Raw genomic sequence first — 288,358 nt, 5'->3', positions numbered from 1 at the left:
GTTCTTGCAAGTGACATGAGCACCAGATATGTGTGATGCGATGTAGCAGTCACATAGAGAGCATCACACACTCATTGCTTTTCTCTTTTCTAGTGTTGCAGTGTGTGGCAGACTTCTCTTAGATCTGCAAGCTCCATCTCCTGTCATGTTTTTTTTCCCTCTCTCCTTCACCAAGAACTCTGCCTCTTCTCTGTGACTGGTCAAATGTAGATTGCGATGAACTTGATTTACATAGAAACTGCAAAACAGGTGGAAGATAACCTTTGACAAGCCCTCTCCCATGCCTTAGCAGTCAGTGCCACACAGGGGCTGCAGGAAGCTGCTTCCAGCAGGCTGAGACCCCTGTGGGACATGATAACACTGGGAGAGACACCTGGGAACAGTGGCACTTCATCAAGGAAGAAAACAGGATTTAAAATATAAACAACATCCTCAAAACACCAGTAAGGGCTCAGCTCACTCCTGGGTTTGTTTGATTCTATTCTTCTAAGAGTCTCATGAGAATCTTTATTGAAACAGGAAGATGGTCCAGAGATAAAACAAAGTTGCAAGATTTCCGGCAGACATCATCAAAAAGGGTTTTGTGTTGTTGCGGTTGATCTTTTATTTTTAAGCACATGAGTATGATCAAACTTGTCATATCAACAAGGCTGAACTTGTTTTCGGCTGAGCAGAAATTTACATACCTCACAACTGACACTATGTTAGGGGAAATGATGCAAATGGGAACAAAACAAAAAGAAGAAAGGGTTTTGATGATCTTGTCTTTCCAGAAGTACCTCTTCCGAAGCAGATGTTATGTGGCTAGGAACTCGCATTTACTTTTAACATATCGGTTACTCATTACTATGTCAATTAATTCCATAATGATGTAAATTTTTGCTGATGGTATGTTGGAGCTTTTAATTGACTGGGATGATACTCTGCTGGCTCTGTCTTCAGACCAGAAAGGGTATACCTAAGAAACCGTTGAACTCGACTGGACAATAAGATGCTGGACTCTATGTTTGGTATACGCTTGAAATGGGGGAATCTCAACTGAACTTGAGCTGTGGTTATGCAACAAGGTAGAGGAATCCACCATGGTGGGAGGGTTTGGGGAGGGGTGGGGAGAACCCAAGTACCTATGAAACTGTGTCACATAATACAATGTAATTAATGAATTAAAAATAATAAATAATTAAAAAAAACAAAAAACAAACAAACAAAAAAGAAATGCCATATTAATGCGAAAGATGCCATTAAGTATTCGCCACTCTAGCATGGGAGATGGATGTACAGGGAAAGCAGGCGGCTCTCGCAGAGTCTCAACAGCAGCTGATGGGCCAAATGCTGGAACCTAGACAGAATATTTCAGAACCAGCTCATCTGCCACTCACAGATTTAGCCTATCCGTACTACTTTTCATTAGTTAAAGTTTGGTTATTTTAGTTGTAAGTCATTTGGAACATCTTCACTGACACATTATACATTAAAACAATTCTTTTAAAAATCTGAGAGAGTGGGAGAGACAGAGTTCTTTTATCTGTTAATTTACTTCCCAAATGGCCACAAGGGCCAGGATCTGGCCAGGCCAAAGCCAGCAGCCAGCAGCTTTTTCCGAATCTCTCATGTGTGTTGTCCAGGTACCTGGACAATTTTTTTTTTTTTTACTGCTTTCCCAGGCCGTTAGCATGGAACTATCCTGGATGTGGAACACCTGAGATGAGAACAAGTACCCATACAGGATGCCAGCATTGCTGGTGGCGGCTCAGCCTGCTACGTCACAATGCAAGTCCCACCCTTTTTACTTTTTTAGGTAATGTATAAGTGTACTTTAAAACTTTTGTGGAGAAATGTTTCTTGAGTGCAAAAATTTTGAGATCCATGTATCCACAGGGTCTTATTTTTTAAGTCAAAGGTATTCACGTTATTTTTAAAAGTGTGCAATGCATAGATCTCAATTTGTTGCATCCAAATAAACTTATCTTTGATGCCATTTTTCTATGAACTGTTGAAGTCTCTTATATTATATCCAAACTATTGCTCAAAGCTGGTGAAGTGGAAAAGTAATGATCAGTACGTTAATGTTGTTGACGCAAAGTATCAGCGTATAGATTCAAAACTGTAATGAAATTTTATGCCAAAGGCGTTCTTTTTTTTTTTTTTAATCTTTCTGATGACAGTCAATGCCACTACATAGAAGCTTAAGAATTGGACTAAGAAATGTTTGGCTATAAATTATCAAGGGACTCTTATTGTTTACTGTCAGGAAAAAATTAGGTTACAGATAAATTGGGAAAGTAAATGACAAATTTCAGGTAAACATTTTTGCCTCTGAAAGGACATAACAACCATGAGTTCTACAAGAAGAACCAGTAAGGTGGGTGTCCCTGTGGGGTATTGTTGTCCCAAAGCACAGCCCTCTTTTTGGATTCAACTGTTTCTTTGGTTTGATTGCTATAGATGCTTCTGCAAAGTCACAAAATCTTCGAAGAGGAAGACATTCTAAAACAGATCTGTCCTGTCGTCTTGGAAAAGCTGCTATTTCTAACATTTAGCTCATATCACTGAATGATGAATTGGACAAAACAGCTCCAGATTGTCTAGCTGGTGATAAATTTAATCTTGTGATAGCTATCTTCATGTTATTCATTTATTCATTTGGGTAGAAAATATTTGTTGAACTCAAACTAGGTAAAAGGCATTACTTTAAGACCAAATACAGCAAAACCCACTGTCCTCAAGATCTAATATTCTAGCATGTTACCAAAGCACTCACTAATTACAGATAAAAAATGACAACTGATACAACCTGACAAAGATAAAAAAGCAGTTCCTTTATTAAATGTTACCAGAGGGTAACAATATGTCTCATTCGCTGTATATATTAACCCCTAATTCTTACCGCAAATTACCTGACTTATATTCTACAAGAATGAATAATTGTGATTCAGTCAAACACAATTACGGTTCAATTTCAAAGGTGAAAAAAGCCAGACACTTCCTAAATTGACTCTTTCCTCAGCACTGCACAGGTAAAGGTGTCAGAGCTGTGATTCTAACTCAGGGCCCCATAATTCCAAGTCCATATTCACAACAACTGTAGCCTACTGAATCAGAATGGCAGAACATACAATTGAATATGACCTATATGAGCTTAAAAGAAAGTTGGAAGTCATTGATGAATTACCCTGAGTTTTAATATAAAAGGCCGGTTCCCATTGACTTAACTTTATTGTCATCTTCTTCTTCAAGTGACATTTTCATTTAGTCCTTGCAATGATATCTAGGTATCATGAAAGGACCTGAAGGAAGAGCTTTCTCATAAACAATTCACTCCAGTGAATCATTTCTTCTTATGATCAACACGAATTAATTTAAATACTGAACTTCCAGAGAGGGTTTTGTGCGAAGTTTCCTTAACATTCTGATCTTTTCCAATGCACATAAGTAAATTGACCGGGTCTATCTACAAGAGGTTCCGTGTTACTTTCATGCATAATACCACCAATCCTTGCAAAGAGTTAAGGAGCTGTGGCTTCCTGCAGGAAATCTGTCACTGAGTCCAGGACCTGGAACGGAAACATTAAGTGTATCGTGGGAGAAAAGGAAAGCAAAGTGCTAAAGTTGTTACTCTGGGTAGAGGATATTGGAGCATCCTGCAAAAAACTTCCTGTTTAGCCAGGAGACTAGAAAACAAGATGAAAAACATCCAACTTCAATGACTATTGTGTAAATATATTTTTATACTTTCATTATCTTGGGCATGCTTTACTCACAAGAACTTGAGTTTCCCAAGTTAGTCATTGAATCCCATCCAGCCCCCTGTCTTCCCTGTTTTGGCTGCTGTGACAAATCTCTGTGTCACTCTAGTGTTAGGTGATCTCTGGGCCCCTGCTGCTCCAGCACGGCTTCCTCTGCCCCTGTTGCCCAGAATGTGTTTACTTCTGCTTGTACTGAATACTTTCTGAATCAGAGAAGGCATTTAAAGAAAAATGTTGGATTCAGCTGTATTGCTTTCTCTACAGTCAGGCTCTTGCTGCCTTTTCCACTGCTGAATTTGAGGTATGAGTGACTTGATAAGAGACATTGATGATTAAAGGAAACTAAGTTGCTCTCTGCTTTCCATTCCCAAACTCTTTCAGAAGGTAGAATGAGATGACATTCAAGGAGAAAAAAGTGGAATTTCAAATTCTTCGACCAATAGGTCAGGTGCTTAAGCTGATCATTTAGGAGTACCCAACTACGTTGCTGAGTTTTGATTTCTGACTCTGGCTTCTTACCAGTTTGGACTCAGGAAAGCAGTGGCGATGGCTGAAATAGATGGGATCCCACCACCGGCATGGGAGAACCGTGTTGAACTTCCGGTTCCCAGCTTCACCCTGGCTCAGTCCTAAACATTGTAGGAGGGAGCTGGCAGATGGAAATTTGTCTGTCTCTTTCTTTTCCTGTGTCTTCACTCCACTTCTCACATAAATGCCTTTAAAAAAAAGTTCAATCATTTGGGAAAGTTCCTGACTTTTGGCCAAACTTATCCCAAAAGATGTTATGCTGTGTAGTGTTAAATGTGAGGTCCTCATGAAGCTCTCACATATTAGCATTTAGTTCTGTTTTCCATGAATGTTCTGAAGTTCCCTTCTGTTATCTCACTCTGATATTTTTTAACTCTCAGAGCTATACCAGTGCTCAGAGAGGTCTGGTTACAGCTGTATACTCTCTGCCTCATTTTAAGAAAATTATTTATTTTAAAGATTTACAGACTGAGAAGCAGATACAGATGGACAGAGAGAGAGAAAGAGAGAGAGAGAGAGAGAGAGAGAGAGAGAGAGAGAATTTTCTATCAACCAGTTCTCTGTCCAAATGACCACAGAAGTCTGAATTGAGTCATTCAGGAGCCAGGGGCATCTTCCAGTCTCTCACATAGGTATAGGGGCCTAAACACTTACAGTCCTCCCTGCTTTTTCAGGCTATTAAGCAAGAAACCTAATAGGAAGCGGAGCACACAGGACTCAATCAGAACCCACATGGAATGCCAATCGGAATGCCAGCTTCACAGATACCAGCTTTGCCACCATGCTATAGGACCAGTCACAATGCTCTTAAATGCCTTGGTGCACTTAAGAGCAGGATACTGCTACTAAAGGGCTGTCTTATTGTAATAATATGGGGGAAATGATGATGGATGGGGGGATGGTGGGAGGAAAAAACAGGAATGTATCGTGGAAAACTGTTTAAAAAAAACTTGAAAAAAGAGTTTTATATTCTTCTTTTTTTTTTTTTTCCTTTTTTTTTTTTTTATTCTTTTTTTCTTTTCGTTTGTTTTTGTTTTCTTTTTTTTTCTTTTTTTTTTATTTTTTTCTTATTTTTTTTTTTCTTCTTTTTTATTCTTCTTTTACAATACTGATTATACTTTCATTATGTTTTCTGCTTCAGACTGGGTGTTTAGCCTAGAAGTAAAAAAAAAAAAAATGTGGTGTGGGATGCCGGCATTTCAGAATTGAGAGTTTGGGTTTGAGTCCTGCTTCCCATCCAGTTCCCTTCTGGTATGTACCCTGGGAGGCAGCCAGAAGAGGCTCACGTATTTGGGGCTCTGCAAGGAAACCAACTGATGGCCGCTCTTTGTGCCTGGTTATCTTGTGGCCCCTCTCTTCCTTTATAGACAGATAGCTTCTAAAGGTTATGGTTCTTGGTGTGCTTTCAACGTCACTGCTGACTGGATTTCCTCCATCATGGCAATAGTTGGGGCCCGGCAGACTGTTTCGTGCAGTTTCGTGTCCGAGTCGCTCACAGCTGAGGAATGACTGCTCATCTTCACGGAACCTCTGTGAGCCGGGTATCGCCAGCCCCAATGTTCCAGAGGAACAAGGAAGCCAAGAATGGAGGGACTATGCCAAGTTCCTACCTCATTAGTAAATGTTAAAAATGATGCATGAATTCAGATCCCATTCTCCTAACCATTGTGCATTTTCCCTCTTAATGAATTCTCATAGTGATTTCGTGCAAAATGTATTGAAGATATTTGCTATCACATTTCTGTCTACAGATCTATAGAGTTTTACCAAAAAAAACTTGAAAATCTCTTTTCAAAAAATTTAAAAGTTCATATACTTTGATAATAACTCAATTTTCAGAGCCATGTTCTACAAAAATGAACAAAAGATGAAGAAAAAAATTTATGCAGAAATTTATATGCGATATAAAATAATTCACAAAGGCTGGAATATAAACTAAGAATGATATAGCTTTTTGAAACTTGTTATTGAGACATGAGCTCAAGCACAAAATACATACAGTCCTTCAAATAATGTTTATAAAGTATATTCAATAGAATAAAAAATCAGGTTAAAGCATGCCAATGTGAAGATAAATATGTTTGAAGTTTTAACACATAAATACCAGGTTACTTTACCCACATTTTTTCATAAACATCTCTAAAATCATAAATACATGTGCAACCAGGACTGGCTACATCATTGTAGGCCTATGTGCAAAATGACAAGTTGGAACTCCGTGGACAAAATTTATTAAGAATTTAAGATGGAGACAGGAGAATTTTAAATAAAAAATGAGGCCCTTTGGAGTGAGGAGTCCTGTGTGACTGCTCAGGTTGTATGGTTACAAAGACAGCCTTGTATGCCCACTTTGAAAATAAGTTCAAGGAAATATGTTCAGCTGTTTCTTTTTTTTTTTTTAAGATTTATTTTATTCTTATTGGAAAGGCAGATATACGGAGAGGAGGAGAGACAGAGAGGCAGGTCTCTGTCCGATGATTCACTCCCCAAGTGACTGCATTGGCCGGTGCTGTGCCAATCCAAAGCCAGGAGCCAGGAACCTCCTCCAGGTCTCCCACGGAGATGCGGAGTCCAAGGCTTTGGGCCATCCTCGATTGCTTCCCCAGGCCACAAGCAGGGAGCTGGGTGGCAGTGGAACTGCCGGGATTAGAACCGGCACCCACCTGGGATCCCGGCACGTTCAGGGCAAGGACTTCAGCTGCTAGGCCATGCCTCTGGGCCTTTACCTAGCTTTTTTTCAAGGTCTGTATTGCTTGCTATGTTTAAGAGTGCAAATCTATAAATCCCACAAAGCTTTAGAATCTAGCCTTAGTCTTCATCGTTACGAAGAAAATATGACTCTTTGCTACAGACTACCCCAAAATACTTCTTCTCATAGATTTGGCTGTTTCATCAATAACTGCTTAATAATAAGTTTACTTTTTAGAAAAAATTGATGGAAGTTGATGAAGTTGTCATTATTGTCCTTGTGCTTTTCATTTTCCCTCATTTTCTTCCTTTAGCTACTTTGTATGTTGCAATGCATTACCATTTATGAGAAAAACTAATTGTTCAAATGTAATTGACTATGTGCAAAATCCCATATGGGGCAGTTTACATACGGGTTTGATTGTGGCCTCTGGGATTTCCTTACTGGACGCTCCATTTGGCAATAGTATGAAATGGTGAGACTTCAACAGGTGGGAACTAGTGTGAGGTTGTTAGGGACGTGCCCTTCAAAGGATTGGAGTTCTTCCCTTCAGGCCCCAGTCCCGCTCTGGCTTCCATGTCTGGCCACGTGACCTGCCCTTACATGCCCTCCCACCGTGACACATTCCTCTGCGAGATTCTCACCATAGCCTGATGCACGGACCTGCCTGCTATTCAAGTTTTTATTCCCCCAAACTATGTGTTGAGTAAGACTCCTGTTTGCATAAACCAAGCATGGAAATAGATGAATAGCCCACACAAAGTAAATTACAGAATATTCTTGACTCTTTTCTTGAGCAGTCCGAAAAAAGAAGAGCATGTTAATGATGGAATTTATGTGTTTGTATCTAAGGTTAAAGTATTACTAAGAAATAAATCTGGTATTAGAATCCAGGTGAGATAAGTCAATCTCCAAATCAGGCCACGATTCCTTCCATTTCCGTCCGAGCCTGTACAATTTCTCAGGTCAAGAATGAGGACCATTCCTCTCACACTTGAAGTAAGGAAAGGCCTTAGAACTTGCTTTGACCAACAGAATGAAATAGGTGTGACTGTCTGGGACTTTAAAGTCTGGGCCTTAAGAGACCTGATAGCTTGTGCTTCCTAGCCACTATGCCGTAAGGAAATCCAGGCTGGACACTGCGTGCTTGGAGACTACAAAGAGAGATTGGAAATACACAGGTAACGTGCAAACCTCACCAGCTATTGGATATGGCAGCTCTATAAACCAAAAAACACAAAGTATTGTAATGTATGCTAGCACAGACATAAGTAAGACAAAGCAAAAACAATACTATAAAATCCAGAATAAAAAGTAACCTTGGTGTGTGTGTGTGTGTGTGTGTGTGTAGAGGATAGTTTTATAAAAGACTGGCAACAGCTGACTTGCATGTTTAAGGGTCTGTGGGTTTCCCTAAACAGAAAAGAACATCTCTAGAAAATCCATAGAGATGCAACTGCTTAAAACATCTTTAGGAAATTAAGAGTAGTTTTCATGTCTTTAGTTTTTTTTTTTAATTAAAAACATTTTTTAATTTTTATTTTTAGAGTTTCAAGCCACAAGGTATGAACATTTTTACAATGTAATGTCTGTGCCAGCAGGTGTGAAGGCTGGATAGGAGGGAGAGTTTCCCGCAAACATCAGTGGGAAGGATTTATTCTTTTAAATATGATGTCCTCTACACGGATTTCTTATTTTTTTGGAGGGGGACAATATTTGAATTGTTAATTTCCTGAGGCTCATGCAATAAATCGTCACACACTGCAAGGCATAAAGCACAATCTACTCTGTTACACTTCTGGAGGCTGGGAGTCTGGAAGGAAGGTGTTGCCAGATGTTATACTTCTGGAGGCTGGGAGTCTGGAAGGAAGGTGTTGCCAGAATGGTGCTTCTATTGGTGGTGTTACGACACAATCTCTCAACTTCTGGTGGCTTCAGGCGTTTGGTGTTTTGCAGCAGCTTCACTTCCGCTTTCATGTGGCCTCATTTGTGTCTTTTCCTGTTCCTGTAAACATATTGTCACTGGAATTAGCACTACTCTAATCCAGGATGGTCAGATTATGGGGACTTTTGTTTAATTATATCTGCAAAGACCCTCTTTCCCAAATATGTAGTCACTTATTAGGTTCTGGAGAGATATAAATTCAGATGGGACTCACAAATCAGTCCACTACAGATAGTAAAGAAAAATCTCCCTTTGCCAACGATTCACATTTAAGGATGGATTTATTTATGATTTTTTTTTTAGGGAGTCAGGGCCTGCACCTAAACCTTGCAGGGTATTTCCAACATTTTCTTCCAAAAGTTTGAAAGTTTCTGGATGTAAGTTTAGGTCTTTTATCCATTTAGATTTGATCTTAGTGTATGGTGAAAGATGTGGGTCTAACTTCTTGTTTCTGCAGGCTATCAACCAGTTGTCCCAACAGCAGTTGTTAAGAGACCTTCCAATTTCCCTGGATTGTTGTCTGTTTTTTTGTCAAAGATTATTTGGCTGAACCTATGTGGGTTCCCTTCTGCTGCTTGTGTTCTACTCCACTGATCCTCCTCTCTGTCTTTGTTTTAATAACCACCACCCTATAGTATGTCCAGAGGTCTGGAATTGTAATCCCCCCATTAGATTCCTATTCTTCATGATGTTTCTAGCTATTCGTGTTTTTTTGTGTTTCCAGATGAACCTTTGTATCATTTTTTCCAGTTTTATAAAGAATGTTTTGGGTAGTTTGATTGGGATTGTGTTGAATGTATATATTACTTTTGGTAGTATGGACATTTTGATGATACTGATTTTACCCATCCAGGAACATTGTATGTTTCTCCATTTTTTGAAGTCTTCTTCAATTTCTTTTTTAAGTTTTTTGTAGTTTTCTTCAAAGAGGCCTTCTACATTTTTAGTTAGGTTTATCCCTAGATACTTCATTTTCTTCTCTGTTATTTGAACAGTACCCTGCTGGTTAGATCTTTTTCTATCTTGGGGCTTTTTGTTCATTTATTTTGTACCCTGCCATGCCACCAAACTCTCGTATAAGTTCTAGCAGTCTCTGTATTGAGTCTTTTGGTTCTTCTACGTATAGGATCATGCCATCTGTGAATAATGATGGCTTGACTTCTTTGTTTCCCATTTGAGTTCCTTTGATTTTGTTTTCTTGTCCTATGGCCTCTGCGAGTACTGCTAGGACTATGTTGAGTAGCAGTGGTGATGGTGGACATCCTTGGCTTGTTCTAGATCTCAGTTTTCACATTGGACTTTCATCTTTACACTTTTTCTCAGCAAAAAGTGGAGTTTGAAATTTTTGATAGACTCCAGTTATTTTTGTGTTATACCTTAGGTTTATAATCTTAAAGGCTTTTAAGGATCCATTGAGTACATCGCATGATAAAATTTTACCTCCTAAGAGAACACACTGCATTTTGATAGATTTAAGACACTTATTCAATGGAATGGAGAGAGTGTTTAGGCTTGTGGGAACTGTTTCTTTATTCTTCTAGTTGTCACCAGTGGGAACTATAGTAATTTTGGGTGTTTCCTTTACAAAGTCTGTATCTGCAGCAGGCAGCAGTGAGTCTATCTTATTAAAGTCTTCTCATGAATATGGAACAGCATCTAATTTCTTGGTTTTTCTAATCACCATCACCATCTGGAAAATTCCCTCACTGAACAAGTAACTGTTAATGATATTGTCCTGGCTTCCAGAACAAAACAGAAAGACAGGCCTTCCAGAAAATCCAAGTCTGTGATTTGCTTGCCGGCTCTATTTCTCTATGCGGATTCTCTTTGTGTGTTTCAAACACTCACTGACTCTAGAGTCTATCAGATCAAGATTCCCAACAGTTGGTTTCAGCAATAAAGAATGAGCCTGGCCCGCAAGTCCACGTCGCTCACTTACATGGTAACAGTCAGCCATCACAAGCATGGCTGCTTTGGATAAGCTCTTTGTTATCTTTTAAGAAGCTAAGAATTATAATTGCCATGCAAACATAACATCATAAAGACAAAGCACCTTATGAGGGAGGGCCAAGCACCTGTGAATTTTCTCCTAGCCTTCCTCACTTTCCTCATGGTTTGGCCATCAGCTGTTTTCGTGATCTAGGTATGAAGTGGAGATTCTTCACTCTCATACATTCTGTGGGTGAAACCTGTGAATTAAACTGATCCAAGACAGATTTACGGAAGAAAATTATGTTGTAGTTATTTACTCTATTTACATGCACGTGAGTTTCACAGAAGAGAAGAACTCAAAGGAGCAGTTGAACTTGAGGCTTTATACACGGTGTAACAAAGAGCTGCAAGTGTTAGAGAGTGATGACGCAGAAGAGGGTGATTTCTGTCTCCCAGGCATGGTAAACTGTGAGGAGGTAAGTATGTTGGGACAACTAACAATAGACAAAAAATTCTTTAGGAAAGCCTTTTGCATAGCGGTCCCCCTTCCCAGCAAGGGATAATGTGGCAAGCCCTCCAGTGACTGCTTCAGAATGCAAAGTAGTGCTGAAACCTTTGGATACTGCATTCTTTCCCTATTCATGCGTACACCCCCATGAAAAAGTGAAATTTAGAAATTAGGCACAGTAAGAGACAATAACCGATACCAAAATACAACAATTTCAGCAAGACATCATCAACACCGTTAGCATCATTGTTTAGTCTTGTGCTTCTGGGGACATGATTAATAAAAGGTGTTGCTTGAATACAAAGCTTGGGACACAATGACTACTGTTTTGCCCTGATAACCAACATGGCTACTAAGGGGCCAGTGGGCAGGTCTCCCATGCAGCACACATTCGCTGGATGTAGAGAGTCTTCACAGGCAGGACGGAGTAGCAGAGCATGAGATGCCATGGTGCTATTCAGATGGCACACAGCTGAAAGCTAAGGAGACATCTCCACCTGGAATTTTCCACTTCATATTTTTAGACCATGTTTGACCCTAGTCATTGAAAATACGGAAAGTGAAGCCGCAGTTAAGGGAGGAGCCGTTTTACCTCGGTGCTTTCTCTGTCTCTGATGCCAGAGGTTATTCTTTTCATTTGGACAGAGGATGAGGGAAGCGATGTTTTCCCAGTGGATGTGGGTGGGTAGCTCTTTGCCGTCTGTATTTCCTCTGCTTTCTCTAGGTGAAGATATCAAAGTAACATATTTTGAGATGGCATATTCTGATTCGCTTTTTAAAGCAGTAGTTCCTGCAGTGTTAGTGTAGCACAGACTCTCTAAAGAGTTCTACATCTGAAACACAGTGACTTAAATGTAAAGTCAGGTCTGTACGAACCGCCTGTTTGCCACGGAAAGATTTGTCATAGATGAGACCAGCAGGCAATGTGCTGAGAAACCACGTCAGTCCTACTTAAAGTTCTGCAGGTTTAGAGAGTGTGTCCTGCCGCCTGGAAGCCAATGCTCCAAATACTGTTCTGAGTTGCATTTTTGTGAGTTTGTGTGGAGCCCTTAAGGAGGACTCTTTTAAGGATTAGGAAAATCTGTGAATTGAGAAAAGGAGAAGCTAGGTGGCGCTGGCTGCCATGGGCTACACAAGATAAATCTACAATCGAAGCATGCCCCTGTGCCCAGAGCACACAAGTGCAGACCGTTCTAGGGAGGCTGGTATGAAATGCAAGGAGACTGCTTTGAAACGAAAGAGAACTAGAGGTTCTACTGCGCTTTTGGCAGACTATCCAACATCCCCCACGCTCTGAATGTGACCTATTCTGTCTGATTTGCACTCACCCATTTCCTAAAGGAACCCCTGGTCCTTTGCTTTCTTAAGACTCTCTTGGGTCTTTTTGGTCTTGCGGTCACCACTGACTTGGCGTTCCACAGGAAAACCAGACGTTCCAAAATAGGAATCGGAAGAGAACTTGGTTCCAGTCCCTTTTCCATGAATGCCATTTTCCATCAGCAACGTAACCTGTATATTTGGAATATTTTCCCGCTAGCACTGACTTCCACAAGCTGCAATGCCTATCAGAGAATAAAGCTGTTTAGTAGAAAGACCGAAATTATGGCTTAGAACACAGGAAGGTGGTACCAGCCTGCAAGGCCCCACGAAATAAGAGACCCAAAGTGAGCAGTGTCGGTGAGGCAAATTAATAGAAGTAGGAAGCTGTTGAATTTCTAGCCACAGCCTCTGGTCAGATCACTTTCTGTGGGGTCACTAAGCCACAACACAGGGATGATTCATTTTGTAAGCAGGTGACTACACTGCAGTCAGGATATAATAGTGCGAAATAATCTTCAACTTTATGAGAGCTTATACATGTTTTATAGACAAATATTACATCACATTTACAAATTTAATAAAATCCATTTATTGAAAATAATAGTACTACACTAAAATGAACAATTCAAGTTAATAGTTCTGACGGTCCTGGAAATATCTTTGGAGTATAGTGTACATACATTGGTAATATGATGCGTTTCTTACAGAAGACAAAGCAAGCATGCCACTGATTTATTTAGCACATCCCGGCTGATGAAAAATGTTGATGCTAATTCATACCCAGACGGAAAAGGCTTACCAGGCTGGCAGACAGGTCGTAAACTATTTTTCACTGGTCAAAGACATCCTAGATTCTTTGCTGTTGTTCTGTGGTCTTGGTGAACATTTCCACCCTCTGTGCCCCCAGGCTACCTTCTTCCTGACCATCAGTGGAGTCTGCTTGCCCGAGAATCACCCTTTTCCTTTATCCTTTTTTTTTTTTTTGATACTCCTCACTCCTGTTCAGCCAATACATACCATTACAGTCTCTTGGTTCAACCTGGCAGCAGAGTCCTGATGAAAATTTTCATGGAAGAAATTACGAGTTAAGAAGTTCAAATTTACTTCTACCATAGGAGTGGGTTTCAACCTCATCTAGGTAAAAAAGACCACCAAAAATAATGTTAAGGGAAAAATAAGTTTAAGAATGTTGAGAACATATTTATCTTACGTATGACAGTATTTTTGGCCCCTGGTGTAATGCTTGGGGTACAGTAAGTTTTCCTTAGGTGAGCTTTTTGTATCTGAGGACGTGAGACTTTCTGTCAAGATAGGTTATTAAGTAGTGAACCAATGATCTTGAGCGAATTGCATGTAGAACACTGTTAGAAGCTATAGAGGCACATTGCTTCCTGTTCCCTAACAGGTTGCCTACTAGTAAGCTTTACATTTGTAAGGAGATGTTAAACCATATTGGCTAGGACCATCTGCTTCAACACCTATTTGTATTCGATCTAGTAGGTTAGATAAATGCCTCAAGAAACCAGAAAGCCAACTCATGTTCTCAGATAAGTATGCCCAATGTCCATCAACTCTGTGTCAGCTGGGTCTTGTCCATGAAATTATCTGCTTTCAGTGCTTAAACAAAGGTGAAGACTTACAGGAATCTGTTTCTCTGTTCCCAGAACAGCACCCTTGAGTCTTTGAGGTCGTATTCATGTTGGCATCCTTGGCAGGTTCGGAGCACGAAGTCTTCCGAGTTAGGTGTCATGACTACTTTAAAATGCCAAATCCCTGTATTGTGTGTCAAGAGTATTTCACTTCTCATGGTGCAGACACAAGTTTTTGTTCTATGGCAGAGAACCACATTTATCTAAATTTCATTTTTCACTATAATAACATTCTGTGTGGATACACATCAAAACCCTCATTTCTTTTTTGTGACATTTAAGCATTCACTGGTAAATTGTGGAGCGACCAGGGCCACATAATTTACTGTTGTGAGGGGCTACTCTGTGCATGCTGGGATGTTTAACAACATCCTGAGCCTTTGCCACCAGGTGCCAGTAGAATACTGCCTGCCTACCAATGTCCCTAGCTATTGCTGAATGTTGGAGGAAGTGTTGCAACCTGTTAAGAATTACATTTATGCATTTTTTGCACCGAATCATTAAATACCATTACTCAATGGACATGATTAGCCAATGGCTTTTATCTGCCGAAGTTATTCAAAATCCCATTTGAGAAAACTGCCAGTTCTGAGGGGCAAAAATAATGGCTCAGTCCTTATCAATATTTCTTCACCAAAAACGCCTTCTTCTAGGGACATCATCCCCATTCACCTTGGATTGTTTTCTTCTTTAGTTGTTTTTGACCGACTAAGGCTGGTATTGCCAATGGAGACCAGCTGTACAACTTCTGGAGAGTTCTTTGGAGGAGGAGAATTGCCTGAGCAAGCTCACCACAGATTTTAGGGGCATGTTTTGATTGGTTATATAATCCACAGTTTCTGGCTTGCTCTGGAAGTTGCTTATCATTGCTCTTCAAGCAGATAGAAAAGATAAGATATGCCCTTGTAAATAGGCCATTTCTTTATTATTTAGGCTTGTGTGAAGGGAATAGTACATACGATAAGAAAACAGCCTTACAGATGGAGAAGAGCTTCAAGGGCAAGGCGGACATTCAGGGTTGGCTTTCAGGTAGTATAGCTAGCATAGTAGGACAGAGGCCATGCACATGCCTTCTCAGAAGTTTAGGAATCAAAAGATACCACCAGTTTCATAGGTGCCATCCTAAAGTGATTCAATTATTTTTTGAGCTCTCAAAATGCTGGCTTACTCCAAATGTCAGTCATTGCTGAAGATGAAGCTGTGAGCTAGCCATGTTTCACAAACAGGAGCCAGGAACTCAATGACTAGAGCCACCACTGTTACCTCCTAGTGTTTGCACGAACAGGAGGCTTGAGTCCAATGCTGGAGCCTGATCTTGCACCAAGGAATTCTGTTATGGGATGAGTTTTAACTGGTAGGTCAAGGTAGATTCCCATCGGTGATTCTATCAAATGTTTTAAACCTGTCTGTCTAGACTTACAGAAGTGAAGAACAGAGTTTACAGGAGCCAGGGGTTATTACGAGAAGTAACTGGAGAGTTTCTATTATGCAAGATGGTAAGAGGTGTCACATTGTACCTATAGATAGTAAACACAGGTATCTGTTAGAGGGTAGATATTACATTTTGTTCTCTTCTATCATGATGAAATTTTTAAAATAGGGAGAGTATGAAATGTCTTCAAGAAGTTCATGGAAAACACAGATTATGAGGAAACTATGGATGAAATTTCCAGTTTTCCTTTGAAACAAACGTATCTGTTAATTCTGGCTTCCATTAATTTTTTGAAGTATCCTTGTAAACATGACAAAACAAAACAAAATTAGAAAGTCAATATTTAGATGAAAGAGTTCAATTTGCCTATCACAATTTTCTGAGCAAAGGGAATGGGTGCTGGTTCATGCCCAGCTGCTCCATTTGTAATCCAGCTCACTGCTATGGCTTGGCAAAGTATCAGAAAGCGTCAAGACTTTGGGACCCTGCACCTATGTGGGAGACCTGGAAGAAACTCCTGGCTCCCAGCTTCGGATCAGCTGCTGGATCCATTTGGGGGAATGGACCAATGGATGGAAAACCTCTCTGTCTTTCTCTGATCTTTCCCTCTCTGTAAAATCTGCCTTCCATATAAAAATAAATTAGAAAAAAAAAGAATTTAAGGATGAGACACAGATACAGAGGAATAAGACTTATGTGCATGGCAAGTGAAAGTATAATCTCAAGAAGGGATGTAGGTTTGTTTGGGTATGAACCCTGTTCAGCCATGATAAGGGCCAGCCTTTTACAGAGTCTGAAAGCCTGGACTGCTCTGTCTGGGCAGAGTTTCATCTGTGCTTATAGGTGGTAATGTTTGGGACTGGATTTTAGTACTACCCATTCCCTTTGCTTTTCTGGAAATCTTGAAAGGGTCGTTATCTTGGGTGCATCATAGAAGTAGTAGAGTTAAGCATAGTAATTTTATTATAGTATTTTAATGGCTTAAAATCATGGAGATGCAACTGGCACACACCTGCTGGTGACTTATTCATTAGCATCTAGGCATCTTTTCTTGGGGTGGGGGGAGGGTGGTATTGTTCCATTGCCAGAGGTTACTATTGTTTAGTGTAAGGAGGCTTTTGCAGTGGGAAATACTCTGCTGTTTTGGCAGAATGGTCAGCTGTTTCCTGCTATCTATGCTCCTCCTACAATCGGATGCTTTCTGATTCCTATGCTGACTGAACGTCAGCTGTCTCAGTCCTCATCTCATCTACTAATTCTGCAGGTTTCTCTTGCCTTGCATTTCTCTGGCACTATTTTTCTTATTCTGCATCCTTCAGCAAGTAGATAGCCATAAGACATTAAGCATATAGAGATAAATAGGTGCAAATTTACCTTGCGGGTTCCTGGGGAGGAGATGCGACTGAAAAGAAATGAGGGGGGGGAGCACACTGACAAAGTTTATTTCCAGGGTTGTAGCTCTTCTACTCTTAGTAAAGCAACAGTTCAGCCACAACTCAGAATTAAATCGTGTCTGGAAGCAGAGAGTTCAAGAAAGCTAACAAGGCAACTTGGTCAAAGCATTATTAAAGTAGGGAATAGATAAGGAGTACCGTCTGCCCTTGGTTAACTGGCTAGACAGAGCACAGATGTTTGCCTATCATCGAGGAGAACACGAAAGCACATCCAAGGACTCACTGGGTCAAGAGTGCACTTCGGGTGAGAGGCCCTCCACCTCCTCTTTCCTGGAGTCTCTTCTCAACAGGATCCCACGGGGCTTTGCTGTCCCAGCTATGCTGTTGGATGTTTTCTAACAGATAGGCATCTGTACAGCAGTGTAGACACTGCTAGTATGCTCTCATCCACTGTGTGAGTGCCTGAGTTTGAGTTCTGGTTGTTTTTAATTCCAGCTTTCAGCTAATGTGTACTCTAGGAAGCTGCATGTGGTTGCTCAAGTACTTGAGTCACTTCCATCCATATGGGAGACCTGGATTGAGTCTCTGTCCTCTGCTTTGAACTAGCCCAGCTCTGGCTGTTGCAAGCATTTGGGGAATGAACCATCAGATGAAAGATCGTTATCTGTCTGTCTCTGTCTCTTTTTGTCTTCCAAGCAAAACAAATCAACAAACTTGTAGGGAAACAATTGGGAGAAATGTCAAATAAAAAAAAAAAGAGAGAAGGAGTTGGCATAGATTGGGCAAGCCTTCAGCCTGTGAAGCAAGTCTACCCCAAATGCAAAAGAGAAAGGAAGCTTTAAACCCTGCTGTAGTTCAACGAAATTCAACAATGTCCTTGGGAATCCTCAAGCAACCATCAGCTGTCAGAACAGTTTCTGTCTTTTGAGAATGGGTTTGCCTGGAGTTCCTGTTACGTTCAGCTGTTGGCCAGGAGTGGCCTACCGTTAGAGTACAAATGTGACATGGGATTTAAGAAATTAGCAGGCAAGGCCCTTGCTCAACCATCCTGTCTACATTTGGAGATCTGTAATGAGCATTCTCATCTTGATATGTATTACGAAATATAATATGGATACTAGACGTGCAACTATAAAATTATTACCTAAGTCTCCATAATGTGGTCTAAGTACTGTAGAAGAGGTATAAACTTCTCTGGAGATCAGAAAAAAAGAATGAGTATCACTCCCTGATAATGGCCTAGGAAGGAAGAGGAAAATGGCCCAAGTTCTCGGGCCTCTGCACCCATGTGAAATACTCAGAGGAAGCTTCTGACTCCCAGCTTTGGACCAGACCATCTCTGGCCATTGTGATTATTTGGGGAGTGAACCAGTGGATGGAAGATTCTCTTTCTCTCTGAAATTTTGGCTTCCAAGTGAAATAAATAAATCATTTAAAAAAGTTGTCCTAGACATCCCTTGGAGAGTGACCAAGATTCTGATAAGTTAACATTGGCTAAAAGGAGAGGGAATTTCTCAAGGAACAAAAAGAGAGTCTAATTTCAGAAGGAGAGTAATATATATTGTATCTGACAGGAAAAAGGAAATGTTCTAGGGAGGATGGAATATCAAGTGTAAGAGAGGAGTGAAAATAGACACCCTAATGGATACGAAAGGTAGCCATGACATTCAATTTGAAAAGTGTCTGGGAATTGTGAGTTCAAGGTGCTAAAATCATTTTCATACGATAGTTGAGTATATTTGGGAGCAGTGGCGAGAGAAGCATAGAAGAGTAGAAGTTGGTGAGTGGTGGTGGATGACTTAGAATTACAGACTACAGTGAAAGGGAAAAAAAGAAGCAGCTAAAAATAAGAGGTATAAATTACTGACGAAGAGATGTCAAGATAATGAAGTGCTAATGCTTGTCCGAGTACCTAGAGTATGAACATTTATTCTGAAGCAATCGATAATTACAGTGAGTATGTGATAAACGTTATCTCCACAGGCAGACTGTGAGTACATTGAAGGTTTATTCATCTTGGTATATCCCTGAGACCAGGCTCCAATACACTACATAATATATCCAGTAAGAACCTTTTGAATGGATGAATGAAGTGTTGGTACCACAAAATTAAAACCTGCATATGTTTGCTATATAACATTAAGCACTGTCACTCACTTTTGCCTAATGCATTTTTTAAATCTTAAAACTAATTTCGCAATGTAGGTATTATCCTGACTTTGCAGTAGGCTATGGTTTTCTAGATATAAAAACAAAAGCACAACCAACACAAGAAAAAAATAGATAGGTTTTACTTCGTTAAATTTTGTTTCAACATATGCCATCAGTGTCCTTTATGAAAAGAAACCCGCAGATCCCACAGATGGCAAGAAAAAAAAAAGACAAATAGCCTGATCTGCATTCAAGATAAGGATTTGAATAAACATTTTGCTAAAAATATACATACTGTAGACACATGAAAAGATCCTCAAGATCATTAGTTGTTAGAAAAAGGAGCTACTGTTTTACATCTACTGGGATAACTATCATTTTACACGATGAAAAAGGTGACAATGAGTTTTTGGAGGAATTGGATGTCTTATCTATCTGGTGGTGCTGAAAAATAGTATATTTGACAGCCTGGGAGTTTGCAAAAAATTAAACATATTTACCATATGATCTAGTAATTTTGTTCCTAAGTATATACCCTCTGACACATGCTTTAGTGAAGATGAATTTTGAAAACATGGTATCACTCTTCCTGTGAGCAGCCTTAGGTGATCCACCAAAATGGTTTGCTATTCACTTGGTAGTAAACCTCACAACGTTTTGTTTATGAAGAGGTTCAAATCTTTGCATTGACTTTAAGAACACCAGAGAAACTGCCCAGACCATTATGAGCATGAGTGTCTGAAGAGCCACCAAGTATCTAAAGATGTCACATTAAAGAAGTAATGTGTGCCACTCTATTATTGCAGTAAGGGAGTTGGTATGTGTGCCAGGCCAACCATTGGGGTTAGACATGGGGCCTGTGACCCAAAAGGAATGCTTAATTTCTGTTGTATATGCTTTAAAATGCAGAGTATAATGCTGGACATTGCAGTTTGGATATAGATTTCTCTGGTCATTGAACATAGTCAGGTGAACAAGGTTCCCAAGATGTGCCCCTGTAACTACAAAGCTGACGGTGGAATTAACCCATACGTGAGCTCCCCGTGCCACACTGAAATGATCCTCACTGAAAAACCAGAAAAAGAGATAGCACAGAAGAAAAAGATATTCTACAAGAAGAAACAGACACGTATGGCATGAAAATAAGTTCAGCATAAAATAAAAACAGTGAAAAGGAAACAAACAAATCACTACACGAAAGGGTAAGAACCAGACAAAAGATATGAGAGATTAAGAATGGGCAAATTGAGGGCCAGTGGTGTAGTGTAGCTCATTAAGCCTCTGCTGGCATCCTGTGTGAATGGTGATTTGAATTCTGGTTGCTCCACTTCCATTCTAGCTCCTTGGTCATTTGCCTGAGAACCAGTGGAAGATGATCCAACTTCTTGGGCCACTGCATCCATGTGGGAGACCTGAAAGAAGTTCTGGACTCCTGGATCTGAGCTAGCAAAGTCTCAGCCACTGCAACCATTTAGAGAGTAACTAGTACATGAAAGATTTCTCTCTTCCTGCCTCTCCTCTCTTTCTCTAACCCTGATTTTCAAAATAAATAAACACATCTTTAAAAAAATGTTGTTACAAAAGACTGGAAATATTTACTCTAGTAATGAGGGAACTGGGAAAAGCATGCCCATTACGGGCAATAATGCTTCATTTTAGATTGAAGGCATGTTCAGTAACAGGGATTTTCAATGCACATCTTTGTCAATACACTAAAACAGCGAGCTTTCTGATATTTTAACTGTATTTCAACTTAAGTTACTATTTTCAAGAAATTTTCCTCGCATTTAAGCCCTTCTGAATTATGTTGTCTACAAAACAACTCTCCCCAATTTAAACTCTGAGCCAATGGCACTGTCTTGCCTATATTTTAGATATTATATCCTGCTGTATGCCTACCACAAAAGTCTGTCACATCTACTACTTCTTACTGAAAAAAATTGTAGACTTCCGCTCAACAGAATGCAAAGGCCAAGAAAGAAATTCTTTGCCATTTCAATACTTTTGAGTTTTTTTTTATTAACCATTTGTTTTAAAGATGAGCAACCTAACAAATGTAATTAGAGGAGCTGTTGACATTTGTCACACATAATCTTCAAGGAAAATTTCAAGCTGTATTTCTATATGCCCTGAATTCTCGATTCTTATTTGAAAAAGTGGGAATCATTATTTCATGGACACAAGATCAGCTGTATGTACTATATATTTCTATATTTCAGATTTATTTATTTTTATTGGAAAGTCAGATATACATAGAGGAGGAGAGACAGAGAGGAAGATCTTCTGTCCAATGATTCACTCCCCAAGTGACTGCACGGTCAGTGCAGTGCCTATCTGAAGCCAGAAGTCAGTAACCTCCTTCAGGTCTCCCATGCGGGTGCAGGGTCCCAAAGCTTTGGCCTGTCCTCGACTGCTTCCCAGGCCACAAGCAGGGAGCTGAAAGGAAGTGGAGCTGCCAGAATTAGAACTGGCACCCATATGGGATCCCGGGTGTTCAGGGCAAGGACTTTAGCCGCTAAGCCATGCCGCCGGGCCCTGTGCTACATTTTAAGGCTTAAGGTAGATGATGACAAAAATTAATGATGTCCCCCATCAGAGGAAACTGCAGTATATGACAGCTTGTTTTTTGATTTGGCAATTTTCTGCTAAGCTCAAAGCAGCTGGAGAGAGTAACAAGTAACAAAATCAGACATTTAAGGAACCCACACATGGCAATATTTTTGTGTAAAATTAGTCAAAATCATTATACTTGTAGATGAAGAAATGTAGTCCAACAAGCTTGTGTCTTTTCATGAGCAATCATATTTGATCTACGTAACTGGAAGAACTAAGCAATGTACTAGATTAGTTGATTACTGGCATTGCAAGTCACAACAAAATGTAAGGATATCTACCACGTATTGGCTCTCAGAAGATTAGGATACTAATACATTGGTTTCCAATAGGCAGAATTCAATCCACATTGCAGTGTTTGTTCTTATCCAAAGAACTGAGGGGGAAATGAGCCATTACGATAATTTTCTACTAAATCCTCTTGATGGTGCTTTAAGATACAACTAAAATTTTTCGATAAAAGATGAGGGATATGTAAATCCGCTACATTTTAAGAAAGCTCAAGGTATTACACTTCAGTTGTAAAAGATCATTGAGAGAAATGATTGATTCTGTGGGAGGTACAAGATGAGACTAAAGTGCTTATACTGTAAATATACCATAACGGAAGGGTTTATTCTATGGCTAGTTGTAACTGGTGTCCATTTCAAACTGGATCCTGCAACCTTGTGATAAGATCATGTATATGAAGATAATTAAACACAGTAATACATGATGAACCATTTAGAACAAAGGAACTCATAAATGCACACCAAAATACATAAATGAGCAAGAGAGAAAGGACATCTCTTGCTAATATATCTCTCAGTAGACTACCAAGAGCTAACTGCAAAATTTGGCAAGTAAGCATTGGAGATACAAAATTGTAATTTTATGACCATTATTGTACAGATTGGATCAGATAAAAATAATAAATGGATTCTGAATCTCTTAAGTAATTTTTTATAATGTTTCCTGCTACTTTTCTGCTGTGTAAAGCAGTTTAACAAATGCAGGAATTATGCTGCAGAGGAATAATGCTGAACTCGTATTCTGCACCCTTGTGATTCCAGATATCATCATGAAGAACAGTTACACATTGTGTGCTTGCAGTTTCGACCTCTCCAGACGTCACTCTATCACCTGTCATTCCAGCTGCCAATGTAATACTTCCATATGCTAAGGTGGAACTATTGGGCAAATTAAGCAAATTTCGAAAGAGGTGCTTTCCAGCCCAAAGGGGCTACATTTATCCAAAATGCCAGTGTCAAGAGACACAAAGAAAGGCTATAGAAATGTTTCAGATGAAAAGCGATCAAAAAGGAAAGACAGAGGCCAGTGTTGTGGCATAGCAGATAAAGTTGCCCCTTGAAACGCCGGCACACATATGGGTGGCTGCTCTCGTTCTGATCCAGTTCTCTGCTAAGGGCCTGGGAATATCAGCAGAAGATGGGCCAAGTGGTTGGGCCCCTAATACCTTGTGGAGACCTGAGAGAAGCTCCCTGCATCGGCTTGGCCCATCCCTAGCCAGTGTGCCCACGTGGGAGGTGAACCAGCAGATGGATGATCTCTGTATTCCTCTCTGTCTCTTTAACTCTGCCTTTAAATTAAATAACTTATTTTTTTTTAAAAGAAAGATATGTGTTAGTGAGGTTATGGGGAGAAGAGAATCCTGGTGGTACAGTGCTGATGGGGATGAAAATTAGTCCACTGATACTATTTTGTTTCTGGAAAACAAAATAGACATTTCTCAAATCATTACAACACAACTCTCATATGATACAGGAATCACACTTTGCGGTATTTATCCAAAGGAACTGAAAATGACAGGTTGAAGCAATATTTACACCTCTGTACTTATTACAGCATCATTCACAGTTGTCATGTATAGAGTTCACTTAAAAGTGTCCATGAGTAGATGCGTGTGTAAGAGAATGTGTCTTCTATACACAATTGAATGCTGTTCCACTTCAGAAGGGAAGGAGTCTGTCATTTGTAATAATATGGATGAACCTGGTGAACAGTAGAAACAAACTTGCCAGGAACAGAAAGACAAGTACCACATGATCTTCCTCCTGTATAGATCCTAAACAATGTTAAACTCATGGAAGAAATAGAGAGCAAGACAGAATTGGAGGGTTGCTGGCGAAGGACACTACACTTTTGTTTAGACAGGAGGAACAAATGCAAGAGATCTGTTGTCCCATGTGTTAACTATGGTCAACTACAATAAAAAGGCTGAGGAGATAGGACACCAAAAGCACTGGTAAGTGTTGTGGGCTAAGGAGTTGGTTAGCACTCGCTAAGCTGAGCACTACAGGGAATGGGCTTGGGGCTGAAAGCACCTGGTCTAATCGAACTCAGCTGTATCCAATATTCTGCTAATGAGGGTGTGGGGGAAGAGTAAACCAGAAGTGGGTGCAAGGTTAAGAGAGAAGGCAATAAAAGCAGGCCCCGGAGAGAGGCCTGGGAGAGAGACTTCCACCATCTCTGGTCTCCGTGTTGGTGCCTCATCCCTAGATCCTTCGCCATGTCCTCATTACTGGCCTAGCCGGCTGAAACAGGTAAGGCCTTAGACTGGATCCTACACTGTAATTACAGGAAGCAATGTGAAGCCTGATGCCGTTGGGTCAACTGACAAAACTGTCATGCAGTTAGGTTAGAGAAGAACATTTACTGATACTAAGTTTGCTAAGTTGACAACTGTTTTTTGGTGCAAAACAATATTCTGTTGTTTGGAAATACCATTGAATGGCTCAGCAAAGAGTTTACATGGAGATGGATGTCTAGAAACAAGTAGCATTACTAACAGGGTGAATCTTAGTCAATGGTGTATGCACATTAGTATCTTTTATTTTCACAATTTCTTTCTAAATTTGATGTTATTCTCAAGTAAAAGTTGAAAATTTAATATTGACCTGGAGGGGGGCGGTGTATGTTTCCATTGGTGAGGAATTGCTTGTTTATGAAAAACGTGGAAAGCCCACCAATACTTATCAGATGTCAAGACTTAACAAATTGCAATTCAGATGGAGTTTGGGAGCATAAGTTGAGAAGGAAAGTAAAAGGCCAACTTTATTTGTGTTTAGGAGTCACACGGTTGTAAGAAAAAGAAAAGCTTATTTTAACCAAAAGGAAAATTTATTGTAAAGAATGAAGGGAATTTCATGAAATCCAACTGTGGGAAGTATTGCTGGCCCCAAGGGAACTGTAAACACACAAGTCACTTCTTTATCACTCTCTTTCTGCCTTTATTTCTTCCCTTCTTCCCTTGTCTCTTTTGTCAGCTCTAATTAGCACTACCAGGTCACCAGCTGGACTCATGGAGCAATTCCTTCAGCCAACATTAAGAGGTTGCTTCCAAGTAAGAGGACCTGGGTTGTTCAACTACTTCAAAAATTTGATTTTGTGCTACAGTTAAATAAAAGTAACAGGCAATTATTCTTCTAATAACTTAATTTGAATTTATCTGAAATTAAACATTTAAATGCAGTATAGCAGCTTCACTTAAGCACAATACAAGATAACTGATTTTGCTTAGATCACATTGGCAGAATACAGAGAATAGATTTTATAGAAATTGATCCGGGAAATATACTGACTTGTTTGAGAATAACAGTGCGAATAGAAGTAGAGAGAGAAAAAATAGATGGGAAAGATTTTTAAGGGTACAGGTGATAAGCCTTGGTGAAGACTAAAACCTTTAAGGTTGACTCCAGGTTTCAAGTGGGACCACATGATGGAGTTACAGAGATTGAAAATAACAAGAGAAAAGTAATTTGGGAGAGCAAACTCATGAATTAAAACATATCACCCTCCATCTTTTCGTTAGTTTGAGAAACCAGTAAGACATAAAAGGAGCCCCTGGGTCGCTAGCTGTGTAGGCTGATTGCAAAGTTTGTGGGATAGACTCCTCAGACTGAAAATCTCTGACTTTCCTTCTGCTGTCAGCAGTGGAAACCTCTTGAAGCTCTTGCTTTTGAAGGGCCCGTGTGTGATTCTTATAGGCCCATCTGGGTCATCTCCTTCTTGCCATATCCTCTCTCATCATGGTCACTTGTGCCACTTGCACTCCAAGGCAGGGGTTAGATAATGCAACGGGGAGGGTGATTCACTGAGAGTTGGTCTTAGAATTCTGCCTACCACCCAGGCAGAGAGCCCTGTGGCTTCTTCCATCCGAGCTCTCTATTTCCCTTTTAGACATTTTCATTGTCTGAAGGAGAAAGAGCCATATGGGTGAACAGTTCACTGGCTTGCCTATAATACAATCAGGATTCTTATAAAAACAAGCCTGATCTCTTTCCTTCTAATCCTTGCTTTCAAAACTGAAAAATCTTTCTTGATTATGCAGCAAAGGAGGTGCATTTCCTTATCTCAAGACACTATGGCCCGGAGACTCAGCTGCCTTTCTGAGAACAAGGACTACATGACAGGCCACCCAGAAAGGAGCTATGTGGATAGGAATCTGGAAACAACAGCAGCAGCAACAAAACCCCAGTGCAACGCCATGGTCGTGGCGTCGAATTCTAACCCAGCTGCTTTGTTGCCTCTCCCAGAGAGATCAACAAAGCCCGCTGTCCAGAGAGCGAGGGACTCGGAGTCCAGGATGCTGGTGATTAAGAAGGAAATAATGTTCTGGGGCTGAGCAACACGAAACACTTACTGCCCAACCTCCCAGTGAGATTCCAGCTTGCTGCTTTTTGGGTTGTATCAAGATGTCCTTTCTTTAAGAGAAAGTAGAGGGAGAGACATGAACAACGCAATTAAGAGGGCTGCCAACTTCTGAGAGTCTGGGGCCGGGATTCTGGGCTTTCAGTGTGGCGGAGCTTTCCGAAGGCCAGGGCAGTGAAATGAATGGAAAGCCTCTGACGAGCATGCTAGGAGCTGCGAAATTGCAAACAGATTTGGCATGCTTATCGGGAGCCCAACGGAATCTGAACATCGCTTGCTGTTAGAAGTCATGGGACAGCAGGCGCTTATTTCATCGGAATGGGTTTGGCATTAAACGAATCCCCATCTGCCTTCTTTTGGCTGCGTCAGACCCCTGGGGATGACTTTGTGTTGTGTCTGTGTCGTGAGCCTCTTTTGTAGTAGGCAGGAATCATGCAGCCGAATCAGTGGCTGTCTCGGAGAATAAGGCAGAAGTCTTAAAACGAAAGGGCTTCAGCACAGACAGGCCTGGTTCAAATACTTGCGCCATTTCCTATCTGGATGATCATCAGTTAACTTGTTTTTTTCTGTGTGATCCTTAAGTAGCTTCCCTGGTTCTCAGTCTCTGATCTGCAAACTGGCAAGAAGGAATGTGTATTGTCGGTTAAAAGGAGCTGACACAGAAGAACTGTTCAAGGAAGACTGGGACCCTCAGTGTGGGTAGTGTCTCAGTCTATAGTCAAAGAACTCTCGGCAGCCTACTCAGCAACTCCTCCTTCCACTTTTCTTCATGACAGTGGAGGAAGCAGTCTTCCTCTATATGGTAAAATCAGAAAACTGTTGTTTTTCTAGCAGAGGAGCATGACCAGGCACTGGTCTGGATCTGTTAGTCACCTTGTAGCTGTGAGGGACAACTTTGGTGGTCTTCTGTAGAGCGTTAAATGAGAAAGAGGAAACTCAACCATCTGTGATGCTGTATCCCTGCTGGGTCTGTTCAGAAGCCTGTGTTCTGTATGAATTAGGACCAATTCAGATAACTGAGGCAATCAGAAATCCCTTAGCTTTATTTGTCTATAAAAGGAAATATTTATTTATTTATTTATCTGCTCCCATTGTGTGTACTGTCTAGCTCGTATAGAAGATTTGCTACATGTCTTCCATTCTGGGAACCAGGTGAATCAGAGAATTACCTACACATTGAACATTGTAGAGAATGTTGATATACTGTAGATTATCTTGTAAATCTGGTTAATTAATTGTCTGATACATTGGGGTCCAAAATGCCACTCTTCCCTCTTCTGACATGGTTGCTACTGTTGCAGTTGCCATGTAAGAAGCACTCCCACATCTCCAGGGCTTCTAATATCAAGTGTAGTTTTCTTAGAGGTCTGTGACTCAGCAGTGGTTTTACAAGGCTGTAGCAATGGCTGTGCTTGATCTTACACATGCATTGAGTTCAACTCTGTATCAGATAACACTTTCTTTTGGGAACACATCACCCTATGTATGATGCTGTCATGACTAAAGGAAGATTTACAGGCAGACCAACTCATGCTGACACAGTAACACCATTTCGTTAATTAAGTCACATGGCTGAGCCCAGAGTGAAAATGATGTGCGTCTCTTTATTGTCCTCTGTAGCACAAGGTATAATTGGTGAAAAGGAATATGGACATAGATTTTTCAGGAAAGAAGGGGGTCGTGTTGGACAACAGGATTCCAGTCTACATTCTAACGAACTTTAATGTTTTAAATTGGACATTGGAGAAATTATGTTGTGGACTTTTCTTTTTCTGCCTCTTCTCCCACATTTCTTGATTCTGACAAAACTGGTCTATTTTATTAATCCCTGCTCATCCATGTGTGGGCTTACATTTCATTTCTTCTGTCCGTCACGTCCTCTTATTGAGAGAAGTCATATGCCTCTTCCACATCCCGGTCGAAAGCCTCAGATGCCCTTCCCCGCTTTCTGCGTCCTTGAGTTTGTGCACCATAGCATTTGTAAGAACTGCCTATTTGGGGCTTAGCAATTGCAATCATGAATAGATGGTTCTTTTTATCCCATCTCGTAACCATCACTTTGAAGCATACAGACGAACTTGAGCACTTGGAATTGAAATTCTTGGCTTTACTATAGGAGGATACCCACAGGCATGCAAGCCAGTAATCATTTTGACTTCCTTGAGATATAAACTCTTACTGGTAACAGGACCCCTTTTTTCATTAGCCATGGGTATTTGGAGGTCCTGAATAATTGAAATAAAGCAAAGTGCCACCCTTCTCTTACAACCCTTAAAGATTTATTTGACTAAAAGATTTCTTGTTGAATGTGTCCTTCTGTAAGTGTGAGATAAATGAATGAGGTTGACATAAGAAACAGAAAAGTCTATACTATTATGTACTTACATTCAGTTACCTGGCAACACAGGAAAAAAGGAAGGGGCAGGGTTTGGAAAATCTTAGTTCATCTCTGCTACCTGCTTGCTTAGCATAGAAATTTTTGCTTTGAAGAGGGTGTTTCCTTACGCTACTGTGAACATTCTAGAAACATTCCACTTGGTTTTGGGAAATCTCTCTTGTGTCTAATATCAACCGATCAGTATTCAGTTACTAAAAATGACCTAGATTGCAAATAGCTGCAACTGGCAAAGGAAACAGCATATGACAAAGGGAATTGAAGTCATCCCAGGGCAGCTGTCTTTGATAAGTAAGAGAACGCTGTTAAAAGCTGCAATGTTGCCTAACCCTGATGCAGTTTGTGCTAGCCAGGGTTCTCCAGACAAGCCGTTAGGATACATGTGACACATGCATATGTACATACGCACAGAGTAGTATGCCTATCTATCCCTGTGTCTATAACTATGTAAGATTTATCTTAAGAAATGGGCTCACTTGACTGCGAGGGTTGGGATGTATGAAATCTTCATTTCAGGGAAGGCTGACAGATTGGAAGTTCCCCCAGGACTTGGTGCTGTAGCCTTAAGTCTGATGGTCCCTGGAGATAGGGGGGGCAGACTTCTTTCCTCTTATGGAGACTGCAGTCTTTTAAGGCTGTCAAATAATTGGATGAGGCCTGTTCACAGTATAAAGAGTACAATGTTTACTAAGTGCCTTCATAGACACATCTAGACTGAGGTGTGACCAGGAACGAGATGCTATAGCCTGGCCACAGGAACACAGAAGGCTAGCTCTTAAACAGCTTAACCCTAGATACCAGACAATGAGTCAGGAAGCCAAGAATTAGACACCTAGAATTGGCTGAAGCTGCTTCCTAGGCAGGACACAATGTATCTGTTGGGTCTCTGCTAAGCTTGCTCTCCTGAGCTCCAGCTCCAAGTGCCTGGCTTGCAAACGTCTGTGAGATGCAGAGTTTGCCATTCTGACAGCTACTTGCAATTCCCTTTGTCTTCCATGGTTACTTTCACTGAGACTTTACTTAAAGTATATTTGCCAGTTCCATCTGCTGCTACTTTTATTTTTTCCTTTTTTAGCCATTCCGATTTTCAGGTCATTTCTGATAGTCACATTCATCTGTTTAAATGTTATCTACATTTTCAACAGGCAGGGAAATAGCCTCTACCTTTTATAAAGTCTGTGAAATGAAGGGGTCTATATTGAAGTGAATTGAATTATTTATGTCTGCTGAAGAGATGTTTTGGCTTATAAAACTGGTATTCCAAAAATGTCTCTGTTTTAAAAAAAAAGTTGAGAAGGGACCCTTCAGCTGGTTAAGATTTGGTAATAGACGATTTCAAAAACTAATCAAATTAAACAGTTTTAGAAAAGTGAGATCTGTTTATTAGATTAAATTGATAGACAGGATTTTTTTATTTAAAAAACATTTATTTAAATAGACGAGAGAGAGAGAGAGAGAGAGAGAGAGAGAGAGAGTGTTTTACCTCATTCTCATCTGCTGGTTCACTCTCCAAATGCCTCCATAAAGCAGGGACAATCAGACCAAAGTCAGTCAGGAGCCAGGAAGTATGACTCTTTAACATGGGTGTCAGGGGTTCAGACACTTTGGCCATTATTTGGTGCTTTCAAGTTGCATCAGCAAGAAACTGGATCAAACATGGGTAATGTGAACTCTAGCGTTCAGATATGTCTTATTGTGAGTAGGTTCAGCCTACTGTGCCACAGGCCAACTCCCTCTGCTATTTCTGTGCCATTTTGTGGTGATAAGTATCTGTCAAACCTGGGAGACCTGCTTGCTAGGGTGCAATGTTCCTAAAGCATTTGCAGTCATACTTTCTGATACTTTTCCATCTAGCCAGCAGTGCCAAGGTCAATTACCCAGAACACTGTTCAGTGGACCTAGAAGAGAGGACATCCTGTCAGTTTGGGCTAATATTTCTTATCTCTGTTGAATCATACATCCTCCCATCTTGGTGTATACCAGATGGAAATCCTCTAGAAAAATCTCATCAAAGATAGTAGGCTCTGGATAAACCAGGACCAAAGAAACATCTGCTGGCAAAAGACAGCCAAAAAAAAAAAAAAAAAAAAAGCTGCCATTCTGGAAGGGATAAAGAGAAAGTTGAAGGAGAAATGATTTGAAATGTGTGTATTTTGTGCCACATTATGTTTGCTCTGGTGCAAAATGGCTGGTTTACTTCCTGAGTGTTTTCCAGGGTTCTTGGTAAGACTGAGAGGCAATGTTGAGTCCTGGAAACTCCATCCAAGACCCCAAGGTGTAGAAAAGGAATCCACTGACTCGAAATAGCATCAGTAGCATCAGCACTGCAACCCAGGGTCTGCACTAACAGGAGGCGTAAGTCAGGACCAGAGGTAGGTGTCTACCAAGGCACCCCAATGGAGGAGGCAGAGATCTTAACTGCCAGTTCAAGTGCTTGCCTTAGAAGCCTACTTTCATAGTGAGTCATGGAAATCGTTTCTTGTGGAGTATCAGATGGGGGAAGAAGTGTGATCCAGAAAGGTTAAGTGACTTCCTAAATCTGCAACTGGTGGCATAATAAGAAAGGAAGCCAGTTTTGATTTGCAACCCATTATATATCTGTATTATTTTTGATACAAAACAGCACCTCTTTATGCTAAGAAGTTCAAAAGTAAACTCCTATCTTCATCTCTCAGACTCGTAGTTTCACTGGCAAGATAGAATCAAAAATTATATTTATTATCCTTTCATACATTTTATATAAATATATAAAAATACATATTCATATGTAAATCATGCATTACATGGTAAGATTACAGTGTATACAGTCACATGTAATTACATATAATTTCTTTCTCCACTCACAATCTTTTCAAATCAACACTTCTAGGTTTACTTCATTTCCTAGCATCAGTTAGAGGATATTCACTTATCCAATGTTTTTATGCCTTTAAATTTTTTTATTTAGGAAATGATGAAGATCTGCTCTGGTGAAACATTAAGTGTACAATATCATATTGGTAGGTGCTAAGTTTCAGTGTATAGTACCATATTGCTAGGTACTATGTTCTACAGCAGATCTGAAGAAGTCAGTCACTCATATAAAAAACAGAGTATCTTCTGTTTCAGCCTTTTAATGTCACAACCATGACTGACTGCCAGGTAATGGTGACCATGAAGGTCTAATATGGGTTGTCTGTGTTGAGCTAATCACCCTACTACTGTTAAAGAAAAAAGAATTGGATAACATGGGCCTAATCACGGATTGTTAAAAAATCATAGAATGAATAGCTCTGAAGGAAGTCGAGGTGGGAGGAGAGTTTATTGAGCATTGACATGTCATGTGCTGAACCAAGTGTTTATGATGTATAGACTTTGTGTATCAGTCTTAGGAAGGCTCATTTTATATGAGATAGGATTGAAGCTCAAGAAGATTCTTTTCTCCTAAGGGCATATGATAGAACTTGGATTTGAACCTGCGTCTGGTTGTACCTGCTGTCCACTAGAGAGAATGCCAAGGCCCATATTAGAGGAACTGGTGATTGGAGTGTGCTAATGGATGGGAAAAATAGGACATGATATTTGCCAGGGAAACTCACTCATGGAAATGACCTCATGCTCATGGCCGCATGTGTTCAATTAAAGAAAAATGGACATGATACATTTACCAATTTTATGAAAGCATAATTGGGGGGGGCAGGCAAAACAGAAAGTTGACTTGTTAATAACCTATTGACTCATGATGTTTTTGGAAATAAATTTATCTTAAAAATAGATTAGCAAGAAATAAAGACTAAAAGCTCTTTTGGATTCAATTCCACTTTAGCTTGATCAAGATACAGTGATGTAATTACAATAAAATTTTGTGACAAAATGATCATTATTATCAAATTCATGCAAATGAAGAAAGACAGATATGGATATAGGTATAGGAGTTGTAAGCTTTAAAATTTTTTAAGTGTTTAAACACCTTGAAATTCTTTGCAAAGTCATGCTTTATCTACCTAAGATATTGGTGTTCAGATTGCAAGACTTCTAGTGTCAGACATAAGTCCCAATGGCAATGTGTGTTCTAGTACCAAAATATGTAGCTGATCACTTATGAAGTTTTTGGAATAAATGGGGCCTAGACCTACCTAATCATTCTTAGCTACAGCACGTTCTGTTGTACCCAGCCTACATTTCTGCATCACAGTTGATTCCCATTGGATATCCTTTTATGTTGCCCTGGGCACTCTTGAAGTGTTGAGAATTTTCTCCCAACTTCAGCAACTTTCAACCAACTGGAGTGGATTAGTGTGTAATTAACCAGCTGTGGTGGGAAATTGTCTGATGTACAATTCTACAGAGGCTCCTAGAGTCCTCTAGCAGGATAATGCTCCATTTAATTTCAATGGTAAGTGGCTTAATAATGCACCTTCATTTATTTTTCTGCTGTGGCACATTTTCCCATTTTCTTGGTGTTTCGTAGCAACTTTTCCCAAACTTGCACTTGAATCCTTCTCTCATGATTTGCTTCTGGGGTATCTGACCTAGGATGAAGCATAGACTGTGCAGGGAGCACATAGCAAGAGGTGGTATGGGGTTGGTGGGGTGAGGAAGTTTCCGAGTTTTCCTTTCATCATTGTCTTTCCCCAAGGTCTTTTTTGGTGGTTCCTAAGATTTTGTTTTTCTTGGCTGGGGAAAATGAGAAGTACATTAACAGTGCTTCACTTTCATCTACTAGTGAGAAATTAAATAACAGTTGCAACAGTCAGTGATGTTGTGAGGCCATTTATTCTTACTTCTAAGGATAATTTTTTCTTGGTTGACCAGCTTTTGTTTCTGTACATACTGTTCACACATAATATCTCTTGATTGGATTAGTTAGTAGCTCAATATCAAAGACTTCTTAAAAGAAGACGCTCTTGGGTCAAGCATGGTGGTATAAACAGTTAAGCCTCTGTTTGTGGCACTGTCATCCCATTATGGGTACTGGTTCAAGTCTTGGCTGCTCCACTTCAGATCCAGCTTCCTGCTAATGCGCCTAGGGAAACAGTAGAGGACAGCCCAATTCCTTGGGCCCTTGCACCCATGTGGTAGAACCGAAACAAAATCCTCGTTTTGCACAAGCCAAACTCGCTGTTGTGGCTATTTGGGGAATAAACCAGAAGATGGAAAAATCTATCTTTCTGTCTTCTCTCTCTCTCTTTGTAACTCTATCTTTCTAGTAAACCATAAGTACCATTTTTTTCATTTTATTATTATTATTATCATTTTATGATACAGTTCCATAGAAGCCTGGTATTTCCCTTATCCCCACCCCAATTCCCTCCCCCCCAACCTAGTTCCTCTTTATCATTACTAAAGTATAGTTTTCCATACACAGTCATATGTCCATCATTGCAGGCTTGGACAATGGCAGAGAATCCAGCATCCTATTGTCAAGATAGAGTGAACAGTTTCATTGTAAGTCCATCTTTGTCTGGAAGTAGAAATGCATACTACATTGTATCCTCACATCTGGATGTTAGTCTCCATTTCACAGCTACTGTACATCCCCTCAAATGAAAAGTCATAATACAAAATCAACGATAGAAAGAAAGATAGAAATTTACAATGCCATGAAGTTAAATAATATGTTACTAGATATGACAGTCTCCATTACACAGCTGCTATACATCCACTTCAATGAAAAGCCACAAAGCAAAATCAACATCAGGGAGAAAAAAGAAATTAACAACACCATGAAGTTAAATAACATGCTACTAAATGAGACTAATGTGTAGCTGAAGAAATGAAAATCAAGAACCTTCTTGAAGAAAATGATGTTACTGTGTGATTTATGAGTCATTGAATGATTTAATCAGAAGAAAGTGTTTGAAGAGATGAAACTAACAGAAAACAACAAAACCCGTGCGATATAGTTTCCACTGGTTTTTGTTGGTGAAGTGTGTCTCTTCTAGACAATAAATAGATGGATTTTGTTTTTTAATCCACTCTACTAAACTATGACGTTTGACTGAGCTTAAGCCATTTACATTCAGAGTTTAATATGTGTGGATGGTACTTTGGTCCTGTCATTTTAGGACTGGGTTGTTCATTGGTGTAGTCTTCTGTGGTCATTTTACTGGGCTGATTTTCCCGTTTGCCTTTGGTTTTGGTAGGTGCTATTCCTCTTCTCTGTCAAGAGAACATCTTGATGTATCATTTGTAGGGCATGTTTGGAAGAGGCAAATTCTTTTAACTTTTCTTTACTGTGGAAGAATTTTATTTCATTTTCAAAGACAAAAGAAAGCTTTGCTGTATATGTTATCCTAGGCCGACAATTTTTTTCTTTTAAAATCTGGAATATGTCACTCCATTATCTTCTGGCCTGTAGAGTTTCCTGTGAGAGATCTCATGTGAGTTTAATTGGCATTCCTTTATATGTCAATTGATTTTTTTCATGTGCACATTTAAGTATCTTTTCCTTATGTTCAATTGAAGAGAGCTTGATGATCATGTGTCTTGGTGCAGATCACTTTTGATCAAACCTGTTGGGAGTTCTGTGCCCCTCCTGGATCTTGTTTCCCAATTCTTTCTCCAGATTAGGGAAATTTTCCTTTATTATTTCATTAAATATATTTGCAAACTCAGCTTCTCTTTCTGCACCTTCTGGGACTCCCATAACTCTTATATTAGGCCTCTTAATGGTGTCTTTGAATTCTTGAATACTTTTTTTGGCCTGATCCAGCTCTGTTTCCAGCTTTTTGTTTGCTTTCCCCTGATGACAGGAAATATCTTCCAATTCTGAGATTCTTTCTTCTGCTTGCTTCGTTCTATATTGGAGACTCTCCATTGTACTTTTAATTTGCTCTACTGTGTTCTTAATTTCTGATATATCAGCCTTGATTTGCTTTATTGCTTCCTTAAATTCTTTGAACTCTTGTACGTGCTTCTCATTGTTGATCAGAAGCTTTAAAATTAGTCTTATGGATTCTGTGTCCCCCATTTTCTCGATGTCTTCCTCAGTTAACACTGAGGTTGGCATAGGGTTTTGCTCCTTTGCAGAGGACTTTTCAGTAATATTCACTGTGTCTTTGTCTCTTCTTTTGCTCTTGGTCATTGTACTTCTGGTTAGCAGAATCTTCTCCTTGAGGCAGGTTTCTAAGCTGTGTCACCCACAGGTCTACAGTGTGATTTTACTTATTGCAGTTGGTACACAACTCTTTGCTTGCTGCCACTTGTGCCACAACCTCCAGCGAGTTCCAGGTCTGGGTTCTTATGTTAGATTTCCACCGTGGTCTCCACAGCCCCAACTCCTGGCTCACCACTCTCCACCTCTTGTGATACCATACTGAGGCTGCACAGTTGTCTCTGCAACCTTTCTCCCACTTCCAGGTTGGAGCAGGTCCCAGGATTAGAGAGACACCAGGTGTCCTATATAGGTAGGTTGTTCGTGGCACTGATCCTGTTGGACGTTATGTCTGGGTGCCACACGGACCTATTTTGACCCATAAGATGCCATGCCACAGTCGGTATTATTTTCCTGTGGGAGCAGTGCAATCCACGGAACTCAGTGAGTTCTCCTGAGTTCAGCACAGGCGCAGTTCACTGTTGTCCCCTGCAGTCCTAAAGCTTTGACCACAGTGTACAAAATGGCACCTGACGTACCACTACTAGAGTTCTTGATCTGCTGGCTATAGTTCTGAGGGCTTCCCAGACCTGTCTTGGGTGGAATCTGTAGAATGCCAGATTGATGTAGTTCACTGAGTCAGAAATGAGTTCACTCCCAGCTCAGTGTATGCTAAGTCCTTTTCTTTGCTTTTACCTCCTTACGCAAAATGATGCCCAATTCGGCTCTAGGGGACTGACTGGACTGTGAAATCCACCCTATTCTCGCACTGCTCATCTGTGATCTGCTACTCTGTCTCTAATCCTGGTCAAATTGAACGGACCAGCAGGACGGACAGTTCTTTGTCTGTCTTTACCTCCCAAGCTCCCAGTGAAAGTCCCTTCCCACCTGGTTGCTGGTGGAGTTCTGGCTGCTGGTGGAGTTCAGATTACTGTTTGCTGAATGCCACTGGAGTATCAGTCACTGCAACACCTCACTGTTGTGTCCGCTGCCTTCCTGTGTCTGTCAGTTTCCAGGTCCCCCCTCTGCTGTTGTTCTGTCCTTTCCCATTTCCTGGAATGTGTCCTCTCTGCTTCATCCTGATTAAATATTTCTCCATCTGTTTAAACATGTCCTTTCCCTATTACGCCATCTTGATTCTCCCCCCCCCCCCCTTTTAAGAATCATTTTATTTTTATTGGAAAGGCAGATATACAGAGAGGAGAGACAGAGAGGAAGATCTTCCGTCCGATGATTCACGCTGGAGCTGAGCCAATCCGAAGCCAGGAGCCTCTTCTGGGTCTTTCACGAGGGTGCAGGGTCCCAAGGCTTTGGGCCATTCTCGACTGCTTTCCCATGCCACAGGCAGGGAGCTGGGTGGGAAGTGAGGCCACTGGGATTAGAACCAGCTCCCAATTGGGATCCCAGGTGTACAAGACAAGGACCTTAAACACTACACCATCGCGCTGGTCCCCAGTATACCATCTTTTTTTTTAAATAAACGTTCTTTATTTCTAAATAAATAGATGTTTATTTATTTGAGTCATAAATAAATATGACCTCATGTATAAGATTGTCACTGGCTTCTGTCATTTTCTCCTGGGTCCCATTATGATATCCATCTGATAGATCAGAACAACAAGACTAAGAATAGTATCTTAACATTTTATCTATGAGCTATATGAAATCTGTTCTTGCTATATTAGTACAAGTAAAATAAGTCATACTTACACAAATACAGAGAATAACATCTGAAATATATGGAACACACAATAAATCTTAACATTTGTTTTCATTGCAGGAAAATTTCGATCCTATGTGTTGAATATTAATTTTAATCTATAAATGTGAGAAAGATCCAGGCTCACTTATTGGGCCTGGATTTAAAAGCAAATTGCAAGAAATACTAACATGCTAGTTAAAAAAATTCTGGTTTAAATTATGCCACCTTTTAAATTTAGGCAAAGGCATAATAGCACAAGTATAGGGTGTGGGAATACTGGCTAGACAGTAGTCAACCACAAATTTTATAGGAGCCAGTAATGTGATATGGTTACTCCAATGCAATGTCCACTTTCTAAGGAAGCTTCTATCCAGAAGAGGAGTGTATTCCTCCTTGCTCAAATCCAATGTGTTCATTAGAAGGATGAAACTGTAATGAGACAGATGATTTAAGTAGGAAGCTACCAGGGATGTTGAGAATGAGAGAACGTTCTGGCAGTCCTGCTCTGTGAGCAACACTTGAGGGCACTCGTGTTTATTTATCTGGGCCTGGGAAATATGGGTCTATCACAGTGAAGAGCTTAGGAATCAAACTGATATGAATTAAATTTCAACTCTTCTGCTTTGAAGATTTGTGGCCTTACACAAGATCTGCAGCAAAAGTATGTTTCTTTTACATGTCTTATAATGTCCCAGGAAAAATTCATATACAAAATAATTGGCAAATACCAGAGGTGTGGTAAAAGTTGCTTTTCATTCTTTAAAGTATTAGAACTAAGAAAACAGCTGCACATTATGCCCTTGAAGATGGATAGAACGATGTGTAATAGTTACAGAAGACATTTCAGTTCAGTTTTGGAGCTAACATACTAACAGTAAAGATGTATAACAAAATCCAAATGTCTAAAAAACCGACCATTTACTAGAACTCTTGACATTTTTAGTCATTCCTGTTCATGGCAGGCATTTTAAATGTGTAGTCAAATAATTCTAGAATTAACGAAGATTCTGGAAAATCTGGTCAGTTATCAGTTTTCTCCATGTCTGAATTTTGCAATCACCTGCTCAAGGATTCAAATCCAGTGTCTTGGAATTATATACCATTCTTCTTTCTCTTCTCTTTTCTTCATCCTGTTCCACATAGTCATGATAGCCAGCCTCGTCAATCCCAGGTTACAGATTTACTCCAAATCCAGTTACTTCTTTCCATTTATTGGGTATACAACCCAAACTGTCAAAATGTTCCTGATCTCACCATTCTTCCGTTGCCAGGGATTTTACTTTTTCATATATGAACAATACATTTAATTCTGCTGTTTAAAATAGGCCAATAGCATCTAATGGCACTGAGACTTATATGTACCTTTGAATAATCTCACCAGAAACACCATGTTGTTTCATTTTCTTCGGTCAAACTGACTGCTTCCACTGATCCTTGTCCGAATGTCATATGCAACAGGAGAACACCCTTGAATGCCCATCAAGCCACAGTGCCCTGAATTCTATAACTATCTTCTTGATTTGTTTAAAGATTTATCCACTTACGTGTTTAAAGAGGGGAAGGAAGAGAGAGTGTGAGAACTCCTCCACAGGCTCATCCACTCCCCCAAATGGTCACATGGGCTAGAACTGATTGGGCCAGAAGCCAGGAGCCTGGAATCTCCTTTAGGTCTCCCACATGAGAGCTCAGGCCCAAGTTTAAATCATCTTCCACTGCCTTCCCAGGTTCACTAACACTGACCTGGATTCGAAGTACAATAGCCAGGACATGAACTGGTGCCTATTGCTGATGCTACAGGTAGCAGCTTCACCCACCAGACCACATAGGCAGCTCCTTCTTGATGTACGTTTTTAAAACATTAGACATTTTATTCATGTACTTAAAAGAGGAAGGGAGAGAGAGAGAGGGAGAAAATGTATGGAATTTCTCTTTGCTGTTTTACCACTCAAATGACTCCAACAGCCCGCTCTGAGCCAGGCCAAACTCAGGAGATAGGAACTTCATCTTGGTTTCCCTTATGGATGGCAGAGGTCCCAGTACTTGGCCATCTTCCACTGCCTTCTCAGGTGCAATATCAGGGAGCCAGCTTAGAAATGGAGTAGTCAGGACTCAATCTGGCCTTCTGCTATGGGATGTGGATATTACAGGCAGCAACATATCCCCCTGTACAACATTGCTGGTCACACAGAACTGTGTTATGATCTTTTTGTTCACTAATTAGCATTCCAACAAATGGAGAGCTATTTAAGGGCAGGTGTTTGGCCTAGCGGCTAAGACTCCCATATTGTGCACTGGATTGCCTGGGTTTGATTCCTGGGTCTGGCTCCTGACTTACGTTTCCTACCAATGTAGACACTGGAAGGCAGCAGCAGCAGCTTGAGTAATCAAATCACTTATATGGGACAGCTGTACTGAGTTCCTAGCTGTTGGTTTTGGTTTGGCTGATCCCTAAGCCTTGTGGGGGCATTTGAGGAATGAAAAAGCAGGTGAAAACCCTGCTGCCCAAACCCTCTCACCCTGCTTCATTTCACCACCCCCAACTAAATCTCCAAAGTATTTCATGTCATGCAAAATAGCTGACCCCTTATCTCTTAAATATGTGAGCATGCTTCCTTTGGTACTCATTCTTTGCAGATATTATAGAGTAGATTCCTATCGTGGTCAGGTCCAGCTGGATGATCACTGGGAGTTTTTCCCACCTACAGATTGTGTGATCTTACCTGCAGTTTCCCTCTTCAGCAGGTGAAAATTCATTCTAACGGTGAGGACATTAGTGACTTGATGTGCATAGGAAGAAAACAATGAGAGAAGAAAAGTTGGTAAGAAGAGGTGTAAGTTTGAAAACAGATGCATAACCCTACACAAAATCAGTTATGAGTTTGCTTTTATGATTTTTTTTCAGTTGATAGACCTTAGATAAATCTTGTGGAGATGCATAGTCACCAGTAGTTTGGTTATTTAGCTCCACGCAAGCCTCCACTAAGTAAATTCTCTCAGTGGGTCTGTCTTAGCTGTTGGAATCAGTGCTTTTCTATAAAAATAAAAAAAGCAGAGATCCATGCTCTTCCATAAACTTCATCTGTTCCTCGTTTTGAGTGTATAAATATTATTTACATGTCATGGGTTTCTGACCCCTACTGGTGGAGACCAAATCGATTACCCATGAGTCGCTCAATTTGCAATCATTTAAAATTCCAGACTTGCTCTGGCAGAGTAAAAGAACAATGGAAACTTGTCCTAGTGTTTTCCCTTGGTTTATTTCTTTTTTCTCATTTTTCTTTTCATTTTCCCTTTGCTTCCCAACCAACATCTCCTTTTTCTTTTTTCACAGCCCAGGAGCTCTTAAAAGAATCTCAGATCCTCTCTCACCAGTTATCACATCTTTGCTTACCATATTACATTTCAAATCTTTCCAAGAATCCTTTACATCTGTGATATGAGGACACCTCTCTGTACCCAATGCAGGTGCTCCCAAGTTGAAGGGTGGAATAGAAGACCAAGGAACGTTAGTGTCACACAAGCATCGTGTGGTTTATCTACCAAGTGGCAATGTTTCTCACCCTCACTGCCCTCGCACTGTTCTGAGGGCAACCTGGTCTGTCTTTAATCGACTTTGACCACAGAGCAAATGTTTTAAATAAAATCTCTGCGTGAATGAGTCACTACCCTTTTGGCTTTCACATGACATACCGAGGAGTGATGGTTTACTTTGCCTGAGTAACACAATTAATATAAGAGAAACATTTTTGTTATGTGGTATCTTTAAAAAAAAATACACAAAGAAGAAAGAAGAGACATATGGGTCTGAGCAGTGAGATTTGGATGAAAAAGTTTCACTTGTCACAAGGAAATAATGAAAAAAATGCAGTCAATTTTGTTGGCAGAGAAAGGCAAAAAAAAAAAAAAGCAAGAAAAAGCGGGAAAAGACACTTTCACTGAACAGCTTAAGAGAGTCTAATAATGCCAGTTACAACAGGTTCTATTTTCTAAGAAGTTTCATTCACAAACATCATTTTTTAATGAGATGACTGTATTTGAAAGATTCTGAATTCACAGGGCTCTTGTTTGTTTGCTGGAGTCTGTATTGCAATGAAGGAATATGTTGGTATTTGCTTGTCTCAGGGAGACGGGTTTTAAATAAGACAGGTAGGTGGTGGTGGCCTTTCTCTGCTTAGGATATGTCAGATGCCCGCTACATATGCTAAGTTTCTTTGCTGCTTGCCATGTCCAAGTTAAATAGCATTAGCTGTAATTTCATTGCTTCTGCTGAACCCCAAACCAAATGTTCTATAGCTAATGAAAAGGATATGATCTACAGTAGTAAACAGTATTCTACTATCTTCATAGTATGCGATTCTATCTGAATAACAAAGATTTGGGGTTGCCTTAATACTCATTTATAAGTGAACCCTTCATAACATGTGGAATAGAGTATGTGGCAATTTAAAATGGTACCTCACAATCTAAAAAGAAAAGGAGAAAGACTTGGCGGGGGGAGGAATTGCATCTAAGAACTGCCTTGAATTTGTTCTCTTTGTTTTAATATCTCATCAACACGAAAACTGACAAGCATTATGTTGTAGCAATTATCAACAATTTGTTGTGGCCCTGAAAATCAAATGTGTTAATAAATTCCTGAAAAGAGTTAAATTTCTCAAGAACCAGGATGGTGGTATAACAGGCTAATTCCCAGCCTGTGTTGCCAGCATTCCCCTGTGGGCACTGGTTGGAGTCCTGGCTATTCCATTTTTGATCCAGCTTCCTGCTTATAAACTGGGAAAGCAACAGAGACTGGTTCAAGTCCTTAGTTCTCTGTATCCACATGGAAGACCCAAAAAGAAGCTCTAAACTTTTGGGTTTTGATTGGCTAAGTTCCAACTATTGTGGCTATTTGGGGAGTGAACCAAAAGATGGAAGATCTCTCTGACTCTCCTAATATTTCCCCAAAATTAATTTGATTACAAAATGAGATGAAATTTCCTGTTGTCTGAATCTTACCTTTATCCAAGGAAGACAATCTACTAAAAACAAAGGTATCAGAGCTAGTATCATGGAATAGAATGTGAAGCTGCCTGTATTGTGGGCATCCTATATGGGCACTGATTCAAGTTCCAGCTGTTCCACTTCCCATTCAGCTCCTTGCTAATGTGCCTGGGAAAGCAACAAAGGATGACCCAGATTCTTGGGCCTCTGCACTTATGTGGGAAACTTGGAAGAAGCTCCAGGCTTCAGACTGGCCCAACTCCAGCCATTGTGGCTATTTGGGAAGCAAACCAGTAGATTGAAGATTCCCCCCCGCCCTCCGCTGTCCTGCTCTGTCTTCTCTCTGTGTAAATTTGGCTTTCAAACTAAACTAAACAAAATAAGTGCATTAACAACAGCGCAACAATGATAAAATCAAAGATACCGTTGCCCAGCTTGGCAGCTCTTTTAAGGAAAGAGGGCTGTCTGTTGAATGGGGAGACCCAAGCAAGGTCAAGCAGAGCTGAGGCGCTCAGTCTTCCATAGGAAACAGGGTGAACACAAGCCCCGGCTCTGCAGCCATGGCCCATGGAATGCTTCCACCTTAACCAGTCATTTGCAAAGTAATTTAGGCCAAGTAATTTTTCTTATTTGAGTCTCATTTTTCACATGTCAAAAGAGTTAATCATACATTTCTCTCTACACACACGAAGGAAACTGATACTATGTTTGCAGAACACTAGCCATTTTTAGTATACACTCAATGCTCAATTCATAATTTAATCAACAGTTTATTTGTTATGAAACACCTGCTGAAGGCATAGCTGAGCAGTCTTTGTTCCCCTTTAAAAGTGCTACTTGTCAGTGACTTTTCCTTCTAGAACTCAGAGTATGGAATTCGATGCTTTTTAATAGATAGCCTTATACTTTATTCCTGAAACAGGTGCATTTGTTACTCGATGAATTTAGACGGAGACATCATATTACTTTTATGAGTTTAAATCTGACTGTCAACTTATAGCTCATTGTCTCTGTAGAGAATCGAAGCTGGCATTCTTTGGGAATAGGAAGGCAGTACCTGGTATGCCAGGCAATATGGAACTCAATCTCTCACAGCTTTTGTCTTGCCTTCTTAACTTGATCTGTTCTATTCGCTGAGACCTGCTACTTTTCTTGGAATTGGGAAGGAATAGGTGGGATGCTTTTCTTCATGGGACTCAAAGATCTGTGGAATACATGAGGATTTGGGAGACTGTAATTTATCCTCTTTCTATACCTTAATAGCTTATTTTTCCACTGTACTCTCACCTCTCTTAACCTAAGGGAAGATTATCTAAACTCTCTCTAAAATTTAGGAAAGTTAAGTCATCTTTAGACAAATTCAAGTTTTTCCCTGCAACACAGAATCCATCAGATAAAGAGACATGGAATTTTGACTATTTTCTTACTGGGAGAAGATACAGTGTAAACACATGCTTTTGTCACAGCAAATTAACTTGCCATATGTCAATGTTGAAGATGAAGAACTAAAGGGTATTTTGGAAATGCTTTATTTAATTTGCTTTGTACACATTTAAAAAAGAGTAGACACATTTCTAAGTTTTTTTAGTGGTAGGGCTGTGCTGTGACATAGCAGAGTGAATCACAGTGCCAGCATCCCATACTGATGCTGATTTGAGTCCCAGTTACTCCACTTCTGATTCAACTCCCTGCTGGTGAGCCTAGAAAAACACTGGAGGAAGGCCCAATCTTAGGTCCCATCTAGGCTACCCAGAAGTAGCTCCTGGATTCTGGCTTCAGTCTGACTTAGCCCTAGCTATTGTAGCCATTTGGGGGAGTGAATCTCTTTCTCTCTCTCTCTCTCTCTCTCTCTCTCTCTCTCTCTCTGGGCCTAATTCTGCCTTTCAGGCTTTCAAATAAATAAAATAAAATATTTGAAAAAATGGGCTGGGTGTTGTAATGGAAAGTTGAAGCTAAAAGCTCAGTATGTGACTTTGTTTTAAAGGGAGATTATTTGAAATTAATTTTAGATTTACACAGAATTGTGAAGACAGTCTGGGAGATTTCCATGGAACACATATGTAGCAGTTGGCTTTATAAATATTTTCTAATAGTATGGTGTGTTTTTCTTGACTAATGAACCCTTGGAATCTCCCGAGTGACAGAACAGGTATCTGTTTACAAGCTCATGAGAGACCAAAGGTAAGGCACTGGTGCACACACCTAGGTTAGGAGCTAACAAAGCGATCTGAAGGTTAGAATCTTAAGCCCCTTTCCCAGATTACCAGTCAGATGTCAAGTGCTGATGGCCAAGCAGATCCCCAGTGGCAAACAGTTTCTTCACTTTTGAATCTATAAGGAGATCTCCACCCAAACTCATGAGGTTGGCACTCCAAGAACTCTTAAATGAGAGGACACATGAAAGTTTTTATGTAGGCGTTGTTTCTGTGTGTGGTGGATCCGTGCGCGCCTTCTATTCTGATCTGTATAGCTCCTCCCGTTGGATGCTCCTGCATTGTGACTGTTGCGATAGCCTGATAGTCTAATAAGTAAAGTTTTTTCCTGAGTTCCCTAAAGTACTCCAGCAAATCATCAAACCTCTGATTGATAGCCACATCAGATAAAAGCTGGAGTAACCTGGGATCCAGTGACCTGTGTTTGGTGTTGGAAGTGGGATATAGACTTCTGGAATGAAAGTGGAGCTACATCCAGGTAGATGGTGTCAGAATTGTATTGTCAGACACTCAGAGGGTATCTGAAGAACTGGGGAGTTATTTGGCCCCTCCCCTGCTCCATGCATCTGATGTGGAAATGGTATGAGTATAGTGAAAACTGTTTTCTTTTCCCCTCTATTACATGTGTATATTCATCCAAACTGTGACTTATTTATATAATGGTCTCAGAGTGCCGATTGTATGAGAAGGCCTATTAATTTTACATGTTGGGGTATTGTTTGATATTAGTTATTAAAATTGTTTCAAAGTAACATTTGAGAAAAAATTTCCTATGCTTCTTTCTCAGGAATATGCATGTCAGTTCCTTCAAGATTAAGGAATTACCGTTTCTGAAATACACCTAATGTCAGGTGGCTCTTGCAACTGAAGAGAACAAATAAACAAGTTTTTTTCCAAGCTTGGAATGTACCCATAAACTGTGCATTTGAAGTTGGGAACTCAATATGACCTCTGAAGTTTTCAAGTAAAGTTTACTTACTTTTGGCAGATGACCACTTCCTGTTTTTACAAAAAGGGGAAAAAACAACCTCTGATATATCAAATGACTCTAAAAAATAATGTTTGGTTGATAGAAGTTTAAAGGATTAGATATAGATGGATTTGATTTCCTCAAAATGTGTACAAATGGTGAAATTAAGGTGAAATAAGCTCATCATAGTTTATTTTAGTTTTTTTCTTTCCCCATAAAACATCTGAAAATGGTTTAAAATGTTATAATATTCCAAAATAATGCTAGGGAAGACTACGTAGTAGGTTCTTATATTGTCTTACAAACATATTTTATACACCTAATGTTAAAAGTTTTTAGCAAAATTATGGCTCGGGATCATAGTTCGTTACCTCCAGAAATACGTTGCCAAAGGCATATAATTCCCTGGTCCTGGATATATAACTATGAATACTACGTTTTACAGACAGGTTATTCAGGCTTCTGTCGGTATTCCCCATGGATTGTAAATAAAGATATTTGGATAAAATCCAATCAATCCATTAAGTATCTAATGATGCTTGGAAGCAGATAACAACAGAAAATGTGATGGTATAAAACATTGAGGAAGTGACTCATCTTGGGATATGGTTTCTATGTTATGCTCTTCCTTCTTGATGTCTTGAGCTGAACAACAAAGACATAAAAGAAACAATCTGAGGAATGACCTCATGCGTCCACTTCAAGGGAGTGAGAAAGGTGCTCCTGTTGTCTGAACACTGTGCAGGCAGTTCCATTTTCTTTCTGTTTTCTTTTTCTGACTCTTGCCCAGAGAGCTGAGTTAGTCCTACAGAATCGTGATGGTGTCAGTGCAGGGAGATAAAACTCGGAGAGGGACCCACGTTGTGAAGCCACTGCTTGTGATGTTGGTAGCCCATGTGCGATTGTCCCTGCTGCTGTGTTTCTGATCCAGCTTCATGTTCACGCTTCTGAGAAGGCAGTCTAGGATGGCCTAAGTTCTTGGGCTGTAGCTTTCCATGAGGCAGAGCAGGTGGGTTTGTTAGTTCCTGGTTTCAGTGTGGCCCAGACTGGCAGTTCTATTTGGACTCAATCACTCTCTCTACCTCCACCCCTTTTCCTTCTCTCCTGTCTCTCTCCTTTCACTGTTGATCTGCCTTTCAAATAAACAAGGAGATAAACCGTTAAATAAATAGAACTTGGGATGTGTTGTGGTGAAACATCACTGAAAGCAGATGACTGTAAGAAAGAACCCCTCACTGTGACTGGATCCACACAGGTCTGAAGATCACCTTTGTACAGGACACCTGTGAGTCCGGCACAGGCAGACAGAGTGAAGGTTCTAATAATGGAACAAGGCTTGGAACCACTGCCCACGCTTCAGCCTAGCGCCTGGGATAGACCCAAGGCAATATAGCACAGATCACTCAACACAGAGAAGTTATACCAAACATGCACTATAAATCTAATCACTTTATTGTCTGCTAAAACACACAAATTGACATTTCCCACTGGTTTTGCAAGAGGACCTGCAGTCTACCCAGTATAATATTCAAAATGTTCAGGGTATAATCCAAAATTAAACACTATAAAAAGGCTCTGAAAAATATGACGAATTCTTAAGAGAAAAAGATAGCTTACAGATGAAATCTTTAAACAGATGCTGGAGTCTGCATCAGGAGCATCAGGCCAAATGTTGGTTAAGGAAAATGAAAGAAATGGAAATGAGTTCTTAAGTGAAAACCAGACGTGATTAAAATAAAAAGGGCAGTAACATTTTTGCAACCTTGAAGGCAGTATCTGGAGTAAAAATATTACTAGAAATATCTAATAGCATAATGAACATGATCTAGAGAATAGTCAGTGAGTCTGGGACCAGATTAATCAAAATTACTCAACATGGACAGAAGGAAAAAAAACTTAGGATATAAAATGAGCAGAGCTTCAAGGACTTACAGAATAACACAAAGAGATTTAACATTTTGTTGTAGCTTCTAAACACCAGAAAAAGACTGGTGGACGCTATATGGTGGTGCTTCCAAAAGTGCATGCAAGATATTTACAAAGAAAATTAGAAAAATACTGTAATTGCAACTAAAATGAAAACATAGCCTATCAAAGTTGTGGATTAATTTGTAGCATGGTTTAGTAACAAGTTTGTAATGACACATGCCTATGTTAGAAAAAAGTAAACCTCTCACAGCAATGGTTTGAGTTTCTGCCTTAGAATAATTAGGCAAACAAATACAAACAAAGTAAGAAAAAAAATCCCTATAATAAAACCCAAAACTAATTTTTAAATAAGATTAACAAACTGACAACAGATGCTAATTCAAAACATGAATATATACTTATATGTTTTGAATTGTAGTGTGTGTGTATATATGTATGCGTATATATATATATATATACATATATATATATACACATATGTATAATCAAAATCACTAACAAAAAAAGGAGATATCACTGACCTCTTCATGGAAATGAAAATGACCCTGATGCTTGAATGACAATGTCAAAAGGTGACACTTGATCTTGAAAAAAAAATAATGAATTTTGTTATGTTTATGACCTATAGCATGCTATTGTGAGGATATGTATGGATAGAACAGTTATGAAATGAAGCAAGCTAATGTATCATATGACATACATATGTGTGTCTGTGTGTTTGTCAAGAGCATGGAAAGCCACTGTTGTAGTGGATAAAGCAAGGGGTCCTGAGGCAAGGAGACTAGGTGACTTCTGGAAGACACGAACGTTGTTTCCTGAAGCCTCCAGAGAGCATCACTCCACTCACAGCTAATTTTGGCTGACCCAGGCACAATCCTCTAGGAATTCTCAATTCTAGAAGTATTGAATCATACGTTTGTCCTTTCTTGAGCCATTAAGTTTGTGATAATTCCTTATAGCAACAATGGGAAACTGACACTCCAACAGCATATTTTGTTCAGCATGGTATCACTTTTTGTGAAAAATGCTTTTCACAGGAAAAAAAATAGACTTGCTGAATATACATGGAAGGGAATGCAGAATTTATTAATGTGTATGATTTTTTTTTGCTTACTCCAGTTTCTACTTCTTTTAAAATAATTTTTAAGATACAGAAAGTCCTTTATTTCTATGGATTTAGTCAAAATATTTGGAAGTAATGAAGGAGTATATATATATATACCCTTTATAAAGGACAACTAATAAAGAATACCATAAAATATATTAGAATAATCCTTACAAACAAAACGTATCAGATTGGCTTAAGTAAATTAAAGAGTAATTCAGTATATCCTGATGCTTTAGACATAAAGAACAGATTACCAGGAAGACACAAATTGTTACTGACCAAGATGGGAAAAATCTGGATATACTTGTAAAAAGTAAAGCCATTGAATAAGTAAATTTAAGCTCTTCTCATGAAGAAAACTCCTGGCTCAGGTGTCCTGCTGCATGTTTGAGAAGTTATTTAAAGAAATAATACAATTCTACACAAATGTCTCTGAAAATAAAGGTTAGGATATTTGTCAACTCATTTTGAGACGTCAACTCTATCCTTGCTTCAAAACCAAACCGGGATATTTCAGAACATGAGCAATATAGACCAATATCACTCACAAGCACAAATATAAAAATGCTCAACAAAGTATCAGCATATTTCAATTAAGAAAATATTAACATGCTGAATTTAGCACTGTTTGTAAAGGATAATATGAATTACTCCAAGCAGTATATGGAAAACAAAATTTAAAAATGTTTATTTGGGTACAAGAAAAAAAATCTTTGAAATTCCTGTATAGCTTTTTGTAATATGCATTCTCAAGAGCTTTCTGAAGACCCTGCATAGGCATGGATATTAATAATTTTTTGCATCAAAATTAATGTGTTTGCGAATTTCATTTTCCCTAAACTTTTTGCAGTCATCTTGTATAAAATGCCCAAGTTGGATTACCCCAGATACATAAGGCTGGTTCAATGTTCTGAAATCAATCAATGAAATTTATCGTATCAAGATTGAACAAGGAAACGTATACAATTTGTTTAATAATATTTAACATTTGTTTGAGATAAATCTCTGGAGAGTTGAGATGGAAATTTCTTAGGCAAGATTCAGAACATCTGTAAAAACAAAGTTTATATCCTATTTAATAATGATACACTACTTTTCCTTTCAGGCTGAGCACAAGGCTAGGAGATCTACCTCCACCAGTCTTAATAAACACTGTATTGTGAATCCTGGCAGGTGCAATGATGGAACAAATCAAACACATATAGATTTGACAGGAACAAATGAAATTAGTATGGTTTGGCCTAGCAGTTACGATACATTTGGGGAGTGAAAAAGAGGATCGGTGATTTTCTCTCTTTGCTTTTCAAATAAATAAAATAGACAATTAAAAAGAATTTAAAAGAGCCCTGCTGGGGTAGCCTAGTGGCTAAAGTTCTTGCCTTCCATACACCAGGATTCCATATGGGCTCTGGTTCATGTCCTGGTCATTCCACATCCCATCCAGCTCCCTGCTTGTGGCCTTGGAAAGCAGTCGAGGATGATCCAATGCCTTGGGACTCTCCACCCGCTTGGGAGACCGGGCAGAAGCTCCTGGCTTCAGATCAGCTCAGCTCCCATTTGGGAAGTGAACCAGCAGACAGAAGATCTTCCCCTCCATCTCTTCTTCTTTCTGTAAAATCTGATTTTCCAATCAAAATAAATACATCTTAAAAAAATAAATGAAATAAAAATGACGAGGCCAGTAAAGTTGCACAATACAAAGATAATTTGCAAAAATCAGTGGTATTTCAACATACTGGCATTAGAAAATTGTGCTTCTAAATTGGAAGTTGGTGTCATTTGCAGTATTACCCAAACATTAAATATTCAGTATCCCATTTGATTATAATTTTAATTCTAATTTGTTAATTTCTTTCTCTAGGGAATTTACATTACTTTAATTATGTTTAACAACCCAAGTTTGATAAATGGTGACCTGGACCTGTCAAAGAAATGCTTGGATAAGAATTTTAACCAAACTCTTAGAGTGTGGTAAATTTAAAGATGGAAAGAGTGATGAGAGAAGCTTTCATTTGTCTGTTTTATTAAAAAAGAGACATTCAAGTACAAACATTTGAAGGTATAGATTTAAAGTCAGACATTTAAACCTAGGAATACTGTCTAAAAAATCCTATAATCAAAAATTAAATTCCAGACCCAGGGTAGACTTTTTAAGACTTCCTTGATCTACAAGTTCTTGCACATCTCTCAGGGCACAGTGCATGTGACCAAGTGTACAGTGTGTGTATAAATATGAGTGTGTGAGATTGTGTGTAGATAGCAGCAAATGGTTTTGTGTGTGCAATGAGTGAATGAGGGTGTGCAGGTCTTTGTGAATGTGTGGATATGTGTGTGTGCATTGAGTGAATGAGGGTGTGCAGGACAGGTCTGTGTGAATGCATGGATCTGTGTGTGTGCAATGAGTGAATGAGGGTGTGCAGGTCCTTGTGAGTGTGTTGATCTCTGTGTGTGCATGGCAAGGTGGGAAGAAGGCCTTATGGGTTTCTGCTTGTGTTTGCCTTTCCTCTACCATCCTGCTCCTGAGTAGCTTTACTTGTCTTATATTTGACTGGAGTTCCATTTAAATTTATTTTTTTCTGGAAATGGCTCTATGACTACATATATGCATGTCAATTTCTAACCAATTCAACTAATATGGAAGACAAAGACCATTGACAAGGATCACCAAGGCGGGCGGGCAGCAGGTAGACAGGAGATTTCTGCTCAAAAAGCTGGCAGTAGAGTGCACCTAAAGAATTTTTCCGTGACCTTATCAGGGGCAATTTGGGCTTTGAGGACAGGAACCTAACTGCAGAAGAACTAAAAGACTAGTAGAGAGTTCAGTTGTTGATAGGAAAATTACAGGGAACTGGTCGACCACGTCATTGAGGGAAGAACACATTTTGTGTTAAATTGGGCAGCGAAGGTCTGAACCATAACCATGAGAAATACGATCTGGTAAACTATGGCCTGGGAATAGCTTTGCTCTTGGAGTCTGAGATGGGGCCAAATCTAGACTGGTGGTACCCACAGGGAATGCCTTTCAAGGAGTGGTGCTGGGAACATTTCACTTCACATCACTTGAAAAATCTGTTCAAAGCATCTGTCTTCCTCTCCTTCCTTGACCCACCAGATCACAGTCTTGGGCTAGGATACCCAAATGTGGTGTTTTGTAAAGAGTGTGCCCTGGTGAATCTGATGCATCCTCCCCCGACATGTAGTTTAAAGTGCCAAACACAAGTTCTAGCTACCGAGAACTGCTTCTAGTTAGGAAGCATTCCATTTGGGGGCTGTTTCTTTATAGAAACTTGATTGAGATGAAACTGGGATACTTGTTTGCTAGGTTATCAATCATAGATAATGCCAAAGAAGTAAATCAATGTTTTCCAAACTTCTGGATGTCATTGAGAAAACATCATAACATTGTAGGTATCTCACAAAGAATATAAAACAACTTCAGATTTTCTTTTTCTCACTAAGAACAGTTTCAAGAAAGTGTCATCATGAACAGTTTTACAAAATTGAGCCAGAAAGCAGATATAACATGAACTGTGGCTTTTGTTAACGAGGGTCTATTTATTCTTTGCATAAATATGACATGATTTGCAAATAAAGTCAGCTAGCATCACATGCCGTTGTTTTCTGTATTGACATAAAGAAAACCCTTTACTAATCTCAAGGGAACCTGCTCATAGGTACAACTACACATACTAAAATGCTTTTCTGCACGCGTTCCTTGGAAACTTACTGGGTACAAGTAAGGACTGACTATTCCCCAAAGGCGATTTGGGCGGATGTCCCTTGTTTCATCTGTGAGTGACACATAGAGAAATAAAAATTTGCTTGATTGCCACCTTGACCTGAGTTTCTCAGACTTTAATATGCATATGAATCAGTTGGAGCTCTTCATCAAATACAGATTTTTATTCAGGAGATCTGATGTGTGGGCAGCATGTTGAAGTTCTGCCGAGTCTGCGGTGGTACCTGGGCTGCTCGCTGACCCCACGTGGAACAGTGAAGGATTAAAACAGAGCCAACTGTGCTGAAAGGAGGGAATGGTGAACTCTCTCAAAGCAAGTGTGAGAGTGCAACAGATGAGTGAAATATGAACTCTCTTCAAAGAACTGAGGACAGGAGCAAAAAGTGTGGCCACAATGGGGACACAATATGATCAATTTCCCAGGGTTCTGAAGGAGGATTTGGCGTCTGCATGCCTGCCAATGGAAATTTCAGCAGACAGTGTTTCTAGAGGTGGTTTGAGAAAGTAATGCCGGGTTTTGCCACCACTGAGTACCCTGGGAGCTCTCTGAATGGTTGAATGCTATCACCAAGCACTGTGGCTGAGATCTGAGTGCACAGAGGTCTTTGTCCTTAAACTGCCAAACATTGCTGTGATCTGCGAAGCCAAGATTTTCTCTGGGACAATGGGAGAGATTCGCTAGTTCTCATTCTCTCTGAATAACTGCAACGCTGGAACCACATTAACTCTCACTCCGCCATGAGACGTGGCTGCGTAGGAAGCCTGGAACCACTATGTGCATGGATACAGAAATGGAGAGAAGGGGGCTGTGGTCACACAGGGACCCCTGGTGACCTGGGGTTTGGATTACATCCCATCTGGAAAGGACCATGTAAGCAATGTTCTTCTCACACAACCATTAAATTTTGGTATTTGCCTTAAAATTATTGCAATAGTAAATGTGGCTTGACCTTGGTTGTCATTATTCCTGCTGCCAAACCCCAGCCATTCTGACTTTATTCTGGCTAGGTATGATTAATTTTTAAAAATTCATTCATTCATTCATTCATTCATTCGTGGAAAGGCAGATTAACAGAGAGAAGGAGAGACACAGAGAAAGATTTTCCATCTGCTGGTTCACTCCCTAAACCAAACCAACCGAAAATCAGGAACCAGGAATTTCTTCTGGGTCTCCTGCATGGGTGCAGGATCCCAAGGCTCTGGGCCATCCTCTACTGCTTTCTGAGGTCACAAGCAGGCAGTTGGACAGGAAGTGGAGCAGCCAGGATACAAACCAGCATCTATATGGGATCTAGGTGAGTGAACAGGAAGGGCTAGCTAATTGAGCAATGTGCTGGCTCTAGGTAGGATTAAGCCTAGGTACTTAGTTTCTGTGTTCTTTATAGTGGATTAAAGTTACATTTCTCATCTATACAATGTAAGTGCTTATCTTTGTAGTGCTTGACTATAAAAATTACTTGAGGTTTTCTTTCACAGAATATGAGCTCTTCCATATAGGCCAATATTTCAAAATTTTAAACCATGATAGGAGGTACAAAAGCTAAGGGAAGTTAATAAGATTCTATGGTTAAAGTTGCCATGATTTAGTAATTTTAATTGTGTATTTATTGACAAGTTTTAGATTTGGGAACTGTTTTTCCCTCCATTGAAAGGTGATTATTTGGGACAAAGAGACTAAGGATTAGTGATGGTCATAAGGCAGTTTCCTTCAAGAGAAATATTTTTGTAACCTTGCTCAAACTTTTCATTGGAGAATTATTGCAGAAAAGTTTCTCTGTCTCTCTTTTCCATTTTATGGCTTCTTAGTTGCTCGGTTGAAAAAAAAAAACACTTGCAAATAAAACTCCAGGTCTGTGGTGATACAGAGCAAATGTTTTATGACTGAGTGGTTTTGAAGGTTGTGAGGTTTTTCTGAGGTCATATTCCAATTTTTCTTTTTTTGGGTAGTTAAATGATCTTCTCATTTAGTCAGTGTGGGGAAATCTGGAAGTTTAAGATAAAGGATACTGTTGATAGCTTACCAACGTTGGAGCAGGAAGAGGTGTGCCTGATGTGTAAGGCATTGGACTTTCAATACATCTGAATTGACCCAGACAGATGGCTTGGGGCAGAGAAGAGGTGATCAGAAGGGACTGATTCTACCAACTTGGAACTTTGCAACAGTTTTGTGTGTCAAAGGAAAAATAGTCAAATAAACACACAGTAACTCAAACAAACAACAAAAAGCAGGAAGTATTCCCTTAGTGCACAAAATGAAAGGAAAGTGAATCAAAAAGATGAATCTGTGCAGGTACTATACATTTTTTTTTTCCCTACAGTGAAGTACAGCTTCACTGAGCATGTTGGACTGACATCCCACAGGTAGCCTCCAACCTTCCTGGGACACCTTATGGAGCCACCTTCCTTGTAGAAAGCTTCAGTAGACCCTTCTAATTTAGACCTGAAGCAGTGGCTAAGTAATTCCCATACAACCATTTAAAATCTCATTGGAAAATTATGCAAACAATGTAGACTTTGAGCTAATGAATGACACACACTTGAAAAGTCCATTCTGGTGAGCAAAGAATTCTTAATGAAATAACTTGACGACATCATTTTTGAACCCATTACTGTGAAAAGAAAAACAAGAATATCTTCACTAAGGGTACCTGTTGTAATCGCATGCATATTTAATGAATTAAGGAGTCTTTTAAACTTCTTTGGCCTTCTAAAATGGTAATTGTTTTCTGAAGATCAATTTGGCAACGTGAGGATTCAGAACATCCACACTTCATATTGTTTAAGCTGTTCTAGAGCAAATGTAGTTATGTTTTTCCTGTGCTATTCTTTCTTGGCATTTCCTTAGTGGAGTCATCAAGTATTTTCTAAAAAGAACCATAGCATTAGTATTTTAGGGTTTGAAGGTCGTGTGATCTCTAGCTTAACTACTCATCTGTTGTGCACCAACATAGCTATGAGGAACAGTTAAATGAATAATCATGGTTGTTCTGCCATACAACTTGAAGACTGTTGGGTTTCCTATAACTTTCTCATATCATGAACTATTCTTGCTCTTCTTCTTCCAACAATTTTTACCTAACTGTCATTCTGAAACAGACAACAGGCTAGGTTTGAACTTCTGGTATCAGTTTTCTGACTTGTGACTGACATTATAATGGCCCCACACCTAAGTCCTTCACTATGCTCGCCTCAATAAAGCAAGATGTGTCCTTTCGCAGCCCCAGTGGCACTCTGCATTTGCCTGCCTTTCTCTGGGCCTGGCATGTCATCTCCACTGCTGTCTTCCTCAGCCCATTTTGATCATCTGTACTCAGAGATGAGCTTTGTCTCAGTTACCTGGGATAGAGGGCATCGGACTCGAGTAAGTTTTTCTGTGAACACTGAATATCCCCTTGGTAAAGGGGGGATTTGTTCAGTTTATTGTTCCATAAAATAAAATAAAATGAAATAAACAGTAAAATCTGTACTAAAAAGATTGTTGATACAATTTGGTGTGAGTCAAGATATATGTGATTAACATGTGAAGATCACTGAGGTCTCTGTTATGACGGTTTAGGGCAGCGTTTGAGTTGAAGGGAAGGTTTATCACTCATGACAATAGGAAAGCAGGTATGGGAAAGGAAAGTCAGGCATAGAAAAGAACAACAATACATTGTGACTTTAGATTGATTATTTTCTGCTGAGTTTACTACAGGGCCTGTTGTGGTAGCCTAGTGGCTAAAGTCCTCATCTTGCACTCACTGGGATTCCATATAGGTGCCGATTCATGTCCTGGCAGCCTCGCTTCCCTTCCAGCTTTCTGCTTATGGCCTGAGAAAGCAGTAGAGGATGGCCCCAAACCTTGGGACCCTGCACCCTTGTGAGAGACCTGGAAGAAGCTCCTGGCTCTTGGCTTTGGATCGGCTCAGCTCTGGCTGTTGTGGCCCCTTGGGGAGTCAATCAATGCACAGAAGATCTTCCTCTCCATCTCCCTCTCCCTATATATCTGACTTCCCAATAAAAATTTAAAAAAAGAGAGAATTTACTACAAAGATCCAACACATGTAATAGTACTTTATGGTGTCTCTTAAAATTAGCAGTGTTTTAGAAAATTAATGTTCAAATGTCTTTGTACAACGGCAGGTGTATAAAGTCATTTGCTAGCCATGAACTCTGAAGAACCCATCTGTGTGGAACATGAGCAAATCACAATGACATCACCAGCTTGTAAGCACATGCTTCATAAATTCCTGTGTACAAAACTCACTCGTAAACATTCATTGAGGAGAAGATACCCGCGCGTGGACAGAGTTTGGCAGAGTGGCCTACGTTGCTGTGTGAGCTGCCTGTGTCCTCTCGGATTCCTTATCTGATTCCATCTCCCTCACCTTAGAGACAGCTTCTTATGAATGCAAACCCTTGGAGGGGTTGCTTGACTGTTTAAGCAAAAGGTGGAAGATCTCTCTCTGTGTCTATATCTCTTTCCAATAAAATGAAAATAAGTATCGTAATAAAAAGTAATAAAAAATATTGTTTTTTAAGACAATAAATATCCTGAGGAAACATTCTTTGTGACTTTTAATCTATACCATGACAAAAGAGTATTAGTAGTTATTTACCAGTAACTGGGCACTTCATATGTGTTAGACATTGTCAATGTGTGCTATATTTGACGTATTTTTCTCCCCTAAGTTTTGAACATGGGACAATCCAAAGTAAGTAAAAGCAAACAAACTACAGATATGATCTGCCCGCTACCCCTCTCCTCATTTTAACAGTTGACAATTCGTGGTCAGACAAGTTTTATCTATATCCCCAATTATTTCCTCTCCCATGTTCATTTGAAATGAGTCATGTTATTGTATCCATAATATTGTTGCTTGTGTCTGTCAATGATAAGAACTCAAAACTACAATGCTATTATCACACCTTAAAATAATCATCAGTAGTTTCTTTGTATCAACAAGCCTCCAATGTTTAACTTTCTAATTGTCCTATAAAGGTTAAATGTGCACTTGTGTGCATTTAGAATTGGTTTTATGACTTGCTTGTTTGGACTTGTATCAAATTAAATTTCACTTGGTTGATATGCTTCTCAGTCTGCAATGAAAACTTTAAAACAGTTGACACATAAATTTATATATAATTGTGGGGTATGGTGCTTTGTTGCATGTATATATTGCGTCATGCCTAATTAGGGTAAGTGTATTTATCTCTTCAATCACTTAGCATTTCTTCATAGTGAATACATTCAATATCCTTCTTGCTATTTTTGTAGAGAAATACACAACATTATCTGTAGCTACTTTGTGTTCAGTAGACTTCTTCCTCCTGCATAGCTACCACCTAGAATCCATCAATCAACCTTGCCACATACTTTTCTTTACTCTTCCCTACTCAGCTTCTGATAACCAATTGTGGTTTTAGCTCCTAACAAGATAATTTATTAAAACAAACTCTCTATATGAGTGACTGTATGATGCTTGTCTTTCTGTTTTTGGCTTGTTTCACTTAACACAATGACCTCCAGTCTCAGTCACACTGTTGTAAATGAAAATGTCTCATCATTTTTATGGTTGGATAATATCCCATTGTATGTATATGTATAGATCTATTCACGGGATAGACTTTTCCATTTTTCCTTACTCTGAATTTGACAGAATCACACTGCACAGAACCTTATGCTTTGAGTTTATTTGTTTCTGCATGCTTGATCATACAAAACTGACAAGCAATTGATCAAAGACAAAGCTGTGGTTGGTGTAAGTTTCTTGCAGGGAGAGGTTTATTTCCTCTCTCTCTGATTTTTCTATTTGCAGATACTTTTGCTAGAAACTTAGATCCATTTATTACAGTTTGGATATTTTTATACCCTAGTCTGGCAAGTTTTTTCATGTATCAGCCTTAATGAAGAGTACAAGTTGCATAGAAAAATCAGAATACGTGCTTCACTCCCTCCCTCTTTTTTACTTGCTTTCAAAATAATAAATGGATAAACATCCTCAAGCTGCAATCAATTGATGTATTCATTGACAGAGATCATTTTGAGCTCATGGATTACATGCATTCTCATGCATACACACATACATACACAAACACATCCTTAGATATATCCCGCTCAGCTCTGCCATCCTCTTTATTGATGTCCAAATATCTCCTGTTTGAACAGTGGGAACTTGTTAGGTAGACACCTGAGTGCTTTCCTGTAATCTTGGAGTCCTTTTCATGATAGGGCTCAAGTCTCCTCTAGGTTTTCTGCCCTACATCTTTCAACAACCATTTCCACAAGAAGCTTCACTTCTTTTCTTTGGGAAAAAAGAATATTTGGGGCATCACAATCCTTTAAGATGATGGTTGCCTCTGTGATGGCCTTCTCAGTGAGAAATGTATCTCCTTTAGTCTATAGGGTACTCAAAACATCGTGGAAACAGCAACACTGACTCTACCACTAGCGATGTGATTCTAAAAAAGGGAATGGAACTGACTTTATTAGTTGTCGTTGACCCCAGCGTACTAAAGTACTGGAATACAGAATGACCTTTCAGAATACGTAGGCCTACCACTGTGTTTTGGAACTTCATAGGCATTTTCATTTCTCTGTGTAAGACTGTGCCAGCAACTCTATAGCTATGTCTGCTTCATACACTCATCTACTTTTTAATTATCTTTGGCACTGAATCAAAAGAACTAGATTTTATATTCAAGTAAAACATTGATATAATCTCAAAGCAATTATTCAGAAAGAGGTAGATTCAAACAAAGCCAGACACTCTTCCTGTCTCTGCCTACTTTCTTCTGTATCTTACATGTAGATTCTTTTCCATGTAAAGCTTGTTATTGTTTAACATTTCTTCAACTTGCTCTATTTTTACTTAACAGTATGTCCTCAAAATTACCTACCATAGTAATACATATAGACACGTACCCTTGTCCCTCTGTAGAATTATGCACTTCATAATTATGCGTTTGTTTTGTAGGTTATGCAATCAGACTCCAAATGAGCAACTGAGTTGTTTCTTGAGCTTTCCTGCTACAAAAATCTTGCCATGCACAACCTGTTACATTTGTCCTTTTTGTCGGCTAATGGTAGCTTTTTTTTCCCCCTACAGGTCAACATTTTTGGGTGAAATTTTTCTCCATTTTCTTTTTTTTTTTTAAGATTTATTTTTATTACAAAGTCAGATATTCAGAGAGGAGGAGAGACAGAGAGGAAGATCTTCCGTCCGATGATTCACTCCCCAAGTGAGCTGCAACGGGCCGGTGCACACCGATCCGATGCCGGGAACCAGGAACCTCTTCCAGGTCTCCCACATGGGTACAGGGTCCCAAATCCTTGGGCCGTCCTCGACTGCTTTCCTAGGCCACAAACAGAGAGCTGGATGGGAAGTGGAGCTTCCAGGATTAGAACCGGCGCCCATATGGGATCCCAGGGCATTCAAGGCGAGGACTTTAGCTGCTAGGCCATGATGCCGGGCCCAGTTTTTCTCCATTTTCACTCTGTCCCAGCAACATAGAGACTGCTTGCTTCCTCACAGTTTGTGAATAGAGTACGTCTGCGAACTTTTGTCTTTTGACAGAAAAAGTAGCTCAGGGGAGCTTTGGTTTGTATTTCTTGGTGGCTGTTAAGGACCATCTGGACTGCTCTCAGATCTTTCTGTTAACTCTGCCCATTTTATTTTCTATTGAGTTATTAGTTTTTGCTTGTGTTTAGGAGGTCCTAATGAGTTAGGAATTTGACAACTATGCCACTGGTCCCTTTACTTCAGTTTACTTCTGTCAACTTTTGCAGTGTTCTTATTTTTTATGTTATGAAATTTATTTCCTTGTTACTTTGGGACTTCAGTAATGCTTAGAGAAGTTTCTCTTATTTTCAGCGTGAGAAGGAACCCATTTCTTCTAATAAAGGATTGCAATTATAGATTTAAATATCATAACCATTTGGTTTTATCATGAAGCGTAGTGTGAGAGAAGGATTTGATTTCATTATGTCCAAATGCCTTTCCAGTTAGCCAAAGCAGCTTCATAAACAGCATATCTTTCAAGATATACTATTTCCAACTCTGTCCAACTCACCACCTCGTGTTCTTCCTTTCCATAGTATTGTTTACTATTCTTCCTTACCTGTTTTTCCAAATGACCAAGTGAACCAAAATATAATTACCTAGGTACAATTAGATTAAAGTGCAATGGGTTTGCTGCAGGCATTGTTGCATAGAGAGCGAAGTTGCTTCTTGGCATCCTTGCGTTACATATTGGAGAGCTTGGATTGAGTCCTGTTTCCTCTGCTTCTGAACAGGTAATGTTTCAAGGACTTGTGTACCTACCATTCAGTGGAAGATCCAAACTGAGTTCCAAATCCAAGTATGAGAGACATGGTGCAGTACAAACTGAATCAGAATAAGAGCTAACTAGGGAGAGGGGGAAAGAGAAACTGAATTTATTATAGAGCCTTGGCAATGAACGAGAGAAGAGAGGCCAGTAGCAAGCGGAGAGTAGAGAGATTAAGTAGAGAGTTTTTTTTTTTTTTAATAAAACAGGGTTTATAACTTAGTTGAAGCAGAGAAAAATAAAATAAGAAGGATAATCATTGGTGGAAATAAGTGAAAGATTTAATTTTCTACAGAAAGGAGATCATATTGAATAAACAGTAAGACTACCTCATCATGATAATCCTACAATCAGCATACTACTCAATATACCAGCAGCTCTAGGAAGGACACAGTGTTTTCCAGTTTTCCATTTGAGGAACTTCATTCAGAAAGGTTATTTAACTCTCCCAACACAAGTAGTCGTTGTGCAAGCTGGGGGTTCCAGCATCTGTGCTCCTGTCTCTACTCTTGTCTCCCGAGATGCACAGGCATTCGCCAGATAGAGAAAGCTGGAAGACAAAAAGACAAACCGACGCGTAAAGCCATTTCCATCAGGGCCCAAGCAAGCTGCATGCTGTGGATCAAACAGGAGACTGTCATAAAAAGGGCTAGAAAGGTAAATGGGTACCAGGAATACTAAGTAAGCTGTCCAGTGTTACCTTTTACGTATTAAGTTGATAAATAGAGCGGTAAGACCTGTGCTTAGAAAAATGAAACCCGTTATCTGTGATTACTTTATAATTTACTGTCTAGTAAGGGAAATGGCCATTTTTCTTTTCAATTACTGTTTATAGCTATTTCTTGTATCCCCATGAATATCTTTTTACTTTCTACTTGTTAAACCTACTTGGTGAAGCAGTAAGCCTTTCCTTTTGTTTATGTCTGGAGTATGTTATCTCAAAAGTAAAAAAGAAAGGAAAGGTGGGGGGCAGGATAGGAGAGGGTGGGGAGCTGCAAGGGCGAAAGAGAGGGAGGGAGGAGAAGGTATTTAGTTGTTAGAATTGAATATTCATTACAATTAAAAATTTAAAATGTAAAAAGGAAAGATAAAAATGTTGGAAAACAGTAATCAGGAGGCAGGAGGACAGACCACAGCAGTATAGAGGAGAGAAGGTGAATGCCTTCATTAGAGCAAGAATCACTCCTGATGTATGATGAAACCATGTGGCCAAGTGCCTAGCAAAGCAGGTCAAAATGGCTTCTATTTCACAGACATGCTAGTAGCTAGGACAGTATGGAATAGTGCTTTGCAATCTCTCCAAGAATTTTTTTTTGCAGCTGGAATAATACATCCAAACAACTCATGAACTGAATATAAAGGTAAGCTTTCAAACCTCAAAAAAAAAAAAAAAAAAGTCACCTATCCAGTCATTGGACCTGTTGTGGGTAAATGGTGCTGTGATACAGAAAAAGGCTCAAAGGGAGACGACCATGTTTGTCTGATATAAAAGAAGAATTTCCATGAGGAATGTGAAGTGAGCAAAGCAAGATGTATTAATGTCAGAGACTGTTAACCACAGCAGTCAGTTCAAAGTGGTGTGTCTTTTCTTGTTTTAAATATCTATCTATCTATCTATCTATCTATCTATCTATCTATCTATCTATGTATTGATTTATATATTTATTTTTGGTAGGCAAAGTTAGAGAGAGACATATTCTGTTGGCTAGTTCCCAATGACTGCAATGATTGGAGCTGGGCCAGTGGTAAGTCAGTAACCAGGACCTTCTTGTCTCCCATATGGGTGTGGGGACCCAAGGAGTTGGGCCATCTTCTGCCGTGTTTCCAGGTGCATTAGCAGGGGGCTAGATGAGAAGTGGAGCAGCTGGGACTCAAATTTGTGCCCATAGGGGATGCCAGCACTGCAGGCTGAAGTGTAGTCTGTGAATCCACAGTTTTGGATCATGAAGTTGTGTCTTTATCATAATTCATCTGAGCAGAAAAAGAGCTAACAGTTAACCAGAGGGTGGGAGCAAAACTCAACAGAAGACCAGAACTGTATTCCTGTCTAGCTTGTTCAGCATAAAACACAAAACTATCAGAATGGTGTGATCTGGAACTTTCTATTCTCATGACTTAAATGGGTGGGCCTAAACTTTTGCTTAACAGCACCTTTTGGGTAGAAGCAAGCATCTTTTAGAGAGGCAGTTTTATGAAAACTCTTTCTTTTCTTATTGCTAAAGGGTTGTGACCTTTGCTACCATCTACCTATCCCATAACCATTCTACTCTAGATCTCTTCCAAAACTGCTTCTATTACTAATGAAAAACATTGGCTTTAAAGGAAGAAAGATAAAGAATTAAAGAAGAAGAGGGCTGTTTCCAAACTGATTTCTATGGATCCATTTGGTTTTTGTTTTAGGTGACATAAATATCTAGCATTGATCCGTTATATTCCCAGGGGAGAAGCCAGGGCTTCTCCTGCCTGGTGTGAGAAGGTTACGTATAACAGTCATATAAAGTATCAGTATTGACAGTACTAATGAACGATTTCAGGAGAGGTCTAGGATAGAATGATTGTGTGACAGTTAGATGGGCTAATAGGTCACTGGGGTCACGTCACTTTTAGAAGGAGTGAAAGGCTCGCTTCTGCCCAGAAGGTGCTGTTGGCAGTACAACAGTGCCATCTCTTCTCTGAGTTTCTAATTTTGTCAGTGAGAAAAGACAATTCCAGATCACACCCTTCTAATGGTTGTTAGCCCCGACACTCTTGTTGAGTGTTAGCTGCAGTCCTGCTCAGGTGAACAGTGCTTCAAAGACAATGTTTCAACCGGCTTCCCAGGGTTGTCCTCTCTTGGAACCCTCTTCCCTCTGGCTGCAATGGGAGGTTCTTGTCTTTACTAAATCTCTCTTTGCTCCCTGGCTTGTCAGCCTGGAGCTTCTTCGATCATGTGGGACAAGAATCAATGTGGCTGCCTTCCTTTGCATGAGTTTTTGGTAACAGTGATGATCCTAATGAAATCTAGATTAAACTTGTAAGTTACGCTGTTTCAGTTGAGCCAATATTGAGGAGTGGTTAAATCCAGAAAATACAAATCATTTCCAAGTGAAATTGCTATGCAAATGAAATGACCTTGATACTTCAAATGCTGGTTAAGTTAGAAACCAGGGAGAGAAAGAAAAGGTGTTCACTGTGAGTACATCTTAAAAGTAAAAAGATTGCGTGTTTGGTTAATATATTAGCACCTTCAGCTAACCAGAGAATGAATAATAATGATCCACTTACTGCTTGTTGAGAAATCATATGACTACTGAAGTGTGCAAAGAGTGCATCTGGCATTACAAATTCCACTGTTTCCTTTGGATGGAGAAGGGAAATGATTAGCTAACGTTGACAATTATCTTCAGATATTCCCCTACCCCCCTTGGAATAGGCAGCACCAATATTATCTTTGGGAATTTCCTTCTCTGGGGAGATGGGGTGAGGGTAATGGGAAGTGAAGAAACATGAGCCAACATAAACCTCATTCAAACCACTAACTTTGAAACATTTTATAATATCTAAATTTTAATTTTAATATCTAAATTTTTACGACTTGGATAAATTCAACTCTTCTATATTTCCTGTTTCACTTATTGCAAATTATAAAATTGAAAATAGGCTGGACATGGAAAATCTGTGTATGCATTAAAAAGTTTCCAGGTTTTTGAACATGTAGGTCAAATTTCTGTGCAGCCAGTGTTGTGGGTACTGGCTGCATTCCCCAGAAGCGCTGGGCCTCCTGGCATCAAAGATGGAGGGAGCTGAGCCCTGAGTTCCATTCTATCCATGATGACACTCGGGGTTCCCTTTCCTCCTCCATTCTTTCTTACGTCTTTCTTCCATATCCTTTGGTTTGCACTTTCCATCGCATTTCTTTTCCATTGTTATTTCAGTGGGGTATCGATTCAAACATCCTGCATATGGATGTTTATTTTCAGGTTTGAAGAATGCTAAGGAAAAAAAAACCTCATATGTGGTAAAATGTTCAGATTTATTGCTAGGTGGTGCAAAATGCTTAATTGATGCATTGATCAAACTTCGGTTACCTTAAGATTCATTGTTATAGACTGATCCTTGATATTCCTTAGAAACACATTTTAGAAATTAGATAAACCAGGGGTAATAAATGCGACCAGCTCTTTGCACTGGAGTTGTTTGCATAAACAAGTCGAATCAATGCATTTGTCGTAAATGGAATTTGCTGGATGTTGAGCACCTTGGAAATTATTCAAAATACTATTAGCCCAATTTTCACATTCTAAGAAACATGCAAATGGGGAAGACTACCTTTCTATATGATACTTTTTCTCTAATTTCAACCTCAGTGTAGCCCACTTGTCAAATGTTTGCTATGTTATAATTTGAGACACTGTAAATTCTAGAATGCTGTGTAATTCAGTTATGCTGGAAGTGTCTTATTGACATTGTGTTTATTTATACTGAAAACAGCACAAGCACATTATACTAACTTGAGAAGCTATCCTGAGGCTTATGTGAAAGGATGTTAAAGATATGGCAAAGTATATATATATATATATATATATATATATATATATATATATATATACACACACATATATATATGTGTGTGTGTGTGGGGGTGTATATCTATCTATCTATATATCTATATATCACTTCACCTTTGTTCTAACTAACTTCCTGCAAAATATACTGGCTTACAGCAATAATTAATTTGTCTGTTCTCAGGAATCTCTGGGTTGGCTGAGTGGCTCTTTTCATTGAGTTGGCTTCTGATCTACGATGGGCTCACTCATGGGGCTGGTGTCTTACTCGATTTCAGCTGGGGTAATGGGAGGATTTGGCTGCTGGTTTCTTCTCAACCAGCATTATTTCCAATGGAAAGAGGATGTTATTACCCAATGTCCAGGAACTTTTCACATCTTCTGTATCCTATCTGCCATTGTTATCATCCTATTGGCTACAATAGATGTATTATCAAGCCCAGAGCGGTGGTAAGAAGCAACTCCCTGGCTGCATGGATACAGAGACACAGTAATATGAACAGTTTTTATAGACAATTTGTCATAATACTTGACAAGGGGTATATATTTTATGAGTGAGTTGCTTTTGGGATGAATACTTTGACCAAAAAAAATAAAAGGGCTATCATAACATAGGGGAAAAAAGATATGTTTGGTAGGAACCAAAGAGATTCTGAGATAACATTGGAGATTTATAGATTTCACTCTCTCCTTTATGAATAAACATGTGCATCTCCTCTATATATAGATACACTGGTTTCTAAGTATATTTACACTGATCCCTAAGCATATATATTCAGAGAAATTGTATTTCTACTTTAAGCTGATTTTCTCCCATTTATTGGAAACACTACTCAACATAGGTTAAAGATACCAACTCCAGAGTTACACCTCATTTGTAGTCTCATGACACTGGGACAGGTACTTAATTCCTGATGCCTCAGCACCTTTATCTGGAAAGCCAGGGATATTAATAGACTTCATTTGGTTTGTCTGGAAGTGGATGCATGTCTGTGTATCTAGCATTTGCATCAGAACAGTGTCTGGCACAGAGCGAGCATCCGTGATTAGCCTTTCTCATAATTATTTACTAATGATTCTGAGTCATCTCATTGTAAATTGGGCTATTCATGGACTACCAAATGCGCACTAGTTATGCCTCTGTGTCTCTGTTTGATCTGCTTTTATAGAATTCAAGTTCACGCTTTAGTATTTGCTAATATTTTCATGTCACTAATACTCTTGGAACTGGAAAGGACATCTTTCTTTCCTGAAAGATCAGCTGTAGGGTAACTCTCATTTAAAGTGCTCCTGAGTGATTCTGTGATTTTCTGAGAACATGGTGCTGCTGAATTGCCTGTCATGAACTAGACAGTTGATTTGGAACTTGTAGCTGGGAACTCTTCCTAAAGCATTCAGTGTTGATGTTGTGGATGTGGAAAGGAAAGAATACATTTATTTAGTAATCCATTCAGTAAAGGCAGGAACTTTGTAACTATAAAAGGTCCTTCCCTTCTTAGGATATTGATTCTGGGATGTTTGAGAGACAAAGTTGTTGAGAAACTGTTTTCAAGTTTGCCAGGATTTAATCCATCCCCTTATCTTGGTTAGGATCCTAAAATTCAGGACCTTTCTGGGTTGATCTGTGTAATCCTTAAAAAAAAAAAAAAAAAAAAAAAAACAGCATCGGCGTGCAGGCGATTTGATGCTGTCCTGTCTTGAAATTAGGAAGAAACTAAAGTTGTGCGATGAATGACCCTTGTTGTCAGTTTGTCTTCAATTTAAGGCTGATTCTGTAACAAATGAGTTCACAATGATGACAGCAGTGCATGGAGTGCTAATAATGTGAGCAAAATTCAAGCTTCTGAGTAACATTTCAAAATGGTAAATATGACATTCAAATAAAATAAGATGAAGCAGTGACTGGTGAGTGCACACAGCCTCAATTCCACATGTCACGTTTAGGATTTTAAGGTGACCCTGTATGGCTGAAATGAAAGGAAAGACCTCAGCATCCGAGCAGTATCGCAAAACCACAAGCAGAGGCTCACCCAAAGAGATCAGCTCTTTTGAAAGAGAGCTTTCTATTTGGTTTGAAATGTCAGAGTCCATGAAACCAAGGTGGGGAATTTGGGCTCTTTCCCCTGCACTCTCCTCTTCACCCTGTCAGACTCCAGTGTTTCTCTAGGATTGATTTCATAGAGAGGTAAACTCCAGGGCAGAGGGGCTGCTTCAAAGCAAATGAGGCCCTTAATTTATCATAAAAAAAGAAGACTGGTTGTTAAGGTTTTATTGGATTACAATAAAGGCTCCTAGCACTAGGAGTCTGTGGTTTGATTCCCGGCATCACTGGGGGAGCCTGAAATCATAACCACAGATTATAGCAATGAGCTTCCAAATTTCCATATCCTAAGCAAAGATGCTGCTTTCCTGGAGCTAATGTGGAATTACATGCTCTGTGATTTTAGGATATGTATTGGAAAATTTTCTGTTTGGATATCACTTCAGGAGGGCTGTGATTCTCCAGTCACCTCTGTGGTTACAGCTTTAGCGTTCTCAAGAAAGACAAGGGAGGAAAACAACAAAAGAGCCTTGTCCTGACTCTGTCCTTTTTGTCCTCTTGAAAGTTAAATGCTTGGCTTAAGCTTTTTTGTTTCACTAAGGTCAACAAAAGTTCTTATGAGGTCACTCTAGGCTGTAGTAGTGGCTTAGGAAGATCTTCTGGTTCTAACTCTCTTGCCATACTCCTTATTATGAAGTAGTGTTTTACTGACTCAAAAGGCTCTGAAATCTGCCATCTTGCATAAATCTACTATCATGCATAAATTCTCATACATATTCATATACATCAGTACAATTATACATTTGCAAAATGTTCATGGACATTGGTTTAATGATGAGTTTGGTTGCCAAAAAAGTTTTAAAAGTCATGTACATAAGGGACATAAGGGATCTTCAAACAGCTCATGGAAACTATATTATGAAAAAGCTATGCATGGATTTAAAAAATATTTATTTATTTTTATTGTAAGGGAAGATGACATTTGTTGACAGAAGGAGAGAAAGATTTTCCATCTGTCAGTTCACTCCCCAGATGGCTGCAATGGCTGGAGCTGAACCAGTCCGAAGACAGGAGCCAAGATACAGGAGCTTCTTTCAGGTCTCCCATGAGCGTGCAGGGTCCCAAGGTTTTGGGCCAACCTCTGTTGCCATCCCAAGCCATAAGCCAGAAGCTAGATGAGAAGTAGAGCAAGCGGGATATAAACTGGCACCCATATAGGATCCCAGAAAATGTAAGGTGTGGATTTAGCCATTGAGCCATTGCACCGAGTCCTATGTATGAATTTCAAAAGATTGTGCACCAATTCCATTGTCCATGACTTTTTAAAAATACCTTTGAGTTTATGAAACTAATTAAAATATGTGTGTGTATGTGTGTATGTGTGTATGTGTGTGTGTGTGTATGTGTGTATATGTGTGTATGTGTGTATATGTGTGTATTTAGGATGAGAGGACAGACCATATTGGGCCAAATGAGAATAAAGAATGAGTAAGTGGAATCTATAGATAGATACATTTTATTTTTCTTCTTGCAGATTATATCCAGTTGAATGTATAAAGAAATGTAATATCAATTTGAGTTCCTTGCTCAGATTCATTTGTGCTTATGCAAGTGTTTAATAGAACGGGAAAAAAAATCTATGGACACTCCTGCATAGGTTCTTCATATAGCTTAAAACCCTGTGCTATATTTTCCCTTCGCAGCCTGATCCTATAGCTGTCTCAACCTAATAAGAAGGCAAGGGTTATTTTTCATAGGAGGAGAAAGGAACGTTCATTTACTTGGGAGTGAGGAGCTACTGGAGGGAGGAGCTTGTTTTCTTCTGGGTCTATTGACAGTTTCCGTTTACTTCCTGTGCTTGTAAGTTGAGCAGAGCATTTGGAGTTTCCTCTGTGTGGTTAGGATGCCTTCGCTTAGAAACACGTAAGTCATGGAAAATTCAGCCTTATGGACAGCTCACTGAGCTGGAAATCCAGAGATAGGAGCTGGGATTGGCACAGTCATGTCACCAGGAGTCTTGGCTGGGTAGATTTGTTGTTGTTGTTGTTACCCAGTATGCGTTCTTTCCCTGTAACGGAGTTGGATGTCCTTACCCATGTTCACATGACTTGTCCTGCATCTGTGGACAGAGACTGTTCCATTTCCCCTACCTTCACCCCTCAGCTGCAACCGTAAGAGTGGGGAGATATAGGCATTACACATTCACACAGAGCCAAGGGGCGGGTGGGTGCTGAGGCTGCCTTGGCAGGTCTCTGGCTCCTGCCAGGAGCACAGCAGTTCTCAGTAGTGGCTGCTGCTTTGCCCACATGGGAACTGAGGAGCCGAGGAGCCTTTTGCGGATGGCTGGGGGCCAGAAGTCCCACAACCCTTGTATGACAAAGGGAAATAAATATGTGTTGCTCTAAGCCACTAACACATTGGAGCTGTTTATTGCCACAGGAAAAGCTGACTAATTTTAGAACCCAGTGTCCTTCCATCTCTCCACTCCAGTCATTGCCAGTGAAGCTGCTCGCCCCAGCTTATTTTCCCTGTGGTCGGAGAATGGCAGCAGCAGATGTGAGCATCACCTCCAGATGTGACTGTAGCCGGAGGCAGAAAAGGAGGCCCTCTCTTTCTGTGTTTCTTTAAGAGCAGAGACATAGTCTGCAAAGACCCATGGCAGACATCCGCTGTGCCTTACTCATCATAAATGGGTCACAGGCCTGCTGGGAAACTTCAGCGTTGGCAAAGAAAAGGGTACCACTGCCCTGGATCTGTGTCGGTCAGGTTTCGTCCCTTAGCCAGAATTTTGGAATCCCAAATGAGGGTGAGAAGCGGTGGCAACAGTTGGATAGCTAAGTCAAATCAGGCCTCCATAAAGCAGGGAAAAGAGAGAGAGTGGAGAAGCAGCTGCAAGTGCCTTGGGTGACATTTTCTGCGCATTTCCTTACGCTTTCTAGACCCCTTGCTTTCTCAGTATGTATTGTCCCTGTCATATTGTTTACTTCTTCTGTTTATTGTCCTCCTGTTCATTGTCCTCCTAAAAGTGTGGAGTATACAATGGATAAAGACTTGGATTAGGTTCTAGGAATACAATTATTCAAAGTTTTAAAAATTAGTTTTCAGTTCCCCAGAGAATCAATTCTCTTGTGTGCCAAAGAAAACCGTGTTCTTGATTTTTAGGCAATTCTGAAGTCACACACACTCAATGGAGGATCTCTATCCAGTCTCAAAGACTTCATAGGTACCAGGCTTTTAAAAAAATAGATGTATTATTATTATTTTTTATGGAAAAGGGAGATGCAATTTAGAGAGAAGGAGAGAGAGAAAGAAAGCTCTTTCATCCCTTGGTTTACTCCCCAGGGGGACACAACAGCCACAGCTGAGCTGCTCTGAGGCTAAGAGGCAGGAGCTTCCTCTAGGTCTCCCATGTGGATGCAGGACCTCAAGAGTTTGGGCTACCCTCCACTGCTCTCCCAGGCCATATGTAGGGAGCTGGATGGAAAGTGAAACAGCTGGGATACAAACCCAGCACTTGCAAGATGAGCCATGAAGCTATTCTACCAGGCCCAGGTGCCAAATCTTGAAATTTAGAGTGAAGAAAGAACCACACACGTGAGACTTCATGTTTTTCTTGGCTCCTGGCTTCTTTTTTTTAAAGTAACATTTTTATTGGTTTCTATTTGATTTACTCTCTCTCTCTTGTAGTTCAGGTGTCACTCCCATAAACTGTGGCTCTAAAATTACCTTTATAAATCGCATCCAACATGCCTTTTAAGTCATTGACCTTTCTTAATGAAGAGAAGCAAGTAAAATGGTTATACTCATGGTAGTAATTGCCGCTCTTTCAAATTTATTCAACACACTTATTGCACATCAAGTATATAAAATACTGAGCAAGAGACTTATGTAAAAGCTTATACTTTCTATTAACGTTTAGGTATGGATTAAGGGTTAAATGTATTAAGAAAGACAGTCTCATTAGGTGTCTTCTTACCTCTGTGTTAAGAAGGAACGAGCAGCTGTCTTCAGTTGTAAATGGAAGTCATTCTAGATAATAGAACCGTACCTTGAGTCTTTATACTGTTCTGATGTATAATACATCAAAATTAGTTCTATTGCCATTTTTATTTTCATCATTTTGTTTTTATTATCATTATTAGAAAGGGAGAAAGAGAGAGAAAAAGTGTCACCATCCATTGGTTCATACTCAAATGTCTGCACACAGCCATAATCCAGGAATGCAACCCGTGTTTCCCATGCAGGTGGAAATAATCTAATTAGTTGACACATTACTGCTGCTTTCCAGAATCTGATGTGGTAAGTGGCTGCATTCACTTCAAGGTAAATGTCTACTCTATTTATGTGTGATTGAACGATAAATCAGTTAATTAATTAGGAGAAAGGATGAGCAGTTAATCACAAATGCTTAAAAGAAGAATGAAATATTTTTTGAAGTTCTAAGTATTTGTAAGGCAGGATTACAGAGAGAGTGAGAGCAAGAGCGAGAGAGAGACAGAGACAGACAGAGAGAGAGAGAGGCATAGAGAGAGAGATATTATTTGATTGCTGATTCATTCTCCAAATGATACCACCAAAGCTGGACTGGTTTTGAAACCAGGAACCAGCTTCAGCTCAGCTCAGCTCAGCTCTAGCTGTTGTGGCCACTTGGGGAATGAACCAGTGGATGGAAGCTCTTTCTCTCTGTGTCTCCTTTTCTCTGTGTATCTGCCTTTCAAAAGGTATATAATTAATCCTTAAAAAAATTGTCATTCCTGTATATTTTCAAGCAACTTTGACATCCGTGTTCTATGTTATATTTTGTAGCATTGGATGATTGATAGTGGCTCTTGGATGGGCCCCTCCATCCCAGCTGCACAGTTTCTGAGGTAGATTGAGAAGATTGGCTGCCTAATCTGAATATCGGAGAGGTTAATTCCCACGATCGTTGAGGACAGCATTGAGTGCAGTGATGACCTGAGCCACGTGGTTGATAATCATAGTGCTGAAAGTTTCCTCCATGCTTTTCCTACACAGAATCACTGCCAGGGGGATAGTCTCTTCTTCATGTTATTTGTTTTCTTTTAATAGGAAAAGTATTCTCAAAATGTGGGCTGTGGACCCGTGGAGGCCTCTAAGCTGCTTTCAGGGAGTTTATGAGGTCGAAGCTAGTTTCAGAATGGTACGAAGGCATTGTTTTTCCTTTGTATTGTATTGACATTAGCGCTGCTATGCACAAGCAGTGGTGGAGAACTGTGGATGCCTTAGCATGAACTGATGTCTTTTTAATATTGTCTGATGAAATGGAAAGTACACACAAAGCCCCCTGCTGTCTTCAAGGACGGTGGCTGCCTTGAGGAGACGCTCTTGCACAGTTGTTTGAGTTGTAAGCTCAACTGATTTTTTTTTTTTCCTCATGGGGCTGTTACGTAAGAAGACAACTAAGTGGGGTAGATGTTGTGATGCTGTGGGTGAAGCCACTGCCTGGCACACCAACACCCCACACAACATGCTGCTGTGAGCCTGCCTGGCATGCTGTAGAGGATAACCCGGATTTCTGGGGCCCTTGCTGCTCATGTGGAGTGATCCTAGCTCCAGGTTTTGGTCTGGCCCAGCCCTGGCTGCTATGGGCATTTGGAGAGAGAATTAATGGATGAAAGAATTCTTTTTCTCTCTCTTGCCCTCTGTTGCACTGCCTTTAAAGTAGAAATAAATACATCAATAAACTGTTTTAAAATGTCTCTGAAATTATAACCAAGGACAATTGCTAGACAAAGTGGGAGCACTTATACTTGGAGTTTTGACAGGTAGATACATTGTTGAAAATATAATGAATCTGACATTATGAACCTAAAGCAGAGAACAGAGTGGAGGGGAGGGAAGTTGGGGAAGGGGGAGGGGAGAGCCCACTGCCAACTAAATTGTATAAAAAACAATTAAATTTTTAAAAAGCCAAAAAAAGAAAATGAAGTGAATCTGTTAAAAATTAAAGAAAGCAACTGAATATATATATATTTAATGAGAATATATATATAATGAGAATATATTTAATGAGATAATTTGATATTTTTCATGTTGTATACTGATAAAAATCAACATTTAACCAATGTACATAATTTAATGAAATTTAATAAAATCATACTTTTGAAATGACGAATGTCTCATGGTACGAAGTTATATAAGGAGTAGACAAGTGTGACCTAGACTGATGGGCTTTATTGAGGCAGAATAACAAAGATCACTGATGGCTTCAAGTATCACAATGTAGAAACTTCCATCTTGGGCCCAGCATGGTAGCCTAGTGGCTAAAGTCCTCACTTTGCACATGGGTGCTGGTTTGTATACTGGTGGCCCCTCTTCCCATTCAGCTCCTTGCTTGTGGCCTGGGAAAGCAGTCCAGGACAGTCTAAAGCCTTGCGTGCCTGGGTCCACGTTAGAGACTTGAAGGAAGTTCCTGGCTCCTGGTTTCTGGCTTTGGCTTGACTCAGCTCTGGTCATTGTGGTCACTTGGCCAGTGATCAGTGGATGGCGGATCTTCCTCTCTGTCTCTCCTCCTCTCTGTAAATCTGACTTTCCAATAAAAATAAATAACCCTTTTTTTTTTTTAAGGAAGAAACTACCATCTTGGGCAGGGTCCTGCAAATATCTGAGAAAATGTATTTCTGTACTCTGATCTTTCCCCAGCTATGTATCTATGTGAGGCTCTGAATGTTTACATATGTCAGTGAGAATATTATATCACAGCCTAGTAAATGCAAATTGGTTATATGAAACAATGTTTCCAGTTCAGCTGACCACGAATGAGATTTATAAAACATAAAGCAATTGCACTCTGTGGGCTTATTTTTGAGGGTAAATGCAGTTATTATTAATGAATATTTACATATAAAATATTATTTATGATGTGGTATTACAGGATTATATCAAGAAATAACAATGTATAAATTTTTCAGTTATAATTCCTAAGTATGGTCAACAGGAGCTTTGGCTCAAAAAATATGTGTTGTTTTTTTGGCTCAAAAAACAACATATATTTTTTTTTGGCTCAAAAAACATATACAATGGCTATCTGATGAATGTATAGACCTCTTTTTGAAGGAATGGAATAGAGTATCAATCCCAAGCTGATGCTAACATTGGGAAATCTCATCACAGAGCACAATGAATCGACAAAGCATAGGAATTTACATAGTGTAATGCCATATAAAGTTATTGCTGTGGAACTACATACATGGACGATGTTGGTAGTAGAAGCACAAAGAAGGATGTGTGGTTGGCACAGTGGTTTGGACGTTTGGACCCCGTACCCAAGTTCTTGGGTTCTAGCCCCAGCTGGGCTTCCGAATCTAGCTTCTCGTTGAGGCATGCACTGGGGTGCAGCAGATGTTGACTCCAGTGCTTGAGGTCCCGTCATCCACCTGGGAGTTCAGGGCTTCGTTCCAGGCTCCTGGCAAGAGCCCAGCCCTGAGAGCTGCAGACATGTGCAAAGTCAACCAGCAGATCTCTGATTCCGTGTCCATCTTTCTCACTCAAATAAAATAAATAAAAACTTTATTTAAAAAAATGACTAATTCACCAGGATAGCAAACACTGAATTCAGGCAATGCTTAAATTATAGGAGTCAGAGAGGATATATAATTGGAAGTTGAATTGCAAGCCTAAGATTTTCAACTGTGTTGGTATCGCTTTATTTCTTAAGCTGGGAATGTTCAGCTTATTAGATTTCAATACACAGTTACACATTTTTGGCATTTTTTAATTGTTGTAAAACAGCTCTTAAAAAATAACTTTAAGTGTAGAAGTTGAGAAGAATAAGAGAATGAGAACCTGGCCTGTTAATTGCACCCTTTTCTATGCCTTTTTATAATCTGGTAAGACAAATGTGTATGTATGGTTTTCACGTACACACATAGATGTGTAAATTCACATAAGCCAGCAGGGAAAAATTTCTCATGTGTAGCACTTTTCTTGCTGTCTATGCTGAAATCTTGAAAAATACCATTTTAATTAGCCGGTGAACTGCAATTTCCACATGCAAGAGATGATTAATAGAATGTGTAAACACTGAGTCTGGAGGGGCCAGTGGTAAAGTGAAATAATTATTGTGAAGTATCTTCAAGAACAGCACTACACTTTAAAATGGATTTTTCTCAAAGGAGCTTGAGTTGCAATTAAATCCTGTGACTAGGTTTTTATCACTTCCAGGGGGAGCTGTGGTAATTCCTTAGCGAAGTGCATTTCCAGGAATGATAGCACAGTCTGTCTTGTTCTTGCACAGTAGGGCTAAAGCCATTATTTACACAACAGTGCAGAAGGCAGACACCACCAATGAATGGCAACGACACAAGAAGTCGCATTTTCCTCCTGTTGCTTTTTCTTGTGACCAGAGCCTGTCATTATTCTCCCCGACTGTTAGTGACGTCAAAGCAAAATGCCCCTTCTAAGGGAAAAGTGGAAAAGAGCTCAGAGAACGTACTGGGATTCTTCACTTGCAATTAAAGCATTCAGCTTACTGATAAGTACCAAAACTCCCCAAGAAAGAAAGATACTCAAATCAACCGGAAGACGCTGATGTTTTCTTCGGACAATTGTGAAATCATTCTGATGACAGGAATACAATTGCACAAGAAGAAACCCCTGTCTATGGCTGTTTTTTTTTTTTTTTAAGTAAAATTAAAGTCAAACCTTTGTTTCCTCCAATGTTTTCTACTAGCTCCCAAGCGTAGTGCAGTATCACTGGACTTTGGATGCTAAGTCTTATTGTAATTTTTATAAGTAGAGAGACTGTACTTCATAAAACTTGATGTTTTATTCAGCAGCCCAATAAAATGGAATCTGGATGTTTGTTGAAAAGGTATGTCCTGGGTTTCTGGCTAGCTAGTCACAAGGAAAAAAAGAGCCAGGGATTTTCAGTACAATCTGAAAGGTCAGACCTTTGTTTCTTCTCTCTTTTAGTTTTGACATTTCCTTGTTCTCACAGACTGGGAAAGCGATGGTGATAATCTGGTTCTGGTTTCCCCAGTGACACAGAAGAGACAGGATTTCAGGAGCCATCAACCCTTCATGAAATGTGTCTCAAGCTGCTGACTCTGTCTGGTGTTGTGTTTTTGTGTGTTTGGGCGGGCTGGCGAGGGGAATATTGGGAGGGTCCTATGGCTGGAGCCACTTATCCTCCTTTATGTACAATTGCCTCTAAAAAGATGAAGTCTATTAGTCATTGAGATTTCACTGTGAATTACACTAATTAGATCATTTCATTGCTTTTATCTTTTGGAATGGCCAGGATAAAAACACTTGATATTCCTTAATAGAGGAAATATTTCATTCATCTATTTGGCTTCAGACATTTTGCCAGAATTGAGATTTTGCCAGAATCGAGAAGGGGGTGGGGTATGAATAAAGGAGGAAAAATCTGGGGCAATGAAACTCTTTGGGTGGGTAGTTCAGGCAGTTACTCAGCAGCAGAAAGAGTAGGATGTTTAGGAATTTGGAAATTCAGGGTGTGACCATGTGTGTGTGTGTGTACATGTGTGTGGGGGAGCTATATTTGGGAGAGGGAGTGTTGTCATCTTTTAGTGCCTGAACCACAAGTGGTAAAAACATCTTGAATTTGCAGTGGGCAGTGTTATGCAGAGAGCTGACAAGCTCTGAGATCTAAGTTCTTCTATTGAAGAATGCTTCAACGAGAAATGGGATGAAGAAAAAAATTGAACCAAGGAATCCAAACTTCGGTACTTTGTAGCTTTTCTCAACACCCTGGTGACTACAACAGCAAATCACTGGGTAATTTAGCTACAGCTACTAACCTTGGTGTTCTCATTGTTGTCTGTGCGAGATCTAGAAATCAATGAGTCAGTTGAGAGCCAAGTTGAAGCAACAGCCAACAGCGAAAGTAGGCTATTAACTTGTCTGAAGTATCATAAATTATGCCCAAAGCAGAAGATGTGTTTATTGTAAAGCTTTACAGAAAAAAACAAAACGTGTTATTTGTCAGCAAGTGAGAATACCTGCTGATCTTATACTTCCTTTGCCCCGCCACTAACCAGTTACATGTCATTTTCTCTTCTTTACATCATTGAAAAGCCATGTTTCAAGTTGTTAGAAAAATGTTAGCAATGCTGTCAATATCTTGAGGTGGTACTATATCGCTGGTACTCTATGGAGTAAGCCCTTTCCCAGTCGAATCAAGACTTTGAACTAAACCACACAAGGGTGAAAAGGCACATGCGTATAGCATCCTCAGTTCCTCTAGTTTGTTGGGTGGCTTTGATCATTCATTGGGAGCTATTAACACATTGGGACCATTGCAGCCAGCAGATGTTTTCAATTCCACTTTCTTTTTTTTTTTTTTTTCCCTTGCCATGGCACAGGCACCTTTCCTGAGCTTGGCTGTTGAATGGTCCTTGCTGGACTTGTCAGCCTTCACACACACTGGTTGGTGATTTGTGTTGAACTATTAAGCATGAAAGAAAAGTGAAATGGTCTTTTTTTTTTTTTTTAACTTAGCTTTTGGTTCTTTTTTCCCAGAAACATCATAAGGGCCCTTCATTCTCTTTTGCACTATGAATTACTTTCCATGACTTTACCCATATGAACAGGAAAAGTCACACATTCAGGCTAACGCCCATTCTTGTACAACGCTGGGATTTCCAAATAAGCAGGGATTATTTGAAGGTAAGTTTTGAGATCACCTAAAGCTGGAAAACAAATGCAGTGATTCAGATTCTTCCCTCGGGCACAAGCTCAGTGGAAAAGACTACAAAGGTGTGAAAAGAATTTCTCATGAGCAAGCAGGGCCTGAAGAGTGTCTTGAAGGGTTGCCAGGAGCTCAGGTTTTTCTTTACACAGCAGGGTGAGGACCAAGCTTATCAACTCGAGCTTTCTATTGCTGGGGAATTCATCAAGCCTGCAGATTATAATGATCTCTCAAGAGAATTACAATGTGAACCTCTTTGATAGATGTCCAGTTATTCTGGATTACACAAAGTTTATGAGTTTCTCAGGAAATTATGTGTGACCCTTACTTTGCCAAAGTTAATTGCCCTTGAAGCGTTGGTATTGCACAGTCCATATCCGGTAGGGGTTTGATTGAAATGGCTGGGCCTGCCTGAGCTATTGTACCAATTGCGATTTGGGGTTAAGAGATTAAAGTGGCAGAAAGGTTAGAGAAAAAAAGAATTAGAAGTGTGATATACAGCTTTGCAGATTTAATTCTAGGCCTGAGCAGAGAGATGCCAACTACAGACTCATTCAGTTTAAAAGGGGATTTAGATTATCTCAAATTCCTTTTAACTCTAGGGATTTATGATTTTTGTGATAGTGATGACTAATACAAAAAGGAAAAGAGAAGTGATAGTAGGCCCCATTGGTGAGGTTGGCCTGGCAAAGGGTGGAATGGCCAGAGTGTGTTTTATTAGAGCAAAGCTTCATGTCTCAATCTCTGTCTCTCTCCCTCCAACCTCTCCCTGCAATTGGACCCTCCCTCTGTCCATCCAGCAGTGCTCATTCAGGTGTATCCCGTGCAGTACAGCTCTTTGATTTTCCTGCCTTGTTGAGTCCACTCTGCTTGGGGGGGCAAAATAGAGGTCCAGAAAGCATCACTGTTCTGATAGAAAGTTTGAGCTCCGAGAAGAGAATGCCTGACTACAAAGATAAGCTTTATGTGTTGCTAGAATATTAAGGAAATGAGTTATCCTTCCTGAGGCTCAATTTTCTTCCTTGCAATGGGGAATTATAAGGTATCCACTTCCTAGAGTTCTTTTAGCAAATACCTTTATGTTATATTGTTTATGATTTGTTGTTCCATGTGAGTAAGGATTTCTACGTATTTTGTTCACTGGCCTGCCCAGGCCGGAACATTGTGTAACACGAAGTAGATGCTTGATATTTGTTAAGTGAGGTGATACATGCAGTAGTTCAAGCAGTGGCTGGAATCCAGTAAGCCCTTGTGAAGTGTTGGCTCTTGGCATGACTTCCCTTTACAGTGAATGTTGTAATTGTATGCTTTCACCATTTAGTACGGAGCTAGCGTGCAGAAGGAAGATGTCCTGGTAGGGGAAATAATACTCCCATAGTCAACCATGAAGTTAGGGTAAAAGACTAGAAAACACCATTTCTCTATAAACAATTTTGGAATAGTGTTCCATTTGTAATTCCAACAACTCTGTCACAAGAACATGGGATTTATGAGTTTGCCTCTCTTAGGGAAGCTCAGCATGTAGAAGGTCTACTGTGTAAATGATGTTAGCTCCTCGTTCCCTTTGGTTTGTAGTATTTTATATTTGGAGTGAGTCACTTCTGTATTTTGAAGGAAAACATTAAACATGTTTGAAACCTACCAGTATCAAAATATGAATTGATTATTTCTGAATTTGTTTTGCTAGTACCTCAGAGGCAGCTGCAATGCTGAACTGGCTTGTCAAGGGAGCTCTTACTGATGGTATTTTTAATAAAATCATTCAGTGATGTGTTTTCAGGATCTGAACCAAAAGAACATTTTTCTGCAATCTGTACAAACCTGCTTGGCGTGTGCTCTTGTTTATGGAAAATCAAAATGTATATTTGTATTCTTTTGAAAGGGGTGGGTGTTGGAAGGGAGGTCACATAGGAGATTAAGACTCTAGCTTTCCACTCAGCAAGTTGAATTCTTCAAGTCTGATCTGATTGCATAATGTAAGCAGAAGTTTGAGCTCAGTCTAGACTCCAGCCCACAAGCCGACCAAAGAAAGACATTTGCTCGACTGCGAGGTGGCAGCACATTGCTCCTGCAGGATGATCTGGAATGGAAGAAGTGATGAAGGTGTCCTAATGTTTTCAGGTCATGATCTCATTCATTTCTCACAACAACAGCTTTCAGAGGCAGCTAGCACCATGAAAATGGACAGAGAAAACAGACTCACAGAGCCATCTGCCCTATACTATACAGTGCAGAAGTGGAGGAGGGAGACCCACCATACAGATAAAATATATAAGAAATTCTCATATGTTCAGAAGAGTGAGAACATTAAATTAGCCATCCTGAATCCATCCATGTATTTCCAAAATCAGCAATTTCTTTACAGTCCTACCCATCTCTGTCACCCTGACTCAAGCCCTTGATTAGGTTATTGTGAAGCAAATCCAACATAGACCATTTCAGCATGTATTTCCAAAAGAGAAACATTTATTATTAAGTGGCTAGTGAAAAACACCCTTTTTAACATTTCAATGATAATAACTATTAATACCATTCAGTGACCAACCAATGTGTGAATTCCCTTGATTTGGGAGCTAGGTTTTTTAATTTAAAGTCCTCACAAAAAGCTTGGGCTACAGATGTGTGACCATGGGTGAGCATGGGTGAGCATCTTTAGCCCACTCTGAAAAACCAGCCCTGCAGCAACAGCCTTTTGTCACAAATTATTATTTTTGTTGTTGTTGTTTTAATGCAGAGACAGAGATTAGCTAGATAGATAAGGTTAACTGTTAGATACATAGATTAACTTCCATTTGTTGGTTCACTGCCCAAATGTTGTCAGGGACTAGTGCTGAGTTAGGCTGGGGTCTCTAGGAGCTAGACACTCAACCTGAATCTCCCACATGAGTTCCAAGTACTTGAAGGACTACCCCATAGATTGTGCATTAGCAGCAGGTGGGAATAAAGAACAGCGCTGACCTTCAAATTAGGATCTCTACTATGAGATGTGGCCATATCAAACAGTTTCTTTCCCATGTACTAATATCTACCTTCCATTAATCCTTTCAGTTGAAGTTTGCTTAGAAATCAGCCTCAGTTCTTTGGAATCCCCACAAGTAAGGAACTATTATAATTCCATTCTAATGCACTTCATAGATAGAATAAATAAAGGAAAATATGAAAACAAACATAACTCAATCCATGCCCAAATCTCTCCAACAAATAATGAGTGGGGAGAGGGAAGAAAAGTAAAGCAGACAGGAAAATGAAGGAGAAGGACCGTTATTTTCCCAGAAGACATAGAAAAGCATTTTTTACTTCCAGTCCTAAAGCAGTGTTTTAACTCACGGTCATTTTGTTCTTGTCAATATGAAGAAATGATTACCTAACAGAAGAAAACATGCTCTGTGCTCAAGTTGATTAACTGAGTCTCATTGCCATTTCCAATAAAGGGTTTCAGCTGCATTAGATCAGTAGCCTTTGATTTTTTAAAAAATCAGGTATAAATCCAATTTTGCTTTTTCTTTTTCCATGGATTCCGGGAATTCATTAGTTTTGCCCTGAATTTTGTAGGAGCAAGGAACACAATTTGGACCCAACTTCTCACTCAATGCAAGCGTGGTCACAGGCTCACTTTCCAGAGGTTAGCATGTGATATGACTAGAGCCTCTACTCTGCTTTGGGAAGCCACCAAGCAAATGAACACAGGCTCTTGAATTTCTGCGAAGTGTGAGCAGTGTATGTTGCCAGCTGCAGCTGGCTTTTTAATCTAGGTGTTCTCTCAATGGACACTGTGTTTGAGCACATCACACAGGCTTATCGGGTCATATCAGGAATGCAAATGTACTTTTGGTCTGCAGGGGTAGATAAACAGGCAGGGTCAGCTATATCATCAGTTTTTGCAAAATAGAAACGCAGTGCCCCCTGCTCAAAAATCCATTAAGAATTTCAAGCTGACAAGAACAGATCTCCTCTAAGCTTGCACAGGAAGCACTTACTGAAAGCTGAACCCAGTCACGAAGGGCAAAGCAGGCAGTCAGGAAGTGACAGGTTAACTCTTCTCTGCTCTTACAGAGAAGAAAAAGAAGACAGAGAGCTAGCTGACAGTCTGACTCAGTTGGGTTCAGAATTGCAGCAGACGTGTGAAATCCCTGCTGGTCACAGGTGGTCAAGGGAAGAGCGGGCAGGAAAGCTTCACCTCTGCTGTTATTTCAGCAATTGAGTGTGACTGTTTCCTGATCGGGTGGATTGGAAAGAGACGGAGCTCCCAAAAGAGAACCAGCCTAAAGGCAAGAGAAGACTGTTATTCTCATCCTCTTTTCTCTCCTGCTTCCAGATTTCTACCAATTACTGACCCCACCCCCCAAAAAAAAACCTGTTCACAGTCCAACAACGAAAGACCCAGAGCAGATTTTTCATAGTCTTTGAGCTGATCTTGAACTTTCCAGAGGCTTGTACTTCACAGAAAAAAAAAAAAAAAAAAAAATCTAGGCGCTTCCTCCATGTTCCTGCATCTGGAAAGGGAGGCCTCTCTTTTCAAGTGTTGAGTGACATCTTAGAGCTTATTTCTTTCCAGTAAAAGTGGAAAATATCAACCAAGGTTTCAAAGGAAAGGAAATGTAATGTATTTTCTCATCAATTTTGGCATTATCTATCTAGCAGGCAGCCCTTTAATCTTCAGCGCAGTATTTTTCCATTGTATAATTCCGAGTTTGCCTTAAATCTGTCTTTCTCTTTCAACTTCTCTTTTCTAAAACACGAATGGGGTTTGCACAACTTATCTTCCTTTCTCATTTGCTTCCTTAATATTTTTGATTATCACTTGCCAGGGCTTCTCCAGAGAAATTCACAATTTTGCTTCTGCGAATAGTGAGTTTGTGAAAACTCTCGTTAGCTTTTTACAGTCACTCTGTTCCAGGACTCAGACTATCATGAAGGAATTCCCACTCTTGCCACCATTCTTCCCTCCAACAACCTGAAACCAGAGACATAGAATTAATCTGCAGGAATTAAACTTGAAGCCAATGCATTATTACATAGATCAAAAGAGAGATATGTGAAGGCAAGCCAGGAAGGAAACATTGAACTTTAGCCTGATGAAACGGGTTAGAAAAGCATATGTCAGTCAGATGGGTGAATAAAGCAAACAGAATATTGCTGAGACGAATGTTGGCAGGGGCCTTTCAAAGGCTTTCCAAGGGAACCTTAAGTAGATGCCCTTTAAGTACTTCTGGCCTATCAGCAAGACCGCCTCGTTGTTCAGATGGCTATGCTATGTCTCCTTAGAGTTGTCTAAGGAGACAGATTGTATCTTCTCTGTCTTTGTAGTCTTCTGTATTTACCAGCCATCCAGATGAATATTGAGCCACTAGTTAACAGCTCAGATTCTGGGCCTGTTCGTAAGTTAGTAAGTCGAAATGCTGCTCTTACCCACAGCATGGGTAACTTCACGAAGAGAGTCAATCTTGAGAGGAAAACTGACCCCAGGGTCACAGGTTTGGCTTGGGGATGATGGATGGATGGATGCATAGATACATCTTTTTTGTTAGTGTGAATTCACATACTTATTGTGTGCCTTTAAAAAGATTGTATTGGAAAGGCAGATTTTACAGAAAGGAGAATGAGAGCGAGGGGTGGGAGTAGATCTTTCATCTATTGGTTCACTTGCCAAGTAGCCACAATAGCCAGAGCTGAGCTAATCCGCTGCTGGGAGCCAGGAGTCTCTTCCCAGACTCCCATGTGGGTACAGGGTCCCAAGGCTTTGGGCCATCCTCTATTGCATTCACAGTCCACAATCAGGAAGCTGGATGGGAAATGGAGCAGCTGGGATGTGAACCGGTGCCCAAAGTGGGATCCTGACATGTACAAGGCAAGGAATTTAACCACTAGGCTATTGCTCCTGGCCTGTTGTGTGTCTTTTTGAAAGCTACTAGTTAGGAGTTTTGTGCGCTCATTTAGCTCCTTAGGAAATTATCTCCTTGGGTATTCCACCAAGCTTGATTTCTATTTTCTTCCTGACTGATCTTAAGACCCTGGACTTTCAGGAACAGGCAACAGGATTGCCCTCTTCCTTCTTTTAGGACTTGAATCCCTCTGTTTCCTTTTCATTTATGATTCCTAATTTAGGTTCTGGCCCCAAACAGGCCCCTAAAGACACAAATGGGAGTTTGAAACAAACAAATGTCAGGCTTTTATGTTGGATGTAATCAAACAATCAACTCACTGTGCATATAAAATTTTTTTGAAAAAATGAGCACTCATCATGACTTTTCAGTTGATTTTTTAGTGCTTTTTTTTTTAACCTCTTAGCTATTTTTAAAAAGATTTATTTTATTTTTATTGGAAAGTCAGATATACAGAGAGAAGGAAAGGCAGAGAGGAAGATCTTCTGTCTCTGGTTCACTCCAGCAGTGACTGGAAGGGCCAGAGCTGAGCCGATCTGAAGCCAGGGCCCAGGATACTCTTCTAGGTCTCCCATGCAGGTACAGGGTACCAAGGCATTGGGCCATCCTCATCTGCTTTCACAGGCTACAAGCAAGGAGCTGGATGGGAAGTGCAGCTTCCAGGATTAGAACTGGCACCCTTATGGGATCCTGGGGCGTGCAAAGGGAAGGGTTTAGCCAATAGGCTACCATGTCGGGCCCAGCACTTCTCTTTTTATAAACACTTTCTTAAAGCTACTTAAGCTTGCCCTAGGCGAGTATTTTTTTTTATTAATTGTATGCTGCAAACTGCTTTTGCCTTATATACTAGGGTTTGGCATATGTTATTTCCCTTTGTTTTTGGATAGCTTGTCTCAGTTTTGTGTGTATTCAAAGATTTCACTTTTGTTAAATTTGTCTCGATAGTAGCTGCTTCCAGTAACCTCAAGAATTTTGCCTAAGATCGCCCTTCTTGCCTCCTTAGTATGGCTTTTTTCCCCCTAGCATCTATCTCTTCAATCTCTCTTATGCTTAAGTAATGTCCTAGGAAGTTACATGAATCTTTTCAATTGCACTGCTTTTTATTTTGAGATCAATTCAGTAACAGCGAGTGGGACTTGGAGAAATCAATGAAATGAAGGCATCTGATCACTACTACTGATAAAACGCCACAACAAACTCGGACAAGGAATTTTCTTCCTCTCTAGGCTGCAGCTGGGCAGCTCAGGTAGGTCTTGCAGTTGGTACTCTGATGAAATGGAAAGGAACTTGGAAGTATCATGGCCTCGGGGAGAAAAGCTGTTATGTAATAATCCCCCCATTGCAACAGTCATCATGAAAACCCTGGGGTCCTCGGTGGAAAATCACCATGAGCCAGGTTTGGATCCACTGTGTCTGGAGCAGAGCATAGATAAGCCACATGGGGATTGAGTATTGAGTTACTGTATTCAGGAAGCCTCACCCATACACCTGTTTTCCATCCACAGCATGTGGTGACTTTGTGGAAACATTATCCCTGCTTTGGAAAATATACATTGATGTCAGGTTGGGATCCCAGGAGGCAATTGCAATTCATATTAATTCTCTGGGGTTACAAGGTTAACAGTAAGCCTTTCCATTCTTAGGTAACTTCGTGGTTTCTGCAATTAGAAAATGGACTCATGAAAATGTAGGACTTTGGTTTTGTAAAAAAAAAAAAAAAAGGAAAAAGACCTCTAAAATATTCGTTTTCATTCTTGTTCTCTACCTCATCACACCCAACTCTTGTCCCCTCATTTTTACTACTCAGCTTTTATTTTAGTTGAATTGAGTCTTTCCGTTATTACATATCTGTCCATCAGAATCTCCTGGTAGGAATGTCTAAAATATTTTTTTTAATAAATGACACAAATTTAAAGAAAAAAAAATCACCATCAAGAAGGTAAATCAAATTGACACGTTTCTTTAAGTGAAGCTAATTGCAAGGAATATTTTATGACATTTCCATGGAAAATATTACAGGACATCCCTAGAGGATTTCAGGGAAACGTTTATGGCTATTTCCTGCTCCATCAGCATTTTACAGAATCCTGTGGAAAGCAGTGGTGGTTGTTGCTGTGTTGGGTTAGTCATGGGCATCGGTCTGTTGGTTAATGGCCGAGGCCAACATACCAATATAGTTGTGCACTTTGCTGAGATGATGTTATGAACTGCTGTGACCTACAGTATCCAGAAGCTTCTAAGACTGGTTTGTAACAGGGGCTGTTGGATCAAATGCAGAGAGATATCCTAAACTTCACGTTTTTTTCAATTGAATGTGGCTCATTGAGCTGTCATCTGCTTCCTTACTAAAACCCTAAGATTTTAAAAAAATGTTTTTAAAAATCCTGCAGGGGAAAGTATTTGGCACAACGGAATCACTTGGAATTAGAATGTACTTGGGACATCTCATAGCAAAGTGGTTGGGTTTGAGTTCTGGCTGCATTCCTAATCCTAGCTTCCTACCAATGTGCACCGTGATCGGTAGCAGGTGCTGGGTTATGGTGTCCCTGATATCCAGGTGGGAGACCTGAATAGTGTTTCTGACTCCTGGCTTCAGCCTGGATTAGGTCTGGACACTGTAGGATTTGGGTAGTGAACCAGTGGAAGCTCTCTCTTTCCAATCTGTGAAATAATTAAATGCAAATTTAAACAAATATAATTCTCGTGTATTGTAGAGATGGGCTACTTTGACTCTTGTAGTTTATTGAGATGTTTTAAATGTTTTTTTAAGTGATGACAATTAGTGCTCATCTCAGCATAGATATGTCTATGAGCACGTGAAAAAACAAGGTCTCCACTTCAGAAAGCAGAGCTCTGCAGGCAGTTATGTAGTCTCAATCTATAAGACATCTTACAAAACTCAAGCTCTCTGCCACTTTCCCTTGAAACAGACATTAACACAAAGTTACAAAAACTCTCCTACTATCATTTCATGAAAATTTGAAACAAAATTTTAAAGTATCCAATCGATTGTCCGTAATTAAGATTATATAGTCCTTTTATATTACCCCTGCATAAATGGTAATTTTTCTTCATATCTACTTATTTATTTAATGAGTAAAAAGAATCCTGTGGAAAGCACATAACAAAGATTTTACATATATTGGTTCGCTCTCAAAGTGCCTACTTATCAGAGGCTTAGCTAGACAGGGCCTCAATTTGGGTTCCAAATTAGCAGAGACCCAAAAAATATTTGAATTGTCATTTACTGCCTCCCAGAATGTGCGTTAGCAGAAAGCTGGACTCAGCAGTGGACCTAAGACTTGAACCCAGGTGCTTAGTACAAAATCAAGCATTCCAAACGATGTTTTAACTGTAGTCCAAAGTTTGCACTATACTGCAAAGTCGTTACATGGTATCTGCACTGGAGAGTAATTGGTAGAATTAAGGGTAGCCATCTGTTAGGAAATTTACATTTGCCCATCCGTGTTGTTGTCGTAGACTTCACAGAGTCAAGTGAGGTGATCCAGTTTAGAAGTCAGGCAACTTGGGTGCTGTGTAAGTGCTGACACTAACTGGTTGTGGGACCACAACAACTCAGGGTTTTCTGGTTGGAAATCCTTAAAATATCACTTGTTACTAATTCCCACCTACAAAAACATGGAAGATATACGAGGCAGAAGCCATTATCCCATGTCTGCACAAGAGGTTCACAACTTTAATTCTTGAAAGGATGACAGTAGAACCCAGGAATTTAGATTTCTGAGTCTCAAAGATTCCCCACTGCTGAGACCTTATGGACTCTCAGAAGACTCTTTTGAAAGGTACTGATTTCTCAGGATGTAAAGAGACCACTGTGCCCTGAGACTGTGCGCCTGGTCATTGGACATGGCCCATGGCCCTCCCTCGCTGCTCCATGTTGTTTTCTTTGTTCACATGGTGTGAGTCTCCATGATGCCAAAATAACTAATCAGTTCAAGATACTCTTTGGAAAAAAGTAAAACCAGCCGTGTTTAGTGTCATGGAGACAAAACAACCGGTTGATTTGACTTTTCTCCATTTTCAATCAGTGGTTTTAGAGTCATGGAGAAATAGCCTGCCTGTTTTCATTTCATGAGGTGTTTTTCCATTCTCTCTCTCTTTCTCTCTCTCTCTTCCCCTCTCCAATTCCCCTCATACTTTCTCTTAGTGTATTTTATGCTTTCTCCATCCAAGGTGACAGATCATTATTGTAGGAAATTTAAAATACAAATTACAGAGACAAAAAAATTAACATGACCACTAAAGTGGTAATATATATAAAAAGGCTGTTTGACGTGGAAATATTTATTGCTTCTTTTATATCTCTGTTACCAGATTACTGAATTTCAATACATATTGCAAATGTCCTCTTCATTTCTGATCTGTTTATTGTACACTGACTGATCTCTGACTTTAGTCGAATACTCTTGAAATGTCAGTGAGCAATGCTTGTAACCTATTTCAGCTCATTGAGAATGGTGTGAGTTGGGCAAATTTGCCTTGAGTTTTGAGATAAGGATCAAATATGGGAGTAGTAGAATGCATTTTGGTATGCAACATCTAGCTGTGATATTTACTCATTCATTCAAAAAAAGTATCCATTAATTATTTACTGTGTTCCAGGCCATATTCTCGATAGTGGAGATTGGTTTTTGGAACATCAAACAGTTTGGTCTTCATGGAATTTATTAGCTACTAAGTACTGTGTGCATCAAATGAGTTATTATAGGACAGGAAGAAGAAATGCAAGTACTAAGGTGAAATCTTGTTTTTACGACTGCTGTTTTGGTGGAGTATTTTGTCCCTAAATCCCATGGATCTTGACATCTTATGTGCTGGGCCACAAAACACCAACAAAAGACAAAAACCTTTAGCTGTCTGGTTGTCATGGTATCATCACTTAACAAACATCCTCCTGCAGATAGGAAATGGTGTGAGAAGACAGTAGCATCAGGGCTACCTGAACTAGAAAGATCAAGCTTACACACACGCATACACTCTCTCACATGTACTTTTATTTACGTATCTATCAATCAATCATGTATTTATCTATAGCCAATCTATTTGCTAAGGCAGACTTTTTACAGGGATCCTATCGAAGTAGAGAATAATAAATGGCAAAGAATCGTTTGGTTGCTATCTGTCTGTCTCAGTTTCCCACGGTCACTCATTTTTGGGTTGGTGTTTGTCAGGTGCAGGAGCTATAGCTGTGTAGGTTTCTCATGGATACTGTTGTGTAGGGTTCTGTGGTATTGATCTGGGCAGCGATATGCCACAGGACTTCTCTGCAGGTATTGATTCCTCTGGGTAACTTCTTGTTAATATTAGAGTCCAAACTTTGTTTGCAAGCATCTGTTTGGCAATCTCATTGACGCTTGCTTTAGAATTTGAGGCCATTTGGGTTGTTCCAGATGGAATGAAAATCCAGTGACAGAGTCATACAGTTTAACATCATGACACTTGGTTTGTTTCAGGAGGTCCTAAGCTAGCTTCCTGCTAGGATAGATACGTGTAGCAAAGAAACTTAGAATGAAGGGTTTGTATGGCCATATTTAAGTTGTTGATATATTTTTAACATTCAAAGAATTGTTTAGGAAAACACTACAGCAGCAAGAGAAATGCTGAAACATGCATAAGAGATCTGGGGTCTGTTTCTGTCTGTATTAGTAACCATGTGGAAAGACACTGACAATTTGAGTATTTTTTTATTTGAAATATGAAGATAAGAAGTAGAGGGCTTCTGTTAATGCTCGGTGCTCTGAAATATTGTGATGTGAGGCATAACAAAGTTACTTTACAGGGAGTAGATTTGACCAAGGCATTTCTCTGGACTTCCTGTTAAATGTTTAGCCGTAATCATGGGATCAGAACCTTAGAAACACCTGCAGGATAATCTCAAATAACAAAAACAAACTCTGAATCTGGAGTTAGTAGTCTCAGAAAATTGTGTGGCCCTAGGAAAATTTTACAAGGGTAACTCAAAAAATCAGAATTCAAAGTTGAGTATATATATATATTCAAAGTTGGCCACAAACAACTTGAGTTGAGCCAATGTTAGTCCATTCTGGTTCTCCCATATGGGTGTAGGGAATTAAGGACTTGAGCCATCCTCTGCCATTTCCCCAGGCTGTAAGCAGGGACGTGAACTGGTACCTACCTACATGGGATGCTGGTGCCACAGGGGATGCCCAGCCTGTTATATTCCAGTACCAGACCGTTGTGCAACAGACTTTAAACTACATGTATACACCAGGGGGTTTCAAAAAGTTCATAAATATGCATATTCTGAAAAAATGTGCACAGATTTCAAAAACTTTGGCCCTCAGATAAATTTGATTTGCTTTTATTCCATTTTCCACAATCATCTTGAAGTATCAGAGTACCCCATTTCTTTGAGTCTCACCTTCCTCTTCTGCTTAATAGGGCCTCAGGGATCTTTCATGAAAATCCCTCAGATGTTCCATGAGCAAATCTATCACATGTGAACAAACAGCAAAGCTCAACTGACCAGTCTTCCTGCATTGTCTTTTATCCTTCTGTACATGGCTTTCCTCACTTTCTAGCATGTTCTCCAGGCAAGCCTGACCCTTCCAGTCTAATTGTTCATAACCTCCAATACACATTAGGCTTTTCTCCAAGGATTATCTGTTCTGAAATTCTTTTGATGAAAGCTTGTATTTCAGACTGAATTTGTGTGCTGGACAACTTTATTGTGGTGAAGTTGTGCTGGGACCACTAGCCTTGGCGTTCCATGGGTTCGCACTTTGAATAACACCCTGACTTTTATCTGAATGCGGTCATGAGAGAGATAGATGGGAAAATGCAGCTACCGCAGTTCTCAGTCTCACAAAATCTCCCAAGGACGATGGATCTCGGTACTCCTCAGTAGGCTTTTCCTTATGGCAGGAATGTGGAGCAGAAGTCAGCTGTATGGGCAACCCCATCAGGAAACTCCACAGCGCTCCCTGACTGAAGTGTGGAGCATATTTAGAAATTTTACAAAAGTTGGAAAGGCAGAAGAGTAGGAGAAGGGGGAACGTGGTCAAAAGGAGAGGGAATGTAAAGTAAGTGGGAAATAGGAAGGAAGGATAAGATGCCAACAAGTTTTATAAGATCCATAGTTTGGTTTTCGCAAACTTAGTAGAATCAGGATATAATGCACAGGGGGCCTCTCCAAAACCACAAACTTTCAGAAATCCAGAATATTGTATTTCTCTAAGAATCCAACATTCTGGGAATGGGGCCAAATGCTGAATCCATCACATGGGCCCATGGACTGGTTGCTTCAAAGTCATTTGAGTCTATGCAGTTGTATGCTAGGTTATGGGCTGAAGTTACGGGCTGCAGACTCAGAGAGAACGAATCAGACTCCTCTGAGATGGGATCAGAAATTTGCATTTTTTGCAAACACCCAAATGATACTAATCTGGTGTTGATTCCACTGTTCCAGAATTATAAGGTGATATTTCATTTTTTTTCTACCAAAATCAATGACTAAAATGCTCTGTATAATGGCAGTTCTTCAAGAATAAAAACACACACAAAAAAACAAAAGCATGAATAAAACCTGGGATTCAATTAAACATTAGAGACATAAATGTTCAAGATCATGTGTATGCGTGTATCATGTCATCAGGTACTTAATTATATGTTATGTAAAAATATCTTTAGTTCTGGGGTTCTCAGACTATTAGCGACCACTCACAGCAGGAAAGAAAGAGCAAACACAGCTGTAGTCCATCTTGATCCTGCCAGCAGTTATAAAGCAGTAGTTGTAAGAGGTTTTCTTTTGTGATGTCATGTGCAGACCCAGTGAGACTCCAGGTGTAGCTGGGAAGTTAGGGAAGCCAAGCCACTGGAGCAGAGGAGTTGGGCAGCAGTGAGTATTGCCTACCTTTGGTAAATGGATATATGCCTGAACCTATCTCCTCTGCACACATACCTCGTACAAGAACTCTCCTAACTGTCATGCATTCTTTTTGTGGATTTCCTTGATGTGCCATATTTCTAATTGGTTGAAATCTGGCATATCATAGCTGCAGAAAAGCTTCAAACTGTAATCTGTTGCCCTACCTGTCTTTCTGTTTATAAGCCAAATGTCCTCAACTGACAGCGACTTGGGTGACTGACACTCAATGCAAATGGCCTCTGGGATTAATGGCATGTTCAAGTGTGACTGTTTCTTTCCATTGGCTGCGTTGCACTAGATGTGCACAAAAATGGAACCGAGGCCAACCCACAGCTGCTTATAGGGTGTGGACTGTCATTTTGGTCAAATTCCTGGACTGTCATCTACCATCTATCACAAGTGTCTTTCTTCAAAGGGAGAATAGGAAAATAAACTTTGACTTTTGCAAACAAAAAGAGCAGGGAATTGGTTCAAAATGATATGAATTTTACTAATTATGCAGCTCTTTTTTGGGACAAGAGATAGAAGTCTGCCCTGTGTTTGGAAATACCAAGGAATTTAACAGTTTATATCCTGATTTAAGCAATGTACTCATATATTAGTGTATTCAGCCTATTTCTATAGAGCAGTATAGAAGACATTTAGGAAGCCCAAAGTTTCCCATTGTTGCAATTCTGTCTTTTCATGTTATATTTCCAGAATCTTTATGAGTAAAGAGAACTTTTCCCCTTTATTTTAAAGATATACTTCTTTTAAAAAATATTTTGTGCAATGACCCCTAAACACTTGCAAAGAATTGACAGTGTGGAGAATTATTGCATTTATTTTTGTATTTGTGTTCAAAGAAAAAAAATTGAGTAAAGCTTAAAAATATCCAAACAGCAGATAAACTTACTGTATGAACAATATTTTACTGTTTGGTAATTGGCGAAAACAAGCTTAACTTGGGTGCTAATTCAACTTCAGCCACCTGTGAAGTCCCTGAAAGTATCAGAAACTTTGGGTTATAGTCACACAATCTTTGTTTATATTTGTTCCACAGAGCTATTCATTTTCAAAGGTTACATAATGTGGATATCAGTACTATTTCTTCTGTGTAAGAACTCTGAGCATTAAGTCAAAACTTAATAAGAATCTGAAGTTTGACATTATTTCAAAAGAAAGAAAAGAAAAGGACAGGAAGTGGACAGATATACTGCATTCAAGGCATGGGTCATGACCCCCTGCTCATATTCCCTTTAAAATTGCTTATCTTCAATCACACTTCTGATGACTAGTGGGAGGCAAATTTGTTAGCAGCAGCAACCCATCTGCCAGCCTAAACCAAGTTGATTATTCCCTAACTTCCTGGGTTAGTTGCATGTTCCCAGATAGAGAAACCTGAGATCCAGAGATAAGTTACTTTGCTTGGGAGGAGTGATACTGTAGCTGGAGCCAGTGTTGGGACCATCTGCAAGGCCTAGATAAATAAAATTGTATGTACGCATAAAAACAGAAATCGATGTGGAGAAGGCAGACATATAAGAATAGAATACATATTGATATGAGGATGTAATGTTGCTTTAAGTTAAGGTGAATTTACTGGCTTACATTTATCTCTCTCTCTTTTCTTTTTTCTCTCAGAGTCCGGGATCTGGACAGGGCTTACTTGAATTCTCTGCTTCAGGGTTCTCGGTTATACATGACTGTAATTAAGGTATCAACTTGTACTAAGATCGCATTTGAATACTTGTCTGGCAAAACAAAAACAAAAAAGCAAAAACAAAAAATACCACATGCAAGCTCACAAAGTTGTTGGCAGGATTCCTCTTCTCTTCTGCTGTTGTCTGAGGGCGTTGGTTCTTTGGCATAGGGGTCACTCTGATGTGGTTAGGAGGTATGCAGAACAAAGGAGTCAAGGATTGTCAGTACCTGATCTGTAGTCCCCTGTGCTCTGGCAAAAACCCACCCTCCCTTCTGTGCCAACAGCAACTGTTGGTGTCTCCCCACTCCATGGCCAGCATCAGCTAGACATTCAATTCCAACAAGTTATCATGACTGACCACTTGTATCTTGCACCTGAAGCCATTGCACTTCCTAGATTTCCATAAAAGGGCATGGAAATTGGTGACACTTAGGTTTGTCCCACAGCTCATCTCCTTTGCAAAGTCTGCCTTAGCGCATCCACAGACCCAGGAACATGCTGCCAAGTTTGGCCAGAAGAGTGGCCTAGGTTGCTTGGCTTTCCATCTTCTGATGAGAATGAAGCAGTTGATGTCCCCTGCTGGCTCAGTTGAGTGGATTGTCATGTCCCCTGTGTGCAACTGGACATGTTGTCCAATCCCAATACATTCGTTCCAAGGTCAGACTACATATCCTGTGATTCTCCCTGTGGCCAGGATTTGAGTTCAGTCATCCACTCAGTGGATTCTCTTATGTGCACCACCCAGTGCTGGGTCTGGTTTGGTCTGTCTCCTGCATCAGCCAACACAAAAAACTGGTGGATGTACCTTTGTCAGTTCCACTCCAGCCCAAATCTCATGTGTACCAATGAGTGCTGTGGCCACAGTCTGGGTTCTCAAGCATCATAATGGGTGCCATGGTTTAATCAGGATAATCTCCAATGACTCCCACGAGGCTTACTCCCAGACCTGGCTTTTGTGCCTGTTAGCCTCTGCTGCAGCCTTGTCCGGCATAGCCCACATCTCATCCAGCACTTATGCACGCAAGTGGGTGTTGTGGCTTAGCTCAGCACCACCTGCCTTTTGAACTGGCCCTCACGTATGCCAACAGGTAATGCTGCCTTGTACAGCCTGGCCCAAACCCAGCCCTGGTTCCTGTGCTAACCACTGACAGGTACATTCAGCAGGGGAGTGCCCACAATTCCCTGCCGGGCATTTTTCCAGCCCTGGATCTTGTGCCTGTCAGGGAGTACTGTGATCCAGCCTGCCTTGGGTTGTACCCAGTCCCGGCACTTGCCAGCCGTGCTGTGGCCTAACTCAGCTGGCCCACATTAACTGTTTTTCTTTTAATATTTATTCATTTTTATTGTAAAGTCATACAGAGAGTAGAGACAGAGAGAAAGATCTTCTGTCTGCTAATGCTGATTTGCTCCCCAAGTGGCTGCAACTGGAGCTGAGTAGATCTGAAGGCAGGAGCCAGAGTCTCTTCCTGGTTTCCCACATGAGTGCAGGGTCCCAAGGCTTTGGGCCGTCCTTGACTACTTTTCCAGGCCATAAACAGGGAGCTGAATGGGAAGCAGGCCACTGGGATTAGAACCGGCGCCCATATGGGGTCCCAGCATGTGCAAGGTGAGGACTTTAGCCACTAAGCTATCATGCAGGCCCAACTGGGTTGTTTTTAAAATTAAAATTTTGTGTAAGAGTAGGTATCCTCATCATGATGTATTTTTGCTTAAAATAATAAAAATGAACCAAATACTCTCTTTTATGCAAATAAACTCTCTGCAAGAGTTATTTGAACATAAAACTGAGGATTACAGTAAATGTTATAGAACAGCATTCCCTATTGGAGTGCCTGATTTGAGTCTTTGCCATTCTGCTTCTGATCCAGTGAATGGACTTGGGAGGCGGTGGGTGATGGACAAGCACTTGGGTTCTAGCCACCCACCTTGGAGACCCAGCTGGAGCTCCTGCTCCTGGATTCAGCCTCCATAGCCCTGGGTGTTGGGGGTTTTTGAGCAGTGGGATGATTGCACAATCTTTCTCCCTCTCCCTTCTCTCTCTCTCCCTGTCTGTGTTCCCTATTATGTGCATGTGTCACTTACCTTTCAGGAAATAAATAAAGCTTAAAAACGTAGTAAAGAGGATCAACTATGTTTGAGGACAGACTTTTGCCTACAGAGGAATGAGGTGGATGTGGAGTTCCAGAGGCTCTGGATGGACTTGTATGTGTTATGCTTCTGCAATTTCACCTTTTCTAAATCTCTTTGATCTATCATTTGAAGTTGATCTTGGAAAAGTCCATGTTGTTGCAGGAAAGGCTATCTGTATATATTATATATCCAACAGGTGATTTTCAAAGCCATATCTACATACGTTTCTTTGCTAAACCAGGGGTGTATGATCCTAGGATACAAGTTATTTGAACTCTGCCCTCACCTCGCCTCTGTCCCCATTTCTGGGCTGTACAATGACTCTGACTGAGTGACTGGGTTTGAATGTTGCTGTGAACAAGAATCAGAAAATTTCTCTTTCCTTCTTCTCCTCCCCCTTCTACTTTTTTCCACCCTGCTAATGAAATTTGCAGACATGGAAAGGACACTGAGTTATTTATAGCAGTGGGGGGAATGAGAGTACTAATTGTGCTTAGTCTATTCCTAAGTGCATAACCTGTTTGCTATTAAATTTTACAATCTTTCAGCAATATACACATTTTTTAAAGGAGGGAACTTCATAAATCTGACATAGAGAAAATTGAAGTTAAGTATGCTAAGGGTTCAAATCTCGTAATCAAAGTCAGGTTTACGTTTTAAAAAAATATTTGTGGGATTAACCTCTATTGCAGCGCCAATCTTTTCCATTCCTGCTTCACTGTATGGATTCATTTCCCTTCTATGAGTCTGAGATGGGATGCAGCTTCGCATGGGTGAAGGGAATTTAAGCAGTGAGTGTGTGCACACTCATGTACAGGGCCAATCGGGTCAAATGGGAACTACTTAGATTGAATTCTTTGAAGCAAGTCCTGGAACGGTGAACCTGCACTCTGATATTGTGACAGTCTAATCCTGAGGGTAGTGCAAATTATCCTGTTTAGCATAAAAACCATTCTGGGAAGAATTGTCTGAGGGATTATGTATTTCCTGGAGTTTTCCCCATCTCTGATTGCCTGGGAGCCTGCTTATTAAAAATGAAATACTTGTTAAAAGGAACTAATATTAAAAACCCATAATTATTCCTGGGTGAATTTTCTATGGTAGGACTTATTTTGTGTTTGAAATTGGTTTTAGTTTGGCTGTCAAAGCTGTAGGGAATAGAGGATTACTCGAATTACTTGAAGAAAATATCACTTTATTAAAAAGTGGTAATATATTCAATTCACAACTGAAAAGCCACCAGGATGTCGGGCAGCTTCCGGGGAGTGTGCAGGGTCTCTGGCACCCAGCTCTTTTTCCTTTTTAGTTGCTGCCTAATTCCTTCTGTTTCTGAATGTTAGTAAATTATATTCACTTGTATTCTTTTTAAAAAGATTTATTTGTTCTTACTTGAAAGTTGGGATTGCAAAAAGAGGCAGAGAGAGAGAGAGAAAGAAAGAGAGAGAGAAGGAGGAGAGTGAATCTTCTACCCATTGGTTCACTCTCTGTTTGCAATGGCTGGAGCTGGGCTGGTCTGAAGCTGGAAGCCAGGAGCTTCTTTCCAGAGTTTCTGCGTGAGTGCCGGGGCCATCCTCTGCTGAATTTCCAGGTCATTAACAGGTGGGTGGCTCAGAAGTGGAGCAGCCAGGACTTAAAACTGTCACCTATATGGGATGCTGGTACCACAGTTGGAGTTAGCCTGCTGTGTCCCAATGCCGGCCCCAGTATGTCATATTTTGACCTAGCACATGCCATCATATTGGATTCATTTAGCTGCCGTGATCATTCAGTATTTTCATTAGAAATTCTTTTTAAAAAATTTATTTTAATTGGAAAGTACAGAGAGGAGGAGAGACAGAGAAGATCTTCCATCTGATGATTCACTCCCCAAGTGACCACAACAGCCGGTGCTGCACTGATTTGAAGCCAGGAGCCAGGAACTTCTTTCTGGGTCTCCCATGCGGGTGCAGGGTCCCAATGCTCTGGGCTGTCCTCAACTGTTTTCCCAGGCCACAAGCAGGGAGCTGGATGGGAAGTGGAGCTGCCGGGATTAGAACCAACGCCCGTGTGGGATCCCAGCGTGTGCAAGGAGAGGACCTTAATCGCTATGCTACTGTGCCCGGCCCTCATTAGAAATTCTTGAGCAAGAGAATTAATTTGATGAGTTTCATTTAATTTTTTTATGCCACTCCAAACCATGCTTTGGGTTACTGGTCATAATTTGGGCACTTTGTCTTACTTGTTCGGTGCTTTCAGTCACGCATGGCTTGGGTTGGAGGAAATACGATAATATGATCCACACTGGGACTCTTATTCAGTTGGTGCTATAAATAGTTGGCTGTTTTGACTTATGGCTCTCTAACGAAGGTGGAAAATATCAATCAGAACCAATACAATGGTGTGAACTTGAGCATTTGAGTGTCTGAAACTTCGTTTTTCATTTGTATAAATAAGAACTCTATTGAGGCGGTTTAGGTAGATAACTGACTGCTTCAAACTTTAGCAATTTAGAACATGTTTTATTTTTCTTATGATTTTATGGAAGTCGGCCTCATGGATTGTCATTCTTGAGTGTCTGATAGGATCACCATGTTTTCACTTACGGGGGTGGAAAATGTTTTTGGTCGTTTTATGGCCTTGTTTGGGTTTCATGGGAGTATAGGAGTTAGGATCCATGGGGGAATAGTTCATGAATACAAACCTCAGAGTACAAGCATGTATCAAACTTCCACTCCATTATTCTTGCTAATATGGTGTTGGTCAAACAAACCCCATGGCTAACGGCATCCCCAGTGTGACTGGAGATTTACCAGGTATGGATGTGAGAGACACAGTTCACTGGACTCTCCTAAATAACCATCTACAATGCAAGTTTTGTTGTCACATAAAATGACATAGTAGATTGCGAATGTTTTTTAGTGCACATAATTGGCAATAAACATTTAAAGAGTATTTGTGTTGAATAATGTATTGAACCTTTTTTGGTCAAAATAACATGGCTATAGTGCATGGTACAATTTTGTGTTTAAAAAACTATTGCATTTAATGTAAGTATTACTATTATATCACACTTTTTATAACCATATTTAAGTATTTGCTCAATAGGGACGTGGTGCAGTGTCTCAGTGGCTAAATCCTCACTTTTCACATCCAGAATGCATATGAGCACTGCTTTGAATCCTAGATGCTTTCTTCCCCATTTGGCTCCTTATCGTGTGGGAAAGCAATAAAGGATGACCCAAAACTTTGGAACCCTGCAAACGCAAGGAGACCTGGAAGAAATTTCTGGCTCTTGGCTGCAGATTGCCCCAGCTTCCAGCCATTGCAGCCAAGTCAGGAGTGAAACAACTGATGGAAGATCTTTTTATCTATGTCTCCTTATTTCTCCAAATATGCCTTTCCAAGAAAGTGAATGAATCAAAAAAGAAAAGAATTTGTTCAATACTTGAAAGGTATTGCAGGCTTCTGAAAACTACAATGATCCAAGGTATGTAGGCAAGGTGTTGGCTGACTGTTAGGGCTTGAGGTCTTCATCTACCAGCAGTCTACTTGTATTGCCCAAACTTAGCTCCCTCTCTTGAAGCCAAAAACCTAGTAACCTTCTCTCAGAATCAGCACAGGCAGCAAATAACCAATGTGACAGTTAGCTGCTTCTCAACGAAGACCTTTAGTTCACCATCATGTCATTATAATAAAATCATGACTTATATTCCTATTTTTCTCATCTATGCAGTGTCATAACACTTGAGATTTCCAAAAAGAACAATGAAATGAGTGTCATTTGAATTCTACCTTACACCTCACCCTTGATTAATAGTCAACTAATCTCATCCCCCTATTCCTCCACATGGTATAGCAAGATGGTTTGGGACCGTGGTGAGTGCATCTCACTCTGGTATAGACCTGCACTTCCTCTTGAGTGTGTGATTTCACTTTGCATAGAAATTAACCTTATTTCTTTGCTGTACTTATGTATATTTCATCTCCAGAGAAAAGAAACTTGACACAACCATCCCATAACACAACATTTTTTCCCCAAGAGCCACTATTTCCTATGTGCAAGAATTTTGTAGTGACTAAGGAACAAGTGCACATTGCTATTTCAGTGGACTCAATGAAATCAGATGAGCTGGTTAAAGGACAACATCTCAGCAAGGGGATCTTGGGAAGTGAATGTCTCAGGAAAGGAATCTTGAGAAGTTCCCAGGAAAAAGTCATTATGTTAGCCCTGGATCTCCTGATTTTGCAAAAGAAGGAATTAAAGCTTACAAAAAGAAAATAATCTCAAATCTTTGCTTGTATCTGAGTCAGAAGTTGAATCACACTCCTAAGTATTCTTGTACCAACAAGCATTTCCTAAGCGTTAAACCCTAAACTAGGCTTCGTGCATATGAGACAAAACAGAAAAACCAAGTCCCTGACTTTTTGAGGCTTACCGCCTAACATGGGATCAAGACAATAGGTAAGGAAGCAGATGGACTGTCCAAAATGGTGATACACATGACAAACAAACCCAGCTAAAAGGAATGTTAAAGAATATTGTTGGAAAGAGAAGGTAGAAAAATTCTTTTGGATGAGATGAAAATGATACTCAAGGAGGAATCAGAACCTGTAATGCAGTGACTAAGAGAAACACATTCCAGAAAGAAAAAATGGCATTTGTCAAGGTGTTGGGCCTAGAAAGATTTAGAAACACTGGAGGAAGTTAAAAACAAGCAAAAAAGGCAGCCTGTGGCTGGAGCACCAAGAATGAAGAAGTTTAGGACACGAGATGAACCAGGAGATACAAAGGTTCTGTATTATGTAGGATAGTTTAGGTCATGGAAAGAAATTTGGATTCAGATATCATAAGAAGCCAGTGAAATACTTAAGAGAATGACAAAATTCAATTTACAATTTAAAAGGCTTATTCAACAAACATTGATCAGAAGTCTGTTTATTTGCCTAGAACACAACCGAATGGTAAAGCAGCAGCAGATTAAGATGTGGCCATGGAGTAGTGTAACAGGTTGAAGTTGTGTGTAGGGAGGCAGATGTATCCATTAGTGAAAACAAAGTGTGATAATTATGTAACAGATAATTTGTGTGTTGCCCACAAAAAAAAAGTTCTGCCATAAATTTCTCCACGGCGTTACTTAATTGATAAACTTGGACGGCGGACACCATGAATGTAGTTCCCCAGCCAGCACTTAGTCACCCAAGGTAGAACAAAAGATCCAAGAAAAACTGCCATGGTCCATAAGAATATTAAACTCTCCCTAAGCAACACAGAGAATGTCATCACTGATGGTGAGCACTGGGTCTTGGAGGTGGTAGCGCTGTGAGGTTACTGTTTGTGTTGGATGCTATACAATCAGAGGAAACTATCCATCTTAAAAAAAAAAAAAACAAGGCAGAAAAGAGACGAGGAGAAACAGAAGACAGGAAATAGATTACAGTATTTGAAAACATGGAAAATTTTATGTTCCCATGGGGGCCTGGGGGTTCCCAGTTCCAATCCTTTCAAGTCTGGGCTCATTTTGTATATTAGAATGTAACAGTACCTATTGCGTCTCGCTTGGTCCCCTATACTTGAACTGGATCTTAAAAGATTTGTAGAATTTCTAGTCAAAGAACCAAAAGAAGGGTGTTCCAGAAAAACACAGTAGGTCTCTAACACCATGAAAATATATAGATGCTGAAGATGAGCCACTTCAGAGGATGCTTTCAATGAACGCTGCGTGAAATCTTGATTAGGAATGAGAAGACAACCCCGATGGCTGGAGCATAGTGAACAAACACATCCAAATCCCTACCTAGAGGACAAAGAGTTGTTGGTGGGTGTTTAACCTAGTGGTTAAGATGCTTGCAATCTCATATGAGAGAAACTTGGTTCCATTCCTGGGTTTGGCTCCTGACTCGAGCTTCTTCCAGTGATGACCCTGGGAATAAATGATGACAGCTCAAGTAGTTCAGTTGCTGCCACCCATGTGGGAGACTGGGATTGAGTTTCTAGTTTCTGTCCTTGGTCTGACCAAGTTTCACCTGTTGTGGCTTTTGGTAAGTGTACCAGTTTATGGAAGTGTTCCTTCTCCACCCTATGATTCTTAGATTCATTAATTAGTAAAAATAGTTGGTGGTGATGTGAATAGCATAATTTACATTATTTCTAAGAACTACCATAGCAATATAATATTCTCATGGACAGCTGTTAGTACCAAATATACTCTTTGACATTAACAAGATACTATGTAAGTATTTGAGGTATCACTATGATCTTTCCTTTGCTACTCCAGTGATAGGGCGCAGTGTGCAGCATAGACAGTTCATTACAAATCGAGTTTCAAGTTGTATACTTGAAACATAATCACCGAGGCATGGAGGGGGCATTTCCAATAAAAGGTCAATTTCTCTTCCATCATGAAGAATTAACTGGCTTCCATTGGATGATCCCAATCCTTTCCAAACTGGCAACAGATTCCTCCTGGAATTTGCAGATGCACATGTGACAATGTGGGAAAGCGTTGTTTTACAGCAGCATTCCTGGGGTAAATAGTAGAACTTTAAGGAGAATTGCATCAAGAAATTTGTTTCCTGCTGCGGTGTGAATAACCATGCATACAGTCAGTCAATTGGCTGGTTGCCCTACAAATCCCAAAGGAAATCATGGGCAAATTTCTGCTTTTGTTTTTACTTGGGATTTTTGGAGGAATATTAGGGAGGGTCGGAAAGAGGAAGGGTAGCGTTCTTACATATGCTTCCAAGGTTCATGGGGATTTTATAAAAGGGGTTAAACCAATTGAGGGAATGTGTGCTCTGTGCAGGGGAGCTGGTTTCTCTTTAAGATACAAGCTGCAGCTTGTGTGCCAGTTGGCATCTACAGACTGTGTTATAGGGCCAACATACACGCAGACAGCAGTCACTTAATACCTCTGATTTTGCTGTTTGCTGCCTGTGACTGCTAAGTTTGCTGGAGCTTGAAGCAACATGCGACGAGGAGGCTGCAAGCGGCCAGGAGCCAGTCTTCCATGGCCTGGGGTGAACTGACTGTACCAATCACTACACTTTGCTTCTTCAGCCAAAGTTGGCTGTTTCCCCAAATTTCTCTTTCACATATGTCATTACAGAGGCTATCGTTACTGCTCTTGTTTCTGCATTTTATGAGAACATAGATACAATAATTTCCAGCCTACTTTTGTACACAATTTTCCTAAATATGCTTCTGTCCCCAGTGTAAGCTTCAGTTGGAAATGACAACACAGGCAGGCACTGGCAGTATAACATACTTGATGGTTTTTCCTTTATGATTATTGTAAATTGTGCTTTAATACTTAGGCATGGCTCTGTAAAGGAAGAACTCTTTCTGCTATACAAACATGAAAAATCACTGGGAAAGTAAATGAAGTCCAGTTGTAGCTTATGTTAGAAATATTGATTCTGGCTACAAGGGGTCATTTGATCATTTCCCATGAAGCTGAGAAGTAAAAGTTCTTTTCTTGTTGGTAAACTGAACTCTCAATTGAACTCTGATTTCAAATAATTTATAGTTCCTTATGCATCTCTTGTCTCCTAATTGGCTCTCTGGAATTTGTCATTGCATACCCACTCCCAATCAATTCTACATATGTAGTAATTTTGGTAGTGACAAAGCCTAAAATATTCTTATTAGGATGAAGACAGCATGATTTGCATGGCCTGGTGAGTGTCCATTGGGCTCCTGTATCCTCTCTTAGAAACCCTAAATGCCTTCTTCCTAATCCAGTCACTTGATATTTCCTCTGATTCTCAAACGAGTCACGATTCTTCTTGCCACATAACTATTGTATTTGATTCTTGTCTCTCAGAATGTTCTTCCTATGGGTCTCCATAATAGTTAAGTTCTCTCTGTCTCTCTCTCTCTTTCTCTCTTTCTCTCTCTCTGTCTTAATACCCTTTTTTCAAATCTCAGATCACACTGCCCTATCTAATACTATCTAAATCTGCATGTACGTAAGTACGACCCTGCCATTTCCTCACATAATCTCTTCATAACCCATTATAATACATAGATTTCTGATTTTTATTTTTTATTTATAGTTATTTTCCCTTTTCAGTAAGAATAAGAACTTCAGATGTTTCAGGTACCCTAACATGAGTCATGGATGATTGAAAGGATGTAATGCTTGAAGGCTCTTCATACCCCTTTTTACCACTCTCGTGATTTTTGTTGCATGTTTGTTAACTTCAAGTTGATGAAAGTTCACTATTTTTCTTCTTGCTGTGGACTGTGTACACTGGCTCTGTATTTAAGGAGATGCAGAATGGAAGTGAGGTGGAAACTGCTATGTTCAGAGGTGGAGCCAGAGGAGTATATCTCTATGCATACAGAACAAGGAGGGACTCCCAGGGAAATGACTGAAAATGTCCAAACAGTTGAATGTTGGACTCTCCAACATTGCCCATGACCACATTGTTGGGCAGCACTTCAGTGGCAGCACGATGGACGTATGAATGTTCATGAAAGACACCCATTGTTAAACTGGAGGGGTAATCCTTGGGGGTGGATCTGGGGAGGGAGAGGGAAATCCCAGTGCCTGTTAAACATTCTCATTACAGAAAATAATGACAAAAAGCCACAAAAAAAAGAAGAGCTATGGGAAAAGGGCATGAGTGAAGTTATATGCGAAGGAACAAAATTTAAAATTGAGAAGAGGTAGAATTAAAGCGGGACTTTAAGGAAATAAATCAAGGTCAGTCTTCATTTTAGTTTGAAGAAGCTAAAATGGAACAGGTTCTGTAACCTGGAAGAAGGATCAGTGCATTCAAATAAAATTTATTTTCTCTGTTAGAAATTTGTTTGGTGCTTACTATGGAAAGAGTAGGTTCAGTGGCCTTGGTATCCAAAGCAGAGAGGGTTCCAACTGTGGCAAGGACTCCATTTGGTTGAGGACAAGAGCTTCTTAAGGGAGCTCTAATTGGTCTATTGGGAGAAGTGACAGCTAACAGTATGCATGGACAGAAAAGAAAAAAAAAGCAAGAAAAATGTGAAAGCATAAGGCCAAATGGAAGAAAGGAAGGGAAAGAGGAAAGTCTGGCAGGAAGGTGCTGAGACAGCACAGTTCACATATTGCAGGGTAGGGATTGCTAGGAAGGAGGGTGAAGGAGGAGAACAGATAAATCGCCTGCGATTTATTTACAATGAGGTTGTTGAGGACCCTGGAAAGAACACTGTACAAGGGGTGTTGGGGGATGGAGAGCAGAGAGCAGGATGCTGCAAAAGGGTTTCTGAGAATGTGTGGAAGTTTGAACGGTACACTTAGGTTGAAAGATCTTTAAATCTTTCAGCCATCTAAGAACGTTGCCAAAAGCAAAAACCTTTTCCTGCCATGGAATTTGGACAGATTGTTCTCCACCCCATTTTTTTTTTCTTCCTGATAACTGTTCTGAGAAAGTGCAGGGCAGTGCGATTCTGCCAGATGTGTTGATGGTCAGAAGTGAGACAGACATCTTAGGACATGAGGTTGAAGGATCCGGGGTGCTGTCCACTCACACATTTGGCAATGTGAGTGGGGGGAATCCATCCTTAGGAATGTTCCTCCTCAGCCTGACCAGCTATTATTATAGTATTATTGTTTCTCACAATCATGAAGACAAAATCTATCACAAAATATTAAACTTGTGTTTGGAGTATGAGTATGATCTAATTAATGCATTCTACCCTATCTGTACTCCATGACAGAAGTCCTGGCTTTGAAATTTCATCTCTTGAATGGCGTGGTAGCACTAGGACAGTAATTTGAGATTTAGAAGGGATGATCATACTGACAACACAAAGTTCTGGCAAGCAAGGCAGGCATTAGGTGAGTTAGATTTACTGGTAGGATTTGAACCACAGATACTGTCAATGCAGGTAAAAAGTACAGGTGCACATGAAATATTCTCAACAGCAAGGCTGAGGGTGAGATGGCCACTGGGGAAAGTTTCTCATTATGAAGTAGCATAGACAATAGTGAAGAACCCCTTAGCATGTTGAGCCTTGATGCAGTCTGTTTCCAAGATGAATTCCATTTTCTGGTCAGAGGTTGCTCTGTTTGATGGCTGTGATCATCTTACAGCCGTGGGTTACTGACAGTGCCAGCTCCCCCCAGGAGTTTCATAGACCCTGGTGTTCAGAATTTCTTCTTTTGGGAACCACACACTTGAGGAAGTCATCATGTTTAAACAGAGATCCCCAATTTTGAAATTATCTTGCTCTGGTGCTTGTTAGAGTGGTGGTGAGGGAATCCCCATGAATACCGTCCTGGGACTTTCTGGCCTTGTCTTTGGACACTGTATCCTGTAGTACATAATGACTACTGTCATCCTCTTGCACCTGGAGTGAGACAAGCATCATATACTTCTACTTTGCTGATGTAGTTCAACTCTCATCCTTAAGTGTGACTCTAAACTTGAAACAGAATTATAGTTAATGGATGAGGTTTCTCTTGACTTGAAATTTTAAATGATAGGAATCAAGAGATTGACTCATAGCATCATGGAAGGCTCATGTAAGCACAAATTTCTTTTTCTAAGATTTATTAATTTTTATTGCAAAATCAGATACACAGAGAGAAGCAGAGACAGAGAGGAAGATCTTCTGTCCAATGATTCACTCCCCAAGAGGTTGCAATGGCCAGAGCTGACCCTATCCAAAACCAGGACCCAGGAGCCTCTTCCAGGTCTTCCATGCAGGTGCAGGACCCCCAGGCTTTGGGCCATCCTCAACTGCTTTCCCAGGCCACAAGCAGGGAGCTGGATGGGAAGTGTGGGTACTGGGATTATAACTGGTATCCATATGGGATCCTGGTGTGTGCAAGGTGAGGACTTTAGCTGCTAGGCTATTGCGCCAGGCCCATAAGCAGAAATTTCTAAGCTGTGTCTGTCTGTCCTATGAATGGCCTTTTTTACTTGCTGGAAACTCAAACTGATCAGCAATGGACAGATCGTACTGAGAGTTATAAATGTTTGAAGTGGCGTGAGTAGAATTTAAGGCTATATGGAAATGGTAGTTCTGATTGAAGACGTGTGCTGCTGTTGAGTAGAGCAGATAAAGTTAAGCTCCTAGGTTCTGTCTGTGTCATTTCTATATCTGCATGCGATTATAGGCAGAGGTCAAAAACATTTCTCCTTTAAGTAGACAGAGGTAGGATCTCACTGAATTGGAAGTAAAACAGTGTCCCAAAATTTGGTATATAAGATTTTGTAGACATTAAAAATAATTCTGTAATAATATGGTGTTTTGCATACTGAGAAGAAAAGCCCAACACGTTGATCAATTGCTTACAGCATAAGTTATACACAGCTATGTTATCTCATGTTGCATGAAGGATATCATGGGCCATATATTGCTTGTTTCCTATAACGATGTTATTACACAAACTAAGAAATCCAGCTAGAAACTTGGCCAATATAATGGAGGAAGGAGGCAGAAAGTAGGAGTGAAATTTGGAACTTTCTGTTTGCAGGAACTTCACTCCTTTGTGTGCAGCACAGCTAGAAAGGAGACTTACCTTGTGGAGGACAGAACTCTCTCTTTGGTAGGTGGGAGGAGCTTGCCTATTGGTAAATGTCTTATAGAGGTCGGTAATAGGATTTTATATTCTCTTATAAGTGAAGAAGATGAGGTCTTGCAGATTGATGTACAGGTGGTCTGCTGTCTCCAGCAACTGGGAAGAAATGACTCTTAAAAATTCTTTTCTTATTGGTGATGGGAAAGAGAGAAAGAGAGAGAGAGAGAGAGAGAGAAAGAGAGAGGCTGCCAAATAACTCTCTCCAAATACCTGCATGAACTAGTGCTGAGGCTGGACCAAGCGAAAGATCGGAGTTGGGAATTCAATCCAGGTTCCATGTGGGTAGTAGGATCACAATTATTTGACCCATCACCCACATAGCGTACCTATCAGCAGGAAGCTAACACTGAAGTCATGTATCAGATCCAGACTCTTCATTATGGGGCATGATGTTTTAAAATGGCACCTTAATCAAATGCCCACCCAAGAATCTCATTTGAAGGAGCAACTTCAAACCCAGCTTGGAACAGTTGCTATGGCTTCCATCTTGAAATACAACTCAAAAACCAGCTAAATAAATGACAAGGTTGAAGGAAGTAGCGATGGAAGGCATTCTAGAATGAAGGCTCTGTGGAACTGTAGGGATCTTGCAGCTCTGAAGAGTAAGATACGTCAGGGGAGTATACTTGAAGGTATGGCAAAATAGGTAAGCTGGTAAAACACAAAAATGGTCTTTCAGCCTAGGAAGGAAGAATTACCTGTAGGAGTTGTTTGGTGATGATTGAAAAAAATGCATTTTTGTCAAAATTGCTCCTGAAAATTATGTGAAAATGGACATATTTTGGAGAAAGAATAGAGAAGATGATGAACTGAAAATTGAGACACACCTAGCTTCTGAATAACACTTTGTAGGAAGGAGGAGGCTGTGTTTTGGAAGTACTGGCTGTTAGTTGTGGTATGTGAGGAGAAAGGAGAAATCTAAGATGATCTCCAAGAGTCTGCTTTTGTGACAAACGGTGGTGGGAGGTAGTGGCACTGTGGCATAGCAAGCTAAGCCTCCTCTAGCATCCCAAATGGATGCTGGTTCAAGTCCTGTATGTTGCACTTGTGACCCAGCTCCCTGCTAATGGACCTGGGAAAGCAAAGGAAGATGATCCAAGTACGTGGGTCCCTACACCCGTGAAGAAGACCAGGAAGAAGCACCTGACGCCTGGTTTCAGCCTGGCCAGGCCGTGGCTGTTGGAACCATTTGGAGACTGAAGATTCTGTCTCTTCTTCCTGTAACCTTGCTGTTTAAACAAATAAAAAACTAAACAAATTTTAAAGAAACAGCGTGAAAGAGGAAATCAATATTCAAAATCTAAAATAGCGAGAAATATGGAGAGAGTGATGACTTGGATAAGCTGGGACAAGTCAAATTAGGGTATGTTGGGCTTTGCAATTGGAAATGTTAAGGAAACATACACGCAGGTTTAATGTATGCATAAGAGCATTGCATCAGTGATACAATTGAGGGGGTAATCAGCCTTGGTGCTGGTTCAAAGATGTTCCCCCTGAGAGAACATGTAGAACGAGAGGAGACCAGAATCCCTGAAGGTACACTGAAGGACACTAGTGTTAGTGAAGAGTTAGAGGAACAGGAGCCAGATCCTGAGATAAACTCTCAAGGGAAGTGGTAGTTAAATATGCATTTATTGTGCCATTTATTGAAGAAGAGAGCTTGCAGGGGAAGTGACCAGCATCGGTGCAAGATGCCTCAGATAAATTCAGTAAGTAGGATTTATTTTTACATCCCTGACATCAGGGTCTCTTATCTCAGAGACACAGAGTGAAAGACAGTGGAGGGACTGTCAACTCCTGACTTCAGGTAAACCCTTAAACTAGCCATGTTAAAGGGTCCTTAAACCAGTTCAAACAGAATGTCAGTTTTCTTGTTCCTTTCTCCTTAAGCGTTACAGTTGTGTTATACTATAATTCTCAGGTTTTTGGTCTCAATAATTGTTTGATACCAAGTGTTTTGTATTTATATGGATTTTCTTTCATGCAATAGACTTGGTGTTTTTCAAGGCCTAAATTTGTGAGTCTTGTTGTCCACTGAAATTCCCATCCCAAAGTTAAATAAAATATTCGCAATGATAGATAAGATTGCTTATGTCTGCTTTTGAAAAAATATGTTAGAAGGGCCTGGCATGGTAGCCTAGTGGCTAAAGTCCTCACCTTGCACATGTCGTGATCTCATATGGGTGCCAGTTCGTGTCCTGACGCCCAGCCTCCGATCCAGCTCTCTGTTTGTGGCCTGGGAAAGCTGTTGAGGACAGCCCAAAGCCTTGGGACTCTGCATTCAATGGGAGACCTGAACGAGGCTCCTGGGTCCTGGTTTTGGATTGGCTCGGCTCTGGCTGTTGAAGCTACTTGGGGAGTGAATCATCAGATGCAAGATCTTCCTCTCTGTCTCTTCTCCTCTCTGTATATCTGACTTTGCAATAAAAATGAATAAACCTTTAAAAAATGTGTTAGATATTCCTGAGAACTCATAGCTAATGTTAAGGCTCATTACCATGAATAATCAATTTATTTATTTTATCCCAAAGATGTCCATTCTTAAAGACACAGAAAAAACAATGGTTGAGAAATAGAATGATTAACGTTTTTCAAACTGCCATGCATTAGACCAATATGAAGTTTTGGCTACTTTGGCATTCCAAATGGAAGGATTAAGAGATGAGCAAGCTACTGTATGCTATCAATATAAACAAGAATTGTAAAAACATGGTTGCATAACATCGTTGTTAGAATTAACGATACGATTCACTAACCATTATATTAACTATTATTTGTTTCAGTGTTCACGCTTTTAGGGAGACCAGGTACTGCAGTAATCTTTACTGCAAATTATAGCATTGCAGTTAATAGAATCTTCACTACATAAGGTGTTGAGATGTAGAGACAGAAAAGATAAGAGCATCCTGACATTGTCCACATACTCAGCTCAGGAAAAATCTAGGCACCGAATCCTCGTTGCGTGATATTGAAGAACTTGTGTGTGACCCCTTCACTCTGTGTGACTTCATGTATTCCTTGGTATAACACTTAAGGTCAGAATCATTAGAACCATTGTTTTTTCAGATGGTGATCCAACATTCAGATAAAGACTGTGCCAGGATCACACAGCTCATAAATAGTGGAAGGAGCTTTCCAATTCAGACAGTTGATTCTCTTGTCACTATGTTTTCCTGGATTCTAGTATTATAACCTCATGAACTGTCACAGACTTAAATCGATACGAGGAAAATCAGAGAATTCAAAAGCTGGCTGAGACCCAGAAGCTCATCTTCTTATTCTCCCTGATGTCTGGCAAGACTGTAATGCTACCTGCTTGGAAACAAGCTGAATAACGTAGCATCAATATGATGATGAAATCTTCCATGTTCTTGGAAGAAAACCTAGGATTCTAGAAAAAGGAAGATATTTACAGTTATTAGTATTATCCATAAAAAAGGAAATACAGCGATCCACACATCTAGCATGTCTGATTTAAAATATCTTCCATATCTTTAAATATTTTCTATAAAATGATTAATAGAGCAGCTTTAGAGTGCGACTGCATGGCAAAACCCAGTTCATCTAAATGATTTTTGTGGTTGTCTTTGAAGTGAGCATCTTTGATTAACATCTAGGGTGATTTTCCAATAGGAAACAGCCCAGAACAGGCAATGGAAATTATCCCACTGGCATACACATGGCATGGGTTGGGGGCAGACCAGGCTAAACCTGTTCACATCACCCACTGGCAAATCTGAGCACCAAAACAGAGTGTGGGTCAAGCCAGGTTTGGTTGCAACACATACCAGTACACATTAAGGAATGCCAAGGTGAGATGATCCGTACCAGATGTGGTTGCAGCGCCCAAACAGCACATGTGAAAACCGGGGGGGAGGAGGCCAAGCTGACAGGGGAATGTGGGCTCCCCTGCTGGACAACTACTTACATTGGAAAGCGTGAGTCGGGATGGGAGCTGATCAGACTAGGCAGGGCTATAACACCTGTGGGCCTCATGTGAGCTAGATAAGGGAAGGGCCATGGTGGGCTGTCTGTTCTGACTGGTACAAGCTAAAATTAGAGAGGGTGAAGGTTAGTTGGGCTTAGCCGCAGCATTAGCTGGCAGAGGCTGGCACTGGGAGCTAATTCTGTCAAGTCAAATGCCAGAACCACCTGGAGAGTGCATAATCTGGGAGTGGGTGTGGCCTAGTAGGGAAATAGTGGGCACCTCCCTCGGAGTTACCACTCCCACTGGACAGCACAAAAACCAGGACAGGGGCTGGGGTGGCTAGACAGAAAGGCACCTGCCAGTAGGTGTATGGGCTGGATAGTAGGTTGGTTGGGTTGAACTAGGCTTCAATGCCCATTGACATGTGCGAGAGCTAAATGGGATGTGGGACAGACTGGACAAGCCTGCGGTACACACTGGCAAGCATGGGAACCAGGGTAGCGGGCAGAACTGGTGGGGGTTATGGGGAATCGCCCAACGAGGCTGCAGCTCCAACTGGTTTGCGTGAGGACCGAGTATGAAGCGGGTAGGATCGAGCTGGACTACAACACCCCTTGGTTCATGAGGAAGACAGGACTGGAAACAGAACGGACCCAGCAATCCCAATGACCAGCATGTGCATAAGCTGAGTGGTGTGACGGACGGTGTTGGACTGTGTACTAGCAAACTCATGCAAGAATCAAGTCTGGGATCATCCCAGATGAAGTTTCTTTGGAGATCCCTCCAACTGAACTGCTGATCTTAGAACCCCAACCTTGAAGAGACTGTCAGCCAGTGGATTCTGAATAGGTTTCATTGCGATTGGAACTGCGAGATCGGCAGCAATCCAGAACTGATGAACTATCAAAACTGTTTGAGCAGGACCTTCAGAGCGCGCCTCCCGTTGGGGATCTAGGGTGAGTGGGAGGTTGGTTGGGGCTTTTCCCTTTGTTTCTCCCCTGACCCCAGATGCAGGGAAAAATGATAATATTAGTGTGGAAACAATGGTATTACCCACTTACACCCTGTAGCCCTTGACCCTTTGTACTCTAATCAACTAAGTAAGATTATTAAAAAATAATTAAAAAAAAAAAGAAACAGCACTCAGTGACAAAAGAATACAAAAACAAAAACAAAAAAAGAAAAGAAAAAAGAAATAGCACCCAGTGGAAAGCCAGTGTCTCAGACCATTTCTGTTGCTGTAACAGAATACCATAGGCTGGCTAATTCATAAAGAATTACCAGAAGCCTGAGAGCAAATAAAACACCTGCTGTTTGAAAACAAACAAACAAATAAGCAAACATCTAGGGTGATTTTCTTATGTACAGCTTCATTGAATTAACTTTCTAAGGGAAAATGAAACTTAGAAATTGTTGATACATGGTACAATGTTGCTGTTAAGGAAATGTATGCTATTTGGTGTTCTTGCCAACTGACTTTGAGTCAGTCTATTTTCTATACTGTTGCCAATCCAACCAGCGAAAAACAAAAGAGGACAACAACAACAATAACAAACGTCTTTGCTGTTTTCAATGAAAATTTTGGTTATTGCTGTCATAAATTGAGCCATACTTCCTTCACATATCTAACATGTCCTAATTGCCAGAACTTGTGAACGTGTAACTTAGTTCAATAAAATACATTGCTGATGGGATTTAATGCAGAGTTTTGAGTTGAGGAGGCTATCCTGGCTCTCTCGGTGGATTCCTGTAAGAGAAAAGAAAGAGGAATCTGTTGTAGAGAAGTTGTTAAGAAAGAAGCAGAGGTCCAACAAGAAGAAGTGATGGTACTGTAGGAGCAGAGGAAAGAGCCATGAGGCAAACACTATGAGCATTTTCTAGAAGCTGGAAAAAGCATGAAACAGATCCCCAAAGGACTTCTAGAAACAACACACACCTGAGCACTCCCTTTAAATTTCCAACCTGCAGAACTATGAGTTAGTAGCTTTGTGCACTTTTTATCCCGTTTTCTTATTATTGCATTTGTTTTTTCTTGGCCCTTTGCTTGTGTTTTATAATACCAATATTATGTTTTCCTTGTGGATTTATGAAGAGTTTTTTATGTTAAAAATATTAACCATTCCTCAACCATGGGTTGTCAATATTTTCTGTTACCTCAAAATTTTATGTTTGATTTTTGTGTGTAGATATTTTTTGAATCAGATTTCATCACATAAGTTGTGGATTGTAGAATCAGAAAGCCCTGGATTTGATTTTTAGTTCTAATGTTTGACAAATTGCTTTACTTTCCAAAGCTTTCACTCCTTATTTACAAATTTGCAAAAACAATTAAATGAGATAATGATTGCAGAGAGCTATCATGTTTCATATCTGATAAGAAATACATGCTATGTATTCATTTCATTGCTACCACATTCCCTCTTATGGCTTCCATTTTGCCTTGGGTCTGTTCAGCGTCGAAACATTTCATAGAGTTAAGAATTTGTCGCCTTTTAAAATCTTTATTATCTCCATCATTAAGTACTGCCTTGTGAGTACTACTTGTCATGACAGTCAACTGCGAATCCTAGTGGCCAATGTAGACTTTATTCTTTTGCTCTCTAAGTGGTGGTTCCAAAAAATGGAAGCCAAAATAAGGCTTCTCCCTTCCTCTCTGTGACGTCTGCAGAAGTTCTGTTTGATATGAGTAAAGGCAGATGATGAGACCTCGAAAAGCTCCGGGCTTACCTAACAGCTGACTCAAGGATGATACATATAGAAAAGTCAGCTCTAGTCCAAGCTCCTGGAAAAATAAGACAACTGGGAAGTTGGACACCTGTGAGAAGAACGCACCATTTTAGAGTGCATCTATCCAGGAGCAATTGGTGTAAGCCTCCAGTGCGGTATGTTCTCATAATTTTTTTTTTTTGTAGTGCATTTGCTTTTTAGAACTGGTGGGAGTGGGTGTCAATGAATCGAATGTCTTTGAAGCACTTCAAGTACACTGAGTTTTCTTCCGTTTGATCTTGGGTCAACATCAATTTAGCAGGATTTGGGGCTGATTTTGTTTCCTTCTGAGAAGGAAAGAGCTTCAGTCCAGCATGTTGTGTTGTCTTTATCAGAGTTCTGAGGTTATCATCACAGAAAATGATGAGGTGTTTCTGAAGCTGGCAGACCATTTTGTGCAAAGATTAACTCTCCGATTACCTGCTGTGTGATCCAAGGGTGGCTGCCCATCCCCTCTCCCAGTGTCAACCTTCTCACAAGCCAGTCAGCCCAGAGAATAACGAATGGGTTCCTGCACATTTTGCTGTCTCTGATATACCAAATTTTCTATTTAGGAGTATCTGTTAAATTTTTAATTCATCAGAAATTCTGGGTAAGAGAGAGAAAAGAAAGCAAGATAACTTTTGAACAGCATAGTGCATAGTGCATACAAGGTCTCTTCAACAAATTCATTGAAAGTGCATATTATAAAAATAGAAATGGATTTTAATTTTTTTCAAAAATATAAACATTTTTAAAATTTTGTTTTCCCCCAAACTTTTTGAGATACCCTCATCCTGGGCATTTACATTGGGAATATCTTCTCTACTCATTTTCCTGGAATGTGTGATATTTTGTCCCTTAAAAACCATCATTCTGGCTGGAGGTTTGATGGATCATCTATAAAATAGAGAGCTACTGGTTCCAACCTCCTACCTGCTTCAGAGACATGCTACAAAGTTTAATGAAAAGTACTTTGACCTTTTGGGTGGGGGTGAGGGATAGAAGCAGCTGTCCACTTGTTAAACTTTTTTTTTCCATTAAGTCTCGGGATCCCCTTATGCAAACTCAGGCTACCTAATGGATGAGGATGTATAAATAGCCAGTTATAAAAGCACACCCAGGCACACTCAAACACAAAACAAACACAGATGTACAAATGAGATTATGAAATTGCTTGACAACAGTACAGCTTGTACCTGGGAATTGATAAGAGAGACTGATTTTATTTTTATAACCGTGATTATTCTATCTAGCATATATCGAAGACTTAGAGTGAGCTGGCAACATTGAAATGACAAACTTTTTCATAAAATTCTTAATACTGATCAAAGGGAAAAGCAAAATTAGGAGCAGATTGCCCCAAAGTGGGTCCACACTGTCCTTCAAACTTTTGGGAGATTTAAAAATTTATCTAGGTTGCCAGAGATCATGGGTGGCAATTCTGAAGGAAACACAGCTTTTTCTTCATGAGTAAAATATATGAACTCTTGATAGTGTATTGTCGATTTCAGGACTTGGTATAGAAACAGCCAAATTGAGGAAACTTCTGGGTCTGCATAAGTCTCTGTTTACATTTGTATCCATATTTTCTAAAGGGTAACTCAGTTCAGGGGACGTTGATCCAAGGTCCTGATCTTTAGGCTTTTAATACGACTTCCTCCTTCAGTAAGTCCGTGAATGACACCAATGAGAGGCCATGCTAATGATGACAATGAAACATTGTGATTTGAATTATCTACACTGGTGGCCTCCTCTCCCAAATTCACTAAATCGTTGCTCAACCTTTTGCTTGACTCTCACTGGCCATCTTCTGTTACCATCTGGCAGAAGCTTTCTACCCTAAATGTTCCTGTCTTGCACAATAGAAATGGCGCTCATAAGGTCTCAATCAAATTGTCATGTGAATTATTTTACATTTCATAAGGAAGATAAAAATAAACTGAATGAGGATTGGAAAAACCATTTCATATCATCAACCTCCAGCAATCTCCATCTGTAGTCATTCTAGCATGGTTTCATCCACTTTCTAACCTATCACTGAATTCTTTTCTTGATGGTGTGACTCACACCACTTCTATTGCCCAATTCTTGTTACAACTTGGGAGGTTGTTGTGGCTGGTTTGTTTTTAATATCTTGCCCAATTTTTCCATTTTTAGTTCCAGGCTGTTGCTTTTAACCACTTTCAAGTATCTCATTCTTCAAAGAATGATACAAGACTGTATACAGTCTAGTTCAAGTATTTTGTTTTTCTATCTAATTCCAGGATAGCTGCATTGTATTCACGTAAGCGCAAGTGAGAGGTTGTTGGACAATTTATTTTTAGCCTCTTAGGAATCCAGATCTAAGAAATTCACAATTACTATCATATGGATTATTATAACCATCCTGTGATGCAGACACAATTTGATGAACGAAGAAGTTGAGGACAAGACAATTTAGTCAACCATACAAAATCATTCCTTTTGTAACTGATGGAGTTAGTAACTTGAATCCAGGCCTTATTGACTACAGATTTCATTCCTGTCTGTTTCCCATTCATCTGCTTTAATGCAGTGTTTTACATATTTTTCTTTATTGGACCCAGTGTCATCGCATAGTAAGCTACTCCTCTGCCTACATTGCAAGCAACCCAGATCAGCACCTGCTCATGTCAAAGCTGCTCCACTTTCCATCCAGTTCCCTGCTTATAGCCTGGTAAAGCAGCCTAAGTCCTTGGGCCCCTGTACCCTTTTGGGAAAACCAGAAGAAACGTATGGCTCCTGATTTTGGACTGGCAAAGCTCCAGCTGTTGCAGCCATTTGGGGAGCAATCAGGTAGCTAGAAGATCCCTCTTTCTGTCTCTCCTTCTCTATGTGTAATTGCCTTTAAAATAAAAATTTAGAAAAACCCATATTATTCTCTGTCAAAAAGTCATTCTAATGATATTGACACCAATTTTAGACTCAGAAACGGTTTCATAACAATTTTACCAGAGTTTTACCTATGATGTGGTTCCATGTTGCTTGAGAGACATAAGCACCTGGGCTGTATACCAGACACATTGTCTCTATCCTGCTTCAGGGGAAGGGCACACCCTGGGAAGGCTGCAGAGGCATTCACCAAACCGTCTTGTGATGAAATGCAGCTAAAACTTTGTTCAACGGTGCAATGTCCACAGCAGCTTTAGGAAGTTCATCAAATCAAGTGTGTTTAATTCTGAGGTCCAAGAAACAAGCTTTGAATCTTTCTGTTCAAATAAGCAGTGTTTATCTCATTGAACTGTCAAAACTCAAAGATTTGGAACGTGGTTGGAAAATTATCCTTGATGAGTCTTTATCAAACATATACTTTAAGCATCTGGTTTGGTTAAGAACCACTGTTTGGACAGAACTACTGTTTATTGCCAATGTGAACTGAGAGTGGACCTATAAAACGTTGTCTCTCATTCAAACTGTACTAAAAGCCTTCGATAGCTGACTGTTTATGTGGGTGGTAATGGGAGTAAGCATAAATAGCTGTCACATTTTATGAGTGAAATTTCACGATCAGTTTAGATCATGCAGAATGACTGTAGGCCAATAACTATTACTTTCTTAGAATTATTTGTTTTCTGCAACATGTTTAATTTATTAAAAGTCAGGTTATCATTTTGGATTTTTCCTCCATCCACATGAGCCCAGTCTTCATCTAGGTAGCTTCAGATGTCATGAAACAACTTCACTGTGAGTAAGCAGGTACCGTCACTGAATTAAACATCAAAATCAATAGATCAGTAAAGTTTAAAAAGTAACCAAGATCTCAAAGCCAGGAAGTCTGCCACTACCCTTTCCTTAATTCATGACTTTCATTCTGTCAAATATATTTGCCTTATTCTGTGAGCAGCAGCAAAGTCATTAGAAAATGGATTGAAATAAAGAAATTACCCAAATGCATTTTTGAATATTTTCTGAATTTTGTTTTAGTGAACTAGAACTGACACAACCAATGTTTTCACAGTGAGAGTTCTGTCCCATTAATTTTTTGTCAAATTGACCTCAGATTCCAGTCCAGGTGGAATTGAGCTGTAAGTTTTCAGTTCCTTTAAACTGTTGAACTGATTTCTTTGTAATTGGAATTTCTAATATTCTTGAGTTTATATTATTGTTCTGTATTAGCAGGCCTAGACTTCTGTTAATACTTGTAGTAGATCGGCCAATGGGTTATGGTAGAGGGAGTTGGATCGTGTGGTGAAAGAGCTTTGGTGAATCAGTATTAAAAGTTTAATTATATGCATGCCCAAGGTAATCAATTCTCAAAGTTGTCATTTTCCAAATATTTTTCTGCGCCTGACTATTAACTATGCTTTTTGAGGTTATTTATGTTCTATTGTGTCAATGTTTTAGAAATACTATCTGATGATGGACTGCTATATGTTCGGTGACTTCAAACTGGTAGTTAGACATCTGCAATGGTTAGAGTACCGACATTTTGGGAATTGTGAGACACTCACTCTGACCATTGTGAAGCTCCTACCGGTCCACTACAAGCCAACAATAAAGAGTAGACCTAGGGCAGATACAGAATCTAAGCATTTGCACAGTTTGGGGCAAATGACCGGATGGGATAGTAGAAACATGGCAGAGGAACTCCTCACAGATTTTGAGGACTAACTAGATGAGAGAATTCTTGCAGAATACCTGACCCAACGATCTCATTTTCACAAATAAGAAAGCTGAAGCTCCATGGGATGGTAATCTTCCTAAAACTATACACCAACAAACAGCAGATAAGGCTTGACTTCCTAACCCAGGACTCGTTCAAACATATCATCATTCATTCATTTCTTATGAAACGCCTAACAGCAATAGTCAGCCCATTCTGTGCTTTGTCTATGATAGATCCAGAATACTCACTTCTTATGTGACCCACAAAGAATGTCATCAGGATGATCGAGAAAGGACCCATGTATTGATGATCTAATGTGGCACTGGCTGGATAGCATTTTTGTTGCTTAAAGCACATCTCCCTGTTCCAGTAAATGACTGATGCTTGCACATCAGGATGGGTAAACTTGGATGGGTCCAGGAATTCCAAGGGGCTACAGGAGTGTCTCTAATGATGCAGTGCTTGGGGGTGCCAGGGTATGTTAGGGAGAGGAGAAGTAGGTAAACTCTCTGTTCCATTTAATCCCTCTTTAAAAGACTGGAGGTAATTTTTCTTTTTTTTCTTTTTTTCTCCCCAAGCTGGGATATCTATGTAGCCTTAATTTAAAAGTGTTTGTTTAAAGAATGTCATTTTGGAAGGAATTACTTTTGTGGGAATACTATCTTTGAAATCAAGCTGCCCTGAAACAAAATGACTGTTATGGCCTTGGGTAAGCTTTTAAAATTGTTTTTATTTATTTATTCGAAAGGCTGAAACAGAAACAGGCATAACTACAGGATCTCTCCTAAGCTGATTAATCCACCAAATGCCCTTTACTATTGGGGCTGGGCCAGGCCAAAGCCAGAAGCTAGAAACTCAATCTGGTTCTCCCATGTGGGAGCAAGGAAACTACAATACTTGAGCAGTTGCCTGCTAACTTCCAGGGCATTAAGAAGAAGTTAAAATGAAGGTTGAGCCAGGATTTGAACTCAAACATGCCAATGTGGCACATGGCTACCCTAGCTGGCATCTTAACTGCTCTCTACTGCCCAACCCTGGCCTTGGGTAAGATGATTAGCTCTTCTGTTTTTTGAACAGTGTATAAATGCAAATGTATTTGTGAGAATCAAGAGAAACCAAGAGACAAGGTTCCTGGCACTGTGCATAAATATAACAGAAATGAAACGCCCTATCAATTGATCTTATTATGAGTTTCACTTTGCTTCCTTTTGAGTCTCCTACTTCCAATGTTGGAGTTACTAAGGTTTTGTTATACACAGGCCAGTCTGACTCCAACTGATACTGAACCAAGAAGTATTTAACAAACTATTGGAATCCCATCCTCCCCAGTATCACCTATGAGGTTTCCTTCAAGTTTCTCTTTGGGTTGACCTGGAATTTTCCCTAAGTTTTACTTCTGTCTGTTACAGTCTCTCTAGTCCATTAATAGGGTTTTTATGTTTTCTATCTCATTAGGACTTTCTACATGTCAACATCTGGTACAAACAGCTTGGCTAAAACAAAGCTGGGAATTCAAATGGTTTTTGATTTTTCCCACTACACCACTTCTGTCCTGTCCTTCTGCCGCTCTGAGTCTCTCCCTCCCATATCTGATAGCATTCAGACCTCCCTTCCTGTCTTCTTCTGGGCTTCTGAGAAGTCACAACTTACCATAAGCTGCTGAATGCGCTCACCATACACTGATGGTGGCAGCGTGTCCATGCCGGGAAATACAAGCTGAGTTCTCATTATTCTCCACCCAAACAAAAGATAACTGTTCATAAAAATTGGCAGCAGCAAGAACAAATCTGATTTATTCACATACTGAGTCAAGAATTACGGAAAATCAGTCCGTCACGTGGAGTATGGTAGGTACTAAGAAAATAATGGCAAATCGTGTGCAAATTTTAATATTTGAGGGCAATAGCATTCCTTTAAGATTGATTCTATGTGAAATTTAGAGAGGTTTATACAGCCTGGAGACCAACCACTGATGGGGAAAAGAATGAGACAGTTTAGAAAAATATTATTTTAGGCTAGAAGAGAGAAAGGGCACAGATAGATTAGCTGAGGCAGTAATGTGCAAGCGAAATAATAGAGGATATGATATGAGCAGAGAAGAAGGAAGGATTCGAAAGAATTTTGAAAGAATGGAAACTTGGACTTCTCGTGATGGGGAGGGATTGGTGCAGAGATGTGGTTAGAATTGAAGTCTGGAATCAGCACTGGCAAAGAACCTGCTCATGGAATGTGGGGAAAGATGGATGAAAGAATATGTGAGATGAAAGGAAGGGAAATTGAGTCATATTCCCCATTCCAAACAGTCACTGCTGAGGGGAATTGAGCAAACTGCAAAGCTTAAAACGGACTCATGGCTGGATACACTCAATGAGAGTGAAACTTCTTTCTTCCAGTTCCTGTTCGAAAGTATAAACAACATGCAAATTCAAATAAAAAAATTCTTCCTGTGTCATGTTGGAAAACTCTGTTTTCTTTGTTGTTGTGACTCACTTTGGGACTATTCTTACAAGAATGCTATTCGTAGGGATGGGCAGACCTGTTGGGAAGAAAACAAGAAGCTCTCTGAGATATTAACCCATTCTCGGGACCATGGCCGTTTTTTCTTATGCAAAAATATCCTTTTCCTGGGTCTCTCTCTCCCCTTTCAAGAGGAACACTACCTTCGGGTTTTCTCTCTGGAGGTGCTTTCCGCTCCCTCTCCCTTCCTTGCTCACCTGGTCCCTTCACAAATAAATTTTTCTGTCTGCAACAGATTCCTGGCTTTTTATTTCTATACTACGCTGAGGAAAGAACCCACCAGGCATGTCTGCTAACATATTTTCCCTGGCGCCCAATGTGGGGCGTGAAAAAAGAGACTTAGATGGGAGCCACGTGGCCCGATTCAACCGAGAAGACTTCACAAGGGGTCTTCAGACTCCACGTGGCCTTCAACATGCAAACTTGTATCACAACCAGACCAACTTATGCCATGGCAACTTGGATGACCTGGACCAACAATCTGTGGATCCCACCCCTTACCCAAACGATGCCCCGTTTCAGCAGGGAACAGCCAGAAGACATTGTGGCCCTTTACCCCTATGGAAGTAGTATGTGAGATTTCAAGGGGCGGGGGGTGGTCTGAGACCATCCAGGCCTGCTGAAGTCTTGGGCACACCTTCAGGTGGGCGGCACCAGCATTGCCCACCCCCAATTCCTAACTGATTAAGAGACCACCAATGGGGAACATCTTACTTGTAGGTTCCCCACCCAACAACGAGGGGTCAGGGAATGCTTAAAATCCCAAGACCCTTCCCCAGTACTTTGGTGTCTTTCTCCCTCCCCTTTCAAGATTCTCCCCACCTCCTGGCTTTCTCTCCAGAGGTTCTTTCCCCTCCCTCTCCCTTCCTGCTCACCTGGCCCATTTGCAAATAAACTTTTTTTGTCTGAAAAAAAAATCCTGTTCCTTTAAAAGAGTGAATTTGTTTGGGTTTGCAGAGAACAAAAGTTTCAGATATCACAGCATAACAGGAAAAGCAGACAAGACATTGCAGAATAGCCCTGAAAGTAATTAATGATGACTTAAAAAAGAAAAAGAACCAACTCAACTCAAGTTTTACCCAAGTGGGTGTAGAGATGGAGTTAGACCTGTAGGAGTAGGATGATGAATGGTCAGACTTGGGAAGTTCTGGCCCAGGAATAAAGGGTGGACAGTTTATAGCTTTCTTGGAGCTGGATGGTAGACAAAGAGATGAGGAAAGCAAAGATTGCTCATAGCTCAATAGAATCACAACATCAAAACCTAGTGAATAAAATAGTTTTATAGTAAAAAGTTTCTGTGTCAGGGATATCAGTGTGGCAGTTTGGGGGTACTGCCTCAAAGATGAGCTTTCCTCCATGGACTGACGGAATAGACAAAAGGGAAAACCATGAGGCAAGTTCCCTGTAAGTTTACAGATGCCGTTGAAAGATTTGTGATCATTCGTTTTTGTCTTTCTGTTCCTCCCCCCAACCTTTTTTCTTTTGGGGAGACGGTGGTCTTGCTTTTGAAGTATCTTCATGTACTTAATAAGAAAAAAAAGGAACAAATGCAGCAAATTCCATAGAGAGAAGAATCTGAGGTTATAATAATTCTTTGAGAACAAAATAATAATGATATTTCAATGATAGGAGATGGAGAGAGAGAGAAAGCAAGGGAGGGAAAGAGAGGCATTATTCACACAGAGTAGAGTGGCCATTGTGACAGTCTATCAAGTTAATCCTCTGCCAGCAGTATTGGCATTCTATGCAGGTGCTGGTGTGTGTACCAACTCCACTTCACATCCAGTTGCCTGCTTAGGACTTCAGGAGGTAGTGTGGGATGGCTCGAGTCCATGGACCACTGCACTCACGTGGGAGACCCAGATGAGGCTCAGTTCAACTCAGCTCCAGCTGGTGAGGCCATTTGGGAAACAAACCAGTGGACTATGCCGTTCCATGAGAAACTACATATGAAGAACATGAGCCAAGAGACTGAAGACCAAGATGCTATTTTAAAGGACCTCCAATCAATACTAATTTTCTTTTTTATTTTATCTCCCTGCTTCATTTTTTTTCCTGAAGCACTTTCTTAAGAAAGGAAAGCTTTATTTGAGGAAATAATACACAGTCTTTTCAATTCTTTTGGGAAGCAAAATGCAATCCAGATACACTTGGAGCATCCTAATTTCTTTATATATCTTTTAATCATATATCTTAGTAAGTCAAAATAATAAGCAAAACTGCATTTGCCAAAGCTTTATATGAGTGCAGTTATGTAGGGTTTTATCACGCATATTTAGAATGAGGTAACTTAAAAATACAGTTACATAGTATGCACAGAATAAACTTTGGAAACCCTCTGGCAAGCACGTCCATTAGTTATTGCATTACTGATTCACTGTGCGTGGCCTCAATGCCTGTTTACCGAAGACATGAAACTCATGTCGAGGACCATGGACAGAGAATGCAACAGGCCCAGACAAGAGCCTCAAATCAAAAGTCTCCAAGAAAAATAAGTTTACATTTTTGCGTTGACTATTTTTCAAATGGATAACTTCGTGATCCAACGGAACAGCACAGAGGCATTTATTTGGTAGGAGGTGAAGATGTTTCTAAGCCTAGAAGGGAGGCACCCCAGTAGTTGGAACACTGAAAATTCCTAGTGGCATTCACTGAGTTCAAAGATTGCCAAATACATAACTGGTTTTCTTCTTCCATGTATAGATGAATTACTTCCTCGAGGAAGGTAACTCTTCCTGTTTATAGTTTTATTTTTCCAACTAGACAAGAAGCTCCGCGTGTATAAGCTTTTTTTTATAATTATTTTATATTCATTCATGGCACTTAATATAATGATGGGTATGTAGTGGTTGTTAAAAGCTCTGGTTAATTGTGGCAACTAACATGTAGTGTACAAAATAAAATTAATTGAAAATTTATGTATGAATCAAAACCTGATTTAATTTCTGATTCTAGAAAGTTAGGCTTGTAAATCTGTAAGTCTTTCAAATTACTTTGACCACACAATGAAAGTAAAGTGTTTTTTTTTTTCATCAGAATTTGTTTTGCAATCTAAATTTGCTTTGAAAAAGGTTGAAATGAAAGGCATGGCAATGAATCAGCAAGTTAAGAAGGTTAACAATTAGTCATCGCTTTAATAGATGAGACAATTACACCATCTCTACCTTTTAAAAATAACCACATTTTAATTAGATTTTAATCATAAAGGTCAGAGGTAGTGTAAGTTTAGAAAATTAGAAACGAAGTCTGTGTTGGTAAAACTGCTTCATATCAGATGTGTGAAGTTGGCCAAATTTACTAAAACAGATGGCAAGAGGTTTTTGTTCCAGGAATGATCAATTACTGATTGCGTGATTTAAACGCTCTTTAATATTTTACAACTTCGGGACTAAAGTTTGTGGGTGCTGCTTCCACTTGTCCGTTCCCTAAAATATCCTGTAAGAGGCCAGTTACTTGTTGCTGCGTTAGAAAAGGACAGCAGAGTAATTTAAAAAGCTTAGTGCCTCTGTTTTGACTTTGCTGCTGTGGAACAGATGAACATCTTGCTTCCTCATGAAAATCTTAGATCATAGTGAATTACCCATTTTGACAGTACAAAACACAGTGACTTCAGATGGTAGGTGCTTCTCTAGCTACCCTTGCATAAGTAACAACTATACCAGCAGACAGACAACGAATAAAAAAAAATCACTTTAATCATGCTTGTGTTTTTGTAGGTTATGAATTGAAACAGATCTTGATTTGTTGATGTGTGCTCTGTTGTGATGGAGGTCTCAGGTGCTCTAATCACTGACAGTGGATGAATAGCCTGGGATGTTTGCATGGGCTGTTGGTTGCCTTCCTTAGTGCTTGTTTATAACAGATGTGTTGGGATGGAACGTCCAACATCCGAGATACTTGGGCTGAAGTGGTCAGAATAGGTACAGCTGAACAAGCCTGCATCGATCTCTTCCTCTCCTCTCTCCTTTCCTCCCATACTCCTCACCGTTTCCTGTTTCCCCTTCCCTTCCACCTACTCCCTTCCCCTTCCTTTCTCTTCCTCTGCCTCCTCCTCCTCCTGTCCTGGCCCCTCATCTGCCTTCTCCTCCTCCTCCTTCCCCTGACCCCCTACACATCACGTGATGCAGTGTTTATTCTTATTTGTTGTCTGGCTTCACCTGGCAGGCACTTCCTCAAAGACTCAGATGGGTTCTACAAGATTTTGATATGGCCTTAGATGCCCTCTGTTGTAACTTCGGCCTTGTTGTATTGATCAGAAAACTTACCAAGGCCGGATTCGATTGAAGAGGCTAAAAGAAATAGATTTAATGGGGAAAGGGAAGGAAGGGCTGATTGTCATTATTTAGGAAACAAATACCTCAATCATCTTTTGCTTTATTTACTCTATGCACCAGAATTTTGTAGCAGGGCACATGTTCTTAGACTAATCACCTTCTCCCCCGCCTAAGTTTCTTCTTTTTTTTCTTTTTTCCCCTGTATTCTAGTTGCCAATAGCTCCATGTGTATTTTAATTTAAAGTACCAGGCATCAAGACACTAACATTTTGTTATTAATTTTCTATTTAGATCCCAAGGTTTTATTTCATGTTGCTTACTTCAGTTCCCAAGTCACAAATAAATAAATGCTTGTTTTTTTTAGATATTCTGATCACAAAATTCAATTACGTTTTCATCTTCATTGATCATCTAGTGCTTGGTACTATTTCAGTTAGCGTTCAAAAGTTGCTAAATCAGTGGTGCAATATGTGCGAAGCTTGAATTGTTCATGTTCAGTAGTTTTCCGACTTTAAACAGACACAAGTGGAGCAACTATGACAACAAAAGCCCAGGTTATTATTAATGGCATTGGAAGAAGCTTCAAAAACTGTGAAAAAGGAACTGAAAGATAATGTGCATTTTCCATGAAGTTTTCTCTTCTTTTAAAAACCCATTTTTATGGGCCCGGCGTGATAGCCTAGTGACTAAAGTCCTCGCCTTGCACACACCGGGATCCCATATGGGTGTTGGTTCTAATCTCAGTGGCCCTGCTTCCCATCCAGCTCCCTGCTTTTTCCTGAGAAAGCAGTCGAGGACGGCCCAAAGCCTTGGGACCCTGCACCTGCATGGGAGACCTGGAAGAGATTTCTAGCTCCTAGCTTCAGATGGCGCAACTCTGACTGTTGTGGCCGCTTGGGGAGTGAATCATCGGATGGATGATCTTCCTCTCTGTCTCCCTACCTCTCTGTATATCTGACTTTGTAATAAAAATGTAAATCTTTCTTTAAAAAGCAAACCCTTTCTTAATCATGTGAAGAGAACAAATTTTACACATACAGTTTTTTAAAATGTTTTTTAAAGTCAATTTCCACTTCATTCCATTATGCCCAGTAAGACACATTGATTTGATTTGAATGTCTTTGAATGTATTATGACTTGCTCATGGCCTAGCATTTGTTCTATCCTAGGAAAGTCCCATGCACTTATGAAAGCAATTCATGTTCAACAGCTGTGGGATGAAATGTTCTGGAGGTATCAATTAGGTTCATTGGGTGAATTATCTAACTTAGTTCTGTTGTTGCTTTGTTAATTTTTTTGTCCACTTGATTTGACCACTGATAAAAGTGGAGTGTTCAATTTCCCCATTATTACTGTATTGTAGCCTATGTCTCCCATTAGATTCATTTACATTTGTTTTAAATAACCAGGTGACCTTGGGCAAAAATACATTTACTATCATCATATCTTCCTGTTGAGTTGATTTCCTTAATCATTATATAATCACCTTTTTGGGTCTCTTTTAATTATTTTGTGTTAAAACTCACTGTTTGATATTAAGCTGATCACTCCTAATCATTTTCCCTCCTTTCACTTTCAGTCTCTGTGAGGACTTCGCAAGGTTTCAAGCTTTTTGAGTTTCTAAAACACTTAACAGCAGTTGTCTCACATCGTAGCCCAGGTCTCTCTCCATAGGAAGTGCTTGTGCTCATTGTAACTACAGAGATCAATATCTATTCATGAGGTCAAGGACAATAAACAACTTGAACTAGTATTATCTTGAAAACCCTGGGAATATGCTTTCTTTTATTATAACTGAGAAAATTCCACTCAAATTGGTTTAATTGGTTCCATAGAAATTCAAAAGCTAAAATTGTGGGAAATGTGTTTCTCTGAGTAAATGTAGGGTATTCTTGCAATACAAGGTGGGAAAAAGCACTGGCTACTGTCACAATCATGTTGTGTCTTTATCTTTTTCTCTCTTCTCTCTGCCGTGTCAACATTACTCTCTCGGCAGTCCCTTGGTCACTGTTAGTTGCTGAGTTTTCAAGAAAAAGCAGTTATTTGGTAGTGAATGGCCTTTCCCAAATGTTTCCCTCATATTGTTCACATGGACCCATTGGAACACTTTGTATGCCTCAACTTATAAAAAGGCATTCTTTCCAAATATAATCCCCTTTCCTCTGGACCATCTGCATTTATTCTTTGTACAGCCAAAAGACAAAATGCTCTCACACATGTTCATTTATACAAATAGACTCCTAGTATTACTCACATCATTAAACACCAATTTCCATTTATATTCCTTTGGCATGAAAGGCAAAAATTAGAAGGAAAAAAATGAGGGAAAAGAGAAAACTGAAAATAAAGCATGTGTGGGAAGCTATCACTTCTGTGGGCTATAGATTATCTACCCATATTTTGTGTAAGTATACAGGATCATATCTGCTCTGTTGGTGCAAAGTTCAAATAGATGATTGGATCCATGCCCTACATTACTTTTCATTTTTATAAATGAAAATACTAATAATTGAGTAGATATCAGAGCAAATCCACTTTTAGACAAATGGGATGACATGATGTGCTGCTGCAATTATCCTAAGATAATTTGATGTTATATAGGTAGGCTTTTATCTTTAAAATTTGTACCTTGAATTTTTAGCTTGAGAATAATATTGAAAATTTACATAGAACAATCCATATTTAAGTGCTAAATCATTGGTCTTCTACCTAGCATAGAATCATTTCTATAGTAAAGAGTATAGAATGTAGTACCATAATTACTGATTGTTTATCACATGCTTTTTGTTTTATAACTGGGCCTAGCACCTATGAAACAAATAAAAAAATCAAAACATATTCCTGGAAAAACTAATAAACATTTTCTTGGTTTGTTTTTTTTTCCTCTGTAATGGTGAAAAAAGCAAAAGCTTACAAGCAATATAGTATATACAGTATATACTATATATGTATATATTTATAGGAATATATAGAGAGGTATACCTATATATAATATATAGGTATATACTATATATAGATAATTATATAGACATATACATATGTATATGTGTGTGTGCATATATATATTTATTAGAACTCTCAAGGGTGAAAATGCTTTGCAGTTCCCAACTATATGATCTGAAGTCTGTATCAATGGGTAACTGAAGGGATAAATATTCTCTGTTATAATTGATAAGATATATCTCATTTATTTTCAAACTGTCACAAAGACTGCGCCGAAGTTATTTTTTTCCCTTGTACCAAATATTTCTTTCTGAATATTTACTGTTGGCCCTGATTCAATGACTCAATGGCCAAATCTTCATCTTGCAAGCCCCAGGATCCCATACAGGTGGTGGTGGTTCTACTCCCAGCTGTTCCGTTTCTCACTCAGCTCCCTGGCTGTGGCCTGAGAAAGCAGTGTGGGATGGCCTCAAGCCTTGGGAAACCATATGGAAAACTTGAAAGAAGCTCCTGGCTCCTGGTTTTGGATCAGCTTAGCTCCACCCATTGAGGCCATGTGTGGAGTGAACTAGCAGTTGAAAAGTCTTTTTATTCCATCTTTTCTTCTCTCCATGAATCTGATCTGCCTTTCCAAGAAAAATAAATTCATCTTTTGAAAAATATGCCTACATAGTTGTTGTAAATTTTGGGGATTGGAGAAAGTATATATGTATATATATGTGTGGCTGGTAAGGAAATGGTGAACAGGACACTCTTAGTTATCGAACTAATATTTTAGGTCTTGCAAGGCTGAGCTCCCTAAATCTTCACTTATATTAACAACAATGACTTAATAGATTTAATTTTTGATCATTTTTGAGTGAATAAATTAAAAACTTTGCAGTACCAGAGCTATGATTTGAAGTATTACTTTTTTATGTTTCTCTTTTTAAGATTTATTTATTTTCATTGGAAAAACAGATTTATAGCAAGAAGGAGAGATAGAAGATCTTCTATCACCTAGTTCACTCCTCAAATGAATGCAACAGATGGAGCTGAGCCTGGGTCTTCCTCTGGGTCTTCCACATGGGTGCAGGGACTCTGGCCGTCCTCCACTGCTTTCCCAGACTGCAGGCAGAGAGCTGGATGGGAAGTAGAACAATCAGTACACTAACCAGCATCCATATAGGGTGCTGTGCTTGGAGGTAGAGGATTAGCCAGTGGAGCTATCATGCTGGCCCCTGAAGTACGATTTCTAACTCTAAAAGCCTTACTCATACTTCCTGCCTCTTAGCATCTTCCCTTTTGAAAAAAAAAAAAAATCACCACCACATCCTCAATCAGCCTAGTATCTCCTTTTGCCAGGAACTAGCTTCCTTCCTCTGCACCCATGGCTCTAATTCTACCTTAGAGTATTCTTCAGATCACATTGCTCTTTCTGTTGCTTTTTTCTTTTATTTTGTACACTGGGGAAGAAATGACCATGTATGTTTTGTCCTCTGCTTCAAAGCCAAGAGCCATCAAATGACTTCACTAGTGACAGTGCCACATGGTCTGGACTGCTTGACTTCTCATAGTACAGGTTGCATGCATATCTACATCTACGTCCATATCTCGTTTCCTGCACTACCAAGGTCCCATAACCAATGGAAACTTGTCTATATCTGACCTTTGCTTCTTATTCCTCATGAACTTCATAGTGGTGTTCCTGAAGCAAACATCTGTCTCATAGAATTTTTACAGTAACTAAAAGTGATATCCCGTTGTAAATGTGCAGGATAGTGTCTGATTTATGGTAAGAATAATAATAGTTGTTAGTGGCCCAGCAAGGGAGTCTCCAAAGTTCCTCTCTCAGGCCCATTCCCCCTCAGGTCTTGCGCATGCCAACAGGTGCTGCAGCTAGTCTGAGATGGCTTACCACCTGTCTTGGCATTTACCAGCAGGTGCTACAGCCTGACTCAGCCCGGCCTGCCTCCAGTAGCACTTCTCACTATTGGCTTCTCCATTCTGTCTTCATTTGGTTTGAAATATGTGCGTCAGATTCTATTATTCTCTTTCTTGGAAACATGAAATGACTTTCAGTGGCCAGATTATTTGCCTAGTTCTGCATTGATTCACTGTCTTTCTCATTTTGCAGCAATGGCCTTTTTTTCTAGTGCTTAAACCCACAAAGCTTATTCCTACCTCATGGCTTCACAATTCCTCCACACTTGACTTGAAATATTTCCCACGATTTTCGTAGGAGCCTGTTCAGTTGCCATCTTAAAGTGATCTCTGGTGATCATATTTAAAATCCCCCATCTGCCACCAACTTTTTTATAAGATTTATTTATTTTTATTGGAAATTCAGATGTACAGAGAAGAGGAGAAACAGAGAGGAAGATCTTCCATCCAATGATTCACTCCCCAAGTGGCCACAATGGCCAGTGTTGCACCAATCCAAAGCCAGGAGCCAGGAACTTCCTCCAGGTCTTCCAAGCAGGTACAGGATCCCAATGCTTTGGGCCATCCTTGACTGCTTTCCCAGGCCATAAGCAGGGAGCTGGATGGGAAGCAGGGCCACTGAGATTAGAGCCGGCGCCCATATGGGATCCTGGCGAGTTCAAGGCAAGGACCTTAACCACTATGCTGTCGTGCTGGGCCCTACCTCCAACTTTTATCTCTTTTCTTATTCTGCTTTATTTTTGTTTTAACTTTAAATTGAAACTAATCTTAGACTTGGAGAAAAGTTGTGAAAAATAATACAAGCAGTTCTTTCATTTCGCTGATCTCAAATGGCATGACCCTAGAGTAATAATCATGAACAATTAACATTTTTAAGTTAACACCTAAACAGAAGAGTTCATTTTGTTTTCACTGATTTTCTCTTTCTATTTAAGGCTCTTGTTTTATTTTTGTCATGTCACATATCATTATCTAAAGTTCTCTAGCATACTTGTTTTGTATGTTTTCTACTTTCCAACCATTATGTAAACTCTTTGTAACAGTAATGGGTTGGTCTCTTGTTTATTACTAACCTGTCTTCAGAGAATTGTCCATGGAACAAAACGGTGGACAAATGCTTCTGGACGAGAGGAATCTGTCATCTATTTGTTATCTTGCTTAAGTTTGCTTGAAAGCAAGTGAATGAGTGAGCAGGAGTTTGTCCTTCATTTGGGAATTTTGTTCTATTCAATGTTTATGATTGTCTGGTACCTGTCTACCTTGTTGAAAGATTTTCACTCCATCCATTGCTCCAATACAACTCTCTTCCTGAAATACCCTTACAGAGGGCCAGAAATGACAGGTATTTCCTTGTATTCCAAGCTGTCTTGTAACAAATAAAATTAAAACAAGAACTATGATTTTTTTTTAAAAGAGTAATTTATTTTCATTGGAAAGGAAGAGCTACATACAGGAGAGATAGAAAGGTCTTCAATCTGCTGATTGTCTTTTCTAATGACTACAACAGCCAGAGCTGAGCAGATCCAAAGCCAGTAGCCAGGAGCCTCTTCTGGGTCTCTTACATGAGTGCAGGGTTGTCGCTGTCCAGCAGCAATGAACTTGATGCACGGAGACAATAATAATACGCGTGAACTACTGACTGGTAGTCAATAGCCGGAGTTTATTAGTGGCATCAGACTTTATTTTTTTATTTTTGTTTCATTTTATGGCACAGTTTCATAGGTTCTGGGATTCCCCCAACTCCTCCCCAAGCCCTCCCCCCCATATTGAATTCCTCCATATTGTTACAGTAGTACAGTTCATACCAGTCATGATTCCTTCATTGCGGGCAAGGACCATGCAGAGAGTCCAGCATCTTATTGTCCAGATAAACTCAACAGTTTCATTGGAAAACCATCCTTGGTCTGAAAGTAGAGCTGGCAGAATATCATCCCCTCCAATGAAAAGAGTGGCATCAGACATTATAGACCAAGGGTCATATAGGATAAGGGAGAAGGTATTGAGCTTATCTACGGAACCCATCAATTGCTTCTATACCCTTGCTTGGAACTCTTGTTTTGTATATCACACCAAGTGTTCACATTTACTTGCTGTCTACTCAGTGGTTCTCATACAAATGATACCCAATCAGCTATACAAAAGGTATCCATTCAATTCTCATATAAATGATATCCAATCAGTCCCACAAATGGCATTCATCCAGTTGTTCTCATACAAATGTTATCCAATCCACTGTAATCCTGTGCTCGTTTGTCTTCTAGGGTCACAATGTCCTTCTACATAGGGTCGCAAAGCTTTGACCATCCTGCGCTGCTTTCCCAGGTCACTAGCAGGAAGTGGGATGGGAAGTGGAGCAGCTGGGACATAACTTGGTGCCCTTATGGGATGCTGATGCTGCAAAGCCAGAAAATAGCTATGGCACCAGACCTGTGACCTTGTTTAAATGTGCTGGTTAGCAAGCAGAAAAAGTGATTCAATATTTAAAGAAACATAAGGAGATTTATTTTTCCCTATTAGATGTCATTGAACTTGGTAGGTTTGCTTTGTCTGTAGAGTGAGTACTGCTTAATGCAAGTTATTCGATTTGCGATTTCCACCCCCCTCCAACAAACTCTGTGTCCTTTTTCATTTTCCTATGTTTCTAGAAGATCTTATAAGTAGTGTGGGTGTGAAGGACAGGTGACAGATGACTGGATTGAAAGGATTTCAAACAATACTGTGTTAAGACTGTTAAGTATAATACACTGGCTGGGACTGTCGTTCCCAATATTTTTCCACCAGGAGAAATTCCATTCTTGGTGCATTGCTGTCTGCGTGGGATGGCCCCTATGGAGTACGTCCTGGCCTTGTTACTCTTCCCACCTGCACTTGGTACTTCTGTCCATTTGCCTTCAAACAAAGCTCTTCCCTTCCCTTCCCCCTATTTGCTCTGTGCTTCCCAATTTGCTCGGTGAGAAAGATCATCTCATTTCCACCCAAACTTATCTAATCAGAATTACTTCTTAAATCTCAGAAAGAAAGTTATTTAAGAACTAATATTTAAATTCACAAGTTACAACTGTATTCACTTATGGGACATAAAGAGACATAAAAATGGTACTGGAGAAGTGTAGGGATCCAGAGAAGAAGAATATATACAATACTTGGGGAGTAGAGAAAGCTTTCCAAGAGCAGTGATTTCAAGAACGTTGTTACCAGCAAAGCTTGGTGAGTTCTTCCCTCTGCATAGAACTAGAACGTGGGTGAAAGACAACTTTCTTCCAAAATATGAGACGAAAAGATACAAAGGTAAATAAGCATATACTTGTATGTTTTTGTTTTGTTTTAAGATTTATTTATTTTTATTGGAAAGGGAGATCAAATTTAACAGAAAGAAGATATAGAAAGATCTCCCATCCAGTGGCTCACTCCCAAAATGTCCACAATGGCAGGAACTGAGCCCATCTGAAGCCAGGAGCTTCTTCCAGATCTCCCATGTGGGTGCAGGGTCCCAAGGCTTTGAGATATCCTCTGCTGCTTTCCCAGGCCACATGCAGGGAGCTGGATGGGAAGTGGAGCAGCTGGGATATGAGCACGTGCACTATAGGATTCCAATGCTTGAAAGCTGAAGATTTAGCCATTGAGGCATCATGTTGGGCCCAGTAATTATACACTGATGATCTCAAAAACAAAGAATGTACTGGAGATCAGAGTACCAGGAATCAATGCTCGACAGCAGGCATCTCTACTCCTGAGTATAGCATAACTGCCCCACATGTTCTTTTTCTAAAAGTGAAAGAATGCAAGCAGTTTAATGCCTGGTCTGTAGCAGATCTGAAACCCACGTGGACACATTTAGGACTTCCTGGAGTACAGCTTAGTCTACCTCAGAAGTGATTCCCTGTAGCTTGTAATCCTGCCTTCCTTGCGATCCGTCTTCACCATGGAGAATTGCCCTGAGCAGTGTTCTGAGCCTCTTGCAAGGGATAAAACATCTGTTGATGTCTCTGATCTTTTCAATCCAAAATTTGCTGAAACTAAGAGAAAAAACTCAGGCTGATGTAAGGAAAATAAGGCGTTTCGTGGTGAACTGATACCAAATGCTGTAAGACCTGCTGGCATCACAGTGTGGCAGGTTCATAAGTGAGCAAAGATGTCCAAATCCCTATTTAGGCATGTAATACAGAAAGCTCAGTTTTTCACTGCTATGTATTCCCTTTTGCTGTATCTTTCCTCAAAGTATTTTTCACCGTTGTGTGTAATGAAAAGATGTTTATCTACAAGTGTTTGAAAATGCATCCTAGTTGGTCCTAGCAAGATACTTCTATGTGTCTGCTGTCACTGCTCCTGAATTGTTCTATAACCATGGATGCTGGTTCAGTTAGCTTCTTCAGGTCAGTTGCATGCGAGTTTCACTTTGCAGTTTGGTGTTTACTTTTGCAGGGAGAGCTCTTTTGAATGACACATATATAGCAACATGGATTTTCTGCAGGAGCACAGGTTCTCTTGATAGACTATGTAATAGCAGAGACAAATCCAATAAAATTTTAGATGCCTGAAAAATGTGTAAGAGTTTCTCTTTCATTCTGCGTTTTCTTGGAGGTATAGTTTTCAGTTTGAAAATATTTGTGTTTATGTATGTTATTTTGATTTGTTTTACCAACAACTTGGGCTGTTTCCTTAAAGTTTACATTTTAAAACATTTTTTCCTAAGGTATTTTAGATCACAGTGTAATCGTGTACATAAAATATCATCACCTTTAAGAGTCCTATGTTAATATCTATTCAACATTCTTAGTCAAAATGTTGAGTAAAAGAAAAAAGCTGAAACCTTCAAATATTTTATTTTCCAGATTAATCATTCCTTGGAAAAGCTCTAGGATATGAGCAATGCATTGCAAAGCTGTAACAAATAATTTCACATGTGGTACACAAGGATGTGATAAAGAAGAGAAAAAAATAATAAAGACAAAACATGACATTAAGTGCAATTTAAAACTACTTATTTATTTATTTGGAAGGCAAAAGAGGAAAAAGAGACAGAAGGACGGGGAAAGTGTGCACAAGAGAGATGCTTCACCTATTGGCTGCGATGAGAGCCAGGTCTGGGTCACACTGAAGTGAGACAGGGAGCAAGCAGATCTAGCCTGGTCTCTTACGTGAATGACTGGGACCCAAGTACTTGGTCTATCCTTTAGTGCTTCCAAGGCACATTAACAGGGAGCTAGATTGAAGGTAGAGTAGCTTGGACTCCATCCAGCACTTCAACACAGGTTTCCAGCATTGCAAGTGCCACCACATTGTCCCTGCAATGGACAAGCCAACACTGAAACATCTTTGATTCAGTGTGATTTATATGTATCTTTTTGTGTGTGTGCTGTATTTTATGACCTCCATGAGGGAAGTGATGGCAGTGAAATCTTAAGCACAAACTGCAGGCAAAGAGAAAACAAATGGCACTAAGGATCAATCCAAGAGAAGGAATAAAACCCTTCAAATGGCTGGAATTCTGAGACTGTCTAGCTTGCTCATGACAAAACAAACGAAATCATAAAAAAAAAAAAGATGTGATTGGTAATTTATTCCCTTTTTGTAACAGATTTTTTAATTTTTATTGCAAAACCAGATATACAGAGAGGAGCAGAGACAGAGAGAAAGATCGTCTGTCTGATGATTCACTTCCTAAGTGACCGCAACGGCTGGAACTGTGCCAATCCGAAGCCAGAAGCCAGGAGCTTCTTCTGGGTCTCCCATGTGGGTTCTGGGTCCCCAAGGCTTTGGGACATCCTCGACTGCTTTCCCAGGCCACAAGCAGGGAGCTGGATGGGAAGCGGGACTGCCTGGATTAGAACCAGTGCCCATATGGGATCTCAGCTCATGCAAGGTGAGGACTTTAACTCTTAGGCCATTGCACTGGGCCCAATTTCTTTCCATTTTTATGATAAGCTAAAAACTCAGAAGGGTGGAATCAATAGTTCCTTGCTATTCTTGTGATAAAATTTGGAGTGGATAAAACTGCAGAGGAGTGGGGCTGGCACTTTTATCTTGCTAAAGGCAGCTTCTTGGAAGAAGTGTGCATTTTGGACTATCTTAAAAGAGGCTTCCCCTGGGCCCGGCGGCGTGGCCTAGCGGCTTGCCTGTTTTTCTCATGGTTTTGTCCAAAAAGTCCACTGTTATTCTATAAGCATGTATGTACAACTCAAAGTTCCAGGTGAAATATTAGCCCCCAGCGTGGCACTATTGCAGGTGGAACCTATGGGAGTTGTTCATTCCTGAGTGTGGAGCTTTCCTGAATGGGATAAATGCTAAAAGAAGTCTCTGAGGATTCCTTTCTAGGACCTTGAACCTTCCTGAAGCTTGATCTTTTCCAGAACCATGAAGGAAAAAAATAAATCTGTTTATAAATAACTTAGTTTGTGGAGTTTTGTTAAGCAGCTCGAATGGACTAGGACATCGGCTGCTAAAAAAACATAGAGCTATTTCTGCTAGAAAAATCATAATTATAGCAATCTTCAGTTAAAGTGATGTTTCTGTTTCCTTATAAATGTTGTATAGAATGTAGGCATCTTATCAATCTCCACTCAGGCCATTGAATAGAAATGGATATCCTACTAGAGCCTGTACCATGGTTTAGTTTAGTAGGCTAAGCTAATGTCTGCAATGTGGACATCCCATATGGGCACTGGTTCAGATCCCAGCTTTTGCCCTTCTGATGCAGCTCTGTACTTATAATGCCTGGCAAAGCAGTGGAGGGTGATTCCAGTCTGTGGACCCCTGCACTCCCATGGGAATACCTAGGGGAAGCTCCTTCCCGACTTCAGATTTCCTCAGCTCCAGTTATTGCAGCATTTGGAGAGTGAATCAGCAGGTGGAAGCTGTCTCTGTCCCTGCTTTTCTCCATAACTCTTTCAAATAAAAATAAAATAAATCCTTAAAAAAATATAGGTATCCTGCTTGACCAGTATAGTGACTAAGGAAAAGAAAAGGAAAAAAAAAAAAAAAAAAAGGAAGATCTGCGTAGAATTTTGGACTCATTTCTCTTTGGAACTACCTTCTCAATAATAATAATAAGCCACTCATGCTACCATTATGATTCAAAAATGCTGTCTTACAAGTAAATATTATGTTGCTGAGTTCAAATATTTCCATAAAAGTTATCCTGATATTTTGGTCTCTTTATGACAAAAGAAAAATAGGAAATGGGAAAGAGATCTAGGGTAAAATTTTAATAATATGGATTTTTCCCCCTTTCGCATAGTGAGAAAGCTACAGGAGTTGCCAGCAGCACTAACAGTCAGACCACTTTCAGAAAGCCAGTCACCTCTTAAACACTTAGAAGCAGAATTGAGTGAAAACCCATTTTCAGAAGAGTTTCCAAGGAAGTAGAAAGTTTCCACACCCTGCATCTTGTACTAAAAGAAATGGAAACTGGGCTCTGTCTGCCAAGAAGTCTTAACTGTTGTGTCACAGGCTGTTGAACATTATAATCAGTAATAAAACTGTGAACATGCTTGATGCTATATTAAAATAGATTGAAATGCTTAGCCTGATAATTTAAAAAAATTTTTTTTGCAATGCTATTAGTGTTGCCACATATCACCTAACAATAGGAAAATCAGGAGGGGAAAAAGAAATGAAATCCAAAAAATGCTGTAGAATAAGTACAGTGAAAAATATTTTAATACTCCATTTTTTTCCTCAAAATTTATTTGGAAAAATCTAAGGATTATATCCAATGAGCCAACAGCTAGCAGTAGAAAAATCAGTCTTTTTTTCTGATTATGAGCATAATACATGCTCTTATATAAATGGAAATAGTTCAGAAAGTATAGAAAATAAAAATCATTCCCAGATTTTGCAGAGATGATTACTGTTAATATTTCCAGACATAATTCCAGACAGCTATCTACATGTACTTGTGTATAAATACATGGTTTATGTATAATGTTGTACATAGGCAACTTTACATACATTGGTGCACAATTTGAATTTCATTTTGTCACAAACTTTTTTTCTTTTTTGATATGTCTATGTGAAAGTCACAGTAACAGAAAAAGAAAGAGATCTGCCTTCTGCTGGGCCAGGAGGAAGCCATGTGGGTGGCAAGGGATCCAAATATTTACACCATCTTTCCCTGCTTTGCCCAGACCATAAGCAATGGGTTGGATTGGAAGTGGAACAGCCATGACTTGAACTGGTATGGATATGGGATGCCAGCATCACAGGCAGTGACTGTTGCAGTGGCTAGAGATGTATTGCTAATATCATCATTAGACTATAAAAAATTTTTGCTAATATTAAAACTGAGCTGGACAAACCACATTTGGAATTTTCATGGTTTATATCCTCTTGTAAAACCTTCCACTAAAAACCAGTTACTGGGTCAGCAAAAGCCCACTACATTTGCGCCTTTCCTTTTATCCCCCAGCAATTTCTTTTTTTTTTTTTTAAAGATTTATTTATTTTTATTACAAAGTCAGATATACAGAGAGGAGGAGAGACAGAGAGGAAGATCTTCCGTCCGATGATTCACTCCCCAAGTGAACCGCAATGGCCGGTGCTGCGCCCATTGGAAGCCAGGAACCAGGGACCTCTTCTGTGTATCCCACGCGGGTGCAGTGTCCCAAGGCTTTGGTCCGTCCTGGACTGCTTTCCCAGACCACGAGCAGGGAGCTGGATGGGAAGTGGAGCTGCCAGGACCAGAACCGGTGCCCATATGGGATCCTGGGGTGTTCAAGGCGAGGACTTTAGCCACTAGGCCACGCTGCCAGGCCTTCAGCAATTTCTTTTTCAAAAAAATCATCATAGTCTTACTACCTTTTCCTATTGGTAAATGTGCAGGAGTGAAATGCCAGTCCATCCAATGGCTTAGAAACCCTTTGTCTATAATCAGAAGGCACCACAGCACTGTGGAGTCACGAAGCTGCACACATTGTTGAAGTGTGCTCCATTCTGTTTGTCCCACTCTCTGGCCCATGGTGACACGAAGCTGCATGCAGATCACTGGCATTACTCCATCATACTTCTGCTGCCACCACAAAGCCTCACATCCATACACTCAGGCTTGCTGCTTTCTGACACCCTCCCGCGGGGCCATGTGCCTTGTTTATGTACTGTCCATCTTTGTCCAAGCACCTTCTGCTCCCTGCTTCCACCTTGCTCCTACTGCAGGCATTGGAATCTGCACAACACTTTCCTACGTCTGCACATGCAATTGCATTTGGCCTTTAGTTCCGGTTTGCTTGCCAAGGATCTGTGTAACTGATCCACATCTAGTCTCAGTTCTCCTAGGTTCCGACATACCCTTTTTGGGTGACCCTGCTATCTCAGCGAGTTTGGGGTGCAGGACTCTTGGAACTGGGGTGGACTCGACTTTCCTCTCCTAGATTCCTCCCTCAAATGGTTCTCTCCCAGATGGCTCTCTTCCCAAATGCAAGGCTGCACAGTCTGAGGGCATTCAGCAACCCATGGTTTTCTGCTCAGTTTTCCTCCCATCACAGGTGCACCACCAACCGCTTCAGTGGCTTTTAGCCGCACGCTCCCTCTTTCCCTCTTTGGGGGACTCCTGTGGAAGTCTGGCTGCTCGGTCTTGCTTTGCGCCAATTACAACTCCATAGGATTCCTGTATGCAGGTTGGGCTGCTTTACACGCACTCTGCTCTTGGGCTGCAGGTTGAAACCGCAGGCATTTTTAGCAGAGAGCTCTCATCCATGACTGTCCACCTTCCCTCCACAGGCCTCCTGCTAACTCTGTCCACCCCACGCATTGATTCTCCTTCTCCAGCTCTGCACAAAACCCTCTTTTTCTGAAGCTGCCCTCTCCATTCGGAGCTGCATCTTCCTGACCAGCCTTCCTGAGCTGGGGGACATTGAGCTGGGAACGTGTAGCCATTAATTGTCATTAGAGCAAATTTACAAAAGAAATGTAGGCAACCATGTAGACTTCTACTGGTCAGAAAATGAAGCCCTTGTGTTTCCAAGGTAGATGAACTCAGTGATGAGTGAGACTCTAAGCTGTCTGGGAAGGCCTTTTCAAGGTTCCGACAATGTTTCCAATGTTAGAACATGTCTAAATGGCGGTAGTTTTGTAATAAAAAAAACAACTGTAAACAAGTGTGATCACAGTAAGCCTGAGAAGCATGGCAGATGATCTGCATTGTGTGAAGAAATGAATCTAATTTTAGTAATTTGAGATGATGGCGCTCTGAATGAGGTCAGGTTCTGAATGTTTTTGACAGTTAAATTTGTTTATAATTGTTTTGATGCATAAAAATGAGAATTGAATGTAAGCCTTAATGTGGTAAGTGTAGAAATATAAATTAAACTCCCTGCTTTATGCCCATCCCACTGCACTTAAGGGTTGATATAAGCTTGGGATAGAAATATTCCTATAGCATCATGTCTAATGTGGTATTCTAACCTATTGAGAGTTAATGTTTCAGAGTTTTCCCACTATTGATGCAAATAAGTTATTAAGGTAGGAAAACTCATTTTAATCATGTAAAAATGTATATCTATTAATTTTTACTTTCCCCATTGTCATTATTCCAATAGATCCATCTAATTTCATATTAATATTCCAGATTTTAAGATGTGTTTATTTCTGGATCTATGTCTCAAAATTGTCTCAACTACAAGAAATATTCCCCTGCTGACCCTTGACTAAGGCTAAGAAAGCTACATACGAATATAATCAGAACCTTTAAAAAGCTATCAATGTGGTTTCTAAGTTCCAGAAATATTGAACTGTAGGTCAAGAATGTGGTTAAAGAATCCATTTATATTTTTTAAAATATGCTTTCAATTTCATCTTGATGTTCAGCCAAGGATAGAAATCATTAAAATGGAGGAATATAGGAACTGGATCACTTTTTTGGGGATGTGCTAGCCATGAAGGTTATGCTGGGAGGTTCTTGCTGTATGAAGCCAGTTAGAATCCACATGATGATTAATGTGTCAACTTGAGTGGGTCACAGGGCAGTCTTTAATGATTGGTTTTGCCTGCATTCGTGTGGAAGCTTTTGTGGACTCATTGAAGTAGATGGCCTTTCCGAATGTGAGTGGGCGTCGACAGGGATTTGAGGGCCTGAAAGCTCAAAAGAGTGGAGGAAGAAATTTGCCCATGTCACCTAACAGATAGAGGGTACTGCATTTCATACCTTGCTCCCCTTGAACTTCATTAGGCTTTAAAGATTTATTTATTTATTTATTTATATTTTTTTAAAGATTTATTTTTATTACAAAGTCAGATATACAGAGAGAGGAGGAGAGACAGAGAGGAAGGTCTTCTGTCCGATGATTCACTCTCCAAGTGAGCCGCACTGGGCCAGTGCACGCCAATCCGATGCCGGGAACCAGGAACCTCTTCCAGGTCTCCCTCGCGGGTGCAGTGTCCCAATGCACTGGGCCGTCCTCGACTGCTTTCCCAGGCCACAAGCAGGGAGCTGGATGGGAAGTGGAGCTGCCGGGATTAGAACCAGTGCCCGTATGGGATCCTGGGGTGTTCAAGGCGAGGACTTTAGCCACTAGGCCACGCTGCCGGGCCCAAGATTTATTTATTTTTATTGCAAGATCAGATACATACAGAGAGGAGGAGAGACAGAGAGGAAGATCTTCCGTCTGATGATTCACTCCCAAAGTGACTGCAACGGCCAAAGCTGTGCCAGGAGCCCAGATTCTCTTCTGGGTTTTCCATTTGGGTGCAGGGTCCCAAGGTTTTGAGCTGTGTTCGACTACTTTCCCATACCTACACATGCATATACATACATGCATACATACATGGTATGTTCTTGGTTTCTATATGTTGCAGTACATACAATACATGTAAAACATATTCCCATGTATATCCCATTGGTTCACAAACATATTATACTCTATATAACTTTTATAAAATATGTATATTCGTTTTGTATATTATACTATAATGAGTGTACATGCATGAAGAATGTTCTAAATGTCCATGGAAAACATATATGTTGAAAAAACTATTCATGTGTTTTAAAAAGTTTTGCTACCAAAATAAGCTTATTTTTTACAGAAGGCATAACAAATTGAGAATGAATGTGCGGGTGAGAGTGAGTTGTTTTATATCTAGTCTTTTATGAGAAATCCTTAAGTGCTTGCTTCTGTATTGTGGAGTAGACTGGTGTTGCTGGAGATAATTCAACTGTATTCTCCGCAGGCTTCTCTTGACCAGACAAGCTTGTGGGAGAGACTCATCAGGTCCCACAAGTCAGTGATACCTGATTTGTATTTCTGTTTCTCTCTTGGGCTCTGCCTAGTGCTAGTATATGCTAACAACGTAATGAGTGTTCCTTGGATGACTTTAATGAGGAGGATGAAAGAATAAAGGTAGGACAGTCTTAAGCATAAATTCATCACCAGAGTCCAGAGTGTCACACAAAATTGAAATATAGGATATGGTCACTTTAGTAAGAACTTTACAACATGCTTTCCGAAAGACACATTGGTACCTGCAGAGAGAAAGAATTTGAATGAGAAAAATAGTATGAGTTACTATTGATAATTTTTTCCCTGTTGATTTGAAGCTAGAAGTCACAAACATTTATGAATGAAATATTCTAGTTGGAGTATAATATCTCTTTCTTAGGAGGATGTTATATTGTTGTGTGTTAAGCAATTACTTACAGTGCCTACACCCCATAATGGAGTACTTGTTAGAGTTTTTGCTACTTTGTTTCTGATCCTGCTTAATGCAAGTGCGTTCTGGAAGTTGGAAGATGATAGAGCACTTGCTTGCTCCCTGAAACTTTTGTGGGAGATCTGGATGGAATTCCACACCCCTGGTTTGGGTTTGGTTCAACTCCAGCTTTTGAGGGCCTTTGGGAAATGAGCCACAAAATAGAAGAGCTCGTCCTTGGACTTCCACCACATCACTATCCCTTTCAAGAAAAGAATGTCACGTGACCTCAAGTCTGTACTACATCTATGCAGAAACAGAGTTTCTGGAGTGAAGAAGTGTAAGGTCATGTAATGTATTCTCAAAGTGCAAAGAAGCGAATTTGATCATGCATTCCTTTTAATTCTGTGGCTTCTCTTCATTCTTCGCAGCCACGAGAGACAAGAGCAACTTAACTGATGAGTGTGATGGTGCTTGAGTCATGTCTCCCACCCTTGTCATCTTTAAATCAACTGATTTCCATCTATACATTTGGCTGACTTTGGTCTGCTGAACTTCCCTTAGTTTTTACAATAAGTTTAAAAGATTTTATTGTGGTAAGAGGGCTTAGCATGGGAACTAACCTATTAGCAATTCTTATTCATTTTGCTTCAGTGAAACTTTATACCTATTGCTTAATATCTGGCATTTCTTTTTCCTCCTCTCAGTTGCTGCAAATGACCAATTCACTCTGAGTTTTGATTTCAAATGTTTTAGGTTACACAGAGAAGGAGAATCTTGCAGTATGTATTCTTGTTGTGACTGCCTTGTTTCACTTAGCATAATGTCCTCTGAGTTCAACCAAACGGTTCTATCTTACAGGATTTTCTTCTTTTTAAAGCTGAATAGTACCCATTGCATGCATAGACTCTATTTTCTTGATTTTTTATCAGTGAACATTCGGATTGTAATGTGACTAGCATCATAATGAATATACGAGTGTAAATACATGTTCTAGATTGTGTTATCAGCTCTTTTTGAAATATAAAATGGAACGGAATTCCTGTTTTGCTTGGTAATGATATTTTAAATTTTTGAGAAATATCTATGCTATTTTCTACAACAGCGCTACCATTTCCCATTCCCACTGGCAATCTACAAGGGCTCCAGCTTCTCCCTATCTTTGTCAACAATTGTTGCCATTGCTTATTCATAATGGACTCACAAATGTGGGATAATATTTTATTGTTGTTATATTTTCACTTTTATACACCTGTTCACCATTCATTGCCTTTCATGCCCAGGATCCCATATGGGTATCAGTCATGTCCTGGCTGCTCCACTTCCAATCCAGCCCCTGCTTGTGGTCTGGGAAAGCAGGAAGGATGGCCCAAAGCCTTGGGACCCTGCACCCATCTGGGAGACCTGGAAGAGGCTCCTGGCTCCTGGCTCCTGGCTTCAGATCAGCTGTTGTAGTCAGTTGGGGCATGGAGGAGCAGATGGAAGGTTGTTCTCTGTCTCTCTTGCTTTCTGTAAGTCTACGTTCCAAATAAGAATTTTTAAAGAGAAGAAATAGATTCTATGGAATAAAATGATTTATTAATTTGTGTACTGATTTTATACTTCACAGGAGAAAGCTGGCAGAAATTAGCTGAGACATAGAAATTTGATCCTGAGATATATCTACATGTATTTTTTTTTGTAGATTTTGCTAGTTGGATGCCATCGGTGTGTAACCTGAGACACAACTAAGATCTTGGCAATATTCAGGCTTTAACCTTCGGTGAAGCTGAACATTCACATGTTTACAAGAGAACTCATGTTCACAGAGAAGATGAACCCCTGAAATAAGGGCTCCACATCCCCGTTCTTCATTCCCCACCTTCCTGCCGTCTTGATTTGTTTATACTCTTTTGATTATCGTCATTGGATTTTCCAAGTAATTCCCTCTGATAACTATTCCTGTTGCAACAATTATGAAGAGAACAGCAAAGTGTACACAATGTACTGCATTCTGTCTACATTCAAAACTATAATCTTGCGGCTGCTTTTGGAGACCATTTTAGAAGATTAAGATGCACTTTCTTCTGAGTTTGGCACAGGCCTAATGTTTGGATGGGAAAAGATGTTCAATTTTAGCTGAGAGTCACATTTCGCATGCTTACACTCATGCGAACTGAGTTGGAGAATCGGTAGTTGATGGGAACAGTAAAGAATTAATTCCATGATCAACTACAATTTTATGTTGTTAGGCAGACCCAATTGATATAACATCTAAAAATCTGTATGTTAGGTATATGAAAAATAATTATTTTTTCTGCTTGGTATAATTTGAAATTAGGGAATACACTTGATACGTCAGGAGAGGTGAATTAGGTCAATAGAGGTGAATTAGGTTGGTTTTAAGCGTGTAAGCAAAATTTTCCAGATAGTGACGACAAAGAAAAGGGCAAAATATTAATTTAATATTTTAAAGACTATTTGAAATGCAGGGAGAGAGAGAGGGAGAATGAACTTCTATTCAGTGTTTTCCTCCCCAAATGTATCTAACAGCCAGATTGAGAGTGAGACCAAAGACAAGAGCGCAGAACCCCATCTTGGTGTCCTTTGTGGGTCACATGAGCCCAAGTGCTTTGGCCATTATGCACTGCCTCCAAGGAACTTCGGAAGAACCTGGATGGGAAGCGTGGAACAGGCACTCTGGATAGGAAGCACCCAGCACTCCAACATGGTATGCCAGTGTCAGAAGTGACTTATTTCCCCGTGCGCACAATATCCACCGTATTCATTTTGTTTTTGAAGAAAGGTTGATTTCACAGCTGCAGAGTTCCCTCCATCTATGGTGTTTTGTGTTAATTATCTAGGAGGTAGTCCATAACCTCATGCATTGGTATAATTTGTTACTTTTGCTTCTGAGTTTCAGTTTGCCAAAGTTCCTAAGGAATCACATTAACATGAAACACCTAAAAACGGATGACCTAAGTGTGGAGACTGACTTAGTTATACTCTAAATCGGTTTTACGCTTTCTCCTGGCCTAAGAGTTATTAAAGGACCTCTAAAATGTGAAAAACATGCTTGTTGCTCATGGCAAGGCGTGTTCATTTGTAGAAACATTGAAAACTCTTGGTTTAGTTAAGATAGATGCATGTCAGGCTTCTTCAGATGGACATTTGCTGTCCTCCCTGTGACAGTCCTTTCACATACACTTTATGAAGTCATTGTTTCCAAGCAGTACCTCCTCTTACGGTCTTCAGTTTGCTCTCTCATCTGGTTCCTAATAAACTAAGCGTTACATAACATGTGGTAATGGACAGCCCATTGACTCAATGCCCAATCTGTCTCTCAGGCACTTGTTCCAAGAAGAGACACTTCAACTCAGAGATACCCAGGTCAGAAACAAGCTCACAGCATGTTTTCAATCGTTTCCTAGTGTACCCACCCATTTAGAGTAGTATAAAGGAGAGGACACACATGTGAAATGCCTTACCTGTTTGGAAGAGTAGTAAAGATATTGCCACAAAGACCTGGGCTTTCCTGCAAGGATTTGTGCAAGTTACTTGAAAGGCAATCGAGACTCTGGATTGTTCTAACTGCAAATATCTGCCCGGAAAGTGAACCCCAAAGACTTTAAATGACCCTGCGTCCTTAGAGGTCGGACATGTATGGAGCTCCTCAGATCTCTTGAAATTGTAACTGAGTAACATCTTGGAAAGGGGCCTTGTGACACTTAATTTTTTTAGCACATTTAAAAATATATATTCATATAACAGTTTTAAAATCAATCCTTTTTATAGTATCTGTCCCTGGATATACCCCCGTGCAGGCTTTCCCAGGCTTAGGAGTGTGTCACCTTGGTGGATATCCTTGTGTGGGGAGTATGAGCATTTGTGTTGCTTCCTAATAGCAGTGAATCAATTCCCTTCAAATCTCTGTAAATTCAGCTTAGTATATAGGAATTTCGACGTGGGCTAAAAAGCCAAATTCTTAAAATCCTGATTTTCTTAAAAATGTAGCCCAGTGTAAGTCTCTGAATCTTACAGGGAATTGAACATTCTGGGCAGTTTAACAAAAAATAACGAATTCTATTAAGAGCGTCACATTACGCTTTCACAAGAGTTTTTGATCTGGGATTCTTTAAGGAATTATGAAGCAATGTCAACGGATCTAGGTTAGCTGGGGAAGACATTTTTTTGTTTTTTGTTTTTTTTTTACTATTTATTTTAAAGTGGTTGAAGAACGGACTGGCTTCTTGGCCCTGAAGGGTCCCTTAGCCACCTTAAATTCAAGCTCTGATTCATTTGTAGGAAGCTGAACTTTCCCTGGGAGTCCACGAGCTTCTTAATTCTGTATAAGGAAAAATTAAAGAGGATGATTAGATTCAATCCTTATTTCATTTCATTTCCTCATTTTCTGCATTTCCTTATCTTTAGCAATCAAAATCCCATACTTCTGAATCTATTTATGCTTTGTTTCCATCTTCTTCAATGGCCGGGTATCTATTTTCCCTTCAAGAGATTTTCACAGTGTGTTTTCCAGGCCCGAGAATTGCTGAGTCTCTCTGGTGGCAGGCTGCCCACTCTATGCCCCCTGCCTCTGTGTGACGCAGCTAGGCTAAGTGGTCTGGCTCACTCTCAGAGGAATGTCACTGCATTCTTTATTCTCCTACTATACATATGGAAGGCAAATTCAGTACACGACTGACTTTTTTTCTCTGTCTCATCTACTAATAAACTTCCTGCTTTTTATGCATTGTAGGCAATGAAAGTCAAGCAGAGATTTCACTGCTATCAAGTTAATGGTTGTTTTACATGAAACACTGATTTTCAACAACCTGTTCTAGCCTCAAATCTGTTCTCTTCCTGTATATTTTATGAAGCCACTTAAAATAGTAACTACACCACATATTTAAATCTAATCAACCTTTTTAAGTAACAGTGCTCTTTTAGGGTGACTTTTTTGTTGAATAATTTATATCATGCATTGACTTCTATTTCTTATTTATTTTTCCATTTCGTGTATCAGCAAAGAAGAGCCAAATCAATGTCACCTCTTTGAAATCCCCATCACTCAATTTATTCTCTCACATCTTTAGAGTTCATATCACCAAGACTTGTGGTGACTTACTTGTATGGGCTGTTTAATTATTTAGTTTGCTTGCTTTGTTTTTCCTAACGAATGACAAGGATCTGTCTTATTAGCCTTAAATTCTGTTTTTTGTTTGTTTTTTTGTTTTTTAACGCAGAGGTAGCTTTCAATAATAACTAACATGTACTGAACTGTCTTGGAGCAAACCTTCCACTTGTAGCTCTAATCCTCATACAAACCCTAAGGAGATAGCATTGTTGGTCCCACATTCCTGATGGGTAAAAGCAGATGCTTGGGGAACCCAGGAAACTCTTCTGATATAGCCTGACAGTACCAGAGTGAGGACTGGCCTCCAGAAAACTCAACTTCCATAGTTTTCCTCTTACTCTCTGCACTGTACTCCCTCCCTGCCACACCTTGCATCACTCTAACCCCATGTCCTCCTCATTCGCTCCTTTTCATAGTGCTCATTCATTTGCAAGATTTCTGACGGGAAGGTTGATCGCAGCCCCTACTAGGGTCTGCTCTGATGTGCCTGGTTGGAACTGGGAAAGGGGAATGTCCACATGTTTCTCTGCTTCTTGAGTTCCTCAATTCTCAGGGGCATGATTTGAACAGTAATTAGTTTCTTTGAAATTGTTCTTTGGACCCTGGCAGCCATGCTGCTCGGGGCTCGGTCGCCCCATCTCCAGCAAGGCACACCCAGGTACATGGGCTGAGCGACCCCCGGGCGTCTTCCAGATTGGCCGGGATCCTTAGTTGACTGCCCTCCTTCGGGCCGGGAGGGGGGGTCCTAGGGTCCTGAGAAGCGGGTCTGGATGTTCCCAGCCAGCCACGCAGCGGCAGCGGGAGGAGGAGCTGGGGGGGGGGGTGGGGCTGAGATCCGAGCACCTCACCCCGGGCAGCCATGCTGCTCGGGGCTCGGTCGCCCCATCTCCAGCAAGGCACACCCAGGTACATGGGCTGAGCGACCCCCGGGGGGCCAGTGCGCCATTTTGTGCCAGGCTTTGCCTGCTGGCCGCCCGGCCAGGGAGTTCTGGAATTTGGGTTCTTTGATATACTGCAGCAATGGTTCCAGGCTGAACCCACAGTGCTATGGGGACGTGTATCAATCCTATAGATTCTCAATGGCAGTAAATCTTCCTCTGACGATCCTGTACTCACTTTATAGTGCAGATTGCCAATCACAAGTTCAATTAAAGGCAAAATTACGAGCTTGTCCAGCAGGATGTTCCCATTGCTTAATAGGACGATGAATTAGCAGAGGGGTTACAGTAGGCAAGACCATGATGCTGACTGGCATTCGAGTCCATACCCTGGGTTAGAATGTGTCGGGCTGTGTGGGCTAGTCCCCGTTGAAATTCTGACCCCACTGGATGGTTTAGGAGGGCCGGTGGAGACAATGCAGGAGGTATAACAGTCTATGGGGCGCGCTGAGCTGATGCAGAGCAACTACTGGTATACTTAATACTGGCTGGGAACACGCCTGGCTGTGGAGCTTGGGGGAGGCCTTGGCTGGGTGGAGTCTATCACTAAGGAATGCAGGAACTGGATGGGGGCTGAATTCTGATCGGGTCACAGTTGTAGTCCTTTGGCATAAATATGGATTGGGACTTGACGCACCGTGCCAGCTTAGACTGCAGCACAGTTTGGTGCTCTGAAGGACCAAGGCAGACGTGGGACGGACTCGGCTAGGTTTCAACCTCAACTGAGCCATGTAAGAGCTATATGTGGGTATGAATGAGCTGTGGCTGGGCTCCAACTTCCAACAGCAGGAACCAGAATGGGTTGAAGAGCGGAGCTGGCCCAAGGAACTGCTGATATGCGTGAAGCCTGACACCAGGAACGGGTCTGGTGGAGGAACCTGAAAAGTTTCTCTGACAGGACACTGACCCTACAAATAAACGCAGGAAGCAAGGAGGTTAACAACCCAGAAGAGGTGTTGGAAAGTAACCCACTTGCATACATTGGCTCAGGTTGGGGGCGGACCAGGCTGAGTTAGCTCGCGTTATCCACCGGCAAGTCTGTGCGCTGGAGCTGTGCGGGGGTCTGGCCAGGTTTGGTTGCGATTAAAAAAAAAAAAAAAAGGTATACAATACAAAATGCCAAGGCAAGGCTGCCTGTGCCGGTCAGGAATGCAGCACCCAACCAGCACACCTCCCACTGGTTTAAGTGAAGCATGAGTGTGTGATGGCCAGAACCAGGATGGGCTGCAGTACTCATTGGTTCTAGTGGAGGTCGGGGCTCAGAATAGAACCAACCCAGCAGTTGCAACCACCAGCCGATCGGGGTGATGGACTGTGGTGGGCACTGTGCTTACTAGTAGTGCATGTAGGAGCCTGGACTGGGAACACCTCCGAGTTTCTTTGGGGATTCCCCTGAACAAAATGGAGGAATCAAAACATTAACCAAGAAAAGATGGAAGATGGAGTAGATCAATCAACCACCTCAACTATATGTTTGCAGCGGAAAACTGGACAAGGGGAAACTCTAAGATGGACTATGTCAATCAGTGGACTCTGCACCAGTCTCATCGTACCTGGATTGTTGCTGATGATATGTTGGAGCTTCTAATTGATCGAGGTGATGCTCTGCTGGCTCTGCCCTCGGACCTGAGAGGGCCTCCCTAAGAGGTCGTTGAATTTGGTCAATGGGACGCTGGACTCTATGTATGGTGTATGCTTGCAATGAGGGAAACCCAGAACAACTTGAGCTGTGGCTATGCAACAGGATGGAAGAATCCACCGGGGGGGGGAGGGTTTGGGGTGAAGGGGGGAGAATCCCAGTACCTATAAATTGTGTCACGTAATACAGTGTAATTAATGGAGAAAAAATAATAAAAAAAAATTTCAAAAAAAAAATTGTTCTTTGTAGTTACCAAAATATCTCATATAAATTTTTTGAGCTTGTGCTCATGTTTTATTTCAGCTTCTAGTCGCAAGCTTGCCATACAGGAAGACGATGGGAAGTCATTCTTAACATGACTCACTCCCTCATTTTCCAATGTACCCAAGTAACAGGTTCTGGCAGGTCGTTTTCCAAACTCTCCAGTCTGCCCACTTGTTCTGAAGCCTATTTCCTTTACACTATTTCAGTGTATTTAATGTGGACAACTGTGAACTTATGAAACCCACTCATTTGTATTTTAGGCTTTTTCAAAATACCCTCTGCACTTAATTTCTAGCTAAATTAAGCTTTATTTAGTGGAATAATAACATGAATTATAACAATACACATCCATGGATTCTTATTACCATCAATAAATGCAGTATTCCTTGTGTGTCCTATGAATTTAGACACGGCCTTGGCTTTCCCGTCATTTATTCTCATGTTATTCTTACTGATCCAGGGTTCTCTGGTTGCTGGGAATGTTGCTCCAAGATAGTACCAACTTCATCCCTCTCCAGCAATTGTCCTCATATTAAAAACTATCTCCTTCTGTGGTGCCTCTTCCACATAGCTAGACCCCATTTAATGATTGCTTGAAGTAGGAAAATCAAAGCTGATACTTCTTGCTCAATTAGGACCATTCTGAAGAGCCCAGTGTTCCATTCAGAGGGTAATGAGAGTGTGAGAGAGAGGATTTTAGTTCAGGCAGATTGTATTATTAGTCAGGGGAGAGAGCTTGACAGACTGTTCCCTTGTGGGAGAGTGACTGGGACCACATGGCAGAGTGACTGTATAAGAGAGGTTGTCAACCAAGGAATACAGCAGTAGGTTTTTATACAACCTAGGCCTAGGGAATGGGCACGGGATACTCATCACAGCTGGTGCTGATCTTCTGTGTAGAGGCAAGTTCAGGGTAATTTGGTATCCAAGCACTCCTGGATGAGATGTTGGATTGACTTTCGCAGGGTGCTAGAGTCACTTCTGCTCTGTCCAACCTAACACTGCTCAAATTCAACAGTTCCCTTCCCGCTCCCTCCCAGATTTGTTGAGATGTCTCTTTCAGCATATCATAAACTCTCCCTCTCACCACAATCCTGCTTGCTTCAATCCCAGAAAACATTGCTCAATGAATTTGTTACGCAAAACTTGGAAGAGTCGCAGTATCTATTCATAGCAAACCTGACATACAACAATTGCTATTAGAAATTGCTGTAAATGAAGACTGCAATGGGGAATCAGTGAGACAGAACTGTGGATGAAACATTTTCAGCCCAGTCATTCTACATGCGAGCGGAGAGTAATAATTTTAAACAGTGTGGAGCGAGATGTCTGTTTCTGAGAGCTGTTGGTGTTTTGGATAAAGTCAATAAGGTTATCAATGGTTAATCACCAATGTAAGGCAGCGTTTGAAAGTTGTACATTCTCAACAACATCACGTAGCTATTTACTGCCCCAGTACAGAACAATTTGAGTAACACTAACATTTAATTTCAAGGATACTCAAGCCCTTGAATAGGTTGAATTCTTGATCCCAACAAGTCTACTCTACTTCACTTAGAGCTCTAATTGGGAAGCTTGTTTAAACCTGGTCTGATGCTTGTGAAATGTGTGATTTTCCAGATCTCGTTGAATGTCATGGGACTGCAGGAGTAGCGCACTTTTCACTGATACAATTCATCTGCTTTTGAAGACAAGATAAGGCAAAAATGCATCTGAATGCTTCATCATCTTTCCTGATGAGTGATAGACCAACAGGCCTGAAATACTTGTATTCTTAGCCCAGATAATGGAGTAATGGGTTGATTAAGGAAGACTGTATGTAAATGATGTTACAGGACCTAGACAGGAGAATGTTACTTGGTATCGTGTTTTGATCGTGCTGCTTCTAAGGAAATCATGTATAAAGGAAAGTATAGGATATGATACTTTCGGTAGTCACTATGACAGATGGTTCTAATGTACTACAAAGATAACTTTTTTTTTTAAAAGATTTATTATTACTATTGGAAAGCCAATATACAGAGAGGAGGAGAGACAGAGAGGAAGATCTTCCATCCGATGATTCACTCTTCAAGTGAGCCACAACGGGCCGGTGTGCGCCGATCCGAAGCCGGAAACCAGGAACCTCTTCCAGGTCTCCCACGCAGGTGCAGGGTTCCAAAGCTTTGGTCCGTCCTGGACTGCTTTCCCAGGCCACAAGGAGGGAGCTGGATGGGAAGTGGAGCTGCCGGGATTAGAACCAGTGCCCGTATGGGATCCTGGGGCTTTCAAGGCGAGGACCTTAGCCGCTAGGCCACGCCGCTGGGCCCTACAAAGATAACTTTTAAAAAATTTTTTATTATTTTGTGATACAGTTCCATAGGCTCTAGGATTTCCCTGCCACCCTCTCCAAATACCCTACCCTGCAGTGATTTAACCTATAACATTACAATGGTATAGTTCTTCATAAACAGTAAATATTTGCCTGGATTAAGGGAAACAATTTTTTTTAAGATTTATTTATTTTATTACAAAGTCAGATATACAGAGAGGAGAGACAGAGAGGAAGATCTTGCGTCCGATGATTCACTCCCCAAGTTAGCCGCAACGGCCAGTGTAAGCCGATCCGAAGCCGGGAACCTGGAACCTTTTCCGGGTCTCTAAGGGAAACAAATTTTAAAATTGCTATGGCAGATGGTGGATGAGGAGTTTGAGAAGTTCAGAGAAGTTGGCATGACTGATGAACATGCACCTCAATGGCAGACAGTGTTGCACTGGCTCAGACAGCAGTAAGTCATGTGCTAGAGAGAGGGAAGACAGCATCACTGAGGGGTGTGCACTCGTCCTCTCATGCAGCCCATGACGTGAGATGCTCCTATGAAACTGGGGTCACGGCAGCCAAAGGGAGAGTAGGCTAATAATTGAGGTCATGATTAAGCACGCTGATATTTCAGCATTAGAAGCATTAAACACCAAGTAAATAAGATCATCACAGCAAAGGGCAAGTTTGGAGTGATAGCCAGGAAGGGGATCGATGTTTTAGAAGAAGTTAGGGAGTCTGTGTGACATGGGTTCTGAAAGGACAAGGCCAATACACAGTCAACAAGAGACTACTGTCTGCACATGATCATGAGGCTGAAGAAAGCTTTTTTTGTCCAAAATCTGACCTAAGCCTGTTCACTCTGAATCCGTTGGCCAAAGGTCGGATCCTTACAGAGGCACGCTGATGCGAACCATGGCAACCTTATGTGGTGATGAACCTTAGTCCTTTTCTAAAGGAACGAATGGACTTTTTCTTGGGTAATTATTAACTCAAGTACTGGGGCTAAAGAATGGACAGGCCTAGTACTTGACACAATTCTACACTGTTTTCTTGGCTTATGAATTCAGAGCTCTGAGAGTGGAAGTGTCAAGTGGAGGTTGTTGTAACTGTATTCCTTCTACTTTCCCTCTCTGACCAAGAGGAAATGTATGCCAGATCACAGCTGTAATGTTAATATAGAAGTATTACATTCTTGGATGACACAAAAGATAATATATGAACTTATGTTAAGAGAAAAGAATGATCAATAAAACACAGTGAATGGATGGATTTCATTGGAATCTAAAACATATGCTTTATAAAGAGCATTGTGAAGAGAATAAAGCACACTGCTGATTGGGAATAATAGTTTAAGATCACATGTCAAAGTAATTGTTTATAGAATATATATAAAGAACTTTAAAAACTCAACAAAGAGAAAATTAACAACCCAATTAAAAATGAACAAAACGCTGACCACTTTTCTAAAGAAGAGATTGGGTGGCAAAAGAGAACTTGAAAAGATGCTTATCACTGTTAGTAATTAGGAAAATGCAAATTGAAACCATAAACAGTTACCATTATGATGGTCATTCAAGGTGCTCATGAAAATACAGCTATGAGAAAACAATGCATACATTTGGTGGATTTTGTGTTAAACATATTTTAATTATGTTTTGCACAAATTTTCTGAAATACTCCACTATATACCTGGTAGAAGGGTAAAGTAAAATATATATTAACAATAACAAGTATTATTCAGGATGTGGAGTAATTGGTACTTCCAGTGATTGCCTGAGGAATAAAATATGGCATGGCCATTCTGGAAAACGATTTTGTTATTTGCTACTATATTAAACATTTGTTTAACTTATGATCTAGAGAATTCTTTGTAGTAGGCAATAACCAGCTGTTTTTTTTTTTGTGATTATACTTTTTGTTATCTTTGTTGGGCACATGACCTTGATTATGACCTGAATTTTATTCATGGCCTCAAAGATTGGTTCATTGAAACCCATTTGTCTTAGTGCTACCCAATTCTTAGTTAATTAACATCACCCTTGAAGACCCCATAGATTTTCAGACTTCCAAGGTGAACAAACAATGCTGTAGACACTGTTTTCTTCTGGGTCTTTCTAATTAATAGCTAAGGCAAAGACACTAGTTCAATGACCTGAAAACGAGCTTTGAAAGATTCTGCAGTTCTTAACGCTACAAAAGTGCAGGTAATCAATAAACACATCCTCATTCTGCTGAAGATTCTGTAGTGCTAAACGCTGTGTAACCGCCTGGTGTCACTGGCTTTACTCAGACACTTGCTAGTTCTGCTTATTCATAAATAAGTCCCTCCTGATATGATGCTATCATGAAATTATGAATGCTGACATTTAAACTAGCAATGGTAGAGGCCAGTGCAGGCGACTCCTCTGCCCTGTAGGGGCTGGCATCCCATATATAGGTATTGGTTTGTATTCTGGTTTGTATTGGTTTGTATTTTGATTCAGCTCCCTGCTTATGGACTGGGAAAGCAGCAGAGGGTGGCCTAAGTCCTTGGGACCCTGCACCTGCATGGGAGACCTGGAAGGAGCTCCTGACTCCTGGCTTTGGATCAGTTCAGCTTCCTGTCATTACAGCCATTTGAGGAGTAAACCAGCTGATTGCAAACTTTCTTTTTCCTCATGTCTTTGTGAAACCTACCTTTCAAATAAAAACAAATAGATCTTTTAGCAAAGTAAATAAGATAGCAATAGCTAATATATAATTAGCAACTGTGTGTAAGCACTTTGCCTAATGCTTTGTAAGTATTAACTGTATTCAGTTTTATAGTGATTCTACAGGGAAGTAAAATTATCTACATTTTATTTCTAAGAAAACAGAGAATTTGGTTGGAATAACTGAGCCAAAGTCCTGTATTTAGTATTAAACAATGCTGGGATTTCACATGCTCTTTGCATTTTATTGGCAGGGTGCAATGCCTCTTTCGTACGAAAAAAAAAGTGGACTTACAAAATTCTAGCACAGCTTGTTTTATGTAGCAGTTAAGACACCCCTGAGGATGCCTGCTTTGCTTATTAGAGTGTCTGGATTCAATTCCCAGCGGCACTCTTAATTCCGGATTCCAGATCATGCAGGTGCACTGTGGGAGAGAGCCGGTGTTGCTCAAGCAGTTGGTCACCATCACCTGTGTGGGAGACCTTGATTCAATTCTAGGCTGCTGGATTCAGCTCTGCTCAGCTCTTATTACTGCAAACATTTGTGGATTATGCCAGTGGATATTGACTTCTTGCCTCCTGCCCCTCAATTAAATAACTAAATAAAATTTTAATAGACCGAGAAAATTTAAAAAGGCAAGGATCAGAACATGTATGTTGTCTCAAATAGTTTCTTGTGGCTCTTTGAAATAAATCTCTGTTCTCTAACCGACAAACTTACCTATATCCCTGTAACTTTGTTTTAGTTACCATAGCTTAATTTTACCGATTCTATAGAATCATATAGTATATTCCATTTTATATATGGCTCCTTTTACTTAGAATGATGCTTTTGAGGTTCATTCAGAAACATGATATATTCTTGTAAAAGTAACTTTTTCCCATTGTGTTAATATTCATAATTTGTCACCTATTCACCTGTAGAGGGACATTTGAAAGACTGCGTTTTGATGGTTATGTTTGAATCTAAACAGTGATTTATAAATCTTTGTGTAGACATAGGTTTTCAGTTTCCTAAGAGTAACATTACCTAGTGATATTGTTTAATAGAAGCTTAGCCTTACAAAGGTAGCTAAAATGTCCCCTAATGTAGTTTTACCATTTTTAACACTTGTAATACATCACAGTTTGGGTAGTTCTTTTGCCAAAAGTCAGTATTCTCTCTCTCTCTCGTTTTTTGCACTTACCGCTAAATCTTTATTGAACTTTTTACTATAATAGAAATACAGTGTTAGTAAGTAGAAAGGAGACTACAACAATACTTGGAAGGAGGGGAGGAAGCAGGGAGTAGGACGGTGGGCAGAGGGGGTAGGAATAAGGAGGGAGGGTTACTGACAGGGGCAAGGCAAGGATTTTTTTTTAATTAAATTTCCTGTCATTTCTATGACTATTGAGCATCCATTTGTCATCATTCCAGCAGAAAGTTCTCAAAAGTTGTCTCGACATCCTGTAGTTGTCAGTGTGAGTCCCTAGAGCTAACAACACCTACGGCCTCTTCGCTTTCAATCTTTCACTAGAGTTTTATCCATGTGCAGTTCGCTTTGAAATAGGCAATCTACCTGCAGTTCCCTCCAAATTTATTGGAAATCTTTAACGACAGCAAGGATAAGGGTCAATAAGTGGGCATGCGTACTGTCATTGAAATACTCTTAGTTTAGAAATTATGTATCTGTGAGGTATCCTTGTTGTTTTGATTTCCATTTCCTTCAAGGCTAATGATACAAATGACGTTTGTTGGTTAGTCCTTTAGTTTCTTTGGTAGAATGCTTGTTGCCTTTGTTTTCAGTTTCTCTCTCTCTGTTCCACCCTTCCCTCCTTCTTTCTCTCTCTCCATCTCGCTCGAGCTCGCTGAGAAAGTCACATTCTTTCTGTATATCTCTGCCTCACTCTGGCTTTCATAGAGGTCCACTAGACAGAAAAAGTGTTTAGATAAATCATTTCATTCATTTCTCTTTTCATGGAGATGAATCCATCTCTGCCAGTCGCTCAGTGTTTGGAGAACATTTACCAATTTTCTCATATTTTCTAATTTTCTATGATGGAAGGCTTAGTTCAATGCCAGTTATTCCATCATGGATATAAATAGAAGTCTAATTTAATAGAATTTTAAAATGAACATTCTAGGTTATCTTGTCTTGCTTCAATGATCTTTTAAAGAAAATTGGAAGTGAAGGGAAACAATTTATCTGAGTTAAGATATTTAAAATAGAAAGAATTGAGAAGATATTAACTATTGAGTAACTGTTTCTGCCTTTTAGTTAACAGCATTTTTTTAGATCTCATGAAAATCAAAATTGCTTTATAGTCATTTGCTTTTCTTAAATTGAAGGTGTATTTGTAGATTCCCAGTGAGTATGGAGGATTTGGCTTGGGTCAGGAAATTAAATTTCATTCCACAAAATGGTTAACATTAACTGACTGTACACAGTGTCTTGCTTACTATGATTTTTCTATTTTGTTCCTCACTTAATTTCCCCAGCAACTGGGCTCTATAACTTGCCTCATTATAAAGATAAATGAACCAAAGTTTACAGAAGTATTTAACATGCTGCAGTTTGCACAATTAAAAAGAGAGAAACGTGGAATTTTGCTTGTTTAGTCTGGTTTCAGCAACTGATTCCTTAATCATTGCAATAACCTATTTTCTTACTGAAAACAAGTATGTTCCTGAATGTAAATAGAGATGAAGTTTTACTTGGTTTTTGTCATCAATAAACTTGCAAACTTGAGGCAAGAAGACAGACATATAAACAGATATGCAAAGACCTAGAATAGACTAGGTATTGTGAATAAAGGAGGAAATTGTGGGTAAGGTGGGTCATCAAGAGAACAGGAACAAGCTGTGCAAGGATATCAAAGCGCACTGAAAATAACCTGAGGCATGGGAGAAAAGGTGGAAGAGATGACACGCAGAGGTGGGGACAGTCTAGATAATGTGGGTATCTGTGCCTAGTGGAGCAACCCTTACTAAGGCTTATTAGAGATGAGTGGAGAACGGTATCCGCTGTTACAAATGCTTGATCTGCTAACAGAAAGACAAAATAACCAAATAATCATGCACATTTTAAAACCACCGAGCAAGTTAATTGGTGTGAGAAAGTAGAAGAATAACAGTCATCCAGTGTCGAGAACTGCAGTAAGATCCCCAGGGAAATTGACCTCATATTGGGCAGAGAAGAAACAGCTGTCACATTAAATATGAATATGCTGAGACCTTTCGTTTCCCTTTGGGTTCCACGAACTGTATTGTTTTATGATCTATGAAAAATAAAGTGCTTACATTGATGGTATTGGATTTGAGGGGATTTTACTTTTTTTGTCCCCGTTGCAAACTATTCCAAGCTGCATATGTTATGTTTCTTCAATTCTTTTCAAAGTGGTAGTGTTATGTAAGTTGAGATTTTTGAATCATTCAAGGCAACTTGAAAATATTTCTGCATATTTGTAAACATAGCCCCATTTCTAGAAACCATGTTTATTTCTCAAGCTGTGGGTGGCACTATTTTTTTTTTTATTAAGGACTTCAAAGTCTTCAGTCACATTTTTTAGCCATTACACAATATGTTCTTCAAGCATGCGCAAAACATTGCACAAAGAAATTGAGCTTGATGCAGGGAAAACAGCAGCCCTAATTTAAAAGTTTGTTAACAAATATTATGATTTGTTATTTAACAGTTGACTTGATTTGGCATCTGGAGATTTTCTCAAGTGTGAGAGTATACAGCATATTGACTTGTTTGTGTCAAAAGCAGATATCTGGTTGAAATGTGGCTAGCATATTTAATCCATTCAAAAATGAGGGGAGAACACATCTTGGAGATTGATAATATTTTGCAAAATATTTACAAACACACAGTGTTTTATTGATTCTCCAGGATTTATTGAGCCTAATTCTGCCTGTAATTTTTTTTTTCAAATGATGAAAAAGTCAATATCAAAACTTACAAGTCTCAGTACTTATGCCTCTACCTGGGCAGTTGTTTTAATACCATAGTACTCTATGCAATTCTTATGAATCTTTGAGTTCACTGGACATTTAGCATCTTGTTCCCGTCATTATATTTTAACTAGTAATTTATCTCTGAACACATTTTAATGCGTATCTTTTGTGCTCTTCTCTTACCAAGATTTCCAGATTCACGGAGTGGATGAGGGTGGACTTAAGAGCTAAATTCCACAACTTTAGGACAAAGTTTCAGTAATTGGAGAGCTGTTTCAAATAAGGAAGTCTGACACACTGAGGAACGTCCTTGAATTTTATTCATTTTGAGCATTTATGCATACATATGTTTATTACCTTCCTTAGACATGGCCTCAAATGTATGTGTTGTCATAGTGTGTACAGACACTTATTGATAAGTAATTAATGATATAGACTGATTGCTTTGGATATATTATTAATTTTCATAATGTGTTTTGAAGCTTTATTTGTCTACTTATTTATTTTAAAATAAAAGAGATAAGGAGAGAAAGAGAAAGAGAGATCTTCCATTCACTGATTCTTTCCCTAAATACTTGCAGCAGACAACACGTCTGGATCAGTCTGAAGCCAAGAACCTGCAACTTCATATGGTCTCCCATGAAGGGTGGCAAGGACAAAAGCATCTGATCTTGGGCCCTCATTTGATGCCTTCCTGGGCACACTAGCAAAAATCTGTATGGAAAACAGAAGATCCTAGACTCAAACCAGCACTTCAATATGGGACGTGACTCTAATATGGGATACAACTTAACCCACTGTGCCATATACCTGCCTCTGGAATGTTGTCTTCTACAAATGGTTTCATTAGTGTCGCAGAAGTCAGTCGCAGCCCTCTCGATGGTAGGTAGAGTGAAACTAAAGATGAATGCTTGTTGAAACCTCCTTCTCTGAGTTGAACAGAAAACTTTGATGCTAGTATTATCTGAGAACTGAAGGGAGAAATTAGAAAAGACTGGAGGAATATATCCTCACATCCCATTAGGAAAGAGACTATTGAGATAAACTGGTAAAGCCTCCAACATGTGAGTAGAACTTTTTCTGTGTATTTCCCAGGTTTTACTCTTCAGGTAGCTTGATATTCTTCTGATTCCCGGAGTAGATTTCTCTACTAAGAAGACAATGTATTGAACAGCCAACAAATAGAGCCTACTTGGCAGTAAGAGGCTCATAAGTTCCTCTGTTGGGTCTTTGACACAAAGTAGTTTCATGTGAGTTTGAGCTGCATAAGCTGGGTTTTTGTTATATGCCCGATTTCCACCAGGAAAAGATAAGTAAATATTCTATCTATCTATCTATCTATCTATCTATCTATCTATCTAAAAAACCATCATGCTGGAGTAAAGAAAGGCAAGTGAAATACTGTTTCCTATGTCCCTGCTTGTCCATCATACATGAAGGCAACATGGGCCGGTTCTATAGTTAATGATCTATACCAGTAAGTAACTAATTCTGACTCCTTGTCCAAACCACTGTAGACCTCTGTGGATAGATTCACATGGTCTTCTTTCTAGACTTTCTACTGAGAATAAGTTCCATGGCTAAAAGTATATGTATTCAGTTTATACCTATTGAATACTTAGGGCATAAGAGACATGGTTCAAGCACTTAGTAGGTGTTCATTCATTTTAGTATAGCATCATGGTGCACATTACAGCCCTTTGATGGAAGGCAGGGTAAGTAAAGATTGGGAAGTATATATGTAAGAGGTTCTGCCAGTTGCTCTAAATAGTCTATTTCCTAGTGGGATGTGAGGATATATTCCTCCAGTCTGTTTTAAGTTCTCCCTTTAATTCGCAGATAACTCTCGCATCAATATAGTATTTGACATATGACATATGTTGCATGTTTAGCCTGTTGCATGGGTGAGAATACCAAGGCAGAGGGGTTTCTAAATGACTGAGTAATATCATAGAATATGTTGTAAAGATGTAGTTTACACAGAGAGCGTCTGAATTTATATTTTAAAAAAATCTCTTTTTTTTGGGTTGGGGGAGTGGGGAAGAATCACTTCACTCTGATCATAGCAGTAACATTGTAACAACATGTTCAAAGAGAGCCAACTCCTGCACAGACCCCAATTCGATACCATGTTGATGTCTACACAGGATGGGTGCCATTTTCCATGGCAATGCTGAACCAAAGAACTGCTTCAAAGCAGACAACAGGTTGACCTGCTGGTTTAACCACTTTAGTCACTACCATTTATGCTTTTATGCCAAAGTAATTTGCCCATGATTTTCAACTTGATCCTGAACTTCTTGATTACACTAGCCTATTTGAAATTTGGTACTGTCTCAGAATTTTGAGAAACTCTCACAGACTCTAACATCAGTCTGATTCTGGGCACATTGCAAACACTGCCTTCTTTCACAGCAGCAAGGCCTCCTGCTCCTGGGCTCTGCGAGGCTCCTGGTTGGTGATGTCAGGCCTTGAGGGCTCAGCTTCTCAGCAGTGATAGCATGACCCATTGCATGAGCAACAAGAGAACCCACAAACATGCCAGTTTGGGAGTTGCCTTTAGGCCATTCAGTTGGCTGTCGATAAAGCTGCAGTTGAACCTACAGCAGACAGTGGGGTAGTTCCTGCTGGTGGCTGAGCTGCTGCTGCTGGTTTCAGTGCAGCACCCATAGGAGGAGCCCACCTGGAGGGAAGGACCCTGCAGGAGGTGTGGCTTTGGCTCCCATGTGGCATCATAACTGTGATGTTCCTAGGAATCTCAAAGCATGAAAATCTGCCTAGAGTATACATTCTTAACCATCCTGTGTTATTGTACTGCACATATTGTCTGGATCATACTATTGGCAATTTATGTACGTTAATAGATACAATCCTTAAACTCTGAGAGTTTATCAACTGATTTCTAAAAGCTACAAAAACCCTGGTTTGATTTAATCTTGAGAAGATTCAAAGATAAATTTGTTCATCTAAGTTAAAGACTATGTTTCTCCTGTTGGTAGTAAAGGTAGGCTATTTAAGAATCAGCTGTGGAACTGGATGTAGAATGCATTGGCTTTAAAGTGAAGTGCATACAGGCAACTAATGCAAGTAGTGGTGACGAGTCACTGCTTTATATGAAAAGCATGAAGAAATCGGCAAAGGATTTTTGAAATACTCAAAGACTGAGGGATTTCAAGACAACGAATTCAAATATTCCAGACTGCAACCTATCAAAGCAGAATAGCATAGCATTATAGAACAGGAAGCTCAGAACTAATAGTTGGAAGCCAGGCAGGTCATTTTTGGCTCACTGAAATGAAAAGATAAAAAAAGAATCTTCCCCCAAATATATTCCCTCACAAATATATCTGTTATGCTTGTATTCAAGAGGAGATGGGTTTCTGTGAGTCAGAAATGTCTTTGAAGCAAACCCTCAAGGAAAGAAATCAAGCTAGAGAGCCTACAACATTCTCTTCTGCAGAAAAATTTCTTAATTTCATGAATCTGTAGTCTTCTTTATGAGGTAGATGGGATCGATTAAAATTTATAATGAGTTCACCTTTGATTATGAATGATTATGATGCATAGATACCTTTAACAGCTAGTTAAATTAGAAATGTGGGCCTGGTGAGGTTGCCTACTGGCTAAAGTCCTTTCCTTGCATGCCCGAGATCCCAAATGGTGCTAGTTCTAATTCTGGCAGCCCTGCTTCCCATCCAGCTCTCTGCTTGTGTCTGGGGAAAGCAGTTGGGGATGGCTCAGAGCCTTGGGACCCTGTACCTATGTGGGAGATGTGGAGGAAGTGCCTTTCTCCTGGCTTCTGATTGACTCAGCTCCAGCTGTTGTGCTCACTTAGGGAGCGAATCATTGGACAGAAGATCTTCATCTCTCTCTGTTCTCCACTCTGTTTATCTATCTTCCCAATAAACAGAAATAAATCTTTTAAAAATAAATGAACATTAAAGGTTGGCACAGTGGCTTATCATGCTAACCCCTTGTCTGTGGTGCCAGTATTCCATATGGACACCAGTTCAAGTCTTGTCTGTTCCACTTCCCATCCAGTTCCGTGTTCATGGCTTTGAAAGGCAGTGGAGGATGGGTCAAGGTTTGGGACCCTGCACGCATGCGGGAGACCCTGAAGAATTTCCTGGCTCCTGGCTTTGGATAGGTTCAGCTCTAGGCAATGCAGTCATTTGGGGAGTGAACCAATGGATAGAAACAAACTTTCTCCCCTTCTTTTCCTCTTGTAACTCTTTCAATTAAAATAAACAAATCTGAGAGAGAGAGAGAGAGAGAGAGAGAGAGAGAGAGAATGTTGGTGCTTGGAACCAAGGTGGTAGCTGAGGGAGAGGCTCCAGGAATATCACCTTGCAACAGAGACACCGAAGTGAACATTCATGCATTCACCAAGACACCTGCACAAGGATGGCAGAAGTCAGATACAGGACTTCAGTGCCTTGCTTTGTTATAAGGAAAATTCATTGAAGATCACCAGTAGGAAGAGCTGTTCACTCTCCACTTGGGAGAGAGAGATGAAACTGAATCCCAGGGCCAGATATGCTGTGGATTGAAAAAGTGGCTATAGCGGTCCAGAGGCTAACCTATTGGCTGTACTGCAACACCTGTCTCTACTATTGAGTTTAAAATGAAGTTCTCTACTGTGATGCATTGATGTTATATCTTCTGATTTCTTGCCTTCTTAAATAGGTGCTATAATTCTTAAAAAGAATGTGGGGAGCATTAAAATCTGCATTGTTTCATATTCATCAAAAATAAACTTGTATTTCCAGTAATAACACACTTTCCTTCAAGGTTTTCCATGAGACATGGAAAGGAGAAAAAAGATGGGAAAATTCTTTAGTTAATTCATCTGTAAAACTGTTTGAAAAATAAGTCATTTGGCCTATATTATTGAATGATTCCTACCAAGATAGTCTACACATTTTATTACCACAGACATTGTAACTGAAATAGATTGTAGCAATCATTTTCCCAACACTTGCATTTCAGTCAAGTTGTGGGATGCTCAGAGATGCAGTATGAATTGGGACATGCAGCACATTGCATGAAGTAAATCGTATGCCGCAGAAAGACAGTGTGGTCATATACTTTACACAAAGCTTATCCTCAAAACTAAAGATGAGTGCTTTTATTTCCATCATAAATAATTATTTTACAAATCAATGAAAAGAGGACCCAGCACGGTAGCCTAGTGGCTAAAGTCCTTGCCTTGCACGCCCAGGACCCTGCACCCACATGGGAGACCTGGACGAGGCTCCTGGCTTCTGGCTTCAGATTGGCACGGCTCTGGCCATTGCAGGTGCTTGGGGAGTAAGTGAGCAGACAGAAGATCTTCCTCTCTGTCTCTCCTCCTCTCTGTATTTCTGACTTTCTAATAAAAATAAAATAACACATTTAAAAAATCCCAGATTGATGGAAATAAAATCAAAAATCAGGCAAGTTAACATGTCTAGAATCTGGGCCAAAGGTTTTTGAAAATCATGTAAGTTTTCTGACTGCTTTGGGCTTTATGTAGAAGCATGTTTCACTTGGAGGTAGCAATGAAAGCACACTCAGATAACATATCTGTTACCTTGAAATACTGCTTTTTTATATTCCTGATGCTGGAGCAACACTAATGAGGTCATATTTGCAATGCTGTATCACTGGGAAAGAGCACCTGGCATGAAAGTGGAGAGACTGGAGGCTAGCACCATGACACAGCTGGTAAAGCCACTACCTGTGGTGCTGGCACCCCATATGGGACCTAGTTCAAGTTCTAACTGCTCCACTTCCAACTCAGCTCTCTGTTAATGTGCCTGGGAAAGCTGCAGAGATTGTCCTAGTAAGTGCACCCATATGGGAGATCTGGGAAAAGCTCTTGGCTTCTGACTGGCTATTTATTGCCAACTGGGGAGTGAACCAGTGGGTTGATTCTCTCTCTCTCTCTCTCACTCTCTCTCTAATTCATTCAAATAGGTAGACTTAAAAAAAAATTGGATAATATGAAAAGTAGTGGGAACTTGAATATTTTGAAATCTTCGTCTAAGCATCTGGAAATTTCAGTATCCTGAATGTTGGTTTCTGGCACGTTTGCTCTCTAGTTGAGGTATTTTGATTGCTTGGATGTTCCTGGTGTTGCTTTTTTTGTGTGTGTACAGTATCATTTATTTTCTCTGCATCTATGTCTATTTCTGATATTTCAGCACTAGATACTACCTAAGTTGTAATTCATTCAAGGTCTGCTCTTTCTATATCTTTGCTGATTCATTCTCTAAATATTCCCTAACCTCAACCTGATGCCATAGCCACAACTGATTTTTTTTTTCAGTGTGCAATGGGAAAATGCCTAAAAAAAGATAATCTGAGCTGTAAGTTCTTTCTGGACCTGTGGTAAACTCATTCTTCTTGTCCTGTGTTCACAAATGCCATGCTGATAGATTATTTCCAGAACCTTCAGCCCACACAGATCTGTATAGCCAGGGGTAGGAACAAAATTGACCTTGCTATCATCTGTCTGTAGCTGATGTGGGCTTACTGCCTGATTCCACATCTGTAAGAAACCAATGATACTGGCTGGGGTGGAAGACTGCTCAACAAAGCTCCACTTGGCACTGGAGCAGCTACAGATGCTCTGCCTAAGACACTGGCCTGAAACAAGGGCCATTAGAATATTCCAGAGTCCTGTGGTTCTTTGCTGTTTGCTCAAGGTTGTTAGAGAGGTATCAGCTACTCAGACCATTGTTGAATCATGCTGCAGTCTCACAGTCACCTGGCCCTGTGTGATCATGGGCTGCATCACAGCCATGCAATATGCTGGTGGTAATATAGACCCAGATAAGTTAGTCTCACCAAACTACGTGTCTATGTGGAAATCCCAGGGGCTCTGTCCTCAGGCACCTGCCCTCCAAGAGAAACTCTTTCCAAAATTGGACTTTACAAGCCTATCACTGATTCCCAGTACACAGTCCCCTGGCTGCTTTTGCTTATCCAAGCCTGGAGGAAATAGATAAAGGCAATCTTTTGGTAACCCAGTTGACTCCGAACTGGCCACTCCTGGATTCCTTTGTCCCAGATCCCTCAGAATGTCCCGCGGTGTCCTCCAGGCCTGTCAAAGGCTGGCAGTGGCAAATGCCAATGTGAGTCCAACTCCATGAAACCCAGGTCTGCCAGGCAAATCCGCAGGCTCAGGTGTGAGCACCAGTTGGACGCCAGGGGCCTTGGGGTTTCTCAGGTGCCAGTTCTCAATGTGGAGTCTTGGTTTTTAGCTATTTATTGTTCTGCTTTGTTTTCATGAGAAAAAAAGGAACGAAATGAGTTTAGGTGACAAAAATGAAATCTAGGCATCTTTTTTTTCATGGTAAATGTTTCTGTGAATTTTGTAAGGTGACACTAGACGCCTCCTATTTTGAGTTAGAGGTGAAAGGTACTGGAGTTCACAGGCACTGTTGACAAAGAATCAAAAGCAGCCTTTGAATTTGGTGTGTTTGCTTTCTAAGATGAATTTCTATCTTTATGCCTTTATCTGTACTGTTTTTTCATCTTAATTTGTTTTTACACTTGAAGTCGTATTGCTAACTGACATTATAATCAAAGGTTCAGTAGCACACTAAATAAAGAGTTTAACAAATTAAAAGGAAAAATATCATTGGCTAGTGCCATCGTGTAGCAGGCTATGCAACTTCCCGGGGGTGCCAGCATTCCATACGGACACCAGTTCAAGTCTTACGGGGGGTTTTTAATGTGACTTGGATTTCAGGAAAGCTCTCAGAAGGAAACTGAGACCTAAAGGAAGATAGGTGTTAATTGTAAAGCGAAGTAAAAGCAGTGGAATGAACCATTGGTGGTAACGAGTATTTTCAGGCAAAGAAATAGCATCTTGAATAACTTGGTGAGGATGATTCGCAGAATCGAAAGGCCAGGATGGTTTGAACTTGGCAAGTCAAAGTGCCTGGATATTTTGGTTATGGCAGTAGCAACACTAGTAGTGCAGAGATAAGGGGATTGTAGTTAGAGCAGAAGTTTACAGAGGAGTGAATGCAGAAATTACAAGAGGTTGATGTTAGTGCTACTTTCTAGGTTTGGGGTGTAATGGTGCTAACAGTGTCATGAATCCCTGAAGTAACTCTAAACTAGATAGGAATCAGGTTTGTGCATGTTTCTAAGTTACTTCTGCAAAGTCGAAATTGAAATGTCAAGTTGACGATTGTTTATGCACAGCTGGAGCTCAGGGAAATCAGGCTTTTGCATTGGAAAACCAAGCAAAAAGTAAGTGAAACTCTCTGTCTCTCCTCCTTTCTGTATATCTGACTTTCTAAAAATTTTTTTAAAGAAGTGAAGATGAAGATATCACAGAAAGATAATTGACAGTGAAGAGATATCTGACTAGATGCGGAGGAAGTAAACAAAAGAGTGCTTCCCATGGTAACCGAGGGAAAGGAGCCATACAAGATGAAGAGGAAAAAAATGTAATGAATGAAAAGCTCCATTGATAGAGTGACATGGGCATCACCGACATTTATCAAGAATGGTTTCACAGAGGCAGTTGTTCTAGCTGCTAAGGCTCTGGTTGATAATCTGTATCCCATACTGAGTGCTCAGGTTCAACATCCAGCTCCAGGTTCTGATCCCAGCTCCCTGAGACACAGTGGAGACAGCTCCTGTCATAGTCCCTACCACCATGCGATACGCTTCTATCAAATCCGTGGCTCCTGGTTTCGGCAGGTGTTTGGAGGATAAATCAGTGGATGGTATCCGTGTTTGTCTCCCTTTCTTTTTTCTCTCTACCTCATTTGCTTGTTCCTTTTAAATAAATAAGTAAAATATAACAAGAAGTGTTTCCACAAAGTGACATAAATTGGAGCCAGACAGGGATTTACTTCAGAGAAATGTTAGGGGGAATAAATGGACAGTGAGTGTACATATCTCTTTTGAGGAAGTTGGTCATAAATGTCAGAAGAGAAAGCACTGTGGCTCAAGGAAAATGTGTAGTTAAAGACATGTTTTTTCCACCTTGTTTACACAGAATGAGCAAGACTTAAGTTCTGTGGAAAGAATCCAGCTGAGATAAAGAATTTGGTCATAGGAGAGGGAAGGAAATATGTCGTATCATGGAGGGTTAGATTTTCTTGTACATGTGAATCCCTAAGGATTCCCTGTTTCCGTTTGGATTCAGCAGACCTAAGATGTGACCAAGATGTTTCTTTTCTAATGAACTTCTAAATGATGCTGATGCTGTGTCCCGGTACATTATGTCCCAAATAGAGTCTAGTAGAGAATTTAGGGGAATTGTTGGACTAGGGGGTGGATCTGGTTGAATTAGGTGATTGCATAGTTGTAGTAGATGATGTTTGTCCCATTGTATGCTTCTTTTCCATAGCATTGCTTGACAGTAGGTAAAATGAAAGAAAAAAGCAGGAGTTTCAGCTGCATGGCCAAGGAACTGAACACAGGCATGAATGGATTTGGGAAACACAGAAAGCCTAGAGTACCAAGGTATGAAGGGAATGTTGAAGTGATTGAACCGCAAACTGAAAGACAGAGAGTCCTTAATAAAGATTTTGGATGGGAAATAATTAGAGATTAAGACAAAAGCCAAGAACATGGGTGATGAGGCAAGGAGCTATAATGCTTCATTTTTACTTAATATCTTAAGAAGAAGGCTGGTGGGATTGTGTCACCATGAGGTCACTCAATGCAAAAGCTGAAAAGTAACTTTGCAGTGAGGGAACTACTCTATTTACTTAATGAATTTTGAAAGAGAAGGTAGAAAGAGACCTCTCCTATCTGTTGGTTGGTTACCCGCATTGGGTATCCTATTACAGCTGGTACTGCACCAGCTCAAAACCATGGGCCAGAAACTCAATGGTGTGCAACAATTTGAGTCATTACTTCTTGCCTTCGCATGTGCATTTTAACAGAAAGTTAGAATCACCAGGTGAATTGCAACTCAATCACAGGTGCTCCAATATGGGCTTTGGGTCTCCCACACAATGTATTAACCACCTTTCTAAATGTTCACCTCCAAAACATTTATTGAACACCCTCCAGGAGATAGTCACCAACGTGGATCCTGCAGATATCCCATGAACCTAACAGCACTTGTATCTGTTGAATTCCTATCTTTGGAGTCTTGGTTTCTAAGCATATGGTGTCTTATAAAAGATCATAGACCTGTCTTCTCCAATTCTCTTTTCCACATCGATAGACACACTAGAGAGGAGAGGATTAGACCAACTTTACCCATTAAGAGAAAATATTTGTCCCCAGGCATTTTTTAATATGAGATTTTGGTTTTAGTTCTAGTCATTGTTGAGGAAGCAAAATTAATTTGTGGGAAAAAGAGAAGAGAAAGTCACTTTACCAGCTCTGACCAAGGTCATTTTTGGTCTTTGTATTTAAAGCCGAAAGAACTTGCTTATTTACTGTTACTAATAGTTCCCTGAAGATATGGGCCTGAAAATAACAAACGATAACAATTTAACATCAGAGAAGATATGATTTCTGAGAACATAGGACTAAAAGAATTTTGTGTAATAAGATGGATGTCATTAAAGGGGAAAAGTTAAGAATTTGAATTTCTGTTGAGTACGTGCATCCACTATGTTTTTCTGACTTTAAGTGAATATTATAGAAAGAATCAATGATATAAATGACTTCATCTGAAATATATTGATTTAATTTTCAGTATAAATGCAAGAAAATACAGAGCCAGGTATCTAGCACTCACAACCTGAATTTACTCCCCAGCTGTGCCATTGTTCTATTTTCCTTTAGTGTATTTTCTGTGTGGAGTGATTCCTTTTCTGATTTTGTTTGTATTCCCCTGAGGTACTGTCAACGAAAGTGTTCACCTCTTTAGGCAGGGCCACAGGTCAGCTAACACAGAACAAAGGAACATTTCGCTTCTTTTTTTGATAAGTGTGGGTTAGGTTTTGGCATTAAGTGTGAGCCAGAAGTATAACAAGAAGGCCAGCCATTTCTGCTGTGTTTTGATGAATTGAAGGCTGTAGTCTCTACTTTTGAAATCTGACTACAGAATCATACTACACTCCCAAACACTCATATTCCTCCAAAATTTCTTGGAACTTTTTGCATGATGCCTCATCTTCACTTTCCTGGATCATTTCTAAGACTTTGATCATTTTGTATTTGGTTTTTCCTTATCAGTGAGAATTCTAGTTACAAATATGATTGGTGAAAATAAGATCAGCATGATACAGGTAGAATTGGGATATGATGATAGGTTGTAAGAGAAGCAAAGCCAGTTTAGAAAAACAGATTTTCCAATCTTGTAACTCACTCCAGAATTATGAGATAATAAATTTAGAAGTGTTCTCCAGCCACCTTCTTTTGAATTTGTGTGAGTGGATGATAAACCACAATTTTTCATGTTCAAAGGAAAAGACCACAAACAACTTTGGCCACCAAAGAGCTCAGCTCTTACAAAATATTTTGATGAGCTAAGTGTAAATGATCAGCAAACATACGGGTTGAATTTCTACCAGCATACTCAAGGGAAGCCTCCTTTTTTGTTTGTTTAATAAGAAAAATGATGCAGTTGACAAATAGGGCTTAACATGTTCTGAATCACATAGAGCCCGGTTAAATAAATTTCCCTGAATCTGAACAAAAGATTGTTTGCCCATTTCTTATTTAATTATATATTTTGACTTTGTTGGTCTTTATTTGTCTAGGTGCCCAAAGAGAAATGAGTAAACTTGATTGTGCCAATTATGAATGTAGTTATCTGTGGCAGGAACTTATTAGTAAAATTCGGCAGTTGCAGAGTTAACTCTGTATCTCACAGGGAATATGTTCTTGGAGAATGTCTCTGATGCTTTCATTTTAATGGCAAGAAAAGGGCCTGTAGTTTTGATAGATGCTTGCCTTTAAGGTTGTGCAAACCAAATTTTGATACAAGTGTGGGTTTTTTTTACCCCATTCATGTCTTCCTGTCTTCATATCCCTCTCCCTATTTCTCTCCTTGCCTCTCTCTAAGTATTTGCTCATCCTGCTTTGTTGCTCTGGCCTGCTGGATTATCAGTGCCACAGGACTTGACATTCTCGCCTAATTCCCTGCTCATCACCCACTGTCACATACCCATAAAGAGACTCCTGGAGAGGTCCACAGGGACGCCTTCCCCATTCTCTGGTGATTAGGAAGTGGCAGCAACTGAGTTGCCACGTGTCAGTCCTTGTAAGCAAGGTTTTTCTATGCTGTTGTAACTGATCTGGGTCTTGACAATTTTATGCATCTTGGGGGAAAACATGTTCTGTTTCATCTTGAAGGAAAAACTGTCCGAGAATGCCCACATTTAGTCTATGAAACCCCACACACTCCTCCTTCATTGGACTTAACTCCTTTAGAAGCCCTTATCCATGCTGCTGGAAGATTTTTTTACTTTTTTTCTTTTTGTAATCTTTAGAGTCTGCTAAGGTGTGGAACTTTCACTGCGCTCTGAACAATGCTCTCGAATAGCATGCTCAGAGTACCCATGTTTGATACGTGCCCCTGTCGCTGGGAGTAGACCCTGAACACACTTTCTGCCTTCACTGCAAAGGATGGATACTTTCATGAAAGAAAAAAATATTCTATAACTTAAATATAGATTTGGTGCTTATTTTAAGCCTGGCTAAAATAATAATAAAACTCTGTGTGACACCAAGTAATTCGTCGTTTAGAGGCATTGTATTTTAGAAAGATGCTATAAAAGCATAGCTATAGCAGTTGGTACCACGTTGTACACTTGTCGTTTCAGTGTCTCTGCTTTGAAGCTATTTTAGGTGCTAACTGTTTTTGTGAATTTATGCTGGGATCTTTTATTTCATTCGAAAGATCCTCTTTTTCTGTGTTCCCTCATGTAGCACTTATATGTACCTTTTCTTTTAAATTCAGTAGTCATTTATCACTAAAAATCACTTTCTCAGGTCAATTTTCCCTTGATTGGTTCAAAAAATCTGTATTGTAAAAATAACAATCACATATTTAGCAAAGCTATGTGAAAGCGTTTTTTAAAAAATTCAACCTACGGCTAATCTTTAACATTAACCAGTTTCTTCAAATCTTCGGACAATTTCTCTAATATGTGCCAGAGTATCTCTTAATGAAATTATTTGCATATTCATTTAGCTGGTTTTACCATGCTAAGAATAGCATGTATATTCTCAGGAAATTTGATTGCTTTTTCATTTGCCTTTAAACAAAAAGGCTCACGTGGAGCAGTTATACCTGTATTATTAAGTCTAGAAAGCCCTGGTGTATTTTTGATTATGTATTGCATGAGTTTGCAAATGCTGACAAAGCTGCAGGCTTGTTCTTGTTCCAGATACTGAATATTTTCTGTTTTATACACACACACACACACACACACACACACACACACACACACACACTTGGTTATCTGTGTCCATGAATTCTTGATTAGCCAACCAAATAAGATGCTTGCCTTTAAGGTTGTGCAAAGCAAATTTTGATACAAGTGTGGGGTTTTTTCCCCCATTCATGTCTTTGAAATATTTGAAAAAAATTATTTGAAAAAAATTACATTCTAGTGACCATAAAAAGTTTCTATTTTTGTCATTATCCTAAAGACAGTATAGTATAGTAACATTGTATTTAGTATTTATTTTCTATTTTGTAATATTTGCAGTGCAGAGATCATTTAGCAAATACAACAGCATTTATGTAGAGGATTTGCAAACCAAATACTGTTTTGTGACACCTGTATGTGTTTATTTGTAACCGACTTACCATGGATACCAAGGAATGATTGCATTTATATAAATGTGTTATTATCAATTATGTATTGGGGCACTGAGAGATTTAACTTTGTTCAATTCATTTTAAAAAAAATGATTTATATATTTATTTGAAAATCAGAGTTACAGAGAAAGAGAAATATCTTCCATTCTCTAGTTCACTCCCCAAATTTCCATAAAAGCAAGGGCTGAACCAGGCAAAAGCCAGGAACCAGGAACTTCATCCAGGCTTCCCACGTGGGTGATAGGGACTTAAGTACCAGGATTTTCCTGTTCCGTTCCCAGGCTCGTTAGTAGGGAGCTGGATTGAAAGTAGAGTTGCTGACACTTGACTCAGTGCTAGTGTGGGATGCTGGCATTCCAGGCAGTACTTAACCCACTACACCACCATGCTGGCCCCAAATGGTTTCATTCCAAATACCTTACAAATAACTTGATAGTCTTAGATGATCAAGTCTCATTAAATTATCAGAATTTTTTGTCCTTATTAGAAGGATCAGAGAAAAGTCATTTAAGAAAGGAGGAAAAGCACCAACTGCCTGCCACGGGCTTTGGTTGTTTAGTGAACTTCTGTGGTAGGAGTGGAGATTCCATAGTCCATCCTTAAGTGACAGAGGGAGGAGAGACTGCTATGCAGGGAGACTGAGCAGCTCGCTCGCACTCACCTCTTGGATCCAGGACCAGGAATTTGAGCTCAGGGAGTGCAGTTTCAGAATGGCGTTCTTACCTTCTGCTATCCTATTTCATCACCGAGTTTTATTTACTTGCATTTTCAAACCCTGTCTTTGTTGCTTGCCCTGTCAAAGAATACCCACAATGCCAGTGGAAAAATACAATGCAAAGATTAGTCTATTTTGGTGAAATTTTATTTGCAAGGTAAAGTGGAAGACTGGACAATCTGGGGGAGGAGGAGAATCTTCCATTTTCAGATTCACTTTCTGAGTGACCACACAGTCTTTGTTGAGCCAGGTCAAAGTAGCCTCCTTTGTGGGTGGCATGTGCGCAAGTACATGGCCATGTTCCACTGCCTTCACAGGTACATAGCAGGAAACTGGGCTGGAAGTTGAACAGTCAGTTTACAAACCATCGCTTCAATACTGGATGTTAGTGATAAACCACAGCTTAACTCCCTGACTGGGTGCTCATAAGCCACTTGTCCATCTGTTAGTGAGATAACCAGATTCATAATTCTAGCGCACCAGCAACAAATAAACTATGATAAATCACAGCAACATGAAAGAGAGCACCAGGATGAGCGTGCTGCTGGAAAGGTCCTCCAGGGCTGTGCAACACTTGGGTTTTCTGCAAGAAACCTCCCGTTTTGTAGCTGAGCACAGTACTCCCTGACATAAGGAATCACTGTGTCTGCATTAAATGCTGAGTATTGGCAAAACTTAGGATTTTTTCCTTACTTTTAATGAAAAATACAAATAAGAACTCTTATACGGTGTTTCCATACCCATAATGAATTTTCTTGGACACCCGCAGTGCAGATAGCTCACGGGGGAGACAACCGCAATGTTACAAAACGGAAAGTTAACTCAGAGCAAGGGACCGACTGATGGACTAATTGTTGAGGCCTAGATTGAAATTCTAGTGAAAAGGTAAAACAGGAAGGAATGAAGAAGGTCAACTGGGCTTTGCACTTTACAATCTCCAGTTGCCATAGAAACGAAAAATTCAGGAAAGTCGTTCAGGCTATCCAGGAGATTTGAAGGATACGATGTTTCTAAATGTCAAAACCGATTATCAAGCTTAACTGGAATTGGCTTTTGAGTCTGCCTGTGGTTCTCCAACACTCACCCTTTCTTCAAGTGGTGGCTGACACTTGAACCTATGAGAAATCTGCCATTCTGTGTCTCAATTGCCATCACACTCTTTTGCAAACTAAAGACCCTGTGCCTTTTGGAAGGGGTCAGAGCTTGCTGGCAAGGAAGTCTCTTTTGTAGAACGGCATGAGGCCAAATTTCTTATTAAAAATGTTCACTATTAACCTTTGTCTTTTTCCACTAGTGAACCATTTCTGGTTTTTGGGATATGGAAATAGCTGATAATTTTATTGACCTACACATTTAACTCATATTAAACAGCTGAGAGATTTAAGGGGTGTTCAGAGAGTTACAACGTCTCAGTATAATGAATGTCTTATGTTACTGGGTGTGAGCCAATATACTCTCTACCTTATAATTTTTCCCTGCCTTCTTTGCTTCGGGCCCTTTGTAAACTCCTAACAACAACTGGATTTCACTGCTGCTCCAGTGTGAGGTTTCAGAAATTCCTGGAGGCCATTCTGACTTACCCTTTCAAGTAAATCTCTCTCCTTTCATCATTCATAACTGTCTGTAGGACTTCTGTTCTTCCTGATGACCCGGAGATGTGTGCTTACCAGAAAATTGGGTGGTAATGATCATGTAGAGAATACTTGGAGAGAAGTTCAATGAGGTTTGGACACCTTTCTTAAGGTCATCCTCGGTACATCTTGTTGACTTTTCCATCCTATTGCATTGCAACTTTCAGTACTAATTAACTCCATTTGGAATTGTGAAACCTTTCTCCTCCTTCTTCTTCTTCTTGTTCATTCCTGGATATTCTTAGAAAAAGAAGCCAATAGAAAAGAGCTCTATAAAATGTTTGCTTTTCTTTTGTTTGTTTGTTGTTGTTGTTGTTGTTGTGTGTCAAGTGTCAATAGCATATGTCACTGTGACAGAAAATTCAGGGAAAATAATAATGGTGATCAAGAGATAATGATTTTTAAAAACCTAAGCATCAGAAAGCAATGAGAATAATTTCTTTTGATTTTGACCTGAGGCATCAAAATTAATCCCCTTAATGGAGAGCTCATAAATTTTGAGACATTGGAGTAAAAAACTGCATTTAAAGGGTAATTTGGTTTATGCCACATCTCATGGATCATATCTAGAATGTAAGTAGATGAGAATATCACACTTATGTGTTATTGGTGTTGACAAACAGCTTCAAATATTCTCCCTTTAGTATTTCATTCAATAAGAGTATGACCAGTGCATGCTAAGAGGAGCAAGTTTGGGCCCAGAGTGATAGTTTACTGGCTAAGGTCCTCGCCTTGAATGTGCTGAGATCCCACATGGTCACCTGTTCTAATCCTGGCAGCCCCGCTTCCCATCCAGCTCCCTGCCTGTGGCCTGGGAAAGCAGTCAAGGACAGCCCAAAGCTTTGGGACCCTGTACCCGTGTGGGAGACCTGGAGGAAGCTCCTGGCTCCTGGCTTCATATTGGCTCAGCTTCAGCTGTTGTGGTCGCTTGGGGAGTGAACCATTGGATGGAAGCTCTTCCTCTCTGTCTCTCCTCCTTTTTGCATATCTGCCTTTCCAATACAAATAAGTAAATCTTTAAAAAAGAGAGAGAAGCAAATCATTTTGAATTGTAACAATTACATTCCTAACAGTGAATTCTAATAATTTATTTTTGAGACCTAAATAAAAAATAGTAAAATAATAATACCATTAATATTATATAGTAAGTATGTCAAATACTCAGAAAACAATTTGAATATATATTCAAATTATTATATATTATATAATTTTATAATTGTATATTGTGAACATAATTTATGATATATAATATATATTCAAATTATTTTGATATATAAGTATATATATCAATTAATGACTGTGTCCACTTTATAAAGCTGATAGCATTATAGAATCATTTTAAAAATGAAAAGAGGAATTAAATCAGCCTCTTCTCCCAGCTGACTTCTCATAGGAAACCAGAAGGGTACATTTGTCATCCATCAAAAGGGAAAACTGAGCTGAGAAGGGGGAAAAGTGCCAATTTGTTTCCAATCACTACCAGTTATGGAAAGTCCAGGTTAATACACCGTTCCCAGTCCCCAATATTAAGCTGGCAAGGATTCTCTCTACTATCCTTAATTACTATTTTTGGAATGAAATATATGCCAAATATCATGTATTCAGGATATTACTCTTTAACCCTTATTTTTCACAACATGTGATTGAAGTAGAGGCTGCTACTCAACCCATTTTACATGCAAGAAAATTAAAGTACAGGTAGAGTAACTCCAAGGGCTGAATTGCTGACAAGAAAAGTCAGTTTGTATCCAGGCAGTCTTGATCCAGAGTCTATGCTGTATTGACTCTCTCACCTTTCTGCCCTAAGTGTGGTAGCTGAATCCCAAACCTCCTGGTGGAACCTCAGGGCTTTGATCAGAGTCTCTTATCATCTGAGTAAAGCAGACAAATAAATAATGCATGAGCTCAGTTACTAAGGGATCATGGAAATACTGAGTAGTACACAGAATTGAAGACAAAATTAGTAATTTTATCATGAGAATATGAGCTAATCTGGAGCTACATATGGTTCCGATTGAATTCAAACTCATGGATATTCGACAAATTTCCCTTTATTATTATTTTTTTTTGCTCTCATTGTGATGTCTATGTTGGCGAGACATTTATTACTCACTTTCTATCTTTTTTATGCCATTCCCTCCCATTTGTTCTTTCAGGCCAAACTCACGATAAAGCATTGCAGGTTCTTAGACAATGATGGGAAGAATTCTGAGCAGACTTTTGTGAATGCTTTGCTTATGGGAGGTCAGATTTTTGCTTCTGCTTCAGAGGAGGGCTTAAAACATCATTTGTTCATTGGGATACAAAGAATGACTTCAGCAACACTGAGTCATCTGAATTGGAGACTTAGCTAACACAACAGTAACAAGGCAAGCCCCTACAGCCCAAGCCTTCCGAGGTTCTGGGCTGACTCATTTTGTCCATTTGGCCATCCAATGGATGCAACACAATTTGGTGAAGTGTCCACCTGCTTTGGTGCACTGAAGTGATGCGTTGTCATAATTCACAGAATGTACAAGCCTGAGTCTGTATCAATGATACTCTGTATTGTTAATAAGTCTGTCACCTTTGTGACCGGAGTACGTTGTCTGAATGACTATGATTTTGTAAGAAGTCTGATGAAGCTTTATTTTCTTTGGAACTTTCTTGAAATGGTCAGGATCTTCATTTTGGCGTTGAGTATGAACAATCCACAGTCATTGTCACTTACTCTCTTATAGTTATATTTAAATGCACAGTTATTGATCAGTTTACACAAGCTTTCTAAATTTCTAAAAGCTCTAAAAAATTGTAAACCTGTGTTAAATTTTGTCACTTTTTGCATCAATTAATGTAAGAGCATTATTTTTTTTCTCTCAGTGTGGAATATCACATTAATTTTGGAATTAAGACACCATTAGCAATATAGGTTAAAGTCCTTTTGAAGTTGATGTATTATGCATACTGATCGGATCAGTTTACTAATACTTTCTTAAAGCTTTTTAAAAAGTTGTGTTTTTTTTTCCATGAAGACATGTGACCAAATTCTGGGGTTAAGGAGCATTTACTTTTTATGTTTTGGTGCATGGATGAGTTTGTGGAAGACTGACCTATTGGGTTCATAGAAGTTTCTAAAATGCCACAGGTGAAATCCTCTGTGTCTGGATGCTTCTTGTGGAAGGTCTCATAATTAATTAATTAATTTTATAATGCAGTTCCATAGGCTCTGCGATTCTCCCTGCTACTTGTATTTGCATACACTTTCAAGCAAAATGAGCACTCATACAAGAAGTCTGGTATTATGTAAGAGTGGTATAAACATATATTCTGAGAATAGAAAGCCTAGGTTTACATCACAGTGCCAAAACTCACCAGCTGTAGAACCTTGGGGTGATGGTAGTGCTGTTCAGCTTTGAGTGACCTTCCTTATACAATGGAGATATCCGTGTGCATGCATGTGTGTTTTGAAAGTGTATTAACACACAGTATGTGTATATCCACCATTGTATACAATATGTTGACATATATAATTGACAAGTACATGTTGACCATACTTATAAATTGATAATTAGATGATGGTATTTATGAATATGTTTAGATGTCTGTAAATATATATCTATGGATATAAATACTACCTAAGATTTTTAATTAGTGTTACTTGGATTGCTTATTAAGTGAAATTAAGAAAAAAAAAACTCACTCTCCTTCTGTAACATTAACATGGCATTTTAGGTTTAATAGGAAAGTCATAAAGCCCCAAACATGTGTTTAGATAAAAAAAAATGTCACTTTACTCTGTGTAGGGTGGCAGGCATGGAATGGTATATGACACGATGAACTTTGCCTTTAAACACTCCAAACTGCATTGTTCAGAAAGCAGCCTGCTGGGCAATTCTCTGCTTGATTGCCTCCCCCAGGCTCTGGACTGCTGTGCTTCAAGTGACAAAATATGTCTGACGTGAAAAAGTGCTGAATAAAATGATGACTCCAGTTAAAGAAAATGTTATTCCAAAGACATAACAACAAGGCAAAATCTGAAAGCTCACATGATTGTCTGCTCAGAAGTAGCTTACATAAAAGTACCAAAAAAAATCTCAGTTTGTACATGAAAGCTAGTGCTGAAATTTGTAAATGTTTTCTCTTTCAGATTTAATTCACTTGGATTATTCAGAAAATGTTTTACTTTTGTGAGGAATATTTCTTCTAAAAACATACAACATTGTCTTTAATACATATTGCTAGGAGTTCATGAATTATAATAGGATATGTAGGTTATATTACGTCAGAATTCTTACAAACTTGTAATTCTAGGAATGAGATTAATTAATTTGCTAATCTCCTAACTTCTTAATGTGTTTCATTGTCTGGCTTTGATTAAAAATTAGGAATGCAAAATAGATAAAATTATAAAAATGTGATTTTTTTAATAGATTTTGAAAAGTATGTTGCTTAATTTAAGAAACTATATTGTGACGTTTTAGGCATATGTAAAATATCTAACATTCAATACTGCAAAAGGATCTGAAAAAGAATGCTTTTTGGAGATAATTTTTTTATTTAAGTGTATTCACAGGAAATTATATAGAAGTTTATTTATAAATTGAGTCATTAAACATATGGAAGCAAGACTGGTTACTCAGCATGATTATCCTGTAACTATGCAATGAGTATATGCATATTGATTAAATGTGTACATTTGCATTTTCCTCCAGCCTATACATTTTGGAAGGCAGTGATCAAGTTTTCTTCATCTGTATCTTGACTGTTTACCATGGTGCCTGTTCCTTAGAAAATGTCTGTGTATAAAGCAAGAGTTGCGTTTTGGAGTGTTCAGGGTGGCTCTGAGATTGAATACTGGAGAAAGCAGGGAAAGATTGGGAGACTGCAAAACTAAAAGTTCTGAGAACAAAGCATCCTCTAGGAGGTGAGGGTGGGATCTTCCAAGACAGAAGAGTCTAGCAAGAGAGCTGGTGCCAGTGAAATGGAGGGGAGGAAAGAGGTGGGATGCGGAAGACTTGGCCACGCTTAAGTATTGTTGGAAAACATCAATATTGAAGAAGAGGTTGATGATGTGGAAGACACAGGAGATAATCAGGAAAACCAAGCCTATGAGAACACACACAGGATGGGATGTAGGATGGAACTGGCAGACTTTCTTTCTTCTAGAATAGAATGAACACTTCAGTTCCGGTTAGTCTGTTGACCCAGAAGGAAGTCAAGGGCTCTTGTTTGCTGACTGTCACCTCGATGAATCAGGACAATAAATTATCTGTATGGTTATCTGCAAAAAGTTTTGGCGAGTAGCAGGGGTAAAGCACTGAAAAGTTTAAGAATGTCTTATATTTTTGGAAAACTAGCATAAAGAAATTGAAGAAAATGGTTAGTCAGCAGAGGAGAGGCCTCGTGGTTAGAACTTTGCATGCCTCCTGAAGCACTGACCTAGAAAATAGTAAACTTTTTACCAAGAAGAAGAATATGATATATTTGGTTTTTTTCTTGGGAGCTGGGACAGAGACATTAAAACAAAGATGATAATGGTACTGGTAGAAGGTTTGGGCTGACTAATATTAAGCTACATAAGAAAGTGAAGACAGAAGGGCTAGAAATAAATAAAAGTTCAAAAGGTTAGAGCTTTCTTTAAAATGCATTGTTTGAGAGGCAGAAAGAGCTTCCACATCTACTGATACATTCTTCAAATACACAAAGTGGTCAGGGCCCAAGCTGGGAGATGAGAAACTCAATCCAGTTCATCAGTGTTGAGCACATCCGAACACCCAAGTCATTATCCTTGTATCCTAGGGGGAACACGAGCAGGAAGTAGAGTCAGGATTCAGAGCTAGTTTTTGAATCAAGGAAATTTGACATGGAAATGGGTGTTTTTTTAAGAAGGATCTTAAACATTAGCCTAAACACTTTTCCCAGCCTGGAGATTTTGTCACAGGCAAGCACAGGCAAAAAGATCACGTGAGTGAGGTGGCTTTAAGTGCAGGAGGCTGTGGACAGAGAAGTAAGATAACATTGTATGGAATGACACCTTGGCAACGAGGAGTTGAGTAAGCAAGGCATAGGAAGTGGAGAGTTAATGGGAGCTGGCAGTGTCCAGGAACCCAGAGGACATGGTTTGAGAGCTGTCGTCTCAGTTTTTATGGAAGTCTTCCAGTGTGACAGCTGGAGCTAGGTGAATGGGAAGACTGAAAAACCTTACCTTAAATTTCTGATGACTGAAGAGGGAGGTCTGGGGAGTTGATTGATTAGAGCAATATGGTAGAGGAGAGCCAAATGGCAGGAACTTCAAAGGAAAAGAGATTTTAACCTAAGGCTGACAAATTAATGGATTTGAGCGAGCTGGAGAGGAAAGCTATGTGCTCCTTGGGGGATTCAGGTCTCTATTACCACGGCAAGGTGGAGTAGTATAGGGTAGAAAGGTTAAAGTTGTAAGGGAGTTTATTGTGCAATTAGACCTCCCCATGGAGAATGGATTTCATTTATTTATATAAGATGTATGTTTTATGGAGAGCTTACTATTCTAGAAGCTTGACATACAGAAGTGAACAAGATAGACTAATCACAGTTTAGAGGAAAACAGACAAAATACACACACACACACACACTCCTTTTTGTGTTTCCCTAGCTCAAAGTATTACAGAGTGTGTTCTGTGTGTTTTGAAATTGCATATAATCTACATAGGTTAGGTTTGATACACTGAGCTGTTTTTTTGATATTAGAAAGAGTCATACTTCAGTTCACACTAGGTTTCTTGACAAAATTACAAGAAAGAGATGCATTTTTCTCACGAGGATGTTGGGATTTGTGAGTCTAAGATAATAAGAGGCAACTGACCTATAAACTTGATATGACAGGTGGTGACAATTTAATAAATACGTTTCTGGTAGGGCTAATGGGAGAGACTGGGGCTGAGGAGAGGTGAAGGATCCGGCCTCATTAGGAAAGGACTATAGGTGCAGGGGGAAGGGAGTGGGGCAGTGCTGCCAGTAGCACTGGGAGGTACATGATCGGTGCAGAGAATAACACAAGCAGGGACACAGAAGCAGATTTTAGAGTGGGAGTCTGTAAAGGTGTCACCTAAGGTAAGGAAGCAGAAACCATGATGGAGTGAGTTAAAAAGAAAGCTTAGATGATTACACAGGTTTTAGTCTTGAGTGTTGAAGCTGAAAGAACTTTCCAAACCTTTAAAAATCATTTGTATTTTATTTGTAATGCAGAGGAGACAGAGAGAAATCTCATGGATAGGTGTATTCTCCAAATGCCTACAACATCTGGGGACAAGGCATGCAGAAACCAGGATCCAGGAACTTAATCCAGGTCTCTTAAGTTGTAGCAAAGACCCACATAGCCACCTGACGCCTCCTATGGTATGTATTAGTGAGTTAGAAATGGAAACAGAACCAGAACTCAAACCCAAGTACTGCAACATGGAATATAGGGTGCCCTGATTGATGTCTTAAACTCTATGCCAAATACCTGCCCCATATATTCCATTACTTAAAATGCAGGAAGCCATTGCCTGAGATCCTGAGTTGAAAGAAAAAAGCCTACAAGGTGGAAGCTTGGGCTCCAAGGCTTAATGCTACAGACACTGAACAAGTCCATGTAACATTTGGCAGCCTTATCTCTGGGCTCCAAGAATCTCTGCAGAGACCTGTGGGAGAGGGGCTGTGGATGACCCACCTTGGCATATGAAATCAGCATCACTTCCATTGCTTTTCACTGTAGGTTGTTTTCACTTAGCTCTTGCACTGCAAGAGTCTACGGTCTCTCCTCTTCTCATGAGTTGGTCAATTCCCTGAGGATCTGATGGGTAGACTGTTGGGTGGCTGAATGCTTGTGGAAAGGAATCGACGAAATATAGTATGATTGGATTTGGGCAAAAGCCACTTAACAGGAAAACTGTGCTTTTGATAGGTGAGAATAGGTACCCCTGCGGTACAGCTGAGGTCAGAAAATTGGAAAGGAGATGATAACCTTAAAATGAATCGTTTTGGAGGCAGAAGGAAGTGGAGCATTGTCTGAGGCACTTCCACTAAAACAGCATCATGAAAGAATGCTAGTTTTGGCTGAAAGTGAGAGAAAGTAATGGAAGAATAGTGTTGCCCAGTGCTATCTTAATCCCCAAATGCCAGTTCTCTCCTGGGCATTCTTCTGCAGGATGTGGTAGCTCTTCTATAGCTTGCAGAGTCCTATGGATAAGTGATCAAGGTTGCTGACTCACAGACTCCGGATCTGTTCTGACTAATGCTTGTTAGACTCACCCTCTGCTTGGAGCCTGAGTTCTCACTTGGTCCCCAGCATGTCAATTCAATGTAGGCATTGTAATTTCCTACAACACAATGCTAGGTGAATGGTCTCATTGAGTCAACAAAGAATGACATAGTTCTTCAAGCCTGGGAATAAAATTTATACAATCCTTTCACTTCCTACATGATTTAAAATTGTAAAGATACACTGGTGAACAGTTTTAGAAATATGAATTTTCCCCTCTATTCTTTGGGGAGCTCTAAGTAGCTATGGTCAGTTGCCCTCCAGCCTACATGGGCAGTCCACTCTGCTCTTCTAGGAGTCCACGATTATCCCCTCAGCAACTCTCACCCTTCTCCCTGCCCAGGAATTCATTCAAGTCAGTGATCCTGAAATTGGTCAAATTCTGTAGCATTCCCTCCCATCGTAGCATTCTGGGTGATTTTGTTTGATCATCCAACTTCCGCACTCCACCAACATCTGTTCTGTTCACTCTCTTTTTTCTTCTTTCGGACTTTCCTCTTATGCGCTGATATGTCTGGGCATGGGTGCTGCACAGGCTGTGAGTTTCATTGCAATATCCTATCTCTTTTGAAGTGGTCTTTAGAAAAAACTTGTGTTTCTGATTTTTGTTGAATTTGTCAATGAAGACTAATGTGTCCATCCTGGGCTGAACTTGCCGGAGATCTCATTCCAGCTACAGCACTGCCAAGAAGCTAAGTTTAGGATTGGATTTCACCTGTATTGCTGTCTTTTAAAGCAGTGCCTTTGAAATGCATGCTTTGTATCATGAAAAGCATATTTGATTTTCCTAAAAGTTGTAATATTATGTTTGAAAACTGTACATAGTTGAAATGATGTAGCGTTGACAGGTTTTATTGGGTTGATACTATTTTATATTAAAGAGGATGCTGCTTTCAAAAACAAAAGGAGAAGGAGACTTTGTGTACGTTATGACTTGAAATGACCACATAATACCTTGGCTGTCAGAAATCAGGGCCAAGGTAAAAGTACGTTCTCTTTTATTTTCTGAAGGCTTATTTTGTTCAGTTATTTGTCAGACAGTGTGATACACAGAGGGGGTCAAACAGAAATATAGATTTTCTATCTGCTGATTTACTCGTCAAATGTTAACAAATAGCCAGTGTGGGGCAGGCTGATGACAGGAGCTGGGGGCTGCATCAGGGTTCCTCATGCGGGTGGAAAAGGCCATCATGAACTGCTTTCCCAAGTACATCAGGAAGAAGCTGGGTTAGCAATGGAGCAGTTGGAGCTCCAATCTGCCACCTGATATTGGATGCAAGCAGCCCAAGCAGCAGCTTGACCTTGTGTACCACAATGCCAGGATGACAGTGAGTTTTCTGACCGTGGGATTCAACGTTCTCTGTACTAGTCAGACAAATTCAAACTTACCTGTTCTTTAGACTCCTTTCCCCTTCTCTCTTTCCCCTCCTCTCTCCTTCTCTTCTATCTTTGCTTCTGTCATTTCTTCTTTCTTTCACTGTCTCTTCATCAGGTAGACTATTTGTATAACAACTGAAGTTTAAACCCACTTTAAACGCTCCAGTGCTTAATAGAAACTCAGCGTATTACTCTGATAGTAACAGTAGACTCGCTTTGGGGTTACTTAATCATCGTGAAGTATTTTCCAAAAGCTTTAGATTTGAAAAACCTGAACCACACTGGGCCAGTCATTTTCTTCTTTACTATTAAAACTACATGTCTTTTAAAAGAAATGTAATCCATATGTTTCTGATTCCTTTACAGTTAACTCATCAAGCAGGATTTGTTAAAACTATGATTCCCTGAATGCCTTTGGAGCCATTTCTTGGTGACTTTCAAAACCTTTTATTATCTAGAAATAGAAAGTTGCATTCTTATGAAATGTAAATGAACTTCAACCCCCAAAGGTCTGATCTGGGTCAGCACTCCGAATGCTTGGGATTACTTACAAGCAGGCTGTGCTCCATCCTTTCAGAAACAATCCAGCTCAGGGAATAGCTTCACATTTTCCAATGCAGAAAATTGGCTAATCCTTAATTAGAAAGTACTGGAAAGGAAACAAAAAATGCAAGAAAATTTTCAGAGTAAGAGTGCATATTATTAATGGAAACGGGTAAATATTTCTTATTAAATGAGAGCTACCTCAGCTAAATTAACCTTAAAATAAAATAAAATGTAACCAAATGAAGCTCTAAGGTCATTAAATGTATTCCTGTTGCTAAATCACTATTTTCATTGTATGATCCCACAGTGAATCTCAAGGTAAATTTTTTTTCTAGTACCTCCTACCAAGACACATCAGAGGATTCTCTAGGAACCAACCCTTCATGTGTTGGAGAAATAGTCTGTTTCTCAGATAATTTTCAAGAGGCTATAATTTCAAAGTGTGCCTAGGTGAAAAATATCTATAAGACTAGAATGTGTTGCAAGGGGCATTTCTGAAGGTATATATAATCTGGATGAACATTTTAAATGTCCCCCATGCTATTTTTAATGCTAACTTTTATTGAAAAAAAAAAAGAAGTTGACCTTAAAATGAACCTGAACATATAACAGGATAAACAGCAGATTTTCTTTGTCCAATTTTTTTTCTCTCACTTACATTAAGGTTGTTAAGTAAGAAATCATATCTTAATTCCAGAAATCTGGGTGATGGAGCATTAGTATGTTACTTTACTGAATGGATGGCCCATACAGATGACTGAGAGTGGACTACACTTAATTTATACCTACTGTTGACGTTTTAATGATGAGAATACATCATAGCAAAAGGGAAATTAATAATGATGACTTGCATTTTTACTCAATTGTGGAACTTGTCTACATTTGCCTGCTGTTTCATAATTCTATTCTGCCTATATATAGCATCATTTATCACCCAAATTTGACAAAATGAGGTCAGATTGCTGGAGCCTTTTAACCGTCAATGCCTGTTAACAAATAAATATTATTCTTTACCAGGATGGCAATATTTGACGGAATCATATGCTCTGGGTACTGAGAACACAATGATGAGTAACTGAACATCATGCATCCGGAAATTAAACTCTGTTGGGTAAACAGAACAATTAACCAAGAAATTGCAATCAATTGAGATAAGTGTGATCTTAGGAGGAATCCAGAATCCTAGAAAGGGAGGCAGTTGGAAGAATTATTCAAGAGGAACCTGGCAAGTAAAGCAAAACTCAGATTAGGAAGGGGTTTTAAAAGTAGGGCAAACAGTTTATGCTTTGTTCCAGCAACTGGCAGAAACCATTAAAGGGTTTTAGACAGGAAATGGCATAATTCGATTTGTAGTTCTAAAAGAAAACTCTGCTTATATGTGTAGAGATCATATAATCTAAAAAAAAAATCCAAATCAGGAAACTTTAGAGACTAAAAAGAATGTGCTTTCTAATGATGCTGGCCAACAGGAAAAATCTCTGGTTTTCCTAAATGATAATCCTATGTATAGGGGCTGCAGTGCACCGAGACTGGCACGTGCAGATTAATGTGAGTTTTACTTTCAACGAGATAGTCAATAGAGTTAGACAAATCCGATAGTTATTTTGGGAATAGAACTTGGAGTTTTGGGCACAGACTGAATACCAAAATGGGAAAAGGGGAGAGGGGGAAGTTGTGAGATTTTCCAGACATCCTGCCTGATAACCTGAAGGCATATTGGAAACTTTTACAGAGCTGGCGACTGATGGAATTGAAGAGCCATATTGATAGTTTCATTTGAGTAGCCAGTGTGATGAATTAAAGGCAGTCACTGCTGTATAACAGAGCAGGCATCAAGGTGTGCACCAGCAGGTCACCTGAGGAGGTGGTCACGTGAGGAGGTGGTCACGTGAGGAGGTGGTCATGTGAGGAGGTGGTCACCTGAGGAGGTGGTCACCTGAGGAGGTGGCCTGGAGTATGCGAGCCAGTAATCATGGCTTTCTGGTACACTCAAGGTTCAAGAAACACATTCACTGAATTTGTAACTTTATTGTTTGGCTCAAACGTTTGAAACATAGCTTTGGGTTCTCAGTTTACCCTGGAGATGTGTCTTAAGAGCTTCCCTTCCTAGACAAGATGTTGCAAAGCATGTATAAGCAGAGCACGCAGCAAGCTTTTTAAGATGCTCTCTTTAGAATGTGACCATCTGCATAAATGAAAAGATGATGTGCTTCACACACAGCGATGGTAAGGTCTGTTGCTGATGGAGATGTAGTTTGCCTAGACTGAAACCAAGCGAGAAGTTCTGTTTGAGGAGAAAAGTGAATGAAAGCTCGACACACAAAGTAAAGGTTAACTTGAACAATACTGGTCAAAAAATAAGGGTGCGTGTGTGCATGTGTGTGCGTGTGTGCATGTGTGTGTGTGTGCGTGTGTGCGTGTGTGTTAGATGGGACTCCACTTTCCATTGTGAATATAGGCTGATCTCCGTGGAGGCTACACTACTGTCCTACTTTTCTTATTGTTGCTAAGTAAGTTTGGCTCCTGAATCTTTAAGTCCATTTTGGCATTTCAGAATGGGACCTGGACACTCATCCATTTTCCCTCTGTATGTTGGATGCTTAAAATTTACATGAAATATATCCAGAGTATGATATGTGTCTTTCTAGGAGAGATACTCAGCTTGACTTAATTTTACTTTCTCTTGTTTCTTCGAAAAGCCCAGCTCTCTTTCGCTCTGCTAGCTGCACTGATGAATTTTCAGAAACCTGAAAGTTTACGAATATAAAATGCCTGCCCATGCATGGATCTTTGAATTGCAGCCACTTTAGTATGAGGGCAAAGGATATTGTTCATTATGTGTTTAAAAAACCAGGGAAATAAGTGAGGTATGGAAGGATATGACCTATTGAAGTCCTGAAATTAGCTAGGCAAAATGGAATGATGCATATGTTGTGTAACACGGAGGCAGATTGTCAGAGGTGTCGGCTGAGTGTTCAAAACCCAAGTGTGGATCCTGGTAAGACACATACAGTCAAGCAGAATGAGTAACTTCGGGCATTGCAAAGCGCTTCTCATCTTTCACATACCTAAGGAATAGATAATATTCACTTTGAGACTTAAATAGGCATGGAGTTGATCAACTGAAGAAAAATTCACCTGCATTCCAGAATTAGATTTGTTTTTTCTTGCTTTAATTAAAGGGTGCACCCTCCCCCCCCCCCCCCCGGGGAAGACTTCATCCCTGAGGGTTACTATTGCCACCTTCATCGTAGCAGAAAAAGACGAACTTCATTATAATTAATTACAGTATAATCTTACTCTTGTGTACTTGGAAATTTTGTCATGTTTGCATCCCTTTCATCAAAAGATCCTGTGGGAATTTATGCTTATAAGATTCTCAACATCTTTCTCTAGAAAATATTTTTATTGGAAAGTCAGATATACAGAAAAGAGGAGAGACAGAGAGGAAGATTAGCCATCCACTGGTTCACTCCCCAAGTGGCTGCAATGGCTAGAGGTGAGCCGATACAAAGTCAGGAGTCAGGAGCTTATTCCAGCTCTCCCATGTGGGTGCAGGGTCCCAAGGTTTTGTGCCATCCTCGACTGCTTTCCCAGGCCACAAGCAGAGAGCAGGATGGGAAGTGGAGAAGCCAAAACATTAACTGGTATCCATATGAGATCCCAACGCTTGCAAGAGGAGCATTTAGCCATTGAGCCATCATGTCAGGCCCCATTTTTCTAAAGTATGTAGTTGTGATTCATAACCCATAGATGTAAAACAAAACAGAACAAAACAAAACCCTTAAGATTGACTCAGGGCTATTTGTAAATATCCTTATCTTCAGCATTGGCATTTAGGCAACATTGGCATCTCTTATATAATCTATAACTCTCAAAATTCCAACCATATGAAAATTCTATCGATATTCTAACGGAATTATAAACCTTCACTCTATTAGTCAAAGCTTATTAAATAAATTTCATTCTTTCCATCAAAATCATTAGTATTAGATTGTTACTAGTGCTGTACGCTAGGAACAAAATATTTTTGTTTTCTTATTTATACATTTTCATATTATAAAATTAATAAAAAGAATCAATGCTTTTAAAAAGAGGACTTCAAATGATCCAGTCTTGAAAATTATCATCAGTTATTTTAAAATTGGAAGATGCTGTGCTTGGTCACTTGTCCTTGCAGAGTCACAGCCAATGAACTAGATGAAGGAAAACACCAAAAAACCAAACCAAAACAAAACAAAACAAAAACCTCTGGCTTCATACTAATGGTATTTCATTCATAAAAAGAAATTATGCCCTGTGATTTAATTGAGTGGCTCTAAGGCCATGCCAACAGAGATGAAGTGGTTGGGCTCCTATGTAAACATGACGACATCCTGAGAGGATTGTTTACTTTCTTCTAATTAAAGCGAATTTGAAATCCCATCATATTTTCAAGTGAGTTGTGACAGCAACGTGCCCTGGGGATTGCTCAGAGTCCTTCCAAAGGACAGCTCTCCTATACACGACATTCGTATCTTCCCTGAAGCTGTGAATTCATTCCAGGCCCGAAAGTGTTTAAGCCAGCTCTGAGACCTCGGTTTTTCAGGATCATTTACAAGCAAGACTTGAGGACCCAGCGGGATCCAGACCAACTGCTTGTTATGACGACAGTGGATGTTCCCAGCCTTCATGCTGCTTCTCTTTGGGCAGACAGTCTGCTTTCCCAGGCTTCTTCACGTCTGTCAGTTTTCATAATCTTGAGGCAAACCTCTAATTGATGGCCCAGTCTGGCAGCAGGATCCACACGACTAACAGAAACAATGCAATTGCCAGTGAAAATAGATCGATTGCACAGCCAAAGAGGGTACTTGTCATACACAATGAAAGGATGTTATTGACCTTTAATTTGACACAGAGGTGTAAAATCCGCAAGATCTTTGTTTTTAATTAGTGATATTTTCACCTCAAATGAGAGGGCGAAGAGCAGTTCATGGAATAAGCACATTATCTTTTAGTTTCATTTTTACAGGAAATTTTTAAAGACTCCTTGTGTTTTAAAACCAGTATCTCAGAAGCTGACACCCCTGACTTGGAGTCAAAAAAAAAAAAAAAAAAAGAGATATTGACCATTCTACGTGTCTATAGAATCTTCAGAGGATTCCCAAAATTCAATGTGACTTCATGAAGATCATACCTAATGAGCAGCACATCTCAGGAAAAAAAAACACTGGGCATTTCTAATTTCCAAAATCATAGTCACATTTTTTCTAAGCTTACCTTTTCAAGGCTCAGTTCTGTGGCTAGAAACCTTTTGGTGAGGCAAGTTGTACTCAGGGAATCTCTTTGGTAGTGCTAGGAAGGTTGAGATAAACCAGGAGTTCAAAGTCACGTGACACTTAGTTCACAGAAGTGGATGAAGGAGACCTCTAACAAATGAGTTAGGAGTGGAGTTTGAGGAACCCCTTGGTAAGTCATGAATTCTTTCCAACTAAAAGAGCAACTCAGTGATGACAGCATGAACAACACTGTTTTGACAGCCCTGGTGTTCGATTGAATTAGAGCCTCAGTGTTTCTCTGGTATGTTGGATTATAATATCTGAGAAGATTTCAAACACAAATCGTTTATGGGAGGCAGAAACTAAAATCCAACTCCAGGTTAACATGGCTGGTGATTTGTCACAGTCCTTTTTCTCTGGATTTTTGTTGTATGGATTTTAGCTTGTGCTTTGAAGCGAGTGGACTTGAATAATGACAGCAGAGGGAACTTGGGTCCGTTAGACTCGTAGTTGTTGTCATCTTTGATGTTTCTTCTGCAGAGAACAGCAGGGGAAAGGCACAACAGTGATTTTCAGAAGTGACTTTCCTCACTCAAGATAAGCAAGAACTGCCAGAGAATAAAATTGAGTCTCAAGAAAAAGATATCCCACCCCTCTCCCAAGTCCCAGCCCACCTGTTCATGCAGTCATGGAATTTCTCTTTGCCTGAAATGAGCTTTATATAGTCAAACAACCTCGTAAAATGGGGGAGGGGGGGGTTTGAAATAACAAGAAAGAGGATTTAAAGGGTCTGATTTAAAGAAATGCACCCAGATGAGTTTGGCCAATTGGGGTCAGTTAAGCCTCCCCTGACACCAGCCATTAGTAATATTTTCCATGCACTAAGTAAAACAATGGAAACTTCATCACATCTGGTGGAGTCTCCAATACCTATGCAGCGTGTAATGGTTTTCACAATCTTGATATGAAACAGCACCATGGCACTCAACGATAGATTGTTCGTGAGCAAAGAATGAGCACTTGTTCCAAAACAATGAAGAGTTGTTCGTTACTATTTTTCTGAGATGCCTCTCTCTGGTTCATGTTGCTAGATTATTTCATCTTGATCCAAAGGGAGTTTAGAGTTGTTTCCTGCCCCCTCCTTCTTCCCTCATCTCTGGAGCAATCAGCAGTGGCAGCTAGGAAAGTCATCTTATATCTCTGGTGAGGCAGCACATTTTCTCATTGATAAGTTTTGCTTGGCTGTGTGACTTTCCTTTGAAAGTAATCAAAACAACGCTGATGGAGTGATCATTCCAGGAAACATTTACTGCTTTAAGGGTCTTCTTCTTCTTCCCTTGAATTTTCTTTAAATACTTCAAAAATGTAGAAAGAGGACATGGAGCATACTTAAATTGCCTTTGTGTTGCACACTTGATGTTAATATTGAAAATGTTGCTATGAAGCTTCAAAGGACTACTAGTTAATATATAGGCCTCTTACAGGCAATAGGAGTCATGGCTTGAAGAGATCAGGGTATTTGTTTCTCTTCATCACTTTTCTATCCTGAACATTCACGAAGCCAAGTGGGGACACTGTCTGCATTTTTTCTGCAAAGTATGCATTTATTTTATAGGTAGAGTTATAGAGAAAGGGAGAGACAAAGATCATCTATCTGATATTTAACTTCCCAAACAGCTGCAATGGCCTGGGCTGGGCCAAACAGTAGCCAGGAATCTGAAGCTTCTTTTGGAGCTCCCCTACAGATGGCAGGGCCCCCAAACAGTTGGGTTAAATTCCAATAGTTTTCTCAGGCTATTAGGCAAGAGTTGGATTGGAAGTGAAGCAGTGGGGACAAGAAACAGTACCTGTAACAGGATGCTAGCATTCCGTGTGTTCGATCACAATGCAGGTGACACTTAGTTTGACTGTTGAGAATGAACCATCAAATGTATGAGTTTTCTTTATCTATCTATATCTGTCTTTCAACTAAAATGTAAATAAACAATAAATAAAAATTCTGAAAACCTGCTCAACTTCGGTACAAGTGTCATGGCTTGCTTTTCTGATGGTAGCAAACAGCCAGAGATTCTTTTTCCATTTGGTCAAGAGCCTTTAAGATTTTCATAGCCTTTCTTGTGTTACAGTAACTGCTCATCCTCCTCATTCCTTCCTGGGATAGGAGATTTTTTTTCTGTCCAGAACTTGTTCTGGTATACAGTATGCATTTGTGTAGATGTCTAAATCAGTGGGATGGAATTGTCACTGTTGATCGACAGACTCTCTCATTCCTAGATACTGCCTAATTTATTATTTTTTTTAAAGACTTACTAATTTTTACTGCAAAGCCAGATATACAGAGAGGAAGACAGACAGAGAGAAAGATCTTCCATCTGTTAATTCACTCTCCAAGTGACCTCAATGGCCAGTGCTGCGCCTATCTGAAACCGGGGGCCAGGAGCTCTTCCGGGTCTGTCACGCGAGTGCAGGGTCCCAAGGCTTTGGGCCGTCCTCGACTGCTTTCCCAGGCCACAAGCAGGGAGCTGGATGGGAAGCAGGGCTGCTGGGATTAGAACCAGTGCCCATGTGGGATCCCAGTGCGTTCAGGGTGCGGACTTTAGCCACTAGGCCACTGCACCCGGCCCAATACTGCCTAATTTAAAAATTAAGACCACACATTGTCCTTTATTAACTGGAGATGATCTCTGAGCAAGTGGCACATTGTCAAAATCAGCACTCATGAGTGATATGTGTGTGTCCATAGTTAACCATTATGTGTTCTGAATAGAGATCTGGAGATACAAGAGCAAGGTGCAAGCTAAGAAGGATTTTCTTTGGCAGATGCTCTTTTGTTCTGGTTGCTTTTGGTCACTTTTGTTACAGACATGTTCCAGAATTTGGTTCCATCTTCTGTTTTTTTATGCCAGTGTGTTTTTCGTTTGTTTGTTTGTTTGTTTGAGTTTGAGGGATTAGGGAGGGAGTGAACTCTGAAGCCAGGAGGTCGTGCCCTGCTTTGTATATCCATGAGCGTACTTGCAAGTCTTACAATCGTCAACATTCTCAGTAAAATTAAGATGTGGGAAGGCATGTCTGGAAGATCATTACGGAATTTGCTGATCAGTGAGTCTGAGCTCTGAACCACAGCATTCATGATCTGAGATTTTTTTTTTTCTCTGTGAACTCTGCTGTGTCAACTGTGGTTAAGGTAGGTTGAAGTCTATGAAAAAAAAAAAAAGGAAAGATTATTCACACTCCAGCAAACACAAACATTCTGACAAGGCATGTTTATCAAGCTTGCAGGTAGAAAGAGGTATTGTCGATACGCTGAGAGCTTATAAAATCCTGTCACTCTAGCCACTTCTTGCCCTTGTTTTCTTCTTCATTTAATTGTGCTTCTTGTGCTCGCAAGAAACTTGTATAGGATGAAAACTTTCAGAAAACCCAGACCCACACATTTATTAAGCATATAGAAATAAGCGACTTTATTTACGTACTAAGTGACTAATATAAATACAAGGTCCTTTTAATCTGGGGGCAGTTTTTTTGTGGGAGAAATATGGAGCATGTTACAATGCATACTAAGAGTAACCAAACATTCGAGGTCTGTGAAAAAGCCACAGGGAAGTGAGAGATGCCCACAATGGTTGGAGGAAGGGACAAGAACTGGTTCAAAGCTAGTGTCAAACGCACACATCTTCAGAGTAGCCTTCAGCTGTAGTCTTAGACATGCAGAAACTGACAGTTTGAGAATGATGGTTTCACGTGGGAAGAAGGTTGGAATGCATGGAGAGTGAATAGTTTGGACAAGGGCAAAAAAGGAGGTACATTTGAAGAATTCAAGTTAGTGAGGAGTGGATAATCACTTTCGGCGTATATGCTCTGATGAACTTTGGAAGTCTTCAAAGAAAGCAATGTTTTCCTAATTTTTCAATGTTTAGGTATTTGAAATGCAGAGGAAACTGAATGGTTCGTTGGAGGTGGGGACAGCGATGAGAGCTGGAGACACAGATAAATCTTCCACCTGCTGGTTTACTCTCCAAGTTGCAACAGCCAAGACTGGCTCAAGCTGAGACCAGAAACCTGGAACTCCATCTGGGTTCCCTTTGTGGGTGGCAGTGATGCAGACACTTGAGGCATTATCTTTGGAGCTCAGAATGCACGTTAGCAGACCATTGGACAGAAAGTGAAGGTGCTGATACTTGTGATAAAAGGGAGTTCCAACATGTGGTTTAACCTGCTGTGCCACAATACCCAATTTAGGAAAATCATTTTAAGCCACTCATTACATACACATCCGAGTTGCTAGCCTGGAATAGAGAGTGAAAAGCTGAAAAGATATTGCTTTCCAGATAATTCAGAAATTTAGGCATGAACGAGCCATGGTCTTAAAACACACACAGTCACCTTTCACGGATTAAAGATAAAGCCAGAACGCTAGTTTGCTATCAAACACAATGATCACCCGGGCATCTCTTGTTCTCGTGTAGCATTTCTAGGGAAAACCAGATCATCTGAACTCATGAAAAAGCCATTGTCCAAGCATCCCTCATTCTTGGGGATTATCAGAGTTTTCAATACAGGTTAAATACTTGGGAACTTGTTCATGTGGAAACTATCCTGTTACATCTTGTTAGTTCTCCTCCTGCTGAGTGCAAATGGAGTATAAATTTTACTTCCTACAGCTGCTTTGGATTTTGTTACATTTTCCAGGTTTTAAAAAAAAAATGTGCTGACATAACGTGGCTTCATCTACAGCTCTCAACTGATTTTAGGAGTCTAAACAGAAATATGATTCCTGATTGTATGTACCAGCGAAATAAAAATATTATCTCTACATCTAAGATCCACTAGGCATTTTATTTTTAGATACAGGGCACCAAAAACAGGAAAATATGTTGGGGAAAGGTCATTACGAGATAAAGAGAGCAAAGACGACTAGAGAGAGAGGAGGAGGAAATAAGCGCACTTTTGGTTTGTGCTATTTTCAATGAGATATTTGCTTTTTTAAATGGAAAAAAACTTTCCATTCACATCTGGGCTGAGATTCAGAATCAAATAGATATAATTGGAAAAGCTTACTAAATGATGGACTTATGTTACATTTCCCCCCGAACAGATCCTTTTTGTTTCATTTTACATAATGGACCAAAATCCTCTTAAATAAATATATGGAAAGCAAAAGGCTCAAGAGTCACATTTTATTGTAACAAGATGGAGCAAATAAAAACTTAAGTCTGGGCCACCAAGAGGAAAATAGCTTTTGTTGTACTGCACAATTACACGTGGTAGGCAAAGCATGTCTTCCATTTTGATTCCTCGGGTATGAGGTCGTGAGAAATAAATGACAAGCAGTTATTGGATCTCCCAACTGACAACATTCCTCAAGGTATGTTTTGTCAACCCAAGTGGAATAAATGCTTGGTGGTCTAGACGAAAGTGATCGAGGGACAACGGGACGCTCTATAATCAGTATTTTAGAGGCAAGATGCTGATGCGGAGTTTATGAAGTTAGGAGCAGGCTGAAATCTGTGCATCATGAACCAGCAACTGACACAGAACTGAAGAACTGACCCCAGGAACAGCAGCTGAGGGCTCACATTCCAAACTCCAAAGGATGAAGAAGCCAAAGGATGATCTGGCAAGCCATCCTGGGAAGTTCACTAGAGGTGGCAGAGCACAAGCTATGGGTAGTCTAGGTGTGGGGCTAGGGGTATGACAGGAGACCTGATCTCACATTAAAACTTCTACCTCATTTAAGCAATCAGAAGAAATTCAGGCCATATAATAGGGCTCAGAGGTAAGAGCCAGGAATTAGAATGGAGTGTTCAGTCCCAAGGGAAAATGAGATGTGATTTATCTAACACTGATCCAATGCATGACTCTCAGCACCATGACCCAAAAGCAGAGAGGAGTGGGGAGGGTTTTTTTTTTTTTTGAAGATTCATTTTATTTTTATTAGAAAGTCAGATTTACAGAGAGGAGGAGAGGCAGAAAGGGGGATCGTCCATCGGATGATTCACTCCCCAAGCTGCCTCAACGGTTGTAGCTGAACCAATCGGAAGTCAGGAATTTGGAGCTTTTTCTGGGTCTCCCACATGGGTGTAGTGTCTGAAGGCTTTGGGCCATCCTCGACTGCTTTCCCAGGCCACGAGCAGAGAGATGGATGGGAAGCAGGGCCACCAGGATTAGAACTGGCGCCATATGGGATCCTGGCACGTGCAAGGCGAGGACTTTAGCCGCAAGGCTACCATGCCGGGCCCAGGAGTGGGGAATTTCGTGAACTGGAGAGATGGAAGAACTTTCAGAGATTTAATTCATTTTTTTTTTTTTGCCTCGTGGCTTATATGTTGGATATTCTTACATGTTAGAAAGGAAACTAAAGGTAAAAAACCCAAAGCAGAGTCTAAATTTAGCCATTGGACTACCAGACTCTACATGTGAAAATGTTGGCTTTCTATTTTTAAAACTTTGTATGTATTTAAGACAGGGAGAGAGAGAGAGAGAGAGGAAGCCCAATTACTGACTCATTCCTTAGATAGTTGCAGAAGTGGCTGAGCCAAGATCAGATCCAGGAGTCACAATTTAACAATCCAGCTGTCCCAGATGAACAGCAGGACCCTAATCACTGGAGATTTCCCATTGTATTTCAGGATCTGAATTAGCCAGAAGCTGGAATTGGGAGTAGAATCAGGAATCAAACCTAGACACTCCAGTCTTGGATATGGGTGTCTGAGCAGCTAGGCTCAAGGCACACTCCTGTTAAATGCTTTATCGCCACATCCACCTCCTTAGAGCAAAGTAGATGTTGCTTCTGATAAAGCTGTTGCAAGGACTAGGTCCACCTGTGAGCCCATTTGGATCCACCTGAATCTGAGAGAGGCAACATTTCCCTGAGAGAGGGAAAATAAAGATGGTACTGACACCATGTCCTTTCACTCTCCTCACGCTTCTTCTTCTAGAAACTTGATTCTCGTCATGTATACATAGGCCAGGCCACAGCGATTGGCTGAACAAACTTACAGGTTTATATGGTTTCATTGTATGTGGTTTCTATGAGCAAGAGTGTAAGTGCTGATTCTTGTAGCTCTGTAATCAAGAAGACGCCCTTATTAGACCCCATTCTGGTAAGTAGGAGCAGTATCTAATTTCCTTTGGAAGCAAGGCAGTACAGGAGAAAGGGTATACCGCCATGAAAGGCAATCTTGCCTGGAACCAATGTGTTGGAGTATTGAACTTCGGGTCACACTGAGTTTTTCCCAGCAATGATATTCGAATACATAATTACTCTGCTCTTCATGTGGTATTGGTAGTGCAAAGATCAAGTGTGTGCTTTGTATTTATTTTCCAGATTTCCCATTTATTGTTCCCCAAGTGCAATGACAGGGCAAATTTTTTTTCACCGTGGTGAAAGATAGCTTCTTTTGGCTTCCAAGAAGCTTTGTGTTTTTTTTTTCCATTGATTCCTTGCTCATCCTTTCTCTAGTTGATGACTATATATGCCCCTGTGCCATCTTGTTTCTGTAGATCAATTGCCATCAGGGATTGGTAGCTCAAATATTTAATATGCAATATGGCTCAGGTACCTTACAATTTGAGTGATTTCTGGCCACAGGGCTTCAGTACCATCAGCTCTGCCAAAGGTAATAGTTCAATTGAGGGACTGTGGTGAGGAGAAGGGATTTCACAGGGTGAGGTCAGCTGGAGGTATTGGGTCAGTCACTAGCCTACCAAATGGTATAGGAGGAACATTTATATATTTCCACTAGTGCTATGCTTATATCATGTGTATTGACTGCCTGTCAGGGCTGGTATTTGTAATTTGCTGTTATAGAAGCATTGCATTTTGTAAGGACAAAGAAACTCTGATGTCTGATATAAGCCTCTTATCTCCCACATTAATTTATTCTCCCAATATTTGTTATGCATCTACTCTGTGTCAGATCTTCTATAAGATCCTACTGAGATACAGGGGAATGTAGCATTGTTGAATGCCACCAAAACATACAAAGAATAAACAGAGAGGCCTTGGAGGTTATTGGGGCAGGTGGATTGCAAGAGAGGAAAGTCACATCTCAGAAGCTGATTCATGAGTTAAGTGAATTGACAAAACAGGTAATCTTGGGAAGGAAATCCAGGCAGGTGACCCTTACATACAAAATAGGGAAGTAGTGCAGCAAGTTCAACAAATACAGATCACAGTCTGAGTCTAGAGTTAGGGGTGGGAGAATTAGGTGAGAAAGACAGACAAGAAGTTGGGATTTCAACCTGAGCATGACAGGAAACCACTGCACACTTACGGCTTGAATTACACTTTACAAGGGTCACTCTGCCTCAAGTGTTGAGAAGGTGTTTGTGGGGGTGGATGCACCAGAAAAATCATGAAAGTCAGTTGGATTTTTCTGTTTTGTTTTCACTTTTGAGATCAAGCAAGAAATAATGAGGTGGATTCATCAGAGTCCACAAAACTTGCATGGGGACAAAGTTTGTTGCTGCTGAATTACACTCTACAAGTCTGGTTCTGATTTTCCAGAGGTCATAGGGACTTGTTAGTGTTGAGCATAGGCAAGAATGGACCCAGGCTGTGGAACCCTCTTAATGGGCCTATTACTTGTTGTTTTAGCCTGTTCTCTGCTGCTATAATAGAATACTTGGGAATTGAAAATGTATGAAGAAGAGAAACAAGTTTCTTACAGTTCTGAAGATTGAATGTCCAATGTCAAGTGGCTGGTCTAATGACAACTGTCTTGTTGAACCATCTTTGTATATAGAAGGCAGCAAGTGAAAAAGAAATGGACGCTGTAGAACAGAGGATAGGGACTTAGGCTGTAAGGCCATTCTATAGTAGTCTAGTGCCCCATTTCTTAATACTGCTGTACTGGAATCTGGGGAGACCACAAACCTCACCATACTTGGCCAAACCATACCTCTTCTGCCACCATCACCATCATAACCTTTGATCTAGCAGAACTCTAATGATGGAAGATAGAAAGAAAATTAATGGGGATGTAAATACCATGAGACTTAAAGACAAGCCTAGTTCTCTTATTATTTGGGCTTGTCTATTTTTAGGAAAATTGGAATCACTGATGAGTGATGTTAAATCAAGGTGCAGATGGGAGCCACTCAGAAGAAGCAGGGATTGCCTATAAGGCAGCCCTTCCAGAAGACGTGCAGCTCAGATGATAAAACGGTAACTCCTGCTTTGATGAGGATACCAGGAGGGATTAATACTTGGCTTGCCCAGAGGCACAGCCTTCCATAGTCTCATAGGTTACCGTAACATGTTGAATTGTGAGATGTATCTCTTTCTGACCACTGTCCCTTTTGTCTCCTCAACTAACACCTTAAATAATATATAGCATTTCATAAGCACGCCACGATCATGTATCTCACAATGTTTGTTCCTAGTCTACATACTTTGAAATGAAATCAGTGGGAGGAATAAAAAAAAAAAGAGAAGTTCTCCAAGGAACATGAAGACGTCAGCTCCCTCCATATGGGTCCCAGCAGTGTCCCTCTCTCAGGTCGTGCATACCAGGAAATGACCTCAGCCAGTGCAGACCTTACGCAAGGGCCCTGCTTCAGCACTGCCCGGTAGTACCAGCTGTTGACTTTGCCGTCCATTCTCATGCCAGCTTCTTAAAATAGTCCAGTGGGAACAATCCAGAAGCTTCCCCCTCACAGCCTGCAAATCAAAGCCCTGGTCGAACAAAGGAGGGGAAATGTGGCTGCAGCCTTGCTCAAGGGCAGAGAAATCTTCCTGTTTCCTTCATGGTGGGGATGGCATTGCCAGGTGCTTTCACTCAGAAGGCCTCAGTCCAATGAGGTGAGTCCTTGACCCTGCTGGAGAGAAGCCGTTTCCCTCCGTGAGCCTTTGGTTCTGTGAGAGCCAAGAAGTACAAGCATCAACACCGTTCAAGCTGCACTCGCTAGACCTCTGTCGAAGGAAAGTTTGACCTTAATGGGAGCGCTTTGTACCCTGGGAAACATCACACCCAGTGCTTCTGTTTTGTAGTAAGTGAAGCCACTTAGAATTATTCCTTCTATTTTGTTTCTGGCAGGGGCACCTAAAAGCCAGAGCTAGCATCATTGTGATGTCCCCTTAAAGCTTGTATCATTAGAATGTGAAATAATTTTTGCACCATCATGGATGGCTTTCGAGAAGGAAGAGCTGGCACGGGATGGACATAAAAAGAAATGTGGTGATTTGGGAGCAGCATCCTAAAAGCTGGTTTATAGCTGGCTAAAAAAATCCCATAGTGTGGGCATCTTCCCATCAACAGAAACTTACTTCTCACAGGTCTGGAGACTGAAAAATTCAGATCCAGTGTTTTCAAAGTCCAGGTCTTGCGAGGGCCTGCTTCCGCACAGACACGCACAGTAACCTCCCATGGCAGAAGGGGTTTGGGCCCTTTGTTGTTCTTTCAGTGAAGAACATTATTCCCGTTGTTCTTGAAGACTTTGTTCCCACGACTCCAAGCCTCTACAGCCCAACACAACCTCTTTGTGGCATGCCTTTTGGGAAAACACATTCAGACCACATCATTCTATAACAATAATCAGCAAATAATGGCCAATGATCGAATCTTCATTCCCCACATTTCTATTTGTAGGAACAATTTTATTGGAATTTTGTTTACTATGGTTGCTCATTTATGAATTCCATTTGTCCACTTTAAATCTATATCAGCAATACAATATGTGGTCCAGAAAGCCTAAAAATGTTGGTTCTTCCCCTCCCCCCAAAAAAGTGTCTGATCCCTGGTAAATAAAGACTCCACCAGGAATGCTCCCTCTGCATGTATTTTCCATACTTTCTCTCATTCAAGGACTTACAATACTAGTTCACCAGGAGTGCTCATCTTTCCATTTAATAGCCAGGAAAAGGGAGGTCAAGCTTGCTCAAGGTCACACGAAAGGTAAATGAGACGGTTGGATGTGTAACCACTTGTCCCAGTCAACAGACTTTATTCCACTGCATGGCTAAGTCCTCACTGACATACTGACTTGAATGGAAGACTGAAATGTTCAAACTGTGACGTCAGGGGTCAGGCAGGTGAGATCTGAAGGTTGCTGTCCTAAGCTCCAGGCAGTCAAGCTGTGTATGTTGTGGCTGAACTGGAAAGTACAAGCTTAGCGTAACAGTGTTCAAACACTGACTGTTTTTTTTTTTAAGTTTCCAGGGCCAAGCAAAACATGTCAGGAAGCCTTTCTAGGCTAAGGAGTCTCTGGTTTGTGACCCCTGGCTGCAGTCTCCACCAGTTTGGGCAAGAAGAATAGTGATAGGCTCAGAATGGAAACCAGAGAGCCAACGCCTCCACCCCCACCCAGGTTACTTCTTTGGGAACATGACGGAGGACTGTGTAGAGCTATCACAGCTCCCTGAAGCACAGCTGAGCCTGGATGCTCATCCTCCTTCTGCCACTTCTTCACATAGTGGCTGGAAGAGGATTTACCTGTATGAGCTACATGGTTTCACCTTCAGACCAAGACTTACAGGGACCAGTGTTGTGGTGCATCGAGTAAAGGCACTGCCTGCCAATGCTGACACGCCTGTCTGTGCAGCTTTGTGTCCTGACTGCTCTTCTTTCGACCCAGCTTCTGTTAATGGCTTAGAAAATGTAGTGAAAGATGCCTGATGTTTTAGGGTTCCTAACATCCACATGGGAGACCCAGATGAAGCTCCTGGTCTGGCCTAGGCATGGCTGCTGTGGCCATCTTTGAAGAGAATCAGCAGATGGAAGAGTCTCTCTCCTCTCTCCTTTCTCTCTCTCTAACTCACACTTTCAGATAAACAGATAAAAATTTCTAAAGAGCAGCAAGATTTATTCCTCATTGACTGGGTTCATGGTATAGCCCAGGCACTGCACCATCTTGGAAACAGTAACTCCTACTTCCTCTTGTTAGGTACACAAATGTGTGTTTACATTTCTTACGCTTTTGTTTTCACTCATCTGTCAACACAACATGCTGGCTCTTTGTTCGATATATTTTCATGATCTGTTACTAATGTTGCAATGCGAACTTCCATTTTAGCTCACTTACGCCACTGCAATCGCCTTCTTACCTGTCTTGCATGAGAGTCTGTTCTATCTGTCAGATGAGGAGACCTTGTTTAATACAGACTTCAGGTGAGGACATTCTCTAAGAGGTCTCCTCTATGAGGAAAAGCCAACACTGTCACAATGACCCTCCAAATGCTCACGATCTGTTACCCTCTCTCCTTTATAGCCCCTTTCCTTTTCATGTTTGTGATGCTGCGGCCTGTTCTCTACCTCTTATCTAGCCACAGCAGTCTTCTTACTCTCCCTCTGGCATACTAGGGAACTTCTGGCTTCATACAACCTCTCGACTTTTTTTTCCTTTGGTTGGAACATTCTACATTCAAATAGTCCCAGGAGGACTTTTCTTCCATTCTGGTCTCACTGAATCTCTCTGGAAACACAGGATTCCAACTGTCCTCCCCACAGCCCTACTATTGCTTCTTCATTTGTCGTCTCTATTTTTTTAGACTTAATTTGTTTGAAAGTCAGACTCAAAGAAGAAGAGAGAACTTCCATCTGTTAATTCACTCCACCAGTGACTGCAATGCCTCTCATTGGGCCAGGCTAAAGCCAAGAGCTGCTTCTGAATTTCCAGTATGGGTACAGGGGCTCAGAGACTCGGACCATCCTTCACTGCTTTCCCAGGCATATGAGCAGGAGCTGGATCAGATGAGGAGCAGCCAGGATTTGAACCAGCACCACATGGGAGGCTGGCAACTATACATGGTGACTTACTCCACTACACCATGGTGGTAGTCCTTCAGTCCTTTATCTTCTTGCTTGGGTATTCTCATTGTCACTTATTTTATTATTTAATTTTTGCATTTTATTTTGTTCTTTTCAATAACAATGGCCAAATAATCATTTTGTTCATTGCTGAATTCATAGTATGTCATAAAATACCTAACTAGTTAGCTCCTTTATTCATCTCTTTCTCATTTTAATATTTTTTCCCATCTCTATCATTTAATAAATTGGATGTAATTGAAACAGAATTATTTTGGTTTCCAAGATATATAGCCAACAGTAAGATGGTAACTCCTACTCCCATTCCCACAACTGCTGTTGTGAGGTCCTCAGAAGGACCTCATATCACTATCTGGGCACTTGGTAGCAATGCTGATGTAGAATCTGCTAAATCAAATTTGAATAGGTTAGAACCTGGAAATGTTTTCTCTCATCTCATCCAGTGGTTCTAATGCAAGTTTAATATGGTATGAAGCGTCTAGATCCAAGTTTCTTAGGTAGAATGAGGAGTAGGAAAACAGCTGTAGAATGAGATTCAGAACACCTGCTCAGTGCTAGCCTTTTCTCTCGTATGAATTGAATGCATCACTTCTCAGACTGGGAACCTGTGTTCCTCTCCCTACACCCCCCACCAGGTAACAACACAAGGGGGTCACCAAGACCCTTCCTCAAATGCATGCAGCCTCCTCCTACGGGCAGCCAGCGAGTATCTTTTGGAATTGTCCTTTTCTTTGCATTCCAGGACTTTGTCTTACCATGTGTATCTCACTACTGATTTCTTTGTGTATGTTCCTAGATACCAAGGATCTGTGCTTGCTAGTTTATGTCTACTGATATTTTGCTCCTGTTAGAAAAAAAATGTCCAATATGTACTTTGTTTATCATACTGTATACACAGCTGATGCCTTATTCAACATATCATAGACCATACACAGAATGGAAATCTAAGCCTAGATAAAATAAAACAGAGGTTCTAGTCTGGATCCACACCCCATTGTCTTCACCTATCTGTAGAAATCAGAACCTGGTTTTCTCTGACTTCCTCCTAAATGGACTCATTCTTTCAGAAACAAACAACAAACAAAATGCCCTTGTTTTGTTTGAGATCTGAGCTTACCTGGTTCTAAAACCAACTTGGACACATAAATTCTTTTATGCAATATCTTCATTTTATAAAGCTATTATTGCACATCAGGGATTATGCAAAATTTGTCCAGATAGTCCCAGGAGGACTTTTCTCTTTCATTTTGGTCTCACTGAATCTCCTCAGTAAACACAGGCTTCCAATTGTGTATTTTTCTCTCCACCCAACTCCACTTGGGTGTTGAAATCTTCAATTTATAGAAGTCTTACGATTTGGATTGATGTGTAATGTCAGGGTCACTATCACATGTTTTTGATGAGGAACAAGGCATAGCTAAGTTAAACAACCTGCCCAAGTCTATTCGGTAGGAAGCAGCAACATGCAGACATTGCCAGGAGAAATTCCTGCTGCAACACACTGCTTTCTCACTCTCCCTGAGTGCATACACCTTGATTATTTCCATTCTGCTGAGTGATTGACTGACTCTGAGTTTATGCTCCTGCTTTCTGCCCACTGACACTACCCTAGGAAGCTGAGACATGGTATGGACACAGCAGAGGATTTTCAATTTATAGTCAGGCGGAGCGCTTCAGAAACTGATGTGACTAATTAAAACCACTATGGTAGCTGGAAAAAGGCACTCGGAGACACATGTGGAACCAGCCCCGAAGTGTTTATGTCACATTGCACACTGTCATGAGTGTCCCTCCCAGAGTAGCTAGACAGCTGAAAGCATGCTTGGTTTTTGTCCTAACACATTTTCTCCTTGACTCTCTCCACAGTCAACATGCACCCAGAGTTCGCACGCACTTTATCAAACACATATCCAGTTGACACAGGCTATGGAAAATCTCTCTTTCGCATTTGTTTATTTGATGCATCAACTGACAGAATGTGGTTACTTTTATAGTCTCTGAGGAGCTGAAAAGTATCTCAGAAATCTGATTTTATGAAGTTAGGTTTTCCGCCACTGAGAAATAGTTTCATGCTGAAGGTTTATTTACAAGGAATTGCTGTTTTCACTTGCTGGATTTGCTCTTAAACATTTAAAAAAGTTGTTTTTCCAACCACTAAGTGGATCTAAACATTAAGTGTTTCTGAAGTTGGTTTTCCAGCTCCTGGGTTGCTATTAACTTCTCCTGGGATGAAGCAGAAGGTTGTTGCCTTTTACTTAGCCACTCGGAAGGCAAGAGTAATATTTTGAAGAATTTTTGAGAGTGGTTCATTGTGCAATATTTATGTTTCATTCACATCGGCACAGGACAGTGTTGACACACAGTTCCGTTGTTGTTCTTGGCTGCTCGGTCCTCCTTCTCCTGCCCACAAAGTCCAGCTTTGCGCTCTCACTGATGGAAGCGTGACTAGCTCCAAGGAGGAGGCCAACCCAACAAACCATCTTCCCCAGGCAGAACTGAAAACAGAGTCTCCGGTCTGTAGACGAGATGTGTGGGCAAAGCAGAAGGGACTGGGCCTGTTACTGCCTGTGGGAAAGAGGACACTTTAGAACACGTTTTTGTCATCTTCAGGTAGAGAGAGGTAGAGGAGCCTTCCCGTGTCCCCAAGAGAAAATGGGGGAAATGACATTGCTGTGGGTTTGTGTAAAATAATTCTGTATTTCACACTTTCTCGGGATTTTCATGATCATGTACTTGCGAAGAATGTCTCACAGTGTGTTTGAAAGGCAGCTTGAGTTCACATGTTCCACTGGTAATAACAGGAGCCATAATGGGTGAGGGGATGTTCTAAGAACAGAGCTCCAGTTTCCCCAAAGCTAAACACCATGTGCTTGTCTCTGCTCTAGAAGGGAGTACTAAGGACAGATCTCTAATGAGCAAAAAACTCCCTGTCCCTTATCTACACTACTCCTCTCCCAGTCCTCCAATCACCACACTTACCGCATGCATACACAGGTTTCTCTCTTGTCATGGTGCTTCTTTCAGCCACACTCAACCCCAAATTCACAGCCAGCCCTTATTGTTAAAGCCTGCAGAATGGCTCACTCCTTGAGAAATTTTTTAATTACCATTTCTATGAATTCAGCTTGAGTTTTTAAAAATCTCTTATTTATATATATTTCTTGATTTGCAAAACAGACAGAAAGACAAGAGGAGGAGGAGAGCAGAGGAAGAGAGGAAAGGAGAGAAGAGAGGAAAAGTGATCTTGCATCTGTTGGATTTCTCTCCAAATAGCTGCAACAGTCACATTTAGCACAGGCTAAAGCCAGAAATCTGAAACTCCACTTGGGTGTTCAATGTGGGTGGCAGGAGTACTTGTACCATCATCTTCTGCTTCCCAACTGCAATAGTAGGTAGCTAGAATGGAAGAAGACATGCTGACTCAAAGTGGCACTCCAATGCGCAATGCAGGCATCCCAAGGAGGGGCCGCAATACACAATAGCACGATGATTTTATTTGTTTAAAACATTCATTTATTTTTATTAGAAAGTCAGATGTACAGAGAGGAGGAGAGACAGAGAGGATCTTCCATTCACTGAATCACTTCCCAAGTGGCCACAATGGCTGGAGCTGAGCCAATCCGAAGCCAGGAGCTGGAAGCTTCTTCCAGGTCTCCCATGTGGGAGCAGGTTCCCTAGGCTTTGGGCCATGCTCTACTGCTTTCCCAGGCCACAAGCAGAGAGCTGGATGGGAAGCAGTGCCGCTGGGACATGAATCGGCACCCATAAGGGATCCCAGAGTTTGCAAGGTGAGGACTTCAGTAGCTAGGCTATGGCCCTTTGCTCACCGCAATGATTTTTAAAAACCTGTTTATTTGACCAGGAGAGGGAGAGGAAAAGGGGGAAAAAAGAGAGAAGGAGAGAGGAAGAAAGGAGGGAGGAATGGGGTGGGGCAGACAGAGAGGAAGGAAAGGAGAGAAAGAAGAAGCAAGAGAGGGAGAGGAAAGAGAGAGCGAGCTAGAGATCTCAGCTGCTAATTGATTCCTCAAATACCTGCAACAGCCAAATGAAAGTCAGAACTCCATGTTTTCCACGCGGATGGCAGGAATCCAGTTAACCAGGCCATCAGCTGCTGCCTCCCAGCATGTGATTTAGCAGGAAGCTAGAACTGGGAGCAGAAATCAACCTACATACGCTGTTGTGAGATGGGAAGTTGGGGAGGAATTTTAATCTGAGAAATAATTGCAAAGTTAAGTCCCAAGAATTTCTTGATTTTTCCATTCTGCGTGTCTCTGAGCATGAAGAAGCAAGTGTGTGTGTGTGTGTGTGTGTGTGAGAGAGAGAGAGAGAGAGAGAGAGAGAGAGAGATGATTTTACAAATGCACCCTGCAGGATGCTCTGGAACCAAGAAGAGTTTGAAGGAAGTAGCAACTAGACCTATGTGGGTGTCAAAAGCCTAGCCTGGATTTTTCATGACTTCTTTTCTCCTGACTGTTTTATCACAGCTGAAATCAAAGTAATCAAAGTAGCCCCGTGTCAGACAGGATAGCTGGTTGTTTTGATTATAGCAATACAAACTTGCCAACTCGGTACCCCCCTCATCTATGTCGTCCCCAGTTTCAGACAATGAAGAGATTGGAGGATTTCTGACTCTCTGGCTGCCCCCCACCCTGCCCTTCACCCCTCGTCTCAAAAGCCAGCATATTCCCCTTCACCCTTCATCCCCAAAGGGATATAAATACAGAAGAGAAACCTGTGGGTAAGGACCAGTCAGGCATGTCTTTCATTCATTTGATAAAATACGTGAGGTGTGGTTTCTCGACACGCGGTTGATAAAATGCAGTGGCGGTGTTCCATGTTATTTGACTTTCCATTAGCTTTTTTTTCCCCTCAGATGAGACTGTCTTAATGGCTCACTTCTGTTTTTAATCACGGGGGCCATTTCTATGGATTTATTTTCACATTTTCCAATAGGAAACATATTCTAATCCTTTAAGGATTAAAAGTAAAGTATGGGAGGATGGGCAATATTGAGAAGAAAAGCTTCCCTGCTGGCTTAAATTATCAGGCATACATGTGCACATCTGTGTGTGTGCACACACACATATGCAAATGTTGCTTGAAGGCTCTTGTTCTCTCCCTGATATGGGAACAGAGATTCTGGCATATCTCTGCTTTCCTTAGTTCTTACTCAGCTTAAATGACCTAGTATAGGAGAATGAAGTACGTCACTTTGCTCATCTGTGGGTCTCTCATTTCTTACTGGTTAAGGATTTGAAAAAAAAAAAAAAGAAAGAAACCTCTAGGGCTTTACGCAGCAAATTGCAATTTGCAAAAAAAAAAAAAAGTAGGTTACAGTGATTAGGTTTTATATAAGGCTGAGCAGCTGAAGATGCAAAGAAGAATGCTGGGATGATTTTCAGCTTTCAGCTTTGAAAAAGCAAGTCACCTGCATAAAGCACCCAGCGTTGTAAGCCTCACGTGAGGAATCCTTAGAGAGAAGTCCCTCGTTCCATCTGCAGAGCACCGACTTGCTCTGTCCGACTTTCACCAGATAAAGGCAATCTGGGATGGTGGACACTCCTGGTCTATCTCACCGTTTCACCGGTACCTGCATTTGAATGTGCAAAGCTGTTTCTGCTTTAAATTCTCTTCTCATTCTCTCCGTTTGTCCAACAAGGACCCGAGATCTTGATGCGTGTGCTGCACATTCAGATTCTCCTTCTGACTTGTTGAGATAACTGAATTTAAAAACAATTTCTTCCTCTTATTTCAGCCTGAGTCAAGTTTCTGGAGGTTATCTCGGAGTTGTTAACATAGATTCTGAATCTTGATTGTGTCTGTAACCTCCCTTACCACTTAGGTAACTCTGCCTTTATATTAAATCCAGCACATCATTTGTAGGCTTGTCTGTATATTATTATAGTCCTTTAATGTGCTTGAGTGACCTACCTCCTGGTCTGTCCTTTCTTGGGCTCTCCACATTCTGTGAGAATCTCATTCCTTCCCTTACGATGTTGTAAACATAAACACAAATCGTTCTAGAAGCCTGGTCTAGTTTTCATTCATTTTGGAATTGGAACCGGAACTGTAGCCTTCTGAAGAGGGACCAGAACTTCAGTATATTCTTGCATTCCCTTACATAGAAATTCCTTTTTCAGTTGGGTTCCTTGGGGATACATTGAGCTAATTACTGAACAGTCATCACTATCATCCCCCAGTACTTATTCCAAATTGAACCCCAAATTTTGCACAGAAGGGCAGTAACCCGTGTTCCCATGGATGAGTCATCATGTTGCAACCCAATTGTGACAATCCTAATCCTTTTTGCCTGCTATTTATTTTCCAAGATTTTCTTATTATCTTCTAAGGACAGGTCTACTGGGGAGTGTTTGAAAAGTGTTTTGTTGGTACTAAAAGAAACAAATCTGTGGGAGTCTGTTAAATATCTCATATAACTCTCCCATGCAAAAGGTTAGAGAAGGGTTGGAGTACTCAGATGTGGAAGTTAACACTATCACAACCTGTTTTGCATTCCAGACCCCTGGATTACTAATGGTATCCTTCCAGATTAATTATTTTCATGCTTCATTCCTCAGTCTATGAAATGGAAGAGATAATAATACCACCTGTCTGACAGGGGCATGAAGGGAGTAAAATCGATTGATAACTCTTGGGAACTTATACAGTGGCCGTCAGAAATAAGACTCCGAAACATTTGTTCAATACACGATGAACATGGGCAGCTTTCAGGGTGAATTTTGATTTCACAAGAACTTGACTTTTCTTTCAATGAAGCAAAATGATGAAATCATGCGTTTGGTTATGAAGTGGTTATTCCACAATGCTTTGGACATGTAAAACTCATAATTTCTGATCCATAACTAAGGGGTATCAAGAATGATGGCTTATATGCATATTTCTGACATGAAGATTATCTACTGTTAATTAGCATGTTAGGTAATAATGACACTTTTATATTCATGAACATTTATATTAAACATGTAAGACTGCCTGAATAGTATTTGAGGGGACAGAGATCAGAAGCAGGAGAACTGGATGCTTTAAAACTTCTCAATTCTGCTGATTTGATAGTTCTTTGCTTTCTACAATGGTTTTGGGAGGCGTGGGTGACAAACCAGGAGTTTGTTAAGATTCCATTTTTGTAAAACCAATTCGAAGATTAGTAAACAAGATCTAGATGTTCATGTATAAAAAGCTATCTGGAAAGCTTTCATAGCAGCACAATCAGTAATTGCAAAAACATGGAAGCAGCCAAAATGCCCATCAGCAGAGGATTGGATAAGAAAGCTGTGGTTCATCTACTCCATGGAATACTACTCAGCTATTAAAAAAAACAAAATGCAGTTCTTTGTGGCCAAATGGACCAAACTGGAAACCATAATGCTAAGGGAAATGAGCCAATCCCAAAAGGTTAAATACCACATGTTTGCCTTAATTTAAGATGATATGATGTTATGTATAACATGTTATATGTTGTGTATAAACTAAAATTGAAATGTCAATGAGGTGGTCAGAGAAGGTGGTTAAGAACTAGCATTTATTTTTAACATTTGGCTACTCATTACTATGTTGATTAATTCCATAATGATGTAAATTTTTACTGATGGTATGTTGGAGCTTTTAATTGATTGGGATGATACTCTGCTGGCTCTGTCTTCAAACCAGAGAAGGTATACCTAAGAAGCCATTGAACTTGACTGGACAATAAGATGCTGGACTCTATGTTTGGTATATGCTTGCAATGAGGGAATCTCAACTGAACTTGAACTATGGTTATGCAACAAGGTGGAGGAATCCACCATGGTGGGAGGGTTTGGGGAGGGGTGGGAGAATCCAAGTACCTATGAAATTGTGTCACATAATACAATGTAATTAATGAATAAAAAAGTAGTAATTTTTACTTGGTATGGATTTAAGCTATTTTATTTGGTTATTCTTTGAATATCTTTGCTTTTTATTTTAAGTCAAAAATAATTGTTTTGCTTTCATACACACAGAAACATTCTGTAGGTGTTAAGATAGTAGTGATAGTAATCGCCCACTAATTTCTTTCATCTGTAGGTTGTCAAATTTGCATCTTTTATAAGCATCAGATATTTGAGCTTTTAAGGAATCTGACAGAATCTTCCTTCACCCCATCTATAACCCCATACGTTATTAGGAAGGTATTTGTATTTGCTGCCAAATATCTGCCCCAAATCATCCCATCTTGCTGACATTTTGTCAGATTAATAGACCCCGAGTGATGTGAATATGTTGATTTTACAGCAGACCTCCAGACAAAAATGGGTTGGATAAATTATATTTCTTGGGATCCTGATGTTTCCATTTAAAGGTGTCTGTAGGTACTCAGCCCTTTCTGAAACATGCCTGTTTAAAAGCCTTATGTTACAGCTTTTCTTTCATGCCTTGTGAGCAAAGCCAGGGTTATCCTGAGGGTAGGTACTTTTGCCCTCATCTTGTGGCTTGTGAATTCCTTGGCTGATCTCTGATTGTAAAGCATTCTCTTTCAATGCGAGTTCGTTTGTCCATCTAGGAAAATACTTTTCCTTTTCAGAGCATCCAGATGGATTGGTTGGTTCCTGTGTTTGTGCTGGAATGGAGATCAGAAAGCAATTTCAGTCTGCACTGGCTCTTGGACTTTCATGGTGATTTTAATGGTGAAGTTCAGAAGTGTAGTAAGAGACAGGAATACCAGAGCTGTTTACATAGTCTCTTTTTTTCCTTGAGTTTTTTAAATATGAAGAATAGTCCTCTAAACCCCAACACTTGGCAGCCATAGTCCTATGTACTGTCAGTTCTTATCTTTTTGCATGATTCTGAGAGTTAGCAAAAGTAAAGATGATATTTCAATGAGTATCAACTGTGCCAGGTACAATTCTAGACCATGCACATCTATTATCTCACTTAGACCACTTATTTTTCAGGAAAGATTGATGTGAGAGCGCATCCAGTGTACTTACAGACATAATAGGTTTCAATAGCCAACTCTGCCCTCTTAGCACCTCCAACACCATGACTAGGAATTTGAGTGTGGCATAATTATGAGATCTGGGTAGTTCACGGAATTCCTCCTCCTCATCATCACCATGTTGTAGTCTGCAATCCAAGAAGAGGACAGTAAGGATGATGAGGAAGAGGAGGGGAAACAGAAGAAGGTGATGATTATGGTTCCACACTCCTAGGGTTATGATGTGGACTGGAAGACCCAAAGTGACTAAAGCCCTTGATATTAATGAGTTCACATGTGTTCCTCTCCCCCCTTCATGTCTACATTTGCCTAAAAAAGAATTAGTATTTTAGTGTCTATGCCAAATTGACATGAGAACATGTTATTCTTGTCTCATTTATTATTATTATTATCATTTTATGATACAGTTCCATATTCCCTTATCCTCTCCCCAATTCCCTCCCCCCCAGTTCCTCTATATCATTACTAACATTTAGTTCTTCATACACAGTCATATGTCCATCATTGCGGGCTTGGACAATGGCAGAGAGTCCAGAATCCTATTGTCAAGATATAGTAAACAGTTTCATTGTAAATCCATCTTCGTCTGGAAGCAGAAATGCATACCACACTGCATCCTCACATCTGGATGTTAGTCTCCATTCCACAGCTATTGTACATTCCCTTAAATGAAAAGTCATAATACAGAATCAACAATAGAAAGAAAAATAGAAATTTACAATGCCATGAAGTTAAATGACATGTTACTAGATATGATGGTCTCCATTACACAGCTACTATACATCCCCTTAAATGAAAAGCCAGAAAACAAAATCAACATCAGGGAGAAAAAAGAAATTAACAACACCAAAAAGTTAAATAACATGCTATTAAATGACTAGTGTAGCTGAAGAATGAAAATCAAGAACCTTCTTGAAGAAAATGATGCCACTGCATGATCTACAAGTCGTTGAATAATTTAATCAGAAGAGAGTGTTTTGAAGCGATGAAACCAACACAAAACAAAGCCCATGTGATATAGTTTCTGCTGATCTTTGTTAAAGTATGTCTCCTCCAGACAATAAGCAGATGGGTTTTGTTTTTTAATCCAGTCTACTAATCTATGACGTTTTATTGAGCTTGTTTAAGCCATTTACATTCAGAGTTTAATATCTATCTATGGGTGATACTTTGGTCCCGTCATTTTAGGAATGGGTTGTTCATTGGTTTAGTCTTCTTTGGTCATTTTACTGGGCTGATTTTCCCGTTTGCCTTTGGTTTTGGTAGGTGCTCTTCCTCTTCTCTGTCAAGAGAACATCTTGAAGTATCATTTTGTAGGGCAGGTTTGGAAGAGGCAAATTCTTTTAACTTTTCTTTACTGTAGAAGAATTTTATTTCATTTTCAAAGACAAAAGAAAGCTTTGCTGGATATGTTATCCTAGGCCGACAACTTTTTTCTTTTAGAATCTGGAATATGTCACTCCATTCTCTTCTGGCCTGTAGAGTATCCTGTGAGAGATCTCCTGTGAGCTTAATTGGCATTCCTTTATATGTCAATTAATTTTTTTCATGTGTACATTTAAGGATCTTTTCTTTATGTTCAACTGAAGAGAGCTTGGTGAAGATCGCTTTCGATCAAGCCTGTTCTGTGCCCCTCCTGGATCTTGTTTCCCAATTCTTTCTCCAAATTAGGGAAATTTTCCTTTATTATTTCATTAAATACATTTGCAAACTCAACTTCTCTTTCTGCACCTTCTGGGACTCCCATAACTCTTATATTTGGCCTCTTAATGGTGTCTTTCAATTCTTGAATACTTTTTTTTGTCTGAACCAGCTCTGCTTCCAGCTTTTTGTTTGTTTCCCGCTGATGACAGGAAATATCTTCCAATTCTGAGATTCTTTCTTCTGCTTGCTTCATTCTATTTTGGAGATTCTCCATTGTACATTTAGTTTGCTTTACTGTGTTCTTAATTTCTGATGTATCAGCCTTGATTTGCTTTATTGCTTCCTTAAATTCTTTGAGCTCTTGTACGTGCTTCTCATTGTTGATCAGAAGCTTTAAAATGAGTCTTATGGATTCTGTGTCCCCCATTTTCTCAATGTCTTCCTCAGTTAACAGTGAGGTTGACATAGGGTTTTGCTCCTTTCCAGGGGTTTTTTCGGTAATATTCATTGTGCCTTTATCTCTTCTTTTGCTCTTGATCACTGTACTTCTGGTTAGCAGAGTTTGCTCCTTGGGGAAGGTTTCTAAGCTGTGTCACCCACAGGTCTACAATGTGATTTTACTTATTGCAGTTAGTACACAACTTTTTGCTTGCAGCCACTTGTGCCATAACCTCCAGTGAGTTCTAGGTCTGGGTTCTTATGTCAGATTTCCACCGTGGTCTCCACAGTCCCAGCTCCTGGCTCACCACTCTCCACCTCCTGTGATACCGTGCTGAGGCTGCACCGTTGTCTCTGCAATTTTCTCCCACTTCCAGGATTAAAGAGACACCAGGTGTCCTATGTAATTAGGTTGTTGGTGGCACTGATCTTGTTGGAACCTGTTGGACGTTATGTCTGGGTGCCACATGGACCTATTTTGACCCGTATGATGCCAAAGTCAGTATTATTTTCCTGCGGGACCAGTGCAAACCACTGACCTCAGCGAGTTCTCACGAGCTCAGCACATGTGCAGTTCACTGTTGTCTCCTGCAGTCCTAAAGCTATTGCCACAGTGTGCAAAATGGCACCTGACATACCACCACTACCTGCTGGCCGTCAGGTCTTAGGGCTACCCAGACCTGTCCCACCTGTAGAATGCCATGTTGCTGCAGTTCACTGATTCAGAAATGAGTTCACTCCCAGTTCAGCATATGCTCAGTCCTTTCCCTTGCCTTTGCCTCCTTATGCAAAATGGTGCCCAATTCAGCTCTAGCGGACTGACTGGGCTATGAAATCTATCCTGTTCTCACACTGCCCGTCTGTGATCTGCTGCTCTGTCTCTGCTCCTGGTCAAATCAAATGGACCAGCAGGATGGACAGTTCTTTGTCTGGGTTCACCTCCCAAGCTCCCAGTGAAAATCCCTTCCCACCTGGTTGCTGGTGGAGTTTCCGGCTGCTGGTGGAGTTCAGATCACTGTTTGCTGAATGCCACTGGAGTATTAGTCACTGCAACACCACACTGCTGTGCCTGCTTCTTTCCTGTGTCTGCCAGTCTCTAGGTACCCCTCTGCTGTTGTTCTGTCCTTTCCTATTTCCTGGAATGTGTCCTCTCTTCTTCATCCTGATTAAATGTTTTTCCATCCATTTAAATGTGTCCTTACCCTATTCCGCCATCTTTATTCTCCCCTTGTCTCATTTTTATATATGTCCTTGTTCATATCCCTCAGAATTGCAAGTACACAGCAAACTACAAACCTTTACCCTTGAACTTCCTCATGGCTTTCGAGTCCATCAAACACGTGCTGTTTACAGCGACATGAGCACTGCTACATTCTGGAAATGGCTATTTCAAACTGTTGCTGGGTAATTCTCATAAACAGACTTTGTTGACTAACATGATGCCAGTGACCATATTTTAACCAGTCCCGTTGAACCTGCATCAGGACTGAAGACAGAATTTTCTGGAATGATTCTGGTTCCAAGCAGCAAATGAAAAATACTTGCTATTAAGTGGCTTAGTTTTATTTTTCTCCTACATTTTAAAATTATACTTGGAGCCTGAACTTTATAATTGTAATAATGGAACAGATGTGTCAGACACTCTGCAATGAGTTTGCTGTTATTTTTCTTTTCAGTTCTCATATTTTAGTCCTAGAGTCTATTATTTGTCTTTGAAACTCTTTTGAGTTTTCAGGAGTCCTTTCCAGAAGCCAATACTGCACTGAAGAGGGAAAAGCCACTGCCTGTGACAGGCATAATCTATTGGGTCACTAATTTGTGTCCCAGCTGCTCTACTTACAATTTTCCTCTCTGCTAATGGCATGGGGAAATCAATAGAGGGCGACCCCAAATGCTTGGAGCCCCTGACGTCCATGTGGGAAAGTGGATGAAGCTCCTGGTTACTGACTACAGCTTGGCCCAGACCTGGTCACTGTGGTCATCTGAAGAGGAAGATCAGTAGAAGGAAGATTTTTCTCTTGCTTTCTCTGTTTCACACACTCCTCTTATTCCAGGGCTTTTCCTCTCTGTGTAATAACTCTGGCTTTAAAATAGATAAGTGAAACTAATGAAAAGAAGTCCCTCCCAGTGGGCAAGTTCATGGAAGAGAAAGAAGAGAGAACAGAGCATGGGCTGAGAGAGGCATTTAAATACCCTGACTCAAGAAAACAGGTGGTTACGGTTCTCTGCTCTCATAGGTCACATTTTTTCTTTAAGATTTATCTATTTTTATTGGAAAGTCAGATATACAGAAAGAAGGAGAGACAGAAAAAGAAGATATTCCATCCACTGGTTTACTCCCAAAGTGGCCACAATGGTTGGAGCTGAGCTGCTCCAAGCCAGAAGCCAGGAGCCAGGAGCCAGGAGCCAGGAACCAGGAACCAGGAACCAGGAGTCAGGAGCCAGGAGCTTCTTTCGAGTCTCCTAAGTCTCCTAAGTCTTTTACTCTTCTTTTCAGTCCAGGGTCCCAAGGCTTTGGTCCATCCTCAACTGTTTTGCAGGTCAGAAGGAGGGGGCTGGATTGGAAGCAGGGTCGCTGGGATTAGAATCGGCACCCATATGGAATCCCGGAGCTTGTAAGGAAAGGACTTTAGCTACTAGGCTACTGTGCCAGGCTCACAGATCACTTCTATTTAATTAACTAACTTATTTATTTATTTTTAATGGTATAAATTTTATTTTTGGTAATTTTTACATATTTCATTATGGGTCAAGGGTTAGAGGAAGGTGGTTGAGACCATTGTTTTGACATTGTTTGTTTTTCCTTGCTATATCTGGGGAGAAGGGAGAGATAAAGGGAGGAGCCACCCCAGGTCCCTGATGTGCGGCATGCTCCAAGGATCCTGCTCAAGAGTTTTGATAATTCAACAGGTCTGTATTGCTACCGCTCTCGCCACTCCAATTGCAATGAAATCTCTCCAGACTCCACTGGCTGAAGTAGTCCCCCTTAGAGTCTCCATTTTCCCAGTTATTCACTGCTGACTCTTTGCTGGATTGTTGATCAGTTTGTTCCAGTACCAGGTATCCTCTGCAGGCTCCAGTGTACTGACATATCCTCCATGTTCCATGGATACTGATACTGAATAATGACATCACAAACAAATGGGAAAAGATAAATTCTTGCTGGTTATGTTCAGACTGTATCAAGATTCAATGTTAGTTGTTTGCATTAGCTTTGTGCTATGGTTGAAATATGTCCCTCAAAAGTTAATGTATTGTGTATGAAGAACTATATTTTAGTAATGATATAGAAGAACTATGTGGGGGGTGGTTGGCATTGGGATAAGGAAATAACAGGAGCCTATGGAACTCTATCATAAAATGATAAAAATAATAAAAATGTAAAAAAAAAACCCAGTTAATGTATTCGAAACTTCATCCCCAAATTCCCATGTTAATGGAGGTGAAGCCTTTGGGAAATAATTGGATTAAAAGAGAGCATGAGAGTGGGGCCTCCAGATGCCAATAGCAGTTTGTAAGAAGAGGAAGGGAAAATGAAGGTAGCATTTTGGTCTCTCCCTTACCATGCTATGTCTTCTACCATGCAGTAGGAAAGTCCTTACCAGAAACCAGAACTTTGATTTTCTGTTGTCTCTGTGTCTAGAAATGTGAGAAACCAATTGCCTGGCTTTATAAATGGCAGTTTTTAGTATTTTATTATAGCAATAGAAAATTGATGCTATGTTATTTGTTTTCAACCACTACATATAAACTGTGCATTTTATCTACTTTCAATGAGAACAGATTCAGAGAAAAAAATAATTTATCTAAATTCAGGTAGCACAACAATGCCAAGGTTAAAATTATTGTCTATTAATTAAACTCTCAGTTTAAAATACATGAAAACAAGCAAAACCAGTCATAATAAAAATAGCTCTTGTCCTCTGAGGGCTACACACACACACCAAGTTCAAAGATATTCACAAGATGTGACTTCCAAAATTTCATATGCAACGACTTTGTAAAACTCTGATTTGTTAGAAATAATTGGAAAAAGAGATATCTCATATTACTACGGACAGGCTCTGATTTTCAATTTGTCATTTTTTCAGGATAATTCGAAGAAACATTGACTGGTGCCAATTTTAGGGTCATTTTTGATAATTTTATATGAGATATTTGAAAACTAATCATTTATATGCAAATCGTAGGTGCCAGGTCTTGAGAATGACTGCATTTTCAAAGGTAGATTAAATGCCTGGGACTTGTTTTAATTCTAAGAGCTTGCTTCAAAACCTTTCTTTGTAAATAACATAAAAACTAATTTAAGCCCATTCAGTCTCAATCGAATTGCTACAAATTCTGTATGAGTTGGGTCTGAATTAATAAGATTTCATGGCAACGCAGAAAGGACATACTTACTCAAAGTAGAGAAAATAAAAAAGTAATCATATCTGATGCAATTAAGGCAGGAAATACCATAACTTAACAGTCCTTTGATTTCACATGGATAAAATGGAAACTCTATCTTGTGACATTTGATGCCTCATCCTAATCAAAGCAAGGTGCTAATCTTTCCCAAGAGTAAAGACTCATCAGGTAGTTGAAATCTCTGTCCTGAATTGCAGGTTCAGAATGGGCTATCAAATCAGGGAAACTGATGGGCCCCTCCAAATGTACTGTTTACAAACCTGGTTGAACAATTCTTGAAGCTAAGATTCCATTCAGTTTTCTGTAAAATGAAGGCATATTGGAGAAATACAAAAAAATGCATATAACATTGTCCCAGCTTCTAGAACACAGTAGATACCAAAAAGCTGGTTATTATATTACTATGCTAATGTTTTTCAAGCAGTTTTTAATGCATTGGTAAAATGCAATTTTAAAAGTAACCAAAAATATGAAAACAATAGTATCTAAAAATAGCATGTAGTTCAACTGAACAATTTTGAATAATTACCATGTCCTTATTAATTAGATATTTTCTGCTTTCAGAACATAGTCTGGGAAGCTGCAGCAGGTGAGAAGAAATGGCTTGGGTTGGTCCATGGACAGCCCAGCCCATGCTGAAGTCATGCTGAGAAAGACCAGCACACCGCTTCAACTTTCAAAGAACCAACTGTGAAACTTGACAAAGAAATCCTTGAAAGAACTTCACGGCTCAGTTAAATCTGCTTGACTACTAGAAAGAAAGACCTTGCTCACATAAAAAAGACATCTGTAGTACATTTTGGTTGCAGCAACAGAAACTGGACAAGTCCCTTACTTTCCCCTTGTAGAAGTTGAACATTTTCCATGGGTTCTTGTTTGGTCTTTGAATGGGACAATAAGTAAGTTAAGCTTTCTGGCACACACAAACCCCTTAGCAGGGTAGGGTACAATTTCCACTTGCCCACGCACTTTAGCCATTTCTTCCGATGACCATTTAATGCTGTAATACTACATTAATAGAATATCATTTTCTTTCATCTTCTCTTGCCTGTTTGGAAAGAGTAATTCTGTACCAAAACAAAACAAAACAAAACAAAACAAAAACCACCCAGCCCAATATAATTTTCCAGGTTCAACCCCAAATCAAAGTACAGTAGTGAATATACGAAACACAATTCTCTTTGCTACTTCCCGACACACTGTCAAATGTTTCCCTTCGCTTTCCCTGCTATTGCTTTCAAAGGAAATTGGATAGTGTCGTGGGGCAAGGAAAAGCACAAAACATAGGAAAGGATATAATTTAGAAGGGCCCTGATTACCTGTAGTCCACAATATTTATCCTCGGTTGGATTTCTTGCCTCTGGTTGCTCTATCAAGAAGTGTTCCATTTGTGAAAGTAGAAAGCAAAGGAGGAAATATCTAAGCTATAAAATGTCAAATTGCTTTCCAAGTATGTTCCAGTTTCCAACCACATCAAGAAGGGTGTCTGAAAAGACAATCAACTTTTGTGCTAACCAAATGCATATACAATTATTTATTATTTTTTTAAAGTTTCCTAGGGAATGCACCCTCAAAAGGAACATTCAGGGTTATTCTGGGGCTATTTGCCTCCAATCCTTTAAAAACCAGCTTTGTAGCTACAGTGTACTTTTTCTTTTTTTCCTGTAAAAATTTCCTAAATCAAATAAGCCACAATTCAATTTAAGTAGCAGAGAATGCCAAGACTGGATACATTTTATCCATTTTCTGGGAATAAGATGGTCATGTCCATCCAAAGAGCCACTAGAACAGAGGTAATCAAAACCTCACTTCTTTCCCTACTAATACCACATGGGAGGAGTACAAAATCTGCGATGGAGATGGAAATCAACAGGTTTTTGCAGTTCTTTTCCTAAAACACCCACTTTCATTTCGGGACAGAAACTTCATAAACAGAAATGGCATTGTTTCTGCTGCTTCAGAAGAGTTTAAGGAGCGGGCCATCATTTTTTCACTTTAAAGACACCTCTGGTTATCTTTCTTTTTTATCAAAATTGGTCCATGCCACATGCATAAGGGGATATCAATATTACAACACTTAACATGCACAATGACTGCATCCTGGTCTCTCAGGCAAAAAGGACACTTGCCTCAGCGGTGTCCGCTGTGGTATTATTGTCATCAACTTACTGTTAGTAACATCACTCAAAGTTGCTCATTTCCTAAGGAGTCGGAAGCTGGTTTGTTCTCTTGAGCTGGGCTAATGGGCTGATCATTCAGATTCCCCTGCAAGGGGTGCTCAGAGCCACAGCTTTTGCTGGAATGAAGTCACCCATGAGAAGTCCAACCCTGAACTTGCACCAATGTTAACACTGGTGTGCGGATTGATTCTTGGATTCAGTTACAGAGGAACGTGAATGAGTCACATGACCATGTAGCTTCTCTTTGACCTTCAGCCCACCCTCCCTGAGTGCTGTGTTCACAAATTTTGTAGTTGCATTGGCAGGTATTTTAAGACTGGATGCTTTGATTTTGTGTTTGAGGCTTTCCTCTCTGCTAGTTCTTTCCCCACCACTTCCCACTCAGCTGATTCCTTTCATTGCTGCTAACTCCCCTGTCTGTAGTCCACTTGCTCTTTCTTGTGTACCAGGGGCCTTCCTATGAGAGATGACGCTCCTGGGACTCGTGTTTCCTTAGACACAACTTGTGTTTCTTAGGGAGTCAGATCTCAAAGCCACATCAGCTCCACCACCCTTTGTTCAGCTAATTCACAAGTATGTTGGCTTAGTTTTACTTGTGCTTCTCACTTTTGCATCATAAACATGATGATATTTAATATCTTTCTTTATTTTCCTGCACTGTAAGTAAACTCATTTGTGAGGATATATTTAAACAACATGGATAGTTTCTGAATCATTATAAATGTACCTTCTCTAAGTTCCATATCATAGTGCACCCTTCTATCTTTCCTTTTAAAACCATTTGATATCATTTGTTTTTTTTTAAGATGTTTGTTTTATTTCTTTGAATGGAAGAGTTCTAGAGAGAAAGGGAGAGAGAGAAAAAGAGATTTTTCCATCATCTGGTTTACTCCCCAAAGGGCCAATATGACTGGGCATGTGCCATGCCAATGACAGGAAACTGGAAGTTCTTCCAGGTCTCCCACATGAGTTCAGGGGCCCCAAAATTGTGTCACCTTCCATTTCTTATTCAGGTGAGTTCGCAGTGAATTAGACTAGAAGTGGAGCAGCCAGGTCGTGAACTAGTGCTTGTATGACATATACGTGTGGCAGGTGGCATCCTAATTAACTAAGCCACAACACTGGCCTCTCGTTTTTACTGTGAAGAATATTTGTTTTCAGTTTTGTCTCCAAATTTACTTGTTACTCTCAGGCAGTTTTAATATGTTCCTTACATATCTTACTCTTGAAGGTTGACATGTATAGAACATATGTGTTATTCTGGAATGTACAATTTCTCCAAGTTTTATACTAAGTCATGTTCTCCTATTATTACTAAGATATTTTTAAAATTTATTTTGATTTTTATTGCAAAGTCTGATTTACAGAAAAGAGGAGAGGCAGAGAGAAAGATCTTCCATCTGCTGGTTCACTCCCCAGGTGGCCGCAATGGCTAAACCTGAGTAGATCCAAAGCCAGGGGCCAAGAAATTCTTCCGGGTCTCCCATATGGGTGCAGGGCCCCAAAGCTTTGGGCTGACCTCGACTGCTTTCCCTGGCTACAAGCAGGAAGCTGGATCACCAGGATTTGAACCTGTGCCCATATGGGATCCCAGCGCGTGCAAGGCAAGGGCTTTAACCACTAGGCTACTGACCCAGGTCCATTCATACGTTTTTTAGATACAAGCCCAAATATATTTTGGATGAAGGCTTTATAAAATAAGTCTTTTCATAGATTTCTGCCCACTCTGTGCCCAATCTTTCCATTCTTTAGCAATATCAAACAAAAACAAAAACATTATTATTATTATTAGTTTTTAATTAGGGCCGATGTGACGCAATGGGTCAAGGTATGCCTTATGATGCTAGCTTCCATTTCAGAGTATCAGCCTGAGACCTGGCTGCCCTACTTCTGATCTGATCTCCTGCTAAAGTGATTGTGAAAACTGTACATGATGATCTAAGCACATGTGGGTTGTGCTATCCACATGAAAATCCAAAACGGAATTATTTCACCTGACTTAGCCCTGGCTGCTGTAGCTATTTCGAGAGTGAACCCATCACTTGGAAATCTCTCTCAACACACTTGCTCTTTCTTTCTCCTCCCCAACCCACCTACCTTTAAAATAAATGAATAAATTAATAGTTAAAGAATACTTAAATAATATTAATACTTAAATAATTCTAAATAAATACTTACATATCTATTACTTTTTATCATGGAGTGAAATGTACCAGTTATTTTCCTTATATATCATGCTTGTAGAAGCTAATCCATCTCAAATATTTTTGCTCATTTTTTTTCTAGATAATTGATGATTTCACATTTTACATTTAGGCCTACCAATTCACTTAGTATTAATTTTATTAAAAGTTCAAGTACAAAGATGCATGTGTGATTGCCTAACCCATCTTAATGCGTTGTTCAACTAACCGAGTTGCCTTGTTGCCTCCACAATGACATCACAGTCTACCTAGAAACTTGGAAAATTGATATATAAAATCCTTTACAGTCATAGCCACATGTGCGTCAGGCTAATGGATGTATTTTTTCTTGACTTTCTTAGTTTGATAATACACTCAGAGTGAGATGGATAATGAAATGGCTTACATTCCACAATGGCCTCAGTCTGGCCTTTGCAACTCTTTGGGGAATGAACCCACATATGGAAGATCTCACTCTCTCTCCCTTTCTCTCTCTTTCTCTGTCTCTCCCTCTCCCTACAAGTCTGCCATTCATATGATAAGAAATAAATGTTTAACAAAAGGATAAGTAAATGAGGTATAAAATTAATTAAGAATGGATAAAGAAACTGTGGTGCATCTACTCCAAGGAATACTATACAGCAATTAAAAATGAAATTCCACCATTTACAACAAAATGGTCCCAATTGGAAACCATTATGATCAGTGAGATAAACTGATCCCAGAAAGACAAATATCACATGTTCTCTTTGATACAATGCAACCTGCATGTAAAATACAAATAAATTGCTATATAGGTGAACAAATACATACAAATATTCTCATAGATGAATGTATAATGGAAACTAACATACTGGGAAGTGAAGATATTTTGTAGACAGTATCTCTACTGAATAAAAAGAGTCCTCCCAGTTAAAGAGAAGAACTATACTGCTGTACTAATATGGGGGAAAATGGTGGAGGAGAGAATCGGGAGGGAGAAAGGGGAGGACCAAAGGGGGCTCTCTATAGCTAAAGAAATGTATCATGGAAAATAATAAAAATAAAAAAGGTTAGGAAAATAAATAAAATCTGCCAAAAGAGGATTATGGACCAAATATATAGGTAAAAGGGAAGGTAGATATATTGAGCTTGATTGGAACAGAACCCTATATATATATACAGTGTTCTACAAATACGAACAATTTTATTTCACTTTAAAAATGAGTATATGGAATCATCAAATCATTCAAATTTAGTTTTATTGACGATTAAGGAGTGGGCTAGGCATGGCAGCCAAGCAGCTGCAGTACTTGCCTTGTATGTGTCAGGATTCCATATGAGCACAGGTTTGTCCCCCAACAGCTCTACTTCCATTCCGGCTTCCTGCTTGTGACCTAGGAAAGCAGTCGAGGATGACTCAAAACCTGTGACCCTGCACCCACGTGGGAGACTGGAAGAATCTCTTGGCCCTTGGCTTTGGATCTGTTCAACTTCAGCTGTTTTGGCCATTTGGAGAGTGAGCCAGTGGGTGGAAGATAATTCTGTCTTCTTTCTCTCCATAAATTGATCTTTTTTTCAATAAAAATAAATAAATCTTTAAACAAATCAATATAAATTGGGGCCTGATGCTATTCACCTTGCACGTGCCAATGGATCCTACATGGATGCCAATTTGTGACCCCGCTTCCTTGCTTCCCATCCAGCGCCCTGCTGTGGCCTGGGAAAGCAGTCAAGGACTGCCCAAAGCCTTAGCACCCTGCACCCAAGTGGGAGACCCAGAAGATTTCCGATTGTTGTGACTACTTGGGCAGTTAATCAGTGGAAGAAAGATGTTCCTCTCTTTTTCCTCCCTTTTGTACATCTGACTTTCCAATAAAAGTAAATAATTCTTTAAAATAAATAAATTTTAAAAATCTAAAATATTTGTACATTTTATTCTTACATTCTGTGTTGTCTAATAGAATATACATAGGCTATCTCTAATTCTCGTATTTTTCTGAATAGCCAGATTTTAAAAAAACATGATTTGAGTGACTTCATAAGCCCAGGTTGGCTTCAACATGGGCATTGCTTTAACCTAGATAACATTAAACAGTGATCTAGTCTATTTACCAGCACCTTGATTAACATGAATTCTGTGATGATTAATTTTATGTCAACTGAACTTGACATAAGCTGTTTACTCAAACATTTCGTTAGCAGTCCTATCAGGGTGTCTCATTTGAAAACATCATGTAAATTGGCAGAGTGTCTAAAGCTAATTGCTCTTCCTGAAAGGAGCGGGCTTCTTCATCAAGCCAGTGAATGAAGTCAGTAGACCAATGGGTTAGTCCCCTCCCGAGCAAGAAGAAACTTTTTGTGATAACCTTCAAATTGGGGCATCCTCTCTTGGTGATTCTCACGTTTGCATTGGTGTGGGGACGTTAGCATATGGATTTTGGACTTGTCAGTCTCCATAATGATGTGAGGCAATGTCTTCTAATTCTCTGTAATAATAAATGTTTTTTACTCACTTTGGACACCCCCTACCCTCGCCACTGCCAAACACACATACAGACATGGTCACAGACACAAACACCTCTATTGGATTGGTCCTGTTTTAGAGAACTCCTATACTAACCTAGCAGGATTCATAGTTAACATATGGAGGCAAAAATGTGATCACCAAGATCCTGTTGGTATGTAAAGCAATTTTAAAAAAAATCACTTCCATTCCTATAATCCAGTAAGAGTTCAACATCCTCCTCCAGTCTACTTGCACTGAGACTATTGCCTGGCTAAAGGAAAACGATGGCTTTTCCAGGGCTGAAGAGAGAGCGAGCCTGTGCCAGTTGTTCACCCTGCTCATTTTTGAGCTGAGGTCAGATGGTTGGCTGTTGAAAATGTTCTTTGCACTTGCATTGGCAAATATTTTATTTCCCCAAATCAGATCTACAGTCATAAATACCTGTATGTAGCTCAGCTCTTAAAATAGCTCTGCAGCATCCCACAAGCAGTGCATACTTCCTGTTGAACCAGATGGAGAAATGTGCAGAGCCCCGTGCCAGTGGAGGGAGAGAGAAATGGCCATGGCTGGAACCCATCCCTGATGCCAGAGGAGCTGGCAGAAGTCTGCATATAAAATGTAGTCTAGACCTTGTCAAGCCTTCAGCTCTTCCAGGAAACTGAGGTTCAAGGGAGGAATTTGGGTTTTTATTTTTCCTAGTGGGAAAATACTTAGATATCATTCACATGATACTGGATGATTATGTGTAAAAATAATGTTTATGTTTTTCTTCTTTGAACTCCTTGCATTGGTTTTCTGTTTGGAACACTCCATTGAATTTTACTTTCCTAAGTACATTCATTGAACAACTACTGTGCATTGCTGGCGTGCCTAGACATCTTAGGGGCTCATTCAGCATTTGCATACTTACGGAGCTTGTCTTTGTGGTTTTTCTCTGACTCTCCCAAGCTGCATCATTTTGGTCATTTGTCTAGCTCTTAGTCATTTCCTTTTCTTTTCTATGGCTTGATGATCTGTCCCTTTATCCATCTCTGGTCCAAAGTATCTTGACATAATGTGGCATATTTCCTTTACATAATAACGGGTTGGGAAGAAAGAGGTGGGTTAACTTTCCCAATAGTCAGCAACTGGAAAGCGTCACCTCTACCGATGTCAGTTGGCTCTGCTTCTCAAACTTGATTTTTTAAAAAAATGTATGGCAACAGGAAAAGGACAATGCTTTTACTTTTTTTTTTTGTAATAAATAAATTAAGAGGGATTTTTAAAAAACGAATTCCTCAGATTTTTCTCCACTTTTCATGGAGAACATCTGCTTTTCTTAGTCATAGGTTTGTAAATTTTTATTTCTCTTTCACTTGAATTTGTAACTAGTAAAGACGTAGACAGTAAGAATAATATAATTTACCTAGAAACTCATTGGACAAATAGTTCCAAAGTTCTAATGAATAATATGTCTTTGACGAATCAAGTATATTTCATATGCTCACTGGGTGCCTGAAACTGAAAAATTGAGATGATTTTAGAAACCAAACAGTGCTTAAAATTAATTGGCGATCCACATAAATGTGCCAACATTTAGCAATGGAGTCATTTTAGGACAAGAGTTGGCAGATCTTTTCTATGAAAGGCCAGATAGGAAATATTTTCTGCTCTTTTTTTGCTATATAGCTGCAATGACAAATGCATCTGTAATCCTAAAAGCAAGCACGGATAAAGCATAGATAAGTAACAGCAGATGAGATCTGATAAAACTTTATTTTAAAGACCAGATAGCTGGTCTCTTTTGGCTCTTGGCCTACTGTGTGGGGACATTAAATTTATACCAACAAAATAAAAACCATATAATACCTCTTAGAACTATCTTTTTTATAGAAACAAATGCTTACTGCAGACACTTTGGATAAATGCTGAAAAACCAAGTTACTATCTCAGATCTAGGGTTATGAATCTTAAGTATTGAAAATCTGGCAATTGAGTATTAATAAATATTCCAGGGGACTGTCTTGCACAAACATGCAGCAGGGCTCCCAAACCGAAGCTGTAAATATGTGGCTTAGGTTGTTCACAAAGCAGCAGATCTAGAAAGCAAGACAGTTTCTGAGTGGATTGGGAATTTTCATCTCTTCTGAGTTATCATTTTAAAAAATCCAAGCTACATTGGGTTGGTTAAGACTTTTTTTTTAAACCAGTCACCTTCAGATTCAGTACCTGCCGTTTATGCATTGAGGGAACCTTTGTTGGTGAAGTCAAGATCTTATCTGTGACAGGATCACTAAGGGAAAAAAATGAAAGATGGATTGGGACATGCTTAGCATCTTTTTTACTTCATAGTTGGCAGTCACTTTGTAACAGGTGTTTTGATGCTGTCATCATCTATTTTTGCTTCCCTGGTTAATGGCACCTGCTCTCCTTGAGATCCCGGTGAAAAATCCTCACATCACATGCACACGTGTGACGGTGTGGAAAGGCCAGTGGGGTATAGGTCTGGCCTGAGCCACACAGACACAGTCTACATTAACACCCTTCTTCTTTGCTCTTCAACAACAAAACTTGTTTTCAGATCAGGTGAAATTGGAGTTGGTTCTCTACTCATCCAGTCAAAGAAACAAAAGCAAAGACAGATGAGTAGGTCCATAGAACAGGACTCCGAGGAACAACCTCTTCACACGCATTTCAGAACTGAAACATTTAGGAGTGCGTGAACAGAATGCATCTTAGAGTAACAAAAATATTGACCCCTTATTTTGTGACAACGTTGTCAAGTGCCATGTGTTATTTTAGCACAGCATTATTGGTGATGAAAATGAACATTAGGGGGCTTATGGGGTCATTGAAATAGACAGCTAGTAATCACAGAATTGAGACACGTGCTCACAGAAAGCAAACAAGTAAAAAAAAATGAAGCCTACCTTTGTCAAAGTTTCTGAATTTAATATTTGCAACCCTGGAAACTAAAAAACAGGTACACTGCCTTTCCCTTCCCCCCCGATAGCGTGTTCTCCCATTGCTGGAACTGTCTTGGGTGGGACTCAGGCATGTATTGTTTAAGTAAAATTTCTCCACTGCCCTCTAACACCAGAAGAGAAAGGGATTTCTATTATGCATCAGAGTTAAGAAATATGGCTCTTCATCCTAGTTTATTAGTTAAAATTGCATGTTTTCTTCTTGTAAGCAATCCACACTCCTTGTACATGTCAATATTATTAACTACAATATCTATAAACATCTCAAATGCTACATTGAGAGCCAGCCAAATAGTAGGATATTTAAAAGCCTTGTCTTGACGTCAAGTGTGGAAGATCAAATACACTAACTGTGGCTGCTAGTAAGCGTTCCCAGTGTTTGTCTAGGTCAAAAAAAAAATTCTTGTATTTGTTTTTCTGGCATCTAAAACCGGTCAGTTCCACAAAACCACGCCTGCTTCTGATCAAAGGCTGAATGGAACTGGACCAGCTAATGCACCCAGCCTGATGGTGTCATCCATGCTGAATAAAGTGGGGGCACAAATTGGTAGTGTCGGTAAGTTAATATGGCTAAGCTCAGTTAGATAGATGGTCCAGGTAGATTTTTAGTGTTTTACTCATCTTTCTTCAGCCAACTCTAGAGGGCAAGACATATGTAATAGCAACCTGAAGAACCACCCCCTCCCCGCAAAAAAAAAAAAAAAAAAAAAAAAAAAAAAAAAGTCGAGTGGACCAAGATGTTTAGCCTCTGAAGTTCTCAGGAAGGTGAGAAGACCTGCCAATAAGCAAAGTCCTGGCGAGATGTGGCTGTGCACAGGATGTGAGATTGGAGTTAGCGTTGGCTGCAGTTGGTTTCCTTTGGTGCATTTGACACACTTTATCCATTTAACCCTGTATTGTTACCATTAAACTCCCGAGAACCAAGCCTGCCTTTCAAAGTGGTGAACTGTGTTCTTTTTTCCTTTTTAAAATTGTCATTACTATTTTCCATGATACAGTTTTGCATGTTTAGGGATTCTTACCTCTTTACCACTGTTTTCCCCTCTCACCATATAAAATAGCGTAATCCTTTGCTATTTAAGTGTGTCATGGCACGTTAGGTTTTGGCAAGGGTAGAAAATCTTGTGTGCTACTGTTAAGTTCTATTTTACTGCTTCTTTCATTGTGAGTTCTCCTTTTATTTGGGGGTAGAGATGTGTCCTGCATTGTATCCTCATTTCCCTGTATGCTAGACTCCAGGATACAGTGCATCTGTGAGAATAAATGCATACACTTGCTCACCTATAAACAATTTGTTTTAACTTTGCATGAAGGTTGCCTTATATTAGAAAGAACATATGATAGTTGTCCTTCTGGGACCAGCTTATCTCATTGAGCATAATAGTCTCTATTTGGTACTACTTTGTTGCAAATGGTACAGTAGATTTTCATTCTTTTTATTGGTTATGTAGTATTCCTTGGAATGGAGATACCAGAGTTTCTTTATCCATTCCTCTTTTGACAGAAACCTGGGTTGTTTCCATGTCTTCACTATTGTGGAAATATAGGGTTTCAGATCACGTTCTCTTATGTAGATTTCACTTCATTTGAATATATTTTCATGTGTGGAACAGCTGGGTCCTATTTTAGCACAATTTTTAGTTGTCTGAATACAGACTTTCATAGTGGATGTAGTAATCTATACTCTCACCAGCAGTGGAGTAGGGTACTTTTCCATCCCCCCTCCATTCTTGCCATTGGCTATTGTTGGTGAATTTCTCCAAAGTTCTCCTTGTTTCGCCTCATGTTTTGCGTATGTGTGTGTGTGAGTGCATGCAGTAAGACTCTTCGCCATGAGCTCTTCCTTCTTACATGTTGAAGAACCCAGTACTCCATTGCTAACCACATACACTGCGTTGCAGAGCAGATCTTGAGTTACTACACATTGCATCACTGAAAATTTGTGCTCATTGAAAAATAAACCCCCATTTCTCCCTCCCCCCAAATCCTGCCAACCATCATCTGACTCTCTGCTTCTGTGAGCTTGACTACTTTAGATGAGGAAAATCCTACCATTTTCAACAGTACAGGTGAACCTGGATAGCACTCTGCTAAATGAAAGAGACCAGTCACAAAATGACACGTAGTACATGACTCCAGGTCTTTTTAAGAGGCTGGTAACCTAGAGTGTCTTAGCCTGGCTATGACTAACATTTGGGATTGCATGGTCTTTTGCTTGAAGGAGGGAAGTGATCCTGTGCTGCGTAAAACAGTAAGCAGCTCCCTGATATTTCCACACTAGGTGCCAGTAGCACCTCTTCTAGTTTTGACCTCTCAGGTTGTATCAAGGTATTGGTAGGTGTCAATGGAAGTAATTTACTCCCTTTAAGTCCCCACTGAGAGTCACTAACAAGGTAAAAATTTATTTACAAAGAGAAAGCTTCTATCTCCTTCTTACAACTGTTTGGATCTGGAGATGAATAATTTACAGTCCAACGTGAGGGTTCAAGGAGTGCTATATTATGTCACATGCTGGTCAGAAAGTTTCAGAAAGAAAGGATAGAATTTAAGTTTAGTTTCAGAAGTGAGAGAAGTGTTATGTTTTGCAGGGCTGATGTTTCTGTGAAGTGGGGACAACATATTCACAAAAGGCATAATTTCTTTGCCTATGGCATAAACAGGATTGAGAATTAAATTAGTGGCAGGCTGTGGTGCAGAGGACAAGACAACACTCAGGATGCCTGCATATCATATCAGATTCCTTCTCTGTGAGGGCCATCCCTATTTCTGGTGTCAGCTTTCTTTGGGTGACACTCCTGGAAAGCAACAGGTGATAGCTCAAGTTCTTACCTCTCCGACTTGGATTATCTTCTTGGTTGCTTCTTTGCTCTAGCACCTTACCTCCCCAAAATAACTGGTCATCATCTTGTTCTGGAAGAAACACATTCTGGCTGTCCTTCGTGAAGTTATTGTCAGTAGGTATTTGTTTAAGAAGATGAATAAGACAACAAACATTTTGTGTAGAGGCTAGTTGCATCAGGAGGTCTGAGAGTAAGTTCTCCTAATGCTACTGTCTTTTGGAGAAAATTCTTCACTTTCCTGGGAAATGGATAGCTGTGTTATGTGATCTCAAGAGCTTCTTTTAGGGGCTGTCATTGTGGTCCAGTATGTTAAGCCATCCCTTATGATGTGGCTTTCCATAGCACCATAAACAGAGCAAAGATATATCTTTCTGCTAGTGCCCCTGGGAAAGAAGTGGAAGATGGTCCAAGTGCTTGGGTCCCTGGCAACTGTAGAGCAGACCCAGATGGAGTTCCTGGCTCCTGGCTGGGCTGGGTCATTGAGGCCATTTAGGGAGTTAAATAGCGAATGGAATGTCTCTGTCTTTGTCTCTCTCTCCTTTGCTGTCGCTTTGCCTTTCCAAAGGAGTAAAATAAATTTTCAATAAAGAGAATAGTTTCTTCTAGCTGTGAAATCTCATGGCTTCTGGCAGGGCACAGACAGTGTTGTGTAATTTTTGCTATAAAAATTCCTCAGTAACTGGAGCTGAGTGTTTTGTGCAGGGTGTAAGCTGGTCTCCCTAGGGAAGGTATGTTTCACCCAATGGAATCAGACAAATCTGGCTACAGTTATTTAACAGAACACCTGCCATAGGTAGATCTGGGATGAATAAGAGACAAAGGAAAGCTGCTAGACTATGTGACCCTTTCACTATTTATCTTAGGGGTTTGTATCTCAAAAAAAAAAAAAAAGCCTAAGATATTACACGTCTAGTACAAAGAAACTAGACTGCTAAAATGTCTGGAATCAGGCAGGAATAACCATATATTCAACCAAAAAAAGACTCTTGCACATGTAAATTAAACATTCAGGTTTATTGTTTTTTTTAGATGTTTTGGAAATAGATAATAAATAAATATGCAATATATCTTTCAAGATATTTCTTTCATGGTAAAAATAGATTGGTCCTAAAAGATATTTGGCTCACACATGAGCTACTTATTAATAACAATTCTGCAGTCTCATAGTATCAACAAAAAATGCTCAGGTGCATAATTTAATATTAGAACTTCATCTCTCCCCCCCCCCGACTGGAAGCCAAAGAAACTACTTCCACAGGAAGCCTAATTGCCACCCACATAAACCAGTCAGTAAAATTGACCACAATTTTACACCATGGGAACTTGGAAAGTTAGAATGTGAGCAGATTGCAAAAAGCGGCCCATAATCCCAGAGCAAATCCAGATGTGAAAGCAACATGTTTCAAGTTGCCTACTCATGTTGATTTAGCCAAGTTTATATAGATAATGCTGAATGTAATTTATAGTTGAGGCAGATTTTTTGGCAATGTGAAGCAAGTGTGTATGTATGTGCGAAAATTTGAAAAAAAAATAACTCGAGGTCCTTGAAATTTTTCACTGACTGAATTTTAAAAAGTATGTTTGATGTGGTTACAGTAATGTGTTCCAACACGCACGCACAGGTGTTAGGGTTCTGTGTTAGAAGTTGGTGTTGTCATGAGTAATCTAGGGAGAGCAGAGATCCAAGTCAGGGGAATGGGTTGAGAGCTCACAGGGAAATGAGTCCAGAGTTCTGATATCTTTGAAGATGGGGATAAGTGAGAGCAGACACAGTAAATACCACTGGATCTTGTATTAGAGTGAGTGTTGAAACCAAGGGCATTTAACCATGATGCCTGGCTTTGGAATGGCAATTGTAAACTGAGGTCACGATGGAAATCTTGTGAAAAGCAAAGCACGGATATTCAGAAAATGTTAGAGGGATGAAGTAAAAGAAGATCCCAAACTGCGATGTATTGGATGGATCCAGTGATCTCATTCTGGTCAGGGAGTAGAAAGGACCTCAACAAAGGGAGACCAGGGATTTGGCTGAAATCTGGTCTTGTAAGCCGGGTGGCTTCCCTCGCATAGTCATAGAGTTACCCATCATTGCTGTCTGTCAACAACAGCAACAAAAGTTCTCTGAGTTCTTGCTCTAAGTACCATAGTGGGTTCTGAGACAATAAGGATTCAATTAGAAAGATCATTATTCTTGTGAAGTATGTTTAATTTGGAAAGAGAGTCAGAGGCGTGAATGTCAAACGTCAAGGTGTTGTGAAACCCAAAGGAGTGGCCACTTGGAACAATGGGTGACAGCTTCCTAGAAGAAACTGCAGCTGACTTGAGTCTGGAAAGAGGATGACTAAGCAAGAAGAAAGAGAAAGGTACTTGGTTAAAAGTGACACAGGCAGGACCCTCCATGATGCCTCAGTGGCTAAATCCTTGCCTTGTACATCCTGGGATCCCATGAGTGTGCTGGTTCATGTCCTCGCTGCTTCAATTCCCATCCAGCACCCTGCTTGTGTCCTGGGAAAGCAGTAGAGGATGGTCCAAATCCTTAGGTCCCTGTACTCATGTGGGAGACCCAGAAAAAGCTCCTTGCTTCTGGGTTCTGATCGGTTAAACACCTCCACTCGAGAGGTGGAGCAGTGGAAGGAAGATCTTTCTGTATTTCCTTCTCTTAGTAAATCTTTCTAATAAAAATAAATCTTAAGAAAAAGAAGTGGCACAGGCAAAGGTGAAAATTGGTGTAACAGCATATGAGGTAGTTGTGTGTGTGTGTGTGTGTTAAGGAGTTGGAAGAAGTAAAATTTCTTTGGTATGTGGGATTTAAATTCTAAACAGGTAGTAACAGACATGAGTGAAACAGAAGTAGGCATAGGTATGCCTTACTAAAAAATTAGATTTTAAACTATCATAGCCTTAATAAAGGCTTTAACCAGAAACACTATTTAGATGTAATACTGAAGAATATGAGAAACAGTTTTAAATTAACAAGGCAAGAGGCAAAGTGTTAAATTTGGATGGTGGTTGTTCAACTTATCATTGGAAAATAAAAGAAGATAAAAATTAGATTAGTGTTCAGGGGTGAAATAACCAGGATCGTAATTCATTATTTATCAATGTTGAAGGACAAGACTAACTCTCCAATGACTCTGGTTTTTGGCACAGGGAATATTGGTTTTATAGACCAAAAAGGTGTATAACAGCAGGAATGGGCTATAACGTAGGACAGATAACAACTGAGCTTTTTATAAGTTTACTAAAGTGTACATCAGCCAGTTGGATACAAAAAGGTAAAATCCAATGGCAAATCTGAATATGGCCGGCAGATAGGTGAGTCGGAGGTAAATAGTTAACATTCCTTTGAGCATAGAGTATTTTCAAATCTCTGTCTGGCAGATTCTAGGGCATGGAATTCCTCACACTGGGATCCTCCAGTGAGTGTGGGGCTCCTACAATTAAGCACCTGAAAGAAGCCAAGTTGGGAAGTTACCTTAGATGCCCTTTTCTCACCTTCAGCTAAATGGGAATAGAAGTATCAACTTGATTTCTACCAATCTCACAAAAATGATTCATGCTGGCTGAAGAATATGAACTAAAGGATTTTTTGGGAGAATTATAACCTGTAATTTTATGCATGTATTTACGAATGTGCATACAATCATATATAGCTCTATCTCCTATCTGTTTTTCTCTGTCTGATATATATACATATATATATACATATATATTATGTATATATAAAATCTGTAAGATTTTTTCCAACATTCATTATACTGTCATTATAAGCATCTGTAAAGGAGAACTATTATAACATTTGTAAGAAATGTCTGAATGAAAATGAATATGATTTCAAACACTAAATTTAAAAAACCTCTCTGAAGATTATATATTTGAAAAGACTTTCTTATTCAGGCTAACAGAATAGATTGGCAAACAGTATGTTAGCAAACGATTATTAAAAACATATTTCTTGGACTTAACAAGTAAATCAGAAACTCACTGATTGAGAACCAACCTCATTCCTGGCAACGAGAAGGCAAAGAAAGATTGTGTGGGCTCATAGTATTCGACTTCTTTGGGACAATTTAAGGTCATTCTGTACTTAAGAAAGTGGGAGTGCCAATGAATGTGTGTGTTCCCTTCAAGCATAGGGAACTTAGACGCTGAGTTGGTGTAATGTGCTCTAGTTAAAAGGGCACAGGGACATTGCCTATCAACTCCCTTTAGCTTCCTTGTCAAAGCAGAGAGGTGGAACGGTCTTTGGCGCTGTAATGCTTTGATTTGTAGCTCAAATTCATCGTTTTCTATTTTAAAGCAAGTCCTTAAACATTCTAATCTTTAGTTCATCTGTGTTATAATGAGATTGTCGTAAGATTGACTTAAACGGCATATCTAGGAGATGTGGCATGATTCCTGGGTTATAATTCTTAATGTACATTCATCTCATTAATTATGATTTAATCTTAAAGGAGCATTTTTAGTTTATTATCCAGAAGTGAATATGCAGGGATGAAAGGAACAGGGCTTATAAATTTTACTTATTAAACCTGGGGCGTTGATGAGCGCTTGTGAGGGAAGAATTATGGTAGATTTAAGAAAGCTGTGATGATTGATTTATGACAATCTGATAGAGAAATAGAAATTTGCTGCTTGGCTTTTAGGTTAAGATCAAGTGAGAATAGGAAACACTTGAACATATACCACTTAAAATGGGTATATTGTTGTAAGACTAGGTAGTACGGTGGATTTAAATCATGCATTTTACATTTATGGATCATTTATAGTTTACAAATATGTTTTAGATTCTCTTATCACTGAATCCTCATCATATTCTGTAAAAAAAGAATTATTCTCACGCCATGGGTTGAGATTCAGCGGCACTAACTTACATTGCAAATCATATTGTTCAGTTTTGTTAAGAGCAACTAAACAGGATATAAAAGTGGGTATCTGATTGTTAAGTGGAAAAATGCTGAGCCTTTCATTGACTGAGTCATTTATAACTCCCTGAATTGTAGACAACGGAGAGGAACACAGAGCTACTTGTGCAAGTGAACATTACCAGGTAGACTTGCAATTGATTTCCATTTGGTAGACTGATGATTCAGATATTGCGTTTTATTTCTTGACTATATTGATCTATTTTGCAGCTAGAGGCAAACTAATTGGTGCTTGGATTTCCTTTTCAACTGATTTTTAAAAAAATATTTATTTATTTTTATTACAAAGTCGGATATACAGAGAGGAAGATCTTCCGTCCAATGATTCACTCCCCAAGTGGCCGCAACAGCCAGTGCTGTGCCGATCCGAGCCAGGAGCCAGGAGCCAGGAACTTCCTCCAGGTCTCCCACACAGGTGCAGGGTCCCAAGGCTTTGGGCCGTCCTCAACTGCTTTCCCAGGTCACAAGCAGTTAGCTGGATGGAAAGTGGAGCTGCCGGGATTAGAACTGGTGCCCATATGGGATCCCGGGGCACGTTCAAGGCGAGGACTTTAGCCACTAGGCCACCATGCCGGGCCCCTTTTCAACTGATTTTAACATTTTAGAAGTGTCCCTATTAATGAAGTAGTTAAAAATTGACATCTTTGCTCAATGTATTTCTGAAAATCACAATTTTGCTGTTTTGAAAACTGTAACAGACTGAAGTTCAGGCCCTATGTTTCTAACCCCAGGATCTTGAAACTGTGAAAAGTCAAGGAACTACATGAAACTTGTTTCTACCATCTATGAATTCCAAAAACAATCACTGAAAACATATGAATGAGACCTACTGAAGTAAAATACAATACCATTTTGAAACACAATAAAAATATTCACAGACTGGAAATAAATGAAGTGATTGTTACTTACAAATGACCTACTTGTATACTTAGGGAATTAGAACCTAAAATAAAATAATTTGCATTCAATTTTGCAGTAACAAACTATTCTGGCAAGCTCTCTCAACACAACAAACATGCTACAGATGATGCTAGCTATAATCCAGTCAAAGCAGAATATTAAGGGCTAACACCTAGACAAAATATCTACAGCAAAAGCTGTACAACACTAGTGAGAAAATATTTTTTTAAAAAATACAGGGTATGTGGAAGTCCCAATTGTTCTTAGATTCCAGTTCATCTCATACTGAACAACAGATTGAATGCAGTCATTGCTGGTGCTTCTGGAAACTAGAAAGCTGATCCCCAAATTTATTTGGAAATAGAAAGAGTCCTAAATGGTCAAACAATCTATAGGAAGACGAGTAAGTTGGGAAGACATGTATTTTCAAATACAAAGGCTTACAGTGCTCTGGTATTTGTGAAAGGTGACCCTGGCAAAGAGAACAATTTAGGAAACACACAGGGAAAAAAAACGGTGCATGTATGGTTACATGGGTATTGGATTTTGTTACATTTGGAGGTTTCAACTTCGTTGAATGAAGTGATTCCTAGAGGAATAGTGGAGTTTAACGTCTGGGTGTGTCTGTGGGAGCATTTCCAGAACAGATGGGTTTGTTTGTCAGCACATTGAGCAGCCTGATCCAACCTAATGGGAGCCCTATAAGAAAGCAGAAGACAGAAACATGTGCGCACACACACACACCACAGCACACAATGTCTCTATTACTGGCTTATCCCTTCAGTGAGTGTGTGATTTCTCCTGCTTCTGTCCTTGGCTCTTTAAGCTCTGGAGTACGGGAGTAGGAGCAGCACTGTTCCAGGGGTTTTTTAGGCTCTGGGTCTCCGACTGCAAATGACACTTTCATTCTCCAGGAGCCGAGGCTTTGAGGTCCTGAGATCCAGCCAGGTTCCTGACTTCTCTGATTGGCATGCCTGCAGATCGTCCACTGTGAAGGGCTAAGCCTCTGCAGTCATGTGATCCAGCTCACTAAGAAATCTTCCTAGAATTAGCAAGTTGGAGCCATGCATGTGAAAACACACACACACACACCCCTAATTCTGTACTTGTGGAGAACCCCAACCATCTACTGAGGCAACAGCAGATAGGTAGCCTTTGGGGCTCACACAGTTTGAGACTTCTAAGGACATAAATACATTCTTTCCTCTATTTAATGTCAGCTGTCCAAAAGAGCACACGAAAGCTATTATTGAGCAAACTCGAAGATCAATGAACAGGCTTTAGACCTTTGGATTTGAATCTGAATATATAAGAGCTAGACCTGTCAAAGCTGGATTCTGATATAAGGAACAAATTGTACATGCAACTTTAAGATTGATGAACACAGAAAACCTAGGTGAATAAATTGATGTTTTGATTACTTCCGGAGGTGAGGAATATATCATCCTGATAGGAAAGGTGCTGCCTTAAAAGAGCGAAATATTTGCTGGGAGCAACTGGAATTTCATGAAGCAAATAGTGAAAGAAATCACAGCCTCAGTCTACCCAGCTGAATGTATGAAGACAATTGTCACGCCTCTCACCTCCTACCTCAAACCATACTTGAAATTCCATTCTTGATAGGATGTAGGTAGAGATGTGGAACAAATCCCCAGAAGAAGACATAGGGAAATATTTGCGTCACCTTCAAGAAGGCAAAGATTTCTTAAATCAGACGCAAAACAAATCTACTTACAAAGGGAGAAGCACATTAATTTAAATGCCTTCAATGAAGAATCTGTTCATTCAAAGTAAACTCAAAAACATCAAATGACAAAAACTCAATGAAAAAAATGGGCAAAAATTTGAGTAACAACTAGATAAAGAGGACATACAAACGGCTATTGAAGTTGAGAAAACATTAGAGCTCATCAATTCCATTTCTGAGGTATCTGTCTGAAAGATGTACATACATATGTTCACAAAAAGGCATGTATAGTAATATTTCATAGAAGACTAGATCAATCATGTTGTGGCTTGGCCATGCAATGGGGATTGAATAGAAACTGATTTTTGTTATGCAACATGAATGATGCCTATAAACATAATGCTGGCTAAAGCAAAGCCAAACATCAATGGTTAATCTGTTATCTTACTTTCGAGAAAGGTTAACCTTTGGTAATAAGTAAAGGGAAACATCCAAGACTCATTTAATGTAAGGATCTGAGTTCCAGTTACACCTATGGAATATGCTCATTTTGTGAAAATGCAACATACTGTATTTTTCCTGTCCTTTTGTGTGAGTTTACAAGAAAAATTATAAGAAAGGGCAGGAAAAAAAGAGAGAAGGCAACAAAAAAGGTAGAAGGAGCAAAGAAAGACGACAAGGAGGATCACTTTCTGGTGATCGACAGCCGAACAGTCCCCAAAGGACACAAAAAGCTGAATGGAAAGAGTAAGGTAAATTGATTCCCTTTGCCTTCACCAAAACAAGTTAGAGAGAAAGCTAATCTGGTGTGAAGATAGCCTGTTCATCTCTCTCTCTCAGTTCTTAGACTTCTCCACTGGAGTATTGATTCTGTTTGTGTCAAATTGAGTCATTCATACCTCATTACGGAAGTATTCACAGCTGGATGCGTGATATTTCTCTTTATTTAGAGCCAAAATTAGATCGTAATTGACAGCTCGGACCCTGTTCTCTCTCTCTTTCCCATGTGCAATCAGAAAGAACAAGCATATGTTTTGAAGTTGAAACTCAGGGATGGGATGTTTGGAGTTCCTGAAGTCGTTCTTCACTCTCTGAAACCTAAATTCATCCCATTCCGTCTTGATTGCACATGTGCAGTGGAACATTTGCTGCAAGGTGACTCTAACATGAGCTTCAGCTGACATCCTTTCTGCTAGTTCCAGAAATACAAATTAGCCTGTGTTGGCAGAAGATTAGGGGCTGCTCTTCAGGCAGTGTTTCATTCTGCAGTTTTATTTTCCACTCATCTTGCCAGCAGAGTATCTTTTTCCAGAAGTTCCTCCTCTGCTCTCCAATGCCCTCCTCTCATTTAAGCTTTTTTTTAAATTCCACATCCAAGTTTATCCTCATAAAGCCTTTTGCTGTTTCTTATCTTTGTATATGTTTCACCATCTACGTCTTTCATCTCTGCATTTTATTTCTCGTTTTTAAATTCTTGGCCAGCAGTAAAAATGTTTCTAAATGAAGGGCAACTCACAGCATGAGTAAATTACTTCTTTTGTTCAATAAAATTTTGTTTCTCATGTAAAATTTCCCAAGCCCTATGAATTGGGGAGGCCAATTATAATTCACTACCAAACATTGATTATTAAATTATATTGATTATGACAGTTTTATTTTCTCTCAAGACATACGATTATCAGCAAGAAGACACAAGAGATTCAGCATTGTGGCATAGTGAAGATGCCAACGTCTGCAACTGTGTCTTGTATGAGTGTCATTTTTGAGTCCTAGACGATCCTATTCCAATCCAGCTTGCTGCTGATGCCCCTGAAAAAACAGCAGAAGATGATCCTAGGCCTTGGGTCGCTTTCTCTGCACTTATATGTTAGACCAGGTGGCATAAGCCTGGCTGCTGCAGCTATGGGACAGTAAACCACTATAGGAAAGAGTCTCTTCTCTCTCTCTCTCTCTCTCTCTCTCTCTCTCTCTCTCTGTCTCTCTCTCTCTCTCCCTTTTTCTCTTCCTCTCTGTAACTCTGCCTTTCAAATAAACATACAAGTCTTAAAAAAGAAAGTACTGAACTGTTAAAGAAGACACTACCACCTCTTTAATTGTTTTTCCTTGAAATTCAGTCTCTCCCTGCTCCTTGTCCCTTACAAAATACTGGTGTAACATCAACGTAAGTGTAATTAACCTACTGCTTAATGCATTAATACACCTAGAAGGAGCTCTCTGTGACTTTGGCAGCAGTAGACTTAGAAAAGGCCAGGGCCAGACGATTGACTCATTATGTCTATTTTGTTTTCCTAATGCTGCCATGGTGGCTCTTCATATTTCTTGTTTACAGCATTTAATCTTTGAAATTCTCTTTATTATCAGAAGTCTTGCCACTTGCACACAGGCAGGATGACTGGGTCTGTGGTTAACCTGTACTCTTTGGATGTCTCCAGGGAAGAAGGGAAAATCAGTGGTTTGAGCTCCATGGAAACTCTGGCTGGTGACCTGCAACCTAAGCAGCGGTTGAGACTTTTGTGGTGTTCACTCATGTCCCTCGAGGTGAAACATTTTGAATCCGTCTCTCCTTGTCTGGTCTTCCATGTGTTTAACTATGTCCTCTACGAAAACATATTGACGCTTGGTTCTTGGTGCAAAGTATCTTTATAAAGTTAAGTGCAACTTTGGTCAAGCCTCTCCCAAAATCTTGATTTTTATTTCCACTCTTATAGAACAAAGCATTTGTATATAAGGGAAAGCTCTCCAAACTAATATGTACAAAATTTTATTTTCATTTTATAGTTAATTGGTAGTATCACTTGAATGTATTTTAGTTGCAAAGTGAATAAAAAGATTAATTTTGACAACTGAAACGAGAGATTCTAAATTTATAGCCTATTATATGCAACGTGTGGGTTAATGTTGGTATTACACTTTTTAAACATTTATTTTATTTTTCTTGGAAAGGCAGATATATAGAGAGGAGGACAGAGAGGAAGATCTTCTGTCCATTGATTCACTCCCCAAGTGGCCGCTACAGCTAGAGTTGTGCCGATCTGAAGCCAGGAGCCCATAGCCACTTCCGTGTCTCCCAAATGGATGCAGGGTTCCAAGGCTTTGGACCGTCCTCAACTGCCTTCTCAGGCCAAAGCAGGGAGTTGGATGGGAAGTGAGGCTGCTGGGATACGACCAGCGCCTTTATGGGATCCTGGCACATGCAAGACGAGGATTTTTCCTGCCAGGCTACTGCACTGGGCCCAGTATTACTTTTCAATTTAGAATATTATATGCAACACATGGGTTAATATTGGTGTTAGTTTTAAAATTTAGACAAGTGAGTAGCTTTGAAATCCAAAGAACTATTGGAGTAAAATGTCAACTCTACTGAGATTGCTATTTTAAATGGAAAAACCATATCAGACACCATAACTCTAAGTATAAAAATGTCATTTGGATTCCATGCCATGAGAAACACACTGGTAAAGAAGTGTGTATGTGTATGTGTATGTTCTGTCTTTGAAGTATGTAAGAGAAGAAGGAGGTAGCAGAGTCAGAAGTGAAGAGAAAGCAGAACTTTTAACACCCTTACTCTGCTAGAGTGCAATATTATAAAAGTAGCCTAGGATCCTGCCTCTTCCAGAGTTGCTGTGAGCACCTTGCGTATCATTGGAGCTTCAAAACTCTGGAGAGCTGGATCAAGCAAACAAGATGACCTATACTTGACAAAGAAAACTTAGAGGCTTCAATGTCCTGTTTCTTTTCTAACTCCAAGGCGATATATTTATAAAATGGCACAATGCAGGCTGCCATTTTATCATCTTTCCACTATTTCTTATTCCAGTGCTATTCACTGCAGAAGTGTTAATCAAAAAAATTTAAATTTCCGTTTACTTTTGTCAATTACACCATCCCCTCGCATGAAAAAAATATTTTTAATCACTTGATCATTGAGTATGTTACCTGAAACCAACCATTTCAACAAAACAAAACGGAACCAAATCAACTATGAGAAAAAGAGCAAGCTGCTACCTTCTTTAGCTGAACTGATTTCAGACATAACAAGGGAAGTGGAAAAATTGGACTATCCTGACAGATAGCTTTGTCTGCCAGAACACAGGCAGATCAGGATCTAAGAAGCTTAGTTTTAAACCCCTGGAAAATGAAAGAATGAGTCCAACTGGAAATTGGGGGGGAAAAGACTTTGTAAAGTAGGACATTACAGATCTGTACAAGTGTGCAAATATGGCAGATAATCAAGAAGCTGCAATTAATCACACTCCAGGTATGTTTCCCAGCAAATCTGAAAGAAGCCCATGTGTGTTCATGACCATCGCTTTTGTCGTGATACAAGAGTACTGCCTTCTGTCAATAGCTTCTAATGGACTTGCAGTTTATGGTGATTAAAATCTACTGAAAAGCATGGGGCTGCAGGATAAACATAGACATATAAACATGCATGCTTTAAATGTCTTCACCAGTGACCAAAATGTTAAATCGATTTTATGAGAAGTTGGTTTTCCAGTCACCGAGTGCCTGTAAATGTTAAGTGTTTTTACAGGTTGTTGCTCGCCCAGCTGCTGAGCAGCTTTAAATGTTACCCCTCTCTCTGTCTCTCTCTTTCTGTTACACACGCACACATACACACGCACACACACACACACTCTCTCTCTTTCTTACTCTTCCAGCTACTAAGCCTTTCTGCATTTTTATGAAGTTTTTCCTCTTTAGCTTGCTAAATCTATTTATATTTTACTCACAAAAGCAAGTGAAAAATTGTTTTGGCATCATCTAACTCTTTATTTTTATTGAAAATCTTTAAATGACAAATAAAAATTCCATCCCCGTTTCAGTGCTTTCCAGAAAGTAGGGGCCCTAGTATAATGAATCCAAGACGAACATTATGAGTTCATCTCAGAATTTCGATACCACAAAAGTACTCTCCTTGTGGTATGCTCAATGGAAACACTGGTCTTGGGGTATTTCCATTGGAAAGATCGTGCTTGTGGTGTTTTTCAATGGAAAAACTATTACTGTGGCATTACTGAGTGCTGTAGGAAACAGTCGCTGAAGTCTTGTAATACATAGCCAAGAGAAGCGGGTGATAAATTCTCAGCAAATGAGTGAAATTAAGGAAGTGATACATGGAAAGAAAGGGTTAATAAAATGGTGCTAATGATAACACTGTACCTGAGATTTAATTTGGGATTCTCAGATAAAGCATCCGTTATCATCCAAAAAAGTTTCTTTCAGATATGCTAGAAAGTATACCTAGAGTGTTATTCATTACAGCATCTTAATTACCTTTTGTGTTTGTACACTTGCACAGATTTCTGGTGTCCTACTTTAGAAAGCTCTTTTTTTAAAAAAAAAATCCAGTTGGAATCATTCTTGTATTTTTCAAGACTACAAAAGTCATTTGAGGGGGGCATTCAGGACAGTCCTATCACAGGATCTGTTCATAAACTACAGAGAAAAATATTCGTGGGAAAAGTCATTAACTGGAAGAAATTCAAAGGAAAAGACAAGGCAGAAATTTCTTTTCTATTCAGTTATTTATGTGTCTTTACTTCTCATGCCTCACTTCAGTGGGCTCAGGGATTTCCCCTCCCCCTGCTCCTCCCACAGTTTTCCCCAATATTATTACAATAGTATAGTCTTCCAGCAACATTCACGGCATTGTAGGTATACACAATGGCACAGAGTTCAGCCTCCTGTTGTGAAGGTATGTTTCACAGTTTCCTGGGGAATCCATGTTTCATTCAGGAGTAGAGATGTATACTACACTGTGTCTTCCTTCTTGGCATGATAGTCTCTTTTATGCAGTTCTTCCAGACAAATAATTCAATTATATGCATATACATATATATATATATATATATATATATATATATATATATATTATACATACATAGCTATGTATAAATTTTAGGCAGGATCATATGGTCATAGAACAGTTTAAATTCTGAGAGTCCTTCAAAATGATGATGGAATGATGGAATTGAAAGGTATCATCTGGTACAAAGAATTTGAAATCCTTGCAGAGTATTGGCATCACATGCGTTTCCCATGAGCTTTTTACAGAACCTTCTTATGAACATCCACCTGCCTTGCCTTATCACCCATCACGCCCAGCAAGCTTTTCTGCTTTGATTGTGCACCAATGTCACAATTTCTTTTCATAATTGGTTTTCTGCTTAATATCCGCCAAGATCCTTTGTTTATCTAAATTCCTTCCAGGCTTCCAGCCAAGATCAAGGTTCAACTCATTAAATCAAACCTCTCTAAGCCCTCCAACCTTCACGGAGTTAAGTGGTTTCTACAGTAAAATGGAGGTGCAGTCTACCCTTTGGTTGTTGACAGTGTCTATTTTCTTTATGTGACCAGGAATATTGGCAGTAGGCAGGATGCCATCTATTGCTTTGGGACCCACATAGCACCGTTGAGAACCCTAAGAGGTGACTAATTAATAACCTCTTGTTTGAATTCTTGAGTGATTGTTTTATCTAGGAGAGCACCAGTCGCTTTAACAGAAGCACCCATGCATTGCACACCTTAAAACAGAAATGGTTTATTTCTTTCTCCTATCATGTTTCTCTGTGGGTATTTCTGCTGGAAGTGGTTCCTCTGCAACTGGTGACTCAAGGAACCTAGATGCTTCCCATTTGTGGCTTTAGTACATGGTTTGCAATTTTGCTCAAAGTGAGGTCTATGTGTGTGTATATATATATACACACACACACAGATACATAGATATAGATAAATATCTGTGGGATTGATCTGTTTCTGTCTGTGTCTCCCTTTCTGTCATTCTGCCTCTAGAATAGTATCAGATATGATATGAATAAGGTTGATCAAATAAAAACAAATATGTCCAAAGTTTTTCTCTCATTATAGTTCAAGGTTTGAATCATCACACAATTTTTTGAACTCACAGATGCGTGATCTTAACCTCTTTCCTGTACGCACTTTTTAAAAACTTGTGTTTGGTCACCTTTGTTCACCATCAGAGCATACAATCCCTAAGGGCTGCTTTAGCAAACTGACTTCTCTAGTTACCCTGAGCCTAATACAAGATGTGACTTCCAAAAGAAAACCACATAATTAACAAAGTTTTAAGATACACATCAAGAGTAAAAAGATTGAGTTAACTTTGCACTTCCAAAGAACACTGTCAGAAAAGTCTGATGGACTTAACATGTGTTGGCAAAAATATAGGTTATAAAGTGTATTTCCCTGTCTGTAAAGAAATTATCATAGCAACATTACCATTTTCACATGAGAGAGTAGAATGGAGATGTTGAAGATGTGGCTTAGTAAGAAAGATAAAACAATTGAATATAAATTTTTCATTCCAAATTTGTATCAATATTTAAATCTCAATAGGATAACTGTGGATTCACTGGGCAAAGGGCCTCTACTTGCTTTGAAACCAAAGGTTATCTTAGTTTCAAGTTCCAATTTTTTTTCCATCAAAGTATGTGTCTGAGTGTATTTTTCACAATTTATATTACTCTGCAACATATTTTGTTATAACTGAAGTTTGAAACTATCTAGTGAATTATTGTGTTTATAGTATAATCAGCCATATTAGTTTGACCTTTAATTCCATAACTTGATGTAAATGTTTATTTAAATTGAGATGATTTTGGATCTTTCATTGTACCTTTTTTCTCTTTACTTATTCATCAAAGAATGATTGCCATGTGTTCACAAGGTACTCAGAACTGTGACTGACGAAGAAACATAGTACCATCAACCTAGGAAGAAATAACTAAAGCTTGGGGTATATGATTCTAAGAGCCATCTAGAGTGTAGACTCCACGGGGAACTGGATTTTGTGGGATGGGGAGTGATAAATAGCTGGGCTGATCTAGCAGATATGGAGAACATTCAGGCTAGAGGCCACATGACAAGTATGAAATCATATGTTTGACTCTGCCCAGGAAACCTCAGGTAGGACTCAAAGTTCAACAAATCTATAACAAGTTAGTACTTAACTTATTTAGTTAGTCATCAAAAGGTTAATTTGTTTATTTGACAGTCTATGAGAGACAGAGAGAAGACGGAGAGAGGAGAAAGAGAAGAGAGAGAGAGAAAAGGAGAGAGAGAAAGAGAGAGGGCGGGGGGAATATTGACATTCTTTCAGTTGATTCACTGCACCAGGCCAAACCCAAGAGCCAGGTAATTTGCTTGGCTCTTTCACATGGGTAACAGGGGCCTAAGATCATCTGTTACTGCTTTATACAGGCTATTATCAGTGAGGTAGATTGAAAGAGGAGCCATTGAGACAGGAATGAAAGCTCATTTAGAATACGGACATTATGGCTGGTAATGTAGCATGCCATGCAGCAACATGAGCACAAGTATCTAATTTTTAAGTTAACAGTTCTGTATGGCCTGCAAATGATATGATAAATATCTAAAAGGTTTTGGTAGGAAGCAATTCTCCACTGTGAGGCAGTGAATTAGATTTGGTCTTCAATGATATTTTAAAATTGGCCTTCTATTCTAGAGTACTTACAAAGGAAAAACGGATAGAGGTAAAGGAATGCAACATTATGTGGAGAATGGAATTTAAGTTGAAGGATTCAGGTTGGATTCTACTATGTAGGTATTTCTCTTTGAGGAAAAGGAAGAGAAGTGGGTGTTAAAATCTTGATAGGAATCATGGCAGACCCACAAGAAGCAGCATTACAAGAGCAGGTGTAGAGGAGGACACAAACGACACATCAGTCTCTTTTCATTCGTCCTGCAGAACAGTGCCCTGAAAAATAAGTCGCAGCCTATTGTTCATCAGAATGGGAAAATCCATAAAGACAGAAAATCGGTTAGTGCTTGCCAGGAGCTAGGGTGAGGAGGGAATGAGGCATCTTGCTAAAGGGTCTGAGGTTTGCCTGTGTGGTAATGATATAGATTTTTAAATTAGATTGCAATGATAGTGGAATATGCTAAAAATCCTCTGAACTCTGAACTGTGTATTTCACAGGGGTAAAATTCCATTTCTTTGAAAAATGATGCTTCTTTGCAAAATGATGTGCTTCAATTCGTATACCCTCCTCATATTTAAAATAATTTTAACTTACTCTTGCGTTTAGACTAATTTTCTTTTCTGCTCTGTATTTTGATAAAGCATTAGACCATGTTCTACGCTTTCTGTTCTCTTGTTTGGTATTTTGGCTCTGATAACGGCCCTCTTCCAGCATCCCACTTCAGGACCTGTGGTAATTGTCACTACTGGCTAATAGGGACAAAAGCTCTATTCTAGCAGGTAAAACATAAAAACTCCTGTCTGGGGCTTTTCTTTGCCTGCCTCCAAGTCTGATAGGGCAGGGAAGTTATGCAGACAATTTTAAAGGAGTCAAGGAGACTAACTCCAATTCAGTAGCATTTCTAGATAAGTGAGAAGCTATACTTAAAGTAGTTTGACAAAAGAGTACTAATTGAAAAGAAATGAGGGACTGGAAATAGATCATGCAGAAGAATGAAAAGAAAGAGATTTCGGATAAAATGTAAAATTCAGTAGCCCCTAACAAACCAGATATTCAGTCTCAAGTGCAACACTTCCTGTCCCCTACCACTTTGGAATTTCATTGAATGGTTTTTATATCATGGCTCATGCTTTTCATGGTATTTAGAATATGGTGAACATTTGATGAATTTTACAAGAATGTTTTACCAGGATTTTAAATTTATTTTATTTTACTTTCATCGCAGCCACTGTTGCTTTCTAATTAGTGCATTAATTATTGTCTGAAATTAGCAACCTTACATTGTAAATAAAACTACTGAAGCTGAATAAAATTGGGTTAGATTGGAACATGTCTGAAAAGTTAGGATAATTGAGAGCAAGCTCTAGCTTTGGGATTTTGCACTGGCAGCGCCTAGCTCACAAAACAACCCATCAAACAAGTATATGATGCCTTCTGTTGTGTCAGTCCCTTGAGCTTGGATGGAGAGAGGTGAGGGGCCCTAGAAACTTCAGTAACCCAAAGAAGTAGAAGACTATGTGGAGCAGAACTGAAAAATAAAGGTATTTATAGAAATATGTGTTTAAAATCTACTTTCACACTATGGATTATCTGGAAGTTTCATAATCTGGAATAGAGCAGTGGATAGGCTATTGAATGTAAAGTTTAATGTTTAGAGTCAAGACTCAATGACACATGGAGAAATTGACTTTCTTTTAATAATTTATTATTTTTAAAAATAATGACTATATGGTTGATCAGGGTGGGAAGGATTGAGGTTTAGGGGAAATTGAATTCGTTGCATCCAAATTTGCTATTTCTTCTTATTGTTACTGGAGGAAGGGGAGAAACAAAGGGGGAGATCACTTATGACTTTCCCCACACCCCAGTACCCAGGGATGAGGAACCGTCACCTTGTATCAACCCAGTCTCAGTGTACATATTCCGAGGGTTCTGCCCAAGTGGTTTGGATAGTTTTGAAATGCTGCCGATAACACCGATCCAAGCATGATACAGCCCTGTCAATGTCCATTGGCTCCATCCACTGAAATTCTTTGTTTGGGGTTATTGTCCAGTTAGTTCTGTTCTTCTGCTACAGCACCTAATGTGCTGCCTTATTCTCCTTATACAACAGGACCTGTGTCCACTGTTTCACCTTTTTCATTAAGTAGGACATGTTCTTGCAGGTGAGTCCAAATAGCTGTGCCAAGTGTCCCAAGCATTGCCAAATCCCCACCCCAGGGCACAAGAATCCAACACCTACAGGTATTCAGGTCCTGGGACCCAGACCAGGAGACCCAAGCCCCGCCAGATTCCCTACACTTGGTTTCACTGAACTAACATCCACCTAAAAGGTGGCCCCAGGATTTGGGCCAGGTGACACACACCCCACCCATTCCCCTGTTCCCAGGGCTCAGGAACCCATCCCCCACCACACATGTGGACCCCACGACCTGAACCAATCTACCCTACCCCATCAGATCACCTGTCCCTGGGATTCATGTACCTGGCCCCCGTGTGGTCAAGGCTGGCATGATTCATTTCACCTGAGCTTCTGCAGTCTTATTGCTCAGCCTGACCCAGTCTAGTCTGCCCACTGGTCCCCCTCCTGTTGGTGGGTGCTGCAGCCCATCCCATCCCAGCCTGAATTCTGTCCCAGAGCTAATGTGTACTTTCATGGGAGGATAGTCCACAGATTGCTAAAACATAGTTGCTCCTGCAAAGAGGCCAATTTTCCCTTTCGACACATGCCAAAGTCATTTAATTGTTTGCTATTTGTCAGTTTTGTACAGCATTACAAGTTATATTTTCATACATTTTTGCTGAATGTCCAACTAGAATATAAACTCTGTCAATACAGGTGTAAATTTTGTTTCCTCATGTTCCTCATACTTTGCATACATATAATCAAGCAGCTCATTAAAGATGTGCAACAAATGCAAACACGATTTCCCAAAATAGGCCTTGTTAAAGCCACATGGCCAAAGTTGAGTTCTTTGCAAGCACAATCTGAGGTGGAATTTGTAGCTCAAGGATAGTGCTTAAGACCCGCTCTTGGGACCATCCTTATTGAGTAGGGGAGAAGGAAACCCATTGGGCTGCAAGTGAGCTTCCCAAGGGAGCTGCAATGCTAGACCAGCCATTTGCAATTCTCTCAAGTAAGATTGTGATGGACAGGCACTTATAGCTGCTCACTGCTTGACCTTAAGCAAGGTTATGACCTTAAGCAATCCTTAAGGAGACTCACAGCCCATAGCCCTCTGCTGGACAGCATTCTTGCAGCTTAAGAGTAACAAGTTCTTCAGTCAAGCAGGTCTGGGTGTCACAGCACAGTGTCACAGCATCAAGTAATCCCAAGTGAGTGTTATCCACATCCCGTGCTTTAAAATACTTCATTGAGCCTGAAGACAGGGCATAGAATTCAAAGTGTGCAGAATTTGTTAAGCTAGCTTGAAAATTTGATGCCAATAACTACGAAAGAAGGGAAAGGACTATTGAGCTGGGACACTTTCAGAGTAAGTGCCCAAGGTCCATGACCTAAAGAAAGGCTCATGGGAAAGAGGTCACAGTCAATCGTGACTTTTTGCTTTCTCTTTCTAACAGAGGTTCAACTGCAGTTGGGACTGACATCACATAAACAGAGGAGACAGAAGAAATAGAAGAAATGGATTTCTCGCGTTTATTTCCTAGAAGCAACAAGCTTGAGTTGAGACAAAAGTCAAGGAGTCCTGTACTGGATTTGACTGCAGCACCCAACCAGCACACGTGAGATCCAGGAAGGGAGGGACAGAGCTGGCAGGGGGATTAAGGGGCTGGTCCCCTCGCTGGACAGCTACTCCCACTGGAGAGCGTGGGCTGGGGTGAGGACAGACCAGACTAAGCAAGGCTGCAACACCTGTGAGCTGCATGTGGACTAGATCAGGGAAAAGCCAGGCTGGGCTGATTATTCCTGTGGGTGCAAGCATAAATTAGAGTGGGTGAGGGATGTTTGGGCTTGGCCGCAGCATCAGCTGGCAGAAGCTGGCACTGGGGACTAATTCTGTCAAGTCAAATCACAGAACCACCTAAAGAGTGCATAAACCGGGACTGAGAGAGACCTGGGAGGGAAAAAGTGGGTTCCCTCTTCCTGGGTCACTAGTCCCACGGGAGAGCATGAAAACTAGGACAGGGGCTGGGGTGGCTAGACAGAGAGGCACTCAACAACATTTGTGAGGGCTGGATGGTTGAGTTGGTTAGATGGAACTAAGCTTTAATACCCATTGACAAGTACAACAGCCAAATGGGATGGGGGACAGACTGGTCTACTGCTACACATACTGGCAAACCAGGGTAGGGGGTGGGCCTGATGGGGATTATTGTGGGTCGCCCCGACTAGGCTGCAGCTCCCACTGGTTGATGTAAGGGCCGAACCAGACTGGACTGCAACACCCATTGGTTCCAGTGCAACTCGGGACTGAAAACAGAACCAACCCAGCAATTGCAACCACCAGCTGATTGGGGTGATGGACTGTGCCGGGCCCTGTGCTTGCTAGAACATACAAGAAACTGATCTGGGAATACCTCAAAGTATCTTTGGAGATCTCCCCAATCGAACTGCTGGACTCAGAACTCTAACCAGGAAAGGACAGAAGACAGAACAGGTCAATCATTCATCTCAGCGATATGTTGGCAGTGAAATATGGGGCAAACGGAGACTTTATGATGGACCATATCAATCAGTGGACGACCTCATCGAGCGAAACTGGCAGCGATTCATAACTGGAGAACTATTAAAACCACTTGAGCAAATATCTCAGAGCATGCCCCACATCCGGGACTTGGGGTGGGCGGGAAATCGGGTGGGGCTTCTCCCTCAATATCCCCCTTTACCTCAGATACATGAAGGAAACAATATGGACATAAAAAGCTTACCCACTTCTCTATACCCCCTGAACCTTTTTTTTTAACCGCAATTAATTACGTAAAGATTGTCAACAACAATACAATAAAATTAAAAAAAGAAGAAGAAGAAGAAAAAAAGTCAAGGAGTTAAAAGATGAAGGCACAATGCCAGTTTCCAGCACAGCATGGGAGCTGCCCCTGCGGAGGTGAAAGAGAGTTACAGATAGTCAAGCTTAGGGAACACAAAGCAAGGCAGCCACATTCTCCCCTCCTTGTGTGTTGAAGCCAGCAGACAGAGCACCTGCTGGTGTGCAAGCCTCTGCCAAGCAGAGCCACACAGCTGCAAGACACTCAGCTGCTGGAGGCTGCAAGGAGCTCTGCCTGTCTCCAGGGCTGGAGCCCCTCCCAAGGCAAGTTCAGTTGGGTTCTTTGGCAACTGGAATTTTCGTGGACTCTACAGGGAACAGCTGACAAAAGTGAGTTTGACATGCTTGGAAATATTTAGATCTAGGATGTAAACTGCAAGGAAAATATTTACTCTGTTTGTTTTAATACCACCGAGGTTTGGATCCTAGGAATCTTCGAGAAGTACAAAGGCCTCTTGCCAAGGAACCGATTTAACAATTTAGTCGGTGACAAAAGGGCATCCTGTTTAACAAGTCTGACTGTAAACAGCATGCTTCCAGTGTGTTCTAATGTCTGTCCCAACGATTTACAGAACTGTGTTCTTTAACTGTGTTCTTTCACTTCATTGAAGGCTCCCGTTGTCATGGTGTTTGGTGAAAAACCCTTTAGTACTTTTGCCTGCAGCATAGGTATACTGCAGATTGCTCTAGAGCTATGTAGCTGTTGCCTTTTCAGTGAGTTTTAACCAAGCATTGGGGGGAAGGAAAAGGCGTTTGTAAATGGGTGATTTGTAAAGCTGCATATGTGTTGTCCATTTGTTGTATTTCAAAGGGAATCTGTTCAATGGAGCATTTTTAGGACCATATTGATTTCCTTCTAGTTGTCTATGCTTAGCCTTAGCAAAGTGAAGAAATGGTTTTTGTAATGGGGAGTTTGGGGGGAAGGTACCAATTTTGTTTGCAATATATCTGGAAGAGAACTCTTTGTATCTATGTAAGAGTGACAACACAATGTTCCCTGTAAGAGTCTTAAGAGATTATCTTGGACTCATCCCTGCCTCCAGTTAGCACACTAGGCAGAGAAAATCTTCACAATTTTCTAGCTCTCAGAAAAGATTTCATGATCTTATACTGTTTCCTGTTTCTCTGTTGGATGGGTGTTTCTCCTTGAGCTTTTTTTTAAATCCCTTTTGCTGTACTGTCCAGTCAGTTCCTCCTGTATCGTTGTCTCTAGACATAGCAAACACCAGCTGCTCCACAATCATTGGTCACAGTTGTATTTAAATTCTTTTAGCAGACGTGGAACAGGATTCCTCTTTAGAATTTTGCAACCAAAAACTGCACAGAGAGCTAATTCTCATGTCTCTGGTAATGGAGATTGTGGCTCCAAAATGGACACTGGCATTGTGTACCACCGTTTCCTGGTCACCCTCTAACACCCTATCTCCATCCATCTTTGCATAATTATTATCATCACGTAGGTGAGTCTACCAAGTCTGCCCTCTTTTGATCAAAATATTCACATCTCAGATGCTCTGGCCAATTTCCTTCTGAGTTGTAGGATGAAGTTAACCTGTCTCGTCTAACCACTTAACAGATAAACGGGTCCTTCTGAAATAATCCATTATATTTGTATTTTTTGTTAGTTTCATGTTAATCATGAGAGTGACTACCATAAGAAGCATAAAATATGAAAAAAATCATATTTTTGCTAACAAATGAACATCATGAGGCCCATTAGAAAAAATATAGATTCAGAGCCAATATTATCACACAGCTGATTAAGCTGCCACTGGTATCCCATAGGGACAACGATTTGTATCATGATTGCTGTACCTCCAATCCTGCTTCTACTAATACACCTGGAAAAGTTGAAGATGACCCAAATACTTAGGCCCTGAACCCACATGGATGTAACTAATGAGTGTCAAGGCTCCTGGCATAGCTATAGCTGTTGCAATCATTTGTGAAGTGAACCAGTAAATGAAAGGTCTCCCTGTTTCTCTTTCTCCTCTCTCTCTGTTATTCTATTTTCAAATAAATAAATAAACATTAGAAAAGAAAAACAGACCTAAATTACGGCAATCTAGAGTAGCAAGGAACCTGAATAACAGGTGCTATTGCCCAATCTGTCGTATTAGAGAAAGAAAGTGAAGCCATGGTGCAAAGGAGCTTTTCCTTAGACAATTCATTTCTGTGATGCTTCTTATGTCTTGGAGCTCAATTCCCATGTTTTGGTTGCTATTTTTCTCTCTAACCAGTGGTCTTCGGAAGTCAAAAAAGGGAAGGATATGGAATATTGGAAGGTAAACTAAGAAAACTTCATGTCCAATTTGGCCAGAGTAGTAATTCTCCCACTCTCCAGGCCACACTAAACTTCCATCGGGTGGAGATTCATGCATCAGCCATAACCTTGTTCCCTCTAAAGTTTAAATCTACCTGGATGGTATCCATCTTATGCTGTTTAGGCTTTTATGCATAATATGAACAAACAACCGAAAGTATGTTTTAATAGCATAAAGGGAAGAGATGCCTGGAGGGTTTAAAAGTGTCATTTAATTTAAGCATAAAAATGTATCAATAACTTTATATTAGTCTTCTAATGCTGTATAGTGCCTGTTCATGAGCTTAGATGCATCCATACTATGAATTTATTATATTATTGTTCTCTCCCAAATGACTGACTCAAATACAGGTGAGTCCAGGGCTGCAGTCCCTTCTGGAGGCTCTGGGAGATGATCTAGTAACTGTGCTTTCCACATTCCAGAAGCCACCTGTGTTCTTGGGCTTGCATCTTTCTTTCTCCATCTTCAAAGCCAGCAACAATATCAAGTCAAATCCCTGAAATTGCATCACCCTATTTTGTCTTCTACTCTGGGTTTCAAATTTTAAGAACCATTGTCTTTAGAGTCAGTTCATTTATAATAAGATCATTCCTCAGCACTAGGGTCTGCCTACAGGCAAACCAAATTTTATTGACAACTTAATTTCCTTCTCCTGTCTAACCTAAAAAATTCATAAACTCCAGGGATTAAGAAGTATTAATCTTGGGCCCGGCGGTGTGGCCTAGCGGCTAAAGTCCTCGCCTTGAAAGCCCCAGGATCCCATATGGGCGCCGGTTCTAATCCTGGCAGCTCCACTTCCCATCCAGCTCCCTGCTTGTGGCCTGGGAAAGCAGTGGAGGACAACCCAATGCATTGGGACCCTGCACCCGCGAGGGAGACCTGGAAGAGGGTCCAGGTTCCCGGCTTCGGATCGGCGCGCATCGGCCCATTGCGGCTCACTTGGGGAGTGAATCATCGGACGGAAGATCTTCCTCTCTGTCTCTCCTCCTCTGTGTATATCTGGCTGTAATAAAATGAATACATCTTTAAAAAAAAAAAAGAAGTATTAAGCTTGTGGGGGAAGGATTTGTGCAGACACTCTTCCTAACAGGCTTCTTTCTTACACAGATGTAATATGAATGCTGCGAATCTCAGTGGCTCAAGTGGAGAGAAGCTTGGTTCTTACTCATACCAGGTATTACTGGAAGGGTTGTCTTTTAGGTACCAATCAGCGACATAAGCTTCTTCCATCTCCTGAATGCTCCTTCCTACTTAGCTTGATAGCCTTCTCCACTCAGTTAAGGTCAAGGGAAAGGAAGCAAAGCCCTTGCCTGTGTGATCTTATGAACAGGCCTTATATTCTCTCACAGTATAGGTTAGTACTCCATCATGTAACTATTTCTAAATACAGTGGGAGTTGGAAATGTAGTATGTATATGAGCTGGAAACAGAAAGAAAATGCATTTCCTGAAGAGCTAGCCAACTTCTGTTTTTTCTTCCCTTAAATTATCAAAATGCCCGATTTACTCTACTCTCTCCAAGAGAGAGAATGCTTTTTGGAAAAGGTATTTGGGCATCCTGTGTTGCAAGATAGGCTGGACTTAGACTGACACTCCAGTGTGGGGTTCAGGCATCACAAGTGGGGTAGCTTACCATTGCTGTGCCATCTTGCTGGCCTTCATTATACCTGGCTTAAAGTCAAAGAAGTCAATTTTTAATCCATTTTTGTGATATCTTTATAGATCATTTTTCTTCTAAAATCAATAAGCCTCCTAATATTTTTTCTTTCTTTACAGTTCTATATGTGCACCACTGCATCTGCCGCTTTTCCAAGGTCATAATTCTCAAATTTTACTTTTGTTTTTGCTTCTTAATCTTACTTCTTACCACAGTGGTGCTTTGTATCTTATTTCGTTATTGTCATTCATGGCCTTATTTATTTTGTCTCAGCTACTTGAAGTTTATAAGCAGTCAGATTTACCACCCCTCTTCAAATGTTGATCTCTGCATCCATATCCACTTTGAGTTCTGCTTCAAAATCAGGGCTCTTGTGTGTTCATTTCCTTAATGTACTACAATGCTACATGAGATCAATGATACGCGCAAACTGTTTATATTGATTTCGTGTACAAGATCTGTAGGTTCAATAAGAACATGAGGTCTGATTTTACTTTATGTACATTGTACTTAATATTATAGCATTTGAGGCAAAGGAGAATGTGGACTGAAGCTTCACGTTTATTTATTTATTTATTTGAAGGTAGATATTCAGAGAGGAGGAGATACAGAGAGAAAGATCTTCCACTGCTCGCTCACTCCAAAGTGGCCACATCAGCCTGAGCTGAGCTGATCTGAAGCCAGGAGCCTGGAGCCTCTTCCAGGTCTCCCACGTGGTGTAGGATCCCAAGGGCTTGGGCCGTTCCCCACTGTTTTCCCAGGCCACAAGCAGGGAGCTGGATGGGAAGTGGAGCATCTGGAACATGAACTGGCGCCATTATTCGATCCTAATGCCTGCAAGTCAAGGACTTTAGCCACTGGGATACTGTGCTGGGCCCCGAATCTCCTTCTTTCCTGCCTCATCTATAAACTCATCCACTCCCTGTTGGCTTTAAGCCAGTGGCACAGATTTTTACATTTATTCATTTAAAACTTCTTTTTCAAAGTAGCATTTTCAAAATTAACTGGTACTAGTTATGATTACAAACAGAGCCTGGACCTTCAGAGCTTCACCACTGTCATGATTTATTCTTCACTCTTAGCATAGTGCAGAGCAACTACCCCTGGTCAGGAGTTTCTACATGTGGTCATTCCATGATTCAAGTTCTCTCACCATTGGCTTTCAAGCTTATAGCCTCTCAGATTCTTCTCCCTGCAGTGACAGCTGGGAAACGTGAGTCGGGATTAAGTTAAAGAAACTAGGCCCACAAGTGGAGAGTGTCATGTTGCGTGTGCTGTAACAGCGTATTGAAGTCACATGGCCACATCCCTCTGTAACACGCCACAGAAAATGGATTTTGAGTGTGAGATCGGTAATGAGCACATATGTGTACCCAAGGCTCTGCCTTGCACTGTACAGTGTTGTTTTGCAGTCTGTGAACCTTGTGGATATCATAATACTAACGTGTAAAGAAGAGAAAAATCTTAAAAAAGGACCAGAAGTCATTCATTTATTCAAGTATATTGCTGAGTACCCCATGCTTTGGATGCCTTGTTAGGTGCTAGGCAAATGAAAATAAATGTGAAACTTGATCATGTCAAAAAGCTCTCGTCACTCAGCATTATAAGATAGACAAAGTAGGCACACCACTAGCTAAAATAGATTTATTCTGATTCTGTCGTGAAATTTTAAATATTACACAGGAGGTGAGAAAAGACAACCGCTATATTCTAGTCTTACAGAAAAGCCAACAGCAAGAGCAAGAAAATGGTTAAAACAGTTATGCAGGATTGCCTCATTTTCTTTCATTTCTATATACATGTACAATCCCACTACATAAGGAAAATTTTAAGGGCAGGGAGTTATCAAAATACTGAACATGCTGCACTGAAAAAACAAAAACCAAAGGTGTTCAAAAAGGTCATTGGCTTGTCTAGTTCAATGTTTTTGGGAACAGATCTAAAAATCTAGAATAAAGTTTAAAATAAGAAAATCAACAAAGTCATCCCCCACCTCCATCGGTGGTTGCCATTGTTGACATAGAAGGGTAACAGGAATGGATAAGTTAAATGGTCAAAAGTTTGTTTTTGAGATGCCTGCAATATGGCACTTGGGCAACCTCCCATGTTGCTGGGTCCCTTTTGGTCTGATGAGGGCAGACATTCATTAAGACTCTCACCACCAATGGTTGGAACCCATCCATTTCATGCGAGTAGACGACCACAAGGATTCCATTCTGTATATCAGTACCAGAAGCTTGAAGCATGGAATGCTCGCAGTATGCTTTGAACCTCATAATTGTTCCTTATAATAATAATTTTTTCTTGCATTTGAACCTGTGAATTATCAAGGAAAAAGAAACACAAAGCCACTTTGGTTAAAGGATAGACTTAAAATAACAGGAATTATGGAGATGGAAAAATACCACTTTTCTTTGTTGGCCCAAGGATTTATGTTTGGGGAAAAAGTGATTCAGAGGTGATGGCCTTTCTTGGACATTAGCGAACTGTAGAGAAGTGTGTGGCTCTGACAATGAATGGTGTGTAAATTTACCAGGGAAGGGTAGGGGTAGAGAAAAGAGTCGGGATTAGGCACTTTGATGCTTAGGAAAGAGTGACCCTTTAAATTAAAAAAAAAAAAATTGGAAGGAAGATGTATTATCAAATTCACACCAGGCTTTACCAGAGAGGGGGGAAAATGTACTTTAAATTCAAATATGAATATTGATAAATGTGGTATATTCATACAGGCAAGTTTTTCCCAGCCAATTGGTTACACTCCATTCACGCTTATCAGATTCTGATTCTTGCACAAATAAATGCCAGATGGAAGAAACAAACATTTAAGTATTAGAAATCCCCTGACGAAAGAGTAAAGGAAAAAAATAGATTTCTTCCCAGTAGGAATTAAAAGTTAACATTCATAATTTCAATATTGCTTAAAATATTTCTCATGTAAAAATTGTGGATTCAAAGACAAACCACAGATTATAGCAGTAGTTGCAATAAATGGAATACAAGTTCATGGTTTTTCTTATTAACGAATGCAAATGTGCTGGAAAAAATTAATCAATGGACGTGTTGGCCTATGTTACATTTGGTTGATGAGTGAGCATCCTGAAATAGATATTCTAATGGAAATGTTCAATTACTGTAATACTGAGGAGCATTCATGAGCTTGAGGTTCTATTTCACTTATTACATTGTAATAAACACAAAAACAGAATTTTTAAACTTAGCAATAGTGTAATGAGACTAATTCCTTTTCATTGCTGATGCTATTATAATTTGGTAAAACTGTTTTGCTATGCAATTTTAGCATTTTAATTAAACAAACTGGATTCAATGAGGATGAAATTAAAAAATATTTTTTTTCTTTCATGAAGACCTGTTGAAGTTCTGTGTTGAATATTCCTTTCTTATCTCTGGACAGAAATTTACACTAAACTCATTCTAAGATAACCTGTGGAGCTGCTATACTCAAGTAGCCTAAACTCCTGACCTGGACTTACAAAATTATAATAAGCAAGGCAAACACTTTGTTATTTTCCTACTGTATTTTTCTGTTATTTTTCTGTTACTCAAGATGTTGTTTTTTTGTCCCCTCCTTGTTGATGTAGTGTCAAATAGAAGAGATTCAACTATACATATATATATACACACACATACATATATATACACACAATATACCATATATATATATATATATATATATATGTATGTATGTGTTATAAAGGATGTAGGCAGAGATGAGGGGAGGGGTGTTACACCTGCTGATTCATTCTCCAAATGCATACAACAGGTTCAGACTGGGCTGACATTATAAACCAGGAGCTCCATCCAGATTTCTCACTTAAATGGAAAGTACCCCAGTCCTTGAACATTAGCTGTGACCACCCTGCATGCACTTTAACAGGAAGCTGGATAGGAAAGAGAGGTGAGGAATGTCCTAGACACTCCTACATGGAATGAGAAATTCCAACTTAGCAGCTCAGCCCATCGCATCACAGTGCCTACCAAAGGAATAATGGATGAAAGGCTTACTTTGCAGGTGTAGTCCAGTCTCTTTGTGTTCCAAAATCTTCATCCATCATGACCCAATTTCCCTCTCCTGGCTTGAGGCTCATTTAGACAATGTGGAGAAAGAGAAGAGGGAGCTTGCATAACTGAAAATAGGTAATGGGATATAGAGGATGAGTGTGTTTTTGAAAAGTTGTTCTGCAAATCATATATAAATGACCATCTACCTCTCTATAGAAGATAGAAATAGTTGTCATATGTAAGTCTCAAAACTTGGAAATCCCAGTTAAAACTGAGGCATTAGACCCAGTGCCTAATTTGTCAGCTGGGATACAAACTGGTGCCCATATGGGATCCTAGTGCGTGCAACGTGAGGATTTTAGCTGCTAGGCTGCCACATCGGACCCCTTTGCTCTTTTTATAGTTCATTTATGTCAAATCATGAAATTCCAATAGTGAACTTCAATGTGGTGCAGTTGCTTAAGCTTCCACTTGAGGTGCTAAACTGGTAGCTCTTCTGAATTCCCTGTAGGTTAATTTCCTTTTTATTAAGGAGTTTTCTGAATTAATCAGTGCCTGATCTCCTGCTGTTTTTGATCATTCCAGTTACTTGTGTAAATAAAAGAAAATTTAAAAAATTCAATAGTGAATCCCACTACTCACTGAAGTGGATATTTTCTGTTTGTTGTTTGCCAGTATTTAAGTGTGAGGTGAAGAATTGGAGATTTTTTTTTTCTCTGTCTTTGAAACAATGCTTTCTAATTCTCTGAAGAACATAAGTAAAGAAGGCAATGATTTGGTTATGCAACCTTGACCCAATAACATAGAAGAGATATGATTAAAAGGAAGCCACATGAAAATGATGAGCTTTGTTCCTGTAATCTGTTGTGACTTTGACCAAGATGGTCACAAAACACTAGAGCTGTTGTGATCACCCATTTTCCTAGACAATTTATTGCATTACCCCAGTTGTAAGTTAATGAAACATGCCCCCGTTTATGGAGAAATGTGTGTTTTTGAAATGTAAATGTGATTGGGCCTGGTGTGATAGCCTAGCAGCTAGAGTCCTTGCCTTGAACAAGTCAGAATTCCATATGGGTGCCCTGCTTACCATCCAGCTCCCTGCTTGTGGCCTGGGAAAGCAGTCGAGGATGTCCCAAAGTCTTGGGACCCTGCACCCACGTGGGAGACCTGGAAGAAGCCCCGGGCTCCTGGCTTCAGATTGGCTCAGCTCTGGACACTGCAAATGCTTGGGGAGTGAACCTTTGGGTGGAAGATCTTCCTCTCTATCTCCTCCTTTCTGTATATCTGCCTTTGCAATAAAAATAAGTAAACCTTAAAAAAAAAGGAATGTAAGAGTGCTTTATTTTGTCTCTGATAGTTTGTTCTATGTAAAAAATTACCTAACTTGATCCTGCATTACTTGGAAATTCAGAATAGTTTTTCTTGGAAGGGAACAAACAGGAAAAAAAAGAGTTGTTTCAGAAAAGCTACTAATTCCGGGTGGATTATTTTCTAGAGAGTTTTTTTTTTTTTTTTTTACTTTAGACTTAGATAAAGAACATTTATAAGATGAATGACAAACATTATTTTCGTTAGAATTTCAGACAGTAGCTATCTGCATTGGTGGGTTTGGCTCTGATTCTTTTTAAAACATCTTAATATTCTGTCAGCATGTGCTATAATTTTATCATCAATCAAGTAAAACGTAAGTGTTAAAATTCTTAACATTTCCAGAAATGGGAAAGCACTTTCCGCATGATTCAGGATATAGACCTACCTGTTGTAGATTGGACCCAGCAAGGTGACATGTTGAGAGTCCCAAGGAACGTCAAGTGACTGAGAGCTTTGTGAACGCTGGTGAGTTAATCACCCAGAACAGTCCAGGAAGGAGTCAGAGCTGCCTTCCTGGTGGAGAGGGAAGGAAAACACTGCACTAAGACAGATGTGGACAAAGTTATCGGCAGCTTCAATTTTGGAAATTTCTGAATCTCTCCAAATATCTGTTTTTCTCATTTCTGAAATAGGGACAGTAACTAAAGAGGGAAATAAAGTGTGTATTAGAGTACGCTAAGGCCACTTTTATTCTACCTGGCATGGACGTTTGGATGAGTGACGTTTCTATTTAATATACTAATGTAATTTTAAATCTGTTTGGAAGCTACTATGGAATAATAGAAAGAACAGCAATCATTGCAAGTATAACCCAAGGCCCAGCAGTCACCTTAGCTTGTCAGATATCTGGATTCCTCATTTATGGGAGAGAGAATGTGACGATTTGGGGAGATATATTTTTTAAAACAAATTTATTTGAAAAGCCATATTAGAGAGAGAGAGGGAGGGAGGGAGGAGCGATCTTCTCTCCACTGGCTCACTCCCCAAACGCTTGCATGTTGCTGTCCTGCAGCGATGGACTTGGTGCACAGAGCCTGATTAATGACATGCGTGGCCTATGACTGATGGTCAATAGCTTAAGTTTATTAACAGCATTGACTTTTAAAAGAACGTTGTCTTCTAGGCACCCAGGGAGGAGGGGCTTGAGCCACTGACATCACAACAGCAAGGTACAGTTCCCCAAAACACAGCAGCTTGTTCCTCTAGCAGGTTTTTTTTTTATCTAAACCTGTGAACCAGGAGGTTTCCTGCTCATTCATCTCAATATCAGTTGCTCCTGGCACCTTTCAGGGGAGATTCAACTGGCTATGTCTCCCACAATAGCAAAGATTCTGAATGTCCTTTACAGTTGCAACAGTAGGAGTTGAGTCAAGTTGACGCCAGGAGCCAGGAGTTTCATCTGGGCCTCCAGTTGGGTGTGTGAGCCCAAGGACTTGGACAATCCTCTACTGCTTTCCCATGCACATTATGAAGGAGCAGGATCAGAAGCGGAGTAGCCAGGACATGAACTGGTATCCATAAATGATTTTGGCATTACAGGTGGAAACTTAACCAGCCAGGCCACAACACTGGCCCCATGAGATAAATTATTCAAAGTAAACAGATCATATTAGACATACATATAATTAGTAAAGATCTATTATGAAAAACATCATAAGTATAAAAGTTAAGTAAAACCATATGATTGCCTGCCCTGCAGAAGTGCTTTTAACACAGGATGAACAGAGACACGTTAGACAAATAGTGGAGGGCTGATGCCTTTCTGCTGTTTCCACAGTCCCCTGTACAACAGGTGTACTGATCTTGCCATTAGCACCCTTTTAGGATGCCACATCAGAACCCTCCTTACCCACAGTCCTACTGGTGTCTACTCAAGCAGTGACCACAACTGTCCGAAGCTTCTGAAGCAACCTACTCTTCCTCTGCAAGTCACTATGTCCACATCCTGATCTACTCCCATCCTCTTGACATATTTCTGCAGAAAACTGCATCTTCAGCATTGTGAGTTTCAATATCAGATTGAACATGCCGTTCTGTTTGTACAGCAATGATGGCAGATTCCCAGATCACTTAATCTGTGTGATGTTGATTGTGTTTCTAGGACCTAAAGTGTTTAGGCTGACCCACTCCTATTTCATTCTCCTGGTGCTTCTTGTGCCTACCTGAGTCCAAAGACACACTTTTGAGGGAGCTTTGCAAGATTACCTGTTGGCTGACAACTCAAGTAAAAACATGGCTTTGAATACAGTTCTTGCTAAACTGTCACTGCTCAATTAGTTACCTGTGTTGCCAAAAGTCCTTTGTGGGATGTTTGGGAAGTTTGTCCTAGTTATTTTTCAGTTTAAAATAAGTAAAGAAAGGCATTATACTGCAAATACTCCCCCCCCCACATTGAAAAAAAGAGTAATAACTGAGAGGAATTTTGCAATTAGAGGTTTCTAGCATGTCTTGACATTCGATGATGAAAACATCTCTCAGTGCTAAATTGGACGTTGCCATGAATCGTGAGCACATTTTGTTAGGTGCCATGGTTTGAAGTCTGAATGAAAAGAAATCAATCATGTCAATCATGTGCCCCATTTGGTAAGATGCATTACAATCTGTATTTCACATCATTCATACTGCAGTTGATTGTGAAATTGTTTGCTAGGAAAACAAGGAGATGGCTCATTTTATTCAATTGTTTTTTTTAAAGACAACAACCAAAGCTAAGAAATTACTGAATTTATTTAGACTGCTTGCTTTTAGTAGCTATTTTCTTTGGCTTTTCTTGCACTTAATTTTGTTGTTGCTATTGTTTTCCTTTATTTAGTTATTAATGCATTCTGATAGAATGGATTAAGTTGTCCATACATTGCTGGCATCCCATATCTATTTCAGGTCTGAGCCTTGAGTGCTCCTGTCAAGATTCCTGCTACTGCTCTTGTAAAAGTAACACATGGTGACCCAACTACTTGGGTCCCTGCCTCTTTCATTGGAGATCAGACTGGATTTCCTGGCTTCTGTCCCGGTCTAGATTTGGTCTAGTTGTGGTAACATTTGGGGAGTGAACCAACAGACTGAAGATCTCCTATCTTCCTTCCTCTCTCTTTGTGTCTCTCTCCCTCTGGGTGTGTGTTACTCTTCAATTCAAATAAATAAACAAATCTTGCCTGCATTGAGGTGCAGTGGGTTAAGTTTCTGTTTGAGGTGCTACTATTATCTAATAGTAGAGCATCAGTTTTATGGCTGATGGCTCTGCTTCTTATCAACTCCCTGCTAGTGCAACTGGAAAAGCAGCAGATAAAGAGGCAAGATTTTGGGACAAAGTGGAAGACCCAACTTGAGTTCCTGGCTCTTGGCTTAAGCTTGATCCAGGCATATTGTTGTTTTAGCCTTTTGGGAAGTGAGTCAGCTGAGGGAATACTCATTCTTCTCTTCTCTCCCCTCCCCTTCAATCCTTTCTTGCCTTCTTTCTGCTTCTTTCCTTCTTTATAGTCCAGTTTTTTAGGTAGCATATTGTTAACATTATGTTAATTTGTTTCTTTGTTTGAAAGCAAAAAGACCACAAGAGACACAGAGCCAGAGGCAGAGGTTTTCAGTCTGCTTCTTCATTCCCTAAAAGACCAGGCCTGAGCCAGGACAACGCTAGGAGCTAAGGGCTCTATTGAGGTCACACGGGTGGCAGGGCCAGAGATCCTGGGGTCATCCTTTGTTGCTTCGCCAGTTGCATCATAGGGTGCTGGCTCAGAAATGCAGTAGCTGGGGCCTAAACAGTACTCCAATTTGGGAAGCTGGTGCAGTGAGTGGCAGCTTATCCTGTTGTTTTGCAGTGCCAGATCTCCTTCCCAATTTTAATTATGGGCAAATGAATCAAATTGAGTGAAATACCAAGGGTATTGTTGATGAAGCTTAATGTTTGGGTGTTCTGAATGTGGTAAGGATGACATTGGTCCTGAGGGATTTGCATAGAGAACACTATCTGGAAACTTTGAATCTACAAAGGATACAGATGATCTGAAGTTGAAGAACATCAAGTAGGGCCTGGCACGGTAGGTCAAGTCCTTTCCTTGTTGCACTGGGATCCCACACAGGCACAGGTTCATGTCCCGGCTGATCTGCTTCCCATCCAGCTCCCTTTTAGTGGCCTCAGAAGGCTGTGGAGGTTGGCCTTGAATGATGCATTCCAAAAGGAATCTGAAAAAACTAAATTCTCCTGAATTCAGAAAACTAAAATATTGAATCTTCGATTCAAATTTTATTTTCAAATTTTCTCTCCCAAATGAAAACTTAGTTTGAGATCACAAAGAATGGAATTTACCCACATGGAGCTGTTACATTAAGTTGACATTCTTTCTGAAACCTCTCTCCATCCTCTCTCCATTATGAGGGGATTTTGATTCATCTTTTTTACAAATACATAAATAGGCCAGAGTGGCCCGGGGTGGCAGCCTAGCAGCTAAAGTCCTCGCCTTGCCACCCTATGTTGTATAGTAATGATGAAATTTTTTTTGGAAATTTCAATTAAAATGCAAGGGCATTCAGAGTTATTCAAAGGCATAGAACTTGAATATTATAAATTTCAAAACCCTGATGAATAAGATCAAAGAACGTTTAATTAGGTGGAGAAGTGAATATCATGAAAGAGAGGCTTCACTGTGGCTTAAAGACGGCAGTTCTCTTCTAACTGATCAATAGTTTCATGTAATTCATATCAAAATTGCAGAAATACCTTTCTTTTATATATAAGGAAGGTTATTCTTGTGATCTGATATTCAGGGATATCAGAAAAACCCTTGCTCAGTTTTGTGGATGGTTTCTGTGGAGGCAGAAAATTGAAAGACAGAACCACCTCCAGGTTGAGTAATTTTCTCGAAGAGCAAGGAGCCAGATTTGAGGCTGCGTGTCTTGAACCCTATCATCGATGAATAAAGGTAAAACCAAATTCCAAAGTTACTTTGTGACTAGTGCTTTTGAGACTTTTCATGTCTCTTTGATACTTTGTAGAAAGAGCTCCTGCAAATTTTGTAAGTGTAATGATATGAGAATCAGGGAGTGAATAGAATCCATGTTGTATCTTTGAAAAGGAAATTAGCATGCAATATGCAAATTTCCATATGGAAATAATAATATGTAAGCTAAGATCTTGTTGATTAGCCACTAGAACCTTACAATAGCCCTAAAAAGTCATAATTACGACTGTTTTATCAATCAGAAACAAAGAGGTTGCAGAACACATTGCAATTTATGAAATCGGTGAATGGTGAACTCAGGACCAGAATCCAAGCCTATGTATCCAGCACCACTTTGTCCTCCCAAACTGACCCTGTGATAAGAAGCTTCCCTGGCAAGAACAGCAAACAAGTGCTAAGTATTTCACATGTCTTGGCATCTATGAGTCTGTTTGTTTAGGTCAGGATAAAAATGAAATCATTCTCCCTTGCTTTGGATAATACATCCTAAAGTCATGCACGCACGCTGTAAATATAAATACTTTAGAATTCAGGAGAAATGGGTATTCTTACAAAAAGAGGGATTAGTTCTGGAGTGACTTCTGGAAGGAGTCCCTGTGTGAGGCTGTTGGGATGCTCTACAAGCGCTACAGAACTGGGACAGGTCCTAACTGGCACACACCAAGGAAAGATCCACAGGGAGCATAATAATGAGGCGCGCTGGAACAAAACGGGCTCCAGACTCCCCTTTTTGTCATCAAGAGACCTGATAAAAGACACACAGACATTCAGCAAGAGCACTCCAAGGTTGAAGCAGGGGATCAAACTATTTCCCAACCTGCTGTCATCTGAAATGCAGGTTCAAGAAAACAAGCAACCAACAATCAACCAAATTCTCTCATCTCGGGCCAAATTTTGAGCTGAACTAAAACAGAGTATTTTCTAGAAGACTATTAAATGTTTGGCAAACCTGAAACAATCTTTTATGTGTTATAAAAATTATTTTTAAGCTCTCCCGGCCTCAATGGTACTACTAGGTTTAGGTCAAGAGACAAATGTGGGGGGGAATGTGAACGGCAACCGTTCAAATCGACTCACATGAAACGCAAGGGTGGGACCGCATGAATCATTCTTTTTCTATTATTACAGGTGCCCACTTTGAAGATGTGCCTGCGAGTGCCTTTGATCTTCACTGTAGAAAAAGATCTGCTCCATTTCAAAAGAGTCTACCATGTGCACCATTCCCCATTCACTGGCTTTTGGATCAAAGCCATGATGGACCTCACAGATAGAATTCCACCGTTGGCCATTCACAAAGGGGCAAATTGTAAATACTTGCAAATATTTCTTCCAGCAGAGAACAGTTTTTTTTAATCTGTTAGCTAATATTGCCATCTGTTCTGTTTACTAATAACGCTTTGAGTCTGGGCCTTAATCACCAAGTGTTTTGCCAAAACCCTTTTCTTTTCAGCTATTTTTAGGAATAAAATAGTGACCCTGCGTAGACATGGTAAAAAATGCTTGTTCAAAGCTGGGTGTTTAGCATTTGCTGCTGATGATAGTAACACTCCTATTTGTAACTCAAAGTCTCATTTCAGAGAAGGGTGTCTTTCCAGGGCTCTGGGTTCACATTTGCGATTCATAAGACTATTTTCAGTGTAGAGGGAAGATGCTTTGCCTAAATGAAGAATAAAATGAATAAAGCCCAAGCAAGCAAAAAAAAAATGTGATTCACTGACACTATTTTTTGTTTAACTATTTAAGACTCAGTGGAGAAGGTAGTCTGATGGATCCCAGTCCATCATTAGAAATGTCGAGTCTGGAACCAAAGCTCCAACATGCCCCTTACTGATGATTATTAGCCTTGGCTCAGTTTCCTCATCTCTTATCTGAGACCAGTGACTGACTCATTTCAAGGAACAGTTGGCTTACTATTTACCGTCATTGCTTGTAAGTGTTAAAGTCTTGTAAGAGTGTTAAGTCAAATAACGACTGAACTGTAAGGACAAGTGCTAGGGACTAGAATGATGGGAATCTTATAACACATGATTGCACAGTATGATGTGGGAAAAATGAAACGCCTGTTTGTTTTGCATAACTTTTCTGTTGCTGCATGGCGTGTTACCACACATTTTAAGGCTTAAAGTAACACACACTTACTACGTCACTTGCTTTGTGATCAGGAATCCAAGAAGAACTTAACTAAGTTCTTTGGAAAGTATTTGTCTATAATCAAAATCTCAGCCAGATAAAAGGGAAGAGGATCATGTCTTTTTCCAGACTATGAATGAACCCTGAGGCTATTTCGCTAACTGAAATACATCCATACAGAAAGATGGATAGATTATCTATGCTGCAGAAACAGAGATTAGAATGATAATAGTTAGGAAAGGGAGGTGGGGAAAATGGAGGAAGCGACTGTCCAAGAGCACGACTGTGGATACAAAACAAGAAAGGTATGAGGATCTAAGGTATAGGCAGTATCATGGCAACTACTAATACAGTCAACCTTCCATATCCATGGATTGTTCATATCCATGGATGCAATCAACAGGATCAAACACATTTTTGAAGTATTTTGCATCTCTACAAGACATGCACAGACATTTCCCTGTCACTGTTCCCTAAACAATGCAATAAAGCAAATATTTGCATAGAGTGGACACAGTATTAGGGATTGTGAGTAATCTTGAGATGAGCAAAAGGGGAGTATGTGGGTAGGATAGACGCACATGCCATGCAATTTTCTGTAAGAACTCAAGCTCATGAAGATTTTGTGTTTGTAGGGATCCTGAAACTTAACACTCAAGAACTATATGATACACTTGAAAGACATTAGGTAAGTACATCCCCAATCTTCTCCTTACACACACACACACACACACACACACACACACACGGTAATGGTGTGTGTAGATAGGTTAATGAAGCCAAACCTCTATGTAGAGCCTTGGATACATATGGTAAATATCATGATGCTCTTATCTCCCAGTTTCTCAGTCTCCCTCCCTGAGGTTAAAATTTCTTTGTCCTCCTTTCATGATTGCAAATCTGCCTCTTAGTAACATTGGCACTCTGATTGAGACCGTGGTAGAGCTAGCTCTGCTCACTTAATTCCCTACAGATAATATCTTAAGGTTCAATCTTGACTTGACGGAACTCTAGGCCCCAAACGAAAATAATCATTACCAACATGTAGCCCCCCCAGACTGACTGGAGTCCATTTTGCCATCTTCATAATTCCCTAAAGGAATTGCTGCACAGGGTGGACCGCAGCACTGTAGACCAAATGGCAACTTGGACATGAGTTAAATGTACATGTCTTGGCCCAGCTTCAATCTACACGAATCTTTACTTGCAGTGTCTTGGAGTACCCAGGAATTAAACAACAGATGCCTAAAGGCTTGCTCTCTGTTTTTCAATAAGTACCTTTTTTTTTTTTAATCACTTTGATGTTAACAATTGGGTTGCTATGTCTCATGAGCAGAAAGAGTTTTGGGGAGCTGTGTAACACATACTCTCAGCAATGCTGTGACATTCTGTAACATCATCTATGTTGATTATGGTTCTGATGTCATACTTATGAATATATAAAATCATTTTGTTGTATGTCTTAACTTCATGTCATCTTTTTTGTCCATCATATTTCAATAAAATTAGGAAAAATTAATTACAACCGTAGACAGGTATTGGCCATAGCTGGGATCTCACTTAGTGACTTAAGCAAGAATGGATTCATATAAATTCACTCAGATTGTTGCAATGTCTCCTCTCTTTCTAGAAGGCTGGAGTCCCAGCTCTTTTCTGACTTTTGTCTAGAGGTTCAGCTCAAAGAGGTTATACACAGTTCCTGGCATGTGCTCTCTCTCAGCATGGCAGTCTTTGGTAAGCTTCTATTGGCAGAGCTTTATAGAATAAAATGTAACCATGGGAGTGACATCACGGTCTTTGTCAAATATTGGGCACTCATACGTGAGTGCCATCACATCACTTTTAGGTTTTTCCGTTAGTTAAGAGCAAGTCACACAGGTCCCACCCAGATGCAAGGAACCAGATGACACAAAGGTGTGAACAGCTAGAAGTCGGATTATGGGAGCTTTCTTTGAATTTTTCCTAAACATTGTTCATTTTTTTAAGACTCTGCAAGTTAAATCTACATGTGAGAACTTCCCCCTCCCCCACTCCCATTCCGTAGTTGATAGAATACAGATTCAGGCATCCATTCCTGTCATTTTCCATTTGTTTTTGGTTAAAAAAAATTTCCACTTTGGAATGTAACCCATAATGTTCAAGTAGGGTATTTCAAAATGTACGTGTTCTACTTACGAACTCAAACTACTATTGAACCTCATCACTGTCCTCTAAGACATCTTTTAGCTTCAACCAGGCTGGGAGTCACTGTGACTGCTTATACCCAATCTGTCCACCCTGTGATGAAGCTTCCGTACCATATGCCTATCACGTTCTGTCTCTTCCTATGAGCCACAAGGGTCGTCTCTGCAGCTGCTACTAAGTCCGGTGAATCCCCCGTGTACTCAATTAAGGGGAGGTCACCATTGAAAAGAGGAGGGAAGAGTGATGCTACTACTTCTAAGGCCTCATCCCTTCTCTGCAGAGTGAGCTCGGACTTGCTCTGATGGTTGTAGCTGCGCTGGATGGTTCTCCTACCACCGTTCAGTGATTGTACTTCCCTGGATGGTTCTTCTACCACCGTTCAGTGATTGTACTTCCCTGGATGGTTCTCCTACCACCGTTCAGTGACTGTACTTCTCTGGATGGTTCTCCTACCACCGTTCAGTGATTGTACTTCTCTCTCTTATGTGTTTAGTCACGGGAGTCGTGATAACATTGGCGCTGTTACTGCCGCATACTTCCCTGCTTTTGCTTTTACTTTTGTGTTCTGTTTTGTCTGCATCTTTTCCCACTACTTCACTAATACTTCTCTTATTACATCTTCCTGAAATAAATTGAGTGTGGCACATTTTTCTTGCTAGGACACTGGCAGATATATCATACAAGAAACTAAAGTTCTGTAAGTGCAAGTGTTTGTGCAAGGGTAATCCAAATATTGTTGTTGACTGAATGAGAAAAAACAATGACTCTTTGCTAGCAAACATGACCTATTCCCCATTTGATAATTCAGTGTGTCTTGGGACTCCCTGCACAGTTTGGTTGAAAAGTTGAAACGATGATTCTTATTTTCTGTTTCTGAGAGGTTTGCTCCAGAATGGGTGACAGCATTGGCGTTCTGCTTTCTCTCTTAACTGTAGCCAGACAACAGGTGGGAAAGGAAAATTAAAAATAGATGTATTTATTTACAATAGTAAATAATGTTTATTTATAAATAAAAACTAGACATGTTTATTTACAAGAGTACCTCAGTACTGACGTCTATATTTAATAAAGTTATGCTATATATCTGTGATGTATAACAGTAAGGGGCTTAATACTAATGGAGAATTGCTGTAACATTTCAAAGAAATATATTAATAATATACATTTTAATATTAGGTAAAGCTTATATCAATAAAATAGGCATTCCATCAAAGCTTACATTAATAAAATAGGCATTCCATAATTTAAAATGCATAATATTATGGAATGCTCTGCCAAGTGTGAAGGGTTTGAGTCTAAAGGACGTGTGATGGGATATCCAATATGACATGTAGCCGAAAACCATGACACAAAATGGTATTTAATAACTGCTTTGAGAGACTTGGCATGGATGGGATATAATACTATTTTTCTCCTGTTACTGTTTGCCCACTGGTGGCTGATCTATCTCACCAAGGCACCTTAAACATTTGTTTTGATCACATTGGTATGAGTTATCATAGTTTTAAATAAGAAATAAGCAGCTGCCAGACTTCTGGACTTTGGCTACATGCTGCTCGCTTATTTGTTTTGACATTGCAGTAAAAGATATTCTGGATGGAGCAAGAACTTTGGAGTATGAATCCCAGTTCTAGACATGGATTCACTTTGTTTATTCATCAGCTCAGGGTCCCCAAAACGTTTTTTCCTCCTTATACTACTTCCTGTACTACTGTAATATACTATTTTTTTTTCTACTTTTGAAACATCCGTTGAAAAACACAGGCTCTGGTGGTAACTGTCAAAGAGATACAATAGATGCAGCACTGTGTTCATGGTCCCTGGGACTGTGTTCCAACCTCATCTCTGTTACCATCTGACTATTGACAACCAATGCCTTCCCTCTCTGAGTTTCATTTTCATCCTCTGGAAGGTTATGCAAAAGCAAGACATGTGTATGCAAAGTCATTGTAACCCTTGCTTTCCAATATTCTCCATTATATTCTTTCATGTGAACATGCTCAAAGAATACCAAAACCAATTTGTTTTTCACAAAATTTATGAATTAGCCCATTCAAAAGATTTGTTGGACATTTTCTGTACTCAGGGTATGATATGATTACAGAAATGCAAAGTTGTTGAACTTTTAAGGTCATCTGTAAAGGTGATCACTAGATTTAAAACATTTTTAATCTATTAAAGAGAAAAATTGCATTCACAGAGAAAGCCTAGTTCTTCACTGTGAGTGACAAGAGACTGGGATTAGGATCCAAAGCCATGGAAAATGTGTTCATGCTTAAAAACCATGAAACGAAAGGAAATGACAGACAAAATACAGGATTTTCTCTATCTGGATCAAAACGATGATACTGGGTAGATAAATGACAAGGCTCAAGCTACATGTTGGGCAAGTGTGCCACAGACACTGACAGTTCCAGACAGTAAAAACTCAGGTTTCTATCTAATCAAAAGCCTAATCTTTTTGAGATAAAATCAAAATGCTTGATGTATTTTCAAGAAAATTAATATAATTTTCCATATGTGACATCTAAGAAAGCTTTCAATATTCTATCTCTAGGTTCTTTACATTGATTTTTCAATTTTTTTTTCATATCAAAATTACCTCATGGGCATTATTTGGATGAACTTTTTAAAAATACACATTTCTGAGGCCAATGTGTAGCACCAAAAGTTAAGTTGATGCTTACAATATTGGCATCCCATATTACAGTACCAGTTCCAGTCCTAGCTACTCTGCTTCTGATACAGCTTGCTAATGCATGCCACAAGCATGGTTCAAGACCTGAACCCTTGCCACTCAAGAGGAATTCAGGAAGGATTTCCTGTTGCCCGGCTTTTTAATTGACCTTTGAGGCCATTTGGGGAGTCAACCATCACATGGGAAGTTCCCTCTATGTGTGTGTGTGTGTATGTGTATGTATCTGCTTACCTTCCTTTCACTTTTTCTTTCTCTCTTAGCTGCTTTGCTTTTCAAGCAAATAAACAAGTGACAGACCTCTAGTAAATATGCATTCCTGGGTCTTATCTCAGACAAATCAAAATTCTGAGACTGTATAAGAACATCTGAGTCCTTAATAACAATTTCGGTTTATACTGAGGGATACAAAAAGTGGGATACAAATTTCAAAGTATAATTTTGGGTTTTGATAGATGAGCAAGTTTTACAATAATTATTGATGGAAGGAATATGTATGAAGGTTTAGTAGTCAAAGATACACAGGTTAAGGTTTTGAAAGCAAAATTTTGTTGATATGTAGGCATGGATAAGGACATAGCAAGATTCACACCATTAAAAGTACAAGTAAACTTATGCAGAACCTCAAGTAAAGTTATTAGAAGTTCAGATATCATTGGAATTTAATAAAATTGAAAAGTATTGGGGTTTTTTGGAAATGAAATTCTTCTAAAAAGCAGACGTTTAGGTAAGCTACCTTTGTAAGCATTTGAATGGCTTAGTAGATGGAGTGGCAAGAACTTAGCTAATTGGGACCCTTGTTAAAGTTTGAATTAATTAATGTGTGTAATACCACTTGGTAACACGAAATTCCTGCAAGAGAGGAGATGAACCTACTTTGTGAGAAAAAAGATAGACATTTCATTTTTGTAGATATTTTTGGAAGAAAGAAATTTGGGTGTCTGATATGATGGGGCATCTATAATAGGAACAGTAGGATCAGAAGGAGGATTGATGGTCACGTTCATTGTTATGGGTACATGCAGTATCAGCAAAACCTGAAAACCTTTAGGCCTAAAGGCTGTTGGAAATTGAAGACAGAACTAAAGGTAAAATGATAGCTGGAGGTCTAGATTAGATGTGTTTTAATTACTGATAGGAGCACATTGAAGGTGAGGAAGATAATGAGACCACACATAGTATTAGAGAACTAGAACAGGAAAAAGTGCCTGGGGACACTTTCATTGATTTGGTGGAATTTGATGACTGATGGAAGAAATGAACTTTGTTCTCAGGAAGAGTAGGACAAAATGTAACTGAAATGTATCTTCACTATTTTCTCACCTTAAACAGTGGGGAGGGATCCACTGATGGCTCAGCATGATACCAGTGGCCATATCACTTACATTTCCAGAAAACTAATGGTGAACGTTAAAATAATTTCCTGCTCTGATAGCTATCAGGATGGCAATAGACTTCATAATTTTCATAATTTCAAGGCTTTTTTTAAAAAAGATTTACTTTTATTTGAAAGACAGATTGGACAGAAAGAAGATTTTTTTTTTTTCTCCACTGGTTCATTCCCCAAATGGCTACATTGGCGAGGGCTGAACTGATCCAAAGCCAAGAGCCAGGATGCTCCTTTGGGTCTCCACAGAGGTCAGAGTCCCAAGGACTTGGGCCATCCTCTGCTGCTTTCCCAAGTCACAAGCAGGGAGCTGGATGGGAAGTGGAGTAAATGCTGACCCCAGCAGGGAGAGGGTTAGCATGCTATGCCATCGTGACGGCCTCTAGTCATTGTTAATATTGTGAACTAAGAAGTCTATAGGTCTCCTAGAATAATAAATTAAGTAGCATTTGATAACATCTAGAGAGAGAAAAGCCCACATCTGATCAAGATGATTTAATTCTGAGAGAGCTAGACGTAGGACTCTTGACTTAAAATTGTCCTTTATGCTCTCTGTCTGGTGCTGTGACCTTAAAACTACCGAATCTGCAAGAACTTTCCTACAGTGTATTTTCAGGTCCAGCCTGGAATCCCAACAGGCAAGACAAAAGCATATGAAAAGCAAACAGAAAATCAAGTTGATAGCAGTGTCTGAAAGCCCAAATTCAGATGGCTTCAGTTTTTGGTGAGGTTTTAGGGAAATCTTTTTCATTAGAATAAATTTCCTTTGACTGATTATGCCTCTGGGCATGCAAGCGTGTCCACTGCATCCATGCAGTGGAGAGTCAGTATATTTGCACATGGGGGTAAGACAGCCTTTGATAAATATAAAACCCCATCATTATCTCATTTTGGTGTATTCTGAGACTTTCCTAAACAGATGTCATGGAAAATTCATTGAAAAAGAGCATAACTTGCTACAGAAGTAACCCACAGATTTTATCTTTCCTTTTTCCTTAGAAGTTTAAAGTAAGGAGAAAACAATTTAATTAAGGCAAATCTTATAAGAAAAATAATCAAGAAAGTGATTCGTGTGGCACTAAATTGGTAGTATTAAGTGAATTGTGTTAAATACCCTAAAGATCCTGTGATCATATTTGCTATGTCAAAACTGTTTCATTTTCTTTACATTTTTGTCATTTGATCCCTTTTATATTCTTCTTTTATTAAGAAAATGTCCCTGTGAACAGAAAGGTAACTTTCAGTTTTTTTGTGTAAGTAAGGAACTGAGTTGCTTCTGAAGTATGGATGCCATATTGCCAGTGGATGTAATACGGCCAGTGTCACCAAAAAGGAGGCATTTCCAAATAATGGACTGAGTTCAGAATTATGATAAAGAGTAAAGAGACAGCCCCTGACAACTGGATAATCAATTCCTTGTCTTTGATCATCAGTTAAGTGCTATTTGAATTTGTGAATAGAATAAGGAGTAATCCTACAGGCGTATATCCTGGAAAAGGATGTAGAAAGCAATTGTAGGAATGGTAATTCGTAAGGAACGGTAAATCACCATTCAGGGCATAGCTTTAAGATATGCTCTATACATTTTCAAAATCCAAACACAGACGGCCTCATAAGTGACGTATGACTCAAATAACTCATTTTACTTTGCAATATTCTCAACACTAGCTGCTATCCACCAATTGAAATGAGTCTCCATCAGAACAGCTACTGTAATTTAACCACCACAACCTTCCACCCCCGCTTCTTCTGTAGAGATCAATCCCTCAAGCTGTCTTCGCAATATCTTCAACAAAAACCACTTTTCCCGTAAGTTCCCTGTGTGCTTGTGATGGAGTTCAAACCGTCATTCTGGAAATGAAGGTATTGACACCACTTGCTGGCAGTGAGAGCCTTATTCCTTCATCTTTCTTTTCTCCTATGATTGGAAGTTGGAGTGCTCATCTTGTATCAAGCCATAGGGAATGACAGAGTAGCAAGACTGAAGGATTTTACATCCATAGCGATTGCTTTAAGCTACCATTATGCTTTCTACTCTGAAATTAATGCTATCTTAAAATGATGTGGTGAGAATTTAAAAGGATCCCATATGTGTGTCAGGTGGCACCATTTATCAATGGAGATGAAATTAACATTATTTGATAACTCCTTGGATGTGGCATCCAAGGGCAATGTAAGTCTGAAGATAGCTTGGGTTTCTAGAACTGTTTAAGTAATGTCTCTAAGCAAAAGAGAAAAAAAAATTAATAAGTCCATTTTACATAGGGGTGGAGATACTCAATTCTCAATTGAAAAATGATTCTGGAATTCAGAGCCTATACTTCTTTGGCTATAGGGGGAAGTTGTCAGCAAATAGGGCTTAGAAAGAAGTCTAGAAAGAACTCCAATCCTCAATCCCCAAAAAAGACATTTGAATAAGATACCAAACTGAATGCTTGAGGAATGCCTCATTCGGGAGAGAATCAGTAAAACACACCAAACACTGTTGCATAGATTAAGGAAAGTAACAAGATATTTTTTGAAGTGAAAGTAGGAAACGGAATGCTTTAGTATTCAGAAAACATAGAAAACGAAGTCAGATATCTCTACAGTTGCCACAGAGATGTTCTTCTAGAGATTGTATACTTTTTTGTTCTTAACATTTAGGTGTGCTTAACATTACTGTGCTTTTTTGCATATGATGTGAAGAGAGACCCTGTTATATTTTATGTTCATCATTGCCAAACCTGATTTACTTAACCACTCTGAACCTAACACTACCTTAGGTGTGTTGAGAGTAAAATGGAATTGTGTAACACATCTAGGATATGTATGAGTCTATAGAACTTACAAAACCAAGTGAGTAATATAAACTTTGCTTCACCCCAATATGAAATACTATCTGAAATGTTTGATTTCTTGCAGATGTTACTCATTCTTCTATATTGGAAAAGCACAAAGATACATATTCTTATTGTCATGTTCACAAACCATTGAATGGGCTCTAGGGGCGGTTTTTATGTCTTTAACTTACTGGGTGAGAAAAGAGAGAGAGAGAGAGAGAGAAATCATCTTCTGGTTTACTCCCTAAACGCTCTCAAGGCCCACAACAGGATGCAACAATTCAATATGGGCCTTCCGTATGGATGGAGGGGACACGTGCACTTGTATTTTTATGTGCCGTGTCACAGGTAGAAACTTCTCTAATATTAAACGAGCGCTTGAATTGGAAGCTGAGACAAGAATCCAACCCAGGCATCCTGATGTAGAAGATCAGCATCCCAGGTAGGGTCTAGCCCACTCTAAAATCAGTCAGAGCTCTCCCAATCCCACACTGATGTCCTCAACTCAGTTCCCATTTTCAGTCTAATATTAAAACCGTGCAACCTCTCCAGTCTTAATGTATGTAATGTAACCCTTAACAACCCTTAGGACCTGTGATTGAATTCCGGCCTTCATTTCTGAGATCCTAGGGCATGCATACATAAACTTAGTGCTTCTTTATTTCCAAAACCTGGGAATTCCTTTGCTGTTCATTTGAGTTTAACCATATGATTAATCACATTATCTTGCCATGGTGAGAAGAGAGAACCCAATCATCATTTAAACCCACAGTTCCCATTACATTTTCCTGTTATTAGATTTTATTTTTCTCCAGAACATGCAGACCGTGTTTTATCTGTGCTTATTCTGTGTGGCACTATGAAATTCCATTAATGCTTAATCAAATTAGGTAGAATTAATTTAAATTTGAATAAAAGAAAATACCTTTAAATAGTAGGAGCCAGAAAAAGAGACATTCATTTAAAAAAAAGATGAATTAATCTCTTTTCAGTTTTTGCAGTTAGCAGACCTGGCCAGGGGCAGGGATAGTTGGTGGGAGAAGTTTAAGTCCTCACACGTGTATCACCTATCATGGTGAACAGCTCCATTTATGTATATTTAAAGTGCACCATGCTCATTGCTGTCCATGGAAACTCTGCCAAAATCCTGGTGGTTGCTGGTTTGTAATTTTATGGGCTTCCAGAAGATCAAACACTGTACTATTATGCTTGGCTACTGTTTCAGGTCAGCAGTTCAAAAGCAGAGAGCAGGGGGTGGGTGAAGTGGATTGGGAAAGAGTGAGCAGGCGTAATTTGGTGTAGTGCAAACAACAGGGTTCACTTACTGAGGAGGGAGCAGCCTCCGTGCATCTCAATTTCACTTTTAACAGGAAAGAAAGTAGGTTTCAAAGCTGCACCTTACAAGAATCAAATACATGATGATTGGCTGCAAGTGAGAACAAATTAATGGGTCATTCATTCCTCACCTATCCTTTGAAATTTTGCCGTGGAAGATTCTGTAGCAATAACAAAAGCAAAGAGATTAGCAAATCCAACCCTCATCCTGAATTCTTTTCGCGTAAAGATACATTTGGTTAATTTGTAGGAATAGCGATATCAAGTGCTATAATAATTTGCACTGAAAACATTTCACAGATTTTAAAGTAATCAAAACACACTGACATTTCAAGATTGTAAGCAATACAGCCTGTTTTCTCATAAAATGGAATTCTATAAGAAAAATATCTCTCCCGTGTCGTTAGCAAAATTTGCACTCTTGATATTTTTAGCAAGCAAGTTGTAACAAGAGAAATCTTATAAGGCCAAGACGAAATTGTGTTTAATGACTCCTCCAGGTTTTGTTTGTTTGTTTGTTTGTTCCCTTGCATAACACGGTGTAAGCCGGCCCCTGTGCTGATGTGCAAATTCAGTCTGTACATTTAGGCTGTTTCTCAGCTAACCCCTGCCACCTCTAAGGCCTGGCAGGTACATACACTTGGGGTTTGACCCCTCATCATTTGGAGAACAGGCTGTGGAAGCTGGCCAGGGAACACTGGAGATAAGAGCCTTAAGGAACTGGGACTGGTCGAGCAGTCTGAAGGACAGAGTTGTGGATACCAGCACGGCATCACTCTTTGACCCTGTGGAGTGGAGTAATGCTGAAGAAATGGCAGAAGGACGGTTTTACACTCTCAGGGTCTAAGTAGTTGTGCTGTTTGCCTGGGTCTGCAATGGCAGTGAGCCAGGCCAAGCACTTATTTGGAAGATGTTTTATGTCTCATTTCTGTGGGATTGATGTTCTGAAGGGGCAGGAGCATCACAGTCCAAGTCAATAATTTCAATCAAGCTGATCTTACTGAAAGTTTCTGGTGGCAGGTGGACAAAGAGGGAAGGGTTCAAGAACTTCTATTGTAAGATTCTTGAACTGTAACTGAGATTGAGGTATTTAAGGGGAAATCATTACAATATACCCAGTAGCAGCAGACAAGAAGTATGACAGTGGTTGAAGTAGAGGGAGAAGCAGAAGTCATGACACATGGGACATTTTAGGTCACCTTGAGGAGTTAATTTTTGATGAGAATTTATTCATGTGAATCCAATCTGCTACACTGTGTGTGTGTTTGCCTGTTTGAGACTCTAGTCAGTATCTCTGCCTGGGTTTGAGTCTTACCCCTATTTCATATTTCAGCTTCCAGCAAATGTGGACCTGGTAGGCAGCCTGTCACAGCTGGGGTTAGACCAAGTGCTGAAGCTGAGTCTCCCACATGGGTAACAGGGACACAACACTTGAGCAGGAGGCTGGAACTGGAAGCAAAACCAGGACTCAAGATTCCCAAACAGATTTTCTTTTTCCAAAGTGAATTCTTAAGCACTTCCCCAGATGCTCACCTCTGAACTTCATGTAAATGTGACAACTTTGAAAATGTTAAACAATGAGTGACAACAGCTAATTACAATCCCACTTTAGCTTCAGGGTTTGAGATTGAACTCTCTCTCTCTCTCTCTCTCTCTCTCTCTCTCTCTCTCTCTCACCCTCTCTGTCTTCGCTCTCTCTCTCCCACTGTCTCACCAGAAGATAACTGATGCTAATTTGTCCTATATTGGCATCTTCTCTCTGAGATTCACTTTGAGGCTCTATAATAATTGTAGGTTATCCACACACTATTGGTAGTGACTGCATGCAGCTGTGCTTGAAAGTTCTCCAAGACAGTAGGAATTTTGTCTCAATATAGAGATTTTGCATTATATCTAGGACAAATTCAATAAATTAGGATTTGATCATAGAATTTTTTAGGATAATTTTTTCCTCTAATATTGTATCCAGACATTGTGTTGCTTCTAGAGGAATATCTAGCCATTTCGCGTGCTGAGAATTTTCAACTGAGGCCGAATGGGCAAGTTTCAGTGCCCCAGAAACACAGTGCCCTTTCCTGTAAGGAAGACTACCATACAGTGCAACTTTTATTATTGTACATGTGCATCATTGTTATTACTGTTGTTTGACAGTGAGACAGAAAGACTCTGAGGTACTCCTCATCATCCACAGCTACTCTTCAGAGGGGAAATCTTGGATGGAAATTTGAAAGAGCCAGTTCTCAGCCTTGGCTCTCCCACAAGGGCTGAGTCAAGGCTTGTATGTACATAGGTTGCTTTCAGAAGTATCTCAGATACAAGAAAATGAGATGATGGCAAAGCCAATGACGATGAATAGGAACATTGTTAAGCTGGCCTGTACTGAGTTCAGTAACTCTACTACCTGTCCCCTTGGTGTTCCCTGCGGAGCCTAGTGATTGGCCCCTTCCTCAAAAAGAAATGGAGGAAATGTGTTCATGGACTTTCATCCCCCAGTGTACAAGTGTTGTCCCTCAATATTGCTTAGACCTTCCAGGGTACACGCGTGTCCGTCTCAGAAAAGTTCTTGTAATATTTCTGCTCTGTGGGTGTGAGACAGGCCCCAGGGCAGACAGTGAAGGATACACATTGCAGCTGCAGTAAGAGACTGGCAAGCAACATTAGTGTTTGCTGACTGTCCTGGGTCATCATGAAATAGAGGTTAGGTGGATCTATGACTTGGTTGAAGACGCGTGTCTTTGAGCATTGTTCCTAACAATACGTTAATAGAAACGTAGGGTTAGATAGTTCACCTCTCATAGGATTTAACATGCTTGTAAATCCAGAGATTGCTTTCCTTATTGGGGGAATAATGAATGGAGCTAAAAGCATTATTTTCTCTTTTCTAACTAATGCCAGGCTTTCCATTTTGACAGTATTTACATGTTGGGCTGAGTCTAAGATTTTGTTTGGGTGGTAAGCTATCTTGATCACCGTCCGTGTTGAGCAGCGTCTCTGGTCTCAATTTACTAGGTACTAGTAACAGCTTCCCCTCCCTCCAGTGTCTCTGGGTATCGCCCAGCTCCCTGCAGGATGAGCATTTGCCTCTGGTTGAGAAGCACTTGAATAGAACTAAAATGTTGCTGCTACCTTCTCCCCAAATCCCTACAACTGTTTTCTACACAATATGCATGAACAGTTCATGTCTTTGACTCATGCTTCCTTCCCAGTGATCTGTACCAACCATGAGTTTTCTCTGTAGCACTGTTTACTAGAGGTGCTATTAAAAGCCCCTTGACAGGGCCAGCACAACTGGATGCAATTAAGAGTAGTTAAATAAAAGGATCTCCGGGGGTGGGGGGGAGTAAAAGGAAGTACCAAAATAGTTTGTTTCAACAAGGTATGTTTAAAAATATTTTAATGTGTTTTTCTTCATGTGAACCTGTTATTTATTCAAAATGGAACACTGTGAAGAATACTTCTAAGTATTTCCTTTGGTAAGCATATTTCATAAGCCAGAAAATTAGTGAAGATAGCATGACCCTGTCCATGAACATTTTTTCATCTTGCTTATGTTATATCAAAATACATTTTAATTGAAGCCCTTTGTCACAACTCATAAACCCAAACTGATAGTTATTATCTAAAGTCTAAGTTATATTCAGACTAACATTATTTAACTCTCCCAGGATCTCATTCAGGATACATCACATTTAGTCATCATGCAATCTCAGAAACCTGGAAAATGTGAGAATCTGTAGAATCATTTTAAATTCTTGGTTCCCAGGTCAACAGGGCACCCAAGAAAGCTTAAGTTATCCTAAGTCAGAGAACTAATGATTATGAGTGAGTAACAAGAATCAAGGCTGTTGGTGTGTAGACGGTGAGAATGCTAAATAATTGGACTCTGGTTAGCTATTGCTAATGTTGAAAGGATGAACTTAATTTCCTAAGGATGCACAAAGACTTCGTAAAGCTTCAGGATCAGCCTCGCTTCTTTCTAGCCCTTCTCTCATTTGCATAGCAGTCCTGACCCCATGCTGTACTTGTGTTCCTGTATGAGCCTGGGCTGCCTTTCTTCCACATCCTAACTCTCAGGCAAGCTCACCTTACGCTGTGCAGCCTTCCCCAAATCAACTTCCCTATCTACTCTGTTCCACAGTCTCCATTTCCACGTGTTTTTCCCAGTTAGGTTTTGCATACTAGATGTATGCAAATGCTAATGACAATTTCACGTGCAGGTGAAATTGTGCAGGTGTTTTACATGGGTTGCAATGTTTAATCTTCATGACGACTCTGGAAGGTGGTTCCTCATTATGATATTTTGCAGAATTAGAAACTGAGGCACAGAATATCAGAATAACTTATTTGCTCTCCTAGCAAGTAGGTGGGAGAGTGACATTGGCTCTCAGTGTGATTTAATGGGGTCTGATGCCAGTGCCTTATTTTGTAGCTTCCCAGAAGTGTCTCCCATACCGTTTTCCTAAGGAAACCTCCCACTGTCTGCTCCACAACCGTCTCTAAGCCACTTGGAGAGATTCCTTTCCATTCAAAGCTGAATCCACAAAACACACAATTCACTGCTTCATGAGGTGAAAGAATTGACCAAGGGATTATTGAAATCATATCGTTAAATTTAAAAAGTAATGGTGATAAGCAGAGCTACTCTGACCTGTAACCTTGAACCTGGCTGTGTGGAAAGTGAAAGAATACTCATGGGAGGAGAAGAGCTAAAATTACCTTCTCATTCAAATAATAATCAAAAATACCAGTGAATTTTGAGGAGAAAAAAATCTTCAAGTTCTCCAGCTGCCTATGGCTCTGGGACTGAGGTCTAATTGCAGTAAACAGTACCCAGTCCAGGGCTCTTCCTTTGCCCACAGTGGAAAATGACAAGGTGTGGTGGAATTCACTCAGCTTTGGGAGTCGGGGATGCAATGTGCAACTGCCAGCTCTTAGGTCTGTGACCTCCAGAGTGACCCCTGATGTAGCTGGGCTCGTGTCCTCACCTGTCAAGTGCTGGGGAGAAATCCTAAGGCCAACTTTAAGGATTGCTCCAGCTCTAATATTCTGTGATTTTTAAGTGCGATTATATGAGTCCTGGAAGCCACGTTCATCCACGCAGGCTTTCTGGAAAAAAAGAAAAGGAAAAAGGAAAAGAAAAACACTTCCATAAAAGTATTTATAGCACAGCCAGTGACTATGAATCATGGCATAATTAATTCTCTTTTATGAAGTTGCCTTGTTCCCTTCGTGCAGTAATCCCCATGCCGAGCTCCACTGCGGGCCCATTGATGGAGGTGATATTGCTCTGTCTCTTCGCATTAAGTTCAACTCATCCAGGCTGATCTCTGAGCCTCTGCCGTCTCCGAAGTTCTGCAGCTGCGCGATCCTAATCCTTTGTGACTGACTGGGAGATGTGGTTGCTGAAGGGCATAGGGTGTACCTGATCTATCTTGACTCTAACAAAGCTTTGGATTAATTTCCTCCCATCAGTTTTGTCCATCAAGCTTTATTATTAAATTCTTTACAATTTAATTATGATTTGACTAGAAAATCATAGCCAGGGGTTATGCAAAATCATTGTGTGCCGATCCTGCAGATAGGGCAAATAAATTCTGCAAACGACTTCGCATCTCCATTTTGCAACTCAAATTCTTTCTGGTGCAACTTCCGGATAAGTTTTTTTTTCTTTCTTAGAATACTTTTCAGAAGAATATTTTCTCACTAAATATTTGTCTCAAATCTCAGATACAATCTGAGGATTTTTAAAAAATGAATGAATTATTTTTTGGAGAGGTTAGAGAGAGAGGAAAATAAAGTATCCATCTGTTCATTCATTCCCCAAATGTCTCTGATGGCTGGGGCTGGGTAGGACCAAAACCAGGAACTGAAAACTTAATCCTGGGCTGCCAAATGTGTGGTGGAAATCCAATTTCTTGAACCTTCACCTGCCCAGGGTGTGTATGAGCAAGAAGCTGGAGTTGGGCTCACAGTTAGGATACAAATCCAGCACTTGTTACAGGATGAAGAAGTCTGAATTGGAAACTTCACAATGGCAACCTGCCCCAAAGCAAGTTTTAAATATCATTTAGAAAGCTCCTTTCAAGAATTCATGCCAGAAAAGTTGCTATCATCTTGATTATATTCAGTGCATTAATATTTTTAATCTATTATCTGTTGAATTCCAAAAGTGAGTTAAAAGACCACATAGCTTTAGTTTCTTCTCTCTGAGTTAGGGCACTGAGGAATTTGTACGAAGCTTACGGCAGCTGATGTCATGTGGAGAATTTCTACAGACAGGTGAAAGTGAGAAAATGGATATGCCTGAGCAAGGTTAATTGCATCAGGAGTCTCCATTCATCCTCACCTCGGGCCACAGCTGGTTTTGGATAGGAGCCGTGTGAGTAAAGTGTAATGTGACTGCAGTTGAGCTCAACTTTGAGCGAGGTTGCAGACCTACCTGACTGGTTTTGTCACAGATAAAGGCCTTAGGCTGAGATTACTTGCAAGGTTTCTTAAAAATTAATTTTCAAAATAAAGATTCACAGAGTAGTCCGAATCAGTCCCTTCTGTAACTGCAAGCTGAGTCATGCCCTCAAGCCGCAGGTATCTGTGGATAATTCTGAAGCTCCTTTTTTGGGGGCATCTAACATAGCCGTGGAGATGCTGCTTATGCTGCTCAAATGCCGTGTGGAAGGGCCGGAGTTTTAGCACCAGGTCTATTCCTGATTCAAGCATCCTGCTAGTATCTGTTCCTCTTTCCTGTTCCCTGCTAATATCAGTTCACCTCTGGAAGAATTTGGTGATCATGATGGTGCCGTGACTAGCGAGGATATCTAGGACTGGGCACCCATATGGGATTCTCAGAGTTCCTAGCTCAGCCCTGGCTATTGCAGTATTTGAAGAGTGAATCTCTCTCTCTCTCTCTCTCTCTCTCTCTCTCTCTCTCTCTCTTTCTCTCTCTCTCTCAATCTCTCTCTCAATCTCTCTTTCTCTCTCCTCTCTGTCTCTCTTCATGTATCTTCTTCTCTCCATGAAACTTTCAAATAAATCAATACATTTAAAAAATATACACTTAAGTTCCTTTTTGAATACATCTTTGTTTTGTATGACACACCCGTGTTGTATCCCTTGGAGAAACCTACATAAAGTGTGTGGTCACGGGATGGTGAGTCTATCCCACAGAAATCACATTCTTCTTCTATCCTCTGACATGGTAACAGATTTTCACCTACTTTAATCAATAGATGAACATTTCGGAGTAAGTCAGAAAATAATCAGCCTGCCTTTCTAATTTCTGTCCCCAAGGAAGAACACAGTGAGCCGCACAGAACGTGTAATTCTTGGCAGAAATAACCACTTTTCTGAAAGCAGGGTTTTAGCATCCACTTGACCCCAACCTGAACATATTTAGAAGCACTCATGGATTCTCAGCTTGATCAGCCTGTCTTATTGCCTTCAGCAGACAGTAGCTAGTCTTTTAAATACCCTTGCTAGAGTTCTCTCTTTTAGTTCAATTTCCAGTTTGTGAGCAAGGGTGGTGTACTTACAACAACAACAACAAAACTCTAAGTGTCCTGTCCTGCTTTAATTGATACTGTCTTATTGGTGGAAAAGGTGGGGATCATCTGCTTTAGTGTGTGTCATATTAAATACATGTTACAAATTTACAAAAACATTTTGAAATTCCATAGAAGATGGCAATTTTACTTGAGAGAACCGGTTGTCAGAAATATTGTTTTTTTTTAACTAACCATGGCACATATTTGCTTCAACTTCAGCAAATCTAACTCTTCAACGCAGCTCAGCGTGATGCTGCGGTGCAATCTGAGAACATCAAAGGAATAAACGATACACAAAAATTGCAGAAAGATTCTAGAGGAAACACTGGATAATCAAGCAAATCTGTGCCATGCAGCTTACATAGGCATCCAGTGGCCTCTGGAACATTCTGTGATTGCTAGAAATGGACTGTCCAGTCTCAGGATAGTTCAGGCAACTTTGTTTTATGAGGTAAGTATCTGACTGCTTCTTTGGATTCTTAATATCAATAGATAATCATATTGATTTTTCGCAGTGAAATTGTTATCTCATATTTGCTTTACTCCAGTTTAAACTAAGAAAACTAACAAGAAGCAAGTGTAGGATCAAAACAGCACTTTTTAAATCTCCAAACTCTAAGAAAACGAATCCCAGATAGAACTCACTTAGGATTAAATTAACCATTCATTTCGGATTGATCTTAG

This window comes from Ochotona princeps, chromosome 17 (genome assembly GCF_030435755.1).
Source record: "Ochotona princeps isolate mOchPri1 chromosome 17, mOchPri1.hap1, whole genome shotgun sequence".
Taxonomy (NCBI): domain Eukaryota; kingdom Metazoa; phylum Chordata; class Mammalia; order Lagomorpha; family Ochotonidae; genus Ochotona; species Ochotona princeps.
This window is presented reverse-complemented; position numbering follows the sequence as displayed.